The sequence below is a fragment of the Saccoglossus kowalevskii genome, chromosome 14 (genome assembly GCF_978046115.1).
Source record: "Saccoglossus kowalevskii chromosome 14, keSacKowa6.1, whole genome shotgun sequence".
Lineage (NCBI taxonomy): Eukaryota > Metazoa > Hemichordata > Enteropneusta > Harrimaniidae > Saccoglossus > Saccoglossus kowalevskii.
In genome coordinates, this window is record NC_140654.1 from 16,588,978 (window position 1) to 16,877,335 (window position 288,358).

A 288,358-nucleotide genomic window follows, 5' to 3' on the forward strand; every position below is an offset into this window, starting at 1 on the left:
TTTCTCCTTGAATAAAAAATGTAATTAGTGAGTGCAGTTATATATAAATAAATAAACGGGTGTCAAGTTGTCACTACTTCACTTCTCAACAACACGCTCAAACCTTCGGACCAGCTGCTTTAAAAGTTTGCAGTGGGAAATTATAGCGAGTAAAAAACACGGCTTGTCTCTTATTAATCATGCAAGAAATTGCGAGCTGCAGCTCGGTCGCAGGTTGTCTATTCGCGCTGTCATCCACTTAGCCGAAGTATAATATTATTAATTAAAAAAATCATATATAACATAAATGGAAATTGTAGAATTCTTACATAAAATATGTGTTAACATGTACCTTGAAAAAACAATTCATATAAATAATTTCACAGGCGGCACTTTCCGGATTTCGATTCGTTCATGGTTATTCGCCAAGTTGGCCTGTATATCGGCATAATGTACGGCTGTCAATTTATCGATTTACATACATCAATAATGCGATACAAATGAACCATAATAATTCCCAAAAGCACACTTTCATTATTCATATTATAAGATAACCTTGTTATTTAACAAAACGTCGTATAATCTGGGATTTATTTGCAAGGACGGAATCTAATGTATAAATAAATAATGCAGATAACCTTTTAGAAACGGTAGAAAGCATTGTTTGTATAGGATAAAAGAAATGCTCTCCGGGGTTGCAAGCTTTAGCGTAAACATGTAATGAACTAATACTCTCCATTTAAGACCATTCATCATCACCGTGTCATATATAACTAGTTTCTGACGAAGCCTTATTATAAAGGCGAAAAGTTGAATTAAAAGTGACCGATCCTTTGAAAGAGGCAGCCAGCTGCAGCCAGTATGGACTTGTTATTCATTTATCGCTGTTTCGTCTTCTGTCATCCGCCAATAGACCTTACACGCAAATGGCCGACGAAATCTCGTTGGACGCGAGAAAGGCCCGAGACTTTCTTTTGCCCCTCAAGTGCTGTTCCATTTCTCACGTCATTGCGTTCGCTGTTTCAAATACCGTAGACGCGATGACGAAAATGAATTGAAGATTTCTCTTACCACACACAGCTTTATAAATTACCTATATTTTTTATTTATGCTATTGAACATTGATTTCACTTAAACGTACTTCGGACTTGTTAAAATTCCGAAGTACGTTTAGAAATATATGATCAGAATGTCAAATTTATCTCAAAGTACGGTGTTTAAATTGTTGTAAAACTTTGTGTAATATATAAACACAAGCATAAGTACTCGCCCTCATCACCTGGCAGCTAATATGCATATTTCTTTCATCAATTCCACGTGGATTTCATAAGTAATCTATCAATCATTCTGTATGGTTATAAACTATGTTTACTTACTATTGGCAGAAAAGCTACTCTTAGATTGACAAACATCCAACTATTCAGCAATTAGGAAAAAAGAAAAACTTTTTAAAAAATGTACATTCTCAGAATGCATGAAGCTCGTCCACAGATAGCTGTGTACTGGTGATATTTACCTAACATTACATGTCAGTACAGCCCACGTAGAAATGCGGTTATCACAAGCACTGCCCCCTAACATCATTTTCACGTTACAGATTGAAGCACTTTGCCGTTAGAGGGCGACTTTTACGGAAAATGTTCAGTATCATTTTCACGGCGACCGATTGCTAAGTTTAAAGACGAAAAGAGGAATAAATGACAAAGTCATTTTTTTTCATGGAAACAAGTTCGGGTACCCCACTCCTTTTATTTGATTTTTGTCATTTATTTAATAGAACCTTTCATCCTAGAGGGAGCTCCTGTTCTAAAACGGGTTGCGTCAAAACATTAAAAATAGAGTGCAATAGGGATGTTCTGCATTAGAGGGCGCTATCAGACATGGGTGAATCGGTTCTCGATATGAAGGCGTTGAGAGTGCAATTTAAACATTTACAAATGGCTCTAATCACTTCAGTATTTTTTTAACTGAGTAATAAACAGTGAAACTTATACACAACAATGAAACCTATACAATTAATCTTTTTATAGCAAAGCAAGAATCACCAATGGTACTCAATACGCCTCTAGATCCATGACGATTGGGGTTACTGGCAAAAGAAGATTTAGTCCAAGCAGTAGCGTTTCTCAACCTGTTTCTTTCTTTAGTTTCAAGTCGTATTCAAGATGGCTGCCCCCCCCCCCATATGCTAAATATTGGTAGTTAAACGCTTTTGTTATCACTTGTACGCCGACTGACTGTGAATTGAACTACTCGTGTTACGAACACAGTGAAAATACCAAATACAATACTAGTATTGCGTCAGCAAAAAAATAGAAGATCCATGAAATCATTTGGTAATTTGAATTCATGACGTTCATTCATGAATATTCAAATCGTGTCCAGAGTTAGAAGCGCAGTTCATACTGTGACTGTGACAATGGTGTAATATATTAACTGTAATGTATACTTGTACTCATGTTATATATATTTGTGAGACGCCCCTTACTTGTAGGTCATTGGAGATGACCCCTAACACGTGATGTAAGTTATTCTCTGGTATGACGACATTCTTGTAATGGCGGCCTGTATGAAACATCGTGTGAATGAATAAAAGCTATTTCTGCCTCACTGGTTGGACTTGTGTGAATACATTACATATTGGCGACGAGGTAAACTGGCAAGTACTCCAAGATTCAGTTCGTTTATCAATATTGAATGAAAATGGCATCTTTTGGGAAAATTGAAGAGTTCAATGTGGCAGACGAAGAATGGTCACAGTATACGGAACGCGTGACGCAATACTTCATCGCAAACGAAATTACTGATACGACAAAGCGTCAAGCTGTTTTACTGAGTGTCTGTGGGGCAAAAACGTATAGTTTAATGCGTAGCTTGGTGTCGCCCGACAAACCTTCCGACAAGACGTACACAGAACTTTGTGAATTAATGCAAGCATATTACCACACGAAGCCTTCGCCCATTGTTCAACGGTTTAAGTTCAATTCGCTAGTTAGAAAACCGGGTAAGTCTGTTGCCGAGTTTGTAGCAGATCTCAGACATATTGCTGAGCACTGTGATTATGGGGCTACTTTGCAAGAGATGCTACGGGATAGGCTAGTATGTGGCATCCAGGATGATCGCATACAGAGAAGGCTACTGTCCGAATCAGCACTTGATTTCAAGAAAGCCATGGAACTTGCGCAAGGTATTGAAATTGCAACGAAAAATGCAACAGATATTCAAGTATTGAAAGCAGCCACTCCACAAGGGAGGGAAGAGAAAGTTCACACAGTTCAAGAGGTCAAACCCAAGAGAACTAACCAGAATAAACATAGAGGTTCTGTTAGTCATGGAAACCACAGTGGCAACAACCAAGGTAATACCAAACCATGTTACCGTTGTCTGGGGAAATATCATTCACAGGAAATGTGTCGTTTCAAAGATTCTGAATGTCATCGTCACAAGAAAGGACACATTGCCAAAGCATGCAGAAGTAAACAACATGGTAAACAAGCATGGAAACGAAAGGATGATCAACATGCAACAAACTTAGTACAAAGTGACATTAGTTCAGAAACTCTTGACACTAGTTATACACTTTTCAATGTTGTGGGGTCAGATCAAGAGAAAGTGCGCCCTCTAGAGGTCGATTTTCAGATAAATGATAAGCCTGTAACCATGCAAATTGATACTGGGGCATCTGTGTCTCTGATGAGCGTAGAAACATATGTTAATGTTTTAGGTAAAATACCAGCTCTTAGTAAATCTACCTCTGTGCTTAGTACATATACTGGTGAGAAAATCAGAGTATTGGGTGCAATGAATGTTCATGCTAGGTATAATAGTCAAAGTGCTACTGTTCCAATCCTAGTAGTTGAAGGATGTGGTGCAAATTTATTAGGCCGAAATTGGTTGAAGGTATTCAAGCTAAAATGGGCTGATATTTGTCATAATAAGAGTTCACAGTTTTATGAAACACTGGTGGACAAGTATGCTGAAATCTTTCAAGAAGGGTTAGGCACTGTTAGGAAAATGTCCGGGAAAATTCATGTAGACCCAAATGCCCAACCAAAATTCTTCAAGCCTCGCCAAGTACCATATGCGATGAAAGCAAAAGTTAACCTAGAATTGGATCGACTTCTCCGTGATGGAATCATAGAACCAGTTGAGTTCTCTGACTGGGCCACACCTATTGTCCCTGTTCTGAAGGGTAATGGAAATGTCCGTATTTGTGGGGATTACAAGGTAACGATAAACCAGGTGTCAAAGGTCAACACATATCCAATTCCAAGAATTGAAGATTTATATGCTACATTGAGTGGAGGAAAAACCTTTACCAAGCTTGACTTAAGCAATGCATATCTACAACTTCCTCTGAATGAAGATTCCAAGAAATATACCACAATAAATACACTCCGTGGTCTCTTCCAGTATAACCGGCTCCCATTTGGTGTTTCTTCATCACCGTCGATATGGCAGAAATGTATGGACAGTCTATTGCAAGGTATACCACATGTCTGTGTATACATTGATGATATTCTGATTACTGGGGAGTCAGAATCTGAACATTCGCAGAATTTAGAGACAGTTCTGTGCAAGTTATCCGAAGCGGGGATTCGAGCAAGAAAAGAAAAATGTATTTTCAATGCAAAAGAAGTAGAATACCTAGGATACAAAATTGATGCTGAAGGGTTACATCCTGTTGAAAGTAAGGTCCGTGCTATAATGGAAGCACCCATTCCACGTAATGTCACAGAATTACAGTCATATTTGGGTTTTCTCAATTTCTATGGTCGTTTTGTGGGTAATCTGTCTACCGTGTTAGCCCCACTACACCTGTTACTAAACAAGAACACAAAATGGTTCTGGGGTAAAAAACAGGATGATGCTTTCAGGAAATCCAAAGAGTTGTTAAATACTTCAAGGTTGTTGGTTCATTATGATCCAAGTAAGGATTTGTTACTTGCATGTGATGCATCTCCTTATGGTATTGGAGCCGTACTCTCTCACATCACAAGTGAAGGCTCAGAGAAACCGATCGCATTCGTTTCGCGTACATTGGCACCAGCAGAAAAAAACTATTCACAGCTCGAAAAGGAGGGACTTGCAGTTGTATTTGGGGTTAAGAAATTTCATAATTATCTCTTTGGTAGGCACTTTAAAATATTGAGTGACCATAAACCCTTACAGTCATTATTTAATGAAGCCAAAGGTGTACCAATTATGACCTCACCACGAATACAACGATGGAGTTTAACATTGTCTGCATATGACTACACATTCGTGTATAGACCAGGAAAACTGATGGGTAATGCAGATGCACTAAGTAGGTTACCGTTACCTGAAAGTCCACCAGAAATTCCTATGCCAACAGATACTGTATTATTAATGGAGTTCTTAGATGTTTCACCAGTGACTGCAAGTGATATTAAGAAATGGACAGACCGCGATCCAGTCCTATCACGTGTTCGAAGATTTATTCATCATGGTTGGCCAGCGAGTATAAGGGCGGATGAATCAGAATTAAAGCCATATTTTGTCCGCAAAACAGAATTGAGTGTGCAAGACGACGTCATTCTTTGGGGAAGTAGAGTGATTGTGCCAGCACAGGGCCAATTACACATTCTGAGATTACTACACGAGTCTCATCCTGGAATTGTCCGAATGAAGGCCTTTTCACGAAATTATGTTTGGTGGCCATATCTGGACAAGGATATTGAAGCTACTGTGCAGAGTTGTAATGCATGCCAGATCAATGCTAAACTACCACCCACAACGCCCATGCATCCATGGGAATATCCTAAAGGACCTTGGGATCGTGTTCACATTGACTTTGCAGGACCTTTCCTGAACCGAATGTTTCTCATTGTGACTGACGCTTATTCCAAGTGGATGGAGGTAATTCCAATGGTTAGTACAACATCAGAAGCTACAATAAATAAACTGAGAGGACTGTTCTCATCGCTGGGATTACCAACTACACTGGTATCGGACAACGGTTCCCAATTCACAAGCAGTGAATTTCAAGCATTTATGAATGCAAATGGTATTATCCATTTAACGTCTCCACCATATCATCCGGGATCAAATGGCCTGGCAGAACGATCGGTTCAGACGTTCAAAGAAGGAATGAAAAAGCCTTGTAGTGGGAGTGTGGAAACAAAGTTGTCAAGATTTCTGTTCAAATATAGAGTGACGCCACACTCTACGACAGGTAAAACGCCTGCAGAGCTACTTATGGGACGAAAATTAAGGACACATTTGGACTTACTACAACCAAATGAGCGATCAACTGTACTTCGTGCTCAAGCAAAGCAAAAATCTGGGCATGACACGCATACAAAGTCCAGAGAGTTTGAAGTTGGAATGACTGTGTTTGTCTACAACTTTAGGCCAGGTCCACGTTGGTTAAATGGTAGAGTAGTAGAGAAGAATGCTTCTTCTTATATAGTTAGATTAGAAGATGGTCGTGAGGTGAGACGCCACACTGATCATGTTAGATTATCTAAAGTAGGGTTTAGTACAGGTTGCGACATGTATAGTTCCCTTTCTACACATGATGATGACAGAGAGATGCATGTTCCAGCAGTTTTACCATCTAGTTCAGGGGGAAATTTAGTAAGTAAACAGATTCCGATCGAACCACTTGCTTCTCCTAGTAAACCGTTGTTGCCTGTACCTGCTACACCCAAACCAATGTTGAGGGTTTCTACACGCATAAGAAAACCACCAGTTCGTTTAGATTTGTGAGTTTTTACTGTTATGTATTTTTGATGTTTTCAAAGTTCAAAGAATATACCCATATCCATGATGTGGATGACTATTGTGAAACCAAAACTGTAGAGTAGGGAAAATGGATGCTGAGGATCCATTTGAGGGTGATTTGTGCGAGTAACCTCTCCCCTCTGATGATAGGATTTAACGTTTATTGTTATTTTGTTAAAGTAGGCAAAGAACATTTGAATTTAAACTTTGAGATTCTATTGTACAAGTTCTCAGCTTAAAAAGGGGGAAGTGTAATGTATACTTGTACTCATGTTATATATATTTGTGAGACGCCCCTTACTTGTAGGTCATTGGAGATGACCCCTAACACGTGATGTAAGTTATTCTCTGGTATGACGACATTCTTGTAATGGCGGCCTGTATGAAACATCATGTGAATGAATAAAAGCTATTTCTGCCTCACTGGTTGGACTTGTGTGAATACATTACATTAACATATTACAAGACACTTCGCGATGGGCGTCTTTCGCGGGAAGTAATATTTCCGAAAATTTTTGTTTAATATTTTAAACTGGCTTGGCAATTCCAACCACCAATTAGACAATGTCACAGCGTTTCGGCTACTTTTCCAATAAATCCAAAATCACTAGATAATTGTGTTTACTTTACATTTGTACTATGATTACATTTGAAGTTTTGATCATTTTAATGCATACATTACACTCACAAAAATACCCCCAAAATAAGAGAATTTAGAATATAGCCTTGACAAAAAAGCATTATTTTTCCTTGTCTTAATATTGCATTTTTTTTCAATCTGTCTAACTTTAAAGTTCAGTTCACAACTGACGGTTTTGCAATATTAGAGGTTGTAAACTTGTCCATGGAGGCTGTAAACTGCAAATTTTAATTATAAATATTGTATTCACTGACATTTAATTTGTATTTACATTTAGCATAAGTTCCACAGTATTATTTTCTTACTGGTGTGAATACAGTGACTGTGTAGTGTACTCGGCAGTTTTTTTGTTTTGTCGATTGTTGTCAGTTGTACACAAATCAACAACGGTTAATAGGTATATTATTTCCACTTTGCAGTATATCGTAGACAGTACTTGTATACTTTGTTCTCCAGCGGATTGTTCGGAAGCATGAGATTGTAATGTACATTTCGTTCATTAATGTTGTACGATGACGCTTCCTCTGGGGCCTTCACATTCCCATGTTGACTATGTCCCGGCCCGTTTACTTACTTGTTGTCAGTGTCTGACTGGTATATACAAACTAGGACCAAATAAACGTCACAATATTAAAAAAGAAACCTAAAAGTCAGTTGCCCATGCCAAGAGAGCCGCAGAACCAATGAAAACAATCTGTCAGCCGTCGCTGTCCACAGCAGCTGAACAAGAAGTCAATTCTGGGCTAGTTCCATTGCCAATTTTTGGAGAGTAGAGGACTATTTATATAGGGGATGCTCCAGTAAGAAATTGTTAAAATTGCCCAATTGGCATATCAACATCCTGTATTGAAACAGCACATATTCTGTATTCACTAAAACAACGTTGTTATGTTTCTTGACTTACAACGAACTCGAAACAACAGAAACAGCCCGATCAAAACAACCTGGGTCCTTGAAAATCGAATCTTATCGCCCTTGCGTTTCCGAGCGAAAATGCCACAAACGACCGATTTTCGCCAAATCTTTTATGTTTTTTTGATTATATAATTAAATCAGTCTAGCCGTTAGATAGGTGATTTATTAGAGACGCTAGGGGAATCAAATTTTGACGATGTTTATCACTCCGGCGACGAAAAATCGGCGATAATAGCCAAGGGGATGAGGAACTGAATTTCAAAAACATATTTTATATATAGGGTACATAATTACTCGTTTATATCCCGATTGGTCGCTGAGGGCGTCGTATCGATTTATATCGTTTCTTGATATATGATTTCACCCTCGTCCTTTGGCTGGTTCCCGCCTCAAGTGCCATAGCGTACCAAGCCACGACAAGCCGGTAACTAGTAATTGGTTCGGCATTGTGATTAGTCCGTCACTTTTCGCTGCTTGTTCTGTTCCCCTTGGTTACCTGACGTCAGCGCTTACGCTCGTAGAGCAGGGGTTTCCTTTTACTCTTGAAAGTTGGGTGAATATAAAACTGTTTCTTTTGTCATAAATTTGCACAGAAACATGCGAGAAATGCCAGAAATATCTCAAATATGTAAGTCTAAGCAGGCAGAATGTATGGGCATTGCGTAATGAAGACTTGTTTACAAAAAACAAATATCAAAATGTTTTCAGATAACGTCTCTTTGTCACGTGACTTTGGGCCGGAATCCCGGCCCAGTGGAACAGTATGGCGATTACTAGTTACCTGCGTCTTACTTTCCATTAGTAATGGACGCCAGGAACCAGTGAACCTCGTCTTTAACTTGAATTGCAATTATTTCCAACGCTGAGGGCGTCGGTTTTATTGGCAGCGTTTGTTGGTTGAGAGTTCGTTCTATACGTCGCTATTTGAATGTCATTCGCTGGATGACAGACGACCACATTCATTTCATCAATCAACATATCGGATATTCTTTAGGCGCTGACCGTAGGATATATACATATCGATCGTGGTCGTCCGTGTTGTAGGATGACGACTCACTGTCTAGCCGCTTGCTGAATAATTGAAACGCGGGAAAAGAGTGTTGATCTCCACACACTGTCGTCTGCCGATGCACAGGTCGCTGGTGAGTAAATGTGCGTGTATGCGATGTTCAGACCTGGTTTACAGGTAGATAGTTGGAACGAAACTCAGCTGAAAAAGCCAAAACAGATACGTGTCCGTGTATTGAGCACAGGGTGTGACTATGAGATTCGTATGATCAAAAATGTTGACCCGTCTTTGGTCTGTCCTAGATAGAAGACATTTGATAACCAAACGTCTTATTGATTTAATGGTACTTCGTTTACCGATACACAACCCAGACACGTGCCTTTTGTAAAAAAAATCAAGCATGAATAGGTGATAACATGCTGTATTTGCAATTAGTGATACCGTAGTCGTTTCTCTAACAAAAGCTCTTCCTTTTTCCGTGAATTGGCATTCGTGTTTGTGTGGCCCTGTTACGGTTCATTAATTGACAATCCCCCCCCCACGTGCGTGCGCGCGCTCAGCTTGCCGACAATTAGATTTGTGGTCTATTGGTTTTCTCGGCACTGCATTCACTAAATTGTCACATACCTGCTGGGTTCACATGTCAAATTTAACTCACAGTTGTTTTCTGACTAGAAGAATCTCTCCAATCATCAAACGTGTCTATTGTTGACTTATTGTAGCATTTCTAACATTGCGCCACTTAGCATCAGTGAAGACCCCCATGCAGTTCAATCGTCACCCGTGTCGATGTACTCATCTAAATCATTTGAGTTAATCTCATCATTTCCAATCGTCAATCGTAGTTGGACCGAGCTCTAACTGCCTTTGTAATACCGCGTGATCGAGTGAGTGTCTGTATACCTCGTAAAGCCAAGGTTTGGATATTGAAAATTCAATGAACGAATCAATTCATATATATGTGACTCCTTTATGTCTTCACCTAGCAAAAGATATTGATAATTCCGAAAAGATTTACGCTAGCCGTTATATGAATGTTTTGCTAACTATTGTCCTTGGTTGGCTAATCAATACATATTATTGCGTATGGGGGTTTAAACTATCTTCGGTTGGGGAATCGTAACATGAAGATCGGAATTCTGCTTCGCGTAAGCGCTAAACACAACTAGTAGTAGAAAGTACACAATGTTCAATGTTCTCTCGGACGTTGTGGTAAAATGATTAATAATTGGTCTTAAAATTCAAAAGGGGTGACCTAATGGCGATACAGAAAACATCTCAGGGGTGTGATGTATTTCTCAGACTAATCGCAGTGGAGAATGCTTCACATCGAATATTGATTTAGTCCATCGGTCACTTGAACACACTAATAAGATGAAAAATCATTCACAACCGAACAACAGAGCTGCTCGGTGACGTTCTGCCATTGGCAAGGCGGAATACCGTGTAGCTGCTTCGTTGTTTACTATGCACGTACATGTATTACTTAACACCTAAAAGGCGTCAAACTCAATTTTGTCGATAATACGACTTTAAAGAAAGGAAAGGCAATTAAGATCACTTTAGGTTTTATTATATCGGAGACACCGCCGCTTAACCGGTCACAAAGAGACCACGTCACCAATTACTATAATTATTGCTGATCGTTTAACGTTTCATTGCCGGAAGCCCGTTGTCACAGTGTAATATCCGCTATTAAAACCAAATAAATACGAGAGGTGTTACACGAAGATTAATTATCTTGTATTGTTTTCATTTAGCACCGAGACCGTCGTTGATTATGCCGCGAGAAAGAGAATATTGGCTGACAAAACAATATTATTATTATGTTTGAAATGAGTTTTGACCAGCGATCACGTGCTGATTTTACAAATGAATTAATGAATTCCAAGTTTCTTTACAAACCGGAACGGCCCGAGGAATGTCGTAAATTATCGAGAAACGCCGAATATACTAGAGGAACACCCGACGAATTTGATACCCATCTAATGAGACAAAAGAACTCGGCGCCCGAAATTAATTTGACTTTAGTTTTCTGGATTTTGATTTGTCAATATCCACTCTTCGATATATAATAGTTCTGTCATTGAAATATCTAAATAAGATATCAAATTGTGTTAAGTAAAATGTCTTGGCGGAACAACTACTGAAATACTCAGATACGCTAAGCAGCTGATGACACGTGACTCGTGTTTCTGAATACCATTCGATGATTAGTTGATTCGGAAAATCGCATTCTGCATTTGAATCGAGATAATACTAGCTTCATGTGACAGTGAATGACATTTTCAACAATTTTAAATTTTCCACGCGGCAATCACATAACCATGCCAATTAAATACCATATAAACGCACACATCAACGTCTATTATTTTGCTAACGATGAGCAAAAGTGACCAAAACAATGTCGTCTGCGACTGAGATCTTTCTCCTCCCACACGTACTGCAGATAATTTGTGTCCATATAGAAATGTTTTAAATTGATTTAGAAACACGTGCTAACTATCATTCAAGGCTGTATACTTGGTGTGCACGTTCTACGCGCCGTGGTAACGTCGACGAGTACTAATCTGTCGTAAGTGTGAAGCGACTGTGAAATGTCAAATTAACCAATAGATTACTGTCTCTACATCACGTGATATTTTGTTCGAATACGTCATACTTATCCGCATTGTAGTCGCCTTTGATCGCAGTTGGTAGTTATAAAACACGCGCTGCGCGACAACTACCGCCCTTTAACGCCGAGATTTTGTAGGTAAACGTTCAACTTATAATACCGTGAACTCCCGAAAATATATCAGTCAAAAATACATCAAAACAGTCGCTTTGTACAAATGTCGGTAAACCTGAGCCATTGACGGTACCGCGTCACGTACAAACTTCGAACGAACCTGCATCTTTTACAGGTATAATCGAATAAAATATCACGCGCACTTGAAACACGCAAATCGCCCATATCAACGCTAAATGTATTGCATTATGCGCGTGCACGAGTATGCTTGTTCCGCCGGTAATACTAGTACATTCACCCTGCATTGCGAATCACAGTAGTGATTTGGTGCTAATGTCTGAGATCATTAATTTACTATTGAGACATAGAGATCTCGTCATTCTTTCTGCACTGTGGCGCGGGTCGCGATTCGGAATTATACGCAACTATAATAATACCTGAAAATGGACGTTGTTGGCTATGCAAAATATTCGTATCACTAAATCGAATATGACAGATATTGTCAGACATGTTTTTTCTAGTTAATTACGCGTAAGGCACGGTAACGTGTGTTTATGTGTATCGTAACGAGGCTGCGAAGATGTGAACGCGTTTTGTCAAAAAGTAAAATGTCTGAGATCATTAATTTACTATTGAGACATAGAGATCTCGTCATTCTTTCTGCACTGTGGCGCGGGTCGCGATTCGGAATTATACGCAACTATAAATAATACCTGAAAATGGACTTTGTTGGCTATGCAACATATTCGTATCACTAAATCGAATATGACAGATATTGTCAGACATGTAAGGCACGGTAACGTGTGTTTATGTGTATCGTAAGGAGGCTGCGAAGATGTGAACGCGTTTTGTCAAAAAGTAAAACATTTTAATTATGTTTGTATTCGTGTTGTTGTTGTAAATATTCAGTGGGAAAATAAGAAGTTTACTTCACGAATAATTTTTCTCCCGCCACACGAATCTATTCAATTTGATTGGTCTGCTACCTGGGTTCAAGTGAGGTTAACAATTTACATAACCGTTTACAATGACGTAGATTGTCCTAAGATGTTTTAATTTATCCACGAGCACTTCGCTAAATGACGAGAGGCGCTTACCTGTCAAATCCAATTGTTTTGTCTGCATCTGAATGAGGCTTTTTCTCAAATGAAAATAGTTGAGTTGATACATTGTTATTAGGATGTTGGTCAGACTCCGGTGCAAGTGTCTCCCGGCAAATATATTGTTCACAAACGTTCTCAAATGTGAAATTAAGTACGTATAGATATGTACATGTTGGTGAGCAGAATTCGATGTGCAAAATTGTAGATAAATAATCCTTGCTGTAAATTTTTAAATAGGGTGTCAGCTGTTATTTAATTTTTATATTTTAAAAGTCGACGAGTTCTTTAAAATGTTGTATAGAGATGCATATACCGCTATAATGAACAGAAAGTGTAAACTAAGTGTTCTGCATTCCTGTCAGAGTAAAATGGCCCCTCTTCAAATTGAAATTGTCACCTTTTAATTTCGGGGCCAATTTTGCTAACGGCAATGATTTCTTGTCTGATTTGGTGATACAAAATTTCACTGATTGCTAAAAAAAAGTGCTCACCGAATTTTCCTCATCATACTTCATATTCTACCGGCGGACTTCCCGTTGTGTAGTATCAACATTTATAATAGAAGGGTATGCACCAGTGCGGGATGTGATGAAGATCTAGTTTGAAGTCACGCGAATCGCGAGAAAATCAGAAAATCTCAAAATATACTTTAAAAATACAAATGTAGTATGAGTCAATGAAAAACAGTGGTTAGATTTTATTCGTGCATTACGTGTTTTTAAAGATAAACTCTCGCGAGACATAGACTGAAATTCTTGTGTACATGAGTCTAGCATATTATATACTAGCGGGAAACATGTAAAAAACACCTTTTGACTACAAATGCATTATAACTACATTTGTCTGAGGTCTGGCGTTCCCATGAAAATACTTACGAAAAACAGCAATCCCACTTCCATTTAGTTAATTCGACCAGATTGACTAAAGACTTAGTAATAGGGCACAAACAGTTAGGATTTTCCCAGATTTCATTAAGGCTCAACAAAGGCTTCGAACTATCAACTTCTAATATTAAAACTCGACATTACGGCTTCCTTATGTATGCAGTGGCCATTATTTTTTAAGGGTATTATCCCATTTTACCTGCCAGCTACTCACTAATCTAATTTACTGCAATACTATTATGAGGCGAAACACGAGTTTAGGATTTAATCTCAAAAAGGTGAATAGATCAAACTTATTGAAATGACTACAGTTGGGATATTGTATCTAAGCACTATATAGTAGTTCAGTATTTTAGCCAACCTTCTCAGATTGCCGCTTACGTCGTCCACGCATTAATATACGTTGAATGAAACATGTTCCGACAGGTGTCCCCCTTCCCCATTATTGATTTTATTTTTACTGCCGGGATTGGATCTTACTGAGATAAAAGTAGAATTATGCTATACAGATCGTATCCGCGACTTGTTCATCGTTGTCTTGAAAGAATGTCGATGAACATTTTATATTATATTGTGCATTGGCAAGATAGTTTGAACTGGTTCATTATGTAGAGCAAGGAGCCGAGAGTTCCAATCTCTGTCATGAAGGCAGGATATCGTTATGGCGAACATGGCATTCTAACTGCCTTTGTGTGCATGAATATATATATCGCTTCACAGGTGTAGATCTATAACTCCATATTATCCGTATACTTTGAGTTGTTTCATGGTTTACTGGTCTAAGTAGTTGTGATCAGAGAATTCAGAATGTTTATGAAGATCAGCTATATTCTGAAGTCATTCGAACATGCTATTTAAGTAATATGCTGTTTAATTGTGTTCTTTGTTAAACATTCGTTGATTAAGTCAATTTGTTCTTACTGTGAATTGGCTGCTATCAGCAAGACAGTGTTACCCAAAAAGGAGGTTATCTCGTGCGATATTTTTGACAAATAACCCCAAAACCTGTCGCAGTGTAAACAGCATAGGTTGAAATATCGGGGAAATATCTTCTTTTCATATATAGACAACCATCCTAAACCTGAAATGAACCCAGGTTTTCTGTTGGGCTAAACCTCATAAATTTGGCATCTTCGGGTTGTCACAAATTTTCTGCATATTTCGTGATTGTCTTCTAGCAGAGACCCACAATTGCCTGAGACAACATTTTCAACTTCGCAAAATTGCTCCCCACCCCATCCTATTACATCCACTTCATTATTCCATATCTCTTGGTACAAATATACAACACAATGAAGTGTTTTTCAAAACTACTACTTGTATTATCAATTCTAAGATAAGAGAGCCTTCAGTTAGTGGGAGTGGTTGTGAACCCTTCATTGATTCTGGTGAGGATGGAAGTGTTGATGTTGCACATGTGTTACAGACTAGGGCTCAGAATTTAGCTGAGAAGTGAGAAAAAGCCATTACGAAGGTTTATCGTTCCTGAGTTTAAGGAGTTGCATAGTGAGGCTGATACTAATGGTGCTGAGAAACCTATTAATGTGGATGCAGTGCGAGAGGCACAGCAGTCTGATTCCACATCAGAGCGTGATAGGAAGTTAGTGAGTACAGATGATAAGTTGATCCCAGGTCGTAACAATCAGGCAAGGTTTTTGATGAACAAGGGGCTGATGTATAGAGAGTTTCAGTCACCTCATGGTGATAGAGGACGAGTGTGTTAGTTGTACCATTGTGTTACCGTGACCAAGTACTAGCACTTGCTCATGAGTCAGTTATGGAAGGTCATCTGGGTGCTAAGTAGACTACAGTTAGAATAGCAACTCAGTTGGTCTGGTATGCAGTTCCATTTCAAATGATAGCTATGGAAATGATTGCTCCGATCAGTCCAGCGACTGAGAGAGGTCATAGGTACATTTAAACTGTTGTAATTAAAGGAATTAAAGGTAAAGAAAATATAGGTGCAGACTATTTAAGCAGGGTTTAGAATGCTTAGAATTACTGTTACAATATATTTTTTTCTAATTTTGAGAAATGTAAATTTATTGGCAGTTGATGCTGATTATTGTACTGGAAATGTGCCATGTTCAGACTTGATGAGGGGGGCAGTGTCATGAGAAGAAACGGTGTGATAACTGTCATAAAGGTGATTGACTGGTCATACTTGTTTTCAACTCTGGAAGGACAGTTGAATCTATCAGGTGTGCTTGTGATTTACATAACAATGGGGGTTTACAACTTTGGAAGGACAATAGGAATCAACCAGGTGTGTTTTGATTTACATAACAAAAGATGTTTACGATCTACTGAGTTGTCATAGCTTCTAGAAAGAACACATTCTGATTGGCTCATGGGGAAACCCAGGTGGTGTCCCTGAATCTGGGCCATTTATGCCTATAAATTGGACAGACTGAGGACAGTTGGGGTCCATCATTTCAACTGTTTACCCTGTGTGTAGCTACTGTGATATTTTGAGACAAGTGACACAGGCTTCAACCATCATTCTGTGAGACTTGTATGAACTGCTCTACGATCTCCTGCTATCAGCGGTGCCCTCCAGAATAACAGCATTCCTCTGCAAGCAAGACTCCTGTATTTCTTCGTTGTTGTGTTGCAGAGTCTATTGCCTGTCATCCATTTCTACATCCTGGAACTGTGAGTTATCACTAATGTACACTTCCCTAGGCAATCCCCTATTTTAGTGACTTTATTCATTGTATTTTTCTGTGCTCTATTTCTTGTAATTATTTTGAGAGATATTAAATCCGGGAGCTTTAACTTGATATTTTGGTGTGTGTGTATTTCATTTCTCTACTATTGTCTTGTCTAGCAGTACAAGCAGTACATTCTAGCAGTGGAAGAACCCAGTCCTGTCTAGTGTGAGTTTTGTGGATGCCCTCTCATTAGCAATAAGCTGTGACACTTGCCTGGTGTTAATAATTGCATGACATGATATTTTAACACGAATATGCAAATGTACAACCCAGAGATGGGTGATAGCATGAACGGACAGCTTTAGGTTTCACATACACAATCCAGGCATTTAATATCAAAATCCGACCTTGTAAAACACAGGAAATTAGCATCTGAGTTAATGAAAAATTATAGATATGCATGTAAATGATTAACTCTCTTGTTTTACGGCATTTTGCAGGCACTCGAACGAACCGCTCTTGCAGGATGACGGGTGACGCAAGGGGAACTGCCTTCTTCCTCTTCTTAGTGTACGCTGTGGCGCAATGGTAAGAAAACACATATGTTTCATATTTTAGCAGAGAATGGTAGTTTTAACCAAACCGTTACCATGGTAACCAACTATTTATACATATATTTAATATAGCTACATCGATCGCCTTGTCTTTAGTCTACCACATATGTTAAAATTGTGGCATGTTTCATGTATGTAGTGTTTTATTTACCGAACAAACAGTTGAACATTCAGGCAAAATTAAAGTCATAGTCTAAAATGCATTAATATTCACGTAACTATGACAAGGATTAACAGAGTTTGCGAAATATCTTCACAAAATAATGTAACAGACATATTAAGTATAGTGAGATTCACTAGACTAAGTACACAGATAAAAAAGCATTTTCATCTTTGTTGTCTAAAATTACAATATGTTAGGAAACCATCTATTTGTTCACGTATTTTAATATGCAAATGTCTTTAGTTTGACACCCAACTTGGTTCGCCTGTAAATTTCATGTTTGAAATTAAAACTAATATTCACATTTGTGGTGCAAATATGTAAACAAATTGTTAATCCTTTGTGCTATTCACCTTCCTATGTTATGGCAAACGCCATAACAATGTATTTCATTTTGATGTGTGCTACAACAGATATTAAGAGCAAATGGCCGAAAAGCTTCAAAACATGTGTTTTCAACTCAAATATTGTTCCATTCTCTGTGACCTTGGTAATCTTCAGATAAGGATATAGTATCTGATTATATGATAACACTGCAATATGCGCAAGTCAGGTGAAACAACAGTGACCTTCGGTCTAGCCATATTGCTTTATAATTTATTGATATTGTGTTTAAGCAATAACAATTTTATTCTAAAATAGTAAATTCAGTCACGGTATATTTTTTAAGATCATTGATGAATCGTAATTGGTTTTAAAAGACAATGTTCTTTTAATTATTGATTCTGGATTGCCAGAGCAAAGCTAATGAATATGCAAATTGCTGTTGTATGGGGCTAACACTTTGAATTGAATATTTTTTGTGTATTCATTGCCTTTTTGAACATTCTCTCGTGGTTCGTAGAGGTCTAATTTAACTAATTTCCTAGTCGATGAGGCATCCACAATGCGACGTGAATCGTCAAAGTGCGCTCCCTAATTCTGTGGAAGTACTTTGTTATCGTTGATTCGTAAAGCGATTACGACAGGAAATGTCTGAGTTTTTTTTATGAATTTAAATTCCTTTTTACAATTGTGTAGAATATTCATCTCAGCAGCTCGTAAGTTCTTTGTAAAGTTATAATGAATAATATTATATCGCGTATATAGGTATAATAACGGTGGATTGTCGATTAATAACTACTGGCAGTGGAGGTTCCATACGTTAATAATTACACCATAAGCTTCGTTAATGTTTTTTTATGAGTGGCAATACTCCATGCACAATGCAATTCAACTACGTCATTGTGTCGCAATATGACGCTATAATAATCAATGTATGTTCCCAATAAAATCAGGGGTAATCATTATATCGGACTTGTCACAGCTTGATTCAATTACATTTTTTCGCTAACGGGGAATATCAAATTACATTCACGCCGAACAACGTGATAACGTTATTTAGAATGTACTGGCAATCACTGTTTTTTGTTCGTGAACAAAATTCAAAGCCACAATGTCAACTAATTCGTTTCCACCTCGCCAATTTGCATTTCTATGATGTATGTTTCACAGCCGCGATTTAATTTTCTCTATTGGGGAGTGAAGTCCTTGCTAATAATTACATTAGTGTGGTTACATTTTTTTTTCATTTTCAGGTTTAAACAGGTTTTGTTGCTCCTTGCTCTTATATTAAGTGACATGTCTATAAAGTGTACCATTTAAACAAAACTCACATGATGTATTACGACACACAATGGATAACTTGTGACCATTGTCAAAGAGTGCACTCTCTAAAATACGACAATACAACTACACTTTTCATTCAAAGTTTAGTGTCAACACATATACGTATGAATCAGTGGAGAACTTCTGATGAGACCACTGAAGAGATCGGAATACCCGGAAAGCCACTAGCATAACCACTGAAAAGATTGAAGATTAAAAATGGTTGCATTATTGGGAGGCAGCATATGTATAAGCATAAGCATGATTGACAGGGTAATTGCGCTAATTGCGTTGACACCTTCCTTCTTCAATACCCTTAGTTCTTAATTAGACTTTTGTGCGGGGAGTCGTGGATGTATATAATCTTATTACAACTCCCCGGTGGTGTATTCGTCAAAACAAGTATTGCAGGTAACGCTGTGTTTCGTTTCAATTATAGGTTTTAATATTAATACCCCGGCGTGTATTATTTTCTTATCCACGAACATTTTTTGTGCCGCGGTAAGTGAGAACACAAGTTACATTTGCACTGTGTGGCGACACTGGCTAACCCATTTGGTGTGATATTGCCCAGTCAGTGGAATTTATTTAGCATTTGATGTAATCACAACAAATATTTACAATATCCATGTGAAAACACTAAGGCCAGCATATACACATGATAAGCAAATATGGATTACTGTTGTCAACTGTTGGCTATTACAATATATATATTATGGTCAAATCAATCGACCATACACTGCGGCAATTATTAGGTGTTAATATCATGATGGTAAAATACTCATGATTGATTGGTGCATTATGCCATCATTATTTCCGTTATATTAGTCACTCGAAAGTGCACGTGGTTACAAGAAGTTCGCTGAATTAGAGTTGCATTGATAAATGTGTAAATATACAGCATATGCTGCCCAATCCTAACCAGTCTTAAATATCCGTGAAAATGTATCAATTAAGCGCATTGTTGAGTACGTAGGATGGAAAAACAAGCGAATTACAATATTCGACCGAGGGTTCGAACCAACGCGTCTCTCAGATAGTGTTTTATTCCTCTCCTTCGTTGTGTTCACTGACACTTGATATGTGTTACCATGGTAATATGAACTATGGACGAGATGACGGTAGAGAATGCAACACTATTAGTATCTAAAAAAAACAAGTTTCGTGGCTATCTCGCTCCAAACGAGATCTCGTCGGCCATTATCATCTTAGGCGAGGAATGCAGTTAGTATTCAGTCGTGTGTAATTCGCTGTACGATTGCAAGATCTTACCGAAACAAGTAGCTGATGTAATCATAGGAGGATAACGTGTGCGGGCGATAACGACATTTTCAACCTTAACTGCATTTTTTCCTGTGATTTGTTGTGAATCCCAAGTAAGTTTAGTGCCTGAACAAAGTCCTTGAGAAATTATATATATGAATAAATTTGTCGCTATTTCAGTTGTTATTTACTCATTGTCATTTTCAAACATCGTACCGATTATTGAATCGCTTAGTTGAATGCGTATCGTATTTGCTGATACGCACAACCTGCCTTTGTGTGAAGGACATTTGATACAGGTGAAATACTTCAGCTGTTCAGAGTACGACAAGGTCATGCTATATGTTTCACAGTATCGAGCCACTGCGCAAGAAAAATACATTTAGGTTAGAAATACAAATCAGATTCTAACTCGTACTGATATAGGTTTTCTCCGTGCCGCATGTATATTCAATGAGATACAAACGTGGTGATTGTTTCTCTCAATTCGTAATACGCGCTGCTGCACAGTGTGTCTGTTTCCGTGGTATTCCGAATAGTAGTCGGAATCTATGCTTATTATTATTGATATTTAGTGAATGTTACGTAAGTGGAAATGCCATATTTAAACATAAACCGTTGAACAACTGTCGTATAGGGAGATTTTCAGGACCAAGAACACAAAACAAAATAACTGTTAATCCACGAGCACAAAACAAAATAACTGAACTGACAAGTACACATAGAAATTGATATGGACTGCATCGTAGATATGAAGTGATGTCAGGTGTTTCGAAAAGAGGGAGCTCATTCTACTTCGCATATATCATTCGGAGTCGTAATCAAGATATGGTTAACATCAATTGTGTGTTTGAACTCTTGATGCTCGTGTAACTATAAAATTTGAATTGCGATATCTCAAATTATTCAAACAGCTGCGCGCAATGATATGGTGTCACCTTATACACTGTAATGTAGTGGGTAGATATTCTACAACTGGAAAAAGTAGTCCTATGCGGTTTTTTCAACAAATGCATACAATTGCGGGTATGCAAATTCAACGATTGATATTGTAGTTTTCAATTACGTATGAAGACACCGTGTCGACACTATTGAATTTCGAGTGTACACTACTCGGAGCTCTCCAAAACAAATTGCCACGGGAACTCAATGTGAAGTCGAGGAATTACATGTGTCTGATATAAAAGTTAGGGTTTAAGTCATTAATCAGTAGATTTTCACCGGGGTCTTTAATCCGATATTCAGATCGTAAAAAACACAGCCGGTCATTAAACCGGTTGCGCACGTTCACAGCGTCTGTAACACCATTTAATCGCAATTTGTTGTCGCTACGTTTCATCGCTGCATATCTTTATTTATGTCTATGGAACTTTGACTATGTCGGAATTAAACGAGGTTCATAAAACCTACTTTTAAAAGGCATAAAATAACTTAGATTCATCACACACGTCACACGAGGTTGTGAAGTGATAAAACGTGTATTGATTTGGTGAGACGAGTGGAATAACAATCAATCTAGGCTTAGTAACAGATCACAACACTTAACAAACTAATCACTTTACAAGTATTCAATATTTCTGACACATTTTTTTTAAATGATCGATATATTGTCAGAAAATTTCTTGATCACGTTTTAAAATAAATACCTAGTGTTAAACTAGTGTGTAAATATTTTTGGTTTGATTGAAAAGCCAAAAGTTTGTCTAGTCGTTTAGTATATCAATAAATTTATAAATATTCACCGATAACGTCATTTTTTTTAAACGAACGATTTATATATTTCCATGAATGTTTTTGATCATGGTGACACCAATCACTGGAACTAATTATTCGTTAACTGCGATTAATTGTAAAGACATGTTAAACTATATGCTAGCTTCGCTATCTATGGAAAACATCGATCATAGGTAACTTCATTCCTTTAATCGTTGCGACCATAAGTATACACTCAAGGTGAAGTAAGTTGCTGTCATTTCGAAGACATTCGAACATGGTTTATTGAAGCGTATTCTTTTTCGTCATACACTGACATTAATGATTAAATAGAAGAGCTTTACTATTCACGTATGCACTGAGAAGATTCGTTGACGTTATCGAATCACAATTATACCTTGTGTGTGATTTTAGAAACTGTATCATGTGAGTAGTTCGTATAGCATTTAAACATAAGAAAGAACATGGACACGCAGGCAGCTACGGCAAAGAATGGCAGGTGTTCTATTCACGTGAGCGCCGAGTCCGTGCACTACCTTGAACCATACTCTGTCAGATATGATTTAAATATCGTGTCTTAATGATGGGCAAATAAATCGTCATACCGTTACCACGACACGGTGTTAATCAGTGAGAATGTTTGTTTTTTTACAAAATCTTACATCGTAATTATACATTGGGTAAACAATTATTGTTTTGTGTGAATGCACTTGATCGGTAAATCGGTAACATTACATCGTTAAATATGCACTATTATTTCTCGTGTGTGGGAACAGATGAAATGCATGGATTGAATTCAAAGATTATTACTGCTGCAATTTTTTGTTTCAATAATATAAGTCTGTGCAATTGTGATATAGAACGTTGGGAATTATTATTTCAAGATTCACATATGTAAATGTGAATTCTTTTTGTATAGGCCAACCTCAATTACCTTTTATGTGTATGCAGATTAGTAAACCGCCACAAACGGTTACACGAGCGCCGCGCATTGTTCAATGAAACAGTGTAAACGTCTCAATTTATACAAAGGATAATGCTAATTGCCCTACTTAAATTGCGGCATCAGAGCAAGTCACAAACAGCTTGGAAATGTGTTCATTCACGAATTCTGTACATGTTTCCTAAGATGTGTTGCGAAAAGCTTAAAAATTCGCATATGTCAATCAGTTTACATGAACCCTTTTATGTAAAGTATCCAGCGTGTGAGATTGAAAAAAAAAACATTGTGATCTCAGTCGTTTATTGTTGGCGTTCTCACCCACGAGATGTGCATTACCCACTTATGCCGATGTATGTTGAACGACCTTGCTTTTTATTCAACTGAGTTTCTTGAAAGCATGTTACCACGTGTATGCTTTGCGGCCCTTTGAAAATGTTGACCCGTGCATGTATACAGTATTCATGATTCTCTTTTCGAATCCCTTCACGATCAGCATAATGTTCCTTAACTATTATAAATATTATCTTTTCACTCAGGGAGAAAATGGAGGGATTATCGCCACGGTTACTAACACAAACAAGTATTCACATAAGACAGTCTCGGGGATCATTATTCGATATCTGAACAAATGTCACAAGATGTAACCCACGAGTACTAAAATAACGGAATTTGGCAAGAATGTAGTGACCCCCCCCCCTCCCTACGTGTCACTCTACTAACGCCTAGCTACAGTGCTAGTAATATCTCATTATGTAACCTAGAATCTATGCGCAGTTCCACTCACTATACACCACTCTACTAACGCCTAGCTACAGTGCTAGTAATATCTCATTATGTAACCTAGAATCTATGCAGTGTTCCACTCACTATACACCACTCTACTAACGCCTAGCTACAGTGCTAGTAATATCTCATTATGTAACCTAGAATCTATGCAGTGTTCCACTCACTATACATCACTCTACTAACGCCTAGCTACAGTGCTAGTAATATCTCATTATGTAACCTAGAATCTATGCGCAGTTCCACTCGCTATGCGCCTTTACAATATATAACGTTTAGATACGACGTAATTATATCGATATCGATATATCCGATATCTGGGTGAATGGATAGATAATGTGTGTGTCAAATCTTGTTTTACATACTATTTGATGAACTGCAGACGTGATAACATTTTGGTATTTCAGATTACGGAATGTGCATACCAGTTAATAATTTCAGCTTTTTTGTTGTTGATATTATAACAACAGTTTGTTAAAATGGAATACCACTTGGAACATGTTTACTGTTTGTGTAGTTGATTATTAAGCATTACTATTGGCATTAATATTAATGTGTTGATTAGCTAATTTGCAAGAGTGTTTTGTTGATAGTTTTGGTGAGTTTATTGACAGTTACACAAATGGTTAGATTCGTGCATACTGTTTGTATAGTTGATTGACTGATAATTCTTTGTCACAAATCTGTGATTTTTAATTAGCTAATTTCAATACCTATTTTAGTATGTTTGCAGTAGTTTGACTAAATGCAAAGAATATTTGTGTAGATGAATATCTGATATCAGTTTGCGCATGATAATTAGTTAACTTGCATACTAATTTGCATACTAACTTTATTCTAATAGTGGTTTGTTCAAATCGTTCCAGTCTTCATACATATACCTGTGTGCGTGCTTGTGTGTGCTGTAGAATATCGGACATTGTCGCGCTTGTTTTGGTTTGTATTCTAACAGTAGTTTGGTCAAATGGATTGAATCACGGTATATTATTATATATTATTATTTCTAAAGCAATATGGGCAATTGCGACACAGAAATGGTTGCATGATGATTCTTCAGAAAGCATTAACACATGACGATAGCTGGTCTGCCTCAAGTTCACGCATCGGTCATGACCGGTTAATCGCTGGACACAAATACACGCAAGTGCCTGCCGATTTATCGTTGACAGGAAAGAGCCGATCGACGTGATTTTGTCCTTCAAATGGTGCTCCACCACACCCCACACCCACTTCAAATATTATGGTTATATAAATCAGTGAAGCAGTGGACGCAGTCGACAGGGTGGAAAGGTTCACTATTCGACATGCAATCAGTCACGTGCTTCTCTTGCTCCCAGCGATATCTCAGCGGTGATTATCGTGTAAGGTCTATTAATGAGGATCGAGAAATGTAATTCTAATAAAGGGGATTCATGGTGATTGGTGTCAGTTTGTTCTATAAACAGATCATTTTCAACACATGGTTAAATATAAAATTAATACAATTATATTTATCTTTATGATATCAATAAAAGAACCTGTCAGTTGTCATGGATTGATTGGTATATCGTTTAATTTAATACATATATGAAACACCAATCTAATTTGTAAATACTTGCAAATATTGTATTCCCTTTCTTTTTTATTTGTCCGTAAATGTGTGCATACTTCATAGCTCAATATTGGAGATATCGCTGTCAAACGAAGATTGCCCTTATATGACCTGGTTATTAGACAGTCGCCACCATGTCATTACGCAGCAAGGTAGTACATATTATTATCTTCCCTAATCGCGAGGAGTTGAGGCACGACAATAGGGCGTCGTACGATGAACATTTCCAACGCACAATCAGGTTTTCTCTATATAAGTGTAAATTTGTAAACCCCGTTTTAGAACTTTCCGACAGTTACACTTAAGTGCGTGATGTGAGTGTCTCGGCGCTGTTTGATGGTCTAGTTCTGGGTGAACTGCCTTACAATCGCGGTACTAAACATAGCAGTCGCCGCACCGCGTTGTGTTCGAAATGGGTTCCAACGCGGGGAACATTCTAATGCGGACTGCTTTTATATATTACAGTTTTGTAATCTCAAAAATCTACCATGATACATTTAACATATTAATATAATTTAACTATAATCTCAACATCTATTTTAAAATACATTATTGACCCGGTATTTCTTTTCTTGATAGGTAAATATAGTTAGTGTCTGTTTTAGATTTCTCTTATTAGCTTTTATCACGTTTCCAAAACAAATAGGTTGGAAGTTGATCCTATGGAGTACATTGATCATTGTTAAATGTTCGAGTGTGATATTTGTAGTGGCTCTACTGAACAAATTAAACGAGGCGTCGTATCGTTTGTGTCTACGTTGTATCCGTCTATGTTTTCCGATGCATTTTATACAACTCTGTACAATTTTTTTAGGTTGTTTTGTCGCTTCAAAAAACAACGACGTCACATGTGGCAAGCATACTGTTAACTGACTTCTTCCGACTCTACTATCTTTCCGTGGTACTCCACAACCCTTCTATCCAGTAACCCAATTCTGAGCAAATAACAAAATGTCATTTGTACACAGAACAGCACTAACGCTTGATAGGATATCGATGAATAATATTGTGTGAATTTATTCGTGTTCATACTTACAATATGTCAGTGAAATGACAACATGTTAAGTCAATACGAAGACGACTGTGAATTAATGAGATGCCGTATATAACATGGTTAATGTATGCCGAATTCCGGAAAGTATGAAATACGCTGTAGTTTTATTGATGGGTTGTGACAATAAACTATAGTCGTTGATATAACATATCGCCAGTCTGATGGGAATCATTATCGTTGTTTATTTCATAATACGTAGTATGTGGTAGTAGAGATATATGCATGATTGATTGATTGGTTGATTGATTGATGGATGGATCGATGGACGAATGAATGAATTGATTGATTGATTGTTCTCTAGGTTGAACGGATATAATATATGTATTAAACGATACTTGGAGTCAATTTTATAACTATCAGTAGTTGTCTGCTATGTGTAGGCGTGCCATGCATCTGCGGGTGAGAAAGGCGGTTATACCCATTGGCAAACTGTTTATATTTATACAAAGGTCGTACAGAAGTCCAAGTCCAAAAACACAAAACAAACTTCTGACAACAATTGACAAAATAATTCACAAAAACAAAACTAAGCAGCTGACAAGTACACTACACTGCATAGTCAAATCAGTAAGAGAAAGATATGTGGATCTAATGGTATACGTCATCGTCCGATTCGCATTGTTTTGCTGAAGCCAACCTCTTCAATTTATGAACCCGTGCGGGGTCGTGTTAAGAAAAGCTGTATTTTACCTCAGTTGAATTGAATGATTTGATTGGGCGCGCCAAACAGCTGGATCAATCAATCAACATTACTGTAACAGCGAGTTGCATTAATTTAAACAGCTATATTTTGTCGTCTTACATGGCTCACCTTGCAAAAACACGTCACGAGCCAAACCCCGTTGTCATAAGAACGCCCTTCACTGGCGCTATTAAATAGATTGATAGCAAGTCATGATATAATTCAGTTCAAACACATTCGACACGATAGTGTAGTATATATCAAACGTTATTATTGGTACAAAGGTTTATTATATATATATTAAATAATTGTCCATAAATTTATAATATAATACAGATACTCCAATTGCGCTGTATTGTGTTTGACAATCTCCAGTAGGCTGTAGACAGGAAACGGGTACATTTCCCAGATTTACTTTGATTGATTTTATTCCAACGCGTGTATACGTCACGTCACGTCACGTCATACTGATGAATGTCTGTTAGTTTCTTTTATTCACCATGTATCATTACACTTCTTGGGACATACTTGGTTCACTGACTCGACAAATATATTTATATTAATGTTCTTTTCGTAAATTGAATTGTGCAATTACAAACTGAGTTTAACCAACAATCGTATTACCAGTCAGGCTGCTAATCTGATTGGCAATCATTCGTTTGTAACTATGCTGCACATATATGACACAATCGATCACAAAAACAGAACACACTCGATTGCATACAATGAAATGTTATGAGCGAACACCGGGTAAATTTCAATACTTGTGGATTTTAGGCTCTTTTTGTTTGATGCCCATGCAAACGAGCACCATCTTTGGATTCGACACATGCATATGTCCGGGGTTCAGCTGTGGTATGTCAGAGTCAGTTTAATAAAGGCGATCAGCGTAAAATGTCGCATCAGTTAATATATAACGCGGGAACTACTCAACAGTGAGAGGCAGTAACGGAAATGGGATGAGTAGTCATACAAAGTGGTCTATGCTGCAATGCTACTAATTGTTGCTTGCGCGTACGTTCGCGTTTGGAAATATGATGGGCATCAATTTTGAAAAGTTGTGCCTAGTTCCTAATACTAATTCATATTTTAATGGAGCCCTACTCGTATGGTGTTTCTTCCAAAATATCTCACTTCTTACGTACACAATATCCTGTTGTGAAAACAAAAAGTGGTTAAATTATCACTAGTATGTAAAACAGGTACATGTTTCTAACAATCTCACATCTGCCCACTGGGTGAAACGCACTGTGATAGTGCTACCATGTGGAAAGGTTTCGACCCTTTAATTATTATAATAGTGACATTTGACATATATGTAAACTGGCATATGTATTTTCCGTCTGCAAATTTCGATTTTGAAAAAATGATAAGGGAATAATATGTAATAACAATGGTGTACAACAAGCTGGGTTTTAGAAAAAAAATAGATTTCGTTTTTTTTAAACAATAATTTACCGACACTGACTGGTATATAGACAGTTGTGTGGGCATCTTTTGCAATGTAGAGTGTTGTGCAAGAACGTGGCACACTGTGAGATACGTGATAATCATAAATATAATGTAGCACGACATTAAATTACATTAAATAGAAGCGATATATAAGCAAAATATACTGTTACATAATGCAGTTTAGACAGTACAGTGTACAACAATAGAACATACAACGCTTTTATCATCCTAAACATTTTGGAAAATTTTCATTAGATTATTATAACAATTCCAGAAAACCACAAGTAGGCATGTCAACTACATGTGATTTTTTGTTACTGACAACCGAACAACAATTTTCAGTTTAGAACCAGTAACTGTTTCATAAGCATTATCATTCAAATACCAATTTGACTCGAGTTTTCCCAAGAAAAAATAGTTCAGTGGTCATATATTTTACTGGAGGTTTTGAGAACAGCATAAAATATAAACTACAGTAAAAACCCGTGGCCTGACATCTCTTTTAATGATTACCAATACAGGTACGTAACTGGTATTAACCTAAGTAAAATCTGCACAACTCGCTGAGTGCAGCTGACATACAACTCCTGGGCCCTAGGAGTGATCCAGACACGTGCTTAGTTTTGAAATGAACGCGCATACGTTTATTTTCACATTATATTGCCCCTTTTAAATTTGTAGTCAAGTTCCGGAGACACTGATTCATTATCTCGAGGTTTCAAAATCGAATGTGATTTAATTCCTCCAATAGATCCCATGTGCTAAACTGCATAATCGACGTGACGTAGAAATAACAGCACAAACGGTTCATGCCATGGTAAAAAAAATTACAAATCTAAGAACACAGAGCAAATAACTGACGAACATGCAACAGGAACATTGCGTACATAGACAAATCAGTAAAAGAAAAATATACAAACGTCATGGTAAACATGGAATGATGACAAGTGATTTGAATAGATTGATCACATCGTGTTTCACCTGCAGTATATCTTATAAATCAGTCTGAATCATAATCAGATTGTTTCTTCATAATAGAGTGATGCCACGTATATGGTTACTCACTGTATGTTTGCATATGATCTTGCATGGCAATAAATAATATATTAACTGAGTGTTAGCAATTACCAAAAACTTTCACGAATTGTCAAAATCACACTTAATAGTGAACAGTCAATTGCTTCTTACGCTATAATTTAATTACAATTATAATATTTCGACGAGTATTGACGTTTTCAATTCAAACTGAAACAAATGTATTTCTGTGTCAGGGTACGTTATTGTTGCCGTATGTTACGAAATAAATCATCCAATGTTTTGTTGTAATGTTTTGTTGTTGTTGTTTTTTGTTTTGTTTTGCCACTTTCCATTGTAAATTATCCGCACATGTTTGAATGTCTCATGGTCACGAATGTCTGACCTCCGTTTGTTTTCACCGTCACGCACTCGGTGACGTAAAAACCGGGGTGCTCGACATTTCAAGTTGTCTGCAGTGTAACACTGCCTGAAAGTAACTTGTCATGCAAATTAAAATATTAACAATAACAATATACATTATAATTTGCAACATAAATGCGACGTCTGTAAGCTTTTTGACGACTAAGCAGTTTTCGTTGCAACATTTACGTGTTACTTAGTTTGTGTTACGAGCAATGCATTATGGTAGTCAGACAGGGCGTTCGAATTAAGTGTAAACAAACAGATGTACATTACTCGCCTGTGCACGTCGAATGAAATTCGAAGTTAATGATGATTGTGGCTGTTAAACAATAATATTGTTCTTGTTTCGAAATATGCGGGTTTCCTAGTTACATTATAGTTGTTGTCGTGTATGTTGCATACGTCGCATGGGACCCATATCGAACACTATAACGAATGTGACGCTCTAACGATTATGCTACAATTAACGTGAAGGTTGTCCTAATCTGTGTTCGGTTTGACCCAGACGTCATATGGACGCTAATTGTATAAGTTATTTAATACCCATAATAACACAGTGATCTAACAATTTACAGCGCAGTAAAAAAAATACCGTAATTTATGACAGAGAGTTGTAACAGCATATCACCATTAGATATGCCGACGGATCAGTAATTTGTCTCGTGTGTCCGCAGACATACTTTTTTCTGGCTAGTAACTATAACTCAACATGTACATACGACGTATTTACGACCTCCATATTCGCTATGAAATCTGAATACTGGGATAATTCAGGAGATAGTTATCGCGATGTATCATCAGTTTATTTATTGGGTATGGGCGATAATCAATCACGGTCTCAGTGTATATTTTCAGAAGAGACATAATCCATCAATTTAATAAGAAGTGATTTGTTGATTCATATTACCAGTCGACTAGTAAAACTAGATTCAAGGATAGATGTTTTATGATTATCCACGTTGTTCTGTGTCGGGATCAAGTCGTGATAATTCATATTTGTAATCATACGAACATGCCCGCTTTATCGAAATATCCGATACACACGTGATACCAATTACAAATATTCATAATGTGCTTGAAAACAAATATGTTCTAGACTACGTGTAGGGAATAGAAATTTAATTTTGATGAATTACGCGTCTCGGGAATTGTGTCAATTAATTTTATTCGGAAATGAACGCCGAGGTCCCATTGAGAGCGAGAGAGTCACGATACTGTTCCATTCTTGCCTGTGATCGCGTGATATGGTATCAACGGTGGGTTCGATAACGGAAGAGTATGGAACAGTACTTGATAGGTAAAAGCACATTTCGTTTGTGATGAGGTTATTTCTATTTTGCGTATAAATATCAATATGCGTGCCTCCGGTTGGATTAATTTTCACAGAGCATGCGCAGTTAATTGAATTTTGATATTTTAATTCAGATCCGGCAAATATGTCTGTAACGTTCCAGTAATTCCGATGGAATATAGATAAGTTCTACTGCCGCGTATTTTCTACTTCTAGCAGAAAATGGAAACATGGGAGATTTCATACTGCAAGCCAGGTCTCAGATCACTAAATAAGTTTCCAATAACTTTCACCGCAATGTTAGTAATTGAGTGTGTGATTATACACCATATGATTAACAGAGCGGGCTAATTGGTTACAGTCATATGTAAGTAGGCACGTGACATGGGGTAAAACATGTGTTCTTCTGCTGAAACACCCACAAAAAGTGAAAAAAACTCTAGTTATTCAAGGTTACGTTTTCATGTTTAAGTATCTCTGACAGTTGTCCAGATCCACCCACCTCTGTTCAATGTTAGAATGCCTCACAACCAACTTTATTGAAGCGAGCCTCCATGTTAGCCTTCGTGAGATCCGCATACCTCATTAGTTAATAAGGACCCCGACGATCGATATCATGGAATAAGATACCAATCAATTTACTATATGCTCCCGGGAGCGGTGATGACTGAAAGATCAAACTTAGTATACGCTTATTTAGCCAGTTAATTATGCTCAGCTCTGTCGAGAATGATAGTGTCATCGTTAGTAGTTCGTTCGTTTCTCTTGCGTTGTTGTCACGAAACGCTGTAGTACAATGGCTGCAGCAAAAGACTGTATATATGATACTATTATACATCTGTCACAGTAACGCCATAAGTTACAGCGTGAAGTAATTTTACGGGGTATTTTCATCCTATCGTATTAGGAAATGCGAATTCCAAATATGGAATGATTACGCGCGGAGCGTCCTCTAATAATAAAAACAAACATGGCTGCCCCAGGGTTTAACCGGACTCCACACAAAGAAGTTCGCTGATTCTGTTCTAAACATTTTGGATTTCGGCATTCCCCTGACGTATCCTTCGAAAAAAAAGATGTATAATAATAAGCTGCGCGTCGTTCGATACTCCCGCTGTACAGTCTTCGTACATACTGTGAGGTATCCTCGTAATAACCTCATAATCATTGGGTATATATTGACAAATAGGCGCGTTTATTTCATACCCCATATTTGGGAGTTGCAAACCTAACGTTTGACTCGCAATTATTTTATTTATTTTTTTATTTCAATGGTATGTCTATGACAGTATTTTTTTTTTTTTTTACAATATTATTCCGTAAGAAAATCACACAAATCACATTCAATTGCGTTTATGTAAATTCAAATTATAGAAGAATCGTTTTCAATTTTTGCTCTTAGGGTCGTTAGTTATCTATCTGTACGTACTGGCATTTTTTGGGGGGGGCAAATAAAAATTCGGGATGAAGGATGTTGTGAAGGTGAGAAAAAAATGCATAATACGATGTTAAAACATCATAGTCGTTGCACAGCACCATGATCGAATTTTGTGTAAATAATTAATATGCATCATTACGTACGTTGTATACGTTGCATGTGACTCATATCGAACATGAAACGATGTGATGTACGTGGCGCTTTGGTTATAAAATTACCGTAAAGATTATAGAAATAAATTAAATATGTGTAAAAATCTCCAGCCCCCCCCCCTTCTCGGATTTTAAACTGGGTAATCCTTTTTCATTAGTATTAGAACAAATTCACAACACAATATTGCACTGAAGTAAAATGTAAGTAGATCACACGTAAGTGTCGGATTTCACACAACTGGGCTACGGGTAATTTACTGCGTTATATTAATCATATCAATTACTAAATCAAATAATTGATTTCTGGGACCTTGCGGGAGTGTACGTTTATAATTGGCATTTTCATCTTTCTTTAAATCCATACATATTGTTTTCATACAGAATTGTCTTTTTGCCATATTTCTGACGTCAGTATGTACATTCAGGTACGATCTACTACGAATACTAATTATACCGAGAGAAACCATCTAGTATAGATCTGACAACGTAGCGACGTAGTTTCTCAATCTAAAACTGATAATTAAGCGTATGTTTGTGAACGACAACAATAGATTATGCGATCAGCTGGAAAGCGTAATTTCTGTAAATGGATTTTCTCCCAGTAAACCTCGTTAAGTTTCACCAGCTACCACGATATATAAAAAAACAGAACATTTCCTTTTTTTATTTGATTATACGTACGCAGTTACGATAACATGGTTTCTCCGCTTCATCATTGCTCATTGTTCGCTTTTCTATGTCTTCATTACAGTTACAACAGCGTAGAAGAAAGCACGAAGATCGATCACACAGAGTTATTGGCTGCCTTACTGGCTGATCACGACATCCGAATCAGGCCTAATGTGCACGGTAGGGTACACTATTAAACGCAAATGGCCGCCGAGATGATCTCATTGAGGTCGCGAGAGCAACGAGACTTGTTTTTGTGTCTCTATTTTATTCCCACTCGTTATCGCGTTAACTGTTCAAAATAACATGGTAACAGTTGACGCGATGACGGGAGAGAATAGAACACTATCCGAGGCACTAAACCAAGTCTCGTGACTATATCGCTCTTAGCGAGAACTCGGCGGCCATTTGTATATATTTTGTGGTTTCAAAGTGCTAAAAAAGTATTGATTTGGACACGTGTCATCAACTTTCGGATTTGTTTCCCAGTGGAAGAAAATCCCGAATACAATTTCCATAGAGATCATAGATGTAAAAACATTTTGTATCATCAAAATATCCGGGTAACTCGCGACAATCATAACTACATATGACTTGCCATAACTAACAGGATTTTGAGATATAGTAAATAATGTTTACCATAGTAACCAGTAAATAGCATAACAAATATAATTATCAGGGAGGTTTGGTAACATATGTTTAGATTGGTTTTGTGAACATTATGATCATATCGCCAAATTCAATAAAATTGTTTGTATTAAATGGTGAAAAACGTTAATTGAAAGCGTTGTGCGTTTTTCTTTTTTATAAAATGTGACTAAAATGCTTTATTTTTATGTTTTACTATATATTATTATAATATTATTAAGTAAATAACTCTGTAACACTAAACACAGCATTGCCGTAAACCATGGCCTCTTTGCGGCTCCAAATGAGCTACTGTAAAAGGGTTAATTATTAACTGGGTTTTAATTTTGCTTATTTTACTAACTGGAAAATGCGCTAAATTAAAACCCAGTAAATATGTCAAATTGAGCATAGAACACATTATCTAAATGATAAAACCGTGAATTTTAAACCAACTAAATGTGCCTGAAATGCTAAATCAGTGAAAATTAAACCCAGTAAAAATTAGTAATTTTAAAGTACCACAAAATAGATGACAAATCGACAAACTCCTTTCAGATGGTAGACAATCCGTCCACTCTTTCTGTGAAACTAATGCTGATTGGTTAAATTTGTTCGCGATGTTCATGAATATTCATATTTTAAATTCCAAATACGTGTCCTGTATTCATAGTACGTGTTGGTTGTGGCGGAATAAATATTTCGCCGGATGAAAATACGGTAATAGATGTCAGCTATAAAAGAGGCGCTATCCTGGCTTTCTGAAATCGGAAATTGAATTTATGTTGCAATAAATAATTGCAAATAATCACATTATCGGTAAGTCAGATCTGTAGTTACTTGATTATGAACACGTAGGTTTTCTGCGCACATCAATTTACGACCCAATATGTGTACGTGTTCTGTCAGGTAAGCGGTTTCAGTACTGGTATGTCTGGTTGTATATCGTACAACTTCTTTCAAATCTGTACAGGGCCAATACAATGCATGGTGTTATACATACGCGCATTAATTCGCTTATAGATCTGGTCATATATTTCTGTCATGCAAATGTCAATTCAGGTCAAGGCATGTTTACATACAGAGTAAAATGAGGGATATGTGCAATTGATAATGTATTGTATTCTGATCGAATGTGGCCTACTTTTTTTTCAAATTAAATCCAAATATTTGAATGGTTTCCACAGCCATATTTTACATATTCGTTGTATTTTTTCGGTTGTGTTCATATAAAGGAAGGATGTGATGAAATTTTTGAATAAAGAATTATCTGTCTGCTGTCTCATTCAAAACCTACATTTACCGCTATACTGTTTGAAAATCTCAGGAAATTTGAACATATTGTTTTATCAATACAAATGTGTCACGTGACAGTCTAATTGTTGGACCTTGTGAAAATGACTAAACCCGTGATTTACAGAAAACACTGCAGTATGTCGCCTTAAATTTACGGGATATACTGAGTGTTTGTTACTAAGTCCATGTGAATATGTTCCGACTGTTTTAAGTGCCCGTTTTTAAACGTTTGCAAAGAACTGTTTTCCAGCGCAGTAATTCACGACTAGTCAATACGTTTGATTAACCATTATTCCATACAAAACGTCGTATATCTTTCATTGTCTTTTGAATCGTCTATTTAAATTTGAAACGTATCGCATGATCCCAGTGAAGTAGTTATGTTCATTATTCAAAGATAAGGAAAAAGTAGGAAAAATGTAGCGTCTACTACACTATTATTACACAAAATAATTATATTAAATGGTACGATTTGTTGTGCTACTATGGGACATATAAATAATTTTATTAAGATAATAATTTCATAAAAATGATGCAAATGTGGGGAAACATTGTGGTATGTTAACATTCATTGGTATGTAATTATACCATATCAAGGTTTAGGCCATTCTCAAACATCACTGTACCGCAGTATTTACTGACTGTTTACAAATAACCTATAGTTCATGTGCATATGGTAATACACAATAAACAATCCACTGTGCACTTCATGTAAGACTCTCGAACAACAAACGTTATGCAAAAATCATAGACCTATTGCCCCCGTGGATATGTATTTGGAACCACAGCTTGATCTCCAAACATCGTAAATGGCATATTTCACGGAGCTCCCGCCACGATGTTAGCAGCTTGGTTCGGATTAGCATACTATTACGGTGTCCATCTTGACCCTTATTTATAGTATCGGTTTCCCTTTAAGTCTATGCAAAAACATAGCAGTGCTAGTTTGTTTATTTTTTTCAAGCATCTATTTGAGTAGCATCCCGGCGAAATTCATATTTTAGTTATAATTTTAACAAATCTTTTCCATGTGTTTAAAACAATATTTAAACAAATAAAATATAAAGTTTTCTTCTCACTAACTTAAGATGATGACAACACGATCGGATTGAAAACAAATAATTAATATATAACAACATATTGTTGTATCCGATCCTAACTACCATAGATTGAAAAATATGAAGTTGGGCTAAAATTGTTGGATCCACTCAAACGTGTTGATACATGGATTTTTATTCACACATCACAGCAGCTTTAGTTGATGACATTATGTAACAGAATGACATGTAAATTAATTTCTCGGGAATTGATTTCAAGCAAGTGTACGATTTCACGTCGACGACATCACGTGGTTATGAGAGACCATTCTGTTATCACGACCACGTGCTGGAGGGGCAATACATCCACTACTAAAAGCTAAACCCGTTCAATGTTATCATACCTAGCGGCGAAAACGTTACGTGGATATCTGTTATTTGCATTTAGGGGTCGACCATTATAACCTGGGGGGTGAAACTACTATTTTAGTTTACGATGACGTAGAGATTTTCTAAAAGTCAACGTCACATATGAAAAGAATACACAGCATCACCACCAAACAATGTGTTTTGTGGGTGTGTGAGTTATTTTGATTGAAATTCATCCCTAATAAAATAAGAAAATCAATATACGGAATATCTGAATGGTCTACATGGGAGATGCTATTTATTACACATCTCGCTTTACCATTTATGGCGTGACCCAACATATGTGCCTTAACATCAAGACAAAATACGCGTTTCCCATGCAAACACACGCGCCCGTTTTGTTGGATCGACGCTACCCTCAGCAAATCGACGAGTGACTGTGCATGGAAAATAATCATTACATCTCAGAGAAAAAAACGGTTGATGTATTATTAATAGCTGAACAGAGACATATTCAGATCGAAACGGACTAGTGAGAATTTCAAAATGGCAGCACGGCGGTGAGGCTGATTTGATAATGATTAACCTTTAAGAATAGCTCTAGAAAATTATAAAATGAGTCGTTATTTAACTCCCTGGTGTCCACACAGCGGAATATTGGTTTTATTATTCGGCTGCGGACAAGTAAACATGTTTGATGAATAGCAGAAAATGAAAGCGTTCTGGAAATTCAGTACCGGCTGCACTTTAGCTTAACGGTAATGAGATTATGTGATTCGTGCATTGCATGTTATAAAACCACACTGCCCTTCGTAGGTTGGCATTTAACATTTATTATTCAGCTGTTCATTTTAATACATACAACATAACGGAGTGTCTTTATATAAATTATCATTACTGTATTTTATGTTTCGTTGTTTACTGCCATGCCTCTTCTTTGTGGGTCGCTTTGCAGTTTCACGCGCTTTATAGAACCTACTGTAGGAACTACTGCGCAAAGTGCTAGCCATAGTTGACGCAGATGCGGATAGCAATGTGGCCAATTAGCGCACGCGTGACAAGCGTTTATACATTCAAGCGAAACGGACACGCCATCTTACCTCTGTTATACAAGTTTCCATTTCGTGAAACCGGGATCCAATCCAACGGGGGATATGTCATTACTATCATCATTAATAACATATGTATAATGTATGGTCATCATTTCTTACTGTTATATTATAAAGGTCATTATGTTAGTTTGTCGCATTAATGCCGACGATCTTTATGCGTTTTACGGCAGAGATACACACAATAGATAACACTCTCGTTTAGGATTTCATTATCTGCGCGTCCTTTATGCGGTAAAATTTAAGTCTAACTAGCAAACACGTCTAACGCAATTTGATAACCCTGCTACTTTTTGTTCCGATGTCATTGAACTTTTTTTTTGCGTGATAGTTAGAAATAACTCGTTTATTGACAAATAACAGTTTTCATAACCGTTTTCGCCATGGAAACAGTCACACACTTAAAATGTAAATGCATTGCATGCGAATTTATGAAACGCCAGATTGTGCAATTGATTTCAATCCGTTGAATTGAATAGAGCCGTTTTTCGCTCAATCAATTCCGTGTACTATCAGCAAAAAATAGAAAACACGATTTAAATAATGGTTCATATGTAGGTCGAGGCAATTATTTTCTCGTGTCCTAATTACTTATATTTAATTATATTCGAAGTGACAAAGACAACGCCACAAAGTAAAGTTGTTATTAATGTATTGATGCCAATTCGTTAGGAGAATGAAGGATGCGGTCTTGTGCACGATGCTACGTATCCTCAAGGAGTGTGTGCTGAATAGCACGTGGCCGCCCTTCAGAATAAATATGATATTTCGCACAAAACAGATCTAATGATGTGAGCACTTGTATTTATGAGTACTCTCCTGACTACACGAGAAGGTGTTAAGAGTTCAAATACAATGTAGTTAAAGTGTTCAAAACAAAGTCTGACAATCGCACTGTAGAGTACGCGCTTCGATGTCGTGATACCATTTACATCTAAAAATGTCCAGATAGAGAACTCTGTTTATGTAGTCGTTCGTCGTTTAAAATACAGACAAACCCTCACCCAGTATTTTTTGACAGTGAAAAAAAAATCTATAAAACCATCTTCCCAATAAGATTGCTTGACAGTCCAACAATATAACATCACAATTTATAAAACGATGTTGCTTGAAAACAGATGAAGCGCACAGTTGATGGCACAGGACTGTATGGAAAAGATATTAGACCCCCCCCCCCATTAAAGCGCCCTCTATGGTTCAATTTTAAACCCATAATCCTTTGCAAAATCTAATATGGTGGAAACAAATTTCTCTCCTCTATGACAATGTGAACGGCGCCCCTTACACCACATTAATTGGTACGTCACGGAAGTGCTTCGGGCATGATCTACAGCAACGTCTGAAGTACTATCCTAAACCTACAATGGTTTGTAAATGTCTGTATTTTTGATCACCATTTTAGATTCTCAAATTTCGAAATTGTGTTGACGTAGAAAAGTCGCCACGCAAGGCGCCATTTTGTGAAGCAGCTATGTCGTTTACTTGTTTTGTTTTTCTACCCAGTATGGAATTGAGCAATACGCATCGCGACGAGAGTGACGTTTAAATCGGGGGAGTCGTCACCTGCGCATGCGTCAGATGGCCATAGCGTGTCATTGCTTACGAACAAGCGTCTACCTATGAGCCTTTGCGTTTTTAGCGAGTGTTGTTATCGTCGTTTGGGACTCAATTCCCGCGTTGTATTTCAATGTATCTACACTGCACTGCGTAATATCAATCGCAAACGGTACAGTATTTGACCTTTGTCATCGAATTGTGGTTTATAGCAATTGGCGGAGTACATGTGCTCGGATGCGCGATTTCTCCCAAGTACTCCCAACTGCAACACATGAATGGCAATGACGCGTAAACAATTCGACCAATCGACACTAAAAAAAAACTACTTTTTTGTTTTGGGAAAAAACATAATCGTGGCTTTGTGATATAAAGACTTATTCAAACCTACATATATAGTAATGTTATTTACTTTTTGCCAAAGGCGAGGAATAAACACAAATTATAACTCAGGTTTAATATACACTGTATATGGTATTATAAGCCCTCCGGTTACATACAAAGCTAACACTATAAAAATGCACATTTCCGGGCCAGTCACAAACCCTCTACACTTTTATCCTACACTAAATTTAAATGCATTTTTCTCATAACTATTCAGTGTAGGGGCATGCAAATTGTTATAAATAATTATATATTATCTCATTGAATGTTTCATGTTGAGAAAAAAATTTCAATAATCTACTAATTTAATCATTACTGGGTTTATTCACAGACATTTAGACTATAACGGTTTATCTATGCCTCCTGTCTGTGTGGTATGTTAGGAATCGCTACAACGCATGCGTAGTGAATATTGATTTTCCACCTCGCGGCGTCTCCCCGGTTGGTAGCGCCATGTCGGGCGTGAAGTGAACTCTCTTCGATAATGATATTGAATTTTTTCACCGGAATATTCTAATATTAATTTCATTAAGTTTGAATAATTTCGCGTGATATATATATATAGTTATGGGTCCCTGATGTGCTGAGGTGTATGAAGATGGAAATTGTACGTTCATGAACGTCATGCGTCGTTACACGTCAGTTACTCACTTTCAATTATGCAAATTACTCCCAGTAATTTGTTGACTGGAGAAATCCACCAAGCTTACCGACAAAATCAGTTAATTTCAAGCTTGTTGAGACGCCGTGACAATTTATTCGTGATTTCTAGACCAACGTTAACCTTATTTAACACGTAAATGAGTGTGAGGGCCACGCCACAATTGGATATGTTCCGTCGTATAAACCACGTTGCTGATGTGATGCGATGTGTGTGTTGTATAGTTACATATTACTGAGGATGTGCCTCTACTGGGGGGGGGGGCAAAGCTCTAACGTTGATGGATGCGACACCAATTCATCTATGCCATATAAGGTGATAAAGAGGCTATAGCATACATGTGTTCATTTCACGCGATTTTGAGTAGTTGTTTTCCCGGCGTTGGGTGTGGCCATAGATCCTTGTAAGGTACTGTGTTGCGGCGCAGTGAGGTGCGCCTGGTTTTCAGTGACGAAGCGCGAGTTTGAATTCCGTGTTGCGTGTACATAATATGACTGTAATTTATATTACGAAAGTTGGAGTGCATATTGACCGAGGTCGTGCAGCGGAGCGCCCGAGTGTGTGAGGGCGCGTGCGGCATATGCTCGAGGGCAGCAAAAGCCGTATCCAGCCTATAAAGGTTTTATCATATAACGTATAGGTGTAATTACAATTTCACCACGGCGTGACCTCGAACACACGTCGTAATTTTGAATGACGCATTTTGTTTTGATTGCCGGCTTCAATATGACGATGTGGACATTTCATTATCAAGTTGCTATCATACCATATTACGGAAGGAACTTAGAGATATACAATATGCATTAAATTAATTGAATTATAAAGTGCAACTGACGTTTAGTCTGAAAATTACACTGAAACATAGACTAATAATTTGCAGTGAAAGTTCAGGATGTCCTTGTCAGTTCGCGATGTTATTACAGTAACTGTAATTGCCTGATTCATAGGTTATTCAGTAAGTGGATTTATAAATTGCGAAAGGTTCAAAATACCACAGCCAGGCTTATCGCTTTAGATAATAATAATATGACACATGTCCTGACCCCCCAACATTAAATTACATTTCATCTTCCAGTGCTTAAGGCATCCACGGGACAGGTCCAAGAGTATACTTTCTTCTATCTCGTGCCACTCAAATCGTGATATGTACGTTCCTCTAATCAGGCGCTGTTGGTGGTACTAAAATCGTTTTTGACTCCCATGTGCGAAGCACAAAATGGGAGTCTTTGCAGTTAGTGTGTCTGTATGTGTGTGTGTGTGTGTATGTGTGTATGTGTGTATGTGTGTATGTGTGTCCGACTGTTCCACTGCTATCTCAAGAACCATACATCGGTTTTTGATGAAACTTGGTGCATAGATGCTCTGGGCCAATGCGCAGATTTGATTAGGTTTTGGTAAAAATCCATGCTCGTTAATTACCTAATTTGCATGATAATTAGCTAATTTTTAGCTGTTCTATGACTGTTCCACTGATATCTAAAGAACCACTCATTGGATTTTGATGAAACTTGGTACATAGATGCTCTGAACATATGCGCAGATTTGATTAGTTTTTGGTAAAAATCCGTGCATATTAATTACCTAATTTGCATGATAATTAGCTATTTTTTAGTGGTTCCATGACTGTTCCACTGATATCTAAACAACCACTCATTGGATTTTGATGAAACTTGGTTCATAGATTTTCTGAATTAATGCTAGGTTTTGATTAGTTTTTGGTAATAATCCGTGGATACTAATTACCTAATTTGCATAATGATTAGTCAATTTTCGGTTTTTCCACTGATATCTCAAGTACTAATCATCACATTTCAATGAAACTTGGTACATAGATGTCATATGACACTGCACAGACCTGATAGTTTTTATGGTAATATCAGTACATGTAATTACCTAATTTGCATAATTAATTAATTTTCAGCTTTTGATATAAGTAGTGAGCATTACATTTCAATGAAACTTAGTACTTACATACTCAAGGACTATGCAGAGATTGATTGTTTCGGATAAATATTTGTGCATATTAATCACCTAATTTGCATAATTAGTTAATTGTCAGCTTTTCCACGGGTATCTCAAGTACTAATCATCGCATTTCAATGAAACTTGGTTCATAGATCCTTTAGGACTATGCAGAGACCTGATTAGTTTCAGGGTAAATAATTGTGCATATTAATTACCTAATTTGCATAATTAATTTTCAGCTTTTCTACTGATATCTAAAGTACTAATCATCACATTTCAATGAATCTAAAATTATGCAGAGACCCAATTAGTTTTTGGTAAATATTTGTGCATATTAATCACCTAATTTGCATAATTAACCAATTTCCAACTTTCACACTGATATATCAGGTACTACCATAAAAACCCTCAAATAAGAGCCACTTTGTAACACTTTCATTTCTGGGTGGTGCTTATTTGAGGTAACATATTGACAACCCTGTAGCCAGTGGCTCTTAAACCAGGGTCATCAAACTTTTTCATTGTGAAATAGGGAAGGGGATAGGCAAACACACACACAACCAAAACAGACAAGTAATTATTAATGATGTATCATTGCAATTAATTTATTCTGTAAAAATACTGTTATGGGAATAACAAATGTCAAATAAATACGACGATTCGACGTTTCATCGACAATGTGTAGCAATGCCTGAAGTCACGTTTCACTGACAATGCGTAGCGATGCCTGAAGTCGGATTTTGTAGCACTCTCAGTGTCTGACCCAACACTCAAATCACTTGTACAATTGTTTACCAAGTTTGGTACGGCAAACTTTTTTCTTGAAAACTGGGAATAACTTGCGTGGCTGTGGCTGGCGTGGTGGTTGATTTGGTGACAATATAAAATAGTTTCGGATAGAATTGATCTGATCAGCAGCGACAGGAGAGGACATACTTGCAAAGGAAGCATGGAACGAATGATAAAAATGATGCCCAATCACTTGTATTTATGGCAAAAACAATAAATAAAAACACGTTTTTCTATAGATTTGTACAGCTTGGGTACTTGGGCATTGTTTTAATTGCGCTAGACGTCTGACAGTACAGCTTTGGTTTATATTTCCTGTTTCATAATCAAGCCAGCTTATAATGATATTCACGTACTTCACAGTCCACGCAAACAGGGTCAAACTATAGCCCCACCCCTATATAACCAAATACGAAACGATACCGAGAAAGTAACAATTACATGTATTAAAAATAATTTCCTGTGACCAATCGGAGAGACGAAATCATTCACGAAAGCCCAGGCCTGTTACAAGGCATTTTCTGATTGGTACAAGTTCAGATTATTTTCAATTCTCACAAATAGCTAATTTAAATATTTGGGTCAGGCGGGTCACGTAGACTTCACTTTGCTGTAAGACAAGTTGATCGCACAAGTTTGTGGAACTAATCCATTCGACTTCAATTTTGATTATTTTCGGCAAGAGAGTCCTCTCCAAACTAATGCCAGTTATTTTGTTACTTCCCTGAACATTTTGTCTCGAATCATCCAAAAACGAACGTCTCAAATAAAATGCAAAAAATAACCCAAAATCACGATCAGCGAGAGTGGGCTGCGTAATCATTACATTCTCACAGTCGGAGCTACGTCACGATCCCTCAAACGTTGCCAGGACCGGATTAACACCTCTGTTTTCCCCCACGCTAACCAAATTCCCCCCACGCTAAGGAAAAAATCTTTTGTTTTCTGCTGACTTCCTGTTCCGGTCCGTCTGTGAGAATGTATTTTCGATACCTCCGATTTTCCGATAAAGGCGTTCTAAAATCGTGACGTTCTTTACTTGGTTATAAAGACAACATTGACAATGAATATCTCAACGTGTCCTTCGGTGTTTCGGCAAAAAACATACTAGTAGTTACTACTGAATAGTTTGTGAATTGGTCGATTGTGTGTCAGAAATATAAAATGGACAAGTTGACAGTCACATTCACGCTCTCAGTGCATTTCTTTCGTCTATCATTCTTCCGTTCTCAATTACACAGGACATCAGGCAAGTTATGGGGATAATCTTTATTTGTCTCACACCTTCTGTGGGGCAATAAACAATGCAGGTGGAAGTGAGGCATGACAAGCTCGGTGTCTGCCTGATTGTAAACAACCGAGCGGCTGGCGCTTATTTCAGGGTTCTTATTGACAAAACCACTCAACTCTTGGTGGCTCTTAATGGAGGGTCAAATGTAACAAATTTTCACTGAGTGGCTCTTAATTGAGGGTGGCGCTTATTTGCGGGTTTTTACGGTAATCATCACATATCAATGAATGTTTATACATGGATGCTGTAGGACAATAGACAGACCTGGATAATTGTGGGTTAAAATCTGTACATATTAATTACCCAATTTTCATAATTAACCAATTTTAAGCTTTCACACTGATATCTAAAGTACTAATTTCCATTTTAATGAAACTTAGTACAAAGATGCTCTAGGACAATGTACAAACCTAATTAGTTTGGGGTAAAACTCTGTTCATATTATTTCCCCAATTAGCATAATAATTCATAATTTTTTGGTTCTAATCACATTTCAATTAAACTTGGTACATAGAGTTTTTGTTACATTGCGCAGACCTCATTAGTTTTACAATCAAATCTGTTCATGTTAATTTTCTGATTTGCATAATTAGTTTTCAGCTAAGTAATTTCAAATTATATTTAATGTGTCTCCAATACTCTCAGCACATGGGAGTTCTTTCTAAGCTTTCTTTGATTTGGCAAGCTGTGGTGCGTTTTCTGTATCTGTTTATAGAATGACTTACCATAAGCGATCAAACACAGTACACTATCAGTCATTTTAAACTGAGTCTCACGACATTTGCTGAACAAAGATTTCAGTGTTTGAAAATTTGTTATTTATTGTTCTACAATTGATGTCAGTATTTATATTATTATCGCTATTGACCAGGCGCGTTCGTAAAAGAAGCAGTATGAGAGAATAAATGTTTGCGTTATTACCAGTGCTTATGTTAATTTGTGGGTGAGATTAATAAATAAAAACACATTCTACATTGAACTTGAAAACCGGTTATGGAGTGGTTTCGAAGACTCCAATTCACTCTCACATGAAAACATTTGTATACGTTGAAAACCATCGATAGAAGTATTGAACATCCTTAATATAAAAACATATTAGAAATAATTTCTTCTGACAAAGCCCACAGATTCTGAAAGTCGTGTGTTTTCACTCGGGGCAATTACTTTACGATGAAAAGTCGTATGGTTGCATAATAGTGGCATCTAATTGAAAAGATAAATGTAACGTTTGACAATTGGGTTGAATTTAATTATAACTCGACGAATATAATGAAATCACGTGGGATAGTTAAACAGGTCTCTGGGCGTATCGCGTTAAAGCGATTAGGGAATAGATTTGATATACATTTGTATATAGGGTAATTGTACATTTACTCAAATGGCCACCGAAATCTCGCTGATAGAAAGAGAAAGATTCATACGCATTGTTTTTACCCCTCTCTAAGCGTTGCATTCTCTCCATCGACTGTTACCATGATCCATGTAACTATAGTATTTGGAACCGTGACAGCGGGCGGGAAAGAATGAAATAATATTTCAGAGGTAAAAATCGCTCGGTTCTCTCTTTCTCTCAACGAGATCTCGTTTATTCATACAGATGCTGTAGATCTCGCCATTAAGTTTGTATTCATGGTAGGGACAGGAGGAAATGCGTAAACAATTCGCTTTTATCACGCAGTGACCATTGCTTCCTATTTACGTCCCAAGCCTCGCTTCCGCATTGACTTGATCTCAGACTAGTAATACAACAGACTCGCAACTCGGCGTTTTCTTTTGAAGTAATGCGTGCCACGTTTGTTTAGGTTATCAGTTCTTATCGTACCGAGTAAACGTTGCTGAGCAACAACATTTTCATTATATTTCACAAAATAACGCGAGATCTATTTATATTACAATCAACTATCGCGATACATCGCGAGAAATAAAGACAGGAAGTGACATAGACGACAGGAGTTGTCAGTGAACTTCGAAAATGGCATTTACGGAAAAAATTGGCGAATCTGAAGACGATAATTACGAGTGGGAAGCTATTTTAGAAGAACATTTTGACGAAGATAATGACAATTTCTCTGTAGAACTTTGCAACCCCTGATCGATCTCGTGTTTTTTATTGCCTGAAATTAGGAATAAAAAGAAATTACTGGGCTATTTTTATACAAAACTATGACGGAAGTCAAACAAAATCAGTGAAACTCGAAATAGCAACAATACTGACACACAATAGAAAATTGAAACAGTCACTGAACAACGCGTAGATCGCGTACTATGAAGTCGAACGCGACAAAAATAACGCACCTCCAGTTTTTACCGTTATTGGATCACGCTGATTCTCTGAGAGATATATGTACATGACACTAGAAATCTCATGTTTCGGCATCCCGGAACACGAAAACAAAACGGGTAACACACAAAGAAGTATGGTCGTTCAAAACGCAGCGATAAGCTCTCTCCGAAAAAATATTGGAAACCTTCCGCAAAATCCGCAACAGCGAGAAATATCGTTTCAAAGTTGCTCATTATATATTCAAAAACTATTTGAGGTAAACACTAAGACATTCAGTTACTTGTAACTCCCCTGATTCTTGGTCGATTCTTAAAATTCTTACACAGCTGCAAAGATCAAAATGTCCAGAAGGCATCTCCCGTTTTTTTAAATATATCCGAATCCGTTTTACGAAGAAATACGTAATTTCCGAAGGAGCGCGAAGTGTGCAGAATATCCAGTGCTTGGTAAACTTCGACGGTGTCTATGCCAATGCTGCAGAGCGTGGCACGCATAGCATATACAATTAAGCCGATTAACACCTTAAACAATAGCCGTTGCGAGTCTGTTGTGTTACTAGTCGGAGACTTGATATACTGGTGGCGAATCGATATGTACATATCGTATCGTTCAGGAATCCCGAGGGCGAGGCAATTAACCAGCTATAGTCGCCGCGTGATAAAGGCGTTTTAGTTAGTAGTTTTCTATAAATTACTGAGCATATTCTTATGTTTCCAGAACGGTGAAAAGTCGATGAATACGGAATTCACATGTATTGTGTATTTATTTGCCCAAGGCATTAAAACCATATTAATTTCCCAATTGGAGCCGCTGCTATCATCATATTATAATTACAGAAATTGTCAGTTTTGCAAAATACTGAGCCAAACGATTTACGGTGCATTTATCAGTTAGGGTAACACGATCACAAAAATGTGGTGGAACAATTTAAAGGCTTTTAATTTCTTTCCTGCACGCCAAATTGTACACATTTTTTCTTTATTTTACAAAATAACTGTTTATGAATATATAATATATGTAGATAAAAAAAAACATCTGAAATCCTGACCGTGAACAACTTTCACAGCATTTTCATGGACAAACATCTAGGAGCAATGTCTGTAGTCCGACTGTCTCACGGCCATGTTCCCACTAGAAAATGTTTGGCCGGCGGGTCTCGTGATATGCATTCACACATGTTTTTTGCCATCGGGCGTCAATATGGCGACCACATGATAATGCGTATCCACAGAAATGCAATTTCTTCTGTTGGCCACATATCTCTTGTTTTGTGTGCTGTATTTAATTTGTCCGTGGCTCTCCTACCTTGCCCGTCCTGTACGTCAATATACATATATTTAAATGAGTTCGGGCCGAGCAGCAGATCTCGAATTTAACACATATTATTTACAGGTCAACATAAAACCTGAGCTATATACAAAAAAAATCGACACATATTGTGAGCACCTATTTTTTAAATACAGTACTGGCGCTCGTATACAAAAACTTCAAATAAACGGCATTAACACTGTTCATCCATTGCCCGATGGGGTAACTGTATCAAATAGTATTTGATTAGTTACTCCGGACAGCGACTACGTATCTTACATCCTGCAGCACTGCTATATTTACCTATTCAGGGTCGTTTAGAATATATCCTTATTACAAGTATTTGAATGTTTCCACTGCTTCTACCCTTAGTTTACGACGAGTTTAAAAAAAAAATCCGACCGACCGACCCAATTTTTCAATTTTCCGACTTGAGGGCAACATAAGTTTTTTTGTTTTGTTTTTTGGCCTAAAGGATAATAATACAACAGAGAATTGGTGTTTGAAGATCGTGGTGGGTTATTATTGAGTTTGTGCCCTTTTTGTATGGTACGCAATAATTAAAATATGTGCTCATAATTCAAATTAAATTGGAGACAATGCAACTTCATTTTTGAGAACAGCTGCTGAGTGACAGATGTATATAAGCCGAGTTAATCAGGCCAACAATTACACCCGGTAATTGCATTTTGTTACCTGTGAAAGTGTGCGTCTACTTCACGACTCATTAAATCTAATAATTGGATTTCAATCGACCAATCATCAAGAGGTTTCTTCATTATTTAGCGTTATGTTTTGTTTGTTTTTTTGCACAACCATGTGCTTTAAACTGTTTCTGTATTGGCTTTATTCATTTGTTTTCAATGTTGGGCTAATTTTCATTGATTTGACCCCGAAGAAACCTGATACGTTGAATGCACTTCGCTGAGATAATCAATAAACAGGATCAATCAACGTGCAATCTGAATTGATTGTACTCGGGATTGATTAACTTATAATTAATGCTGTTACGACGTGTTATTGATATAATTCAAGTTACATCAAGACTATTAATGCATCTCGTATTGAATAAGATAATATTTCATGCCCAACTGCTAGTTTGAAAATTTTGCCTATAGGTTCCGAATCGAAATTAGTGATAATGATAAAATTGCTTGATGTAGCAAATATTCAAGTGTTTACAGGTTACAGGTCGTTGAAAAACAATACTTTCTAACGATCTTTTAATGGGCATGTCGAAACACTGCACTCTTGATGGAAATTGGTATTTCCAGCTCAGGGCGGAGCTACGTCACAAGACGTTCCACGTTGCTAAGACGCGCGCCACCGCACTATGTATTTCTATGGGCTCTGCGCGAGCTGCTGTGGAATACCGGTCGAAGAGCCGGTGAAACAGCTAAATTCGAGAAAACAACACAAACTCAACTTCGAAGTAATCCTGAACAACCAAATTTATATATGCTGTACAGTCGAGCAGGGCTAATCTTGCTACACTGTTCAAGGGAGTCTCAATAACAATCCCAAGGTAGAGTCTTCTGAGAGTTTTCGGCCTTTGTTTTCACCGTGATGGTTGCCAGGCGGTGAAAATGCCCGGATGTCCGCCCCGACAATATATGCTGAGACATCGTAGTTAGGTATAGGAACATGATTAATAAAGATGTTACAATTGTGTGTGTATGTGACATGAATATGTAGATATCTTGTGTGTCGTAACCAATGTGGAATCAGCATCACATATTCAACAATAAACAAAAGTAAACGAGAAAACGTAGTTATACCAGTATATTCATTGTTACGTGTCAATTATTAAATATGATAATCTCTGTTGATGTTTTCTATGATAGCTGCATGTTCACATATAATAATTAAAATTAGTTATAATAAATGAATTGAGAAGACAAATCGCACACAAAAGCTATTGTGATATATCAACTTCAACCAGCACATCATTTTTACCGTCCGCTCAATCAAGAGATCAAGTTCTAAATACTGTGTGTTATAATTTCTAGGGGAACCAGTTGTCGTGTTCTGTGGTCTGTATCTAAGAAGTTTTGACTCTATCTCCGAAGCATCCATGGTAAGTGATTTGTTCGCTGTCATTCTTGTTCGTTCGGTGTTCCGGTACTCCACGGTCTTACTTCGCGGTCACATTCGGTGTTCCTCGGTGATGTTTGATACTCTTCGGTCTTACATCGTCGTCATAGTCGGTGTTCCTCGGTCATGTTTGGTACTCTTCGGTTTTCGCTCTCTCTCTACAAAATCTCGCGCTATTGTCATGATTTATATTTCAGTCAGTTTGACAGTGGTTGCCATGACATATACTGATAAAGGTTAATGACAAGACCAGATGGCGAGCTGGTCGAAATCAACCAAAAACATCTTATGACTCTGCAGTTTTTAAGATACAATACAGTAGCTGTAATCCTAAACCAATTTTGTTTGCGATTCTAACTAAGGCGGTATCTTTGTGGAATGTTAGTGCAAGACTATTACCCCATAAATATTAGTTAGTGTTGACAAAATATAGTAGTGTTTTTCTAGATAGCTTGACGAGTAATTAATTGATTATGATGTGTAAAACTTTCATGTGATTGGTTGTTTGTTTGAAGGCAAGGCCTTGGAGTCTCTTATACTGATTGTAATTGGTTAAGGAGTGACAAGAAATAAAGAGTGATTTAATGCTGTTTCGGGTGAAAACCAGGGACTTGGCAGAGAATCGTTTGGGAACATGAACGAAGCTTGTGTGTGTCTTTTGTCAGCCTAGCGTGGAAACGACCGAATCCCGGTTACCTAAGTGAAAGGTTTTTAACCATCAAAAATACCTATCACACTACTACTCGGTCTGATTGTCTGCTACTGTCGAATTGCGATCGCTTGTTATTAAAGCTAACAAGATTCCAGTCGATGTGATTACTCAGAGGGTTTAGCTGCATGCAATAATGACAATTGTGAAAAGCCTGTGACAACTACGAGTAATGAGCACCTTATGTCTCATAGTATGTTCAATACTTGTTACCAAAATCACCATCAGTATATCCAAGATACCACAGTCGTGTCCATGTGAAACCAACATACTGTTATGTAGATTTGCCACAACCACCCCCCACCCCACCCGCCCCACACACACACTCAAATGCGTAGTTAGTAAATACTGCCAGTGGCGTTTTACTTTTCATTTCAGTGTTCTATCAGCCCGATTGTTCATATTGTAGAAAAGCATGTGTAGTATCATTTCTCCCTTACAGCCGAGAAAACCACAGCCCGAAATGAGTTTGAATTATCAAATGTCAGCTCCAATCGAGCCTGACAACATGTGTACTGAAATACGATTGGGTTTCCTACACAATTTTAACGCGAAAAGATAGTATTCCCAAAAAATACATACAGAATTTGCTATTGTTTATAGATTTTGTTTACAAAACTGAAATTGGATTTCCGATTAACAAACCAACAAATAACCAATGCTCGTGTCGTGCTTTCAGGCCGATACGCATTATAAATGTTTCCATGACGTGATTATTTCCGATAGTAAACGAAATAATGTTACTGGAATTCACGAAAACAGAATTATTCTAAGATAAATGAATAAAATACATGCATTCAATACGTTTCGTGACGACATGCATTTTCCCATGCTTTTTTTATTGATATTTTCCCTTACGTGGTATTAGAAACGACTGAATCCAAAGTATGTACATTGTTTGCACCAGTTTCATAGTTTACATGACTAAGAAAAAAAGTGAATACGCTGAGAATCGATGTATAACGACTAGAATATCACACAAACAAGCTAATGAAGTGTCGGCTTTTTCAGGGTGACAGTCCGGTACATGAAACGCATGAGTCGTATTTTCGTTGTTGTTTATTAGACCTTATTCGCAAGTGTCCGCCGAAATCTCGTTGATAACGAGAAGCCACGAGACCTTATAAATAAATAAATAAACGCTGCTCGGACTGATAAGTATGATATAGTGAAGATAATATTTGGTAATCGTAGTCCTAAATAACTATTAAAAATAGCTAGACGTTTCGAGCAATGGCTCTTTATCGATAGCATAGAAGCAAGTGTGATAACGTACAGGTAGAACATAGGAACGTACGAACGCGCATGAACTATAAGTTAGAATCACAACAAATTCCACAATAGAACAAATAACGCGCCTTAGGTAGTGAGCTCAACAAATGAGTTGAACTGTTTGTTAATACCATGGGGTTCTTTAGTTCCAAGGCGGAATATAGTTTCCTCCTCCACACGCCTGAGCTGATTTTCGTTGCCATTGACAACACATACACCAGAAATAGACATATCTGTAATATTATGTCCACTAGAATTAAAATGAAGTGAAACCGGATAATAACGATTTTTCTGTCTAGTTTGCCGTAGATGCTCAGCAAACCGATCACCCAGTCGACGAACTGTAGAACCAATATAAAGTTTCCCGCATCTAATACATGAAATGCAATATACAACATTCATAGTGATACAACTGAACGGATATTTGACCTCAACATCTCCCTTGGGACCAAATATACGATTAGTGTCTGTAATAAAAGGACAAGTATTACACCTAGGACGATTACACGGGACAGAACCATATTTCTCAGGGTCTCCCCTTTCACCCGTATGCACCAATAACCTCCTTAAATTAGTGTCACGGCGCCAGGCAGTAGTAGGCATTAGTGGAAACGTAGAACTTGTCTCCTCGCTGGTCTGTAAAATGTGAAAATGTTTGTACATAATGTTTTTAATCCTGACATTTAAAGGATGGTACGTAAGTGCCAAAATTACACGATCCTGATTGTCACGGGAAACCGTAGAACCAATACAATCAGTTCTTGACATTGACACAACCTTGGCCAATGCTTTCCCAGTGACATTACGAGGATAACCCCGTTTTCTGAGTGTCACAGCCACGATACCTGTTTGGCGCCTCAAATAGACCATTTTTAGTTCACTGCGAGAATCACGTGTTATGCGTGGAATCGAACGTAAAAACAGGACAAACAATGGTCATAGCCTCGTAGTGGCGTCAAACATCGCGTGGGGTTCGACAAACGCGAAAGTATTTTGGGGGACATTTCCATGCTTAATAATGTGCTGTTTGATGATAGGCAATTTCGATTAAGTAAGGGTATTCGGAAGCAATGTTCCTCTGTCGAAGATCGGCCGGTCAATGTGAGCTACGAAATAAAGAAATTCTAGTTCACAATCAAATCGTTCGATTTTTGCGGCAGACGTTCGACGCACGTCTTTCATGCATCTCACAAGGTTGTACGGAAAATCACCTATTGTTGTCTACCGTCATCGCGTCTACTGCTCTCCGACTTATGTGATGGTATAAGCGGCGGACGCGATAACGAGAGAGAATGGAAGACTGAGGGACAAATAAAATTTCCGCGACTCTCTTGCTCGCATCGAGATTCCGGTTCCCATTTGTGAATGAAGTCTATTTTAAATGTTTCTCGTCAGTGTTGTATTACGTACGTATGTAAAACACCTGGGGATCAATATCCCGTCTACTTGATAAGTGTAAAACCAAACCGAGTGGCATTGTAGTCAACCAATTAGCAGCATTGCGATACCAGACAAAACTTAAAAAATGCTTTTATAGATCCACGTGACGTATTCGACTAACGTACTAACGAGGTCGTTATAATTACTATTTTTGCCACAATCGTCAAATTGGCGGTTTTGTTTGAAATGCACTTGTGAATAGGAGTGTGTTAATTTCTAATCTCAAGACACGATCGTACGATTGGATCCGATGGGATTTGAAGTAATCCTACGAAATGCGCCACGCGTATCGTGAGTAAGTAAGGTGCTCATATACGTATTGATAAGAATTATCACAATAATTGGATATGATTTGTCATCAATCTCACTCAGGCGCATGTAATATCCTTCATCAAACGTGAAACCTAGTTTGCATGTATCACATTTATATAGCTGAAAAAAAACATCGAATCGTGATTGGCTAATTATACAGTCTCGTGTTTTTTTTCCAATAATGAAAACATTTTATTTTTTATAATTGATTTATCATAGCCGAATCCAATCAGACAAATGTTATGCTTACAGCAACGTGTTAGTGTTGACTCCATGTCACTGTTACCAGCTAGCTTGATCACGGAGGTAATCCTAGCCATGTTATAGCTGAATATCACTCATTCATAATTGGTTAAATTATGCAAAAAGAATATATTGTGTCACAATGGCTTGTTGTATAATTCAACTTTAAAGATGTAATATGCACAACAACCTGTAATGTTAATACTGATGTTGATGAATACATTGAATTATAATTTATCATAAACTAAAGATTGGGGTATTTGTTCAATGAAACATGAAACACATGCGTAGTAATGTTTTTGGTTTTTTTTCATTTTTCAACGAACGAATATAAAATATAGTTTGCTCCACTTACGAAAAATCATAACCCATTTTGTCCTCAACATGCCGTTTCTCTAACACCGATATTAAACAAATAAATATATACGTCCATATTGCATATTTAACCTGCGATGTTTAGTGCTTAATTATGCATATTAACACATCAGGAGACGACGTCAAAAGATCAATGTCGGATAAAAAAAACTTATTTGCTTTAGTTTGGGGGTGGGGTTGACCTCAACAAGTTTCCATCCTACAAAAACGATTTTATTTGTTAATGAAGTCAAAAATCTTGGAGTATTTGTAGTTCGTTTTTTTTTTTTCTATCCAATCACCGACAAAAATAACAAAAAATGGTAAAAAGCATCCAAGACGAGAAAATGGTTTGGTCCGAGTGTAAATATGTGCGTCAAACAAACTGCTATGCCATACTACTGTCCGATTATCAATTTGTATTTAATGGGGAATGTAGTCTGACGCCATGATCAATATTTATCAATTAAGTTTTAGTGGGGGGGGGGGAGAAACTAAAGGAATTAAGTTTTTATCCTACATTGAACATTTGATGCTATCCCTAAAGTAAATACAGAAGGTTGCTATTTACTAAAACATATTTGACGATACAACACTCGTTGCGCATCCCCTCGTTGAGCGTACACCAAGTAAACGCCCGTTTATCCACGATTAATTCATCAGAAACGATCTAATAATTGTTTACACACATATAAACTAAAACTCAGCACGACGCTATTTCTTTAATACACACTATAGTTACTTAAAATTGAATGATATGTTCGGAGATATATTAAATAACAAGCATGGTGATTGGTTGCTATTTTTAGAACGTGTTTAAGCACATTGTATAGATCGGTGATTCTGCTCAGTTATTGACCGAAAAGATATTTATTATTTACTTAGTGTATACAAATACAATAAGTTAGGTCGACCCTCCTGTAATTGTCCACTTCAGCGTTCCCAGTGTCAGATAACGAGATATTTTGATTATTATTATTTACGTGCGTATACCAGGAGTTTGGTATAGTTACTTGAAAGATTGTTTAGGTATCACCTGTTAGGGGCTGTCACCTGCGCATGCGCGGGAACTGAGTCAAAAGCGACAATAACAACACACGTAAATACGCAAAGCTCGTGGGTAGACGTTTGTTAACTAGGCAACGACACGCTATGTCCGTCTGAAGCATGCTCAAATGACGACCCCCCCCCCCCCGCCGCATCATTGTTGTTGTTGTTTAAAATGCATTTTTCGTTTCAAAGATTTCATCTAAATGAAAATAAAGACATTCTCGGGGAAATATAAATATAAAAGAAAAACAGATGTGTGAATAGGCCATTCAACTAGCACATTTTATTTAAAGCGCGGTGGTCGTTGAGCAGCGCGTGTTCGAATTTCATGTAAATAAACAATGTATTTTACACGCGTTGTATACGTCGCTATGAGTCCCATATCGAACAAGACGCGGCGCGACGACTGCAGCCATTTAATAATGTCGTGAAGATTCTCCACGATTACTCGACTTCCTGTCAGAAATTGTACACTCGTTTTATAAGCTTAATAATGAACTGTTCATTTTGTGTCAGGAAGCAAATCATAATACCTGCACTTAGTAATTTTAGCTTATTAAATGGTGTTTCAAACATCAAATAGACACGATCTCTTACGGTTATGTCACAGTTCCGGAAACCTTTTACAATTTGCACTCTGCGTTTAAATAATGTTCACCTTTTCTAATAATACTTGCAAGTATTAGCAAGTGTAGAGGGGGTTCAAATATATGTTCTGTAATATAGGAGCTCTGGGTATTTTTATAAAGTCTGGCCGCTTAAAATCTGCCACCCACATATTCATACAACTTTTGGTGCTTTTTATTAGTCATGAAAACAGTAATGATCGGTTTTGTCCCTGGTGAAGGTTTACTTGCCCCATGTAGATGTGTCATTAACGTTTCAGGGTTTATTTTGAACTAGTTACATATCGAATCGTTTATAAATATCCATAATCCAACCTTGAATATGATATAATTCGAACTTGAAAGTTATTGACCGACTCGAATGTTCAGTTAGATCAATGGAAAGAACGTGTATGTTGGTGCATTAATTGTTTCGTCGAAGTTATGGTATTTTCTCATATAACCGGACTGTATTTGAATATATCAGTTAGTGTCGTATATCATGACTTTTACACTATCGAATGACCGCAACGATTGCGCTGAAAGTGGGAAAGCCTTGTTCTCTACTGCCATCGCACGCGTCCACTCTTCCCCTTGATCTATGGCATTTAGCACATTATAGACGCGACGGCGGCAGAGAATATGACCATAAGTTGCTGTTACAGTAGAGGCTTCTTGCACACGTGAAGAAACCCAGATCTGAATATTTATCAAGCAAGCCAATCACGGAACGCCTGATTGGTTAGGTGGTCTTGAAATCTAATGAGCAAGCCAATTACGGAACATTTTGCTACCACACCGTGGATTGTATAATTATTATACCGGTATATTTTCATATGATTTAATTACAGGACTATTCTATAACGACGTATTTTCGACAGCACTGGAACGACCCCAGATTACAGTTCAATGCCACAGGATTCATCAACATGAATGGTAATATCATGGACGCCATTTGGGTTCCTGATCTGTATTTTGAGAACGCTAAAGATACCGCTGTACACACAACAACCAAAGACAATTTATTTTTACGAATTTATCCAAATGGTGATGTGTTCTATAGTGTTAGGTAAGCATTGGATGAAGTGTCAGATTCACACAAATAAATTGCTACCACTACTATGAAGACATTGCGTTTTCGGCATTGTGAAATTTTTTTGTTTTGGGGGAGAAAAAAGCCTGAAAAAATGACTTTGACGAGGTTATTCAGAAATTTACATTAAGAATAATAAATAAATATATTCCCTGCGCACCCATAAATAACTTTCATGATTACCGATTACACAAGAATGTTACAGAAAAAGATAAATTGCAATAATCCCAATATTTTAGCCTGTTATTTGTCTTCAATTATGACTGAAAGAAGCTGGATGGAATTACAAACTAACTAGTATGTTCAACAACTCATGTATGAACAATAACTATAATAAATATGATTTTACTTGGTAAACATACTGTATTTTTCTGCATAAAAACGAAAGAATTTCACAATGTCGAAAACGGGAAGTCTTTATCGCAGTGTTTGTTCCGAACTTATGTCTGATAGTTATTGTAAAATCGTAAAACGCCGGTACGCGATGGAAGATGGTATGCGAGAAGACAAACCTGGCAACCCGCGGCGGTGAAAACAAAGGCCCAAAACTCGCAGAAAACGGTACTTTGGGATGATTGTTGAGACTCCCCTGAACAGTGTAACAAGATTAGCCCTACGTGTGTAACATATATAAATTTGGCTGTTCGGTATTACTTCAAAGTTGAGTTTGTGTTGTTTTCTCGAATTTTCACCGGCTCGACCAGCCTTTTCCACAGCAGCGCGCACAGAGCCCATAGAAATGCATGTACAGTGGTGCGCGTCGTAGCAACGTGGAACGTCTTGTGACGTAGCTCCGCCCCCGAGAATAGAATCTATTCATTACTATGGTGTGTTACTGTATACGATTGACCCACAAGGTTAGGTATTGGAATTTTCTTTGATTACGCGGGATGCGCAGGCTCCTTGTTTATTACCAAACGCTTCAGCGTGGTATTAAGATTTTGTTTTCAGGCTTGGGTGGTACCAAGGTGGAAAAAGGTTGCACATATGGGGGGTAATTCCTGGAATTGCAATAGAGAGGGTTCAGGCCGAAATACATATATATAGTGTTTCCATGTTTCGTCTGATATTTCTGTGGTATTCTGCTGCTGTAAATAATGCAAGATTTGTTCCGAAATTCAGTGTATTGTGTGCACTCCAGGGTTATTCGTTTTTTGCTCAAAACACCCCTATTTTTTAATGGCAGAGTCGAATAGTTTCACTCCCACTGGGAAATCTGCATTGTTACTTGAATGAGAGCTAACTAAACACATTTTCCAGACCGGCGAAAGTGTATGCAACAGCCAATTTTAACAGCCTGTCACGTGATTTTAGTCTGAATGTCAACATCATGTAGGGCTAATCCATTTACGCAGGTATAACTGGGAATAGAATATGTGAGGGATTGTATCAACAGAGATGTGTATAATGAAAAGTAACATCTATCCTTCTTTTGAATCACTGAGCATTTCTGTTTTAGTATACTGGTTTGAAAATGTTGAATTTGCATGATTTGCAATGTGTTTTTTTTACTGAAACTCCCCTATTGATCGAATCCCGGTTTGAAAGAGAACGGCACACCACGTGATTCGTTTGAATACAATGGTGAAGGCACGCAAGCATGACTTACGTTGTCAGCAGTAGTCGCTGAGCTTCACGCTACAACTTCACTTGTGATGTTGCTTGTTAGCCGTGGATTGAATTCATCTTGATTACCGGTTAAAATGTTGCTTATTTGGCGTTGGTGATCTTTATTTGGAACTGGGTAACGTCGCCAGCAGAAACCTGGGATTTTGATGTTGATGGTTGCGCCTCAATGGCAATCGCTAATTTTACTGCGGGTGGATCTTCCAAGAGCCCTTCGGGGTTTATAAAACTCATTCAACATACATAAAGTTCTCTCAATAGTAGTAGTCCATGTGATGTACACCTAATATGCCAAACATGTTGCTGAACGATTTTGCCAATGAAAACAAGCCGGTTGGCGATCCACTCCACTAAAAAAAAAACTAGCAATATGTTTTCGGCTGTTGCCATGGTAGGACATGAACGTGAAGCTAACGTCGGTTTATAACTAAAACCGGGCACCGTATACAAAGTTCGCAAAAAAACATTCAGTCCTTAGAAGTCATTTTATTTTATTGCTAGGACGTATGCTGTTGTTAGGGATTGGTCAGTTACTTCGGCCTGGGGGTGGATCAGTAGGGGGGTTACCCTGTTTTTGATTTTGCGAATGGGGGGGGGGGGGTCACCCTGTTTTCCACAATTCACACACGCGCTTATGCATATATTTTTTTAAATTTTATTTCAGAACAATAGATTAAAAAGTTAATCGTACAAATGTGTTCTTAATAATAACTATTACCCATATTGCCTATAAATTTGTTGATGCAAAAAATGTTATAGACTAAATATTTTGGGGTTGAAGTTGACAAATAACTAACAGATTATGCAATGCGGCAGAGCCCCATGCAATTATACAGTTAAGTTTTGAACACATCCCAAGTCCATGTGACATCAGATTATTTTATTTAAAGTCTGAAGTCACCATTGTATAAGATATTTACTGGATTTATCCAATTGTAGCTGGAGACGGAAAAACACAGCAATTAGTACAAAGAGCAGTGACAGTTTTTGTTCAGCAAATCAAAAAAGTTAAATGGATTCATGTATATAAATAAATAGTTTTTTTTGTTTTTTTAACTTTTAAATATGCATATTTTGCTCTGTAAAATACCAAAATCCAACACAAATTTATACAAAAATCAAAGTGTCCTTTGTTTTCATAAGCACAGACTGTGCTTCAGGTGTAAAGCTTTCCTGGTCTATAAGATATGAAAGATATATTAAATCCAAATTAGTTTTCAAACCGCCTAGATTCAAATCCTCTTTTCCTATCTTATAAGGGCGTTTATCAAGTGAGTACTCCACAGCTTTGTTTTTATTTACTATCTTTAGCAGCATAGATTTTCCTACTTCCTGCAGCCTTTTCTGTATTCGTTTTTTGGCTTTATGCTTCCCCTCCCCTCCTAAGGTTACTGGTCTATTAAATGCAAACACTAAAAATTACGGCAAACCACGATATTTTCAATGCACATCATACATTTTGTAATCATGTCAGAGCCAAAACTGTTAATGTTTCTTTGTTTTTCGGGGGTCAGCATGTTTTAAAATATAATGTTAGGGGGTCGCCCACTTTTTGTTGTTGATAGGGGTGGGTCAACTGAGATTTACAGCTGACAAAATGGAATCTGCCGACCCCCCAGGCCAGAGTAACTGAACAATCCCTTAAATTTATTAATTCCAACCGATAGTATTTTCTAGATTGCAGGCAGCATTTACAGTTCATTCAAAGTTCAAAGTTGCGTCGGGATTACGTTGATACAGTGTAACAATGTCGGCGTCGGTGATCTCTTACCGGTGTGCAACGTAGCCAAAATAAAAGGCATGAATACAAGACTAGTGGTTGGTAATAAATTTGGGGTCGAAAGTATTCAAAAAACAGTTTTTGGCTGTTGCCAAGGTAGCTGTGGACCAGGATTGTTTTGCCAATTAGTGACGGTACGACCTGCCTGTCAATTATAAACAAAATTAGCCAAGCCAAAAAAAAATCTCAGTAAATTGTTGCCCACACTCAAGCGGATTAGAATGAGCTACGTCCATGCTTTTTAATCATAGAAATGTAGGGTGTGATACATTTGGCGTGAAGGTATTAAAAAATTCAGTTGTTGGCTGTTTCCATGGAAACGGTGGTCAGAATTTGTTTTCAGATTTTACCAATAGTAACTTTGTGCCCACACTCAAGCTGAGCAAAATGAGCTATGTCTGAGGTGTTGTATCCAAAATTTGTAGGAGATACATTTCCTGATAACTAGGGTGAAGGTGTGACCTACCTGCTAAGTTTGAGCGAAATCGGCCAAGCCAAACAAATCACAGAAGAATTAATACGTGAAAACACTAGAAATCACACACACACACACACAGATACACAAAATTAAAGTGATTTTAAGGGCAATCCAAGTGGAGCGAATCGCCAATACCATGTTCATTTGCATATTGACCATGAAAATACCAAAAACATCATTGCATGGGTGATATGCAAATTAGTTTTAGTCAAAATACGTTACTGCTTAGAAGTACCATTACTGTTGTTCAAATTTCATTTCACTCGGCAAATATATTCATGTACCCAAACGTAAAGTATCGTACTTCTAAATATTCTTTATTTCTGCTATGTTTCGAAAAACGCTACTCTTGAACGGACTACTTTATTCGCTCTCAGACCTCATTTGCATATGGGGTGTGGAAGTACCGATTTTGATTTCAGGGACGAATCAAAATAAACTGCAGTATATATGTAATAATGTGGAATACTTTCACTGTGAACATTTTTCCGCTAAAATAAATTCCAGTGAAAATGCCATTTTCCTCATACTCTATTGAGACTTGACACAGCACAGTGAAAATTTGATTCACACCGTATGCTTGAAAACTTTTCATCGAAAATAAATTAAGTGAAATTCTGTGTGATTTCATGAGAGTTGAAATGAAAAAAATATATGACGCCCAACCCTACCACTCCATACACAATGTAACCACACCTCAAAGGCATCCTTTCACCAGTGTATTCTATTTGAATTCAGGAGAAATTTAAATGAACAAATTATATGACAACGAACTTAATTATAATGTCAACCTCTAGTTCAGCACTGATTAAATAAACTACCTCGTCTTTATGCCAACTTGAATTGAAGTTATTCAATGCCTACACCAGTGACTTCAAAATCTATGTTTCAATTCCAGGAATTTCACTTGCTATTAATTGTATGGGAGTGCCAGTCTTTTATTTTCTATTGTAATGTCAATTTCTTGTGATTACTCGGAAAATGAAGCTGTAACCACAGACCACAGTGCTGCAACTAAATCCTGGTATAAGCACCGGTTAGACAGTCATGAACTATGCATGTGAAGCCAGCTGAGAGGTATATCCAATCCTATAGATTTCTCATTGTTTGGTAACTATTTGCTGCAAATGCAACAAAAATCAATATTAAAATATTACCCACACAGCATTCTACAGGTTACTTGTTTGGAGTAGTGATTGTTCTGGTGATCGCTGAAACGTACTAATTCAATATAGACGTAAAGAAGGAAAGGTCAGTGGCGATAATAGAACTCTACAACGCCTTCATTGATTAAGAACTTCATTCATGATAGCAGAACACCGCCAATTTGAATTTTCTTCCACAACAGGCATTGTCTCAGTTCCCATCTGTTTTTTGAGCTCCAACGAAAACACAAAATTAATAAGTCTCCCAAATATTGGATTTGCGTGAGATGATCAAATTTATACTGGCATAAGATGTTTCTCCACCCGTCACAAAATTGGTTTTCTGTGTGTTATCACTCAAATCATATTTTTGAAATGACGTAATTGTTTTCGATTTTCAGTATAATATTATTCTGAAATATACAATGTGAAGGGATTTACATAACGCTGTCAATGCACATTATTTTTGTTAAATCAAATACCAATCATTCCTAAACTCTATGGTCGGGTATCACATCCTGGATGATTACACATCCGGGAATTTTAAATTCGTATACTTGCCGCGGGTGTGCACTCTTAGTATGGCCGTACATTGCGTCCGATACAGTGCGTGTTTTCACTGAATAGTCAATGAGTGTGGTACATTATCGCACAATGAAATGATTAAAATTGCTTTTAACAATCTTCAAATGTATCCCTTGCCATATACACTCGATAGATGCTCACATAGCGTAACAGTAGATAAATTAAAAATACTGTAGAATACTTTATTTTCGCTTGGAATTAATTTTCACTATTTTCGCTTAAGGAATGATTCAGTGAAAATAAAATTCAGCGAATATACCTTTTTTACCAATATTTTACATTAAACTTGTCAAAAATCATTGAAAATAAATTCCATACAAATCATCCAAAAAGTCTTTTCAGTGAAAATTAATTCCAACTAAAATAAAGTATTCTACAGTAGAACATAACAATGAGACCATGTTCCGCTCGTGAAGCAAATCACACGTGGACCATGTAACTATTATTTTTAGTTCCATGTGTGGACGGACAAAATGTACTGATACTAACCACACCTTTAACCCCAACTTCATTCCTTCGCCGTGACTTTTCTGGGATTTGTTATTAATCACAAGATAGTTTATTGCCTTTCAGTAATTTACGACATCTTTTACTAAACTGTTTTTAACTCATCTCTATGGACTGTGCTTATTCGTTTGTCGCTAATTTAGTTTGTTGTTCATTGAATGAACGTTCTTACAAACCGTTCAAGCGTATGTATGTTAGAGTCAAATGTGTTTCTGTTTATATCTATCTGTTTTTTCAAAATCCACCACCACCAAAATCCACCAATTTTCCATATTTTTTTATATCTCTTTACACGTCCTGTCACATACCAAACAATTAGGATTGTCTCCTTCCTTCGTAAATGAATCATTGTTTTACGAGAACACACATACACCATGTTGTTATATTGATTTTCAATTAATTCCTTGTACAAGTATGTGTTCTCCCATCTGAGACTGTATTTGTTTTGCTCGTTATTTAATTCATCCATCATGTTACTCTGTTTTCCATTAGACTGGGTCTCAAATTAACATGTCATATGCATCTATCACGGTTTCCAATGGATCGCCAGCAGTGCAAGATAGAAGTGGAAACGTGTAAGTATAATGTATGTGCTATGAGTGAGTGCGGATGTACTAGTATGTGGCGGCCATATTGGATATCAGATCTTTATAAACACCTGTTTGAACATAGTCAATCCACAGAAAATAACAATGATAGGACGGGTGTACACGTACCACCTGTGAAAGGATTTTATAAGTTCAATAAAACAACAAACCAAGCATGTGAATAACAAGCTTATTGCAACGCGGCGGATGTTTCACGTGGAGTAGAATGTGCCCATACGTGTCTCGAAACATCGTGTTTGGATCGTGTATGCTATATGCACTGATCTCCCAGATTTGATCATGTATTGTAACTATGTGTTATGTGGATTGTGAACAACATCACGATAAAGACTTTCCGTTTTCGACATTGTGAAATTCTATCGTTTTTTGTGAGAATAAAACCTGATTTTGACAAGGTAGTTCAGAAATTTATATTAAGAATAATTCATAACGAAATGTATTCCCTATGCACCCATAAATAATTGTTCATAATTACCGATTACACAAGAATATTAGAGAAAAAGTTAATTTGCTATATTCTCTATATGTTTGCCTGTTATTTGTCTTGAATTATGACTAAAAGAAGCTGAATGAAATTATAAACTATGTAGTGTGTTCAACAACTCATGTATGAACAATAACTTTAATAAAAATGTTTTTACTTTGTAAAAATACTGTATTTTTCCACATAAAAACAAAAGAATTTCACATTGTCGAAAACGGAAAGTCTTTATCGCAGTGTTGAACCTAGATACCGATTGGCTGGGGAGTTGTTGTTTTTTTCGACGTTAATACAGTGTTCTCAACAATGGGGTCCGCATTGCAGTCAAGGCAGTTCACAATTTAATATGATCTAATCACGTAGATTACCATTGTGGCGCTGGGTGATCATATGAGATATGTCAATTTCATTCTGTACGTAATCCCTTCTCAGCCAAGCCATTTTTAGTACATATTGATAAGTGAAAGTTTTGATTATTTTAGTAGCAACGCTTATCGGACCTTATCTCAGTCAAGGTCGCAATACAAATCTAGATATTAAATTCACTGTAGTTTGGAGAGGTAATACTACAATGTAGCTAAACATCAACCATATACATGTGACCACCTCACTTGTTGAGGGACTGCAATGTGACGTGACATCGCAAATATAATGGGTAAATATGGCAGACTTCCGGTTTGATAACGTCACGTGAAGGCCTCTAACCCGTGGACAGGAAAGATTAGAATATTATCAAATTGTTTCGTATACATAGGATTCAAACATCATCGATGTCGAGTTTAGTTGTTTTATTCAGTTTTTCTCACACAGATTCGTACACAACAACGGACATGAAGCTTCAATGGTTCGATACGAGTCCTCTACAAATTGACCCGGAAGTAATTCTGCCACAGTACGAGATCGTGTCATATAACTTGCGTGAGATCACACGAGAGTACACTACAGGTAAACTATTAATAAACAAACAAACTGGTTCGAAGATGTTGTTTCGTTTCAGGCATTATACTGATTGTTTTTGCCCATACTAGTTTGCATAATCATAATAATCCTAATACTTTAATTTATTGTAGGGAACTACTCGCATCTTATCGCTAAAATCAAACTTAAACGTGAACTTGGTTTCTACATCTTACAAGCATATGTGCCAAGTATCCTGTTGGTGATTCTATCCTGGTTTTCATTGTGGATGGAGCCAAGTGCAGCGCCCGCCAGAGTTGCTTTGGGGATTACCACTGTGCTTGCGTTGGTCACGCAAGGTACATGGATGAGAAGTCAACTGCCTAAGGTTGCTTACGCAACGGTAAGTTGAGCATTACACGCGAGGGGTTGCCTTATACTCGCTAGCGCATCACAATTCATAAAGCGTTATAGTTGTCACTAGCACACGTTTAAAGGGCGGTGGTCGTCACGCCGCGTCCTGTTCGATGTGGGACTCAAAGCGACGTATACAACGCGTGTAAAATACATTGTTTGTTCACATTAAATTCGAGCACGCGCTGTGCGACGACCACCGTTCTTTAAATTTCAGGTGAATATACAATATATTTTACACGCGTTGTATACGCTGCATGGGACCAATGTGTGGCGACCGTGGCGCTTCAAAGGACAGTGCTCGTCGAGATCACAAAAGTTGGAAAGCGTTTGCATTGAGTGTACCTGCATTGTGGCTGGAATACGTATATGTCGCTACCCGTAATATGGGATTCACATCGATCGCACGCGGACGACCACCGCCCTTTTGAAATGAGACTTTTACAACCATGCCCGCCAATTACATGTTAGAATATTTAATAAATAGATGAAATCTCAAGAGCGAGCTCATCGCGATAAGGCCAGAAATAAATGAAAATTACTATATGAGTATCGATTTATTCTGATAATTATGAGGGAACATGATATACTATTTATCCCCCGTATTCGTTTCACTGTGTTAAATGTCAAAATCGACATCGGAATCGTAATTTATAGACGCTAGACTTCCTGAATACCTATCTCGTTTACATACAGTACCGACAGTTTAACCGCTTGCGATTAAATGCCCATTAAAATTAAGTATGGAACAAATACTAGACTTCTTGGATTTTAATTTTGGCGCGGAAAACAAAAGGCAAAGCAATAGAGAAGACCACTCACGGCACCCACATAATATTTTTTTATTGTTGGCAACATTGCTATGTTTACAGTTTCTAGAGACACATGGGTAAAGATTTATTTGACTTTCTACGAAACCCACCGATGGCCAAATATTGTAAGCGATGTGTTCGTGGGTGCGTGGCGAAGTTAAACTTGATTATTAAGTATCTCTTTTTGGGGGAAGTGCATTGAATGCAGGCAATGATACAGTAGGATTCGCCCAATTCATTGAATGCATATTACATGAAGATACACGTATTCACCTCATATCTCTTCTTCTGGAATCACTTGCTGATGAAAATATGGCACATGACAGATATGCAAACTTTGAAAGACACTGTAGTAAACAGCGACAGTATCTAGAACCATTATCAAGGCCTTGCCCACGGAAAGCAACATCATCTTCAGCAATAATGTTTGTTGGCCAATCTTTAAAAATTCAATATAAACGAATACGTAACAACTTTAGATTACGATTTATCCTGTACTGTAACTGTTGTGTTTGCAGGACAGAGACACCTGTGATACGCATGCGTAGTGATTGTTATTGCACGTACCAAAACAACCGGTGCACGTGCGTATTAGGGAATTTCATAGTTTCATTGAACGAATACGCGGATGTATGATACAAGAACAGCGTTGTCAGTTCCTGGTGAATCATAGTCAAATTTATCTATCAATACAAAGTATGAAACAGCAATACTACATGTTTGCGTCCATATTAAAAGCAGGAGGGTCGTCACCTGCGCACGTGCGGGAATTCCGTCGCAAGCAACGATAACAACACACGCTAAAAACGCAAAGGATCATGGGTAGACGCTTGTTTGTAAACGCTATGGCCGTCCGACGCATGCGCAGGTGACGACTCCCCCGCTTTAAACCACGCGCCCTACGTATACTCGTTTGAAATGTACAAGAACTGACTCCACGGCATTGCAAACAACACGCGGCGCACAGTGCGCACATAAAAAAAGTCATGGATAATGGTTAGCCAAAAAGTAATTAACTAAAACCAATTATAGCCTGGGGAAGATTGATTGTCCACACGGGCAGTACAAATGTATGTGTTTTCATTTCCTGGCACAAAAGATAATAAAAACATTAATTTTTGAGCATGTAAACGTTTTCTGATCACTCGAAATTTGCGGTGACTTTAAAGGCCGTGTGGGTGTCGTAACAGGTCTATTTTGCCTGTTATGTTTTACTATCTGCAATTCCGGGTAAATGAGAATTCGAAACAAAGCTATCGATATGACAGACGCATTTCATACAAAGTAATACACATTGCCATGGTAACATATTCCACTTTACGCGATACTGATCTCCCAAACGTCCTTTTTAATAACTTGATGGAAATTTGCTGTACACCACGTGAGCGTAACTTATGGATTGCCATCGGCTATTAGTGTAATTAATTAATATAAGGAAGACCGCCACCCTGTTGAGCTTCAAGTTTATAAAATGACTCAGGCTGGGTATGTAATTAGTGGTGGAAATGAGTTTGCCCGAGCATATACCGACCCATCATGGTTGACTAGCTTATCAAATAGATCCACGCTAGCGGCTATACTTATTTATTTTGCGTTTTAAAATTGACTAAGTTTCTAATTGCTGTTTGTATCCACTGAAACCGAGTAATTAAACAACACAAAACATGACAATTTGCTGAGGATGATGACGGTACAAACTACAGTTAACGTTGCAAACTCCCAGCATCACATTTGGCACATTGGTTTTTAAAACATCTGTATTCGTTTTGCTCAATTACTATGACAATATACCTCAGACCCAGACCACAGAGATCTCGTTGGGCGCGAGAGCTAAAGGTCATGTTTTGCCTCAATCTCCAAGGCAGAGTTCTATTTCAATCTACGAATATACTTCGGTGTTCTGGCCGCAAGGATCTCTGGGAAGGAGAATGGTTTTGCCTCAATCTCCAAGGCAGAGTTCTATTTCAATCTACGAATATACTTCGGTGTTCTGGCCGCAAGGATCTCTGTGAAGGAGAATGGTTTTGCCTCACACTCCAAACAGTATTCGAACGAGGGGAAGAGAGTGTGGTTTTCGCCTTTCAAATATTTTTCCAATTTTCCACGGTCACTGCTTAGTATAATATTTTGAACAGTGTGTATGACGATGGGAGATATTGGAGCACTATTTGAGGGACAAAAATAAGTCTCGTGGATCTCTCGCTCTTCACGAGATTTCAGCGGTCATTGCGTTTAGGTTTTATTGGGGCGTATGTGGATTTTGTGCACAGCAAATAGAAAAGAAAAGAAAACCACATTGTGAAGATCAAATAAATCTGATTTTTTGTTTTAATGGCACCCGACGTTCTTAAAGATAATATTTTAGTAGTTATTGAATATTCTAAAAATAAACGATACATCATCCTGCATTCTCCAAGTATCGACCGTACGTGCTGGTCACTGATTGTGCACCCTTAACCACGCCACCAACGGCAGAAATCAGTCAAAGCTTGTATCCTGTTAATAGTATTAGTCAGGACTGAGTATTAGTATTCGCTGGTTCCCGGCGTTCCTTGCGAATGGCCAGTAGAACGCAGGTAACTAGTAATCGCCATATTGTTCCACTGGGCCGGGATTTTTGTGCAAAGTGATACCAAAAAAAAAAAAAAAAAAAACAGTTTTACATTCGTGCAACTTTCGAGAGCGTGGGAAACGACAACGAGGGTAGCGCTGACGTCAGGTAACCATGGAAAATAGAACAAGGAACGAGAATGTGATGGACCAATCAGAATGCCGGAACTGTTACTAGTTACCGGCCTCTTGTGGCTTGGTGCGCCATGACACTTGAGGCGGGAACCATCCAAGTATTAGTACGGTATTCCATCACATCTAGAAACGTCTACGGGGCGCTATCTGGTGTCATGGAAACATGGTGAAATTGTCGGATGTAAAAAGCAGCGCTAAATTGAAAACATATTGGTTTCGACAGCATTTTATTTGACTTTTTTTTTAATTATTTTGAGTTCGGTAAAAATCAATAAATTACATTGCTTATTTAAATACAGCATTTTTTGTCGATTATCAGATTCATTTGGACTCGAATGTAGCATTATATTGAACTTTACATACCATTGTGTCTTGCTTGTGTCGTGTTTGAGATTGACATAAACAGTCCCCCTATCATTCTGACAAATAGACCATTTTCCGTTTACTGCGAGAATCACGCGTTATGCGTGAAATCGAACGCAAAAACAGGACAAACAAAGGTCATAGCGTCGTAGTGGCGTCAAATATCGCGTGAGATTCGACAAACGCGAAGTATTTTGGAGGACATTTCCATGCTTAATAATGTGCTGTCCACATTTGATGATAGGCAATTTCGATTAAGTAAGGGTATTCGAAAGCAATATTCCTCTGTCAAAAATCGGCCGGTCGATGTAAGCTACGAAATAAAGAAATTCTAGTTCAAAATCAAATCGTTCGATTTTTACAGCAGATGTTCGACGCGCGTCTTTCATGCATCTCGCGAGATCTCGCAATTGTACGGAAAATCACCTATTACGAAATAAAGAAATTCTAGTTCAAAATCAAATCGTTCGACTTTTGTGGCAGACGTTCGACGCGCGTCTTTCATACATCTCGCGAGATCTCGCAATCGTACGGAAAATCACCTATTATTATGTATTGTCATGGTGTCCATGATAAGCATTGTGGGTAACCGTTGTCATCATGATTGCAATCAGTTCAGATGTTACATGTATCGCATTATTTACTAATTTGTTGTTACTATCGCGGCCAGTATTTTGTTACTATGACAATAATTCACAATTTGTGTTTGCTATTAGTCTCATTTGAAATAAGGATAAATAAGTCGATAGAGGGTTCTGGTTTCATGGATTCTACAGATTCTAGTGGAAATAATAAATTCATTTTAACCATACTATGTGTTTCCATGGAAACAAAATATCTATTATAGAGAGAAATATGACGACGTAATAATAATTGCGATATCATTTCATGTGAGAAAAGTGTTGATTTCTGATTGCGTTTTTTGCGAAAATCGTCAATTGTAAGTGGTTTTATTGATAATGCAGGCGAAACGTAAACATTGCTCGGGATGTAAAATATTCGTTGCAGATAGCAATGTAACAAGTTTGAATATTTTGTTATTTTTGGACCGAATAAACTTAATGGCCACGTCGTACAGGGCTTAAAGGGCGGTAGTCGTCGCGCCACGCATGCGCGAGATACTAGTATATGGGTCTCATATGAACGAAAATGGCGACTTTGACTGTTGCGCAGATGAACGAGTACAAACTGAGACGTTACCAAGTTTTAATTAGATATTTTTTAGGTGATTGGAAGGTGTCGAAGGAGTCATCGGCGGTAATTAGTGCAAGTCGCGCCCAGGTCAAACCTCATACTTGTGATTTCCATTAGAAAAGTGCAATGGATTGTGAGAAATCATTGTTTATCAACACAAATGTCGCACATGCACAGCGCGACAACAACCACCCTTTAAAGTATGGAAACATGTATGCAAGTTTATGTTTGATCACATTCCCTCCACACTGACAAGGGACTGTGGTTTGTTAAAGTGCGGTGGTCGTCTCGCCGCGCCGTGTTCGACTTGATGATATGGAACCCAGTAGCGACGTTATGCAAAGCGTGTAAACTACAGTAACGAGTACCGTCCTTTAAAAGGTGACACAAATTTATTTTGCCGTTCAAAAAAGTTGAACGTATTTCCAAGTTACAAATCAGATTGTTGTTTCCGTTTCACTTTCTGGAAAGACTTACTAAATCGCGAGTCTCCTCCAAACTTCTCGTTTACGTGTCTGTCATTTGTAGGTCAGCCTAGCACTGTGACATCATATTGCTTCCTGTCTGAATCGGAATTGGCATGCGGTTAACAATCATTGTAGATTATCATTATTTCAATACTGAATGCAATTTAATGAGTTCGTTTGGGACGAGTAGCCATAGTGCATCTTACCCTAACTAGTGTCGAGTTGATTTTCTGTACATGAACAAGCAAGTTTTAATTGGCATATACTTCCGGCACTCACTCGTAATTGCATTACGTCATTTCGTGAGTAGATTCATTGGGGAGCCTCGTACCAATTATTATTTTATTTTTTTTGAAATTCTAGGCTATTGATATTTGGATGGTTACTTGTCAAGTGTTCGTCTTTGGGGCTCTGTTAGAATTTGCTATGGTGTACTATCTGGCATCACTACAAAAAACTAGAAACACGCAGTACAAAAAGAGGAGGCAACCACGCGGTAACCAAGGGAACGGTACGGTCAGGTACCCTCAAGATAAAGTAAGTAAATCCTTGCCGAGAAAAGAAATAATAAATATTTAACGTAATTAAAGCAGGGGAGTCGTCGCCTGCGCATGCGTCAGATGGCCATAGCGTTTCATTGTTTACAAACATGCGTCTACCCATGAGCCTTTTCGTTTTTAGCGTGTGGTGTTATCGTCGCTTGGGACTCAATTCCCGTGCGCGCGCAGGTGACGACCCTCCCGCTTTAAAATAGCGGCATAGAGCATATATGTTTCACGCCCATGTTCTTCGTCGATTAATCCATTTATGTCTATGCGAGCCCCGGATACGAGTGACCGAGCTGACATCCACTTCACCTTTACATTTGCAGGAATCCACAAAATGGATTGTGCGATCATCCAGCTTCAGTGATATATCCACCCAGTGCGCAGACGACGCGCATTACGTCACGGCGCCAAGTTTGTTACAACGCAGGACAGGAAGTGCCACGAAGCAGTCATCCCATGACACAAAAAGCGCGGAAAATGAAATTCCACGGCGTTATAAATTGAGAAACTATCAACGAATCGGTGCTTGCGTCGACAGATATTCCAGAGTTATTTTTCCTATTCTTTTTCTTATTTTCAATGCTGTTTACTGGTACAAATTTCTTTTTTTGCCGGACAATCTTGTTTAAAAACGTTTTTTTTTCCCAAAATGGTGGGTGGGCGGGTGTCGTCTGAGTCCAAGGTCTTAGTAGTCCGTCGTCATTTAAATTTCACCAAAATATTCAAATTTTCGGAGACTTTTATATATATCATATACCAATATACTAATATACACTATTGGTAGATAAGAAAAATTATCTTCAAAGCAGTATATTGACAGAAGTCTGTTAGAGTAAACTGAAACAAGCATAAAAAAACAGAAATAAAAAAATCAACAATCACATAATAGAGGTCTTTTATTCTGAATATATATATATATATATATATATATATATATATATATATATATATATATATATATATATATATATATATATATATATATATGAGACCACTTATTTGAACGAAACGGAAACGAAACAAATGCTTATGGTGGTGAACCTGGCGCGAAGAGAAAGGGGGCCGAGACTCCATCCTCGTTCACGGGCTCGTTTAAGAATTCGCGTAAAAATAGTTCATTTTAAATTAACATTATGTGTATATACGTGTGAGTTATTTGCCAAAATCGTTAAGATGTATATTATACTCTGGGCCACTGTAATAACGTGTTTGTAATATTTTATACAACCACCAAGAGAAGAGACACTCGTTTTTAATGTGATTTGTATGTGTGCAATGTAATACAGCTTTCTCTTTCTGGTCGTGATGCCACCCTCAGCGTCGACATTGTGTGATCTGTGGTCGTATGTCAATAAAAATACCATGTGTTGGAAACTCGCTATATTCTAATGGGCTACAAAACCAATCACTTCTATTTAAAACACTTTGTTTTCAAACGTATATGACGTCACGGAAGCACGTCGTCGCTAGATGGCGCGACTCATATGAAATGTGTAATTTGATTTTTTTTTAAACAATTGAGCTGCACTATATGAATGTGTAAAGTACATTTAAGCTTTGTTATTGCATTTTAATAAATTATTTATAAAAAAAAATAATGATATGTGTTAATTAGTTTACGCCATGAGAGACTCCATGGGTAGTTTCCATTTAAGCAGTATACCTACTAGGTCATATTCGAGTGCAACATGACAATAGTTAATAACTTATATTATACAAATTATACTGAATGAGCACTTTCTGAAAGTGGCAGTTTGTTTTACTCTGGCACAACTATGTTTACTGGGTTACATACAATCGACAATCGTTTAGTTCATTGTCGTCTATGGTAAATAATTGGGCGAGGTGTAACCCACAATCGTTTAGTACATTGTCGCCTATGGTAAATAACTGGGCTAGGTGTAACCCACAATCGTTTAGTTCTTTGTCGCCTATGGGAAATAAGTGGGCCACATTTAACCCACAATCGTTTAATTCATTGTTGCCTATGGGAAATAAGTGAGCAACATGTAACCCACAATCGTTTAGTTCATTGTTGCCTATGGGAAATAAGTGAGCAACATGTAACCCACAATCGTTTAGTTTATCGTCGCTTATGAAAATGACTGTGTTACATATAACCCACAATCGTTTAGTTCATTGTCGCCTATGGTAAATAACTGTGTTACATGTACCCCACAATCGTTTAGTTTATCGTCGTCTATGGAAATAACTGGGCTAGGTGTAACCCACAATCGTTTAGTTCATTGTTGTATATGGGAAATAACTGGGCTAGATGTAACCCACAATCGTTTAGTTCATTGTCGCCTATGGTAAATAACTGGGCTAGATGTAACCCACAATCGTTTAGTTCATTGTCGCCTATTGAAATAACTGTGTTACATGTAACCCCCAATCGTTTAGTTCATTGTCGCCTATGGTAAATAACTGGGCTACATGTAACCCACAATCGTTTAGTTCGTTGTCGCCTATTGAAATAACTGTGTTACATGTACCCCACAATCGTTTAGTTCATTGTCGCCTATGGAAATAACTGTGTTACATGTAACCCACAATCGTTTAGTTCATTGTCGCCTATGGAAATAACTGTGTTACATGTAACCCACAATCGTTTAGTTCATTGTCGCCTATGGAAATAACTGGGTTACATGTAACCCACAATCGTTTAGTTCATTGTCGCCTATGGAAATAACTGTGTTACATGTAACCCACAATCGTTTAGTTCATTGTCGCCTATGGAAATAACTGTGTTACATGTAACCCACAATCGTTTGGTTCATTCAGAACATTTGCATCATTATTATAAAGCTCCCAGAATCGAAAAACATGTAACACATGCCATATGTATATGTTAAATTTATAGCCTGAATGTATGCGCATTCGTTTGCGAATGTGTGCATATTGTTTTATATATTTTTTGTCACCTGACACTTTTTACGGGCGATCATGTGGTACAGCGATTATGAGATCATACAAATCTCGAGGATCTCGCACTCCCAACGAGATCTCAACGGCCATTTACGTCTCGGGTCATTCCTGAGCATGCGTAATTCGCTTTTATCATACCTCTGCCGTTGGTAACCATTTGAGTTCCAAGCCTCGCTATCACACTGATTGACTTATTTTTGGGGAATCGAGCGTATCGTATCGTTGCAGTCTGAAAGCGAGGCTTGGGATGCAAATTAGTCAGTAATGGTCACACTATGACACAAGCAATTTGAGAGTCATTGCCACTATATTGGCGTGTATTACAGTTTTCGCAATTTCCTGCAATGTGGATTGACACGAATGACGACATCATTACGTTTACATTATGTTTATTAATCTGTAAATAATTTTGTTTTTACAAATTAAAGTTGTATTTTCACTTGTATGATCTGTAGAACACTTCTTACTGAGCCCTTTGGACGTCGTAAGGGTTCAGTTTTGTCAACACTTCATGAGAAATCGTATCCGACAGAATCCCGAAATTTAATTTTCGAAGACTCTCCTGAAAAAAAAGTAAATCATACAAACACCGTTGAGTGATTATACAACGTAACCTTGTTTCGGTGGAATGCAGACTCTCTTCAGTGGAAAGGATTTTTTGCCAAAGCAAGCAATTTTAGCATTTCTCATCGTGATAGTGATCACAATTAATCAGTGTGATGTGTTCAGCATATAATACGAAGTGGGAAAAACACCTTGATCGCTTTTCCTGAGATACATTTCTGCTACATTTTAAAAACTTGAATTTGGACAACCCATTGTTTCAACCGAACTTCAAGATTTTCAGACAATGTTAAGGAAGCCTCAAGTCAGGATGCATTTCATTCTAAAAGATGACTTGAACATGAAAATCATGTGTTTCCATCAGCATGAAGACGTGGAACTTAAAAAATTAAGTTATTAACGAGCGCGAGCCGCGGAAATGATCATCAATCTGGTCTAGATTATTATCAAGTTCATGTCAGAAACAAAGTTGTCACTGTATCAAATCAGGAGAACCATAATAAATATATCGACACATTTCACCAAACGCTGTGTCTAATTGCTGTATGTTTTCTGGGGTAATGTCTTCGAGTTCAGTGTCGCCCATGTATTTATCCATCCAGACAGGTATGGTGAAATGTTCATTCTGCCAATCGTATTTCCGGTTAAAAAGTGATCTCCAATCTGCCACTGAGGGCGTTGTCATGCTTGCTTGTTCAATGTGCACGGCGTTAATATACGCAGAAGTCACTTCGTGTAGCCGTTTAACCGTGGTACAAGATTTGCAGAAGATATCATAATCTTTGTAACTTTCGTTGTGATACTGAAGAAATTCTGCGTCCCTGTTTGCAAGAATTATGCTATAATTTAAGTGTTTTTCAACTGGTATGGCGACAACGTAGTCATAGAAACGAAGAGGTTCCAGTGGCGCCACTATGAAAGTGTTGATATCAAAAGAAACTCCTCCCATCTCCCTCAGTATATGTAACCTAGCAACGTCTGCGGCCTGGTGCGGCCATATTGGATTTAGCGTTTTACCGAATACTTCCGTAGGTGGCGTTTTTTGTACAACCTCTAAAACAGGTATGAGTAATTTGGCTTGTTTCCACCACTTGCTTTCTGGTTCGCAGTCAGTGTGGAACAGAATTCGCTCTGCTTGCATAATTCTGTGTGCGCTTAGAATACTGATAAGGTTTTCAAATTTGAACATGTGACAAGAAAACCAGATAAAATGAGCTATATTTGGCACGACCGTCTCGTTTTTTGGTTGAAGGTAACCGTATTTTTCTCCTTGTTTGTCCGAGTCGCCGGTCACGTTGTGTGGCGTGATGGTCACATTGACAGGCAGAGGCAGGTTAATCGGCTTTCTATGGATAACCGGAGTCTTGTGAAACTATAATAATAAACAGAATTTACATTATTATTCATACAACGTATATCCACTGTGTCAGATCACACCATGGCTACTGTGATTACACTGACAGTGTGACGTGAATCGTAAGTTGGATTTAGCACCTGTCGCACTATACTCGAAATCTGATACAGGTTGGCATCCCCTCGCTTTGATTGATATTTACTCTTGTGGATGGACGTTTTGGCCGCGGACTTTTCGGCCCTGCTTTTCATTCAGCGGCAGACGTGTTTGGTCGCGGACGTTTTGGGTCACAATGTTAAAGCGGGTGGGGTCGTCACCTGAGCACGCGCGTTGTTGTGTTCAACATTTGTTTACATATTTCTTTATGGTAAATTCTCCGGTATATCAGTGGATATACTGTATTGATGTAATAAACTACTCTTACGTGTTTATTACTTACGTATTCGTTTCTTGCGATTGATTTGTTTGCATAGCCTGGCATGTCTTACTTATTTTGAATATAACCCAGTCACGAATCATAACCCCACCACTAAATGTATCCTTTCAATTCGTGAGGTGACTCACGCCCATCTACGTCCATTAGCGCTTCGTCGCTAGAGGGCGTGATTTATGTGGTAAGCGGACATCATCACAATCATAAAGTGAGTTTAAAACGCAGCGGTCGTCGCGCAGCGCGTGTTTGAACGTCATGTAAATAAACAATGTATTTTACACGCGTTGTATACGTCGCTATGAGTCCCATATCGAACAGGACGCGGCACGACGACTGCCGCCCTTTAACGGTATCGAGTTTATATAACTAATTGTACAAAATGTTTTTGAGGGGGTGAGACACGATGAGGCAAAATTGCAGCCTATTTGTCGATGCTAACTCCAGAGTCATTGCATATTTGCATTTACATCAATCTAATTAAAATAAGATCCTAGTTTGGGCTTTTTTGATTCAATTATTTTTTCATATATTATTTATTTCAACTTTTTTAGTTTATTTTATTTTACTTTTATTTTATTTTATTTTGATTTATTATTTAATTGTTGATAGTTTTGTTAAAGGTTTGGTAATCGCAAAGGTGAATAGGTAAACTAACACCAACTAAGATGCACTTAATAAAAACATTAAAAAATAATAACAAAAAAACAGAATGTATAAAATAAAATAATATACACGCCGTACGTTGCATCTTATTCTAAATGGGTCGGCATTTACACGGCGGTGTCCAGAGTCCAATCACACTGGCATACAACCTAAAACAATTGCAACGTTCATCTCAAACTTTGTAATAAATTACAAAGTTGCGTACAACGCCACCGTAGTTACGTTTCCTTATCCACAAGCCAGCGGTGCGTTATTTTAAAGATATCGGCAATACGGACACAAAAATGCAAGCTATTGGTGACATCACTATGGCGATACTTAAAGGGCGGTAGTCGTCGCGCTGCGCATGTGCGTCACTTGTGTTGATAAACGTTGATTTTCCCACACTCCAATTCACTCTTTTAATGAAAATCACAAGTATGAGGTTTGACCTTCGACACCTTCCAATCACCAACAAATACTAATTAAGCTTGGCAACGTTTCATTTTGTCCTCGTTGATTTGCCCAACAGTCAAAGTCGCCATCTTTGTTTATATGAGACCCATATATCTCGCGCATGCGTGGCGCGACGACTACTGCCCTTTAAATCAATACCGACTTGTTCTCGAATGGTGGACTACCTGTATGATTGGCGTGACACATCCATCACAACTCAGGCTGATAACACTATATATGCATCAATACTGATTAAGTTAGTTTCAATGTCGACAAAGTCAGCTTTCTGATTAGTCAATGAGTGCCGTTAGCAACGCATAATTCTGTCCATAACGAAGCGTAACTTTCATCATGGAGCTCTTTTCAAATCCGTGGCATATGTCGGCCATCAGTTTATTCTATTGTATAATGTATTAATGAACTTGAGATTAAGGCAAAATGTCGAATTTTTAACACAAATATTTTGCTGTTTTATTTATTACAATAAAACACACATTTACACTTTTGAAATTAATGCCTGCCTGAGGTGCATTTGGTGGTCATTCGTTTATTTGATTCCTATCACAACAATAGACTTGTAAGAAGTGACTGAAAATACGAATCTAATGACGGTGAATTATGATATATTGAACGCAAATGAAATGCATTTAGGAACATCATATTGCGTTGTTTGAAGTTGGCGTTGCATGTCAGGTGATTGGATTCTGAACACGTGACCACTTGAAGATGTAAATACTAATATACATTTAGTTCTTGAATTAGCATATACAAAGAGGCGTTGGCCATTTCACGTCCTGATTTGACAAAAATAATAAAATACAAACGAAACGTGCTGAAAGTATTGGACTACAAATCACTATTGTACATTCAGTAGACAAACATGCACGCTCAAGCAGTGGATTTGCATATGAACTAAACAATGTTATGTCTATCCATGTAAGGGATCAGCAGTTGTGGCACGAGAAAGCCGGGATATTGCACATTCCATGGTTAGTACAGGGGGCGGGGGTAGCTAGTACAGATTACAGGATTGCAGTAAAAAATAGGTTTTTACACTTTACAGATAAAGCAAATTCCTAATTACATTTTACATTTTTATAATATACTTGATAATTTGTGTTTAAAAATCTGAATTGGAAATTACATACGAATTACGACATTTAATGGAGGCAACGCCTTATACGCTTACAAAAAATAAGATCTTTGTACAAATTACAGACGAATAAAATAGCTGATTACATTTTACGCCTTGCCCATGTTTACGAATTTACGTTTATTTATTTATTTAAATTACATTATTACGAAAATAAAAACTTATTACAGCTTAGGAAAATACCCCTTGCCGACCCTAATTACAGAGTGCAATGGACACTTAAGTACTAGTGATTTGTCACACACATCTCTTTCTCTGTTTCTGGTGACTCAACTTATATTGGCCTGACTTGAACAACTTGGAAACGCGATCATTTCTTATAATTTTGAATTCATGTCCTGATAAAGCCTGGAATCCAGATATTCTGAGTACATCCAAGCGTGGCCTGGCGAATCACTATGCAACTACGTATACGCGATCGGCATAGAATTCTGTGTCATCGACGATTGGCTTTCTCCGTGACTTCGGCACATTACGCATGTGCAGACTGACCCGAAAGCAAGGCCCGCCCACAACACTTCAGATCTATTCACTAGTCACCAAGTCTCACTATCATCGATGACATCTATTCTAGTATTTATCGCTCTAGATCATGATGTTTTGTTTACATCACCATCCATATCTTAACAGCTATACTCGTGAGGGCACACCAAAAACTAAATTTGATTATGATTGTTTTCAGAATAATAATAATAATAATAATAATAATAATAACATCATGCAAACTGTGCAAGTACTAACGAGACCGTGTTTCGTGTATCACTACTAATAATGGCGTTTCCTATTTCTCTGTTGCCTCGCTTTGAGAGATTCCATAATGCAAACCATTATGTTAATGGTTCTTATTTTAAAGATCATGGGGTTCAGACTGGTATGACTCCCACTGAATTGCTTTAATTGTATTCTCAATGAATGGATCGCATTGACCCCAATCACTGTACGGTATATGCGACGACTTGCAACATCGAGTGAAGCAGGTCAAGGCAGGGGTCAAGGCAGCTCAAGTAAATACTTCTGCTTAAAGGGAGGGCGTCGATAAAATGGTGTATATGGCGTGCTAACATATTATTCCGGAATGATCAAATAGAGCATATTAATATTCCAATGATCAGATGTGAGCAAGGGATGGGAACGCGCAAAGACCGTAAATCGCAATCATATGATATGTATTCAGTCCAGTATCGGCATGTACAAACAACATCAGCATACCACTCGACGCCATCATGACATGATGCTTTAAATACTGCCGATTCATATGACAGAGTGTGCCGGTATATATTAAAGTACGGGCAAGCTAGAACGTGAATCAAGGGTCAAGCATTTAAAATAATGGGGGGTGGAAAAATTGGAAAAGTGCCACCAGTTGCGGTATCTTATTTGCACATTTTTATTTTTCTTGGATGTGCCATCATTTAAGTCCTGCAACAACTTGTATGCATTTTTTCTCTTGGTATCTAACTTGCAATTTGGTCAACACATCGTCCAGTCCAACCCTCCCCCATGATTGAAATGTCGTCTCCTTAGTAACGCAGTCATGGAGAGTCGGCATCGAATCTCTAGACACGAGTGAAGACGAAACCGACGTTAAGATCGTTTACTGAACTCACCATTGGTATTATGTGGTGCTTCGATGACTTCGTCGTGCTTTCCAGATAGAACAGCGAGAATATGAGAATAAACAGCGAGATGCTGAATCCTGATCCACACGCCGTTCGTTTCCAGCTCATGGTGTGTGTTACGTCCGGGGTTTTGTCGTCACAATCCTTGTTCATGATTCGATACGTTCACCGGGTATCATACGCTGTATCTCCAGGTCCCATCGGTGCGTCAGAAGTCAGAGTGCCTTGGGTTTAGTGCGACACCTGGGGTCAACTCACTAACACGTATACAGTCGGTGTCACATAAGGTGGCCGAATTTGGTGTCAACATAACAATAGAGAGGGCGTCCTACTCCCCGGAAATCGATCAGCTACTCAAGTGCACGTACCAGCGAGTGTAACGAGAACAGTAATAGCATTATTGTATTATATTATAGATATTTTGGTTTTATAAACCCGTGGTTATCTACCGTTGGTACCGATCGTCATCACAACGACGTATTGTCACGTGAAAATCAAGATCTGTCTTTTCGCTGGAAAAATGTGCTAAATATTGTATTGATGAACAGGATAGTATCATCGTCGGAAATCGGATGTGGATAGTATTATGGGTTATTATACTCCCGATAACACATGGGGTAAAATACAGTAGATTGTAGCGATTATATGGGAATTAATATGCGTGTTTTGAGTACAAAGATAGTTTTATATTTTTATAACCAAATATGGACATGATAACGCCGGCGCTGATGATACTGGTATGTACCGTTCCATGCGACTTTAACATAAACTCATAATATTTTTCGATTTCTATAGGTTCCATATTATCATTCTTTACTTTCACATTATAACAATTATGTTTGTGTAAACTGTCAGTTAACCGGCATGCAAAACATTATCACGTCACGTCACGCTGCTTCACGCCACGGAGCGTCGTATTACGCTCCCGGCCGCCGCGGCGACGCTGCGTCTCGTCACGTTAGTGTTAGTTTGGTTGCCGTGGTTTCATTAACAAATTTTAACATGATGCTAATTTAATTCCAATGAAAAGCATTTTTTTTAAATATGATTTCCTTTCTTCGAATAAAGCAAATAATTTTGCAAAATTTTCTACATATGTTACAATATTAATCCTTTTCTACGTAGCGTAGCATATAAACGCATGCGCGTTGAATACATGTGTACTGATAACTGGGGTCTGTAAGCTCCCGCGCATATACGCCGTTTGAAGTCACAATTATTCGCGATTTATTTATTTAATAACAAATAGTCAAAACGATTTTGGGGCTTAATATCGAGATTTACGTCAACATTTTGTATTTTTTACCAATTTAATATAATCAATATGACAGGCGCGGTTTGGGTTAGCTAGTTGCCAAGCAACCATACATTTCAGTGATATCATAGACTTCGATGGGGTGGGGTTGATATATAGACTGGTTTCAGTCGGACGATTAATTTTTATTTTACTAAAATAAACAAAAATGTCACAAAATATTTAACGTGATTGGGAAATGGTGGTGTACACGCGTTAATTTCGGCATATTTATTAAAAATGATAAGTTGTTACTGAATGTCAGTCTACTTGCTATACTGCCAGTCGTAATTGATATGCAGTTTTCTGTAGAGATTTAATTTGCAAACTCCGGGTGTTTTACTAAATATATACAGGAAGTACAGTCGGAAGCAGGATAAATAACGCAATTTGTCTACAAATACAACATTGTACTGACAGCTGCAATCGGTTTTATGGACGGTTGGTCGCACCATTGCCACGACACATATGCTCATACTCAGTACATTTTTGGTACATACCATTAAATACAATGATCATGGGTGTGACGAAGAAGAACAGTCATACGTAACCGGAAAATTCAAGGTATATTTTGAGTACCAGCTCATCTACTCAAAATCAATTGACCATAGACCCTCTATACAATCTATTGACATTAAAAAAATTGTGAAGAAACAATTACCATATTAGAAATGAAATTAGAAACAATAATCAGAAAAAAATACTCATTTAGAGTTCATGATATGTTCTTTACAGTGGCGTATTTTTTAACAACAAGTATAACAGTGAATATACTATAAACGTTGCCCATTTATCAAATCTGTTTATTTTTAGTGTCATTTGACCCTAAAACAAATACAGTCCTATACACCCACAAACACAGCTTTTTTCGAAGATTTTTGGCCAAACGTTTTTAACAAATCTTTGTGTTTGGTTTTGGCTATTATTTTTCTGGTTAGAGCCATCAACATTTATTTATCAAAAAAACTACCCTGCTATCTTAAACCGAGGTCCAAATACAAATATAAATAAATAAATATATAAATAAATAAATAAATTATTAAATAAATAAATAAATAAATAAATAAATAAATAAATAAATAAATAAATAAATAAATAAATAAATAAATAAATAAATAAATAAATAAATGAATGAATGAATGAATGAATGAATGAATGAATGAATGAATGAATGAATCTGTGATATGTACCAGCAAAACAAACAGATAGTAGTAGGCTGAAGAATTGCCGAAATAAGAAACTTCCTACATGTTTTTCTACAACTCCAAATAACATAATAGTACGGTAAAGTTCTAGCACATGACCCGTTCCGCTCAGAAAAAAAAGGCATTGAACAAATCCTAACCATCATTGTTTTCATGAACTTTGTATCCTACTATCACCGAGACGTGGCGTGAGATATCGAAGATGGCGTCTCGAGCACACAAGCCGATGAATTGGAAATACGCACTGTGTAGCAGTGGTTTTAGTATTGCATTGTTTTTTCTCATATTTACTATGTTTTACGTGAACAGTAAGTATCCGACTTCCAGGGCGATGATATCCATGGTAAGTTCGACTATAACACAATCCGGCGGTCGCAGCACGAACTTGAGTTCGGTCCGCGTCATAAATACATGAATTAAGAATTCGTATTGTCGTTGATTGGTGCATGAACATGGTTTTGGTAGTTGCAATCAGAGTTAAATCAGTGAATTGTTTACGGTGATGAAATTGTAAAGAATAACTCTTGGGGGAGTAGCGGTTCCGACGGTGTTTACCAGGTACGGTTCAAGGCGTGAATTGTAGGGCCGCGGCGAGTGAGCTGTGTGACACATGGGTGGGTAAGTGCCGTCATTGGAACATAAACCGTACACATCAACTAAAGTTAACTAAACCATGTTTCCATGCTTAAAATGTTCCCACATCTTGAACCATTTAGGGGCCGGGATTGACCTTTAAAAACTCAATGGCGCAGATGATAGACCTATGGAGCATATATTCTATTTACTTCACTTAGGGAAGGTTGCTTTATCAACGATGTTGTTGCTATACATTTTTGTGTGCTTCTCTATATTTTTTTATTCATCTGTGGTTTTATAAATTCTGTGCCATTATATAATATTTTATATTCAAAAACATATAATAATGTACATATTTCTGAATATCGTGGTAGGTGTTTTACCCAAGTTACCAATTCCATTGAAATCACCCCCAATATTCCTGTTTTGCAAATTTCGCTTGCCATATCTCGAAAACCAATTGATGTTTTTTCAATTGGTTTATTTAACTTATATTATGGGTATCCATGCCCATCTTGATACCGCTCGGCGAAAAGTTCCCGTATGATCGAGCCATTGCCGGAAAGGTTTACGGTGTGATTTTTGTGGCCTATAGCGTGACCACGCCACGACATTGGGAAGTTTACAAAACAACTGATATTATTTCGTGTCAAATTGGCGGTAGCAAATGTTGAAAAAGAGGAAATCATTCATTATTTCATACACAGTCCCTCTACTAGCGATAGAGTTATTTAGAATCACGTGCTACCATGTTTATGTTCGTTAAAAACAGTTAATTTACTACTAAAGATTAGTTTTCAAACTGACGAGTTAGGTGTTTTTAAACAAAACTATTTATTTTCGTGCCATGACAACCCTATTTTAAAATTCCAAATCAGTTACCGTTTGACCCTAAAATTGTAAGTATTTTTATGATTTCACGACTTCTATTTAAACTAGTTTATACGATATGTAATATTTCACTCCAAAAACTTTATATCCCATCCTACTTTGAAGTGATTATCACTATCTTCAACACAAATTAGTAACTGGTATTTTTAGCATACTTGGTTGCTATGGTTACCAAATTATTAATGTTCTACCCCTATACAGACATGGTTCGTATCACGCAAAATTGCATAAACTATTCATTCACCCTAATAAGAAATCATAACAATATAAAATAACGCAACTGTTTTTTAATTTTACTAATATCTATATGCTACTCATTTTGAAGTGGATTGTTTCACTTTTAATGAAATAAATGTTAATTAATGCTAATTAGATTTTTCATTATCAGATACTGGATCCCATGGCAGACAATCATCAAATTAATTGACCGATTTGACGCTCACTATTTTTACATAACTTTAAAATAGCTTAGCTTCGATTTTGATGAATTAAAGAGAGTTTTGTTTTTTTATGACGGGATCGTACTGGCAGTTCAGATTATTCGGTCGACATACTGGCCTTTAAGAAACCTGCGGACTTTGGATGCATTGAAAGTGACGTCAGACTAAGTTACTAGTAGTTGTGCATCCCTAAAATAAAACTAGAAACGACTGACACGTGCCCGTATTTTCTACTGGGAGGGGGGGGGGTATATAGATTTGACAATATCGTTGGGCTGTAATGTTTGCATCGTAGAGATATAAGGCACTGATAATTCACAAATAACGCTTTCGCATTCAGTATATTGTCGTAAGAGGGCACAGTAATCATATCCGTCGGCGCCGTACATGTTAGTACGTTGACATTGTAGATCAAGCCACCATAATATTCGTACTTTTAATTGCGTTCTTTTAAGTAAAACCAGAAACTTACAATGCGAGCAATTTGAGAGACAATGAAACTTATAAAGAAACATTTGTTTCTCTGTTGTGGGACTGTGAGTGATTATAGTAAATATTCAAAAACAGAACTTGATATCCTCGGGCGGAAATTCAGTCGTTTTCGCCGCCTGGCGACCATCACGATGAAAACAAAGACCGAAAGCTCTCAAAAAACAGAACTTCGGGATAGTTGTTGAGATTCTCCCGAACAGTGTAACAAGAGTACCCCTACGTGTGCAACATAATATATCAATTTTGTTGCTCAGGATTATTTCACGCTCGTTTCCTCGACTTTTCACTGGCTCTTCGTCCGGTGTTACACAACAGTTTGCACAGAGCCCATAGAAAAAACATGGTACCGTGTTGCGCGCCTTGGCAACATAGAACGTTCTGTGACGTAGCTGTGCCCCAAGGATAGGCTGACTTTTGAAATCAACACGCGTTTAGTTTAACACTATTGGATTATATGTGGCGATTTATTTATTTATTTATTTATTTTTTTATTTATTTATTTATTTATTTATTTATTTATTTATTTATTTATTTATTTATTTATTTATTTATTTATTTATTTATTTTTATTTCCAGTATCATGCAAATGGGAACCACCATAAAGATAGGGGACCCAACAACCATGCAGACCCCAAAGAAGTCCACAAAGCAAATCTGCTTAGGGCGATCGCAGTGGAAAATATTACAAGACATGTAGTTGTGGACAACTTGGAAAAACAGGAAGACGGTTACGGTTTCCTGAAACCCCATGATGTAGCAGTCATACCAAATATAGCTCATTTTGGCTGGTTCTCCTGTAGTAATTTCCGTTTTGAGAACCTCATTAGTATACTTAGCGTTCACAGAATAATGAGAGCTGAACGCATTCTGTTTCACACGGACTGCGAACCACATGGTGAATGGTGGAACCAGGCCAAACGACTCGTACCGGTTTTGGAAATAGTTCAAACCACGCCCCCAACGGAAGTTTTCGGTAAAACTCTTAATCCAAATTGGCCCGAGCACGCAGTGGAGGTTGCTAGGTTACGGATATTGATGGATATAGGCGGTGTGTTTATGGACCGTAATACATTTATTGTTTCGTCCCTTGACCCTCTACGTTACTATGACTACGTGTTCGCGCGTTCGGGCTTGAATTCTTCCAACGGTGTTATTCTCGCGACTGACAAATCCGATTTTTTGAGTATTTATTTTGAAAGTTATCAAAATTACGACGAAGGGTGTCGGAATTGTATTTTCAATACACGAAATGAATTATCAAAGCAGTTTTCGGAGCTAATTCATGTTGAATCAACAACTGTCGTAACTCATTCGCAGAAGTTCGCTTGGAAAGAAAGTTTCCTCATCGATGTCCAAGAAAACCGAAAACATGTCAAGAAGAAAGAGGAATTTACATCTCAAAATATCAAGAAATTGGACTCGGCATTTGGTGAAATATGTCGTTATGTATATTATGGGTCTGAACAATTAGCTAATTAATATTATTAGGATGTCTAGACGCACTGGCGTAGACTGACCCAGCCATGGCAATTTTTATTTTTCAATCTTGTTCCAACGCGACAAAGTCATTTTTAAATAAACAAAAAAATGCCACGCATGGTGTGGTTTGTTAGTACATAATGCTATCCTTGGACACTGGTATAGTATAGCAGCAATCAAGGAAACATGCGTGTTACCAAGGTTTCGGAATCAATGTGTTTTCCAATAGATTACGCGTAAGGGGTAATCTGAATGTCTCGGCTTACGGAGGAGACAGTGGATAGACCACTTTCCCGGATGTAAACGAGACTAGGGTGCAGAAATCTTTCCAGCATAAATTGCGCCCTCTGGCGACAAGGCGATTCCGTGACGTCGAAGTGAATATAATGTCGAATATGTTTGTTTGTGAAGTCGACCACTGATTAAATACCCATTACACGGCGCCGAAATACGTGCGTGTTATTGATGGTTTCTATAAAACCCTATGTAATACCGTATTATGTTCTTACATGTTTATATTCTTCTGGAAGGTATTTTTGGGAGCCGACCATCCAATGGAATAAACATCCCCATTATAAAATTACTTTTACATGATATTTATATTTGTGGATCATTACACAGTTATGACAATGAAATCATGTAAGGATATATTGTGATGGAACCGGATTCGTATTTAGCCTGTTTAAAACACACTTCCGTGCGTCTGGCTAGAGTAGATATAATCCGCAGATTTTGAAATAATGTGTTGGCGGCATGGAAGAGAAAATATACAATTGTTATCGCTAGATGGCGCTATTCACAAAACTACATATATATTACTTTTATTGGTGCAATACGGTTAATTGGACGGTCATAATTTTATATTAATATTCAAATGATATCTCGTCATACCGACAATCGTTTCGTGAACAAACAATATGGTCACTTAAAAGGTATGTACTTGGTGATTTGATTATTATTTTTAAAAATTCTCTCGAAATATCGTTTTGTACCTCTCACAACGGGGAGCGGGGGTCTTCGCGTCGCGTTGTGTTTGATACGTGTTCCATGCAACGTATGCAACGCGTGTAAAATACAGCGTTTGCTTACATGAAACTCAAACATGTGCTGCACTTTAAATATTTTCATAAATATTAATATTCACATTATATAATAATACAAACGTTTCAACATCAAGACCTTGATTACCAGCACTGGCAAGAAGACGAAAAAGTGAATCAATATAATATGTTTAAAACTTAAAATAATATGTTAAAAGGTATCTCTTCCGTGTATTGATTTTATTTAAAATCTTCCGAGGTTCGTCATGTGGGTTCAGATCAAATTAATGATTGAAACTAGTAGATACTTGCAGGTTTCCAAAACACACAGTGTGAAATGATACTTTAAAGCGGGGGAATCGTCACATGCGCGTGTGTCAGATGGCCATAGCGTGTCATTATTTACAAACAAGCGTCTACCCATGAGCCTTTGCGTTTTAGCGTGTGTTGTTATCGTCGCCTGAGACTCAATTCCCACGCGTGCGCAGATGACGACCCTCCCGCTTTAAACTTTGAACACAATCGAAGACGAGCACCATTTTTATCTCAGTTATTATGTCCATTATACCACATTATATGCATTACCCCTGGTGCATTATAGGTTATTGACACACACAATATCAAAGTTATACGACAGTGTGGCCATTAAAATACAACTATCAACATCACTAAAAAAAATAATATTACAAACTATTATATACTAGTAAGCTATTATACCTACTGTAGGATCAATGTCGAACTCCAGAAATGTAATTTTGTAAATTAAATGTTGTCTACATGCTGTATTCTTTGCATTTTTACAACTGATAATGTTAATGGTTCTCGTCGCCAATTTTATTTCTGTCACACAACTTGCAGTTGATTGGTAAATTATGGCTTGAAACTCTTAATTTAGTAATTGCTCTCCTAATTTTCGCAATTAATTTTAGCTAATGTTCAAATGCGTATATCTTTGTAAGTTTTAAGTTTGTTGCTAACATTTTGGTCATTGTCTTATTTATCTATTTTTCTCATTCCATAAATAAATGTCTTACAATTTAGCTCTGATTTTTAACATGTTTATGTATCAAAACATCAGCTTTCCAGCAATATTTCTGACCACCGTTAATAAATGTACAGAATGTAATTTGCAGTTTTTCATGTTGTTCGGTTTTATTATTAGGGCTATCCTGATTAGTATTGGTAGTTATATTCTTGCTCAGTGTGAGAATACGTTATTGACTATTTCTAATTGTATTTGGTAACGATCCAATTCTACTCATGATGCAATATTTGTGCTTTTCTTGCTAACACCTAAAATGTTTTAATTTAAAGAATCCAGATGAAGTTTTTTTTTTATATTCTAGGTTGTCATTTAGAATTGATTTTATTGTTTAACAGGTCTCTGCATAGTCTTAGATAATCTATGTTCCAAGTTTCATCGAAATCCAATGAGTAGTTCTTTAGATATCAGTGAAACAGTCATGGAACAGCTTAAAAAAGCTAATTATCATGTAAATTAGGTATTAAATATTCACTAATTTGACCCAAAACCTAATCTGCGCATCTGCCCAGAGAATCTATGCATTAAGTTTCATCAAAGACCAACATATGGTTCTTGGGATATCAGTGGAACAGATTGACGGACACACACACAGACAGACAGACAGACAGACAGACAGACAGACAGACAGACAGACAGACAGACAGACAGACAGACAGACAGACAGACAAACTAACTGCAAATGCGTGTCAAATAAATAACATAATGTTTTAATTTGAGTATTAGACTAGATATTGAACTGCTGACTTACAGTATTAGGTGATTTGGGTGATTTTAACACTGGAGATTTAATTCTAGATTTAAACGTGCGTTGAAAGCAATTTCTATGTATGATAATTTGGTTTCAACGGGTACAGAACAAATCCAGATTTATTTATATTTATTCTGTGTCACCTCAACCAGATGTGATTTGCTGTCAAAGTTGTTTTTGATCGGTGGTTTAAAGTGCGGTGATAAATTCACTAGTATTACTTATACATGCACAAGGTGAACAGTTTCATAATGTCCTAGGGACCACACAATAACCTGAGGCGGACACAATATTTGTGTTTTCTATGGTGCCCCAGTTCAAGGTACAGTACATAGTACATAGCATGATCGACTGGCACGGGATTGAGAAGAGCGCCCTCGTCGGCGACGCAGCGTGTCACCGGTCTTTTCCGCCATCTTGACTTCACGTGTGACCACGTCCGTGTTCGTCTGGCGATTTTAATTTGAATTTTCGACTCGAACTACTTCAACAGTCAGTATGCCACCTGTACCCGAAGAAAGCGAGAAGCCAAAGGGAATCAAGGCGATTCTTCTGGGACCTCCGGGTGCCGGAAAGGGGACTCAGGTAAGTTTTTGACAGTCCTACTCATGTTCATACAAAGGATTCCGTAAAGTTGCGTGCATTGCCTTATTTCTTTGATGGCTGTCAGAATTTGACAAAACACTTACACCTCCGAACAACAGGATTGAGGCTGGGCAGCATATTCGTATCTTTGATCTGGTATTTTTGTTGCACGATCATTTTTGTAATTACATTTTTTTTAAGGTCTCAATGTCAAAATTTAAAAAAAAAATATTAAATATGAATTTATGAATAAAACGCAAGCTGTCGTACTTGTCGGCGAGGTGACATCTGTCACTTGACAATTTAAATACTAAAAAGGAGTATCAAAAGATGATCATTATTGATGTTCAGAAATTGTAAATCGAATCAGCTGACCCGATTCATTCATAAGTATAAAACTGTCTGATTAATACAGTCGAAGCTTTTAAATCCGTTACATTGTTTAATTTATGCTGGTAGAACTTTTGGTAATTGTAATTAACTTTTATTTGGTGTCAATATTTATTATTGCTGAAACATATTGACCTCTTTTCTTGCAATGTACAACATATTTTCTTATTTAAAAAACAAAAATCAAATCAAAAAAATACTTAAAGGGACTTAAAGCACTGCAGTTGATACTTAGATAGTATACATTGCGTATAGATTTGTTTCAGGGCTTAGACTTGTGTTTAATAACAACTCAAAATATTTTTTTAAGTATAATTAAAAAGTATTTGTTGTATTTTAGTTTGAATTTTTTTTTGTATGCTCTCCCTAAATAAACCCATGTGGGTTGGACACATTGTTAATCAGACAGGTTCTGCACATCCATTACATGTCATAAACCATTATGTACATTTAAGGGAAACATCATGAATATGTAAAACTTCAGTTGAAAGGTCACATTTCTGGGATAGCAGGAACATTCCCTGGGACTGTTAAACTCTAGCAAACAGTACAGAAATCATCAGCTGGATTTACTCTGCAGAAAAAATCATTTAGTTTTTTGTTGAAACAACACTTTTACCAAGATGAAAGTAGTATTGTTAGGTCCTCCAGGGGCTGGAAAAGGAATGCAGGCAAGTTATCCTAAATTATTAATACATGTATTATCAGAATTATTAATAGCTACAAGTATTAAAAAAGTTGCCCCTCCTCCTAATTGCATCCATTTGGTCTCTGTCCCGTCCCTACTTAGTAATCTATCGTCAATGATAGTTTTGTAATAGCGCAGAGACACTAGCACAAACCCTGTAGCGTTTTAGTTTATTTCAAACCAAGGTCAAGTACGGTAAACTAAATGGAAAGTTAGCAATTACTGTAAAATACTTTATTGTCGCTGAAAAGACCTTTTGGGTGTTTTGTATGGAATTTATTTTCACTGATTTTTGATGAGTTAAATATAAAATATCGAAAAAAGGTATATTCACTGGATTTTGTTTTCACTGAATTATTCCTTCAGCGAAAATTAATTCAAAGTGCAAATTAAAGTATTTTACAGTGATTAATGTTTTCACTTAATTGTCGTATTGGTTATTGATGTCTTCTGGTATAAATAAAATTTATTTTTATGAATGTGAATACATATTTTATTATTTATCCAATGTATGTTTAGGTAAGCATTCCTTTAAAAAATCTAAAGCTGTGTGAATGGCTCCTGTATTTTATTGAAAGGTTCTGATAAAACAGTTGTTTCTAAATATATGGCCCCACTGGTGGACATCTCTTCTAACTGTATCTGATAAATTACTTCTGGGATTGGTGACCAATCAGAAATTGTGTTACAGATGCTCTCTAGTTGAGCATGCTGTGATTATTGTAAGATATCTGTATCAGAATCTTCCTGCCAATCGTTGAACATTGCCAAGAAATATTGTAAACTCTTTCGTGATTGAATTTCCAGCATCTAGCATCAAATATCTCTCAAGAACTTGTTATCAACAATCTAAAAATTGTCTTTATCGCAAAGATTTGTCTGTGATGTACACCAGACTTTTATTAAAGTAGCATTCACACTGCTCACTGAACCCTGTAAGAATAACATGTATAAAGGCTTTTAGATTTTATGCAGTTCATGGGAAATCTTGTACAAAAAATTGAATTTAGCAGTTCCTTGTATACCAGTAATGGCCTTCAGTGATTACAACAAAGAAAATTTTGTTTGATTGGACACCATTATTTTCTCATTTTTCATGGTGATCACAATGATCAGTGCTCTGCATATACAGAAAGCGAATTTGAAGGGACTCCTCCAGTTAAACTTTAACTCCCATCAAATTTACTGATTGCATTACTAGTAAAATTACAACTGAACACACATAGAAGTGATTAATAATGTAAACAACATAAACAGTTGTGTCCCATGATTCCCTGGTGCAATCCCTTGGATTGACAGATATCTTCAATTCTTTAATTGAAATGTGCATTGCTAATAGCGGAGCTATCTCAGCCAAGAAGTTATGGACCAGATCTTCATAATTCCTATTAACAACAGATCTTTGTGGTGAAATAGAATTCAAAACAGCAGTGATTTTTGATTGTCCAGACAAAAAATTGATGTATGCGCTGCATGGCAAAACTGAAACTGCAACATAAGTATCTATAAATGTTGTAGCAATAAAATAATTACCAATGGCTTTGACTTTGACCTTGTGATTCACAACAAATTATTGTAAAAAACCCTAGCGAAGTAATGCAGTTTGGTTCGGAAATGTTTTTATCGTCTGGGTATGCCGTCCGCATTTGATCTGCTTTGTGTGTTGTACAGTGCTCTATAATATCTCGCGTCTATTTTAGTATGATCTTATAATCATGGCAAACCCTATTGACCCTGGAGCTACCATAGTTAGTTCAGATTTCAAAATAATAGATATTTATTTCAAATCTCAGATTCATTTATCCCATTTTTCTGTGATTTTATTTTATTTTCGCAGTACAAAATTATTATCTTTAACAGAAGTCAGATAAAACAGTCTGAGGACACTGAACTCCACAAATAAGTAGTGTGCCATTTCTGGATATCATTTTCAAAGGTCATTTGATTACAAAGATACTCTGTCTGACCTATAACCTTTGGCATTTAGAGCCGCATATGTTGGATGCTCTCTGGATTTTTTTTCGAGTGTTAGTAAATGTGATAATTGAAAACAGAAAACAAAATATGCATTTACTAATTTATCTTTAGAAATTTAGTGAATTTTGAAAAAAAAAATTTCAATTTATCACATGGCAGATGTGATGGCAGATGTGCTTTAAATGTGTTGTATTCATATTTGAACTCTGTTCATAAAAGTCAGTGTATGCAAAGTTGAACTCCCATCCAATCTGATTAAAATCTGATGTAGTGTACGGGCTTTAATTATTTTGGCTATAAACTTATTTTAATTTTATGTTTTATTACTTTTGTTATTAATGCCTTGTTATTTTATTATTTTACTTTGATTTTGATTTTGTGATTTTTTTTAAATTCCGCCCTACCTACATCTGAGCCGATGCCTATGTAACGAGATTTCAATGAGACCCACTGTCGACGATTTTAGTCAACGAATCACAGACCTTCTTCTATAGCGCACATGATGACGTCACTGGGCAGAGTCAGGTGGCAAACACACTCAAATAAAATGGCGGATTATACCGACGTTAGCGACCGAGAAGAACACGGCTTTTCGGTAAGTTTATCATTGTCAAATGCAACGAAAGTCATTTTTTTATGTTTATATTGTGGCTCGAATGGTTCGAGTTTAAATCGTTATTTTGCGTAGTTATTCTGGGAGTGACGATTTTGTTTCCACCGGTTCGACCGAACACCGGTGTCTTTTTCCAGTCGCTTGCCCTGGAGACGGGTGATGTTTTGTTGACGATCGGGTCAAAACCGTCTACGGTATTGAAGCCGTAGCTGTAAATAATCATCAAAATGTATCAACATTTTGTACATTATACAATAACTCTTTATTAAAGTAATTGAGCTGATTTGGACTGGAATAAAATATTTTTTATTTGGAACACATCGCAATTGATCAGGAAATATTTTTTTGCTCCAATTTTCTGCGTCGATGCCGTGGGCAGGTGACCGCTATACAATTTAAAAATTGCATTGTTTACTATAGCTGTTTACAGTGTTCTAATCATTGCGATTTACTTATTTTTTGCTTCCATTCTAGATAATTATGCTCAGTGTTTGATGTAAAATTGAAGCGATGACTGAATAAACGAACCGTGGCTGGCGAAGATGTATCAGGAAGTGTACACATTTGTTGGAAGTGAACAAAATATTCAATGTAATGACAAAAATTGTAAAATGCTGTGGAATTTCTTTTGTAAATAAAAATATACTAGCAATGTTCTATTAATGGTTTATTCAAGTGGGCAAAATATAATGTACAGAAAGATTGCCCGTAGAGTATCGCTACACTGAAAAGTAAGCAACCGACAGCCTGTATAAAAGGGAGCCTGTGATTGGCTGTTACTTATGCGAGATTTGAACGGGACTTACGTAGGCGTCGGATAAGATGTATGTAGGGCGGAATTAAAGAAAATCAAAATCAAAGTAAAATAATAAAACAAAAAGGCATTAATAACAAAAGTAATAAAAAATAAAATTAAAATAAGTTTATAGCCAAAATAATTAAAGCCCGTACACTACATCAGATTTTAATCAGATTGACTCCCATCTAACACCGCGATGTTGGGCTCACACTTTGCAACAATGACATTAGTGAAAAAGAATATTACTAGTATATCATAAAATGCAGAAAATCCATGATTTGTAAATACAAGAAAAAAATTCTTCAGCAAATGTTATTCTAAATTTACTTTTTTTTTATTATGAAAACCGTTTATATTTTTGTACAATTGCAGATACTCTCAGGGAAGTCTAATGCTGTATTTGTTTAAATTCAGTGTTGTGTCTAATAAATTTATTTAAATAGATTTTAACCACATTTATGAAATCACTTTCAGCTACCATTGTCAACTACGCAATGTGTATATGTAAAAAAAAAAGCTATTTTCACTGAAGGGATGATTCAGTGAAAATAAAATCCATCGAATATACTTTTTTTTTCTATACAGTATTTTACATTCAACCCATTAAAAACAGTGAAAATAAAACAAAACACCCAGAAAGTTTTTTCAGCTAAAATAAAGTGTTTTATGGTAGTTGACTTACCTATGACATTTCTTATGATAGTACCTCACATTAGTTTTGTGTAAACATTGTATATCTTGTATACACACTGCATGGTTGGTTTTGAAATAGCACTTCCAACTTTTCAATATTGCCAATACTAATGTAGTTGTCTCAGTTTAAATTAATTTTTGGGACTTTAAAAATTGTTATTTTGAGGTTATTAGTCCCCGTTCGGACGTAGTCCGAAAACGGGGACTTATGTTTTGCCCTGTGTGCGTCCGTCCGTGTGTCCGTCCGTCCGTGATCACCTGTATCTCGAACATGCATGGACCGATTGAGTTCAAACTTCACTCATACATCACACATTATATGGGACATATGCACATGCATTTTTTTCATGATCCGATTAACGATAGCCGAATAGCGGCCATTTTAAGGCCGAAAATGCATCAAAATCGCACATTTTCACCATTCCGGACCTGGATCTCAGTTATGCATGGACGGATTTTGTTCAAATTTGGTACATACATTAAACATAATAGGACCTTGATGCACGTCATTTTTTGGATCGGGCTTGAAATGGCTGACTGGCGGCCATTTTGTTTTAAAGAATTCAGTTCTGGATCCGTATCTGAGACATGTCTGGATTGATCGAGTTCAAACTTCACACACACAAGGTACATCATGTCACAAATATGTATGTGCATTTGTTTCATGATCTCATTAACGATAGCCAAATGGCGGCCGCTTTAAGGCCAAAAATGCATTGAAATCGCACATTTTCACCATTCCGGACCCGGATCTCAGTTATACATGGACGGATTTTGTTCAAATTTGGTACATACATTAAACATAATAGGACCTTGATGCACGTCTTTTTCTTTTCGGATCATGTTCGAAATGGCCGACTGGCGGCCATTTTGTTTTAAAGAATTCAGTTCTGGATCCGTATCTGAGACATGCCTGGATTAATCGAGTTCAAACTTCACACACACAAGGTACATCATGTCACAAATATGTATGTGCATTTGTTCCATGATCTCATTAACGATAGCCAAATGGCGGCCGCTTTAAGGCCGAAAATGCATTGAAATCGCACATTTTCACCATTCCGGACCCGGATCTCAGTTATGCATGGACGGATTTTGTTCAAATTTGGTACATACATTAAACATAATAGGACCTTGATGCACGTCGTTTTTTTTTTCGGATCATGTTCGAAATGGCCGACTGGCGGCCATTTTGTTTTAAAGAATTCAGTTCTGGATTCGTATCCGAGACATGTCTGGATTGATCAAGTTCAAACTTCACACACACATGGTACATCATGTCACAAATAGATATGTGCATTTGTTTCATGAACCGCTTAACAATAGCTGAATGATGGCCATTTTAAGGTCGAAAATGCATCAAAATCACGTATTTTCACAATTCTGGAACCGGATCTCAGTCATGCATGGATGGATTTTGTTCAGATTTAGTGCATATATTAAACATAATATAAGCTTGATGCATACCAATTTTTCTTCGGATCAAGTTCAAAATGGCCAACTGGCAGCCATTTTGTTTTAAAGAATTTAGTTTTCGATCCATATCTCGGACATGCCTGGACAGATCAAGTTCAAACTTCACATACACATCATACATTATATCATACATATGCCTGTGCATTTGAGCTAGTCCTTTTAAGGTCAAAAATTCACAAAAATTGCACATTTTCACCATACCGGAACTGAATCTATGTCATGCGTGGGCAAATTTAGTTAACATTTTTTTTTTGGATTGTGTTGAAAATGGCTGACTGGTGGCTATTTTGTTTTACTGAATGCAGTTCAACATCTATATTGTTGCTGCTTTGAATGTATATGTCACTCAAATATGAACGGAACGGGGACGTGTCATTGACAATGACTTGTTTATTATTTGATTTTAAAAACTAGACAAACCACTCTTTTTAATTTTTGTTTGTACTTGACTCATTCGTTTAACACGTTTATCAAGTTTTTACTTTGTACATACTGTTTAGTATTTGAAGGGACAAACAATATTACTAATGTTCTTCCTCTCATTTCAGGCCCCAATGCTAGCCGAGAAATACAATGTCTGCCACCTGGCTACCGGTGACATGCTGCGTGCTATGGTTGCATCTGGATCAGAACTGGGGAAGACATTGAAGGAAGTCATGGACTCTGGCGCTCTTGTAAGCGATGACCTGGTTGTTAAGATCATCAACGAGAACCTCGATAAAGATGAATGCAAAAACGGATTTTTATTAGACGGATTTCCCCGTACTGTGGTACAAGCTGAGAAGGTAATTTATACATATAATCTTAAAAAAATGAAATTGGATTTGATTCATGTTTAAAGCGTGGTGGTCGTCGTGCAGCATGTGTTCAAAATCAATGTAAATAAACATGTAATTTACTCGCGTTGTATGCGTCACTACGAGTCCCATATCGAACAGGGTGCGGTGTGACGACTGTCGCCCTTTAAGATTCATCTCATCTTCAAATTGTACACATTATTAATGACAAGCATCAAGTGATTTACAGTATACACCTTGTGACTGGCCTTATTTGGGTAGCATCATATGTTCGTCAAGAAGTTTGTGGGACACAATCAAAAAAATTATTTTGAGGGAAATAGTTTTACGGGGTCACCCACAGACCCAAGGAGATAGACACGTGCTCTTCACTGTCACTGCCAGTCACACGCAACGTAATATTACTGTAATTGGTATAGTACAGGTGTGATGGTTCAAATACCAAAATGGCAACAGTAACATAAAGACTTCCCTGGCGGCGATGATAACATACGAACACGGAGCCAACAGATGAGGTTTCAACTGGTACTGGTATTATTATACTCTGCAAACATCAAGTACATGTACAATAGCGCGGTAAAACTCCAAACCTCCAATAACTAGATACTTAAACTCCAATACAATTCAACGAGCTCTCTGATCTGAACTCAGTGCTGAACAACTCCCGTATATATACCCCCACTGTCTATAAATAGACCATTACATCAGCATACATAATGAGTCTGGCACTCACTGCAAATTTCTAGAATGTTCCATTACCTTCTATTGCCTTCTACAGTGTTCTATTACCTATTCAACCAGTTTCCAAAAAAAATCTAGAATATTCCACCCAGACACAGTACGGTTCTAGAACATTCTCAGTGACACGGAAGTGGTAAATAAGTCGTATGCGACACTGCCATATTTTTCTGAACACCAAAACAGCAACATTGTCAAATGAGCTGCTGACTGGTTTGTTATGCACGTCTCAAGAGTGTTACATGATTAGAGCTAGTTAATAGGTGATTTTCCGTACAATCGTGAGATCTCGCGAGATGCATGAAAGATGCGCGTCGAACGTCTGCCGCAAAAATCGAACGATTTGATTTTGAACTAGAATTTCTTTATTTCGTAGCTTACATTGACCGGCCGATCTTCGACAGAGGAATATTGCTTCCGAATACCCTTACTTAATCAAAATTGCCTATCATCAAATGTGGACAGCACATTATTAAGCATGGAAATGTCCCTGAAATACTTTCGCGTTTGTCGAATCCCACGCGATGTTTGACGCATAACGCGTGATTCTCGCAGTGAACAGAAAATGGTCAATTCAAACCACTTTTACGAGGATGCGTCTATCAACTAAATGTGCTCATTTACAAGTGTCATGACAAGCACCAGACACACCATAGACTGGGTCCTGACATTTCATACAGTGTCAGTATATACTTTTTGTTTAGATAACGTTGCCATTTATTATATAAAAATTTATACGATTGAATGAAATAAATTGTTATCTTCTATTTATATTCAACGTTCCCAAACCCTCCACTATAAGTTTGACGTCTCTTGTTGAGTTTGCTTTGTTCTAATCGTGTAACAATTTCTAGGTATGCATATCAAACCAGTCAGCTGGCAAGGTTGTTGTTTTGGTGTTTGGAACAATATGGCAGTGACAATAAGGCCAGTCAGTGTGTTTTTTTAACCAGATTCTGAGAACTTACATTGTTCAGTATTGATTAGGTAGGTATTTTTGCCATGAACACTTACAAAATGTGACAATTCTTTTTCAGGGAATTGCTTCGTTGTTGATACCGTCTGCTGCCAAGACAAACACAAACATTTAGTTTGCAAACTGTACCGAGTTCTTATTTCGCTTTTTCATGATATCATTTAGGGAACATTTGGAAACCTTTTTTTAAAAAAAAAGAAAGAATTAAATCTCATGTGACAAAGGATTAGCAAATCACATCACAGAATTTTGATGTGGTGTGTTATAATAATAATATTCACCTTGTCTTATCAAAGATTGAGGAAAAGGTATTTAAGGTGGAAACAAATTTGCTGTTATCGTCCTTCCAGTTGTAAACTATTTGTTTGTAGTTGTAACAACTCAAATAATTGATTTTATGATAAACAGGTTTGGGATCTCAACCAAGTTCAATTTTGATATATTTCATGTGTATATTAATCAAGCTATGAATGAAAATATGACTTATAATTTTCTTTTTCTTGGTTTCAGCTCGATGAGATATTAGATAAGAGGAAGACTAAGTTGGATTCAGTTATCGAGTTCTCAATTGATGATAGTTTATTGGTACGTCGTATCACCGGGAGATTGATACACAAAGCTAGTGGTAGGTCTTACCATGAAGAATTCAATCCACCCAAGAAGCCCATGACAGATGACGTAAGTAAGACATAACACTGAATACTTGGAAACAATTGTCATGCCAGCCAGCTAGTAATGGATACTGCGTTATGTTTGATGTGGACTCATGGCTTGAAATTAATAGTTGTCCACTTTAACTACACATGTCCAACTACATTGTAGACGCAAATTTTGCAGAATCAATCAGAGCTTGTGTTACAAGCCACTTACTTAAAACGACAGTCTATTTTAGTAAGGCTTGCTCTATGTGACAAATCCAGTCAGAGGAAAGCTGCCAAATGTGATTTACATAGGTAGTTAAGAGGCGTGGCCATAAAACTGTGATTGCAGCAAAGCACCTAGAGCCTCTACCTCGTAAGGCATGTTGTATACAAAAGATCAGTTCATCCACCTCATGTTGGTTATGTTCAGATGTAAAATAATAGAAAATGTGCGCACATCTTATTGCAATAATTAAACTGTGACCTGTTGATTATCTAGGTCTTCATTTGATCATACATTGGTAATATTTGATTCATTTTCTGTTTTCTTTCTATAGCTGACTGGTGAACCATTGATAAAACGTTCAGACGACACTGAAGAGGCACTGAAAACTCGTCTCCAAGCATACCACCAGCAGACATCGCCATTGGTCGATTACTACCAAAAGAAGGGAATCCATTCCAAGATTGATGCTTCAGCTGCACCAGATGCTGTCTTCGCCAGCATCCAGGCAGCCTTTGCCAAATCGAAAAGTAAAGACACTGTTATGTTTGTGTAGTTGACAATTCAAACCATCATAGACATTTTTCTTGGTCACTATTCCTCTCTCCAAATTTGATCGCAGATATTTTCTAATTAATTGCATGACCATAATTTAACTGCCGCTATCGTGAAAATAAAATTGTATGTATAGTGTAGTAATAATTCAAAGTTGAAATTTCAGTATTGTATACCAACCACAAGTAATCTAAAACAACTTGAGATGATATACTGGTTCTAACTTTTATTGTCATACAAACTTTAGATCAAAATTCCCTTGATATGGAAGTACCAGTTAACATTTAAATTTAAAGATCATCAAACTGTTATCCCACATGATTAATTCTGAGCCATGTTGATGTAGACAACTTTGCTGTCACTGCACAGCAGATCAATAAAAATTAATTAATACTGTGGTATAGACAACATGTCTCTTGGTAAAGAGCCCTTCACTGAATCCATCTGTTTTTTTCAATGACTACAATAATTGCTAATTAAATTGCTGTCCAGCTACCTTACAGTATGGTAAAAATCAGGACAAGCAATTTTTAAATTAGTAGTTCTCGAGAACAATGTATTTGATGTGATTTAAAACATTCAGTTATGTAACTATGAACCAAAAGATAAAAAAATGATGTGCATGTTGATGTGTATCATTTTGTAAATTGTCATCTATATTATATACATTAATTGTGTTGGTAAAGTAAGCTATGAAAATCTCCACTGATGCCATATGCTAAGAGTTTAAGTCAGAGTTTACTAAAAAAAAATTTTCAAGTACATTGTATGTAATTCTATTACTAGTAAATCATGCGTGCAATTTGTCTGTCTGCTCACCGTAGTACTCAAATCCACTGTAGCCAGGTAGAAGGGTGCGTATAATAGTTGTTATAGAGAATGATAAACTCCATGTTATTGTATGTTTAGTTGGTACTTGTGTGTATACCTTGTTATTTAAGACAATGCTCAGACGACATCTGAGGATCTCTTACATTGAGTAGTTAATTTATAGATGTGCTAAATTTGGAATGCAATTACGTCTACCAACATCCACTGCTCCAACTTTAGTACCCAAATGAGATTTCTGCATATCAATTTTTTCATAAAACAATATGTATAATTGTAATAACATTGTTCTTGCATGTTAAGGTCATTCGAAATAAACTAGATACATCACAGTACTTATTTCATCCCATTTCCTTGCGTTGTGGTGCAAAATCCTCAAGCAGACTGAGGCGAAGAATCACCAAGTTTTCTTTAAATAATCCCTTGCACCTATTACAATTCTAGGATTTTGAATTGAATCGAATGCAAGTTTAAAACCACGATTACCATAAAAATCTCCCACTTCCAAATTTGCTTAGTCTGAAGGGCTAATCTGCACTGGCTCGGAAGGTTGTAAATGATTAGCTAGTTTGAATTTGCATAACAATACTGACAATGAACGTGCATTCAACGCCACAAGTTTTTTTGTTTTTTTAGCCAATCAGAATTCATCTTCCGAGCCAGTGCAGATCAGCCGAAGGTTTTGCATCAGACCTGCTATTCAGTCAGCTGGCGCACACGTGATAATAAAATAAATACGATATTTACTATATGGGGGCCGCCATCTTGAATGACGCATAAAACTAAATAAGAGACAAGTTGTGAAACGCGTTTTTCAGATTCCTACAAATCAGGACAAAAATACCAATCTTTCACAAAAATACGATCCGTTGGGGTTATATTAAGCCAACTGATAACACAATTCGGCCGAATTCGTCGTTTTTGTGTGGAAAAATCCCTTGCATATGAACATCTAATTACGCGAAGAACATAGAACACTAAGCCGGGGTATTTGAAACCGAAATTGTCATCTAAGCGTTAGGTCGTCGCTGATTGGCTGCTGTGCTGGAATGCCATTCTCAACAAATACAGTTCCTACTGTAAATTTATTTTTGGGCAAAATATTTACCCCGGTAGATCTCCATAATTTATCCCAAACTAATATTTTGAAACTTATTTGAAATCTTGCCATGTTTTATTTCTGGAATACACTTATTCTGAGGATAATGAGTCACTTACCCAGCCATGTGATAGATCATGCAATTATATTCAGACAATATCCTGCACACACAACACATTATTTGCCCAGATCTGAACTAATAAGATGACATAAGATACCTTGGAGAATGTCATTGCACAAACAAACCTAGAAGTTTATTCATGGTGCAAAGAGTTACACTGAAATATAAATCACTTAAACTTCCCAGAGATGAAGTTGTTGAACATTCATTGTAATAATGGTTTTGTTTTTTGCTGAACTGTCACAAGAACAGCATTAACAAAATCATTCCAAGAGTTATCAAGACGCCAAAAGTTGTCACAGCCACCCAAAAAGACAACAGAGAAACGTTTCATGACCTAATTTATTCTGAAACTCTTCTCGTGTAGAATAAATTAGACTGCTTCACATTACAAATACGATAAAAGAATCTAGATACAAGAGCATTCATGAAGAGAGCCACCAACTCCCAGTCTTGTTATTGTCAATTTAAAATTTTTCAACAATTATTCACTCAAATGAGTATGTGACTCGTAAACCACCAACGAAACACATTTTTGTTTTCTATTCTAGACAACTGAACAACCCTGATGACGTAGATGCAAGCATCAATGATTAATCAACACTGCACCCTCTGGTGTCAAGAACTGACAAGCTATTTGTTTTTAATACATCACTAATACAGCTGTCAAAAATTATTTGATATGTTTACACTCAAAACTGAAACAATAATTCAGATAACATTCAAACTATGTAATTTATTAAATAAATGTTGCAGCAAACTATTCTTGGACAATAACATTTTTATGTGTTGGTCTTTATACTTGTATCCCCGTATTATACCATATACCGGGTATGCTCTATTAGAAGTCTCCTATAACAATGCAAGTAACCAAACAATATATTCTATGCTGCGATTTTTCAAATATGACAACATTTAGCAGTGATGGGAGACAAGTCGATTCCGCCTCAACTTGACAAAGACGCTAAATTGTTTACCACGTCCATATTTTAGAAACCACGTCCCACTTTTGTGAAATCGTGCCCAAATTGTAACTCGATGTTCAATAAAACAGTTAACAGAACTTTGAGCTACAGGCAACATACATTTTTGTTTTTGTTGAACATTTAGTAACACAAACCTTAAAGGGCGGTAGTCGTCACGCCACGCATGCGCGAGATATATGGGTTTCATATAAACAAAGATGGCGACTATGACTGTTGCGCAGATCAACGAGTACAAACTGGGACGTTACCAAGCTTTAATTAAGTATTTTTTAGGTGATTTGAAGATATCGAAGGAGTCATCGGTGGTAATTATGTCGCACATGCACAGCGTGACGACCACTACTGCAGTTAATCGTACTTCAAGTTACAGGTAACATTTTTCAGCATCTCAACCTTTAAATTTATGTAGGAAATAAATGACTTGGAATCAACATGATTAAAATCCAATGTAGGTCACAGTATAAGCTCCAATTTTTAAATTTGTTTTTATGTATATTTATGACTAAGAGGTTAATACAAAGATACCTCAAAGTATGCACGAAGACAGTACAGCGGCAGTATTGACCGACACGCAGCGGAGGTCGATGCGACAGCGTACTGTCTGAGTGCATACTTTGAGGTATCTTTGTAATAACCTTATTATTATACATCTTTTCCTTCCAAGGATACATCTTGGGAATGCCAAAATCCAAAAAGTTTAGAACAGAATCAGCGAACTTCTTTGTATGGAGTCTGGTCAAATCCTGGTGGCAGCCATGTTTGTTTTTTATTATTAGAGGACGCTTACGCGTGTAATCATTCCATATTTGGAATTCACATCTTCTAATAAGGTAGTATGAAAATACCCCGTAAAATACCACAAAATTACGGCACGCTGTAACTTGTGGCGTTACGGTGACAGATGTAGAATTTTTTTTTTTACTTGCTGTTACTTTACTTGTTTTTATATCATATCCCAGCTGTTATTAAGGTGACCAATATAAGATTTATAATAAAACATAATAACAAGAAATTGAAAAAAAAAATTGGAACCTATACTCTTCATTGGATTTCAATCAGTATTGCGACTGTTTACCGGTAAGTTTGAATGAAATCTGTTTATACATTTCTGAGAAATTCTTATACATTACCCACAATGAAACACCACTCAATCTCTTACCTCCATCAGTCCACACCTGACAGGTTTTAATAAATCCTAAATGGAATCGCTATTTAGAAAATCACAGTAAATCTCATTACCGTGGACATAAAACATATACCTTGTCGTTTTTGTTACGGTCACTGACATTATTAATTCCAATCACTAGGCATAGACTTCAAGTTCAATGTTCTTAACCCTCAACACGACTGGCACGGAGGTACATGGTACCATACCTATTTCAGTTATCACCATATCTACAAAGTCTGGAGGTGTCACGTCATAAACCAAATTCAGAAGATTGAGTGAAGGGATTTCGCTCCAAGATTCAAGATATCTGTTTTGTTTTCCGATCTCTACAAGATCATTTGGATCACCTGAAAAGAAGAAAAAAACTTTCATAGAATTTTACTTTTCCTCAAAGTGCATTGTTGTTAACTCATAACACACTAACATAAAATATGAACAAGTTTTGTTAATGCGAGAGCGTTGTCATCTGCGCATACGCGAGAATCGAGTTCCAAGCGATGATAACAACACATGGACAGACGCTTGTTTGTAAACAATGACACGTTATAGCCATTTGACACATGTGCAGGTGACGACTCCCTCGCTTTAAATCTTCCCATCACTGTCATATTGTTACGAACACCGAAATAGGAACATTGCCAGCTAAATTGCTGACTTGTTTGCTATACACCGGTATGCGTGCCTGGAGATTGTTGCATGAATAAAACTATTGCAATCATTCATGGGCAGTTCAGCTGACTTTGCACATTTACTAGTGTTATGCCATGTACTAAACACAGCAGCGACTATGCTTGGCTGCGTCAGTACATATATTTTGGTTTTTTTGTGCTATTGAAAAAATTTATTGATTGGATAATCAATTTTGCAAACCAGTCAGCAATTTGAATGGCAAAGCTGTTGTTTTGGCGTTCGGAACAATATGAATGAGACAAAAAGACTAGCATGAGCTGTGCTTCGTTTCGATGAAAATGTCTTCTGTCTGAACATTTTTCAATGATGCAAATACAGAATCATCAAACGGCAATTCTACAATAGACTAACACAATAACTCACCTAACTCATTGCAGACAAAAGAATCGGTTTGAACTCTTTCACAAAATTTATAAGTTTCACAACACACTAGTACTGGCACATTGTAGGACTTGGCCACCATCGCTATCAATGATTGGCCTACCCGTGACATCACGTAACCATTTGCCAGCAATGCATGAGCTCCAAGAAACACCTTAGACACCTAGAAATTAGATACAACACTAGTATTTTTCATTAAGTTCAATTGATATGGTTGATATCAAATTAAATTGACCACAGACGCAAATGGCCATTTGACAGCCATGAGACTTGTTTTTGCCCCTCAAATAGCATTCTATTCTCCCCTGTCATCAAGTCCACTGTTCCAAATACCATGGTTACACAGGTCAGGGAAACAGTAGAAAGGAGAAAATTAAACACTATTCCAGAAACAAAACAAGTGGCTCTCTCACTGTTGACAAGATCACAATGCCAATTTGCGTCACGGTTTATTCATTGCCATACAGCCATGACATGTCGTCCCAAATATGGTTTCCATGTAAAATTTCACAAGATGTACCAATACAGTTTGCACTAGCATTTCAGATATAAGAAGTCATGAAAAATTAAAAATTGTTTACAGCAAACAAATCTGCAGTCTTCTCTTATACTCTTCAATATTCAAGAAAATTGGCTATTTTTGTTTCAATCTTCTGAAGGAAAGTGTAGATTATAAACAGGACTATTTTGTGGATTTGTGATGTAAAGAGGGAACTGGTGGTGAAAAGGTTAACAAAAGAGAATATGATGGCTGAGAGCATGTTCAATTTTACACAGCCCCCAAGAAGATACATGTAGAAATCAGTTGTCATGAGAAAAACAAGCAGCCTCTCGGCTGAGATAGCTCCGCTGTTAGCAATGCACATTTCAATTAAAGAACAGAAGATATCATTAGAAAATGAACAATATGCATAGTATCAATGCAATGGGACTTGCTGTTTTCAACAAGAATTCAAAAATATAATTTTTAACCATAAATGATTGTGGTTTTTAACAAGAAGAAAATATCACTTTTTACCGAAAATGACAAAAATATTCACCAAAATTAGAGAATTGAAGATATCATCATGAAATGAACAAATTTGACAGTGGTGCATATGTAGTATCTATATATGTAATATCAAAGCAATTGGACTTGTCGTTTTTAACAAGAAGTCGAAAATATCACTTTTTACCAAAAATGACAAAAATATTCACCAAAATTAGAGAATTAATGATATCATTACAAAATAAACAAATCTGAGAAAGGTCTACATGTAGTACCTATATATGTAATATTAACGCAATTGGACTTGCGGTTTTTAAGTTGAAAATATCACTTTTTACCAAAAATGACAAAAATGTTCACCAAAATTAGAGAATTGAAGATATCATCATGAAAGGAACAAATCAGAGAGAAGTCTACCCAAGGTACATATACACCAAGTATGAAAGCATTCATTTGTAGTTTTCAAGAAGAAGTCGAAAAAGGAAAACATTGACACGGACGACGACGACGACAGACAATCACTCATATGATAAGCTCCGCTCGACAAAGTCAACAGCGGAGCTAAAAATATATTTTTAAAAGAAAGAAATGTAGAAAACCCAATAATATCTTACTTCGGGCATCATATATGAGACAGCATTGATCAGAATATAATAACATTTCAAACCATATCTAATCAATCTTCTTGCCGCTTCTCTGCCTTCGTTTTTAGCACGTCCATCCACAACAATCACTGTGAACTTTTTACCGGCGTCGTGTGCATCTTTTAAAACTTTCAGAATCACAGATGAACTGTGAAATGAAAATTGACGAGAGGATCTCCTTTAATTACTATCTACTTAGTAATTTCCAATCACAAGGTGTGAGTTAGTATACAACGCTGGGTATGGATGCTGTTATATGGGTGTTCCATAGAAATGCATGCAACATTTGTCAATCTCTGATATTTTGATTTTCACTATTACTTATCTCTTTTTATTACTTTAATCCTTCAGTAATTTATAACTTACTATTAAATAGGTGAACTTACCAACCATATATCATTATAACATCGTCATCATGTATTTTCTTTATAGCGTAAGTTTTAGATATGGCTTCTCCCGCTAACACTATCTTCCTCTGTATATATAGCTGTATACTCTCAAACAGTCGATGTTTAGCCTACAATGCAGCCATGAAATAAACACCATTTGATTTTTAATTTTCACGATCAGATAATTTGAAGACAAAATTTTCAGAAAATATTCGCTGTTTCAAAATTATGCCAACTTTCCCAACTTTAAGCCTGTTACGAGTAATGTACACAGTTACTGTGTTAATCTTTACATCACGAGATTTTCTCGCCTAAATTTTTATGCACTTTACTTTCTTGTATTATTCAATATTTCTGAAAATGAATCCTAATTTTGGAGCCAACAGTTTTTACTGTTTTGTCCTAATCTTCTGAAGGTAAGTGCAGACTACAAATGAAACTATTTTGTGAATTTGTGATAAAAAGAGGGAACTGGTGGAAAGGTTAAGAATTACTATGAAGCAACTTCAACTAAAAGCTACAGTGATAAAAATTGTGATAAAAAAGTTAAACGTCATTTGTTCATGGGTCACAACTTTCATTTTAAACTAAAATAAATGGAAAATCTACTTTCCAGGTAGCTTAGCTAATTATGTTCAAAATTTGATTCCTAGTCAATATCATACCAAATCAACTTCTATTTCCTAACAAATGATTGCACTTCCTGAACATTAGTTTTAATGATGGATGGTCCTTTTACATTTCTGAATTTGAGAAATGAGAATATAGGTAATGCAGCAATGGAATGATTTACTGTAAAATACTTTATTTTCGCTATTTTCGCTGAAGGGATGATTCAGTGAAAACAAAATCCAGCGAATATACTTCTTTTCCTATATTTCACATTAAACTCATCAAAAATCAGTGAAAATACATTCCAAGCAAAACGCCCAAAAAGCCTTTTCAGCGAAAATTAATTCCAGCGAAAATAAAGTATTCCACAGTAGTGCCATTTTTAGTTGATTTGCCTTGAAGTCAAGCATGCACCATGTGTAAACCAAACATAATGTTTACTTTCCCATACATACTGGATTTCTATTGTCACAGTTACATTAGCAGCAGTTTTTAAATATTAATCCAAATTATTTACTTCAAACACAACTCGTTGCTCCACAACATGTCACATCTTACTCCAATAAGAACACTGTCAGGAAGACGGTTTTCATTTGATATCTGTCAAAAAAAATTGTTTCCACCACCCCCCACCCCCTCTGACCACTGTGCAGCTCACCCCTAAATACAATGGTTTGACCGTAATGTTTTTACCTCTTTGTCTTTCATGTCTGATGGTGTCGTGGTGATCTGCAGCTTCAGGTACTTGATAGCATTTCCCATACTCACTGATAGAGGGCGACATTGTGTTAGAAAACTGAAACGAATAAAACAAACTGATTTTTTGCCGAGTTCAATCAACACGATTTTCAGGTATGTAAAATGAACTATTCCTATTTCTTTTGACCAATAAACCATAAGTCAATGCGAAAATCCACACATGATGAACATAAAGTTTGAAAATCATTGAAAGATGATACTAGTACTGTAAACTAATTTTTTGAAAATTTTCCCGAATTTCCCGAGTCACAGGAAAAACACAATATTTTATAAAACAGTGAAAAATATACTTGAGTTGTTCTCATTAACACCATTATTGTGAATAAATATGCTACCCAACAAGCAATATTGCAATGTAGCAACTGTAAAATAATTTATTTTCGTTTGGAATTAATATTTGCTGTAGAGGAATGATTCAGTGAAATTAAAATATACCTTTTTCCTTATATTTTACATTCAACTCGTTAAAAATGAGTGAAAATAAATTCCATACAAAACATCCAAAAACTTTTTCAGCAAAAATTAATTCCAGCTAAAATAACGTAGTTTACAGTACATTGTAATTGTTTTGCTAACAAAGTAGCAATATTGATAGTTCAAATGTAACCTTTTCTGATATCAACATTGTAATATAGCTGGCTCGTTTGTTCAGTAAATCAGTAAATCATCAAATCATGTAAAATTCCTATTAGTGAAAGTTAATAAACGCATTACAGTAATCGTCAAGAATAACATTCAAGTAACTCTGGACAGCTCAGAGCAAGAGGGGAGAGTTATGGAATCTACAATGTGTTCAATGATTTTCAGTCCAGCTATCAAACTTTATTGGAACGTGCTGGACTACAAACACTAGAGATGTCCAGGAATCGTGACATACTTGTTGAAGTTTATAAAAGTGTGAACAAACTCTCCCCATCTTTTATGTGGGATTTATACAAGGAGAAAAATGTAATGTACAATTTAAGAAATTCTCATCAATTACAGTTAAAACAACCAAGGACTAAACGCTATGGACTGGAGTCATTGTCTTATTATGGTGCTTAAATGTGAAACTCGCTTCCTAATCGAATGAAGGAGTGCAAAGATTTGTATTCTTTTAAGCAAATGGTGTCATTGTGGTCACCATCATTTTAAGATATTTAATTGATTATTTGTGAAATCTTACTGTTGTTTTTCTCTGTGTTTGATGTTTGTAATTTTTGCTTTTGTTTGATGTAATTTTTAGTAGTCAGTGATATTAGTCTTTGGCTAGGTATGGTATTTCAAACTGACTTTAAATAAACAAATTGAATTGAATTGATTCATATTATTATCAAAACAAGTTTAACACACACATACATCACATGGAAGAAAGTTGCAGACTCTGTTTTTTTATTTGCATTTGATTAAGCGTACCTGATGTATGGTTTAATAGAAGACTCCAAATCTCTTGCCAGTTCTTTATCTGGTGGCGTTGTGTAGTCTTTGATAACAGACATAAACGCTCTCATCAACGCTATGCACCGAGCGTTAGAACCACACACTATACCCTCCGCATATTGTAAACCAAGACGAATGATGGCGGGATGGATTCCACCGCTCCCAAAATTTATACCTATAAAATATTATTATTACTGAAGATTTACCACAGAATTAATGTTTAGGAAGTAGCAGTAGCATGTTTAGGATGTAGCAGTAGCATGTTTAGGATGTAGCAGTAGCTTGTTTAGGATGTAGCAGTAGCATGTTTAGGATGTAGCAGTAGCATGTTTAGGATGTAGCAGTAGCATGTTTAGGATGTAGCAGTAGCATGTTTAGGATGTAGCAGTAGCATGTTTAGGATGTAGCAGTAGCATGTTTAGGATGTAGCAGTAGCATGTTTAGGATGTAGCAGTAGCATGTTTAGGATGTAGCAGTAGCATGTTTAGGATGTAGCAGTAGCATGTTTAGGATGTAGCAGTAGCATGTTTAGGATGTAGCAGTAGCATGTTTAGGATGTAGCAGTAGCATGTTTAGGATGTAGCAGTAGCATGTTTAGGAAGTAGCATGTTTAGGAAGTAGCATGTTTAGGATGTAGCAGTAGCATGTTTAGGGTGTAGCAGTAGCATGTTTAGGGTGTAGCAGTAGCATGTTTAGGATGTAGCAGTAGCATGTTTAGGATGTAGCAGTAGCATGTTTAGGATGTAGCAGTAGCATGTTTAGGATGTAGCAGTAGCATGTTTATGATGTAGCAGTAGCATGTTTAGGATGTAGCAGTGCATGTTTAGGATGTAGCAGTAGCATGTTTAGGATGTAGCAGTAGCATGTTTAGGATGTAACAGCAGCATGTTTAGGATGTAGCAGTAGCATGTTTAGGATGTAGCAGTAGCATGTTTAGGATGTAGCAGTAGCATGTTTAGGATGTAGCAGTAGCATGTTTAGGATGTAGCAGTAGCATGTTTAGGATGTAGCAGTAGCATGTTTAGAATGTAGCAGTAGCATGTTTAGGAAGTAGCAGTAGCATGTTTAGGGTGTAGCAGTAGCATGTTTAGGGTGTAGCAGTAGCATGTTTAGGGTGTAGCAGTAGCATGTTTAGGGTGTAGCAGTAGCATGTTTAGGGTGTAGCAGTAGCATGTTTAGGAAGTAGCAGTAGCATGTTTAGGATGTAGCAGTAGCATGTTTAGGATGTAGCAGTAGCATGTTTAGAATGTAGCAGTAGCATTTTAGGATGTAGCAGTAGCATGTTTAGGATGTAGCAGTAGCATGTTTAGGATGTAGCAGTAGCATGTTTAGGATGTAGCAGTAGCATGTTTAGGATGTAGCAGTAGCATGTTTAGGATGTAGCAGTAGCATGTTTAGGATGTAGCAGTAGCATGTTTAGGATGTAGCAGTAGCATGTTTAGGATGTAGCAGTAGCATGTTTAGGATGTAGCAGTAGCATGTTTAGGTAGTAGCAGTAGCATGTTTAGGATGTAGCAGTAGCATGTTTAGGATGTAGCAGTAGCATGTTTAGAATGTAGCAGTAGCATGTTTAGGGTGTAGCAGTAGCATGTTTAGGATGTAGCAGTAGCATGTTTAGGAAGTAGCAGTAGCATGTTTAGGGTGTAGCAGTAGCATGTTTAGGAAGTAGCAGTAGCATGTTTAGGAAGTAGCAGTAGCATGTTTAGGAAGTAGCAGTAGCATGTTTAGGATGTAGCAGTAGCATATTTAGGATGTAGCAGTAGCATGTTTAGGAAGTAGCAGTAGCATGTTTAGGAAGTAGCAGTAGCATGTTTAGGATGTAGCAGTAGCATGTTTAGGATGTAGCAGTAGCATGTTTAGGATGTAGCAGTAGCATGTTTAGGATGTAGCAGTAGCATGTTTAGGAAGTAGCAGTAGCATGTTTAGGAAGTAGCAGTAGCATGTTTAGGATGTAGCAGTAGCATGTTTAGGATGTAGCAGTAGCATGTTTAGGATGTAACAGTAGCATGTTTAGGATGTAGCAGTAGCATGTTTAGGAAGTAGCAGTAGCATGTTTAGGAAGTAGCAGTAGCATGTTTAGGATGTAGCAGTAGCATGTTTAGGATGTAGCAGTAGCATGTTTAGGATGTAGCAGTAGCATGTTTAGGAAGTAGCAGTAGCATGTTTAGGAAGTAGCAGTAGCATGTTTAGGAAGTAGCAGTAGCATGTTTAGGATGTAGCAGTAGCATGTTTAGGATGTAGCAGTAGCATGTTTAGGATGTAGCAGTAGCATGTTTAGGATGTAGCAGTAGCATGTTTAGGGTGTAGCAGTAGCATGTTTAGGATGTAGCAGTAGCATGTTTAGGATGTAGCAGTAGCATGTTTAGGATGTAGCAGTAGCATGTTTAGGATGTAGCAGTAGCATATTTAGGATGTAGCAGTAGCATGTTTAGGATGTAACAGTAGCATGTTTAGGATGTAGCAGTAGCATGTTTAGGAAGTAGCAGTAGCATGTTTAGGATGTAGCAGTAGCATGTTTAGGATGTAGCAGTAGCATGTTTAGGATGTAGCAGTAGCATGTTTAGGATGTAGCAGTAGCATGTTTAGGAAGTAGCAGTAGCATGTTTAGGAAGTAGCAGTAGCATGTTTAGGATGTAGCAGTAGCATGTTTAGGATGTAGCAGTAGCATGTTTAGGATGTAGCAGTAGCATGTTTAGGATGTAGCAGTAGCATGTTTAGGATGTAGCAGTAGCATGTTTAGGATGTAGCAGTAGCATGTTTAGGATGTAGCAGTAGCATGTTTAGGATGTAGCAGTAGCATGTTTAGGATGTAGCAGTAGCATGTTTAGGATGTAGCAGTAGCATGTTTAGGATGTAGCAGTAGCATGTTTAGGATGTAGCAGTAGCATGTTTAGGATGTAGCAGTAGCATGTTTAGGATGTAGCAGTAGCATGTTTAGGAAGTAGCAGTAGCATGTTTAGGATGTAGCAGTAGCATGTTTAGGATGTAGCAGTAGCATGTTTAGAATGTAGCAGTAGCATGTTTAGGATGTAGCAGTAGCATGTTTAGGATGTAGCAGTAGCATGTTTAGGAAGTAGCAGTAGCATGTTTAGGAAGTAGCAGTAGCATGTTTAGGAAGTAGCAGTAGCATGTTTAGGATGTAGCAGTAGCATGTTTAGGATGTAGCAGTAGCATGTTTAAAATGTAGCAGTAGCATGTTTAGGATGTAGCAGTAGCATGTTTAGGAAGTAGCAGTAGCATGTTTACGGTGTAGCAGTAGCATGTTTAGGAAGTAGCAGTAGCATGTTTAGGAAGTAGCAGTAGCATGTTTAGGATGTAACAGTAGCATGTTTAGGAAGTAGCAGTAGCATGTTTAGGATGTAGCAGTAGCATATTTAGGATGTAGCAGTAGCATGTTTAGGGTGTAGCAGTAGCATGTTTAAGATGTAGCAGGGTAGAGGATGTAGTCTTTGCCCTAAGCAGCATAACAGTACCCTATCTTTTTCTGCCACCTTGCAATGCAATACTAAGAAGAACACTGGTATACCATGGGATGTGTTATTGATGAAAAGATCATATAACTTGAATACCTTGTGTGAGTGAAACTTGGCGTTCATACTGATATAAATGTGAAAATAAACCAACTTTTCGTTGGTCTGTAGCTCTTTGGGGTACCTGTAAGGCAGAGATAGAGATAGGTAATATATCCGTAAGTTCACTGATTGAGTAAAGGTTATTGCTTCAGGTGCAAGATTGGATGGTATGTTTCAAGTTCAAATCCAATCCTGGATTGAACATCAAAACTGAATCAGCCTGCACCCTGAGTGTGGTGGTGTCACAGATTTAATGGGGAGGAAAAAGCCACTAACAGGATTCATTCACTAATGAAAATGACTTAAGGACAATATTGGTCGCAGATCCATGTTTGACCAGGCCTGGTTGATGCTGAGATAGCAAACTTAATTTGAAACCACTAACTAACTGTTAACAAAATCATGTCAATCATGATGTTCACATCTAACTCTTCAGCACACAACAATGACAAAGAAATCACACGAATTAAAATGAGTAGTTTAAAAACTCCACTACATTTTAACAATTATTTTGTAGCCAAGAAATGAACATTTACATTCCTTTATTTACAGGAATTTTAAAATAAACAATCACAAACAATTTATAGATCATGAGTCTGAGAGTCAGTAGGCTTTAATTTTCACTCTACAATCACAAATGCAGATATTTATAAAAGGTTATTCGTATCTATAGTATTTGTGGCAGTTAGGGATGACGTCAAAAGATCGATGTCGGATAAAAAAACTTATTTGCTTTAGTTTGGGGGTGGGGGTGTTTTGACCTCAAAAAGTTTCCATCCATTTAATTTTTTAATGAAGTCAAAACAATCTTGGAGTATTTGTAGTTTGAGTTTTATCTATCCAATCATGGACAAAAATAACAGAAATTGAAAAAAAAACACATCCAAGATGAGAAATGGTTTGGTCCGAGTGTAAATATGTGCATCAAATGAGGGCATGGACCTAGAGCATGCGCATTTGTAAAGTCTTTTTACACCCACCCGACAACCAACTGCTATGCCATACTACTGTCCGATTATCAATTTGTATTTAATGGTGAATGTAGTCTGTCGCCATGATCAATATTTATCAATTAAGTTTCAGTGGGGGTGGGAGTATTTGGAAAAAAACTAAAAGAATTAAGTTTTTTATCCTACAATGAACTTTTGTCCCTTAGTTAGACTTGAGGCAATCTACCACACTGGCACGTTCTTTGGCGTATTTGTAGCAGTTAGTTAGACTTGACGCAATCTACCACACTGGCACGTTCTTTGGCGTATTTGTAGCAGTTAGTTAGACTTGAGGCAATCTACCACACTGGCACGTTCTTTGGTGTATTTGTAGCAGTTAGTTAGACTTAACACAATCTACCACACTGGCACGTTCTTTGGCATATTTGTAGCAGTTAGTTAGACTTGAGGCAATCTACCACACTGGCACGTTCTTTGGCGTATTTGTAGCAGTTAGTTAGACTTGACGCAATCTACCACACTGGCACGTTCTTTGGCGTATTTGTAGCAGTTAGTTAGACTTGAGAAAATCTACCACACTGGCACATTCTTTGGTGTATTTGTAGCAGTTAGTTAGACTTGACGCAATCTACCACACTGGCACGTTCTTTGGTGTATTTGTAGCAGTTAGTTAGACTTGACGCAATCTACCACACTGGCACGTTCTTTGGCGTATTTGTAGCAGTTAGTTAGACTTGACGCAATCTACCACACTGGCACGTTCTTTGGCGTATTTGTAGCAGTTAGTTAGACTTGACGCAATCTACCACACTGGCACATTCTTTTGTGTATTTGTAGCAGTTAGTTAGACTTGACGCAATCTACCACACTGGCACGTTCTTTGGTGTATTTGTAGCAGTTAGTTAGACTTGAGGCAATCTACCACACTGGCACATTCTTTGGTGTATTTGTAGCAGTTAGTTAGACTTGACGCAATCTACCACACTGGCACGTTCTTTTTGTATTTGTAGCAGTTAGTTAGACTTGAGGCAATCTACGACACTGGCATGTTCTTTGGTGTATTTGTAGCAGTTAGTTAGACTTGACGCAATCTACCACACTGGCACGTTCTTTGGTGTATTTGTAGCAGTTAGTTAGACTTGACGCAATCTACCACACTGGCACGTTCTTTGGTGTATTTGTAGCAGTTAGTTAGACTTGAGGCAATCTACCACACTGGCACGTTCTTAGGCGTATTTGTAGCAGTTAGTTAGACTTGACACAATCTACGACACTGGCACGTTCTTTGGCGTATTTGTGGCAGTTAGTTAGACTTGAGGCAATCTACCACACTGGCATGTTTTTTGGTGTATTTGTAGCAGTTAGTTAGACTTGAGGCAATCTACCACACTGGCACGTTCTTTGGTGTATTTGTAGCAGTTAGTTAGACTTGACGCAATCTACCACACTGGCATGTTCTTTGGTGTATTTGTAGCAGTTAGTTAGACTTGACGCAATCTACCACACTGGCACGTTCTTTGGCGTATTTGTAGCAGTTAGTTAGACTTGACGCAATCTACCACACTGGCACGTTCTTTGGTGTATTTGTAGCAGTTAGTTAGACTTGAGGCAATCTACCACACTGGCATGTTTTTTGGTGTATTTGTAGCAGTTAGTTAGACTTGAGGCAATCTACCACACTGGCACGTTCTTTGGTGTATTTGTAGCAGTTAGTTAGACTTGAGGCAATCTACCACACTGGCATGTTCTTTGGTGTATTTGTAGCAGTTAGTTAGACTTGAGGCAATCTACCACACTGGCATGTTCTTTGGTGTATTTGTAGCAGTTAGTTAGACTTGACGCAATCTACCACACTGGCACGTTCTTTGGCGTATTTGTAGCAGTTAGTTAGACTTGACGCAATCTACCACACTGGCACGTTCTTTGGTGTATTTGTAGCAGTTAGTTAGACTTGAGGCAATCTACCACACTGGCATGTTCTTTGGTGTATTTGTAGCAGTTAGTTAGACTTGAGGCAATCTACCACACTGGCATGTTTTTTGGTGTATTTGTAGCAGTTAGTTAGACTTGAGGCAATCTACCACACTGGCACGTTCTTTGGTGTATTTGTAGCAGTTAGGTAGACTTGACGCAATCTACCACACTGGCATGTTCTTTGGTGTATTTGTAGCAGTTAGTTAGACTTGAGGCAATCTACCACACTGGCACGTTCTTTGGTGTATTTGTAGCAGTTAGTTAGACTTGAGGCAGTCTACCACACTGGCACGTTCTTTGGCGTATTTGTAGCAGTTAGTTAGACTTGACGCAATCTACCACACTGGCACGTTCTTTGGTGTATTTGTAGCAGTTAGTTAGACTTGAGAAAATCTACCACACTGGACACATTCTTTGGTGTATTTGTAGCAGTTAGTTAGACTTGACGCAATCTACCACACTGGCACGTTCTTTGGTGTATTTGTAGCAGTTAGTTAGACTGGACGCAATCTACCACACTGGCACGTTCTTTTTGTATTTGTAGCAGTTAGTTAGACTTGAAGGAATCTACCACACTGGCACGTTCTTTGGTGTATTTGTAGCAGTTAGTTAGACTGGACGCAATCTACCACACTGGCACGTTCTTTTTGTATTTGTAGCAGTTAGTTAGACTTGAGGCAATCTACCACACTGGCACGTTCTTTGGTGTATTTGTAGCAGTTAGTTAGACTTGAGGCAATCTACCACACTGGCATGTTCTTTGGTGTATTTGTAGCAGTTAGTTAGACTGGACGCAATCTACCACACTGGCACGTTCTTTGGTGTATTTGTAGCAGTTAGTTAGACTTGACGCAATCTACCACACTGGCACGTTCTTTGGTGTATTTGTAGCAGTTAGTTAGACTTGAGGTAGTCTACCACACTGGCACGTTCTTTGGTGTATTTGTGGCAGTTAGTTAGACTTGACGCAATCTACCACACTGGCACGTTCTTTTTGTATTTGTAGCAGTTAGTTAGACTTGAGGCAATCTACCACACTGGCACGTTCTTTGGTGTATTTGTAGCAGTTAGTTAGACTTGACGCAATCTACCACACTGGCATGTTCTTTGGTGTATTTGTAGCAGTTAGTTAGACTTGAGGCAATCTACCACACTGGCACGTTCTTTGGCGTATTTGTAGCAGTTAGTTAGACTTGACGCAATCTACCACACTGGCATGTTCTTTGGTGTATTTGTAGCAGTTAGTTAGACTGGACGCAATCTACCACACTGGCACGTTCTTTTTGTATTTGTAGCAGTTTGTTAGACTTGAAGGAATCTACCACACTGGCACGTTCTTTGGTGTATTTGTAGCAGTTAGTTAGACTTGACGCAATCTACCACACTGGCACGTTCTTTGGTGTATTTGTAGCAGTTAGTTAGACTGGACGCAATCTACCACACTGGCACGTTCTTTTTGTATTTGTAGCAGTTAGTTAGACTTGAAGGAATCTACCACACTGGCACGTTCTTTGGTGTATTTGTAGCAGTTAGTTAGACTTGACGCAATCTACCACACTGGCATGTTCTTTGGTGTATTTGTAGCAGTTAGTTAGACTTGACGCAATCTACCACACTGGCACATTCTTTGGTGTATTTGTAGCAGTTAGTTAGACTCGAGGCAATCTACCACACTGGCACGTTCTTTGGTGTATTTGTAGCAGTTAGTTAGACTTGAGGCAATCTACCACACTGGCACGTTCTTTGGTGTATTTGTAGCAGTTAGTTAGACTTGACGCAATCTACCACACTGGCATGTTCTTTGGTGTATTTGTGGCAGTTAGTTAGACTTGACGCAATCTACCACACTGGCACGTTCTTTGGTGTATTTGTAGCAGTTAGTTAGACTTGACGCAATCTACCACACTGGCACGTTCTTTGGTGTATTTGTAGCAGTTAGTTAGACTCGAGGCAATCTACCACACTGGCACGTTCTTAGGCGTATTTGTAGCAGTTAGTTAGACTTGACACAATCTACCACACTGGCACGTTCTTTGGTGTATTTGTAGCAGTTAGTTAGACTTGAGAAAATCTACCACACTGGACACATTCTTTGGTGTATTTGTAGCAGTTAGTTAGACTTGACGCAATCTACCACACTGGCATGTTCTTTGGTGTATTTGTAGCAGTTAGTTAGACTTGACGCAATCTACCACACTGGCACATTCTTTGGTGTATTTGTAGCAGTTAGTTAGACTTGACGCAATCTACCACACTGGCATGTTCTTTGGTGTATTTGTAGCAGTTAGTTAGACTTGACGCAATCTACCACACTGGCACATTCTTTGGTGTATTTGTAGCAGTTAGTTAGACTTGACGCAATCTACCACACTGGCACGTTCTTTGGTGTATTTGTAGCAGTTAGTTAGACTTGACGCAATCTACCACACTGGCACGTTCTTTGGCGTATTTGTAGAAGTTAGTTAGACTTGACGCAATCTACCACACTGGCACGTTCTTTGGTGTATTTGTAGCAGTTAGTTAGACTTGACGCAATCTACCACACTGGCACGTTCTTTGGCGTATTTGTAGAAGTTAGTTAGACTTGAGGCAATCTACCACACTGGCACGTTCTTTGGTGTATTTGTAGCAGTTAGTTAGACTTGAGGCAATCTACCACACTGGCATGTTCTTTGGTGTATTTGTAGCAGTTAGTTAGACTGGACGCAATCTACCACACTGGCACGTTCTTTGGTGTATTTGTAGCAGTTAGTTAGACTTGACGCAATCTACCACACTGGCACGTTCTTTGGTGTATTTGTAGCAGTTAGTTAGACTTGAGGTAGTCTACCACACTGGCACGTTCTTTGGTGTATTTGTGGCAGTTAGTTAGACTTGACGCAATCTACCACACTGGCACGTTCTTTTTGTATTTGTAGCAGTTAGTTAGACTTGAGGCAATCTACCACACTGGCACGTTCTTTGGTGTATTTGTAGCAGTTAGTTAGACTTGACGCAATCTACCACACTGGCATGTTCTTTGGTGTATTTGTAGCAGTTAGTTAGACTTGAGGCAATCTACCACACTGGCACGTTCTTTGGCGTATTTGTAGCAGTTAGTTAGACTTGACGCAATCTACCACACTGGCATGTTCTTTGGTGTATTTGTAGCAGTTAGTTAGACTGGACGCAATCTACCACACTGGCACGTTCTTTTTGTATTTGTAGCAGTTTGTTAGACTTGAAGGAATCTACCACACTGGCACGTTCTTTGGTGTATTTGTAGCAGTTAGTTAGACTTGACGCAATCTACCACACTGGCACGTTCTTTGGTGTATTTGTAGCAGTTAGTTAGACTGGACGCAATCTACCACACTGGCACGTTCTTTTTGTATTTGTAGCAGTTAGTTAGACTTGAAGGAATCTACCACACTGGCACGTTCTTTGGTGTATTTGTAGCAGTTAGTTAGACTTGACGCAATCTACCACACTGGCATGTTCTTTGGTGTATTTGTAGCAGTTAGTTAGACTTGACGCAATCTACCACACTGGCACATTCTTTGGTGTATTTGTAGCAGTTAGTTAGACTCGAGGCAATCTACCACACTGGCACGTTCTTTGGTGTATTTGTAGCAGTTAGTTAGACTTGAGGCAATCTACCACACTGGCACGTTCTTTGGTGTATTTGTAGCAGTTAGTTAGACTTGACGCAATCTACCACACTGGCATGTTCTTTGGTGTATTTGTAGCAGTTAGTTAGACTGGACGCAATCTACCACACTGGCACGTTCTTTGGTGTATTTGTAGCAGTTAGTTAGACTTGACGCAATCTACCACACTGGCACGTTCTTTGGTGTATTTGTAGCAGTTAGTTAGACTCGAGGCAATCTACCACACTGGCACGTTCTTAGGCGTATTTGTAGCAGTTAGTTAGACTTGACACAATCTACCACACTGGCACGTTCTTTGGTGTATTTGTAGCAGTTAGTTAGACTTGAGAAAATCTACCACACTGGACACATTCTTTGGTGTATTTGTAGCAGTTAGTTAGACTTGACGCAATCTACCACACTGGCATGTTCTTTGGTGTATTTGTAGCAGTTAGTTAGACTTGACGCAATCTACCACACTGGCACATTCTTTGGTGTATTTGTAGCAGTTAGTTAGACTTGACGCAATCTACCACACTGGCATGTTCTTTGGTGTATTTGTAGCAGTTAGTTAGACTTGACGCAATCTACCACACTGGCACATTCTTTGGTGTATTTGTAGCAGTTAGTTAGACTTGACGCAATCTACCACACTGGCACGTTCTTTGGTGTATTTGTAGCAGTTAGTTAGACTTGACGCAATCTACCACACTGGCACGTTCTTTGGCGTATTTGTAGAAGTTAGTTAGACTTGACGCAATCTACCACACTGGCACGTTCTTTGGTGTATTTGTAGCAGTTAGTTAGACTTGACGCAATCTACCACACTGGCACGTTCTTTGGCGTATTTGTAGAAGTTAGTTAGACTTGACGCAATCTACCACACTGGCACGTTCTTTGGTGTATTTGTAGCAGTTAGTTAGACTTGACGCAATCTACCACACTGGCACGTTCTTTGGTGTATTTGTAGCAGTTAGTTAGACTTGACGCAATCTACCACACTGGCACGTTCTTTGGTGTATTTGTAGCAGTTAGTTAGACTGGACGCAATCTACCACACTGGCACGTTCTTTGGTGTATTTGTAGCAGTTAGTTAGACTTGACGCAATCTACCACACTGGCACGTTCTTTGGTGTATTTGTAGCAGTTAGTTAGACTTGACGCAATCTACCACACTGGCACGTTCTTTGGTGTATTTGTAGCAGTTAGTTAGACTTGACGCAATCTACCACACAGGCACGTTCTTAGGCGTATTTGTGGCAGTTAGTTAGACTCGGGGCAATCTACAACACTGGAACGAGTGTGTCCAATGATGTAGCATATCAGAAATATGCATCTATTGTAACATACGATATATTAAACTCAGTGTTACCTGCTGTCTTTCCAAGGTTCTTGCTATCTTTTTCTGAACCTTCGGATCATCAAATTGAATATCCAATTTCACAGATCTTCTTGGTTGCTCTTTCTTTCCAGCTATGTATCAATAATTACATATAGAAACATCAGTGTTCACACTGAGTTACAATTTTATATACTAAAATTACTGAAAAACCAAAAGGCCTAAAAATCATATTTTACAAAGCTTCAGAAATTCAGGATTACTAATAAAGTTATTTCCCATGAGAGTAAATTAGATTTTTAATGATAAACCTCAGTTGTAATTTTCAATTCAAACAAAATAGCCACCAAAGTAGGGCTTCAATGCTAGGAGGTAATCATAAAGTTGTTTCCATGGAAACAATTTTGGGTACCCCCTCTTTATTCGTTCTTCATTTATATAATGGGATCTTTCACTCAATCTATATCTTAAATTTTCTGGATTTTTAATCCATCTTGATTCATCTTTAATTCATTTTCAATTATTTTCAATCCATTATCAATTCACTTTTAATCTGAAAGTAAATATTGAAGGAAAAAGTTGTGAAACTAACTTTTCAGGCCTCTTCAATTCCAGAAAATTTCCCATTATGCAGAGATGCAATCCAGGGAATCGTGAAGCCATGCTTTAATCACCAACTATTGTGTGAGTTGATTTTGCGTATGCACAGAAATGAGCATATCATTTTTACAAAGGAGAACAACATGATTTACATGAATAGACATGTCAATGTAGTTATATAATTAATCCGTCAATGCTTTTCCCACCTTCCACAGCTGACTTAGTCTTATAATTAATCCGTCAATGCTTTACTCACCTTCCACAGCTGACTTAGTCTTATAATTAATCCGTCAATGCTTTACTCACCTTCCACAGCTGACTTAGTCTTATAATTAATCCGTCAATGCTTTACTCACCTTCCACAGCTGACTTAGTCTTATAATTAATCCGTCAATGCTTTACTCACCTTCCACAGCTGACTTAGTCTTATAATTAATCCGTCAATGCTTTACTCACCTTCCACAGCTGACTTAGTCTTATAATTAATCCGTCAATGCTTTACTCACCTTCCACAGCTGACTTAGTCTTATAATTAATCAGTCAATGCTTTACTCACCTTCCACAGCTGACTTAGTCTTATAATTAATCCGTCAATGCTTTTCCCACCTTCCACAGCTGACTTAGTCTTATAATTAATCCGTCAATGCTTTACTCACCTTCCACAGCTGACTTAGTCTTATAATTAATCAGTCAATGCTTTACTCACCTTCCACAGCTGACTTAGTCTTATAATTAATCCGTCAATGCTTTTACCACCTTCCACAGCTGACTTAGTCTTATAATTAATCAGTCAATGCTTTACTCACCTTCCACAGCTGACTTAGTCTTATAATTAATCAGTCAATGCTTTACTCACCTTCCACAGCTGACTTAGTCTTATAATTAATCCGTCAATGCTTTTACCACCTTCCACAGCTGACTTAGTCTTATAATTAATCAGTCAATGCTTTACTCACCTTCCACAGCTGACTTAGTCTTATAATTAATCAGTCAATGCTTTTCCCACCTTCCACGGCTGACTTAGTCTTATAATTAATCCGTCAATGCTTTACTCACCTTCCACAGCTGACTTAGTCTTATAATTAATCCGTCAATGCTTTACTCACCTTCCACAGCTGACTTGGCTTTACTACCACTTGATCCAACATCGCCTCCCTTCTTGCCTAATTTCAGTGCTCTCTCAGCTTCCTGGTGAAGATAAACGTGTATGTATAACAAAAGTTTATAAGAAGGCTGTGACACATTTGTCAAGCCCTGGTTGAAGCAGAAATAGACCATTAAACTGCTATAATGCCATCATGATAGAAAGGCGGCTACACAAGCGGTTTGCACAAAATCAGTGACATTTTTCAAAAGTTCTACAACAGCACAATAAAGTTCTGGGTATCGATAATCCTGACCATCACGTCCCATTAGATTAAAACTTGGACTGAGATTGGAACAGTAGATTACAAGCAGAGCAAGAGAATGTGTAGTGCAAATGAGTGTTTTAGGTTCAAACCCAATGCAAATTTAGACTGTTCTGTTTCAAATTATTGTTATCGTTTTAGTCCACAGAGCATATAATAATAAGGTTACGGTATACACAAAATACCAAAATTTACATCCTCTTCCATTGTACGCTATGCTATTGTCCTTGGCACTTTGCTTCTCAGACAATACGTTCGCTGTAGGATGCACTTGAATGTAAATTTGAACATCAATCAAAGCATATCAGAGATATAGCACTAGAACCGCATTCATCAAATCGTCAAACCAATATATCTGTATATTTATGAGATGATGTATAATGAATATTTAAACCTTTAACATAATCAGTCAAGCATTTCAGAGATATTGCACTAGAACCACATTCATTAAAACAAAATGACTTGCAGCAAGGTCCAATAATGGCCAATGTATGAACCAAGTTTGAACAAAATCCATCTGTAAACAGCCAAGAAATGCTTGATTTTAATGATTTTTCAGTACAAAAATGGCCGCCATTCGGCCATCTTGAATCAGCTCGTGAAACAAATTCATGTGCATATGTATAATACTATGTATGATGTATGTGTGAAGTTTGAATGTAATTGAACCAGCCATGTCTAAAATACAAGTTTAGACACACGAAGGCACGGACAAGCGCACAGAGGTCAATCCATAAGTCCCTGTTCAAATGCAGTAACAAATGATGCAACATTTCTTCACCTGACTCTTACCTGTTTTTCTCTTCTCATTCGCTTCAACTCAGCTTTACTGAGTTTTGGCGCATCGTCACTCCCAAGAGAAGTGGTGCTATCACCACCTTTTGGATGTTGTGTTCCTTTTGGTTTCTTGACTTTTTTAGATTTGTTGGATTTCTGCGAGTCTTGTCTCTCTGTTTCTGGCCGGCCACCAGGATCTTTACTCTCTTTCAACACTGGTGGCACCTCCACCTTTACATCTCCCGGCTATTTAAAAAAAAAAATTAACTATAAATAAATAAAAAATGCAACAAATCTGACATATATGACAACAAATATATTCACAACAAATAATATCAAGTCAAGATTTAAATTCTGAAAATACTGATTGCATAAAATGACCAGGGTAGAATCCAAAGCTGTAGACTATTATTTAAGTAACTACCCTGGTAAAGATAAATGCCAAATAACATAAATAACATGTGTTCCTGATAACATTGAAAACATAGGGTAAGTATGTACGGTAGGTATAACTATATATTGTCATATTTTTTTATTTTAATTAATATTGCAATAGGACACTTTCATGATAATACTAGATGTAAATGTCACACATCCTGGTACTTTCGTTAGTATGAAAGCATCACACAAATACACAATTTGGGCATTTTAATGCATATTTGTTGCTAAGAGAAACATTTTACTTGAGCAGCTGAAACAAACAGTCTAGGATATTGTACCAAAATATCAATAAATTAGCACATGGCCAACAACCCTCGACCAATTAGAGTCGCGATAACGTGTGGTTCTATTTCACCACAAATTCACTTAGATCACAGCTGAAAAAATTTCAGGGATTTTTTTAACCAAGGGAACAGGGGCGCAGCGCCATCATGCCATGACCATGCACCCCCTTACCCTGGGAAGCAGATCCTCTGGCAACCATAAAATTCTGATTGACCAGGGATCACATGTTCCATTTTACTTAGAATTATCAAAAACTTCACACCCTGGTAGGGAGAACTCTATCTCCCCCACTTGGTGGCACCGCTGAATTGCAGTGCTCCCTCTTGAAGTTTTTTTCTAGAAAAACCACTGCATTTGATTGGCTAATAGAATCTTTTCTCGGGCTGATTGGCAAGTGCTAAGTCGGTTATAGATCACGCCCCTTAGTGACTATGAAAATTAGAACTCGGGCCTACGGCCCTCGTTCAAATTCTCATAGTCACCTCGGACCGTGATCTAACCTATACATAAACTCATTTCTGATTTTTATACCAATTAAAGTACCAGGATGTCAGACCTTTAGAGGTAATGAAAGAGACTTATTGTTGTCAACAAGATGCTGCCTACAATGTCATAAAGAAGCATTTTTTTTTGCATTTCATAATACAGAATGACACAGGCCAATATTGTCATGTAAAAAACTTGAAACAGGAAGTCAGCACCCTACAGCGGTCACTTCCCATTTATGGACATAAAAAGATACAGGGTTGGTATACAACATCTAATAAATCAAGAACAAGTATCACTGATTCTTTAGAAATAACTAGACTCGCTTATCCTCATCACAACACTCCCTGTATTCTCACATCAGTGTGTACTACCAAACCTTTTATTTTCTCTGGCATTTACATTCTTTATTTTGAGCAAGTTCATTTGGTTTAAAAGTTCACAAACTTGGCAGGCAAACAATGAGTTCTATTGTTTTTTTCACATGTCCACATGGATTTCATTTAACGGATTTTACTTTTCAGCGAAAGTAGTGAAATTAAAAACCAGCGAATAATTATATGTTTATAGTATTTGTTATACAATAATACAAACCTGCAAATCCATGTTCGGTTTTTAGTAAATTTGGCTAGTTGCTATCATTTTCATAACAGACTGCAAAAAATTTATATTCAATAATTGTGTTAAACGCAACTTCACGACAGTAATGGCTTTCTGTCTTAATCACTGTATGGCATAAAAGTAACGAAATGTTCATCATAAATTTATAAATCTAAATAAACTCAAATGAAAGATATATTGACACAATAAACCCATTCTCTCAATTTGTATTAATATTTAAAATTTTCAAATTAAAAATTGGAACTTTTGGAAATTGCTTGTTGATTGGCTGCTTGGCTGCAAATGAAATATATAAATATTTATAAAAAGAAAAGGATGAGTTTGTTGCTCCAAAAGTACACAAAATATTTGGGGTGGGCACTTTCCAAAATTTTTCCAAAATTTAAAAATGTAAAAAGTTCTGTGTTAATATTATAATAAGCAATTTATCACATTCACCCGTCCCAGGGATATCCAGTGACAACCTAGCTAGTAGTAAGCAAATAACACCGAATAAACGACAAGGTAAATACTACGTCAAATTATAGTAAACACGTACTGCGTGCGTGACTCGAACCGGCGCTCGCGTACGGCACCAAATCGCCTAGTCGGGTAGGTCACTTGAACCATGACCCTCTAACCGTGACATAGTCTATGCTTGCACGTTACATACCTTGTGTTGTTCCGATCATCGAGCGTAGAATATTTGATAAACCCCACTTCAAATCGTCTGCAGTTTCATATTTCACTGAAATTGCATTATTTTGCGATCTAAAACATTGAGTGATGCAACACCCCCAGAAGTACAGTACTGTACTCAGTCACAACATCAATCGTGTGGTCATCTTAAACGCAGACTTCGATGGACGGTACTCGTACAAAATATTATAATGAAAGAGAAAAAAATCACTAACTTACATAAAAATATAGCAGTATATTAATATCGAAATTCACTGCATTTCTGTTGACATACTGTTCATGAACATACCCATGCCTTTCTCTACAAGTTTCGATAATTACACTTAAAATGGCGCAGATCTCGCGAGAGGTATTGTTAGGCGGCGTGATTAGAACTCATGGTTTTGCATAGAGGGACGATTGTCAAATTTACAATAAAAATATCAATATAACTTAAATAGAACAGTTTTAATACATTACTTTGGTTTTAGAGAAAAAAAATACAAAAAGCATCGCCCAAAGTATCTCAGTCCCTCATATCAGCTCTACCACCCCTACGAATAAAATGGTATGTACGGCCGGATGGGAACACAGAAAATACTACTGGTATTACGCATTGCCTTTTCATACCGCCCAGTGCCGATTTGTTCATTTCGTTATAATTCGCATACCGCCCATTGGGTGTGATCAACTCCGCACATATGCATTGCAATTGAAGCCAAAGGACAGGTTTAATTGGACCCAGGGTTAACAGGTATGCTGATACACTCAATAACTTTCACTGTCAAATGACGGGCCAGCACGATCGCGGCGGGTGGCGTTAGTTTTTTTTGTTTTCGATTTTATATACCTTTATACATGGTAGGTATAATGTACCATGGAGCCAATTTTACATGTCACGGTCAGGACCCCTCCTCCGCATCTCGCCATGGGGGAAATGTCATTTTTATTCGGTGAGGAAGTTTGAGTTAACGGCGAGGAGCAACAAGTGGGTGAACCGGGCACATGCCGTTCAAATCGCCGTTCAATGGTCTCGATTGTACTAGTATCCATGATATAACAGGTGTTCGTTTCCCACCAAAAAAAAAAATACATTTCTACCACACAGAACTGAATTCCCATCGAGCATGGCATCGATTATGGATATCCAGTGGTCGGACAGAAGTTACAGTACCAAAGAAGTCATCGAGCATTTCCGACTGCCGAAAATATTCAAAGTAACGAAAGGACTATACGGCACAGAAGACACTGAGACATTGGGCAATTTACAGGTATGTGTGCCCAGGACTCGTATCCATTAATCACAAACAACGGTGAAAGGGGATCGGTGATAGCAGAATGTTTTTGTTTTGTTTTTGTTTGTTTTTCATGACCTCATACTCCCCCCGATATTTCCCCACTATTTACTCTTGCCAACTATGGTAAGCTGTCGAGAGACGCGCAGCAGATCTGTTGTAGGTGGTAGACGTTACTTGAGTCCCGTTGTATTACGTAACTCGACTGACGTTGCTATTTTAAAAAAATCTTATGAACTACGGGAACAATCAATAAGAGAAAAATCAATAAGATCGATGAGAATCCATGTGTTTGCAAATATGCGCTGTGTCACTTTCCTGTATTAGCATACTAAACCACGCACACAATTCCGGTATAAATGGTTTATGGACCCTGATTTTGACCATGATATGACAAATATCTCTTTATCGAACACACACCGCACCTATTTACCGACTACTCAGACAGCGCCGTCAGAGTAAGTATGTAATCCACCACGCAAATGAATCATATGTACACATGCATACATCAGTCTTGGTTAAAAGAATTTCCTTCATGAATTGACCTTTTACAAGTCCATTTCGTGATACGTATTTCAAGTATGCAATCTATAGATTAAGTCATTCCGGTGTTACATAACAAAATGCACCCCGGCTGATAACACAAATCACCAAGCTGGGTCCTGTCCTCAAGACCTTTAACGTGACCTCGTAAAAGTCGCGAAAAAACGCTATACTAAACCTCGGTCGCACTCGTGTATGAACTAGTTTTCGATGAAAGTAAACAAATGTTTACACTGCCTCTTATTTGCCGCAGTGATGCCTTCGTTTAGACTTTGGTGCACCGTATTTAGACTGCAGCTCCAGTCGTGCTAATTTGTCAGTACGCTCACGGAGCTCTATTCTTACCTCTATAGCACTAACATTAGATTTCGCGAAAAATTATTTCTAGTGGCCAAGAAAATTGCCTGTTGACTGTTGAGTCAGTCTAGCCTTATGTTTGTTTAGGAGTACATGTACTTGGTTGAATAAATTACATTGAGTAACACTAAATATAGCCTTGAACGAGGTTATACTAAATGTGTCCTGTCTGGTCGGGCAATGTTTGAAGATTACTGTAGACAAATGTTCATCTAAAATCCTATGACACTACCATGATAGTACGCGAAAAATCAGCATTTCTCGTACACAAATTTAACTTAGAAAAAAATACATGTACTCTAAATATATCTGGTCACGGTCTGACAGAGATACTATGCTGGTGGAATTCTGGTTCGGGCGAGTTTCCGTCAACACGGCTATACTATATTTCTTTTTCATGTTCGTGCTTTTTTGAGCGTTACCTGCTGAGACATTCATAGTCTTTTTTCGTGGTATGAATAGCTGAATTTTATTTCAATGACGTCACGGCCAATTTTATGACGTTGTAAAGCTAACATGCACTTACAAATGACAACCCCATACTTGCAACAATAAACAGATATTTGATTCAAAAACAGGAGATTGACATGTAATTGTGTGAAAAATAATAGCATTCAATATCGCACTATATTTAAATAAATATGCCCATTTATTTAGTACCACGTGACACAAAGGATGGTTGCGTGCAAACATCTACTTTAAATTTGATTAAAATGGAAACTCAAACATTAAAAAACATACGAGACACGCTATTGAACTTCAAAAATTGTTAGTTTTGTACCCCGCGTGTTTTCAATTCAATTCGAAATTCAACAACACAGTTTTCTAGGCGTATGTAAACACACATTCAGATTGATACCAACACAGAGACAGCACCGATGACGAGAGTGAGGATAGTCAAAATTATTGTTTTATTTCAAAAAGAAAGGCAATAAAGACAACTTTCACTATAATAGGTGATTTTCCGAACAATTGCGAGATCTCGCGAGATGCATGAAAGACGCGCGTCGAACGTCTGCCGCAAAAATCGAACGATTTGATTTTGAACTAGAATTTCTTTATTTCGCAGCTTACATTGACCGGCCGATCTTCGACAGAGGAATATTGCTTCCGAATACCCTCACTTAATCGAAATTGCCTATCATCAAATGTGGACAGCACATTATTAAGCATGGAAATGTCCCCGAAATACTTTCGCGTTTGTCGAATCCCACGCGATGTTTGACGCCGCTAAGACGCTATGACCTTTGTCCTGTTTTTACGTTCGATTTCACGCATAACGCGTGATTCTCGCAGTGAACGGAAAATGGTCTATTGAGAATGTTTAAATATTTGTTATTGGTAGTTGAGTAACAGTAGAAAATGTCGTGTTGAAAATTAAAACTAGTACACATTCTGAAGCGCATGCGTACTAGTGTTGTTTTTTTTCCTCAAAACGAATACTGTTAAGTTTGCGTTTTTAAATTACCATATTACATCATCGCTTAACGTTTTGTTCAAGATACAATTTCATCCCACGAACTCGGGCACAAAACGATCAAAGTTAATATTCACATTTTCTCACATTAAAACGAATATCATTGCAGTCCTAAAACACTACTCGTCAATTCAAATACTCAGAATGTATCCAATGTTTAATGTACTGTACTTCTAGGCAATATAGAAGTATTGACTTAAAGTTAAAAAATTGGGGGTCACCAGCTTAATTTTCGAGATAATGATGGTTGTACTTCAGTGGATAGCGGCCATTTTGGCAGTAGTATAGTGCTTTTACTATAGATTCCCATGGCGGAGATATTATGTCATATCTCAATTTATAGGCTGGTGACATAGGCTGAAAAAATAATATATTGTTAATGGTTGTATACATTTTGTTTTCTTCAATTATTTCAAAAATTTGGCTTTTAAAAGATGTCGCAAAATACAAGTCTAAAAATAGCAATTTTTGAAAAATATTAAAACAAATTTCGCTAAATACGTCGCTGTAACACACGAAAGAATGCTATTTCATGGTGCCACGAGTCTCTAGCTTCACCGCGACCATTTTGCACAATAAACCAATGAACATTGTCATGCGATTTATGACCAACTTTCTCAAGTAGACTTCTACCAGAATTACTTAAAGCGGGGAAGTCGTCACTTGCGCATGCGTCAGATGGTCTTGGTGTGTTATTGTTTACAAACAAGCGTCTACCCAAGAGACTTTGCATTTTTAGCGCGTGTTGTTATCGTCGCTTGGGACTCAATTCCCGCGCATGCGCAAGTGACGACCCTCCCGCTTTAAAAGTGTTTTGTAAATGTTGATAATGAAAAATATATCAGTATGCCCGGGGATAATAATTTCATTCAATTTATTGTCGACAGTATGTGCGTGTCAAATCTAGACCCATATGGAGATGTGTCCCGTTGTCATGCATAACCAACGGCTCGCGCATTTTAAAAACGCATTGAAGTGAAACTTAATGCGAAGACAGCTAGGCATATTTGTTATTTTCTAATGACTAATTTATTTTTTAATATCTTTTCACTTCGTCGCCAGGTCGTCCGTCTTCATCGACAGCACAGACAGCGACGCGTGATAGCAACCGACGATAGAGGGCGGCATTTCAGTATCCCCGTCGATTACGACATTCCATTTGAAATATTACCTGTTAGTTTACCGAGTAAGTATGTAACAACCGCTGCGAATCCTAGGCTGCGAATCTGCTAATGGATTTACTGTTACCATGGAAAGCCACAGCTGTCTTAAGTGTATGTCATATGCTACGCTGTTCCCGTTATATGATGAGAGTACTAGTATATTATTATACTTGCTTTCCATCCACTTGCGTATGCGAACATTTCATTGCTTCATCAAACGAACGATGTGCGTTACAATAACAACGTGTTTAGTTCATGACAAATCATATTTCAATGTGTTCATCGACAAATTACATATTTTTATTCCTATTGCGGCTTTAAATGTTAAATTGTCATGGTAATTCATTTGATTGGCCTACGTGTCGATGTTCGCAAAGTATTGTATATGCGATCGTTCAGCAATGTGTTTTTAAGTATTAGTGTTCCCAAAGTGACATCTGTGTTCCTCATTTATCAGTAGGATATGTCACACTCAGTAGTAAATTGTCTCCACACAATACTATATGTGATTTTTAGAATAATATACAACTTGATCTATAATTTATAAATTATACTAGTAACCCGATCACTGCAAGTCACCTGCGTTATTTCCCAGGCTCGTGAAATTATCGTGTATGTTGTTTATTTCGTGAAACATCCCAGAACTAATGCTGTGAAATGTACGCGCCCATCATATATGAAAACACAACTTAAAGCGGGAGGGTCGTCACCTGCGCATGCGCGAGAATTGAGTCCCAAGCAACGACAACAACAAACGCTATAAACGCAAAGGCTCATGGGTAGACGCTTGTTTGTAAACAGTGACACGCTATGGCCATATGATGCATGCGCAGGTGACGACTCCCCCGCTTTAACACTGTTATTCGTTTCCGTAATAGAACTTCAGCCAAAATACTTATCACAAATTCTACGTGAGCACAACCTGCCAAAGAGGGTGCGTTTTGGGACCGACATGGAACTGGATGCGTGGTACATCGACAACAACGTGAAAGTGGACAATGATTTTGGTGCTTTCACTTTAATGAAGGTATATGAGGAAACTTATCTCCAAGGCAACGCAATAAACGACGGTGAGTCGATTGAATATATTATTCGGACACAACTGAGTTCCCTTGTGTGCAACCTAGGCGACATGCATGGATGTTTTGTAAAATTGTTGTGCCACAAAAGTTCAGCACTTCCTCTTCAAATAATAAGCGTGATTCAACAGATTCAAGCATATTTCTTGTTGGAAATGGCTCATACTGTAGATACGACAAACCCAATCTTTATTTTTTTTTTATATTTATAAATTTAAATGAAAGTTGAAACCAACCAGCCAATCAACAAGAGCAGTGCGCAATGGCGTCATTTAAAAATGTTTCATTGTTATCCCATCGGCGAATCGGTTTCAGTTTGAATTGTGAACTTTATAAATATTTATAAAAAATAAGAGAATAGGTTTGTGGTATTGATAGTACTATATACACCAACGGCGCTTCATTGAATTGTGCTCCCCTTCACTCATTACTACAAGAGCACAGGTGTCGGATTACGTCACTGTGCGCTCGTTGGTATTTTTTACACGCCCACCGGCAGCTATATGCCTACTTTTTACCAAGCCCACTACAAACTGTTTTCTTAGGATTTCCGAACATGTCACCTTACAAATCGACGCGTAATAAACGATTATTCAAAAGATTGTTATTCGTTGTTAAAGCGCGGTGGTCGTCGCGCAGCGCGTGTTCGAATTTCATGTAAATAAACAATGTATTTTACACGCGTTGTATACGTCGCTATGAGTCCCATATCGAACAGGACGCGGCACGACGACTGCCACCCCTTAAACAGCTAGCTGGTACGGAATAACACAAATAGCTGATTTTACGTGAACACTAAAATATCACGTGATATGGAAACCCGTCGTATTTTTGTTCCATGTATTTATTCTGGAAAAACTTCGTGTCCTTCCAGCATTTTCAAGTTCTAGACAATTTATTACGTTATAACTCTCTTTCTAAGGTCAAAGGTCATCATCTATCTACATCTATCAAAGGCAATGACCCAATACCTCGTCAACACTATTGAATAAAAATGACCCTGCCTAGGGGGGCCGAAGCTCATTTTGAGGGTTACTGAACTCTCGTACCCAAGACACATTTAAAGAATGAATAAATCATTATTTTCGTGGGAACCAGTATGGGGTGCATTTGTTTAAAATGTTGTTACTTTGTGTAAATTGTTTGTATTCCGTCAAAACGACAAATCTAAAATTGCAGCGCGCCCGTGTCTAATTTATACAACATTCAGTCTCTTGCACCGATCTACGTCGTTTTGACTTCATAGAAGCGTTCGTCACTAGAGGGCGCATTTTTGAGAAAGTTGTTGTTGACTAACAAAATTCACAACGTAGAAGTGTAGAAAACTTGAAGATTTTCAGCTTTAAAATAGTATGTTGGGACATTGGTGATAAATAGATACAAACATCTTAATAGCATTCCATGTCGCGTCACGGTCCGTGGGATTGTTTAGTAGCTCCACAATTTATGTCTGCACTTCCGTGGCCAGTTAAGCCCATTAATTACTCTCGGTTTTAATAAGTGAGCTCCACTAATTTATTTATTTTATTTTTTTTTATTTTCATGCGAAAGATACTCCGTGTTAAATAGATAATGAAAATGAAATAAATGTGTGGGGTCAACTCATAAATTTCTGAGATAAGTCATGTACACAATTTGAAAACGCCTAATAATCCATGATAACAATAACACTCTATAACGGCGCAATATTTGCGCTGAAACATGAGAAGATGTAACATTAGCCTGACGAGTTGTGTGAGTTGCGCCCTCCGCGGTGCTCCAGACCCATGGTCCGATGCCATTCGGCCAGCGAGGGCACTACTACGCATACATGTCAGGCTAATGTAGCAAACGTGTGATTTTTTTAAACCCAGTTCAAATATCAAAATAGTTAATTAATTCTTCAAAATAATTAATTCTTCAATCATATATAATCAATTTTAAAATCTTATTCAAACAGGTATTTTAGACGAACAACATCTTGTCGTCCCTGTGTATATGAAATTGGAGTTTGCTGTGGCAGAAGGGTTTTCCAATAGTGACGATAAGCACTGGGAGGACATGAAACGTGCCTATGACGCCATAGTTCTACAGCGAGTTGACTTCGACCAATCACAGACAGGGAACAAAGGTAACAAACAAACAAAAAAAACATGACGTCATAATTTATGATAATTTATGCATGATCCCGAGCTCCGTATGTAGAGAATGTAGAGAGTAAAAGCGCCAGATAGAAGTAATCACAACGAGCATCCTGTCCTCAGTGGAATGTTATAGGTTAATAAACTAGGAAACCTTATATTCGAAATAAAACCAAAATTAAATTAATGCACGTTCGAACCGAACACCGTTGCCTAGACACCCAGCGTAGACACCGGTGACATATGTTCCTTCTTCAAAAAATTCACAAAAAAAAAATAATAACAAAAAAACACAAATGCATGTAGCACATCTCGCGGCGTAATACTCGTGACGTCATATGCAAATATTGTAATAGTTCGCTGACATGATCATACGGGTGTAAACACGTATCCATCATGCAAATTAGTACCCGTAACATTGCAAATAAACTCTATATTTGGCCTTCTGCGCTCAGTGATATATGAATTATGATTGACCTATAAATAAATTTCACTATTAAAAATTGATTACACAAATTCAATATCAGTATATATATATATGTATGTACAAAAGTACAATATTGCATGGTAATATCGGACTATATTTGATAATTATATTTGCTTCTTTCAATTATAGTAATTCACATAATAAATGATATTTGTACTTCAAAGTCAGAGTTTGCCACAGCATTCACACTTGTCAAGATTAAAAATAAAATATATAGATTACAGCGTTACCACCTAACATAATATGCCACATGCAACAACCAGTATGCCTTTCAAGCAATTAAAGCTAATCGTACATTTGACCTCTTAAATTTTGTCGAAAATCTGCCACATCAGTAATTAATATTTTTCAGCATTCCCGGATGTGCCTGACGGAGAAGGGTCGGGTCGTTCACTCACAAATATTAGGTTAAGGCAATTTTGCACGACTAACCAATGTGCCTTATATATGCAATGCATTGTGGGAAAATAACACAATTATCATACTGCATGGAAAGTTACTGATATAATATGTCATTTCTTTTAAATGTGTCAACAGTTTGGATTCATGTGAATAACGAACAATAATATAATTTTCGGGTGATCTTATTTTCATTTTCGGTATCCTGGTGGCCGCATGAACGCATGGCGCGCCGACCCCCGGCCTTTAATTCTTTCGGCTCGAATCTCGTGGTATCTACTAAATAAATATACTGTCTCGTATTTACAGTCTGTATTTATTGATTTTCAGATATTTCCATGTATTTTCCAAGAAACGTTCAACGGCATCACCACGACTACGCAAATATCGAACCAAACAAAACAATTAGGATACGTTCCAAGAAATCTCGCAGCTATGAAAATCGACTAGATATTGATTCCGAACCGCGTATGAACAATTCGCCTGACCACACCAACGCAAAAACTTCAATACCCGCACCAGCGCCCCCAGTCGGCAAAAGTCTGGACCCGCCGATCTTTTCTGAAGACGGGATCACGCTGGTGAAAAAAGAGGCACGTTCGGAACCGGCTAAAAATGATTTCACCAAGAAGAAGAATAAAAAAGAGAAAAATACATCAGGGGTCAATAAATCAGGACCAAATCGAGGTGGGAAGTCTGATAAACGTTACAAATCTTTATCCGAGCTACCGTCGGATTTAACAAAGCTGACAGTGGGGCAAGTCGGGGATTTACTCAGGCTACTAGACTTGGAATTATGGGTAGCATTGTTTGACGAGAACGGGGTAGATGGGGAACTATTAAGAAAGTTGACCGCTGTCCAACTGACAGAAAACTTTAAGTTACCTCGGGTTGACGCACTGAAGATAACTACGTATTATATGGAGAACCATAAGGAAAAGAAGAAGAAGTTTGCGTTATTTTAAAACAAGGAACAATTTATAGTTATTATTTTTTAAAAGTAGAAAAGTATTATTTTCACAGAAAAAAACATGAACGTTGGTGGCGTTTTGTCGCGTGGTAATTTCTTCTGAAATCAGAAATAGTAAACAACAGCTGACTTATTAGTCCTGTCGCCCGTTCAGTTTTCAACTTAGGGTTATATTTGTTTAAGTAGCCATACTCGTTGCGTTGACAACTGCAGAGTAAACCAAACTAAGTAGAGTGAGTTTTGTTTTGCATTTATGTTTTATAATTGCAACCAACATATCAAGTCATGCAGGGTAATTCGAAAATGAGAATTCTTTTATCAACCTAATCAAAAATCGACATACCATTCTGCAGCTGAATTTACATTAGCATTTACCAGCGTGTGATCATAGTTATCTGTATAGACTTGCATACAGTCTCCTGTTTGTGATTTTGGTTGGGTTTTCAATAAAATATTATGCTATGGAAGTGTATAAATGGCGAAAGCCGAATTGCCGGAAACAAACACTCATTAATAACAAATAATAAACAAAAGACTGTATATTAATCTGAATTCTCTACTAAATTAACAGGATATTTTCCGGTCACTGCGAGATCTCGAGAATTGCGTGAAAAGCGCGGATTGACGTCTGCCATAAAAATCGAATGATTTGTTTTTTGAGCTTGAAGTTTATTTTTTATAGGTCAATTCCGAAAGGGGAATATGGTGTTGAGGTACCTTCACCTCATCAAAATTTACCTTCATCAAATGACATTACATTATTGAGTGTGAAAAATACCAATTTAACGATGCTTTCGCTTTCACGCTTAACGCGGGATCTCGCAGTGAACAGTTAATGGTCAGTTGTATGAGTGGTAAAGACCCGGATGTATGACGTTAGTCAATAAATCTTGCCTCTACGCTTGATTGTAATTTAAATCGGTCACAAGTGCAGAGCATTTCCAGGGCAGTCTACTTACAGCAACGACGTCCGATGAGTTCTATCCGCTACGAATACTTCAAATGTAAAGTAGTTCCCATATTCTTGACTGTGAACTTATTGTTACTATGTCTCGATTATCACCTTGCACAATTTGCCACACGTTCAAATTCGAATCTTAAAAAACGCCGAATAATAGACTATGTGCGTGTCTCAGTGTTGCGTGACATTGCTATTTAAGTACGTCATCAAACCCGCCATCTTGTCTAGTATTCGATTTACCACACCCATACACCATTCACCGTACATGGCTATTATTATAATTGTTACCGCGCCTAAAACTATTTGTTCTTCTAAGATAATTATTATCGATCATGTTTCTAACGCCGCATAACGGAAAACCTTCAAGAAATTACTGCGCCAGTACGCATGCTCATGCGCATACTTATCGGCACATAATGATAAAGCTATTTACAAGATCCTGCCAGAGACCATTCTTTTTTTGACTTGTCACAATTTGTTATGTATATATGCTTCGAATCAACTGCATTCCATAAATGCTGCCAAGACTGCGACAGGATATTTGAAAGTCCGGAGATAAAACTTGGCACTTACAAACTGATTATGAAACGCAGTTGTATGGATTTTGGCCAATTTTTAAATCGAAATGGCCACCAGAGAGAAGCGGTTAGCTGTGGTGATACGGGGAGAATCATAATGATTATTTTCATGAAAGCTACTAGTAGATTGGTTACCGCTTATTTGTATTCGCCCCTGTCAATTTATTTAATGGGACTTCTCACTCAGCAAATTATCAAGAATTTGTAAGGCTTTTAAATGTTTTTACTAGTTACTAGTTCACTAGTTAAGTTTGCGAGATCTCGAATTCGGTGAGAAAATTTTAAACTTATCGTATAACACACATACCATGCCAATATTTTTATTTTGGAAGCAGGTCCTCCAAATCATATATATATATATAATTGTTATTATTTCAGCGTAGTTATATTTTAACTCAAGTAATTAGTCCGCATCACTTGTGTGCCGTTTCCTAGCCTCGTTCCCATCTCGTCTATTGTGTGAAAACGGTTACTCGGTGATCAAGCGCATACCTTTAATGCACATACCTATTTTAGTATTCCCAATTACAACTCTAATAATTTATGTAATAATCAATTGTACGATTATCATGCTTGCATTTTAAATTCATGTCCTGGAACGTGGCTACGTAGACCAAAGACAAGTAGGCTGTATATTTATATATTTTAATACAAATACAAATACACAACAGCATTATTATTATTACTATACAGATTATTCAGCCAAACTGTTTGATATCATTCTTGTTTTGTAAAGTATTATTCAGCAAATAAAGACGATATATTCAAAACCCAAGCCTTTTGGTAAACTCTTAGTTCACTGCTCAAAGGTTCAACAGAGAAAACTGCAACATGCGTGGGGGAAGATGTAGTTATGAACCACGGCGTCGTCGTGCTTTAGCGAACATATACGAATCCTCCCGAGCTTTCCCGAAGTGTATACATTACAAATTACATGTACGAAACCACATGGATAACTTGATTAAAGAAATGCTGTGACAGGTTTCTGATTGTGTCATCGATGATTCCAGGTACAACAGAGACGACATGAATTACCACACCTTGACCACTGTAATGGTTCCCTGTTAAAACCTTCCTCGACCGTCACGTTCCATTCATGTAGTATTTAAGTAAAGTGGTATTTCCATAATGGCTAGGGAACAATGAACTAAGCGAAGGCGTTGGCTTTATTTTTTTTTCTCGTTTAGCGATTCACTCCACTAGCCCTAATTTAAATAAGAATTCAGCAGCCAGTTTAATTGTATACGCACGGTAGCCATGTTTATAATGCTTAAACCATCTCGCAATACCGGAGAATGTTCTGTGTAGTGTGGCACCTAGTTGGGAAAGTCTGGTCGTGTCGTGAAGACGCCAGCCACATTTCGAAAGCCATCAGCGCTAATTGTCACCATGCATTGTGCGGTATTTAGGTAAGCTGGCTTGGTACACATACTAAGAGGGGTGGTCTGACCTTGTGGTATTTGTCAAAGGAATTTGTCATGGTGGGTGTGTTTCGTTCGTTTGAGGTAATATAAAACTACTTGCTGTTCACGTTTGAACGTATACTGTTCTAAACCACGTGACGCCATCTGCATGATTCGCATATACGGGTATATTAAAAAAAAGCGAGTTTGTTGGACACGATTAAATTGGTCTATGCACAGTCCCTCTATCGATAGAGGGACTGTGGTCTATGCAACACATAACACCAATTGTTTTGGCGCTGGTACGTGAATGTGTGTCACCGCTCTGTCTGGTAAGTGATGACGCTGGTGACGTCTCCTCGAAAATGGTCAGCTGGTTGAGATTTAGGGAAAGTGTAGGGCATATAATAAAAGTTGAACAATGGTGGCGGCACCGGTAGGTGGGAGGGGGCAGAGGGGCGGTCGTCCACCCCAAAATCAAGCTGAAACCATTTGTCTCAGCAAAATTTGCCCCTCAAAATGCAGGAAATAGCGTTTCAGAGGGTCAAGATTTCAGATCTCGCCCCCATGTCAAATTTCGTGCAGCCGCCTTTGGTGAACATATGCAAATTAATAGTGTTTGTTTCAAGTTACTGTCGGTTCGGACAAACAAATGAGTAAACAAAAACTAAAATATTGAACGACTTATTAATATCTGTTTTGGTGTTGAAATAATTTCTCAAGGGATTTGCTCATGTTAAATCATCCACAATAAATCACTGAAAAGTCACAGCAGCTTAAAGCGGGAGTGTCGTCACCTGCGCATGCGTCAGATGGCCATAACGTGTCATTGTTTATAAACAAGCGTCCACTCATGAGCCTTTGCGTTTTAAGGTAGAGATGCAGTTTATTTGGCTTGCTTTTTAATTGAGTAATTAGACAATGAAGATGGTATTATATATCCAGCATGTTATATATTTTATGAAAGCTTATTATACAAACTTTGTAAAACTTGTCTTTATTTTAAATATCCAGAATGCGTTTTTGATTTTGGGTCAAAAATATGCTTTTTTTGGACAAAAGTGGTTTAAAAAAAATTAGCTCAAAAACTTCAAGTCTGTTTGTGGGTAAACGTCACTGGATTCCTTGGTATACTACTAATTCAAATGCGTCCACTCATCTCTCTAACGGATTTCAAAGTCGCACAGCATGACCTCAAAGTTCACTCTTTTCTATTTTTGCATAATTTATATATCCATGTTAATTGCGGACTTGTTATTTTTGTTCCACTCGCAGTAATAAACTGTCCGGACGCATTTTGAAGGGGGAACACCTTGTCAATAATGTGTGAACATTTCGAGGCAAATGGCCAAAGCGTCTATCAGCTATTTTAATTTAAAACCCAAGAATTCACCAAAAATAGAAGACGAAAAAAAGGCTAATTTGCATATTTGCGCGTTAAACCGGGAATTACTGCTTTGTCATACTTTCTAGACTATTGAAATTGAAAGTTAACGTATAGACATAGACATTATATGTAAAATTGTTGGACCAGAACAACTGCTCTTGAATATCTAAATCAGAAACACGTCATTCATACCAGTGTTTTGATGGGGTCGGTAAAAACACGTTTCAATGCCCAGTAAACATGACGTCATCTCATGAATTATTAAACAGGGGGCGGTCCTAGGAAGGTGACTTTTTATCACAATCAAAACATCATGGCTTCTCTTCGATGTATTTTTAATAAATAATCTACGAGTATTTCAGAGCCTATGGTTTACCGTGAAAAGTACAAAGTTTTACCGTAGTCATTGACGCCTATTCAAGAGTTTATTGTGACTAGCGTGAATGGGTAAGCTGCGTTTCGACAATGAGCTGTTATCACTGTAAACAATGTTAAATTATTCTTCACATGCTCAGTTTATTTTTTGAGAATAATTATTTAAAAATAAAATGTCTCAGTCAATCAGAAACTCGGATTCACGCCTTCAGGGAAAGTCACGTTTGGACGCTCACATCGATTTTGTTTTTCGTTCGGCAGGCTGATGCCTTCAGTGTAGCTTTTGCCTCTTCCGACATAGAAATCATCTGAATCTTCTTTCTACCTCTCTTTCTTTTCACACCACGCATAATGTAATGATAAAAATTAGGAAAAAACGCTGAGGAAATATAATGGTTGGTTTGCTAGCGAGCGATAACTGATTCGAGAATAATTGCACATGCGCGTGAATTGAATGAACTATGACCGGTACAATCTCGATATGCATATTGTCAATCAAAGGTCCGTTATTTGCTTACTCATGCAAATTAGGCAATTGGACATAAACATTGCCACGTGTGAGTGTTTTTTATTTTTAACCAGAAAATAAACAGCAATTTTAATGGTGTTCCAATAAGAATTCATTGGTCAAATTTTCTAAAAAATCTATATAAAAAATGAAAAAAACTATTTTTGATTGAAATTCACAAATAAACTGCATCTCACGTGTTGTTATCGTCGCTTGGGAATCAATTTCCGCGCGTGCGCAGGTGGCGACCCCTCCGCTTTAACACAATTTGGGTTGGAAATGCGACATACTACTCCGAGTCGATGTGTAGACAATTCGCCGCCATCTTTTTCATTCACTTTACAACATGTTCGACATGAATGTAATCGAATAAACCTGTAATATACATCGAGGCCCGTGTGACTGGCGATTTAATTAAACAAAAGAACTATCAGGGGAACGTCGGCGGCGATCTACGAAATGTGTCAATTTACGGATATCAGCTTCGTTTCTTTCGCTTAGGTGAAAATTAGTGACAATGTCCGGAGTGGAAGACATTCGATGGTCCGCCATAACCTATGGGTTAAAAGATCTTGCCGACAAGTACACTTTCCCTAAAATTGTCAAAGTTACGAGGGGGTTTTACGCAAGAAGTGAGAATGAGTCATTGGCCAATGAACAGGTAAGTTCATCATGTAAAAAGTCGTCGGAATGATGCCAATACATTAAAATTAGAGGCAATGCATACCCTTGATTGTATTGAGGCATGCTTTAATAATTATGTGAGCTATTTTATTTTGAATTAAAAAAACAATAAACTCGATTTATCGTAAAATGAAAACAATTGAGAAAGCAGTTTTCACGATCGGATGCGCATGCTCGCGATTTAGATTTGAAGTGAATGTGCATCTAACGAATACTGACATACTGACAAATCCTGTTTTATTATTTTCTAAATTATATAATAGAATTATTTAAACATTTTCAAAAATACTCGGTTATCCACGTTACCTCTGACTGAATTTCTGCTACCTATATGTCTTAGGATGTCCCGAAAATCGGCAATCGTCCGTTAGTTCGTTGGAATGGACACTTTACGCACCCATCTTTCCAATATATCCGTATCTCTTCGTCAAAATAATTATATAAATTCTATTTATGGTTGTTTCATATTTGCTGTAGGTACTTCGAATACATCGTGTTCAGAGTCAGCCGAGAGTGGTGGCAGTTGACCGTAGAGGGCGTCATCTGAGCATTCCCGTCAAATTTCGATTTAGCAAATTCGATGTGTTCACTAATGGAAAACCAGGTAACGCCATCTTGATTTAATATGGAATATGGCAGGGAATATTGTTATGACATAACCACTTCGTCATCTATCCATCTTTCGCTCCATTTTTTTTTTTTTTTTTTTAAATACATGTATGTTGATTAACAATTGTTTACAGTGGGAAATTATATCTATTTGTTACAAAATTGGAAGAGAAATTGAATAAAATAACACGAAAAATGTTTGTGCATAGGAAATGCTGTGATTCTTCTAATAAAATAACTTATTTATATCAATGTGTTGTTTTTTTCGTCACAGAGGGCGATGCCAAGTACATGTGGGACATAGTAGAACATCATCTACTGCCAGTCGATGTGCAATTTTCTTCACAGAACGATTTGGTATTCAGCGTCCAGTATATCGATAATAGTGTGAAATTGGATGAGAATTTCGGCAAACTGACTCTCAAAACTCTCTACGATGAGAGCTATTTACAAGGAAACGCAATAAATAATAGTAAGTTGAAACTTCTCAGTTCGGTTAGTTTGTAATCCAAAACATCGTGGACTGACATGACTTTTTACTAGCTATGTAAATCAGCATATGTTAAGACTTGCCACTTACCTTGTGTTGTTTAGTATCATTTAATGACATTGTGCACTTCGGCTGCGTTTAAAAGTATTGTTCATTGACATTGACAATTGCACTGACACCGTAAATTTACAATACACCCCATTTTTTCACATCAGCATGAACTGACAATGACTCCTTAGTGTGTTACCCAAATCGCAGTGTACTGACATTGACTCCTTAGAGTGTTATCATACGCAGTGTACTGACATTGACTCCTTAGAGTGTTACCATACGCAGTGTACTGATATTGACTCCCTAGTGTGTTACCCAAAGCGCAGTGCACTGATATTGACCCCTTAATGTGTTATCCAAATCACTGTGTACTGACATTGCCGACTCCTTAGATTGTTATCCAAATCAGTGTACTGACATTGACTACTTAGATTGTTATCCAAATCACTGTGCATTGAAATTGACCCCTTAGTTTTCTTAATTATCTCATAGTGTATCTTTGTCAAGAAAGAATAGTTTGTACGTGTTGACGAGAGGAACCCGATATGATTCTGGCCTGCTATCAGCGATATGGTGCATTATTATTGCGTCTATTCTTCTCTTTGTTCAGATATCCTCGATAGAACTGTTATCAATGTACCGATGTACTGCAAGCTGTCCGTGTCAGTGGCATGCGGATTTGTTTCTGGTAGCCCTGACATGTGGCAATCGTACCAGTCGATGCTTTCAACTACCGTAAGCAACAAAGTGGATTTCAAACATGCGCCCGGAAGTCTCGGTGAGTTGCATTGGCGTTTTCATTGGCTGACTTTCCCACGTGATAAAAAACATTGATTTTATTGGTTGCGCTTTTGTTTTCCGATATTTGTCAGCCAAATAATTGAACTATTAATATTAAAATTAATACATATATTCTCTATAATTCTTATTTTTGTAGATATTTCGCTGTTTTCGGAGCGTAGTTTAGACAGTGTAGAACTACACCATTATGAAGAAATCCAACCATCTGGGACACTGACAATACAATCTAGATCAAGAGGGCACATGCACCTCACAGAAAGCACGTCGGAACCAAACATTGTTCGCTTGCCCCCGACGTTGCCACAGCGTCACCCGAGCATGCGCGGTTTTAAACCTGATTTCGTGCCAACCACGTCACATCTCTCACCGTCTAAAGTGGAAGAAATGCCGATCGGAAGCAAATACAATATTTATCACATGCCGCGCAAACAGGACATTCAGCAGCCACGACCAGCGACTTTCTCCGCAGCATCAGCTCGTGGCATTGACCCGAACAACTTTTCTTATAACGTTCCGGATAAAAGTTTAGCGCGAAAAAATAAGTCCGCCACAGAAGGTGGGTATGTTCAACTTAGTGTAAGAGGACAGGTGGACCGTGCATCGTTGTTATCAAATGAAGATAACGATGATGGCTACGAAAAACCCGTAGATATTTGCGGCTTACACGCTGGACCGTATCGCGAACCACCAATTGATATCCCTCCGCCGGACTACGATATGGATACAATTGATCGACAAATGATTAGACGCAACTCGCATCTCGGGGTTATTGTTGGGCGGCAACTGAACGTTAATGTCGAACGTATCAAGAGCACGCCTGATTATACGAAAACGCGAGAAACTGTTGATTCTGGGATATCAAGGCAAAATTCCGCGAAAAGCGCTCAGAGTGTCCAACAACACCAAGATATATCGCACTGTGGCCTGATGTCTGAGCTAACAGCGGTGCAGAATAAACGTCGAAGTCGTGTTGGATCGACTTCATCAGAAATATCGATCCAGCCGAAAAGGCATGATGCGATGCCAGTGCCGCGAAAGTACAAGTCGTTGTCTGAAATACCACCAATGCTGGCAGGGCTCACCGTCGATGACGTCACAGACTGTATGATTTTACTTCGCCTCGAATCCTATATAGATAAATTCAGAAACCATTTCGTCGATGGAGAGATGCTTCTAACACTAGACAAGCAAACTCTAATGAATGATTTGGAAATGACAGAAATTGACGCCACAAGACTGAAAATGTTCACACAAGGATGGCGTCCGAAGTGACCGCTTGTCGTCTGTTCTAGCGCACATTTACATATTCGGTTACGTGTACAAAAGTAACAAATGATAAACTTTATAAACAGTTTGACTAGAGTCTATGTTTTCACAAACTGTTTCGAGACTATATCGGCTTTTACAGGGGCCATAACCACTGAAGACCACTTCCTTCCACTGTCGTGTTAAAGGGCGGCAGTCGTCGTGCCGCGTCCTGTTCGATATGGGACTCATAGCGAAGTATACAACGCGTGTAAGATACATTGTTTATTTACATGAAATTCGAATACGCGCTGCGCGACGACCACCGCGCTTTAAGCATTTGATTGTTATCATTCGAAGACATTTCTTATTGCATTATCGTAGTTTTCTCAAATACTGTGTTTGAGTATTTTTTACATATTTGAAATACGTTCAATTTTTTGCTTCAAACCACATCTATAAATAGACATTACGTTGACATAAATGCGAACGTGATAGAAAACACCACTTCATTACGTAGCTCTATAATGTTTCAGCAAATTAGGGACATTCCCGCCTAGGGCTCGATATCCTACCGAGCCTATAAATAGGAAGCGCAACTATTTTAGCGCCAGTCTTCATCGCGTTCTTGTGTTTAACGCTTGTATCCTTCCTGTTCATGTATTACTAACTTTCTGGTAAATTCTGCGGTATATCAGTGGATGTACTGTATTGACGTAATAAACTACTCTACTTGTTTATTACTTACGTGTACGTTTCTTGCGATTGATTTGTTTGCATAGCCTGGCATGTCTTACTTATTTTGGATATAGCTCAGTGACGAATCGTAACCCCACATCCACTGCGAGAAACCACGCTGATTGTAATTTCAGTAGAGTACTCCCGTGTGACTCCTTACTCTTGAACGCCAGATAGATGAACTCTCTCAAACGAGTTTAATTGTTTATACACATTGAATCATTATAGTATTATGAAAAAAATGGGTATTGGCCATTAAATGGCGGCGATCATCACGACGCGTTTGATATGGGGCCCACTTGACGTACTAACACGTGTGAATACATTGTGTCTTTACTGGAAAATTCCACCGCGAGTTTCGTGAAAACTGCCGAACTTGAATGGCCACTAGGGATATAGAAATATCTCATTTAAATCAACATTTTAGATCAACATGAAAATGTTCATATAAATATAGCTGACAAATTGAGTTTTAATTGCGTATAAGCGTTTTGTTCAGGAAATTTGGACATATTTTTATAGCAATGGTTCTGACATGTTATAACACCCTATGCAATTTGGACCTTCGTTTTTTTTATCTATTCTACGATAAAAAATATTTTTGCGACGTGAACCATGGTTTTGTTGTTGTCTTACTCTTTAAATGAATTGGGACAAATAAACATGACGTAACACAATAACATATTACATGTACTATGCACGCGTGTTATTTCAAACGTTGGTACCGGCGGCCATATTGGAGCCTCACCAAACGTTGCACTAAACAATGGCGTCATATGGAAAATAACTTTTGGAGACATGTAAATCGAGAATGTAGAATACCTGTATTTGATCTTTCACTGATGCTCGCCAAAAACAGTAAGTTCTAAACGTTAGCTCTAACCGGGCATTATCAGTGGGGACATTTTTTGTAATATATCACTACCTTTTGTAATGAGTATTATTACACGTTTGTTCATTCACTTTCTGACTGTTTTAAGATTTAATATTGTCATGTGTAATCTACGCCAGTTAGCTGTCTCTCGCTGAACTTGGTGGTCTGTCCGATAGGTAAATGACAAATTAAAATCTCTTGGTCCAAAATTGAGGAAAATGCATAACGTGCAAAAATTTATATAAGAACACTGCTTATTGATTTTCTTATCTAAACTTGTATATCCTCACAATTATTTCATTTTAATGTGTCACACTTGACATAGTGATGTGTTCGTGTTCAACCCTTGAACGATTTAAATTTCTAGACTATATGTGGCACTGGAAAATAGTCCGTGATGGTGGGCTTCAACGAACGTAGAGAATATATGTACATTTTCATATGCGCATTATGCATGGCTCATGGCAATTGCTTACTTTGGGGAGATAATTCAACAGCTTCGATTGATAGTACAGATACCAACATTAAAAGCAATGTCCATTTTTAGTATATTTCAATTTATTAAAGAACGCCTTGAACTCCTCGGAAGGAATGAAAACTGTTACATAACAAAGAAAACAATAGTCACATCAATATACGAACAATAATTGCAAAAAATACAAATAAAGATACATAAGTGAAGACATATCTCCATAAGCAAAAAGAACAATTAAAAAAATAGTTAATTTGGAAGGAGGTGTTGCTGCCTTTTAAGGAAACTGTTTTTAATCAATTTTGCCAGTGATATATGGGTGTTTTTGCTTTTCATTACAATAATCAACTTACTACGATTGTTTAATAAGTTCATAAAATGGTTTTGTAGCCTCTTCTAGTAAGATATTCCACTGTAAGCTATAACGTGTACATAACATTATGAAGTGTTTATCATCATCCACTTCATTCAGCCGCGTTTAAAATAAATGGGATTTTTTTTTAAATTAATTGAAATATTCCCATAAAAAATATTGTAATATTGGGAATTGAACAAACTCGACAAACAAACAAAAGTTAGCCTAATAGTTAATTTCGTCGATTTTTTTAAAAAAGAAACTAAATTAAACAGATATATACTTTGAGACGTTAGTATTTTTTTTCATGCCTCGTTCAATGGTTTATGTTATTTATATTGATTCACTCATTAATATTTCAAGATAATAAAACAGTGGCATGTTGAATTAAACACACTTGGCAGAACTGATATTCTACTTTAAGAAAAAATCAACACAAACTTTGTTTCATATGCAAATGAAGTTGCAGTTGGTAAATGTTATCTGTAATGTACATCAAAGGACATTTTATCGCGCGATTTACAATAAAATTTTATTATTGAATTTAAAAATAGTAAAGAATTCACGATATGTCCAAATAAATGAATCCGCTCGGATAGATACGTATATACACATCAATACGAAACTAAAAAAATACATAGACCTTTCTGGTTCTATGACAGTACTAAACTCATCAATTATAGCAAATATAGTGAGTTTTACACTTGGTATTTTTTTTTATATTAAAGTTACGAACTATTCTGAATAATTCAAAATATCAAATGTCTAGGAGTACTTAGTATTTACTTTGAACACATTTGTTTGTACTTGACTTACTCGATCTTAGGTCTCCAGCCGCTGATAAACTTGTTTAGCTTAAGTGCGTGGAACGCCGACATTCCTAGATCCCCGGTCAATAGCGAAGTATCCAACGAGCAAAGAATGTCTCCATCAATTGTATTTTCTTTGAATGTTTTCACGTACTGACTCATTTGCAATGATTCTAAGCACTCGCAAACTTCCGCTACTGAGATTCCATGTAGATTATCGGGAAACGTTGTCTTGCTGGATGTGGCATTTTGTGTAGCAGACTCAGGTTTTCGAGCGGGAAGCGGTTTTTTCGCCGGCACCGGTTTCTCGGGGCGAGCAGGGGCTACATCCTTCGTGGCATAATCAGGCGGTGGTAATAAAGGTTTGGACTGAGGCAGCACTTGTTCTGTTGCAGCTGGTGATACTAGCTCTACTGCATTTGGGGGAAGCTTTGACGGGAGGGACATTCTCTTATACATAGAAGGCTTCATACCAGGTACAAGTTCCTGATAAGGCGACTGTGTCTCTGGTTTGCCTAATCCTGCGTAATTTAATGAGTCAAACGACACCTGCGTTGTCAAAGGAGGGCGCGTGTCTGTCTGGGCATCCGTCTGTTTGTGTGTGTCTACCGGCGGTTCTGTTTTTTTCGCAAAGTCGTACTCATCAAGTGTATGATACTCGCCTTGTGTTTCGGATAAATTGGGAAGGGTTTCATAATCGTTTCTACTACGAATTCGCACTTGCATTTTGGGTTCAATTTCTTCGTATATGTCTTGCCCATCCGCCTTCTTTTCTTTCACTTCGTTCGTGCCATATATGGAGATGTCTGTGGCGATAAAGTACCCAAATATTGTTACTTGGACATTGACATTTAATATTTATATTCACAATTTATAATAATTAACACTGTGTTTATAAACTTCACATGTGCGTAAGCCTCTGTTCACTGATTGGTTCTTACTGACATGACCATAACAGCAGTTGGCCCCAAGACATACTTCAGTAGACTGCTTTTAATGATGTGATTATTTTAAGATAAGTCTGATTAAGAAGCGTGTGGGACTCACATGAAATGAAATCTTCATCGCTTATTATGACGTGTATGTTGTGTGCCCTCATCGTATCCCTTTTCTGTCCGCATCTCTGCCATTCAAAATATTGACTCTCACAATAATAGGAAGCCATATTACGGGAGAAGGCAGTGAAAACAATCACTCCCTTCAATGACCCCCTAACTATATATATATTATCGAAGTGTAATGCCTGATAATGCAGCTTACCATTTTGTCCAACGTCGTGTGTGAAATCGACATTTGATTCAACGAATTGGGTTCTCCGAAACTTCCACTCTTTCCACTGTGTCTTGGTTCCACCCACCAATCCCTCAGCGACAGCCACCTCGGCCAAGATATACATCGGTAGAATCAATGGCATTTTGCTGATGCTGTCTGCAGACGTAAATTAAATTCATTTATTCATGTCAAGTGGTCGTAATGCAATATATTTCGATACAAAATCATCTGCATTTAGAATTTATCAAGCACCCTCACTCTGTAGATTCGAAGATAAATAGTGTATGTACAAAACAAAATGGTTTCCCATGGTTGCTATATCAACAGCAACAACAATACCAAAACATCATCAGCATTATCAGTATCAATCAGCATGAACAATAGCCAACCCTGTTTTGTCATGAGCTTACAATTCGATATCCGTGAAATCCAATATACCTTAGTTGTAAATGGCCGCCGAGATCTCGAAAGAGCCACGAGACTTGTGTCTGCCCCTCAAATAGTGTTCGTATCATATCATATCACCCACTCATACCACCATGTCTACTCCTCCAAATAGTATGTCCACATAGATCAGGAAAACTGTGGACGTGTTGATGAGAAAGAACGGAATACTATTTGGGGACAGAACAAGTCCCGCGGCCTTCTCGCTCCCAACTAGCGAGATCTTGATGGCTATTTGCTATTTTCTATTCAAGTAGCTTTTTTTCCCAGCCATTCAGAGTGCCCTTCCCAGTGTACTCAACAATAGCCGGTGCATAAATACGTAGACAGCACAGAATTCTGTGCTATTGCTGATTGGCTGTCTCTATGACTTCGATGCATTACCATGGGAACTCGCATGCGCAGACCGAACCTTACATGAGGCCCACTCACAGCCCTCCAGACTAGTATATTATTCGTAGACTTTGGAGGATTTTTCAAAGTTTTACGATAATAGACAGCATCTAATCTACTATTCAGGTTGTTAGCAATTAATTAATGCGACGGTGTCTACTCTCATTTCATTCGACAAAGTAATTTCATGTCACTGGGATTTACGCATAAAATCAGAAAATGTAAATAATTGTTCATATTATACAGTACATTCTTATAAAAAAAAAAGATTTAGACTTCCATTTATTGTTCCTCTAGCTTTGTACATCGTTTTGCTTCACTTTACAGATAGTTAATACTAGTATGCATTCTTACCTAGAGTCATAGAATTACCGCCTAAATAAGTGATATCGTGACTTCGTAAAAGAGTCAGGTTCCCAAAGCTGTACCCCATTTTTTCAGTTCCATCGATGCTGATTGATAGGTCTTGCTTATCCATTCGTATCTTCTGTGGTAATGAAAACTTCTCAAGGATTTCCTCAACGGTGAACGTTTTTCTCACTGAAAAAGAATGAATCTGTGATTTTTGACCATTAATTGTTAATCATGCGGATGTCCGATCACTTGGATGTCATCACTGATAATGTGGATGTCGTCACTGTTCATGTCGATGTCATTGCTGATCGTGTGGATTTCGTTGATCGTGTGATCTTGTTAATGATCTTGAATCATGTGCTGTTTATGTGGATATCATAACTGATCATGTGGATGTCATCGCTTATCATGTGGATGTCATCACTGATCATGTGCATACAATTGCTTATCATGTGGATGTCATCAGTGATCATGTGCATACAATCGCTTATCATGTGGATGTCATCACTGATCATGTGGATGCCATCGCTTATCATGTGGATGTCATCACTGATCATGTGCATACAATCGCTTATCATGTGGATGTCATCACTGATCATGTGGATGCCATCGCTTATCATGTGGATGTCATCACTGATCATGTGGATGCCATCGCTTATCATGTGGGTGTCATCACTGATCATGTGGATGCCATCACTTATCATGTGGGTGCCATCACTGATCATGTTGGTGCCATCGCTTATCATGTGGATGTCATCACTGATCATGTGGATGTCGTCGCTGATCATGTAGATGTCATCACTGATCATGTGGATGCCGTCGCTTATCATGTGGATTTCATCACTGATCATGTAGATGTCATCACTGATCATGTAGATGCAATCGCTTATCATGTGGATGTCATTGCGGATCGTGTGGATTTCGTTGATCGTGTGATCTTGTTAATTATCTTGAATCATGTGCTGTTTATGTGGATATCATCACTGATCATGTGGATGCCATCGCTTATCATGTGGATGTCATCACTGATCATGTGCATACAATCGCTTATCATGTGGATGTCATCACTGATCATGTGGATGCCATCGCTTATCATGTGGGTGTCATCACTGATCATGTGGATGCCGTCGCTTATCATGTGGGTGTCATCACTGATCATGTGGATGCCATCACTTATCATGTGGGTGCCATCACTGATCATGTTGGTGCCATCGCTTATCATGTGGATGTCATCACTGATCATGTGGATGTCGTCGCTGATCATGTAGATGTCATCACTGATCATGTGGATGCCGTCGCTTATCATGTGGATTTCATCACTGATCATGTAGATGTCATCACTGATCATGTAGATGCAATCGCTTATCATGTGGATGTCATTGCGGATCGTGTGGATTTCGTTGATCGTGTGATCTTGTTAATTATCTTGAATCATGTGCTGTTTATGTGGATATCATCACTGATCATGTGGATGCCATCGCTTATCATGTGGATGTCATCACTGATCATGTGCATACAATCGCTTATCATGTGGATGTCATCACTGATCATGTGGATGCCATCGCTTATCATGTGGGTGTCATCACTGATCATGTGGATGCCGTCGCTTATCATGTGGGTGTCATCACTGATCATGTGGATGCCATCACTTATCATGTGGGTGCCATCACTGATCATGTTGGTGCCATCGCTTATCATGTGGATGTCATCACTGATCATGTGGATGTCGTCGCTGATCATGTAGATGTCATCACTGATCATGTGGATGCCGTCGCTTATCATGTGGATTTCATCACTGATCACTTGGATGTCATCACTGATCATGTGGATGTCATCGCTTATCATGTGGATGTCATTGCGGATCGTGTGGATTTCGTTGATCGTGTGATCTTGTTAATTATCTTGAATCATGTGCTGTTTATGTGGATATCATCACTGATCATGTGGATGTCATTGCTTATCATCTGGATGTCATTGCTGATCATGTAGATGTCATTGTTAATCATGAGGATGTCATTGTTGATCATGTGGATGTCATCGCTGATCATGAGGATGTCATTGTTGATCATGTGGATGTCATCACTGATCATGAGGATGTCATTGTTGATCATGTGGATGTCATCGCTGATCATGAGGATGTCATTGTTGATCATGTGGATGTCATCGCTGATCATGAGGATGTCATTGTTGATCATGTGGATGTCAACGCTGATCATGAGGATGTCATTGTTGATCATGTGGATGTCAACGCTGATCATGAGGATGTCATTGTTGATCATGTGGATGTCATCGCTGATCATGAGGATGTCATTGTTGATCATGTGGATGTCAACGCTGATCATGAGGATGTCATTGTTGATCATGTGGATGTCATCGCTGATCATGAGGATGTCATTGCTGATCATGAGGATGTCATCGCTGATCATGTGGATGTCATCGCTGATCATGAGGATGTCATCGCTGATCATGAGGATGTCATTGTTGATCATGTGGATGTCAACGCTGATCATGAGGATGTCATTGTTGATCATGTGGATGTCATCGCTGATCGTGTGGATCTCATTGTTAATCACGAGGATGTCATCGCTGATCGTGTGGATTTCGTTGATCGTGTGATCTTGTTAATGATCTTGAATCATGTGCTGTTTATGTGGATATCATCACTGATCATGTGAACGTCATTGTTGATCATGAGGATGTCATTGTTGATCATGTGGATGTCATCACTGATCATGTGAATGTCATTGTTGATCATGTGGATGTCATCGCTGATCGTGTGGATGTCATCGCTGATTGTGTGGATGTCATTGTTGATCGTGTGGATGTCATCACTGATCATGTGAATGTCATTGTTGATCATGAGGATGTCTACGCTGATCATGTGGATGTGGACTAATGTATGATATTTCTGATGAATACCAATCTGATTTTTCTTGGTGGTGATAGTGGTAGTGGTGAAATGCTTTTATTTCTAATGAATCTTTCAATAATAACGGTGCTCGTCTAAAGAAAACATTTGTTTTTCTATTGTTAATATCACAGTTGTTACTTCCACTGTAGTTGTTGTTACTGCTATTGTTATTATTGTCACTGTTCATTTGAGTTTTATCCTCTGTTGTATTTTAAATTGTGACCAAGATGTCTTTTTATCATAAATTTCAACTGCTATACATATACATGTATATTTATTTTATAATTTCGTCGTACAGATTGGCTGGACATGTGGCGGTCGTTTCCATTTTGTGAGATCAGTTAGACAGTATGTAAAGCGTATCATATGTAAAGTAGTGTTTGATTGTTTGTTTGTAGAGTCTTACCATCATCTTTTATAGGTAGTATTTCAAACTTGAATGGATAATCACGTGGTATGCTGACATGACGTTTCAGTTCATCCTCGGCCACAACACGGCTTTGAGAGAATTTGTTAGCAATGCGAATAATCTGGGAGGAGAAACACTGGTTGTGAGTCAAGCTTCGAAGTTGCCATACTAGTAATTAAAGCCGGAGGGTCATCACCTGCGCACGCGCGGGAATTGAGTCCCAAGCGACGATAACAACACACACTAAAAATGCAAAGGCTCATGGGTAGACGCTTGTTTGTAAACAATGACACGCTGTGGCCATCTGACGCATGCGCAGGTGACGACTCCCCGCTTTAATCATTATACAAATATAAAAAAATACTGGTATAATAACAGAAAGAAAAATCACACGTCACAGGCTTCTAAAAGTATAGCTGTCAAATATGCATAACATGTTTTTTTTTCCAATTGAAAAAGAAGATATTCATTTATGACAGTTATTTTTACTTATTAGGATTGGGTTAGACTGGCGCAGTCGGGCGATTAATTTGTTTTTGTAGTTTAAATAAAATAAAAAAAATCGCGAAATGGAGGTGTTAGCGCGAAATCCCCTAACACCGAACACCTTCATTTCGCGATTTTTGTTATTTTATAACAAAATGACATGGCTCATTGTCACAGAAGTCGGTACAATATAATGAGTATAATATAATAAGTTTACATATTTTTCAAGTTGAAATTTCAATTCACATCTATAGATTTGTCACGTGCAAATCATATTGTATTGCGTAATTTCTGTTATATAGAATGTGAAGACAAACCTGTCCACTTGATATTGTCTCACAGTTATCATTGCCATGCCAACCACTTATAACTTTGACTATTTGAGGCAGTTCAAAGTGTTTAATGAGATGTTTTAGTGTGTACACTTTCTTGGACCACTTTATGACCGGGCCTGTATTTGATTGAGATTTCGACATTTTCAGAGCAAGGAATCTGCAATAAAACAATAGGGTTTGTTATAATATAGATTGAAGCCATCATTTGTAGTCAACTTATTTGTGTAATGGTGACGCAAATGGTAGCCAAGATCTCATTGGGGAGGAGAGAATCTCGTGACTTTTTTTGCATATTAATGTTCTATTCTCTTTCATCATCATAATCACTGCGCTAAATACAATGGTTAACGTGATGGGGAGAACAGAGGAGGATATAACAATAGAGATAGAACACTATTGCGATTTTGACGGTAATTTTGGAAAAAGGTCTATTGTAAGGTAGACTTCTGCTTTGATTCATAGAGTTGAAATCCATCTGGAGGTATAGAACAAAGCCTAGTTTTTTTTGCTCTTTAAATATACAGCATATAAAAGAGAGTCTGACTAATTGATTTCGGAACATACAAATAGATCTTAAATAGGTCACACTCCTAATACGTCCACAGGTCACATTCCTAGATATATATAACGTTCCTATACACAGGTTACAACCCTAGGTATATATAACGTTCCTACATACAGGTTACTACCCTCGGTATATATAACGTTCCTATACACAGGTTACAACCCTAGGTATATATAACGTTCCTATACACAGGTTACTACCCTAGGTATATATAACGTTCCAATACACAGGTTACTACCCTAGGTATATATAACGTTCCTATACACAGGTTACTACCCTAGGTATAGATAACGTTCCTATACACAGGTTACAACCCTAGATATATATAACGTTCCTATACACAGGTCACAACCCTAGGTATATATAACGTTCCTATACACAGGTTACAACCCTGGGTATATATAACGTTCCTATACACAGGTTACAACCCTAGGTATCTATAACGTTCCTATACAAAGATTACTACCCTAGGTATATATAACGTTCCTATACACAGGTTACTACCCTAGGTATATATAACGTTCTTATACACAGATTACAACCCTAGGTATATTTAACGTTCCAATACACAGGTTACTACCCTAGGTATATATAACGTTCCTATACACAGGTTACTACCCTAGGTATATATAACGTTCCTATACACAGGTTACAACCCTAGGTATATATAACGTTCCTATACACAGGTTACAACCCTAGGTATATATAACGTTCCTATACACAGGTTACTACCCTAGGTATATATAACGTTCCTATACACAGGTTACAACCCTAGGTATATATAACGTTCATATACACAGGTTACTACCCTAGGTATATATAACGTTCCTATACACAGGTTACTACCCTAGGTATATATAACGTTCCTATACACAGGTTACTACCTTAAGTATATATAACGTTCCTATACACAGATTACAACCCTAGGTATATATAACGTTTCTATACACAGGTTACTACCCTAGGTATATATAACGTTTCTATACACAGGTTACTACCCTAGGTATATATAACGTTCCTATACACAGGTTACTACCCTAGGTATATATAACGTTCCTATACACAGGTTACAACCCTAGGTATATATAACGTTCCTAGACGCAGGTCACATCGCAAGGTATTATAAAATATAACTCCCCTAGACACTGCGAAGTTGAAGAGCACACGTTATCCATTGCAAAACACACAACTCGCGAAAAAATAAACATCAGCAGGTCACATCCCCATGTATATATAACGCCCCCTAAATACAGGTCACAGTCCTAGGTATATAACGTCCCTAGACACAGGTCACATCCCCATGTATATGTAACGTCTCCTAGATACAGGTCACAGCCCTAGGTATATATAACGTCCCTAGACACAGGTCACATCCCCATGTATATGTAACGTCTCCTAGATACAGGTCACAGCCCTAGGTATATATAACGTCCCTAGACACAGGTCACATCCCCATGTATATGTAACGTCTCCTAGATACAGGTCACAGCCCTAGGTATATATAACGTCCCTAGACACAGGTCACATTCCCTTGTATATATAACGCCCCCTAGATACAGGTCACAGCCCTAGGTATATAACGTCCCAAGACACAGGTGACACCCCCATGTATATATAACGCCCCCTAGATACAGGTCACAGCCCTAGGTATATAACGTCCCTAGACATAGGTCACATCCCCATGTATATATAACGCCCCCTAGATACAGGTCACGTCCCTAGACACAGGTCACTTCCCCATGTATATATAACGCCCCCTAGATACAGGTCACAACTCTAGGTATATATAACGTCTCTATACACAGGTCACAACCCTAGGTGTATATATAACGTTCCTAGACACAGGTCACAACCCTGGGTATATATAACGTCCCTAGACACAGGTCACATCCCCATGTATATATAACGCCCCTAGATACAGGTCACAGCACTAGGTATATAACGTCCCTAGACATAGGTCACATCCCCATGTATATATAACGCCCCCTAGATACAGGTCACGTCCCTAGACACAGGTCACTTCCCCATGTATATATAACGCCCCCTAGATACAGGTCACAACTCTAGGTATATAACGTCCTTACACACATGACACATCGCAAGGTATTATAAAATATAACTCCCCTTGACACTGTGGAGTTGAAGAGCACACGCTATCCATTGCAAAGCACACAAATCGCTGAAAAAATAAACATCAACAGGTCACATCCCCGTGTATATATAACGCTTCCTAGATACAGGTCACAACCCTAGGTATATATAACGTCTCTATACACAGATCACAACCCTGGGTGTATATATAACGTTCCTAGACACGGGTCACAACCCTGGTTATATATAACGTTCCTAGACACAGGTGACAACCCTAGGTATATATAACGTCTCTATACACAGGTTACTACCCTAGGTATATATAACGTTCCTATACACAGGTCACAACCATAGGTATATATAACGTTCCTATACACAGGTTACAACCCTAGGTATATATAACGTTCCTATACACAGGTTACAACCCTAGGTATATATAACGTTCCTATACACAGGTTACAACCCTAGGTATATATAACGTTCCTAGACACAGGTCACAACCCTAGGCCCCCTAGGTTTATTCTGTGTGAGGGCAAACATTATGCTACGTAAATTTAAGAACTGCAGCAACGAAGTCAAACTTTTGCTATTTAAAACATTCTGTTCTAGTTTGTATTGCTGCCAATTATGGTGTATGTATAGAAAATCTACCGTTAATGCCCTTCGGGTCAGTTATAATAATGCTTTCCGTAAACTGTTGGGGTACGCCCGTGACTGTAGCGCAAGCACTATGTTCGTTGAAAACCGCACAAACACATTTACCAGTTTATATAGAAAGCTAATTTATGTTTTTATGGATCGATTACGAACATCAAACAATACGCTTGTGTGTGCCTTGCTCAATAGTGATGTGAAATGGAAGTCTACCTTAGTGCAGCATTGGACAAAGGTAGTCTACTGAGTTTAGTATAGTTTTCAAATCTGTATGGTTTGTCATTTTATTTTATTACATATTTGTTTGTATCTTTTTCTTTATATATGGACTATGTCTGAAATATAATAATAATAATAATAATAATAATAATAATAATAATAATAATAATAATAATAATAATAATAATAATAATAATAATAATAATAATAATAATAACGTCTCTATACACAGGTCACAACCCAGGGTATATATAACGTTCTTAGACACAGATCACAACCCTGAGTATATATAACGTTCCTAGACACAGGTCACAACCCTAGGTATATATAACGTCCTTAGACACAGGTCACATCCCCATGCATATATAAGGCCCCTAGATACAGGTCTCAACCCTAGGTATATATAACGTTCCTATACACAGGTTACAACCCTAGGTATATATAACGTTCATATACGCAGGTTACAACCCTAGGTATATATAACGTTCCTATACACAGGTTACTACCCTAGGTATATATAACGTTCCTAGACACAGGTCACATCCCCATGTATATATAACGTTCTTAGATACAGGTCACATCCCCATGTATATATAACGCCCCTAGACACAGGTCACAGCCCTGGGTATATATAAGATCTCTAGACACAGGTCACAACCCTGGATACATATACTAGTATAACTTTTCTAGACACAGGTCACATCCCAAGGTACTAGTATTTAAGAAATAACTCCCCTTGACACTGTGAAGTTGAAGCCCACAATCGGCGAGAAAAGTAAACATCAACGAAAATAAGAAAAAACAAAGTTTTTTTTTCCAATTTTCGCCAACATTCTTTTTTCACTATTATTTTGCACCCAACTTGACATTTATGGCATTAACAATACACCCTTGTTCACTATACATTGTACATTGTCTCAAAAGTTTCTAACAGTTTTCAAAACCTTGTGCATGTTTGTAAATCATTATTTTGTTGCGGAAAGTCGACTGAAACTCGACCCTTTGAAGAGATATTTACGGGAAAAAACGATTTTTTACAGTACAAACTCATTCTCAGACTCAAACATGCAACACTCATTTATATGCGCTGTTTTTAAAAATGTTTGGGTGAAATTATGTACATTTTGTTCGGATCGCTTGCATTCTAGGCACAGATTACATCTCGTTTTTGCCGCTCGAAAATCGGTGTTTTTTAAGAATATGTTTATGTTTGGGCAATGTCAATATTTTTTCGAATGTATTCTTATAAATTTTAAAGCATTTAAATCGAGGACGCTTGAAATTTTAACCCATGCTCCCTTCTGTATGTTAGTATATAACCTCGCTACATTTCGTTGTGTGTTACAATATCCCCAATCGATTTAATTCCAAGATTGGCGACGATCTTATTTCGGTCGATTGTACAATCACTTAGCTCAGTTCCATGCATTTGCTATCCTCGGGGGCGGAGCTACGTCACAAGACGTTCTACGTTGCTAAGGCGCGCACCACTGTACCACGTATTTCTATGGGCTTTGTGCGCGCTGCTGTGGAACGCCGGTGGAGCCGGTGAAAACTCGAGAAAACAACACAAACTCAACTTTGAAGTAATCCTGAACAACCAAATTCATATATGTTACACACGTAGGGCTAATCTTGTTACACTGTTCAGGGGACTCTCAACAACCATTGCAAAGTACCGTTTTCTGCGAGTTTTTGGTCTTTGTTTTCACCGCGAGGGTGCGGTAGAAAATGCCCGGATGTCCGTCCCCGAGGATACCGGTAATGTATGCTGACGGGCACCGCGTGACCACTCACAAAAACACTGGTACACAATAGAAAGGCTTTTACGGCTTTTAAACTCTCTGCGTTACGTTGTAAGGTACGTTATGACCTGAGGCGGTATCCAAACTATGTGAAAAAAAACTGAATTTGATTATATTGATTGGCCGTGAAATCCAGATTAAACTTGTGTTGTTGATTTTGGAAAACACTACTGAGGCTGCCTTGCTTCCCTTCAGAAAATCTATATTTTAACCAATTTAATTATTTTATTTATTTCATCAATTAATAAATAAATGTGAAAATCGTAATTTTCAACACAAATAATAGTCTCGCTACCTTAAAACATCATCTAATTATGGCAGGTGTTTTAAGTCACGTGACATGTCAACTCGGGTCACGTTATTGTTCATATATGAATACTTGTCGTTTGAAACATTAGACATATACCGGCATTAGAGAAGACAAGCCACATCAGACTCGCGCACTTTACGTTATGGCCGACGCCCAAACACAAACCCCGAACGGTCGTAGTTTAAGTGACAGCAATAGTCGTTTAAACAATAGAATAATATATAGAAGAGAAATTTTAAAAAATGGAATTGGGACCTACAGTAAAAGGCATAAAGTTGTATCTTATTTCATAAACATATTTATAAAAAAAACGTAAATATGACCTTTATCTTTCATTCAACTTCAAATATTTGGCAGCGGTTGGCTCAAGTGCTCAACCATGTCTCCGCCCCATAAAGCACACTCACGCCCTCAGGTGACATAGCAACTACAACCGACCACAAATTCAAAAACAAACTGATTGCTGATAGAATGTTGATGAGCCAATTGGAGCTCATAATAAGATTACAATACCATTTCTGGATTTGAAATCCAAGAAGCATTTTGATTTACACACACAAATATTTTGATAAAAAGTTAATAACGTCCACAGGTTCTGCCGCGTGCGTTTACTGTATAATAATAAATGATATATATATTTCAAATGACGGTCTGAAACAACTCGACCAATCATTAACTGACGCAAGACAGTAAATCTGCCAATGAAGAAACCCACAAACTGAAGACATGTGAACAATGGACATTACCAAATGAAATGAAAGCATATTATTTTTATAAGTTGAATGAAGCGTTGGGGTGGGGGTGGGATCTTCCATTGTATAAATTTTTCATAAAAAAAAAATCATACATTCACGAAATTCACTGTACCGACATCAAATTGCTATTCACCAAATAGCGGCACAACTGGCACTCGAAACGCTGGTCATTAATTGGGTAATAACTAGTTAGAAACACAGCCTGGTCTCTTTTTGGCTCGATACACACAGTTCAGTTTAAGCTCAAAGGTTTATAGAGTTCGTAGGAATTGGTTGTGTGATGTGCTCTGATAACAACTCATAATAATTATTCAATAAATTAATTAATATGCAAATGCATAACCCCTCTTAAAAGCCCAGGGATTGCACCAAGGAATCATGGGACACTATTGTTTATGTTGTTTACAAAATTAATCTATCTTTTGTTATCCATTGTAATTTTAATCCAGAAAGTAAATTTGTTGTGAGATTAGGTTTAACTGGAAGTGCCCCTTTAATATTAGCGGTACGTACTTGCAATTTTAGTAAATCAAACAACCGTTTATTTATTTATTTATTTGCAAAATGTAAAAAAAAAATGAATTTATCAAATAAGATTATTTTGTGTTTACAACCCAAAAATCATTTTCGTTGGTCTTTATTTGTACTACATGGCCAGTGGGCCAAAATACACAGCAAATAATAATACAAAAAAAATCAAATTTGGCGAAAATTAGTATCAGAATCTCTTAGATTTGTCACGTGATACCTATATAACTTCCGTTCAACAACCGTTCAAGCGAATTTGCATCCACTGACGTCATCAATTTTATACATTTATCTGTGGTTGGTTAACATTTCCTTTTTTTTAAATTAATAAAAAGGGTACACAATCACAAAATGATACTTATTTTCAACTTCATGCAGGTTGCATAATTGGCATAAGCGCTCATTTCTTTCCACATTTTGATTTTGTCCGGTTGAATAACACTGTCAAGTGTCAAGTTTGTCAAGTGAAATCACGTTTACAATCAATTGTCGGCGGCGGACATCCGGGCATTTTCACCGCATGGCAACCATCACGGTGTAAACAAAGGTCAAAAACTCTCAGAAAACGAAACTTTGAAATGGTTGTTGAGACTCCCCTGAACAGTGTAACAAGATTAGCCCTGCGTGTGTAACGCATACAAATTTGATTGTTCAGGGTTACTTCAAAGTTGAGCTCCTGTTGTTTTCTCGAATTTTCACCGGCTCTTCGCTCGGCGTTCTGCGTTTCCCAGCAGCGCGCGCAGAGCCCATAGAAATACGTGGTACAGTGATGCGCGTCCTAGCAACGTGGAACGTCTTGTGACGTAGCTCCGCCCCGAGGAAACTGGTCGAAGCTTGAACAGTGGTTTACGGATGTCTGTAGACAAATAATGTATTTTTCACAGACAGAACTATTGCTGTATGTATGGAGGACACGTCTGCCATACTAATGAACTGAAGAAAGTCACGCGAAAATCCATTCAACACTCGACTCAGATACTAGTATTGTACTACATACACGCCGCATAGTTGACTCAATCACGCCAAACATTCCTGGTGCTCTGTGGTCCAGAGTACTATTTAACTATCAATAACATTTAATGTTTTAACCAATTACAAACGGAGGTATATTAAAGTGCCAGGTTGTGTGACCTTTAAAGCGCGGTGATCGTCGCGCAGCGCGTGTTCGAATTTCATGTAAATAAACAATGTATTTTACACGCGTTGTATACGTCGCTATGAGTCCTATATCGAACAGGACGCGGCACGACGACTGCCACCCTTTAAATGCTCTATGATGGCTTATTGGTAATAATCGTTTTCAGTTCTCCATCCATAGATCCCTTTTATCGCGCTTTTTTTTTTATTATAAGGAGGGTCGTTGTTATACATTCCATTATCCAGTCATAAATAACTGTTTGTTGCACTGACACAATATAAATGTCCGCAAAACAAAATGGTCGATTTACACAGAGCTACACGTCAGGTCAATGAAACTACACAGATGGTAATCGCATGATTTGTTCAGACACGTGTGTAATGTCTGACTACCTAAGACCCACTAACATTTTTATACAGGTCAGTTGGGTTCGGTATAACATGAAATAAAATATACTAACGCAGGACAAAACAGAAGCAGTACAAGTTGTCGGCCCTTTATTGCGAGGTTCGATAAAAGCACAATATTGTCCGACTAACGTGAAACACTGGACTGGATTACAGCTAAAGCTGATGGACGCCATCGCGCCGGATTCTGTCTTTTGTTAAATGATACGTAATCTAATATCAACTATATATCATATCAAGGATTTAAAATCTTCGATCGAAAATATTGATCGTGTATTTAGTACGAAATTTATAAACAGAGATAACGCCATTATTTATTAAATAAATATACCTTTGACCGTGAAGCTACAAATATAATAAATACTGTTTATCATTGTATATCTTATCTTAACTTCTACAATTGATACAGTATGTATTGCAAAACATGATTGATATGCGCCAAGGAGACTTTGACAAATTTACACGGAAGTATCATTACACAGTGCAGTCCTTGTTCAAACCCGCTTATAAGTTAAAAACAAGTAAGATGAACGTTGCATCGGTCATGGTGAGTTCAGTCTATAGTGTAGAAGGGGAAGGTGAATTCGTTGTTGCTAAAACGATAGTTTGCAATATGATGATAGTGTTCTGCATTGATAACATCACCCCGGGAAGAGTGGGTTCGAATTCGTAACAGTACCATTACGTAAACGTGTACAACATGGGCGGTAGTTAATAAAATATAACCATACTTACTGTTCTCCAAACTTACCGTGCACCTTTTCACTTCAACTAGTAATTTGGTAATAAAAACTTCGTATCACTCCGAGCTGCTGGTCGCTTTGCTTAAAATAAAATCTTATGTCAATTGTGTGCGATGTATAGTTTTAGTGACAATATACGCGGAAGTAACTCAAACAATAGCCAGGTGGACTCTGTAACAGTTCATTTGCATACCTGCACTATTCAGTTCATCCAGTTCAACCTCTCAACCTCGTCCCAGAAGGAAATGTAATGTTGTCCCTGTTTACGTAGTAAACGGACATGAGGATTTGTCAGATTTGCTGAATCACTAGTCATATGATACTTACAATCGGTATTATATTGATACGTTTAGTTTCAAATGATTTACTTTAATACTGTGTACCATGGGAAAATGCGAAAAGGGTGCGAGGGTCGTCGCGTTTCTGGTTGCCAAGTCAGGTATCGAGCGCAAAAAAAGTAATGAATTCACGAGTAAAGTTAACAAAATATCAAAAAGAAAAGAAAAGAAAAACGTCTATCTCAGTCAAATATGTCACGTGATAAACCGAACAGTGAGCTCAATTCCACTTTGCGTATTTTTCTACCTTATTTCCGGGTTCAAATGTCAACCTGTATTGTTATTCAGAGTTCGATTGTTATTTTTCAAAGGCGACTTCTCCAGGGTTCTTGTGCAAATTGCTTACGGTTAGCTCGGGCAAATATCTCGCGTTCCGTCACGGTGGCAGACGCGATAGAGATGAACAGTGTGTACAGAAGACGGAGGAACAGAGGGACATTATTAAAAGGAAAACACATACAATGGTCGCAAAAGACTCTGACCCTCGAGGACTTCCTCGAAGATTACGAAATGCCACAACTGATTAAAGTTGTTCTCGGTTGGTGCGGTGTCGATGAAAGTTCGCCAGATTCGCTTCAAAGCGATCAGGTAAGTTGGGCTAGCTTGGATGCAAAGTTCATTTGAGTTCAACGCCTTTACTGACATGTTAAGCCATAGCAACGACCACTGCAAGATATTAAAGTCCACCGGGTCAATATCTCCGTCAATATCTTGGTATTCCCAAGAAGTTGGTAATATCAACTTATTCGTGGAAATTTTCTGCGAAAGATTTAAAAACTATTTGTACAGTGAGTGGTTTAGTGATATTTGTACCATGACTAAATTAGATACATATCGTGAATTTAAAACAAATCTAATATTAGAGAAATATATCACTTCCATGACTGTTATTTTACATACAAAAATGCCTTATCACGCTTTCGCTGCTCGGCACACTGTCTTCGCATTGAAGTAAGTGGAGGAGCAATCGAAAGTAACCAAAGGATATGTAAACTTTGTGAAACAAACCAACTAGAAGATTAGTTCCACTTCCTGTTAGTCTGCCCTTTTTATAATGAATTTCGTGATAGATATCTACCCTGTTATTTCTATGATCCACCGCCTTTCAACAGATTTATTCTTTTAATGAAATCACATAACGATGTCATTTTGGTGAATATGTGTTTGGTGAATATGCCTTGGTGAATATGTATTTTATACATTAAATGTTAGGTACGAAATTTCAGATTTATTGTAATATTTACTATACAAACGCACAAATGTTCTTTGTTTTTGTAATCACCTGTGAATAAAGACCATATATAAATAAATATTTCTAGTATAATAATTATTATAATAGAAGTGAAAAATACGTTTTCAGCAATGGTAAAATGTCGAAAGTATAAAGGGGAGTTTTAAACAATTATTTATTGGCTCAACGCGCTAGCATGTCAGAGGTGAACTGTACAATGAACTGTAAATAAACCACAGAAGCAAACGTCTGTAGTTAAAAAGGTTGTGTGACAGTGTTTTTTTTTCTTTTTTGGGCAAGTATTGGGGTACCTGAATACTGAACAAATACGCACTAGGTATTACCATCACGCACACCACGATTCCAAAATGTTAAATGCGCTGTTGAAACATATAGTGATAACACATATCGATGACCATTGAAGAGGGTTACAAGTTGAAAAAAACGTTATTGTTGGTACACTGTTTATTTTTTTATTTTTTTGGAGGGGGTAGCCTGGAATTCAGCTATACTGAGTACACCGATGTTTTTCAAACGTGGAGTTAAAACATCTCCAGAACTCAGTGTGATCAAGTTATTTCCTGAGTAGAAAGAGTCAACGGTGTTCGAAAGAAAACAAAATGCACCAAGTATTTTTCTAATGTTGTGTATATTACTTTCAATAATTCCAAATACTTTGAAGTCGGCAAGGGCGTGTTTAATTCTTGTAAATATGCCCCATAGCAATATATAAGCCCAACGTTTTTTTTTCTATTGAAACCAATCTCATTCAAATCCAAACGAAATGATCGGATTGGATTCAAGTTCAAGTTGGCATTCCTATTCCTCTATTTCCTGAAGTACTCACGCATAAAGTACTACTTCACTTCACGCGTCCCTAACAATGAGTGTCTGTCCATTGTCATACACCCCGCACATGGACGTATGGTACGGTGAAATTCGGAAAACACCACTCATAAATAGTTAGATTCACAATTAACTCATAACGTACATGTCCAAGCTGACCTCGAGTCGCTTCTCGCCCGGTCCAAATATAATACTACCCATAGCAAAATGTTATTTAATGCACTACATGTATTTATTTTTTCGTCTGCTAAAACGGAAACACCGTTGCACCTAGTCTGTTACAAAAATCATGACTCTCAAATACGTGTCGAGGTTGTCATTGATACGCATTATTTAGTAAATACTAGGATGTTCATTTCTATTTTTGCGCCGGAATAAATTAAGGAAGAAAAGGGACATGTAAATGCGTTACCACGAGTAAAGACAGAATTATTCGGATTATTAATTTAAAAAAAAAACTATACATGTTTTGATACTTCACTGATTGGAAGCCTGTTTCATACGTGGCAACTATTAAATACAAATGAGGATTTAGATACTCGAATTTGTTTCCATGGAAACAATGTTTTTCTTTGTTACCCATATCGCAAAGCTTCACTATCACTGGCGGCCATTTTCAAAATACGTGTTGAATAGATTTCTTCTTCTAACTTTCAGCTCGCCTCGAGAAATAATTATCAGGGGAAAATTTCCGTATATTTCTGTGTTAAAAGTGTGTGTATTTCTTAAATGGTAGAGTTTAAACTATTTTGAGAGAGCGTAGCGTAAGTATGAATGACAGGGCGCTCGTCAAACGGTTGCTTGAGCTGCAGTTGTGTTTATGTTTGACGAGACATGGTGATTAGCAAACGGACATTCGAGTGGATATTTCCCATTTAACCTTGTCAAGAAAATAAATTACCAATTATATCAGTTTTATCGCACACAATAAGATAATCGTAGCTTTTATGATCGTAGCTTTTACACAAACACTTCTACAGAAAACGTTGGTGCCTAATTTCATAAAATAGTAAATATATAAGTTCCATCAGAACTGCACTATCAAATACTCATCATCAAGTTCACACCATTTATCATCTGGAGCTTTGGTTCTTGCATAGTAATGAGATGGTGTTCATTGACAGAGTTCAAATATTATGACATATTTAAAGCGGGGAGTCGTCACCTGCGCATGCGCATGCGCATTGTTTACAAACAAGCGTGTACCCGTGAGCCTTTGCGTTCAAGATATGTTCAATAAATAAATAAATAAATAAATAAATAAATAAATAAATAAATAAATAAATAAATAAATAAATTATCGTTTACATTTACTAAACTAACACTGTTGTTGTACCAGTACTGCTTTGTAAGTTTTAGCATACAGAATAGAGTTCAGCGAGGTCATGTGTGACAACAACCTACATATGGATTACAAAAAAGGGTATCGAAACTAAAACATACAACAACTTCTCCGGTAATAAATACTTATTTATATATCAGTTCTTTTTCTTTAGATAATGGCAATTTTTTGGTCAGAGCGCCCTCTAGTATTTGTGGAGAATCATGTTCATTTTGAATGCTCTGATTGGATGGAAGTTCAAGCCTAGCAAGGTGTGATAGAATTGGCCTGTTATGTTCAGATTCAAATAAGCATGAACCACTAATTTGACAGGGAAGTGATACTTATAATGCAGCAAGCTGTTCTAATTGCTGTTGTGGTAGAGTTTTTCTATTTTCCTGTCAAATGCATTTATTGGTCCACTGAAAAATCAAAATAATGTTCCCTGTAACTTAGACTCTTATTGATCAAGGCATTTTAAAAATCATGGGTGTTAACTCCCCTCAAGTTATGACCCGTTGTCCCCTACAGAATAATGGTTGCATCTAATATTAAAATAAAGATGGCGGAGTATAGCGTTGATTCATCTCGTTCTACTCTGGATTACTTGGAGTCAATAAAGATCCTAGAAAGTTAGTATTTATATGCCTGTGTGTTTTTTTGTTTGTTTTTTCACTGTCTTTGACTTTCCCAGTATGTTTGTTGCTGTTGACAACAATTCAGTCCTCTGCCAGGCTTCAGTCAATGTTTTTCTTCACTACCTACCCAACTCCTCGTCGGGCGCTATGTAGCTGGTGTGGTATATTTATCACAGACAGTAGGGCAATTGTCACATTTAGTGCTCCAAGAAAATATTCTCTGTCCATGTGTATTTATATAAATAGATGCAGTTTCTTTGGCTTGAATAACATTCACTGGCTTCGTACATACAGGTATACTGGTTTACCTGTTTCTAGTTGAAATTTAGCCAATCTTATTAACCAAGACAGTTGGACATTTGCCACATGTCACAACACTCATTTCCAAGTGCCATAGCTTGAAACAAGTAGTCAAATCTGATATTGGCTGGAGCTTTAGTTTATATGGACATGGTAAATGGCAAACTAGATGGTCAGAAAGTGATAATAATAATTACAGCTTTACTCCACCCACCCCACTATGAAGTAAAAGGCTGTTTATAAGGCCATGTATGATGGTTTCTTGTTTCTTATGGAAAACAATTTTAATTATAAACTTTTATGCTCCTGTACCCAACCGTGGGGGACCATCACACTAAACAACAGGTGCCACTATTACTAAGAAAAATGTACTTTTTTTTCATTAAAATTACTGATATATATATATATAAGAATTAAATGGGTAGTTAACCAAACAACATAATACTTCAAGTTCCTCAAAAAAGAGCTCCACAAATTTGAGAGAAAGCAATTTACATATGTATATAATTATAGTAACGGAAATTAGAATGTTACAAATACAAATAAAGTGAAGATATTGCTAAAACATAAAAATATAAAAATCGTTATTTTAGTCGTTAAAAGTAGCATGACACTTTTTGTCCATTTTATGATCAACAGGTTGTATATCACCCACATAAGCTGCCCACATTTTAAAATTGTATACAATATAAGAAAATTTGAGCATTTGGTAGAAAAACACAAAAATGAATATTTTTCAGTTCTGTTGCCATGGCAACTATTTTTATATGCATGTTTGGCACCGGTACGTGGATGCTACCATGTTCTAAACGTTCAGCCAATTTGAAGTTCAACTTTTGAGATTATAGGTGAAATCATTTCCTCAATTTCTAACAGTGGATATGATGTCATACTTTACCCATGATCCCTTGCTGAATAATCAAGATGGTGAACTATAAAAATTAATTTAAAGTTGAATATCTAAAGAATAAAAAGTGATATGAAAAATCTGTAAACTGCATGTTCTTACATTTTTCGAGCTCTTCCACCTTTATGTTGTTAGCCTTGACTTTCCCTTTAAGTTGCATAGGGGACATACGCTGTTTATACCAACTTCCACGTCGGGACATGCTATCGATCTCTCGATAACCGTTTGGCCAAACCTCCCATAAACACTACAGTTCAAGTGGTTAGAGTCTAATGTAATTTTAGACTCTTTTTTACTGCTTTGTTTTATCAGCATGATTGTTTAGTGTGTACGGCAGCGACAAAGGGAGTATTCACTCCGAAGTCCTCGTAAAGTAAAGTAATTTATCGCAAACATTTGATATGTGTTCCCAGTTTGTTTTCACAAGTAAGCTTGTACAGCACTCTATTACAAAGATAATTAATATTACCATATAATAATATGTATTTTTTTTAAAATAACAATACCACTGGATCATTTTTATAATTGTTCAACACACTTAAAAAACACAACACATGAAAGCAAAATGATTGCGTTTGTTAAACAAAGATACAAACGTTGAAAATTAATTGTTTGGTGGAGTTGAATAAATCATTTGGTTGCATTTGATAAGCTCGTCTTCTAATGTATCATATGTTTTCTATATGTGTTCAGACTGGAGGATTTATTGTGTTTTATTATTTTAATTTGTAATCAGCAGTTTGTTTATATTTCGTTACATTCAAGTAAATGAAGTGTGAGGTCGAGGGACGTATCAGGAAAAGTTGAACTTCAAATGCCATTTCGGGCAAAAAGTAAAGAATCCCTACCAGCAAACTTTCTACTTTGATTTTCTACAATTAATTTTTTGTTCATTCAAAGCGAGTGCGATTCCATAGTATGACTTGGATTTAGCCAAAATAACCAAATACTATCTCGCTGTGGTTCCATAATATTACTTATCGCGATATCTACAGACAGCGAATGCTTGGAAAAGCTCACTTCCACCTCTGTCCATTCGTAGTGTATACATACAGCTGTGACAAGTGAGAATTATGCAAATCAGTCACTCAATATGCAACCCAATGAAAACATCATTAGGGGCAACAAATTTCGTGCAGGACGAGCGCCGTCAACGGCTAGTGTTTACCCAAATAATCAGCTACAAACAACATTCGCTGGTTCCCGGCGTCCTTTGCGAATGGCAGGTAGGACGCAGGCATTGACGCAGGTCGTTGTGTCGTCACCGGAACGCACAGACGATTTGAACTGACGATTCACATCTACGTCTCCTACCGCACGATCTACTTTTTCATTATTTTATCATTTTGAAAAGATTTTAGCACTGAATGTAAAAATATTTGACATATTTATTTTAAATAACACCCCTTTTTTCAACAGAAGCTTAGGATATCAGAAACAAATAAATTAAAAAAAAACGCGGAATACCAACAATTTTGGTGTAAAATGTCGCCTGTGGCAGAGTCTAGTTGCAGCTCTCTGTGGCCCCCTAGGTCAAGAAGACTCTGCAAGGGAGAGTGTTGAGGCGGGAACCAGCCAACAAACAACATGGCGGCTACTTGTGACGTACTCGATCAAAATACCACGTGACACAAAAACACGCAAATGATCTTTTGAAATACACTTTTAGCAATTATAGTAAATAAATCTCAATTCTTCGATAACTGATATTTATTTAAAAACTGGCGTCATATAATTGTCATCAGTTGTCGGTTATTTTTTTCTTGCTTTCTCCGCAGTTGGTGATTTTTCATCGTTTCCTTGAACAAGTACGGGTAGTTGCCGAAGATCAGTTTGGACAACATCTCAGCATCACCAGGGATTACGCATATAAATTCAAGGTACTGGCAGACCAACGAGGAAAAAAAGGTACTTGTAACTATAAATGTATACTTATGGGAGGGAACACACTATATGTAAGAGCGAAAAAAGATCGTTACCAACATAAATTGGGAGGATACAGATAAATGTAATGGCCTGCTTTGAACCTATAAACTTCAAACAATTGTTTGTTTCCATTTGTTTTTTTTGTTTTTTTATTTTTCAGATATTGACAAATTTTTCACGATTAGAGAAATTCTTGAGCGATTTAATTTTCCTATTAGAGTGCAACTTGCAAGAACGAAATCCGGGGCGGTTGTCAACGCAATGACTCTAACAGAATATCGAGAGCTGAAAGACTTTGGGGTCGTAACCCTTCTGAAGACCCATACTATCGGCTATTTGATTGGTCACTGCGTGCCTGGTGAGTATGGCGGGTGAAATTCCTTTCGTTTTCATTTTTGATGAAAAATAACATATGAATACATGCATTATCATACTAGTAGTTACCTTCTTCAGTAGTTTTCTTTTGACAAAGCGTCGTCTTATTTGTTACGTTCGCCATTCACACGAGAATTCTGAGAATTTACTAGCACCCTCTATCGACTAAGGCTTCTGTGGCGCAAATGATTGAAAGAAATGTCGTTCACGGCGTGAACTATATCAATTAAAAAATTATGTTTGTTTTTTTCAAAGGCGCAAAGGTGTGATATAAGTGTATTGCATTACGTGTTTTACATGGGGGGGGGTTATTATGTGTTGTTGATTGAACTTCTTAAATGTATTTCCCCCCACAATGCATCATTCCAAAACTTCCGTGATAACAGCACCCGTGATAACATAATCAGCAACTGTGATGTCATTATTAGCAATTGTGATGTCATAATTTAGCATGCAAATTATAATCAGCAACCATGATGTCATTATTAGCAACTATGATGTCATTATTAGCGGCCATGATGTCACAATTAGCAGTCATATGACGTCATATCCGTGTGTGTGTGTGTGTGTGTCGTAATTTGTTTTGTTATATTTTCAGAGTTCGACTTGATGGAATGCGGTGCATTGGCCGTGTTGCCACTGCCATTAGAAGTAGACTTGGTGGTGGGAACAATGCCGATAGACGGTAAAAACGACAAATGGTACACATTCCTGCGAAACTTCAGTAAGGAAATGGACGAATCGGTAGATTTTGATATGTTTATCAATAAGTTTAACGGTAAGTCTCGATTGGAGGGGGGGGGGTCGCGTTGATGGATACTAGTAGTTTGTGAAGCGTGTTAGTTTCTAAGCCACGGTGAACAACTTGATAAACAAAAACTAAATTCTTATTCCATAAACGAATTATTGTATTACCCTAACACTGCTCAAGTTCTGAGGGTATGATGTAACTGGTGAAATTAGTGTTAAATATTCTCGTTTGAAATGACGCGAATAGCGAGACGATCAAAACATCACTCATTGAGCACATAGCATGCAGTGTTCTTTGGTTTCCTAAAATAATGGAGCTACAGTTCTAATGGTAACATGAAACCACATTTTGGCGTAAGTCGCTACAGTAATTATGTTTTGAGAATAATGTTTTTTTAAGAAATTGCTCCGATAGACAATTTGTTAAAGACAAATGTATTTGTCACTTTTTAAAGACAAGATTTTTGCAATAATTCGATATAATAAAAAGACCCATATCACCAGCCTATTGTTTATTGCAAAACAGGGTCATATGCAAAAACATATTAATCTTTTATCGTTTTTTCCTGTTTTACAGATGTATATTTATTGCAGCCGGGAGAAATCCCACCTGACGAAAGTTTATATGACGTCATAAAACCTACTACCTGTAGTGAATACGCCGATTATAGAGCGATTCAACAGAGTAGTGGGAAGGGCAGTGGCAGCGGAATGAGTACGGATAGCAAAGCCCTCGACATAACTCCAGAAGCTCCAGAAGTATCGGCAAAAACTAATGCGTTTCTTAAGGAACTATTAGGCACACTCACCAACCCCGAAGACGACCTTCCGGTGGGTCCACCGCCTCCATTGCTGCCGCGATCACCAATAGACAGAAATCCACCAGAAATCGGAAAACGACCCCCCAAACCTCCCAAGAGACCGGGCAAATCGATCCCAGAAAACGTCAGTCAGAATAAGCCCCTCACGGTGAAATCTCATTTTCAGTATCCTTCCCCGGCCAAATTACAAAGCCTCAACGTCCAGGAGGTATGTCGCTGTCTGGAGGCATTGAATCTTGATCACTACTCGGATCATTTCAAATCTAATGACATTGACGGTGAAATGATGTGTGCACTGACGCATTCTATGCTCGTGAACGATATTAAGATGCGAGACCTGGATGCCATGAAATTAAAAAAGTTCATCGAAGGGTGGCGTCCTAACCTTGGTTAAAACGAGAGGGCGGTCTTTGATTTGCGTATAATTATCTGCCGTTTACTCTAACCATGCTCTAATCATTTAATAGCATATCACATTTTTTTATTCATATCACTGTTCTCAAATACAGTCATGAAAATAAAGAGATACGGCAAGATAAATATTAATCAAAATACCGGTAAACATGTACTTCGTGCGTGACTAAATCGACATTCGCGTATGACGTCATTTCATCCACGCCGCATCATACACAAATTTCAGCTAACAACTGATTTTTAATCCGTGTCGATATCGTGTTTTTCGTCACTGATTATCAGTCACCTCAAGTGCCAAATCCATATGATAAACAGCAAATGTTAATAAAGTATCCAAGGTGTTATTAATTGACTAAAGTACTGGCAAACCAAATTATGCTTTGGTATGTCTGTAACGCATGTACTAGTATTTTGGTTCATTTAGTCTTCGTTTTCGGACTTAGCGGCCTTTCTAAACCTAATATTACGTGTAAGAACGAAACAAAATCACGTTTTCCCCGCAAAGGGATGGTAGCTGTTCTCGCTCTGGACTCCCTCCCCGCGTGTACTACAACTATATGTTCAATCAATTTTTCAATTTTATGCATATGAATACCAAAGTGACAAAATAGAAACAATCATCGGATTTTTAAAATGCGAACGCAAATAGCAGAAAAGTTTGACGTTGAACATTTTAAAAATTTGCAGTCTCTGCAGTTAGCCTGATGAGTCGCGCGATTTGCGCCCTTCGCGGTGCTCCAAACCCAAGTGGGTCTGATGACGTTCGGCCGGCGAGGGCGCCACTCACGCCTACATATCAGGCTAACTGAGATATTTGTTTACGGAAACGTTTCGAGGAATATCATCAGACTGCGCGTGTCTGTATAGGCATGCTATCTTCCCTTTGTTTTAATATATGTTTTAGTATTAGTCAACAATATGTGAACTCTTTTAGTTCACTGTCAATGTGTAGGTATAAATTCCAAGATTAGCAGCTGTTTTCGTAGACCACAATATTAACACATTCCTTCGTTTTATACTTGTAAGCATCAAAAAATACATTGTAAGAACTGTTATAAGTATGTTTTTTTTTTTCTCACCACATGTAACTAAGGAAACAGCAATGCCAAAATGGCCTAAACAAACGAAACATGCTATTGTCACTGTATTCTATTCGATTTTATCCGATTGACTCTGATTCATTTTTTTATCCCTGTACATGATATATCAAATATGTAAAACAGAGAAAATGACAATATTTGTATATAGCGTTCTACTTTAATTCATAACGGTTATATCGTTTTTAGATCACGAAGGGTGGCGTCCTAACCTGGCGTCCGAGGATCACGGTATTAGCGTCACGCTGCCATACACATGTTCTATGTGTGGTGCCCTCAAGCGACGACCTACTGTGACGTCAAAATGTCGGCTGTAAGTATCGTTCAAAGCGTGTTTTGTTGTGAGTCGTTCGTTGTTAAAAATCTCGGGAGTACAAGGGTAATACGTCTCCAAAAATCTTACAGGTTAAAACCATTTTACGTCACTGAAGCTCTTTGCCGCTAGAGGGCGTGACTAATAGAAAAGGTGTCGAGACATAGGAGTGTGTTTTTTTTTATTTACGAGGAAACTTATTTTTGGTATTTTTAACTCATGTAATAACACTGTTTCTTTATTATTTTTAAACTATACACACATTTATGTATTTTTACACTTTGGTTTGAAGTGTTTTGATCGCCAATAAATGTAGTTTATGTTAAACAAGTGATTCGTGTGTTTTCAAGTTCAAATTGTTCCGCTGAAATCCTAACTCAAGTTTAAATGTGGCCGACCGAACCCAACCATGTATTGATTTTCTCTTTAACTTCGAGATCTCGCGTATTGTGTGAAAGAAGCAGACCGAACGTCTCAATCTCCCCAGTTCTATTACGATATACTTTCGGTGATCTAACCGCAAGGAACTCTGGGAAGGAGAATGCGAACGTCTGCCACAAAAATCGAACGATTTGCTTTAGAACTCGAATTTCGTTTTCAATAGCTCAAATTCGAAAGGCCGACAGGGAAATATTGCGTTCAGATACCCTTATTCATTGAAATTGACTCGGACCATCATCAGTACAGTACATTATTAAGCGTGGAAATATCTCCCAAAATACTTTTGCGTTTGTCGAATCTCATGCGATGTTTGACGCTACGAGGCCACCGCCTTTGTTTGTGCTGTTTTTACGTTCGATTTCACGCATAACGCAGGATCTCGCAGCGAACAGAAAATGTCTTCTGTCAATCTCCCCAGGCAGAGTTCTATTACGAATATATCTCTGCCACCACGCCAGGGGGGGGGGGGGGGAGTTGCATGACACGATTGGTTGAAATACTCGTCTCATTTGCATAAATTAATATTCATGAGCAATGAAAAACTCGTCTTTTCAGTAAAATTGTGCCAAAATGCTTTCCGATAGCATACATGTTAGTTCTAAATTGATTGATTCTATCGTTACGAGCTGAAAAAATAATCGGAAAAATGATGTAAAGGTAATTTTTGAGACACGTTTTCGATCAGACTCCAGCTAACTATTGAAAGTAAACACAGGTTTTCTCTTTACCATGCATGATCATAGCAAGTTATGAAATTCATGGAGACTGCAGAGGCACGTTTATATTTCACTCTAGTACTATTGCTCAAAATTGCTCAAAATGTTTTCGGTGACTTTTATCAGTGACAAGTTACCTAATTAGTATGCATTTCAATGAACCACAGTCTGTGTGCATGTGCAGTTTGAAATGGAACAGATTTGAACGCAATAAAATCACGCGTAGAACTCGGGCTCCAGCAAGAAATTGTGGCGTCAAACTGGTTGTCGGTTGAATTGTTTTGAAATAGACATAATTTTTGGAGCCTGTATTTGTCTATGAAATGTTTCTAAGTTTTGTTGAGGATTATTTTGTAAAGGAATTGCTGAAATTATTTCATCTGTTCGTAAACGGGACGTTGTTGCTTGACGATGGGTTACGGACGACTGACGTCGAAACGTTCCATTCAGATCAGATGGCGCCCTCTCGTGCCAATATGGGATTTTCCGTACAATTGCGAGATCTCGCGAGATGTATGAAAAACGCGCGTCGAACGCCGGCCGCAAAAATCGAACGATTTGATTTTGAACTAGAATTTCTTTATTTCGTAACTCACATCGACCGGCCGATCTTCGACAGAGGAATATTGCTTTCGAATACCCTTACTTAATCAAAATTGCCTATCATCAAATGTGGACAGCACATTATTAAGCATGGAAATGTCCTCCAAAATACTTCGCGTTTGTCGAATCCCACGCGATGTTTGACGCCACTACGACGCTATGACCTTTGTTTGTCCTGTTTTTACGTTCGATTTCACGCATAACGCGTGATTCTCGCAATTAACGGAAAATGGTCTATCCCAATCTCCCCAGGCAAGGAACTCTGGGAAGGAGAATGGGTCTATCCCCCCCCCCCCCCGTTGTGTCGTCACCGGAAGCGCTGTCCCAGCACAAACAGAAGACGCCGAACTGCAGCGTCAACGCCCCCCCTGCACCACGCGATCTTATGCTTGTCGTTGGTTGGTCGATGCGTCACAGTGGTACTACTTTCAAAGACACGCACCAAAACATTGCCATGCAAGTGTTCGATTTTCGAACCCGACGAATGTGTACGCGTTGTTTGCAGATTTTGGCTGTTTTCAAAGTTAGAAGCTTTTTTTTCTTTCTGTAACACAAACGGTGTTGCAGTAGGACGATTTAGTCGTCAATACTAGTTAGTTTGTAATTCTTCGACTAGCGATCGACAGGGCCGTCGGCTTGATGAACCGAGTAACACCTTGGTAACCGTTATTACGCAATGGAATTATTTCGTTTTGTAAATTATAACTATTTCACCGTTTTCAGTGTGTTTACGAAAAAATCATTATTAGCTATCGACGAAATAATTTAAAACTTGTTTTCAAGTAGGAATAAATCAACACGAAAGCCATCTAATAACAAAAATACGCAAATGATACGCGTAGTAAAAGTCTTGTGGTGTTTCACCACAAAATGGCGGTGTGTGGTGGCAGAGATACTTTCGGTGATCTAACCGCAAGGAACTCTGGGAAGGAGAATGGTCTTCTGTGTGAAGACCTTGTGTGAAGTTTTAGTGTGAGAAACGTATTTTTTTTCAAATATGCAATAGAGATGAAAACGTGACATTTGTATTATTGTGTAATATTGTGTGTTGATTTCATTATGACGGATTTTAAATTAAAACGTTTTTGTTTTGTTTCAAGCGCGCTCATTTTCAGCCAATCAGGCGTGCCGTAACAGCGAGTATTTCCTTGATTTTCCGAGAAAACAACACAAACTCAACTTTGAAGTAATCCTGAACAACCACATTCATATATGTTACACACGTAGGGCTAATCTTGTTACACTGTTCAGGGGACTCTCAACAACCATCGCAAAGTACCGTTTTCTGCGAGTTTTTGGTCTTTGTTTTCACCGCGAGGGTTGCCAGGCGGTAGAAAATGCCCGGATGTCCGCCCGGAGCTACGTCACGGACGTTCTACGTTGCTAAGACGCGCACCACTGTATCACGTATTTCTATGGGCTTTACGCGCGCTGCTGTGGAACGCTGGTGGAACCGGTGAAAACTCGAGAAAACAACACAAACACAACTTTGAAGTAATCCTGAACAACCAAATTCATATATGTTACACACGTAGGGCTAATCTTGTTACACTGTTCAGGGGACTCTCAACAACCATCGCAAAGTACCGTTTTTGGTCTTTGTTTTCACCGCGAGGGTTGCCAGGCGGTAGAAAATCCCCGGATGTCCGCCCCGTGGATGAGCCCTGAAAATAATGGGATGATCACAATTCGCTACTGTTTGTTTGTTTTTGCGATCACTCCTCTATTTCGCTATCATTACACTATTTCATATTTTATTTATTTAATTAAAATATTTGATTAGAAAAAAAAAAAAAACTTGTTAGGTATGCCCGGGTAAAACAAAAATAGTTTCTAGTAAATTCTACCTAATGAGGGCGCTTTGAATACTCAGTGCAAATCGAAGTTCTAATTTGTTTTAAATTGAAAAAAACAAAATAACAGGTGTTGCATTGTTAAGAATATTCAACCAAAAATAGCGGCAACGAATTATATTCTCGTGTGTATTTCTATTACTAATAAACTGTCCTTAATGTGTTGGTGTATCTAACGAGTCGAATATGCGCAAGCAAATTCAACGCTATATTTGCAAAATGGCGGTGTATTTGAAGGTAGGTGTCGTCTGATGAAACTTCACTTCGATAAACATTGCAATTTTATTTACATTTGTTAAAATTTCTCACTGATATACTGAATATGTTTGATGCAGATGGTTGTTAGAACAACATGGTGTAAAAGACATGCACTTTCTTTCTTTCTGTGAGAATGTTTAGTTCGAAATTTTAGCGATCCCAACTTCAAGTACTGAGCAGGAGCGGTGAACCCAATTTTCTGAGGACAACACTGATGAAGATACTGAATAGTTACATAATTTTCGTGTTTTTATAGCCGGGTAAAATGAGTATGAAATTGTTATTAATTAATTTTCTCTTCCGAAATTTGAATTTCTAGTAAACGTTAAAAGTTTCCGACTAAAATCGACGAAATATGTCAACTGCATCACCAGCAGTACAGTTCGTGGACATCCACGATCAAATCGTTTATACGACTTATGGTTGGTGTGCCTTTCCCCATCTGGATCATTTCAACACAGACCTTCTGATTGAAACACTTCTAAGCAAGGTAAATATATTGGAAATGTTGTTTTTAGTTTGTTTTTCTTGGTAAAAGTCTTGCAAGTTAAAAAACATGGTTATCTTAGCAACAATGTTAACAAGTTGAGTTCATTTCAAACAAATCGATAATCACAAATTGGCATTCAACTGAATACCAAATAAGTTGTGTCTGAATTGCCTTGATTTAATTTAATTTAATTGGGGAATTATTATTCACAATTTTTGCGGATTTTACTATATTTCCACATTACATCACAAGCCCTCCAGCACAAGCTGTTTCACTCATAATGCCTATTAGAAATTTCACGCCGGACCTCCACAATAGTTGCTATTATCTAAGCATTAGTACTGGTATTGAAAATGGCATAGGTGAAAACTTCTATTAAAAATTGTGTGACGGACCCAGGAAACTAACCAATACATAGCAGTAGCATTTGTTCTAGAGCTATGGTCAGTGGGTTTCGACTTAAAAGTTGTCCTGGAGGTTGAATAGCAAAAAAGGATTGAGCCTTAGTCAAGGGTATCACAGACTCAATGAAGAGACAAAATTTAAACCACTGGTAGAAATTCCTTCACAGATTGGTGAAGCAAGTTTACTTCTAGTCTAACTTTCAGCTAGAATTATTCAAACTTTGCACCAGACCTGCTGTGACTTGTCACTGATTTGCCATGATTTTCATGTTTTGTTTGACCAAATCAAGCAACACATTACATAATGATTAGTAACATTAAAAAACAACAGTATCAGTTTGAACATTCCATAATATTTTCCCTCAGATAGAGAACAGGCTCAAAATTCACAGACACCAAAAAGTTATTGCTTAGATACCCACCTGCATTGAGATGTCAAATTGTTCGAGTTACGGACATTGAGTTACGAACATCGAGTTACGAAAACATCGAGTTACAGAAATGACCACGCCCATATTTTTGAAACCATGCCCACTTTTGTGAAACCATGCCCAAATTGTAACTCGATGTTCAATTAACAGTTAACAGAACTTCGAGTTACGGGTAACATATATTTTGGTTTTTGTTGAACGTCCACATTCTGTAACTCGAAGTTCTAATAACAGTTAACCGAACTTCGAGTTACGGGCAACATGTATTTGTTGTTTTGTTCAAGTTTCAAATTTTGTAATTCGAGCTTTAATCAACAGTTATTCAAACTTCGAGTTATTAACTCGAAATTTAATTAACAGTTAACCAAAATTCGAGTTACGGACAACATAAAATCTGTATATTCAGTAACTCAAATTTTAATTAACAGTTATCATAACTTCGGGTTACGGCAACGTGGTGCATGGCTAATGACAGCCAAGCCAATTTCTAATATTTTCTGGAATCTAACCGTGACATTTTGGTTTTTGGCGTAATTTCAACTGATGAATTGGCGGCAAGAAATCACAATTTAAAGTTTAGCTGTAGTTTTCAAAGTTGTGCTTGTGGTGGCAACATCGCCTTTTAGAAAATAAGATTTTGAAATAAACAACAAAAATCAAAATGCTATTTTTAATTTAAGGCTTTTCATTTCATTGACGTGCTAGGGGGGGGGTACTGTCGTGGTCCAACGATAATAGATCAAAGGCAAGCGAAATCAACAATGTATCCAATGTATCGTGCAATGTTTTAGTCCCGTAATTTTGTTCACATACAGCTTCCTTTACAATGTGATCCACTTATTAGAAGGTGTACACCAATGATGATTACAGAATCGTCGCACGCTTCTTTCAGTAATTCCTCTATGCTCGGATATTGAGCGGCCAACCGGCATCCCGTCGTGAGAAGTCATCTGTTTGACAAGAAAACTCATATACTCGATCTCCATTTCAATTTAGCAAGACCACGAATCGGTTAGCGTGGCTTAGTTCTAGAATATAATGATATCACGTACGAAACAAGCACGTGTCTATCAATACGAATGTTAAAAAGTAGGCGTCAAAACAGAGCTGACTGGTAAAATTGTAGAATGCGTGTTGCTGGGTTCGCCATCGACTGAAAATTTGCAAATAACCGAAAAAGCTTCCTAGCGATTCAATAAAATGAAACGCTCAAAATTGAAAATAGGATTTTGATTTTCGTCATTCATTTCGGAATCCTATTGTTGATAACTAAATGTCGCCACCGCAGATAAAATCTAAGTTGTGATTACATACCGCGAATTAATAAATTGAAATTACGTCCAAAAAATGTTAGATTCCAGAAAATATTAGAGATTTACTTGACCGTCACTAGCCACGAACTCAACGTAGACTGTTGTTATTGTTCAAACATTCACATCTACATACCGCCTTTCATTTTTTACTACGCAATAAGCTTGCTTGTTTCAACTTTTGTAATGTCGCAACAATGTTATCATTGCAACACAACGCCGCGCCAGAATTTACTATTAATGTGAAGATTTGAGAATCTGTTAGCCTGATTTCACGCGTTGATCCAGTGACACGAACGAAAGTTGTGCGTTGTACAATTTACAATGAATCGTTATGTGATAAATGCAAGCGAGTTGGAGATGAAGAAACGATGGAATGACGCCGACGAGGAAGTATCACGACTCCGGTTTCTGTATGCGGTCTGTAGTGGTTTCCAGGCTCCAGCAAGACGTAGACAAGAAGTTGTGAAGATGTACAGGTGACTAAGCCCAAAAGTTGAAACAAGGAAGCTTAATTTGTGGTTAAAAAGATAAGACGGTATAAAGATGTTTGAACAATAACAAAAATCTACATTGCCGTAACTCGAAGTTATATGTTAACTGTTAATTAAATTTCGAGTTAATAACTCGAAGTTTGAATAACTGTTGATTAAAGCTCGAATTACAAAATTTGAAACTTGAACAAAACAAAAAATATATGTTACCTGTAACTCGAAGTTCTGTTAACTGTTAATTGAACATCGAGTTACAATTTGGGCGTGGTTTCACAAAAGTGGGCGTGGTTTCAAAAATATGGGCGTGTTTTCGTAACTCGATGTCCGTAACTCGAACAATTTGACATCTCCCTGCATTTAGTGATTCCCTTCAGTATATTAAAATAGTTCCTGTAGTTTTCATTCCCCAAGGGGAATTTTAAGCGTTTAAATAAGTATGTGGAGGTATACTTGAGAAAAACATTTTTATATACCAGTGTTGAATGCTAAAATTTTGTGCAGATTGTAAACTACAATTTTGAATCAAGTTTATCCTTTTGTGATTTCACATCCATCATAATTGTGTAATTTTGTATTTCAAAATGGTTAATTATTCCCGTGAATTTTATTATTTGCACTGCGCGCATGTGCAATTGTCTTGTTGTATTTATGCAAATTGATTGTTTCACGCATGCGCAATTTTATATTGTTAGTTAGTAGCGTCCTTTGTTGCTTTCAAGTCAACCGTGAACTTTTCGATTTCGTTTTCAATTACGAACTTTTGTTACGCTTCGCAATTACACAATGTCGTCTGGTAAAAGGAAACACAATTGCGCTGGATGCCGACAACCCGTTAAAGACCACTTTTGGGGTAAACCAGGGAAACACTGCGATGGTAGACCAGTTTCTGATGATGACGCCGATCAGTTTCCTTTGTCTGTTTCACCACGACAACACAACGATATTTCTTCGGACTCAAAGTCACACATCGCTGACGATTTCGTTTCCTTGACATCAGATCTCCAGGCATTACATCAAAAGAAGAAATTGCTGGAAGCCAGACTAGAGAAAACTCGTCTAGAAGCTGAAGTGGCGAAACTCGAACGCGAATTCAATCACTCAGCGTCTGTTGAGTTCACTGCCACCGGTATACACCATCACCCACGGCAACACAGTCACAGTGCGTCCGGTAATTTCAGTCTCGGCGATTTGCGGAAAATGACCCACCTTAGGGAGGAAGTCGAAGAGGAACTCGCCCCTCTCGCATCGATGGTCGGCGTAGACAGGACAGTTGGTGATGAACAACACAATGCTGGTGAGTGGCGTTTTGATCATTTTGGTAGAACAATACCCTACGCCATGGCCATGAAGACAAAGGATCGCCAATTTACTAATTCACCGGAGCATTACATTGCAAGTTTCTACACTTCAAACGAATTAAAATATGATGACTTGACACTGGAACAATTCTTGCAAGGATACACGTTGTTGTTACAGAACCCGAGTTTGTCTGTAACAGAGCGCAATGGGAGACTTCAGCTCTTGCATGACATTTTCGTTAAATTGCCGCAATACAAATGGCAAGTTGTACGTAGCTACCATGCAGCTGTGATGCGCTTGGTTGAGTCGCACAGGCGTTCGTGGTTAGATTCTTTCGCCAATGTCAAAGAGGTTTTCTTTGATTTTTCACCGGATAAGTTGAAGTCACAGCCTGTTGCTAGGAACAAAGGATCTGCTGCTACAAGTTCGAGTAACAATAACATTTCCGTTTGCACTGCATTCAATGAAACTGGGTCATGCTCGTTTGACCCCTGCAAATATCGTCACATCTGTAACTACTGCTTCACATACAGGAATCGCTTTAATGCACACAGCGAGTTACATTGCAAACAGAAGCCTGGGACAGATTCAAAAATTAAAAAAGGAAAGGACATGTCAACTTCGGCGTGACTGGATAAAACAGCATTCAAGTCTGGTGCCACTGGTAAAATTGACATTAGTGATGCCTGCTCCTCATCACCTACTGCGGTCAGCAATTACAAATGCATCAATACCGTTAAGTCACATTTGGTGTCTCCACCCACTGCAGTCAGCAATTACAAATGCATCAATACTGGAAATGTCTCAAGTAGCAGTCACATGGGTGCAAATACTACTGACGTTTTTATTCAACATAATGATTCACCACCTACACCGGTCAGCAATTACAAATGCATCAACACCGTTAATGTCTCGGGTAGTAATCACAGCGGTACCTCTAACATTATTAATTCTCATTCTGCTTCTCCACCCACCGCGGTCAGCAATTACAAATGCATTGACACTGGAAATATCTCGGGTAGCAGTCACATGGGTGCAAATACAACTGACATTTATTCTATTCCACATACTGATTCTTCGCCCACAGCAGTCAGCGATTACGAATACATCAACACCAGTAATGTGCCAGATAACATTCACATTGGTGCAAATACTACAGACATTATTAATTCTCAGCCTGATTCTGCACCTACTGCGGTCAGCGATTGCAGAGGCATTGATACCATTAATGTCTCAGGTGGCAGTCACATGGGTGGTATTTCTACTGACAATATTATGTCACATTTCGATGCTGTTACGGTCAACAATAATATTTACGGTGATACCACGCATGTCACAGGCAGCAATCAGTTTAGTACAGGTACAAGCATTAATGACTACAAGGGCACAGATATTACTTGCATTAACGGCACCACATCCATGTTTATCCTTTTGTGATTTCACATCCATCATAATTATAAATATAGTTCCACTAATATTTTCTATGTTCATATAAAATGTATTATAAAAGTATTTATAATTATAAAATTTGCGAAGGTGACATTACTCCACAATTGTCAACAGAGCTAAACACTATCTGTTTTTGGGCCCCTTGCTAGGCAGCTAGTAAATATTCTCTTTATAATAATGAGTTTTCCTTCAGTTTTGCTCATACTAATTTCAGTAGGGCACAGTTTAAATACCAGTAAATGATTTTCATTACTAAATTTGTTTGTAAAGCATAATTATATAAGTTTAAAGAAAAAAAATTGCTTATCAATGAAAAAAACAAAATATTTGCTCTATGTAACTTTTTAAAAGGCCATTTGAAAATTATAAAAATTGGACTTCTGGTCATTTGAAGTCCTGGCTTTACCAGACCTGTTTAAGACAACTAATTACTCTGCTTTAAATTACTCAATACAGATCATGGTCCACAAGAGTTTATATCACTTTCTCAATTCTGATTATTTGCAAGAGTTTTAATAAATAGTATAGCTCCCCTACCCCCGGTAATACTGGTACTCAGACTACTGTTCAGAAGAATCATTTCCAGCTTGCAATCTTTGCCAGCCAAGGACCATTTATTCTGCTGAAGCCTCAACATTAACCTTGGCAGATTTGACCATTATTTACTGTATGTCGCACGCTCTCGAACAATTATACGAATTATACGATTATACTCATGATAGAAACGACACATTAATACTTGGTAAAATTAAAATCTTTGAAAATAGAAATCAACATGTTGCTAGCTTTTTGCTCTGTGAACAAGCTTACTGACCATCAAAAGAAAGCGCTTAGTGCTGTACTAGTATCTAAAGGAAATGATATGTTTGTTGAAACGAAATCGAATCGGGCATTGCCAAGTCGATATGTTATCAGTTTCGTCAGTTTACTAAAACACAATTCGAACAAATATTTAGACATTCCATCATCTTCATTCATTTGCCAACAAACATTTTTCAACAGTGGAATAAAATATTTTGGAAATGTGTCAACGAATATAAACCTTCTGTTCTTGACTCCAGGTGAATCAATGCAAAGCCTACCCGCCGCAATTGTTTTAATCTGTGTTAATGTTCACATTTATGATACAGCATCGCTGATTGGTGGCGCAAACTCCTTGGCGCACCCAATCAAATGACTCAATTTAACTGCAGTGAAATACAGCTTTTTCTAACACGATCACGCACAGGTTCATGGGCCAGTTATGAATGGCCGGCTTTAACGAAACCGTGCAATTCGGACGATGCTTGCCAGCCATCTTCAAAAGAAAGGATTGCTGTACTGTAGTCTATTTTCCTTTCATGTATTCATGCCATCAGTTAGAATAATATGTTTCACATGTTACTGTATTTGCTCTATTAGTAACATTATATTATATTCACATTATATTCACATCACAGGTGTTTGTATGGGCAAACAGTCGTCCACTTCTATTGGTTATGCACTTCCAAGAGAACAAATACAGTATTTTTTTTTACCGATATGCCAAATGAAAACAATAACAGCTATGATCCATCTATTTCTATATTTTATCTGTTAGAATGATAAGGGTAAACCAGCACTATGGAAAACATCAGAAATACCTCTGACTGAAAATGGAGATTATTGTCTTTCTGATACTGGTAAGCAGTGTTTTTGCCTTCATGTTGCTAACTTACTGTATTTCCAAGATGTGTAGACTTGTGCATTATTTGATATATGTTATTTTGAATGTGTGTTTTACAAAATTGTGAGATCTGGTAAATGGTGCAGTGGTTAGAGTGTCTGCCATGCACCAGGCATGTTCTGGATTCAATTACCTGTTCATTCCACAGTATAAATATAAGTATAATCTGCCCTGCTTTCCGGAAACACAATATTAGATTTAAGAGACTGGTTTGCATGTGCACTTGCAATTAGCACCTAAAACAAAAAAGTCGGAAATAGTGAATGAATTAATCAGATATGTCGCCTGGCTCAAAAAATATTTAAAAAAAAAACAATTACAAATTTGAATGCAAACTGCATGACAACTGTTTCTTTAACAATGTTTTGAACCAATAATATGAAAAGCCATTTTTGTGTGTTTTGAATATTTTCACCTGGCTGGCATTGTGCTTGTGTGCCCATGTCAGGCTTAGTTTTTTCCTAACGAAAGTCTGGTAACAAGTTTATAAATATGAATGCGTGATTTAGTAAATCAATTGACTAGCATAGAACTTTGATGCCAATAAAAATACATGTCCAATACATTGAGCTTATTCTAAAGTTTCTTTGATTTCTCTTTGTCACAGCTTTGATGCAGTTAGAAGCAATGTTTAATTTAAGTCAGTTACTGTTTGCGTTATATCATGGTGATGTCATTCAAGCCACCTTTAGAGATATTCAGCTCAGTCGCGCATCAAGGGATATTAGAACTGCTGGCTTCAGAAAACTAGGTTTGTAACTATGGGATAAACTTTGTATTTGGGTAGTGTGAAGACCCCAGTATAATACCATTTCAGTCAACAACCAACCAATGATCAGACATATAGTTCACGATATAATAACTCTTTATTAATACCGGGTTAATGGAAGCATCGTCTCGCAAGACAATCATAGCATTAGACAACCTAAATACAAGATTACTAGCCCTTAAATAGGCCATGGCTCATAAATCATAAGCTGGGCTCTCTCTGGAATTTGCTAGGTAATAGTAAATTTACTAATCAAGAAAAAAAAGTATTAGTAAACTTTGTCTGGAAACTGCGGAGCATTTTCCCGTGACCGAGCACAACGGGGAAGAGAGAAGGAGAGGGAGGTGTCCCCTCTGTCGTCCGCCGAAAACAAGAACAGCATGCTAAAAATGGTGCTTGCTGGTGCAACCTGAGCTCTAATTTTGTGTGTAATTTCAATTAGGCAGTCTGCTTCACAAAATGTACCATTTATGATGGTACAACAAAACATCACAACAAAATATGCAATGTAGACACCAGAACCTTTATTTCAATAACTCAGTATTAATTAAACATATTCATAATAAGCTCACATTGTTAACAGTGGGAAAAATAGTCATCATTCAAAAGTTCACTAAGTTCACTGGCTAGAACACAAGTCATCCTGTGAATAAATTTTCACGGGAAATTTCTCAGAAAAAAATCAAAAAGCTGTATATTATTATGAAGTAATCTCCCGTGCTCATCATGCAAAACCCGCATGTTGACGTTTATGACGACACAAAATGACTATTTATTTTCATCGAAATTTCTGAATTAAAGTGAAAAAGTAACTAAAATAACTTTCGGTCTTGTAACTCGATCTCAATGCTAAGAATGCCCGGTAAGAATGTTACACAAATTATAGTATTTTTCGATCGATTCGCTAACATTGTCTCACTTTCCATTAGCTGTGGAATCATAGCCCTATGTTGCCGACCGCATTATTTATGTGACAGACACTGGCCGGCCCATGTTCGACATACAAAAAATAAAAACAAGACGTCCGAGTGAAATTGTTAGGGCAAAATTAGATTGTATGTCGCACCAAAGAGCTACGGAACCGCAGCTAACCTTCCATTATTTCTGAAATCGTGTTGCAGTGCGATCAACTTTCCGTTTCTTGGTGCTGTAGTGTCAGGGTTAGGACACCCATGGGTTTCTGGTTCTGAACACGATTTAGCGGTTTTTCCTGAGTCCATCTCGTCGTGAAAAATACTCGTCGAGCAGTTGTCTACTCCTTTTTGACGTAGTCTCCATTTTTAATAAATAAACAAATCACGTGTTTGATAAGGGCGACACGAAACCGTCCCATACTGAGAGTAATGTCGCGGGGTATCTTGAAACGCATGTCGACTAAACTACGCATGTGCTATGACACCAAAATAACTTTAGAGTGGAAAAATACATTCAGTGGCAGTTCCGTGTTGATCGCGATCACCATCTAACAATTGTTGCAATCTTAGAAGTAACGGGACATTGTTTAACTTTAAAATGGCAATCACTCAAACCGTAACACGCGTGATGATCACAGTCGAGTTTTGACAATTAAATGAGGGTGATTTGCGAGGGTATTTTGTACAAAATGTGTTCGTAAATCTTACTAATAGATATTTATTTTGTTCGTAAATCTTGTCCAAATTTCGTAATTTACGACATTTGCGAGCGACAGTGAGAGCACAGATAAGGAGGTTGGCTTTCATTTGGGAGAGCCAATGAAATGTAGGAAGTCCAAGTATTCTAAACTAAATAGAACCCCATATGTATCCTGGCCTGTATCCTCTGGGAGGGTCAAGTTTCTCTCATTAAACTGTGTGTGACCAATGCCCACGCATGGACTTGCACTTTAACACTATTCAGCTCTGAAAAATATCATGACAAACTATTTGGATGGAATTTACTCTGCGGAAAACATTTCAATCTTTCATTATACATGCTTATTATTTATAGGCAAAGTTAAAGAATAATATACAATGTTGTTTGCAACAAAGGAATAACATTTCATCCCCCCAGAGGGCATCCTACTTCTTTCCTCTGATGGAATCATTATTATTTCTGCACATGAAAGTTGTAGATTGATTTTCAGTGAGTGTAGTTATGACAAATAATTTCTTTTGTTTATAAGCTTCCATCAGGCACTGCCTAACATGGGCTAGTTGAATGAACTTGGTAATGGGCACTTGTATATTTGTTGTTCCTCATAATAATAGGTGCTGAAACAAAGAATGTGAGAGACGTGCTACATTCAGTAGCTTGGGATATCATAGAAACTGGATGCTTACCAGTCATATTAAGCATATATAAGGTAAAAGATATTTTTATTTACAACATCATCCTATATGACAATGTACTCTTTAACAGAAAAACAAAAGTATATAATAATATAAAATAATGTAGTGTGAGGGCGCTATCAGACTGCATTCTTTAGACTGTTTTTATCTTGCATGTTTTGACTTCAATTTCTGACATGTTGATTGGGTATATGTTGCTCCCCTCTTCCTGAAAAATTTTACGAGTAATAAAAATTTGTTAATTGCAGTTTTTATGTCTGTAAGAACCACACATTTGTTATAGAGGGCATACTTTATTTGAATTGAAATGTAAATAAAAAAGGTTGATGTGCTATAATTTTGCCAATATGCACGATGACCATAAAGTTTGTGTTTTTGTCTCAGAAACAATTGAGTTTGTGCTGTCTTGACTACCACTACCACAATCAAAATACAAAATTCAATTCATTTTCTTTTTTGTTTCTGTCAAAGAACCCAGTTTTAACAATGGTTAAACAGAAATGCTTAGATCTACTGACAAATATCTTAAATGTAGAGAAGATAGCTCGATATGTTATGAGAGAAGAAGCTTGGTTTTTGAAGGAACTGGTACATCTCGTGGCACAAGGAGATCTGAGAAGTGAAAAAGTTCCTGCTGTTAGCTGTCTTAGTAGAATCATTGTAGCTATTCTGTGTTTAAAGTAAGTATACATAAGTTGACCATTATGTAGATTTAGAAAACAACAGTGCAGCAAAATCATACAGAGAATTATATAAAAACAAACAAAACACATTTGACAGAGTAACTTGCATTTTGTAAATTATTGAAAACAATAATTTGCACAGTCTTTCTGTAAACTCTTCTCCTCGAGTTACTAATGTTAATGGTCAACACCAAATTAACAATAACAGAAAGATATATTAAGACCTGAAATTGTAAAAATGTAATCACACTATCCCTATATTAGGCAGTACTTACCAACATTTAACAATTCTGTAATATTTCCCCAAAATTAATATTAAAAATAAAAATAAATTTAAAATTGAACATTTTGATTTTTCCTGCAAGAGTCAAACTTGCTCAAAATTTAAAGGACTTATAACTAAAATAATGCTGACAATAATACAACTTAAACCACAACTAATGGAATTCTATAGCAGACTTGAAACTAACATTTACTATTAACATTTATTCTTTTGATCACACGATCTATCCTAGATTAAAGAAAGAAAACCAGAGCTTGATTAATTTAAACTACTTGGAAGCTGTTCTGTCAGTACTGGAAAATAGGAGCCTCTCAGATGGTAGATGTAGGGATTTTTGTAAATTTGAAACAATAACACTGCAGTCTATCACCATGTTAGTGCAAGATGGTCAATACATAAATTGGAGTCAAGAAAACAGGTAGACAGTTTTTAATTCTTTTACTGATAGTTTCATAAACTTTCACAAACAAGGGGGCATGAATAAATAAGTGGGTTGAATTTTCTAAATGATTCATGAACAGATTTTTTTGAGAGTTTGTACGCAGTAACAGGATCAGTGTTCTCACCACGAAACATGTGCAAAATTGAGTTTTAAAAATCACTTTTTTTTTCGTATTGGGCTTGAGAAAGAGATATTAGGTTATTTTTGCTTCTGAAATTCACTATGTAATGAATTGTAAAATAACTTGGGAATTGAAAAAAACAAGTCTGTTTCCATGAATTTTTATTTTGCATTTTATTTTTAATAAGAAAAATATGTGCGTTGTAATAAATTTGGTGGTGTAAAGGTTAAAACTATTCACATTAGTGTCTGACCCTTTTTATGTCATTTTCAGGGAAAAACTCTTTATGTATGCATACCAGTGTATAGTTAACTGGAAAATAGACTTGACTTCAGAAGGTAAGATGGGAAGTCACATGTGGTACTCTGGGGTGGACTTGTGGTGAGGTATGCACACACACAATACAATGGACAAGACATAAACATGACAAAGGCTTGTAGAATACTGACAACAGTTTATTGAATCATGTTTTTATTTATACAAGCACATACCAGATGTATTGGCAATAACCAGGTGTACAGGGCTTAGTCTTTTCCACAAAACGAAGCGAAACAAAACCCTAACCCTAACACTAACCCTAACCCTAACTCATTTTTTTTCATTGGCCTAATAATATCTGAGAAAATTTCACACTTTTAAACATGAAATGAATAGCGCCATCAGTGTTCAACAATTCCAAATTGGCTGTCACGTCATGTCAGCACAAATGAATCAAGCTTCAAAGTAGGTGGAAAAGAGGTGGAAACTAAATATTCTTGACAAATTTATTTCTGTGACGTGGCGATGTTTGAAGTTGTTCAAAATTTAAGGTTAGGGTTAGGGTTTTGTTTCATTTTGTTTCGTTTCGTGGAAAAGACTAAGCCAATACAAGGTGTACAGATCACCACAGGACAGGTTCATGCAGTAACCACAAATTGTATCTATAGCACTCAAATAAATGAACACGACTATACAAAGTGAGGCCTGGTGTTTGTATTAACTTGGTAAAACTAAACTTTGTGATGATTTCAATTATACAGATGCTGATATCTAATATACTGTAAAATCTGCATTAGAAGCCGCATCCCACTGTCACAGAGGGCGCTTATTAGACATAGGTCACGTGACAATTTTCAAATGTTGGCTATAGAATTACGTATTTCCGATAGGCCAGCAAAACTGTTATTTTGAACACCGTTTGAAAATTAGAAATTTTCTGCCATATATAATGAAATCTAGTTCTTATGTGCTAAATACATGTAGTGCTCTTGATTCGTGCCAGCAGTATTTTTAGAATTGCCAAACATCATTTTTCCTCGTAGTTAGCGAGGGAAAAATGAGTCATCGGAACGAGTTTTTATTACTGTGGAATACTTTATTTCCGCTGGAATTAATTTTCGCTGAAAGGGCTTTTTGGGCGTTTTGTATGGAATTTATTTTCACTGATTTTTGATGAGTTTAATGTGAAATATAGAAAAAAAAGTATATTCGCTGGATTTTATTTTCACGGAATCATCCCTTCAGCGAAAATAGCGAAAATAAATTCCAAGCGAAAATAAAGTATTCTACAGTATTTATAGTACTATATCTTCGCATGTAGATGGTGTAGCACGATAAGTAAGATATCGTTAGAAAGCTGAATATGTTGACTTTGAGCTCAGTTATTAGTCCCCGTTCGGACGCAGTCCGAAAACGGGGACTTATGTTTTGCCCTGTGTGTGTGCGTCTGTCCGTCCGTCCGTGATCACCTGTATCTCGAACATGCATGGACCGATTAAGTTCAAACTTCACTCATACATCACACATTATATGGGACATATGCACATGCATTTTTTTCATGATCTGATTAACGATAGCCGAATAGCGGCCATTTTAAGGCCGAAAATGCATCAAAATTGCACATTTTCACCATTCCGGACCCGGATCTCAGTTATGCATGAACGGATTTTGTTCAAATTTGGTACATACATTAAACATAATAGGACCTTGATGCACGTCATTTTTTTTTTTGGATCGGGTTCGAAATGGCCGACTGGCGGCCATTTTGTTTTAAAGAATTCAGTTCTGGATCCGTATCTGAGACATGCTTGGATTGATCGAGTTCAAACTTCACACACACAAGGTACATCATGTCACAAATATGTATGTGCATTTGTTTCATGATCTCATTAACGATAGCCAAATGGCGGCCGCTTTAAGGCCGAAAATGCATTGAAATCACACATTTTCACCATTCCGGACCCGGATCTCAGTTATGCATGGACTGATTTCATTCAAATTTGGTACATACATTAAACATAATAGGACCTTGATGCACGTCATTTTTTTTTTCTGATCAAGTTCGAAATAGCCGACTGGCGGCCATTTTGTTTTAAAGAATTCAGTTCTGGATCCGTATCCGAGACATGTCTGGATTGATCAAGTTCAAACTTCACACACACAAGGTACATCATGTCACAAATATGTATGTGCATTTGTTTTATGATCTCATTAACGATAGCCAAATGGGGGCCGCTTTAAGGCCGAAAATGCATTGAAATCGCACATTTTCACCATTCCGGACCCGTATCTCAGTTATGCATGGATGGATTTTGTTCAAATTTGGTACATACATTAAACATAATAGGACCTTGATGCACGTCTTTTTTTTTTTTCGGATCAAGTTCGAAATGGCCGACTGGCGGCCATTTTGTTAAAGAATTCAGTTCTGGATCCGTATCCAAGACATGTCTGGATTGATCAAGTTCAAACTTCACACACACATGGTACATCATGTCACAAATAGATATGTGCATTTGTTTCATGATCTGCTTAACAATAGCGGAATGATGGCCATTTTAAGGCCGAAAATGCATCAAAATCACGTATTTTCACAATTCCAGAACCGGATCTCAGTCATGCATGGATGGATTTTGTTCAGATTTAGCACAATGTGTTGTACATATGCAGGTGCATTTCGGTCATGATATGCTTTGAATGTATATGTCACTCAAATATGAACAGAACGAGGACGTGTCATTGACAATGACTTGTTTAATTAAAAATCGCTCTGCTTATAAAAAAATGCGACACTTCCGAATCTACGAGAGTAAAATGGTAGAATGATCTTTGTTTACTTGTACTCAAGATTTCGATTTTTTTTTACTAATGATCCATGATTTCACGCTATAGTGTACTTTTACTTTTAATTGATAAATATCATGAAGTTCATATATCTCTTTTTTACTGATTTGACTATGATGTGTTCCACTTGTTTTGTCGATTGTTTTCTGTCATTTGTTTTGTGTTCTTGTACTTGTTAAATTCCCCTACACAACGTTTGTAAACAGATATGCCATATATTGTTTCCACTTTACAGAACATGCCCATTCCTCAATTGCAATATGCGTTTATATGTTTTTGCCATGACATATAGGTTAACATAATAGTGCGGTCAGAAAATTGATCATAAAACCAAACTTTTTAGAATTCATGATATCAAAAACTAAAATCACAAACCATCAGTACAATGTGAATCAATGTTATGATATAGCATGTGTATATAAATTCGGCTTTGTGATAAAGAATCCTATTTTTTCATACACTTTCAATGTATTCGTATGACAGAAGACATTGTTATATTATTATATTTTTATCTTTTTTATGAAAATGACTGTTTTGGTAACTCTAAAAACGTATATAACTTTATATTACTAATATTAGCCATACATTAGAAATATTTCTGTCTCAAGCTCGTCACTCCAGAAACAAACACCGAGAAGTCAGAGCTAACGCAAACATTTTTTGAAGTTTACAACATACTCAACAAGAATTTGAGATTAAGAAATTCAGACTCAAGAAAATAAATATGTACCATGCACGGTAAACAAATCACCGTGTATGTTAACCCATAGATGAGGACGAATAAAACAAAATACAGTGAAACCCTCAACTTGACCTGAAAACACCACAATACGATTAGTAAGCAATACTGGTCTCTTTGGTAAAAGCTTCGGATTAAATTCAGCAAAAAGACAGCCAAACACTGAAAGATTCAGAGACTGCTCGATAAACATATCATGTTACGCCAACGCTATCATTAGACAGAAAGTGGCTCGTCATACACGCCAGTGCAAAAGTCAAAATTGCAACGCCCGCTGAGTGTAGCACTGATATTTCGTGCCGTTGGTGGCGCTACTCAAATCTAATAATCATGCCCAATAACGGTCAAAATGCTGGGCTGTGTTCCGGCTGCTCTAATAGAAGCCGCATCCTATCTGTTGCATTGTATCATTTTAATAAAAGTCGCGGCTTCTAATAAATACAGATTTTACAGTACTCAGATATGACAAATTTTCAAGATGACATTTGTTCTATAAAATTAAGCTTTCATTTGTTGCAATAATGCTAGCCCCATCATTTTTTGGAGTTAGCATCATTGAGTGGTTTTAATCACATGGCAGGGCTTGAATTCATGAAGACATCAAAAGCACTTCACTAAACACCCAAGGAGTATGCCTTGGTTCCCTTCGAATGCAAAAGCAGTTATATCAAACTTGCCTTAAAACTAGGTATTCTGTAAGAACTCAGAAGTTCCATGTTCAATATTTACCATAAATAGTGACAGTTCACACTAAACATGAAAACAGTGAGTGATACACGTCCTGAACAAAATTGTGAAATTAACAATAAAAAGGCAATCTGAAAATGCAATATTTTCAATTCAATTGTCTTTACAGCAAGTCTCAGAAGTATTGGGGCAGCCAATTTGCAAACTCGCTAGCAAATTGGCTAACTGCTTTGGTTTTGACTAAACGATTGGCTTTCGAATCTCGCTGGTGCCGTCTTGCGGTCACGCCCACTTAAGACCAATCTATGTAACAGTAGGGAACGATCCTCACACTTTAGGAGCTAATCAGCGACGGCCCTACAGCCTGAGTTGGATTGCGATTTCGCTTTGAAATATACCAGGGAAAGTGTTCTATGCTCTTCGTGTCCACACAAAAACGACAAATGAGGTCGATTTTTTCAGCGGTTGGCTTAATGTTACCCCAACGGATCGTTTGAGTATGAAAGTTTATTATTTTCTCCCTGATTTGGAGGAAACTGTTTCTCAACTTGTCTATTTAGTTTCACGCAGTGTTCAAGATGGTTACCCTCATATAATAAATATCGGTGGATTAATCGCATTTATAATATTACGCCAGCTGACTGTGGCCATTTTCGGGCTCAAATCATTCAGGGGAATCCAGACATGTACAAGCCTGAGGATGCGTAAAAAACATTCTATGTCCCCTAATGTAATATAGACTCGCCACGAGTGGACGCGATCACAAACCGGCGCCAGCGAGATTCAAAAGTCAACCGTTTCGTCAAAACCCAAGCAGTTAGCCAATTCGCTAGCGAGTTTGCAAATTGGCTGCCCCAATACTTCTGAGACTTGCTGTAATATTGGCTTTGTAATAATTTCAAATCAATATATACACTTGACAATGTTTCTTTTCACACAGATTCAAGTGTTGGTAGTTCAGAGAGACACTATGATGCGTTGGGTTTTAGTACTGGAGGTCTGGTATTCTCTCTCATTATACTTGTACACATTGCAAAACTCAGGTAAAAATTGTTGAAGTTATGAAAGTATAATTCAGAAAAATTTAATGTGTAAGAAACACATCTATACTAAGGAGACACATGCAAGCCAAACATGTTTCTTGTGCCTGTATCAGAAGTATAGAAAGCACAAATTGTTATTACTTTGATTTTAATACATTGACAACCACATCTATTTTATCCCTGACATTATCATGTGTTTTTGTTGATGTGTTAACTGTTTTGCTTGGACACTTATTTAAAGTATTTCTTATAGGTGGAGCAATGTGGTGGGGCTAATATTCTGATTAAAATTTGATGTTGGTATAGGCTTCAATATTTCGATTGCAGCAAGATATGATGAATGAAAACTTTAAAAACAACAAATACATTCCCAAAATAGACATAGATGAACAAAAATAAGAATAAATTAATATGGAAATGAATTAAAAGTCTAGATCAGATTTAAATCTGATTGGTGTGCAGATGAGTTTTTATATAGTGTTGTGTTGGTTTTGGACATGATGTAAGAATCATAATTTCTTTATTCTCAAGCACAGACTCCAGTATTATATTCAGGTTGTAAGACATAAAATCATTTATATGATGTAAATTTGTGATGCGTGATGACAATTTATTGATGTAGGTTATTTAATAAAAATGGTTACATTTAGTTAAATATTTGTCGACCACCTGTTGATTCAGAGAAAGTATTGTCCCTGTGTATTCACCAGTTCTATAATTGGCTCCCACTACGTGTAGTGACAAAGTGCTTCCATGTCGTAATAGTGTAAGGTATGCTATTCAAAGCATTGATATTATTTTCATCCATCAATAAGTCATTTTTAGCATTTACTATATTCTAAATAAGGAAAAACTAAATTGCTTCTACATACGTCATTTTAAAATCACTGAAACAAAAAGTCCCTACATTCTGAATCACAATCTATTAAACACAATGACTAGCTGCAGCAGGAGATATGTAAAAAGTACCTTGTCAGGGCTAGTGAGTTTTCAATTCCAATTCACCTTTCCACGGATCTCTGCACGCATCATTCAAATTGCATTCTGATCTGTAGATTGACAGCAGCTCATCTCAAAACTCTGACAAGCAACATGTTGTTCTTATCAGTCGCTAGTGAATAATTCAATTTGGAAATGTATTTACTTAATATGTTTGTTTTTAATTAAATGCACTGCAAGAAAGTGTCGTTTGGCATTTGGCAAGCCGTTTGGCGTTTGGCAAGTCAAAAACACTAAATTTTATAGAACAGTGTGAAGAACACTGCACTTTGTCGTACTAGAAACAGTATTCTAATGTTCGATTGTGAAAATGTGAATAGAAGTTGAGTGCGAGAGAATCATGTGACTTGTGAGAGAGAACCATTTGACTTGTTTTTGGCTTATTAGTATTTGATTCTCTTGCATCATCACGTTCATTGCTCCAAATACCATAATTACATAGATCAGGGGAGCAGTGAATGTGATTGGTAGGAGAAAATGAAACACTTCTGTATTTGATGGACATTATATTCATTAGCAGTCTGAGGTATAATCAGTCATGTGAAGACAAAATACTGGATTACGACATAAAGCTTTAAACAAAAGTTGTGAATCATGCTCCCAGGATTACCAAAATTTGAAATAACTGAATTCTAGTTTTATTTATTATAGTGCTGAAACGAAACGGTCATTAGCGATTGATGGAACATTTGAACTCACATTGTTACAACTTTGGGAGTCATATGGACCACAAGCTGCTGTAGGAAGGTAAGAAAGAAAACATACTGTGGAATATTTTATTTTCGCTGGAATTAATTTTCGCTGAAAAGGCTTTTTGGGCGTTTTACTTGGAATTTATTTTCACTGATTTTTGATGAGTTTAATGTGAAATATAGGAAAAAAAGTATATTCGCTGGATTTTATTTTCACGTAATCATCCCTTCAGCGAAAATAGCGAAAATAAAGTATTTTACAGTACTCATTGGGCTACTTCAACATAATGAACAAATTTGTTTTTTAGGATTACCTCGAAATTGAGTTTGTGCTGTTTTCCCAACTTCACCATCTCTTCTATTGGCGTTCCACAGCAGGTCACACAGAGCCTATAGAAATACATGGTACAGAGGTGCATGTCCAAACAACATAGCTCTCTCCTGGGAATAGAATTATTATACATCTGATACCGAAAACAATAAAATTTGTCCATCTGTGAAACGCGGATGTTACGAATAAGTGTTTATAAGTGTTTGTATTTCTTATTTGGCAAATGTGTGTCACATACAAACACTTTATTATTTTTTACATAGGGACACTGAAGCATTATTGCCAGTGATGGAAATAGGATTCCATCACGTTTTTTGTTGCCATTTTGGATCGTTATCTCTCATTAAAATATTACTACAAGCAGGAAAAAGATAATAATAAGGTTATCACAAGAATACCGCAATGTATGCGCTTGTTTGGGATCCCATTAACCTCTGACATGAGTCCATCTATTCGATCACCGTACTGCCTTCGTGCATATTTCTGTAATAGCCTCGTAGATTTTAAACACTGTTTAATGTTGGTATTCTTTTAAAAACAACTTTTAGGATAAATTCAGCCGTAATGAATGCCATCGCTGATCTCCATAGCGGTTTATATGACAAGATGTTTCTGAGTGATATGAAACACTCTGGTTTATCATTACCACCCATAGCAACTCTCAGAGATAAAGTGAAGCGTCATTGTTCAAATCAACTATGCAAGAAATTTGAAAGTAAAGTAAGTCAACTGTTTTATTACCTAAACTAATAACGACAGTGAAAGCTTTTCAAGGGGTTGGAGTGAAATACGGTAAAAACTGGAAATTCAAACTGACAGTTCCTGAGACCTCGAAATTTGTTTATACTCGGCACTCGATAAAAGCTGCACTCTGAAATGTTTTAGGTCTGTTGGTTATTTGATGGTATGCATATGTTCAAATTGCAGGAAATACATGTCACCACCATATTGTTCTGAACTCCAAAACAGAAACATTGCCAGCTAAGTTGCTGATTGGTTTCTATGCGCGCCTGGAAATTGTGACATGATTAGAAAATGTTGGGTCAAACCAACCTCCAAAGGAGGGGTCAAACCCAACCTCCAAAAGAGATGTCGAACCAACCTCCAAAAGAGATGTCGAACTAATTGTGGGGGGCTTGGACACGTTGAATATAAATAGAAGATCACAAGACAATCGCCTTTCAATTTATTTTATTCAATAGTATAAATTTGTTTACAATAAATGGCAAAGTTATCTAAACAAAAAGTATATACTGACACTGTATGAAATGTCAGGACCCAGTCTATGGTGTGTCTGGTGCTTGTCATGACACTTGTAAATGAGCACATTTAGTCTAATGACACACTCTTGTAAAAGTGGTTTCAATTAACCAGCTCTAATCATGTAACGATCTTGTGAGTGCCTAAATGAACCAGCTAGCAACTTAGCAACTTTTGAATCGTATTCTGACACATGTTGATTCACAACGGTTCGCTCTTGTTCCAAGTTACGATGAGCTGCTGGAAATCGGGCATTTCAATGTTAAGGTATATTGCTGAAGGCAGCTATGCACTTTCCTTGAATCTGCTATTAAATCAGTGTTCAATCCCAGCAGAGTTTATCTCCTTGTGAAAACTTTGCCTGATCTACATGAACTGTCTTCACCAGGGCTCCCAAAGTGTCTTGATTTTTTGTAAAAAAATATGAATCTTCTCTAAAACTAAAACTTCTTGATGACAACAACAAACTCTTCATTGAACTTTACAAAAAATAACACAGTGAAAATTGGAAATTAGTCACAAAATAATACTAAAAAAATAATATTATTTCTGATTGTGTTAAAGGTTCAAGAATTTAAAGTCTGTTCTGATTGTCGCTTGGTATGCTATTGTAGTAATGCTTGTCAGAAGCTTGACTGGAAGAAGGGTGGACACAAACAGAGATGTAAATTGCTGAGAATTGGTTTATCTGGATCACCTAAATCATCAGAATATGTTGGCAGGGCAAGAGAACCCAGTGACTTGAGTGATGAGAGAGAAAATGTTAGACCAGAGATGAAGAAATCTAAAGATTATAAGAAAGGTAATATGTTGGCTTTATTTTCATGTGAAAAGTTAGTTTCCCAACAATAATAAAAATAACTTAGTTTGCGTAATTATTATAAAAGCAATACATAGCAAAGTTAAAATATTTAGAGCCCGTGCAATACAGTAATATATTTGGTTATTAGAAAAGTAGCACACTAAGTAAACGATGTTGAAATATTCAAAGCCAATACAGAGTTGGATACAGGTTGTGTTATTACAGTACCGCCGGATATAATAACAATTTTACAAAATCAACGCGCGGACCTAGAAAGAAAAGGGTTGCTAAGGTAACGCGCCAGTTCAGTGCGTGACTTGGAGTAAAACTTCGGTCAACACACTTGATGTCAGCATCGCAGCGTACGAAGTTTCGCAACGTACTTGAAGTTCAATTGTGCCCCAAAATGATGTCGACGATCACTCAATTGTCGCAGCGCATGTTGTACCAAGTCCATGATACACCCTGTTTCGACTTTGGCTTGTTTTTCCTTCTTAGTGCATGTTCTTGTTCACATAAATCCGACCTCTCACCAATGTATTAAAACGCTTTGAATTTATACTTATGCGTGATTATATTTGGTCTACACGAAACATTAATCTTTCTAAACATTTTCTGAGACCATGCATGATATATATTCACAAAATAATGCGATCATATTGTATATTATGTTGATCTCTATGTCTTTCTGGATCGTTTTGTGATTTTATTCCAAGGCTCAGGCAAATAAATAAATAAAATAAGCTTTTGGCTCAGCCAAATTGGTTTAATTTTTTATTAGAACTTTGTGATCCTTTTAATTTCCCAGTTCTTTGTGTTCATTAACGGTCTTGACAATAAGTGTGAATTGCTGTGCGAGCCCACCGCGGACGACCGCGGTCAGCCGGTGTCATGGAATCTATGCATAAATTTGCATAAAATGCGGTCGACCGACGAGCACCCACCACCACCGTGGTAATGACTGCGGTGCACCTCCCCTAAAGAGGAAAATTGCGAATTTTTGGTAAAGTACAGTATGATCTTAATGTTACACTCCAGACTGTGCACACAAAAAAGATTTAAATAAACAATAAGCTTCAATGTCGTACTTCCTTGAATCGGTATAATTCTGTTGTCTGGACTTGAGAACAGTTGCGACCATAGAGGACGCTGTAATCCTAATGATAATAATTATAAAAATATAACATGCAAAGACACATCAAATACATTGACCAAAAGCCCCGGGAAGTGTGACATGTCGTTTATTCGTTATTTGACACTGTCATCAATGAGCACATAGTAAATCACACAATGCAATAATAATTCCTATAGCAGCTGATATGTCTCAGATATTCAATGCTATTTGTCTCTATAGCAACAGTCAAATGAAGTATATATCCACTGAACAATATAGGAACAACGGAGAACATGAAATGAAATAGTTCAGGACTAGTTCCGTCACTAACAACTCGTAATAAAGTGGACACACGGTAAAACTGACTTCACCTAGTTTGCTTAGTTACCGTATCCAAGATCACTCAGTGTCACTGACCTCTACAGGACTAAATGATCTACTGCATAAAAATACAACACAGTTCACAGTATTCATGTAAAATTGTATAAAAGCAAATACGGAATAAATCTGGGTAAAATGTATAACTGAAAGAATAACTATTTATCAGTATACTAGGTCAATCGAACGCAGACACTCCAATTATAATGGCGCGGGGAATTGTCTGTTTTGTGGAATTCAAAAATAGCCAACCAACTAAATTGCAATACAATTCCTGATGCAACGTTATAAATTCACACTCATGCTAAACTCATCCAATGTGATAGTGTAACACAGGGGGAAAATCATATGATTCAATACACTAAATAACCCACGCTCGTCGGTTGCGATTGTTTACAGTTATCGTTGAATTCAAACTACATGGAGCGGGAACACATGATCGCAGTTACAGTTAGTTTGTACAAACCTCCAGCAAATCTTCTACATTGGTCAGCGATGAGCCACAGTTCCAGGAATACAATCGTCACAATTTCTCTAAAACGCTGGTCGGTTACGGCAACACGATGGTTAGCAGTTCGTCTCGGCAAATGAAAAACTTGAAACTGGGCAACGATTTCCATGGAAGGCGGTAGAAAGTTCATCAGCGACTCTCACCTCCGGGTGTGCTTCAGCTGTTCAATCAGGTTTCTTACAGTCGCTCTGGTGTTCAGCGCTTCCTGCAATACGGTCTGGCACTGATTTGATAGTTAATTCAGGCAGAAATTGAGATGTTTCTTGAACGCCCGGGTGAGAAAGTTTCTACCAAAGGCGGTCTCGTGGCTTCCAATAAATTGGGCGTGAAAACAAGAACATAATAAAAATGTTGTTTTGACAAAAAGCATAGTATAATGAAAATACTAGTATCATTTCACCCAGAATGTATGTGTATGCACACTATAATTTGAATTGCAAGTGCACATCATTATCATTAATTCAAGACTATGATAAAATATCAAATAAACTATTTTGAAATACCATATCCATATTTCTCTCACTGCTGTAACATATATAAATTGTATTCATACATGGACATTATTCATGAACTAAAAGCAAACCCCAAAATTAATAGCCAATACTAAAACAAAAAAACTAAGAAGCCATTCCAGTTGTAGCTTTTATATACATTGTATAATGCAAAACAATATTTTAGACACAGAAATTCAGCATGGCTGTGTATGTCAAAAGATAGCAAAAATAAAAACAAGAGTTTGTTCATCATTGAACTAAATTTTTGTTTGTTTTACAATTTATCTTTAATATTGTTTTTGTTTCTTTTTTTGGCAGAATTTGAAGCTAATGAAAGCATCCCTAGATTGGCATTAGCTGATATCACCGCCAAGCAACAAAATCCTATGGGTGAGACAAAAATTGTAGCTACTAAACCAGCAGTGAAGTCAGTTGTACAAGCAGTTCCCAAATTGTCCAATACGGCACAGTCCTTATTAGATACTTTAGAAACCATGGATGTGGACGATGTCAATAGTACTACGGAAAATACTGAGGAAAATACAAAAGAGAATTTGATGGATGCTGACGACATTTGTAGTTTTGATGATTCAAATAATGAAGATCTTCTAGCAGTTGACCCTGCTGTGTTGTGTGTTATTTCAGCTAATGACATGGCACCATCTTACTTCAAAAACGAAGCAAAATCACTGTTTAACCCACAACTTTTTGGTGAACATGTCTTGAAAAATATGCACCATATAGATGCAGCTTCTGAGAATGGAAAAATTTCAAACATCGACAAGGTAGAGCTTGTCAGTGGTGATGTCAGTGGTGACTGTCATCTTTTGTCACCTATTCCCGAGGAAGATTGCGACTCTTCTATCAGTGAATCCCAAGCTTCTGATTTGTTAGACTCTGATGATGAGGGGATGCCAGACGTTTCTACTCGGATGTCATCTTTGAGACTTGAGACTTCACACAGAGATGCCAGTACAGCATCTCAGTGGTCTGTGGAATCAACTTATGGGAGTGATATCGACCAAATCAGCTTGAATCTTACGTCCAATGAAAGCAACAAAAACAAGGAAGAGGTTTTATTAGATGCAGGAAGCGAAAACTGCAAAACCAAACTGACGGATGAAACAAAAGGATGCGATATGCAATGTAAAGTTCCATTTGAGCCTAGAAAATTGTGGAATGAGATTTTTGAAGGGAATGAGAACAAATGCACTATGGAGTTCAAAAAAAGCAATGAGGTACCCCTTTCAACTTATGAAGAAAGTGACTTAGCTAAACTAATCAAGCTTGTCGAAAGCATAAATGCTGATCAGGAATCTTATGAGAAACAAGCAGCCGAGCATCACTGTAGTACAGATACTGAAATTGAAGGTACTTATCACGATAAAACCGAAGAGTCTTCATCTTATAGTAATAACACTGGCAGGTATAACCTATCACTTCGAGCTCAGACATTTCATGAATCCAGGCCACGTCCAAACATGAAAACTGTATATGATCTAGAAGATGAAGAAAACATGGATGAAATTTCCTGGCAAGAGCCTGTTGATGACAGATTTATGCAAGAATCGGCCCAGTATGATTCAGGAAGCAATGATGATGTCAGTTCATTGTCACCTACACCTGTTGTTATTGGCGTAGCAGATTCATCTTTCATGTCTGATGAGTATTATAGTCCTCAAAATGGTGAATCAAAAAGTACAGAAACGTTTTATGACTTTAGTCTGTTGGAAGACTCTATTGGGGCAGCGGCCAATTTAGAATATGCTTATGACTCATTCGAAAGTGACAGTGACGAGGATGATCAGAATGTGCTATTTTATGATATTGATCAAGACTCTGGAATATCGCAGGAGGTCTCCTTAGGTCAAGGTGTGCCAGATTTGATGGGGAGTGGTGATAATGAAATCACTGATAGCTTTCGGAGAAATTATCACATACTAGACAATGATAGTTCTTTAGAAGCAGCAGGAAATGAAAGTGTTCAGCAGATGGATATTTCAGATTGCAGCGATTTAAATGCTCTAATTGACATTTCAGCCAGGGAACAAGAATCAACTGAAAACAATGATAATGAAAATAAATCACACTCTGATGAAAACACAAGTGGATCAGAGAAGAGCAATGACGATTTGAGATTACTTGATTATAATTACGGAGAAGACGTCCTACAGGAAAGCTACGAAGGAGGAAATGAAGTTACAGATGATAAGGAAGAATCCCAAGATATCCCAATCTCGGAGATAGATAGCTTCTTGGATGTAAATGCTCCAGATCTTGATGCAGAATTTCTTGTTGGTAGCTACGAAATGACAGGTTCAAGTGACGAAGATGTTGGATATCCGTATATCAACAGTGCTGATCTACTTTCCTTGAGCGGTGATGAATCATCATTATCAGAGTGGTCTCTTGATCTTTCAATCAATAATTATGAAGATGGGGATGATCTTGAAGAAGAAACTAAATCACTGACTGAAGATTTACAAAATGTCTTGCTTGATACTGCCGATGCTGATTATCATCCTGAGCACACATGTGAGAATCAAGAATCAAACCACAGTGATCTTGGTGAGGGAGATAGTGTTGTTATTATACCTCAAGAAGATGCCAATGAAGCATGTACCAATACGGTTACGGACGGTCAGAGCATGCAACGTGATGCAGAATCACCTGAGGATGCTTACACATCCTGTCTTGAAACTGCCTGCTTCATTGATGGAGATCTAGAGCAACCAACTAATCAGGCGGTGGATCAATTACAAAGATTGCGACCAGCATTTGATGATCTGCATGATGGTGAGGCTGGTGACGCTGGTGAATGTGATCATACTGATCAGCAGCCGACAAGCAGTTCTTCTGAGGCTACTAGCGTATTGAAGAAGAATGGAGAAAAATCCCAAAGTGGAAGCAGAAAAAAAGGTATGAAACTATGTTTGAGTGATTGAGAGTAATAATAGTAATGGATAATATATAATTTTTATTGTTTTAATCCTTAATCGCTTCTAATAAAGCAAATACACAAATCAGGTTAACAATAAATTACTTATTGTATTTGTGATACTGTAAAAGGGTTAATTATTCACTGGGTTTTAATTTTGCTTATTTCGCTGACTGGAAAATGCGCTAAACCCAGTGAATATGTAAAATTTAGCATAGAGCACATTATCTAAATGATAAAACCGTGAATTTAAAACCCACTGAATATGCCTGAAATGGTAAATCAGCGAAATTTACACCCAGTGAAAATTAGTCATTTTACAGTAGTTGAATTCACATAACGTATCATATTTTCTCTATATTACCGATAATAGCGCATGATTGTGAGTAAATTTTTTGTCAGAGATTAGCTTCTTATAAAGGACATACAGTGTTGTATTTGCTGTATTAGTATATGTGCTCACATAAATAACACAGGTGTGTCTATGGTAAAAAATAAGTCATATCTTTATGATCAGGTATTCAATACATGCAAATGTTGATTTTATACATACACGCCTTCTATTGGAGATACATGCTTCTAAAAAAGCAAACACAGTATATGGGTTTACTCATCGTGTAAAAAAGTTAAAGAAATTTTTATACAGGGGTTTAACATTTCAAACTTGTAACACAGTAAAAGATTATAAATATTATGAATGTCTATTCGATTTGGTGGCAATAACATGACTTCCAAACATTTGGGGTCATCACAATACTACCGGTAAATTATCAAAAATTACTAGGTAATGTTTTTAAATGTGAATGTATATTTCATTTCCCAATATCAAATGCTTTTTGCAGGACTTCAACTTCTCAGAGATATCTATGGCAGTTGCATTGATGCTCAATTTGTTTGCCTGGGTGAAAAATATTCCCTGCATAAAATTTGCAACTTTATCAATTCAGGCCTTGAAAATGGGTGCCCTCTCAAAGTACATGTTGCTGTTACTCTCTTTTAAAAACTGCTTTTAATAATATTGGAATTCAAACTGCCATTATTATATTTTATTGATAGCTTATTTATGTTTTCTTCACAGAGTCAAAAAAGACTATTAAGAATTACATTTCATGTACTGTTGCATGAGCCAATAGCAGTGATGAATTGAAAAGAACCCCTGATTTCCAACCCATGCACAAGACATTTCCAAGTTGCCAATAAGAATACCTTAGTGTCTATAACAAATGTGAGTTTATAATGCATACAAGTGCAAGAGGCGATGGTTAAAAAAAAGGTGTCATAACTTTGAAATATTGTACTGACCACAAGTTACTGGGCTACTAAATGAAATTTAAAAAAATGGGGGGGGGGGTAGATAAGTTTTCCTGACAACAAGATATGGCAACAGATGTTCAAATGCGTTGTCATGTCACTAGTCACTCTATAAACATGTAAAATTATTTGACGTAAAAAGGAATGCTTATGTTATACGATATTGTAGCCAGCCAAACATTGCTAATAAGTGTACTGTACATCCAAGTTTATAAGAAGATATACTTTTTCTCAATAAGTAGCAGTGTTTGTTTTCAAGCAATCATTTAAACTCAAGATGCAGTTGATTTAAATATGAAACCAAATTCAATGACTTGCAGTACTCAGGTTTTGAAAGTTTTATGTGATAAACTTTTGATTCAAGTTGTCAGTTTCTCTTGATTTTTTATAGCAGTTGTGTAAACCTTAGACAATACATGTGTATTGACGACACAGTTATGGCATGATAAAATCTTTAATTTCAACAGCCTAGTGCCACAATAAATCCATGAAACTACCTACCATGTTTATACTATGGATTACTGTATTTATTTTCATGATGAATTGACACATGCAATTTATTCTCACTCATGTAAGCTTCATGCTGATTTTCCCTTTCGGTGAACAATAAAAAGTTTAATATGTTCTATTTCTGTAAAGAAGGAGGGTTGGGTTGAACAGCATTATAACCATAATGCAACACACAAAGGTAAACCAGTACAGTTATTGTAAAATACATGTACTTTATTTTACCTGAAATTAATTTTCGCTGAAAAGAATTTATTTTCACTGGATTTTAATGAGTTGAATGTAAAATATTGGAAAAATGGTACGGGTATAATTACATTAATGAACTTCAATTTCTTGTTCAGATTTATAAATTTTCTATGTACGGATTGATACATATACTTCTGGTATTAAATTATTTAACTTTTCTCAAAAAAATGTTTGTTTAAAAACAGTTCATGTATATTACAAATATTAGTTATTGGTTAACAATATTTAAATGATAAAATAATTTAATTAATAAAATATTTAAAAAAAAAGAAAGATCATACCACATCAGACGTTCAACTTTAGCTTTTCCAATTTTGATATAAAGAGGGCACTTTTTGTTATTGAACTCGTCATTCAGAAGAACTGAATTGAATTAAATGTGTTCTATTCATGCTTCAAGACATTTTTATGTTGTTTAATTATTGCTGAATATACCTTAATATTTAAACTGTTATAGTTATTGTTTTATTCAATAAAGTGAAATGTGTATAATGCTATGTGTTTCATGTTTATTTGTTTAATAAAAATGCATGTGTTTACATAAATAAACTGTCACAAAATTGGCTTAATATGTACATCTCTATTGGAAATTTTAAGATGTGCTTCAAATAGAGTCAATATGGTACAGGTTTTTATGCACAGCAAAATCAATAAGCACTGATGATTGCTTCCATGTTACAATTTGATGATACTGATTACTGTAAAATTGTTTTTATTTTTGCGATTTGATGTTCATGGGGGTCAACATTTCACAAAAGTCACTGTGACTCTGTCACTAGGGACCAAGTGACATTTTTCACTAATTTGAAAAGAACGAGCACACTAGCCAACAGTAAATACTGTAGAATACTTTATTTTTGCTTGGAATTTAAGGAATGATTCCGTGAAAATAAAATCCAGCGAATATACTTTTTTTCCTATATTTCACATTAAACTCATGAAAAATCAGTGAAAATAAATTTCAAGCAAAACGCCCTAAAAGCCTTTTCAGCGAAAATTAATTCCAGCGAAAATAAAGTATTCCACAGTAGTCTTTTTCTGCAACCTTGTTTAGTTCAGACAAAACAAAAACTGTGAATGATGTAATACTAGTAAATAACTAGTAAAATCACTTTAAAATACTTTATTTTCGCTGAAGAAATGTTTCAGCGAAAATAAAATCCAACAAATATATCTTTTTTCCAATGTTTTACATTTCACTCGTCAAAAATCAGTGAAAATAAATTCCAATACAAAACACCCAAAAATTCTTTTAAGTGAAAATTAATTCCAGCTAAAATAAAGTACTTCACAGAATTCATTAGGTATGTTTTGTGGGAGACAGAAAATAAAATAAATTTGTAATCTAAAATGGTAAGTAATCTCAGTTTTAAATTTGTATTTTTGTTTACTGTTACAACCTGACAATATGAATTTTTGATTGAAATAACACCATTTTCCGGACAACATTAAATAGGTTACCTCAATTAAAAAAAGGAAAATACAGGAGCTAAAAACAAATTTGAAAGAAAAGTAGCATTTGCTTCGGGCATTTCGCGACCTGATCTCTATTGTTAATGTCCTCCACTTCATTTTGCACTTGATCAAAACCACTGTGTGTGTAATAGAAGAGACTCAACACTTGATCAAAGACTACTGCGGAATGTTGTTGTCGCCTTACCAGTGTTTTACTGTGCATCCATCGTACATTCATCATGATTTGGTCTGCCAGGCAAATTTATATGATGAGCCTTGATTATAATGTTAATTTTTGCCCCTGCAGATTTCACACTGTTTTGACCTTCAAACTCGGTGTCAGCCTAACTTGTAAAGAATACATTGTATGGTCATGGGGGTATGGTGTCGATAATACAGTGTAACAAAGTACTAAGTACATTACTGGTAATGGCAGTATGCTGTATTCTCAAAAGGCACGACTATTCAACAATAAAATAGTATAAATGACCATGCAGATTTCTTTTCTGTTTTGTTTTGTAACAAGTGTAATTTAATTTGATTTGTCTTTATAAACACACAATGCCGTGTAGTGTTGGTCATAGGCTTTGTCCTCTGGTACTGTCATTACGGCGATTCATCTACATTGCTACATGTATCATTACCGTTGTCATGGGACAAGCGGGTTTTTCTCGCCTTCTAACAATGACGGCGAGTGTTGGTCCCACTAGGCGCATTCACTCCGCTCTCTGAAAATAATAATATCTTTGAACAAGATTAGAATTCAAGAAGACAAAAAAAATGGTCCTGATTTGACTGAACTATAGGTATTTTATCTTTGCCCGCGTTCAGTCACCGATATAACAACAAACGTCTGCTGCGATTACCCTAGCCTTGGAAACGCAACGTTTGTTTATTTACTTTCACGCAAACAATAGCAGGCGGAGGACACGCAACCACAGTGCATCTCATCTTGAAGTGATTATCGGAGAATAATTAGTCATAATGATATAACAGGGTCAGTGATTGGCTAATATATTTGAAGTGCGAAGCTTGTTACTTAGTAACGGTCTATGTGATTGGTTACAAGTTCGCGTAGTTGATGACGCACCGCCTATGGGTGTTCGGACAACGTTTCAGGTGATTGGCCTTGATAAATGATAACGCGTAATACGATATTTACGTCACATTATTGAGCACTATTTCACTTAAGAAAAAAACTTCGTTCTATACAGTCCTTTTATACAACATTTCTTCAACTACAAAGCGTATTCATAAGAAGGACATGGGTCTATTCATTTTTTGTCACCCCATTAAATAATGGACTCAACCGCGGGATAATACCATGCTGGTTACACAATACACAACAAGATTTTTTGAAAGCAGTGTGATGTATGTCGCACTCAAGAGTTGTATTCATGGACATTTTATAAGTATTTGAGTGTGAAGCTATACAAGTGGAAGCTGGTTTTGGAAAGACTGACTGATCTTTGAAAATGAATGTAATAACTTCGTCGACGCCATACAGAAGCTAAATACGTTTTTTTTTTCTGAGTTGTCACGCGACTATATCATTCCAGTCCTTAGAAGACTTTGTATACCCCCGGCGCGAGGCCCCTCGTCATTATGGGTTCGGGCGCCAGCAAACCGAAGGAAGACGTTCCAAATCAGAAAAAGATTCCGTCTTCGAAGCTACATCCGAAGGATAAGTCAGTCACAAATTCAAAATCGAAAAACAGTTCACCAAAGAAAATGGATTTATCGCCGTCAAAAACTAGCAATAGGATACACGATAAACAAGATCTAGTGTGGAGTCCCAGCATCGACTCTGATCTTGAACAGGATGGCGAAGATTTACAGGCGTTGCAAGGCGAACTTGACCAAGTCCTGGTCGGACATCAAAGAGCGCTATCCAGAAATCAGACAGGGAATCCTCCTGTATTCAACCCACGGTATAAATCCGACTGGCAAATGCCCGCGGATTTGGCCAGGCAAGAACAGGAATTATTAAACGTCTACAACAGTACTAAACACGGCACGCGAAATAGAGTAGCCGTGTCGCCGAGACAAAATGGAGACAACCTTCTTATAGGCAGGGAGCCACATAACGGGGATTACGATGCGAGGTCGCCACAGCCCGGAGCGACGGAGTGGGACTTTGACTGTACTCCGGTACGTATGCAAATGTCAATGTACTTCTGATTCTTAGTTCACCTTTTGGAGTCCGCGCGTACCGTACATACTGTACCCGTACTGTACCACGGTGACTACCAATAAAATAATAATATTAAATACTAGTAGCTGACTCAAAATATGCCACAAGTGGCACAACCAATATATTTTTCGTGGAGCGCAACGTTCTATTTATATTTACTAGTATTAAAACGCCCGAGGCAACTTTCATACCGCATTCGGTGATCAGACACGAAGAACAAGCACCGTCGATGATGGTGGTGGTGGTGGGTAAAAAAAAGTGCAGCTTAGAAACGATTAAGCCTACATAGGCATGAGAACATTTCTATACGGAATTCAAACAAAGCCGGAAGGGACACCTGCCAATTTCGTTTAGAATGCAACCACCTATATCTTCCCAATGACGCATATTAATGGCCCTTTTTTTAAGAGGTGGTTGATCTATTTTTGTTGAAAACTTTAACCCTCTCTGTTACTCGCACACCTTATCATTAAGCATCTCGCTCCTAATAAGGTAACTGAACCAAGATAAATAAATGTCAAATGTTCGTTAATTATTTAGTATCCCCGTGCAACATGTTTTCAGGGACACATGTTTTATGATTATTTTGGGAGAATTTCTTATTATTATCAAAATAATAGAGTTCCGTGGCATTATATTGCTTATGCATAAAACTGTCTGTGATAATCTTTACTATAGTGAAACATCCATGTCTTCAGGCGTGGGTGGGGGTGGGTGGGTATGTAATCCAAAACCTAGTTTGTTTTTTAAACCCAGCTTAGCCTGAAGTTATCATCTGATTGTTTCGTTTGATGGTGGCCAAGTGATGGATCAGAGTAATAACCCGACAGAAAGGATATGTATTCTTTTTACATTGGGTTTAACCTCATAACCTGAACATGTATGTATTATTCGTGTTTGAATGTGTTACGGTACCATTCTTTTCTTTTCCTTTCATTGTACGTGAGATAACCTGAAATATCAGCGGACGAATTGAGGCCAGATATTTGTGGCTGTTTAAAATTATTGAGTCTTATTTTTTTCATATAAACTCGCTACTGATTTTCAAGTAGATAAAAGGCAGCTCAAATTTGAGTATCCAGTGAATGGATTTTGTTATAAGACAAATTAAATTGTATGACTACTTATAACTAAAAGTGGACTAAAAACTAGGCGTATATACTTTAAAAACATTTTTACATATGGAACATCAAAGTAAATTTAAATTTAAGTGTCACAATCGTTGCACCACTGTGTTCAATACATATGTAAGAATTGTTTGTTTACATGAAATTCAAACAGGTGGTGCATGGTAACTATGACGATTTAACTAATATAGTATTATCTTATATGTTAACCTTTTCACCACCAGTTCCCTCTTTTCATCGCAAATTCACAAAATTAGTCGCGCTTATAGTCTGCACTTGTTTTCAGAAGATTGGGACAAAAATAACCAACTCCAAGAACATTTTAATTCAGCTAATTTTGCTGATAAGTAAAACCTGCTAGATTAAATGCAAGTAAATACTGTAAAATGACTAATTTTCACTGGGTTTATTTTTCGCTGATTTATCATTTCAGGCATATTCAGTGGGTTTTAAATTCAGTTTTATCATTTAGATAATGTGTTCTCTAAATTTTACATATTCACTAGGTTTTAATTTAGCGCATTTTCCAGTCAGCGAAATAAGCAAAATTAAAACTCAAAACATCAAAATGGTGGAAATGTAATACCTGTGAAAATAAATAGTGTCACAGTACGATACTGTTTTGAAACATCGATGTGACCCCCCCTCCCATCCCCCCTCCCTGCCTTTCTTGTGGAGGCCATTTACCCGAGGTGTGCCTCTGGTAGTATAATGAGAAAATAATGAAAGTTGCATGTGCCGATGGTTTTTGTATCGATTATTTCTACTTAACAAATTGATTATTGCGGTAAAGTACGAAAAAAGATACTCTTAATAAGAATCATTATTGATAATTGTCATCGCTATTGATTGACAATTACGATACTCTCGTTGAAAAGCATATATAGACATTGGACACAAATGGGCGCTAAGATCGCGTTGAGAGTCAGAGAACCACGCAACTGTTTTAACCACTCACCAAGTACAGAACTTTTCTTTTAGCTATAATTAATTTTTGCTGAAAATTTTTTTTAGATGTTTTGCATGAAGTTTATTTTCACTGATTTTTGATGAGTTAAGTGTAAGGAAGAAAAGGTATATTCTCTGGATTTTATTCTCACTGAATCGTCCCTACATCAAAAATAAAGTAACAGTAATCACGTTAAATTTTGTTAAATTTTGTTTTTTCATCCTTGAAATGTTTAAATGTCACATTTTTAAAATTAAAAAAAAAGTATATTGACTTTTCGGTTTGTACTGTTTAAACTTCATCTATGTACATTTTAAGCGTTTATAGAAAATCAATGTCAATATTCACAGAAACAATATTGGTGTTATTGATATTTGCAATGTAAATTATTAAATATAATACATCTGTCAGTTCATAAAGTCACAACAAGTCGTAAATTTTGTTCTATCGACTCGAGTAACTGCATCTCTGTACCTTATTAGAAAATGTAAATTCCAAATAGGAAATGATTGTGGAATCATTTTCTAGAAGAATGTGTTATGAATGACAAAAAATAGACGGGAAAGATGAATTATAAAAAGGTTATCGCTAAGTATGCACTCTGAAAGTGCATAGTCACGACGATCTGCACTATGCATCGATCGGTCAATAACGTCTGTGACACCGCCTTCGCATGTACAATACAGTATCCTCCAAATATTTTTTTTTCACTAATGCCCTGCAGCTGTATTACTGCCCCCCAAGTTTTCATAATCTATGTAATTTTATCTAATTTTTTTGTAAATTTTTGAGAAAGCAGTCAGAGTTTAACTTTCTTTGAATGATTCAATCAAAAGATTTTAATAAACATTTTGACGTTTGCAAAAAGTCTCTGAAAGCAAAAATGATAGTTAACCTAGTCCTAGTGACCTAGTCTTCCCAACGACGGTTAAAAATACGTTCAGGAAAATATCGTAGCGTATGTTGTACCTAAGGACCTAAATTAATAACCTTATTATTAAGCACTATGTTTTCCTGATATTTAATTTACATTTCTGTGAGTGATGATATGTTTTCTTAAGCACAAATCCTTGGTTTGAAATTACTCCTAGCCATTGGTGGTGAAAACAACATAATTTTTTTTGTACCCGAATGTCAACGTAATTTGCCGCTGGCGACGGGCAAAGAAATACAAGCAGAATCTTAGCTGGCATGATTATACTATTTAACTAAAAGCTACGCTGCTGCTGGCAATACCTAATAATCATCTTGTCAAAGAAACTATTTTCTTATCAGTATTTACGGGCAATTTTATTTTACACTAGTTCTTTTTTCTTAATTTTCCCGTTAACAAAAACTTCCCCACTTCATGAGGAATTATGAAATCTGACAACAGCATTGAACCATTGACGGTTTATTGCTGTAGGTATTGAAAAATTGTCGCTAACAATATTAACAACAGATGCAAATGACAGTTTACGAGATAACAAATCTTTGTGTGTGTTTAAAAAAAGAAACACGAGAAACTGTAAGATAACATGCCCCTGGCTATACTTTACTGTAATGATCTTGTCATTAAAACATCAATTTTTCTGTCAGTGTTTTTTTTTTTTTTTTTTTTTGATTCCTCTTTCATTTGCATTTTTATCCTAAACTAAAGACTCTAAAGAATACAAGGACAGGGAATTAGAAATTATGTTTTTTTTTCTTTTCTTTGATGTAATGTCTCTTGAGTTTTGAATGTTCGATATGCTAGATTACGTTTGAATATTCTACAACAAGTCGCGTCACGCACGTACAAGATTCAATAAAATAATTATTACGTTTTACAATGTACGAATTAGCAGTACTAGGACATTACAATATCGTAGAATTCGAACGAATTTGATTTCACATATTTTCGAAAATGGGTTACACAATTTGCTTGGAGTTAACAATTGACAAGTATCAATATACCAATATATCAATATCATCAATCTTTGATTTTCAAAAACAAGTCTACAGTACATGAATAGCAGTATCTAAACTAGTCTATAGTAAATATCTTTGATGCATAGTATTTTTTTTGGCGGTTGTGCATCCGGACGCTTACCTAATAGAATATGGCGCATCAAGAGATGTCACAGCATTCCATTCCCTTTGATGTTTGCCACAGTTGCCGCCTGTCATTTTATTCTCTAAAAATGTCTTTGTTTTGTCAACTGATTGAATTTTAAGGGAATTTTGTCTTCAAATTTTATCTATCAACATAATCTTATCCTTGTCACAAGACAAAATTTGATATTTAAAATTAGGTAGAATGAAGTTGACAAAAACCAAAATGTTCAACATTAAAACACTATGGAAGCATGATTTTTATTTATGTTAAATAAATTGACTTTGAAAAAAATTAAAAAAAATCCCAAAATCTTTTTTTTTTCATTTATACTATATATAAAAAAATTATGGCTGGGAGAAATCGTCTTGCACTTGAAAACAAGTCTTGCTTTGACTCACTAGTATTCAAACCTATCAAGTACAGGACTCTCGGCATTGTTGAGTGGTTTGTCGCTAACATTTTCAGTCCATGTAATGATTTGTGTTTCATTCAGAGTTACTCAAGAAAAGAAACCACCAGAATACCAATTTTTTCAGCTATCATTTGCAGCTAACAGAGTTGAGTTTGATGGTCGTCACACATGAGTTCCATGCAACGTAAACAATGTGTATAAATACACTATTTCTGTTCAAACTTGGCTGTACTTCACATTTCTGTATTTGTAGCCGTTCAGAACGCCAAAAAGAAAACAAAAATACAGGAATGTGATGTCATCAATATTTATGGTGTACGCTGAATCGATGGGTTAAATTTGAACAAATGAACAGTCACAGTAGCGTGGTGGTTTATATCGATGTAACCGTAAAGAATATGTTCCACACACAACCTATAAAACAATTGAACTTTGACGACATGCGCAGATCTTTTTAATTCAATGTTGCGGCTATCCAACCATTTGTTGTGAATGTCTTGGAAGTTTACTTCGAAGGCCCCTGCAAAAATAAATTTTATTAATGTCATTATTAAAGTTTTTTGGGGAGAAGGGTATCAAACAAAAATTCTAACACTTGATATCATGGCAAAACAACATATGCTTATTTTAAAAACAATTAATTCCAAAATTTGAAGCGGGAAAAAATCTGGTCATTAAAAAGATTAAAGGATGGTAGTCTTCACTCTTCACATGTCCAACATTCGTGTTGATAAACATTGATTCTTCCAAAATCCAATGCGCTCTTCTAATGGGAATCACAAGTATGAGGTTTGACCTGGGCACGACTTGCACTAATTACCGCCAATGACTCCTTTGATAACAGAAATGTCGCACATGTGTGGCGCAACGACTACCGTCCTACAAGATTCCATGTTTGAAGACATGCATTAACAGATAGACCAAACTGCAAAATCTGTAAACTGCAAAATTCTGAATTATGCGTGATATAAATTGTAAAAACAGGACAAACATTGCTTTTTAATTGTGTTTGTGATGCCATTGGTTAAATAGATGCAAACATGGGACTCACATGGAATATCCATCCCATGTCACATAATATTTGATTCCCATAAACTTGTAAACATTATCAAGTTCTGCATATTTTGTTTAAAAATTTAAGCTGAAATTAGTGAAACCGACAAATATGAAAATTTTGTCCTAAATAATTTTGTCAGGTAGAAAAATGGGTCAAAGCTAAGCGTTCACCCTACAGCAGCCTAAGGGGTTTTACATTTAAAAACTGGGAGTGGGGTAATTTTATGTAAAAACAAATTAAATGAGGACTGTATAATGTAAACAAAGTGAGAAAGATTGTAAATAAAATAATTGTCCAACATAAATAAATACAACTTTGGCACAAAAAAAACACCCCCGCCCCGAAATTTCAAATGGGTAACCCCTAAGAAAAGCAAGCATGTCACTCACATTGATAGGCTATAAAACAAGTCAGTTAGCACTACCCAGGCTTGAAGTGTGAATTGTGATTGTTACAACTGTAAATCATGAAAAGTAGGCTTAGTTTTTTAAAGGACACTTTAAACTGACCTCTTTTTAACTGAAAATGTAGCTGTCTTTCCTCCTTTACTTTGATTGTTTTTTTTTTGCTTGTGTATTGTGTAATGTTGAGCGGTATTTAAGATGTAGCATGTTTCATATGTATCTAATTTCTTGCATGATCCTCTGTAGAGGGGGTGTCAAGTGCCTTCATTCTGCATCCAGTTGTTTGTTTCGACGCAAGTACATCTATAGTTATCTTGTTGTTTTTCAGTTTTTCAGTCTTTCAGTCAAATTTTAGCGGCTTTCAGTCTGTATTTTGTTTATAATTGTGCCAGCGTATTTTGCTGCTGGTTTGTACATCAATGGGGTTACATTCTGCGGTACTGTATTAATTATAATATTGTCATAATAATAGTGTTGTCATGGTTCTGTGTTCACAATAGTCTTGCAAAGTACATCCCCCTTATATTGGCAATAAATATTTCTAAGACTATACACTGGTGCGTGTACGTCTGCGTCATAAATTCAGCAGAACTGACCCAGTTTAAATTGCAAGGGTATAAACCACTAATATTTTTCAATTTGTGGCATAGCAAACAAACATTTTAATTTTATTATTAAATGCCATTTCAATCACAAGATTGCATTGTCTATGTGTACACATGTATGGTATACAGGTGTGATTCATTTTATTTTTGGGAGGGGCAACAAAAATATATGTTTTTGAAAATTTCTTTTTTTAATAACCCATGTGCACCCATACAACATTTTTGAAACTTTGTATTATATTTTTCCTTGTAATTTTGGACAAAATTAATAGACAATATGGTTATAAAGAGTCAGTGGTCGCGATGATAATTAAATCTTTATTTTAAAAAGTATGGTGTCCATCCACTAAAATTAAAACAAAACTGTGGGGCTAGGAAGCAATTTCATGAGGAATTTAATGAAATTTTCATATTAATTCTTTATAGTGTTTTATCAAATATTAAAATGATATAACTAAAATTTGGATGTTATTGTTATTGATAATAATAATTCCTAATGTTGTCACTTCTTCTTATTAAAAATAATGATGTTTTAATAATGAGATAATATTTCACTACTGTATATATGTTCAATAGGATTTTTACCCACAATTGATAACGTTTGAGCAGTTGCAGACATTTAGCTCAGACCTCCCTTCGGCCTTCTGGGTAATCGTAATATCTTGTGACAACCACCTATAAAATATCAAAAATGTTTTTCTAATGTGATGAACAAAAATTATTAATATTACGGTCTCAGGAAAATTGAAGATTATAATTTATAGATAACAAATTATAATTGCAGCAAACAATTTAATTAATTTAATTAGTTATTAAAAACAATTAGTATTGAACTTCACAGAATGTCAGTATCTGATTTTACATACCGGTACTCAAAAATGTCACATTTGATAATTTGTCATCAAATTTTAACGATAACAAACCGCAACACTACATGAAGATCACAGTACATTCTGGGTTGCTATGACAATGAGTGAATAAATAAATCAGGATAAAGCAACATTAAAAATGTAACCATATTTCAATATACAGTTTCATCAAAGCGATCAAAATAAAATAGCTGTTGAGATGTTGTTGATAGCGAGAGAGTCAGATATTTTCTCCGTTCTCATCTTCTTGTGTTTTCAATAAAATATCAGTGGCCATTTTCATCTATTGTCTATTGACCGATATTTGCTGGCAGGTTTAATCAATATTATCTATAATATCGGTAATATTCGAAAACAAAATGTAGTATGTCAGAAAATTTTTTTAGGAAAAGCGTGTGCTCATTCTAATTTTATTGGGGCTTTCAGTTAAAAAAAAAAAATTTTTTGATTTAAATGAGAAAATGTATTAGGAATTTTTTTTCTCAAATAAAATAAATGTTTATCTTTCTGATACACTAATGTGGGAGATGGAAACATATTTTTATGTGAAAATGCCTCAGCATTTATTTTATGAATTGTTAGATCCTGAAAAACTGTATTTGATCAACCTTGGAGATTCAAAACCTAACTGCATGTTGGGTACAATTATTCAGTCGAGACAGCCGGTGGCCTACTAGTATTCCTAAAAATGGTAAAGAGAAATTGACAAAAGAAAAAAATAGCGAGTGTTTTTAATAAATAAATACTAGCGGATGCAAGAATAGACTGCATGGTAAGATTTCCTTGAATCATAAAAAATTCAAAGGTGTTTTTACAATATTGATGAAGAGCCGGATCAGTCAAGACTTGGTTAGAGTGTCTCAATTTCCTTGTATCCAAGGGTAACGATTGTCGACAGTGGAAGCACCTGTGCTGTTTTTATAATTGTATCCTTCACGTACGTACAAATGTATTGACATTATTTAATGAAACGAAGTTAGGTAATAATTGAATAATATTTAAAATTTGATCAACGGAGGTTGAGGAAAACTTCTGCAGATATTTTTTTCTAATTTAAAACAAATCTGGTTTTAAAAAATAACTGTCATTCGATATTACACAACAACCCTCCCACAGTGAAAATGGCTGGTCCCTTAAAGGATGTAAACTATTTCATGAAATGCAACTTAATGTTGCATTACAAATAAAATCTCATTCACTCGTAGCTTATGCTAACATCTATTGTGCTTGTGTTAAATCTGGCGACAACTTTTACATTTCCTGTACATTTCCCATAAATCCAATAACAGGTAATCTGGGATAACAATTTTCCTAATGAGTTTGTATTTTGGACACAATACACTGCAGGGGAAATGAAGCCAATCTGCGTTGCAAAGCGGGTCATTTTGAAGAACGTGACCCAATACAAATGTGTTTCTATTTGAGTGCAATAATGACTGATTGGAGTTGACACCTGGTTACCTAAACACCTCCTTGTCAATTCAACCAAATAAAATCTGATTAAGGGACATACCATTTTTCTTGAGGGTGGGGCAGATACCGTACCATTGATGATCCAATTAACACTTACCTGGTGAGTTACTATAATAACTTATTTTCCCGTTTATATAAATGTAAACAAATATTTAAGTTTCCATGACGATGTAAGCTATTGTATCTAAACCACTGAATTTCAGCTTTTGTCACAAAATGCATAATTTTTACTATATTTTTTCTAAAATGTTAATAAAGACCAGTCAATGGATATTTACATTAGTCAAATTATTAAAAAAAATACATAGTAAAGATACTTCTCCAAAATTTGAGCTGAAAAAATAATTTAACTTGAGGGGTTACATGTAATCGCACATCATTGTGAAAATAATAATGTTATGGTAATAACAATAACAGCTTATAATAATTACCGATACCACCTACAGGGTTTAACAATTCAGTGTTTTTCTTGTAAATTTGGGTGAATTTACCGTTTGAAGTGCTGCGCAGTTATCACGCACTGTGCATACAGATATCTTGTAAATAATATACGTATTGTGGAATACTTTATTTTCGCTGGAATTAATTTTCACTGAAAAGGCTTTTTGGGCGTTTTGTATGGAATTTATTTTCACTGTTTTTTTGATGAGTTTAATGTGAAATATAGGAAAAAAAGTATATATTCGCTGGATTTTATTTTCACAGAATCATCCCTTTAGCGAAAATAGCGAAAATAAATTCCAAGCGAAAATATTCTACAGTATTTTACATGCAATGTATATGTCGTATGGGACCCACATTGATTGCGACATGAATCTACTGAAGCCTACTTGTAAGTTTAACAATTCAGTGTTTTTCTTGTAAATTTAGGTAAATTTACCGTTTGAAGTGCTGCACAGTTATCACATCACGCACTGTGCATACAGATATCTTGTAAATAATATACGTACTGTGGAATACTTTATTTTCGCTGGAATTAATTTTCACTGAAAAGGCTTTTTGGGCGTTTTGTATGGAATTTATTTTCACTGTTTTTTTGATGAGTTTAATGTGAAATATAGGAAAAAAAGTATATATTCGCTGGATTTTATTTTCACAGAATCATCCCTTTAGCGAAAATAGCGAAAATAAATTCCAAGCGAAAATATTCTACAGTATTTTACATGCAATGTATATGTCGTATGGGACCCACATTGATTGTGACATGAATCTACTGAAGCCTACTTGTAAGTTTAACAATTCAGTGTTTTTCTTGTAAATTTAGGTAAATTTACCGTTTGAAGTGCTGCACAGTTATCACGCACTGTGCATACAGATATCTTGTAAATAATATATGTACTGTGGAATACTTTATTTTTGCTGGAATTAATTTTCACTGAAAAGGCTTTTTGGGCGTTTTGTATGGAATTTATTTTCACTGTTTTTTTGATGAGTTTAATGTGAAATATAGGAAAAAAAGTATATATTCGCTGGATTTTATTTTCACAGAATCATCCCTTTAGCGAAAATAGCGAAAATAAATTCCAAGCGAAAATATTCTACAGTATTTTACATGCAATGTATATGTCGTATGGGACCCACATTGATTGCGACATGAATCTACTGAAGCCTACTTGTAAGTTTAACAATTCAGTGTTTTTCTTGTAAATTTGGGTAAATTTACCGTTTGAAGTGCTGCACAGTTATCACGCACTGTGCATACAGATATCTTGTAAATAATATATGTACTGTGGAATACTTTATTTTCGCTGGAATTAATTTTCACTGAAAAGGCTTTTTGGGCGTTTTGTATGGAATTTATTTTCACTGTTTTTTTGATGAGTTTAATGTGAAATATAGGAAAAAAAGTATATATTCGCTGGATTTTATTTTCACAGAATCATCCCTTTAGCGAAAATAGCGAAAATAAATTCCAAGCGAAAATAAAGTATTCTACAGTATTTTACATGCAATGTATATGTCGTATGGGACCCACATTGATTGCGACATGAATCTACTGAAGCCTACTTGTAAGTTTTGAGAAAGTTGGTCATGAATCGCATGACAATGTTTATTGGTTAATTACGTAAAATATTGGCATCATGAAATAACATTCTTTTGTGTGTTTTCATAGAGCACAATGTTAAAGAAAAATTTAATTTGTTGTCACTTTTTAAAACCCTGATTTTTGAAATAATTGAGAACAACAAAAAGTACCTCATCATTTACAATATATAATTTTTTCAGTTTATATCACCAGGTTACAATTTGGGATATGGCAATATCACATCACTGCCATAGGAACCTATGATAAAATCGTTATAATACTGCCAAAATGGCCACAATCCAATAAAATACAACCATCATTTTCTCAAAAATTAGGCTGGTCACTATTCTTATATTGTCTAAAAGTACAATTTATTGGAAAAAGAATAAATTATGCGTATTTGCATTCATGAGTAGGCATCTACATTGAGAAGGTGCAAGCTGAATTGAAGATTATATATCATACAATATTCCAAGATTTAAGAGTCCAAAACATCATGAAAAATGGTCAAAACTAAGATTTTTATACTGGTTTTTTTGAAGAGATTATTTCTTCATATCTCAATATGTTGCTCAGTGACACAGAGTGAAAAAGTCACATAATGATGTTAACATAAACCCTAACTTTTTGAAAACATATAACTTCGTGAGTTTCCAGGGTGATAATAATTTTTTTTTTATTTTATAACAATGGGAGGTTGTCTCGCATAATGAAATGCATACACGTGCAGTAACATGCTCAGTAGTGCAGAATTTGTAGTTCTCTCCCATAATGCATTGCATACATGTGCAGTGGCATGCTCAGTAGTGCAAAATTGGAATTCATCTCGAACTGCCTAAATGGCTAGATGTATTCTAGAAGCAATTCTTTTTTCACAAAATCAATTTTTCTTTTGGATTTTAAATTAAATGGGCAGGAATATACTGTTATTAAGTTTATAAGTAAATTGAAGAGCGCCCTCTTGTATGGTACTGGTATATTGTGAAAGTGAATGAACACATGTCGGAGTCAGTAAAGTCAGAAATACAATATTTTATGTCTATTTGTGGCACACACAAAAACTGACATCCTGATGCCATATTTTTTGAAAAGTACATTGTTCAAAGGTTAAGCCTGTTCATAAAATGAAAATACCCACGATTTACATATTTTGAAATAAATTATTCTCCTTCAATAACCTAATATATGTTATATTTTAGTGAACGGTAGCCATTTTGTCAGTATCAAAACAGTATTACCATTGATTCTTATGGTAGAGATGTTCCTTTTGGGATTGTTATACAATTGAAAAAAAACTTTGAAATTTAGCACCTTGGTCAACATTATTGAGAATAGCTTTTAAGATTGTGCATGTATGAAATCAACTCATAGTGCTGAATTAGAGAATACTATAAAGACAAAATATAGTACTGTAAACACATTAATTATTCACTGGGTTTTAATTTTGCTATTTTCGCTGATAAGTAAAATCCGCTAAATTAAATCCATGTGAACATGTAAAATAACTATAAAACTAATTTTTTCCTCGACAAAAAAACACAATGAATACACTCCAAACATCAAAATAGTGAAATTAAATGTCAGTAAAAATAAATAATTTTACAGTAAATAATAAAAAATAATTCATAAGGAATATGAGACTTCATGTATCTTGAAAAGGTTCGGAATCATTAAATAAAACAGAAACGACGCTGAGAGCTATTAGCTGATTGGAAATCCATTCTATTAATAACTACCATATTTCATTTTGATATTTTATGAGTAAAAAAAAAAATGTATTTTTTAATTGAATTCTTATAATTGGTGTATATTGTTAAAATTGTTATGTACATGGCAAATAATTATTTAAATGCGTCACAGTATACAATTTGAAGACAGCATAAATAATAGGAAGGTCATGTGCCTTGAGGTTTGAAATACGCGGCTAATAATCACAAGCGAAGTTACCTAGATGATGAAGAAGCGGCAAATGATTTATGAGGGTTTGACAGAAGATTCCGATGTTAAGGTTCTCAGAAATTGCTGATACTTTGTGGTTATGTTGCTTTATTGCTATAGAAGGTTATTTTGGCCATTACAGACAAAATTTTGGAACGCTTTATAATTCTACCTTGACTACAGATTAATTCATAAGACCCTATAGGAAAATTTCAATTATGAAAAGTTCCCCTGTTTTTTTTTTGTTGGGGGGGGGTGAGGTATCAAAACTATTGGAACTACATTTAAAAAGAAAAAAAAGGGGGGTCATGAACTTATTTGAAACAATATTATACACACTATAGCAGTATACATGAACATGTGCGTCCCCTTTGAGTCCACCCACACTCTTCAAACTGTATCGAAAATCTTACAGTATGGTTTGTGACACTTACATTATTGTACATCAATATTTAGTAAAAAAAAATTATTATCTGCGAATAATATATTTATACATTTTGTATTCAAGTCAAGTCAAAACATACAAATTTTGGTCACCATGACTACAGAAAACAGTACTCAAAAAAAAAAGCAATTTATTTTAATAACTTTTTGTCATATTTCAGAAATTGAATTTTGATCGAAATTTGTTCATCTGAAAATCAAGGAAAATACAGTTCTGAAATAAGAAAGCATTTCCCATTGGGGATTTTAATGACTCTAGACTGGATGAGACCAGTTGACACTATTGTCTTATCTGATGCTATTTTGCTTGTTGCTAAGGAGGCGTGAAGGGTTAACGACCTATAAATCATTGAGCAAACACCTATGCTTGACCTCAGGTGGTGACGTTCTGCGAAACAAACATACTCTTCAAGTGTTTGATTTGACTTTAAATTCAATGGATTAAAAGTTCTAAGCTCCTCTTGTCTATTGCGCCGTTTGGGATCTTTTAGTTAAATTGAGAATAACATGGCCTCCAAAAAATGTGAATGTCCTCAGACCGGCACGCCGGGTTTGCTGTTCATTTCCACTTGTGGTCACCCCAACAACCCAGTGTATGCGTAACCCTTGGGTTAACCTGTACTTTGCCTGTACAATATTTACATCGGAATTATACCAAAGGATGTATTAGTACAGTGACAGACATGGATTCGATATCATTTGGGTACGTTGCACGTGAACAAGGCAACGCACGTTACCCGGTACTATGGTATGGTGATGTAATAAAAAAACAAATCACTGCGGGGTCAAATCGTCCGACTCAACATGATGAAATTCTTTTGTCAGTTTACATTAGCGGGAAATATAAAAAAGGAAATACAATATTAGCTCTATTCCGTACTAGCGCATGTGTTTTGTGTAAATATCTGTCTTCAAAATAAATAATATTTTCAATAAGTCAGTATACAACAAATATAATTTTGGGTTAAGTGGAATGTTCCTTAGTTTTCGAAGACTTACTTTGAGAGCTTGCCGATAACTTAACGATAGCTATCCATTTTGGTGAGGGATCTGCTGTCTATGGTGATGCGCTTCTAATAGAGTGAATAAGGCATTGTTTATGAATAGTTAAGATTGTGTGACAATACTAGTACTCCAACCGATCACCTGCAGCATAGCTGTTATATGTTGTCATGCAATTAAGACTGACAGAGTTCAAATCCCACCTGTAATAATGCCAGTGCTCAAAAAAAAAAAAAAAAGAGGTTTATATCTATATGTGTCTGTCTGTTCCACTACTAATATCTTAAGAACCATATGTTGTTTTTTGATGGAACTTTCAATTTTTGGCTTTTCTACTGATATCGCACGTACTAATCATCACAATTCAATGAAACGTGATCCATAGGCGCTCTAGGACAATGCACAGACCTGATTAGTTTTAGTTACCTAAAAAATTATTTCCTAATTTGCAAGTTCTAATCACATTTCAGTGAAACATGAAACTTGGTACATATATATGGTCTGTGACATTGTGCAAAACTTATTAGTTTTACATTAAAATATGTGCATATTAATTACTGATTTGCATAATTATTAGTTTTTGACTCCCATGTGCGAAGCACATAATGGGAGTCTTTGCAGTTAGTGTGTCTGTGTGTGTATGTGTGTATGTGTGTATGTGTGTCCGACTGTTCCACTGCTATCTCAAGAACCATACATCGGTTTTTGATGAAACTTGGTGCATATATGCTCTGGGCCAATGCACAGATTTGATTAGGTTTTGGTAAAAATCCATGCTCGTTAATTACCTAATTTGCATGATAATTAGCTAATTTTTAGCTGTTCTATGACTGTTCCACTGATATCTAAAGAACCACTCATTGGATTTTGATGAAACTTGGTACATAGATGCTCTGAACATATGCGCAGATTTGATTAGTTTTTGGTAAAAATCCGTGCATACTAATTACCTAATTTGCATGTTAATTAGCTGATTTTTAGCTGTTCCATGATTGTTCCACTGATATCTAAACAACCACTCATTGGATTTTGATGAAACTTGGTACATAGATGCTCTGAACATATGCGCAGATTTGATTAGTTTTTGGTAAAAATCCGTGCATATTAATTACCTAATTTGCATGATAATTAGCTAATTTTTAGCTGTTCCATGATTGTTCCACTGATATCTAAACAACCACTCATTGGATTTTGATGAAACTTTGTACATACATGCTCTGAACTAATGCTAGGTTTTGATTAGTTTTTGATAATAATCCGTGGATACTAATTACCTAATTTGCATAATGATTAGTCAATTTTCGTTTTTTCCTGTGATATCTCAAGTACTAATTATCACATTTCAATGAAACTTGGTACATAGATGTCATATGACACTGCACAGACCTGATAGTTTTTATGGTAATATCAGTTCATATTAATTACCTAATTTGCATAATTAATTAATTTTCAGCATTTGATATAAGTACTAATCATCACATTTCAATGAAACTTGGTACATAGATGTCATATGACACTGCACAGACCTGATAGTTTTTATGGTAATATCAGTACATATTAATTACCTAATTTGCATAATTAATTAATTTTCAGCATTTGATATAAGTACTGATCATGACATTTCAATGAAACTTGGTACATAGATGTCATATGACACTGCACAGACCTGATAGTTTTTATGGTAATATCAGTACATATTAATTACCTAATTTGCATAATTAATTAATTTTCAGCATTTGAGATAAGTAGTGAGCATTACATTTCAATGAAACTTGGTACTTACATACTCAAGGACTATGCAGAGATTGATTGTTTTCGGTAAATATTTGTGCATATTAATCATCTAATTTGCATAATTAGTTAATTTTCAGCTTTTCCAGGGGTATTTCAAGTACTAATCATCGCATTTCAATGAAACTTGGTACATAGATCCTTTAGGACTATGCAGAGACCTGATTAGTTTTAGGGTAAATAATTGTGCATATTAATTACCTAATTTGCATAATTTTTAGCTTTTCTACTGATATCTAAAGTACTAATCATCACATTTCAATGAATCTAGAATTATGCAGACCCAATTAGTTTCTGGTAAATATTTGTGCATATTAATCACCTAATTTGCATAATTAACCAACTTTCACACTGATATCTCAGGTACTATACATCACATATCAATGAATGTACATGGATGCTGTAGGACAATAGACAGACCTGAATATTTGTGGGTTTAAATCTGTACATATTAATTACCTAATTTGCATAATTAACCAATTTTAAGCTTTCACACTAATATCTAAAGTACTAATTATTCCATTTCAATGAAACTTAGTACAAAGATGCTCTAGGACAATGTACAAACCTAATTAGTTTGGGGTAAAAATCTGTTCTTATTAATTCCCTAATAAGCATAATAATTCATAATTTTTTGGTCCTAATCACATTTCAATTAAACTTGGAAACATAGATTTTCTGTTACATTGCGCAGACCTCATTAGTTTTACACTCAAATCTGGTCATATTAATTTTCTGATTTGCATAATTAGTTTTCAGCTAAGTAATTTCGAATTATATTTAATGTGTCTCCAATACTCTCAGCACATGGGAGTTCTTTCTAAGCTTTCTTTGATTAGCTTTTCCATCAATATCGTATTTCAATGAATCTTGGTACATAAATGTGACAATCTGATCACTTACAAACAAAGATGGCAGCTTCAAATGTTGCGCAACAAGTACAAAAAGAAGATTTCAAAACTCTTGTTCATACTTAATTACCACTGGGGGAGCACATTGGATGGCGGGAAAATTAATGCTTATTAACCCAAATGTGGCAAGCGTCACCTTTAAAAACAAATAATAATCTGCCGAGTATCACCCTTAAAAACAAATAATAACCTGTCGAGCATCACCCTTAAAAACAAATAATAACCTGTCGAGTATCACCCTTGAAAACAAATAATAACCTGTCGAGAATCACCCTTAAAAACAAATAATTACCTGTTGAGCATCACCCTTAAAAACAAATAATAATCTGTCAAGCATCACCCTAAGAAAACAAATAATTACCTGTTGAGAATCACCTTTAAAAACAAATAATTACCTGTTGAGCATCACCCTTAAAAACAAATAATTATCTGTTGAGCATCACCTTTAAAAACAAATAATTACCCGTCAAGAATCACCCTTAGAAACAAATAATTACCTGTTGAGCATCACCCTTAAAAACAAATAATTATCTGTTGAGTATCACCCTTAAAAACAAATAATTACCTGTTGAGCATCACCCTTAGAAACAAATAATTACCTGGCGAGAATCACCCTTAAAAACAAATAATTTCCTGTTGAGCATCACCCTTAAAAACAAATAATAATCTGTCTATCATCACCCTTAGAAACAAATAATTACCTGTCAGGCATCACCCTTAAAAAAAAATAATAACCTGTCAAGCATCACCCTTAAAAACAAATAATTAACTGTTGAGCATCACCCTTAAAAACAAATAATTACCTGTTGAGCATCACCCTTCAAAACAAATAATTACCTGTCAAGCATCACCCTTAGAAACAAATAATTACCTGTTGAGTATCACCCTTAAAAACAAATAATTACCTGTTGAGCATCACCCTTAAAAACAAATAATTACCTGTTGAGAATCACCTTTAAAAACAAATAATTACCTGTTGAGCATCACCCTTAAAAACAAATAATTACCAGTTGAGCATCACCCTTAAAAACAAATAATAATCTGTCAAGCATCACCCTTAGAAACAAATAATTACCTGTTGAGCATCACCCTTAAAAACAAATAATTATCTGTTGAGTATCACCCTTAAAAACAAATAATTACCTGTTGAGCATCACCCTTAGAAACAAATAATTACCTGTCGAGAATCACCCTTAAAAACAAATAATTACCTGTTGAGCATCACCCTTAAAAACAAATAATTACCTGTTGAGCCATCACCCTTAAAAACAAATAATTACCTGTTGAGCATCACCCTTAGAAACAAATAATAACTTGTTGAGCATCACCCTTAGAAACAAATAATAACCTGTCGAGAATCACCCTTGAAAACAAATAATTACCTATTAAGCATCACCCTTAAAAACAAATAATAACCTGTCGAGCATCATCCTTAAAAACAAATAATAACCTGTCGAGCATCACCCTTAGAAACAAATAATTACCTGTTGAGCATCACCCTTAGAAACAAATAATAACCTGTCAAGCATCATCCTAAGAAAACAAATACCACCTGTCAGGCATCACCCTTAAATACAAATAATAACCTGTTGAGAATCCCTTTTAAAAACAAATAATTATCTGTTGAGCATCACTCTTAAAAACAAATAATTACCTGTTGAGCATCACCCTTAAAAACAAATAATTACCTGTTGAGCATCATTCTTAGAAACAAATAATTACCTGTTGAGTATCACCCTTAAAAACAAATAATTACCTGTTGAGCATCATTCTTAGAAACAAATAATTACCTGTTGAGCATCATTCTTAGAAACAAATAATTACCTGTTGAGAATCACCTTTAAAAACAAATAATTACCTGTCAGGCATCACCCTTAAAAACAAATAATTATCTGTTGAGCATCACCTTTAAAAACAAATAATTACCTGTCAAGAATCACCCTTAGAAACAAATAATTACCTGTTGAGCATCACCCTTAAAAACAAATAATTATCTGTTGAGTATCACCCTTAAAAACAAATAATTACCTGTTGAGCATCACCCTTAGAAACAAATAATTACCTGGCGAGAATCACCCTTAAAAACAAATAATTACCTGTTGAGCATCACCCTTAAAAACAAATAATAATCTGTCTATCATCACCCTTAGAAACAAATAATAACTTGTTGAGCATCACCCTTAAAAACAAATAATAACCTGTCAAGCATCACCCTTAAAAACAAATAATTAACTGTTGAGCATCACCCTTAAAAACAAATAATTACCTGTTGAGCATCACCCTTAAAAACAAATAATTACCTGTCAAGCATCACCCTTAGAAACAAATAATTACCTGTTGAGTATCACCCTTAAAAACAAATAATTACCTGTTGAGCATCACCCTTAAAAACAAATAATTACCTGTTGAGAATCACCTTTAAAAACAAATAATTACCTGTTGAGCATCACCCTTAAAAACAAATAATTACCAGTTGAGCATCACCCTTAAAAACAAATAATAATCTGTCAAGCATCACCCTTAGAAACAAATAATTACCTGTTGAGCATCACCCTTAAAATCAAATAATTATCTGTTGAGTATCACCCTTAAAAACAAATAATTACCTGTTGAGCATCACCCTTAGAAACAAATAATTACCTGTCGAGAATCACCCTTAAAAACAAATAATTACCTGTTGAGCATCACCCTTAAAAACAAATAATTACCTGTTGAGCATCACCCTTAAAAACAAATAATTACCTGTTGAGCATCACCCTTAGAAACAAATAATAACTTGTTGAGCATCACCCTTAGAAACAAATAATAACTTGTTGAGCATCACCCTTAGAAACAAATAATAACCTGTCGAGAATCACCCTTAGAAACAAATAATAACCTGTCAAGCATCACCCTTAAAAACAAATAATTACCTGTTGAGCATCACCCTTAAAAACAAATAATAACCTGTCGAGCATCACCCTTAAAAACAAATAATAACCTGTCGAGCATCATCCTTAAAAACAAATAATAACCTGTCGAGCATCACCCTTAGAAACAAATAATTACCTGTTGAGCATCACCCTTAGAAACAAATAATAACCTGTCAAGCATCACCCTAAGAAAAACAAATACCACCTGTAGGGCATCACCCTTAAAAACAAATAATAACCTGTTGAGAATCCCTTTTAAAAACAAATAATTATCTGTTGAGCATCACCCTTAGAAACAAATAATTACCTGTTGAGCATCACCCTTAAAAACAAATAGTTACCTGTTGAGCATCATTCTTAGAAACAAATAATTACCTGTTGAGTATCACCCTTAAAAACAAATAATTACCTGTTGAGCATCATTCTTAGAAACAAATAATTACCTGTTGAGCATCATTCTTAGAAACAAATAATTACCTGTTGAGAATCACCTTTAAAAACAAATAATTACCTGTCAGGCATCACCCTTAAAAACAAATAATTATCTGTTGAGCATCACCTTTAAAAACAAATAATTACCTGTCAAGAATCACCCTTAGAAACAAATAATTACCTGTTGAGCATCACCCTTAAAAACAAATAATTATCTGTTGAGTATCACCCTTAAAAACAAATAATTACCTGTTGAGCATCACCCTTAGAAACAAATAATTACCTGGCGAGAATCACCCTTAAAAACAAATAATTACCTGTTGAGCATCACCCTTAAAAACAAATAATAATCTGTCTAGCATCACCCTTAGAAACAAATAATAACTTGTTGAGCATCACCCTTAAAAACAAATAATAACCTGTCAAGCATCACCCTTAAAAACAAATAATTAACTGTTGAGCATCACCCTTAAAAACAAATAATTACCTGTTGAGCATCACCCTTAAAAACAAATAATTACCTGTTGAGCATCACCCTTAAAAACAAATAATTACCTGTCAAGTATCACCCTTAGAAACAAATAATTACCTGTTGAGTATCACCCTTAAAAATAAATAATTACCTGTTGAGCATCACCCTTAGAAACAAATAATTACCTGTTGAGAATCACCTTTAAAAACAAATAATTACCTGTTGAGCATCACCCTTAAAAACAAATAATTACCTGTTGAGCATCACCTTTAAAAACAAATAATTACCTGTTGAGCATCACCCTTAAAAACAAATAATTACCTGTTGAGCATCACCCTTAAAAACAAATAATAATCTGTCAAGCATCACCCTTAGAAACAAATAATTACCTGTTGAGCATCACCCTTAAAAACAAATAATTATCTGTTGAGTATCACCCTTAAAAACAAATAATTACCTGTTGAGCATCACCCTTAAAAACAAATAATTACCTGTTGAGCATCACCCTTAAAAACAAATAATTACCTGTTGAGCATCACCCTTAAAAACAAATAATTACCTGTTGAGCATCACCCTTAGAAACAAATAATAACTTGTTGAGCATCACCCTTAGAAACAAATAATAACTTGTTGAGCATCACCCTTAGAAACAAATAATAACTTGTTGAGCATCACCCTTAGAAACAAATAATAACCTGTCGAGAATCACCCTTAAAAACAAATAATTACCTATTAAGCATCACCCTTAAAAACAAATAATAACCTGTCGAGCATCACCCTTAAAAACAAATAATAACCTGTCGAGCATCATCCTTAAAAACAAATAATAACCTGTTGAGCATCACCCTTAGAAACAAATAATTACCTGTTGAGCATCACCCTTAGAATCAAATAATAACCTGTCAAGCATCACCCTAAGAAAACAAATACCACCTGTCGGGCATCACCCTTAAAAACAAATAATAACCTGTTGAGAATCCCTTTTAAAAACAAATAATTATCTGTTGAGCATCACCCTTAAAAACAAATAATTACCTGTTGAGCATCACCCTTAAAAACAAATAATTACCTGTTGAGCATCATTCTTAGAAACAAATAATTACCTGTTGAGAATCACCTTTAAAAACAAATAATTACCTGTCAGGCATCACCCTTAAAAACAAATAATTATCTGTTGAGCATCACCTTTAAAAACAAATAATTACCTGTCAAGAATCACCCTTAGAAACAAATAATTACCTGTTGAGCATCACCCTTAAAAACAAATAATTATCTGTTGAGTATCACCCTTAAAAACAAATAATTACCTGTTGAGCATCACCCTTAAAAACAAATAATTACCTGTTGAGCATCATTCTTAGAAACAAATAGTTACCTGTTGAGTATCACCCTTAAAAACAAATAATTACCTGTTGAGCATCATTCTTAGAAACAAATAATTACCTGTTGAGCATCATTCTTAGAAACAAATAATTACCTGTTGAGAATCACCTTTAAAAACAAATAATTACCTGTCAGGCATCACCCATAAAAACAAATAATTATCTGTTGAGCATCACCTTTACAAACAAATAATTACCTGTCAAGAATCACCCTTAGAAACAAATAATTACCTGTTGAGCATCACCCTTAAAAACAAATAATTATCTGTTGAGTATCACCCTTAAAAACAAATAATTACCTGTTGAGCATCACCCTTAGAAACAAATAATTACCTGTTGAGCATCACCCTTAAAAACAAATAATAACCTGTCAAGCATCACCCTTAAAAACAAATAATAATGACTGTATTGGCTCTGATTGAAGTTGGGCAATACATCAGGTATACCATGTAAGTCAAGGTCAGATAATGACAGTTAGAAGATTAATGACTCACTAAAAAGCCCCCATTGCTACAAAGTGTAGGAATGCAAGCAAGAACTTACCATTATTTTATAGGGGCATAGGGTTCACTTGAGTGGGCATAGAAGGAATTCATTATTTATTTATGAAACATACAAATGGCTTGAAATATATAATGGTGGTTAAAATAAAGTAGATCTTGTCCTGACAACAATCCCATTCTATAATAATTTTTTTTTATTGTCTTGTAGTTTTTAGTGACTTTACAGCTATACTTTCCAAAGTCAATAAATAAATGTATATAATCTCCAAAAAAAGTTCAAATTTGTTAGGAAAAATCATTGTTTCCATGGAAACAAGTACCGGTAGTTCGTTTTCTTCTACAGCTGCTACAATCTGTAAACTGTCAAAAAAGAAATCAAAGAATGTTAGGTTTGAGAAAAAGTTTTTTGTTTTTTTTGGAAATGCTGGGACAACAAGCAATTTTGTTGTTTAAATTCCTGCAGAAAAGTATCCATTCATTTTGCAATAAATTGTACTCTCAGACAGTATAAGGATATTGGGAAACACCGTCCTATTTTCAAGAAAATGATGATTGTATTTTAGTGGATAGTGGCCATTTTGTCGGTATTATAATGCTTTTACCATAGGTTCCTATGGCAGAGATATTATATGACATATCTTAAATTGTTGTCTGGTACCATAGTAATTATATATTGCATTTGATAGAATACTTAAATAAATTTTAAAAATCAGGGTTTTTAAAAAGTTAAAAGTTAAAAAGTGTTCTATGGAATTGTTCTAAAATTAGCAATTTTGAAAAAAATATTAGCACAAGTTTCTCAAAATACGTCACTGTAACACACAAAAGAAGGCTATTTCATGATGCCATGAGACAATAGCTCCATGATTTTACATAATAAACCAATGAACATTGTCATGTGATTTATGCCAACTTTCTCAAAAATTATGAATAGTCTTCTATCTAAAGAATATCTACATTACCTTTTGCTAAGCGGAATCAAGGATGATGCTTAAAAACACCTCTAATTTAGATAAGGGGAAGTTGTGCATTGATAGAAAAGCTTTGTTGCAAAATCAAATATTTCTGGATCTTGCAACAGTGCCACCAACAGCCAATTTGAGCAAAATGTCAGCCTGTATTAAATTTTTTAAATTGATTTTTTTGGTTTTTACTTTAACAATTTTGCTATTTTTGTTCCAATCTTCTGAAGGAAAGTGCAGACTATAAATGACTATTTTGTGAATTTTCGATGAAAAGAGGGAACAGATGGAGAAAAAGTTTAAGCATTCAATTTTGGATTTGACATGCGTGAATTTAAGCTGGATGCAACACAAACACAAATTTTCAAGATGAATCAAGTATTCAAGATGGTGATCGTGCAGTAGTCTCCATGACGATCAGACTGTATTGTGCCAAGAGACATGAAAGATAATGACAGTAAAATGAAACAACAATTGGCAAATCTTGAAAAAAAAAATCAGGGGGGTTGTAAATTAAAAAAAAAAAACTTGTTGTATTATTTATATTACATATATAATTAAACCTTTCTCTGATACATACGTGTATAGAGTACGTGAATCATATGTGCATGGAGATTTAAATCTCTTCTAATCGCTGTTGAAAATGCCGCCCAGCTTGACGATTCAACAGTAATTTGACAGCTGCAAGTCTTAAAATGCTGTTAAGGCCGTGCTATGTCATGACATGTAATAAAAATGTCAGCGGGGGAGTGACAGACAGACAGATTCATGCTTGAATTAAACGTTAAAGCACGACTGTTCCCATCCTGACGTGGGTTCCATGTGGCATATTGGTATACAAAAATACAACAGGAAACTTAAACACACACTGTGCAATTTCTGTAGTCGCTCTGCACAATCAACACTCAACGTCATTCCATCGAATTATCTCCTAATTAAAATGTATATACAGTCTAATTTAATTAAAATACTGTGAAATACTTTATTTTCGCTGGAATTAATTTTCGCTGAAAAAGCTTTTGGGTTTTTTGTATGGAATTTATTTTCACTGTTTTTTGATGAGTTGAATGTGAGACATAGGAAAAAAAGTATATTCGCTGGATTTTATTTTCACTGAAGCATTCCTACAGCGAAAATAAATTCTAAGCGGAAATAAAGTATTCTACAGTACCTAACCAGCTTGAAAGGCAGGGTCTATGTAGTTTTGTGTCTGAAATTTTCAACTTATACTACACAAATTTCAAATTAAATTAGTTTTTATAGATTTCATTTTTTCCATTTTTGACAGCATGCCTCCTTCATAACTGAAATTACTTTTTGCATATCTGTCATTTGCATTTTTATTTGGTTTATATATTTTACTGAAATCACAAAGGTGTTTTGTTTTCTTTTTTGCATCATGAAAAATTCGTAAATGAGATTTCCTCAAAAAGATACTGACTGTTTTTTTGGATATCATCTTGCTTGTTACCATGGCAAATGATGAGCATATCCTTGTCAATAAACGTCCTTCTGGTATTAGCTAGTTTCCATGACAATCCACCAGTCTGGTATACTAGTGATGCTGCATCTATTTCCGTGTGTAATAATTACTCAACCATCAACCTCATATGTACCCACAAAATGTATTGCCATGGCGATAACTTAATATTGTATACAATGCCAGCCCTCAGGAGGGTGAATTTAATTTCTATTAATTTGAACGGACTTATTCATCACAGATTATCATCAGTGATGAGGTTTTGCTTTGTTCAGTCGTATACATCTGTCTAATTAACCCTACGGGATGCCCATACTGAATCACCGGCCGTTTCTTATAGAAAAATTTCATCAAGGAACAAGTATTCATCAGACAGTAGTGCGGTCGTTCACATCGGTAGTCTCAATGAATGCTCTCACGATGAGCTGTTGTTGTTGACTTCGCGGTGAATTTCTGACGCTGGATAAATATCCTTGATTTCATTGTCGCGATTTATTAATTTGTTTGCTATTATCGTTTGTGTGTTTCGAAAATGGATGTGCCCTGTGCGAAATCACAAGCTACAGCTGATTTCCTGAGACGAGTAAGTGCCTTCTTTGTGTTGTCATCGTCTTCAATGCCTGACATGTTGATGGCATATTCGTAACGGGTGAATAGAAACATGCCTATATAGCAGTTTATTGATATTTATCCTATAATAACGGCGACGTTATAATCACAATTTTAATTTCAAAATTATTACATAATTATTCATATTTTTTTTTTATGAAATATATTTGAAACAGTTTCCATGTTAACCTTTTCACCACCAATTTCGCTTTTTTCATCAAAAATTCACAAAATAGTCTTGTTTATAGTCTGTACTTTCCTTCAGAAGATTGGGACAAAAAAAAGATAAATTTGTCGAGTAAAAACAGAAAATAGACTCAAATTTTGTCTCTTGGCTACAAAATTAGGTTTCATTTCCAGAAATATTGAAGAATATAAGAAATAAGTGCAGAATATATTGGGCTGGAAAGTCTGGGGGTGAAAAGGTTAAAAAAATCAAATTTAAAATTGACTTCATATGATTATTGAAATGAAACCATTCAATCATAATTAACTTTTTTTTTTCAAAAGTCCTAATTCCAATGATAATTTTCCCTTGTAAATCTAAATAATTTCCCAACAAATGAAAAATTATGCTCATTATAGAATTTTCAAAAGTGTTACGCCGTTAATCAGATTACTTTAGTGAATTTCCGTTGACGCTCTCGCGGATGAACAAATTATCATTTTTCGCAACCAGTGACCTTTAATGATGCAACAAGCTGATTAGAAAGATATTTCGCTATTCGTTAAAGACAATTTTGATGATAATCATCTTTCTGTGATTGAATCGTGCCATTACGGCTGCTTGTCATGTTCGTCAACAGACGTTACATATTGTTATGAACAGAACGGCGGGGAATTCAGATTGACTCTTTGTTTGCAGAATGATAACATTTGCAGAGGAGATAATTTGGCAACTGTCGTTTATAGTTTCTGTAAAATTTTACGGAAATTATGGTCATATTGTCAATTGTAGGAAAGATTTCACATGATTATTTTGTAAATTGTTATCAGTCATATAATTCATCAAATGTCTTCTTTCATTTCAGGTACAAAATGGGTTTGATCCAATCAAATTCAAGGCTGCTAATATGAAAAAGGTTAGTATAATTCTATTTTTATTTTTTTTGGCGAGTGCAACTTCTCAATTTTTTCGCCACCAGATTTTCCCGCCCAAATTTTTCTGCATTTTTTTTTTTTTTTTCAATGTTTCTGGAAATGAATGAGCTCTAATTTTAGAGCCAACAGACAAAATTTGAGTCAATTTTCAGTTTTTACTAAAAAATTGGCTATTTTTGTCTCAATCTTCTGAAAGAAAGTGCAGACTATAAATGGGACTATTTTGGTGAAGAAGTTAAAGATGTATTGTCAGCAAACAATTGTTAAGTAGTACGTGTACTGTAATATATACAACAGCTATAGTATTTGCAAAACAGTAGCTGCATGATTGTCACAGAGCAGTTTTGTTAGTTTAGTTGTGAATGAATTTTCACCATCTTAGGGTATCACTAAGTCAACAAATCATACACAGGATTCCCTGTTTGACGATCTGTTAGATGGGCTATATTACAAAACAAATTTTTGTGAATTTCGCCAGAATACAAAAAACCTAACTGGGGTTCACCAATCTTTGGCGTAACAACTAACATGATCGCTTATTAATGAACAACCTGTGTATAAAGACCACCTGTCTATAGTGACCACTTTTAGGCAGTCCCAAGGCATAACGTATAAGCATCCTGTGTATAAAGACCACCTGTCTATAGTGACCACCTTTAGGCAGTTCTAAGGTATAACATATAAGCATCCTGTGTATAAAGACCACCTGTCTATAGTGACCACCTTTAGGCAGTTCTAAGGTATAACATATAAGCATCCTGTGTATAAAGACCACCTGTCTATAGTGACTACTTTTAGGCAGTTCCAAGACATAACGTACAAGCATCCTGTGTATAAAGACCACCTGTCTATAGTGACCACTTTTAGGCAGTTCTAAGGTATAACATATAAGCATCCTGTGTATAAAACCACCTGTCTATAGTGACCACCTTTAGGCAGTTCTAAGGTATAACATATAAGCATCCTGTGTATAAAACCACCTGTCTATAGTGACCACCTTTAGGCAGTTCTAAGGTATAACATATAAGCATCCTGTGTATAAAGACCATCTGTCTATAGTGACCACTTTTAGGCAGTCCAAAGGTATAATAACGTATAACACCTGTGTATAAAGACCACCTGTCTATAGTGACCACTTTTAGGCAGTTCCAAGACATAACGTATAAGCATCCTGTGTATAAAGACCATCTGTCTATAGTGACCACTTTTAGGCAGTTCAAAGGTATAATAACATATAAGCAACCTGTGTATAAAGACTACCTGTCTATAGTGACCACTTTTAGGCAGTTCAAAGGTATAATAATGTATAACACCTGTGTATAAAGACCACCTGTCTATAGTGACTACTTTTAGGCAGTTCCAAGACATAACGTATAAGCACCCTGTGTATAAAGACTACCTGTCTATAGTGACCACTTTTAGGCAGTTCCAAGACATAACGTATAAGCATCCTGTGTATAAAGACCATCTGTCTATAGTGACCACTTTTAGGCAGTTCAAAGGTATAATAACATATAAGCAACCTGTGTATAAAGACTACCTGTCTATAGTGACCACTTTTAGGCAGTTCAAAGGTATAATAATGTATAACACCTGTGTATAAAGACCACCTGTCTATAGTGACTACTTTTAGGCAGTTCCAAGACATAACGTATAAGCACCCTGTGTATAAAGACTACCTGTCTATAGTGACCACTTTTAGGCAGTTCAAAGTTATAATAATGTATAACACCTGTGTATAAAGACTACCTGTCTATAGTGACCACTTTTAGGAAGTTCAAAGGTATAATAACGTATAAGCATCCTGTGTATAAAGACCACCTGTCTATAGTGACTACTTTTAGGCAGTTCCAAGACATAACGTATAAGCAACCTGTGTATAAAGACCATCTGTCTATAGTGACCACTTTTAGGCAGTTCAAAGGTATAATAATGTATAACACCTGTGTATAAAGACCACCTGTCTATAGTGACTACTTTTAGGCAGTTCCAAGACATAACGTATAAGCACCCTGTGTATAAAGACTACCTGTCTATAGTGACCACTTTTAGGCAGTTCAAAGTTATAATAATGTATAACACCTGTGTATAAAGACTACCTGTCTATAGTGACCACTTTTAGGCAGTTCAAAGGTATAATAACGTATAAGCATCCTGTGTATAAAGACCACCTGTCTATAGTGACTACTTTTAGGCAGTTCCAAGACATAACGTGTAAGCAACCTGTGTATAAAGACCATCTGTCTATAGTGAGGTATAATAACGTATAAGCATCCTGTGTATAAAGACCACCTGTCTATAGTGACCACTTTTAGGCAGTTCCAAGACATAACGTGTAAGCAACCTGTGTATAAAGACCACCTGTCTATAGTGACCACTTTTAGGCAGTTCCAAGACATAGCGTATATGCATTCTGTGTATAAAGACCACCTGTCTATAGTGACTACTTTTAGGCAGTTCCAAGACATAACGTATAAGCAACCTGCGTATAAAGACTGCCTGTGTATAGTGACCACTTTTAGGCAGTTCCAAGACATAACGTATAAGCAACCTGTGTATAAAGACCACCTGTCTATAGTGACCACTTTTAGGCAGTTCAGAGGTATAATAACGTATAAGCAACCTGTATATAAAGACCGCCTGTCTATAGTGACCACTTTTAGGCAGTTCAAAGGTATAATAACGTATAAGCAACCTGTATATAAAGACCACCTGTCTATAGTGACCACTTTTAGGCAGTTCAAAGACATAACTATAAGCATCCTGTGTATAAAGACCGCCTGTCTATAGTGACCACTTTTAGTCAGTTCAAAGGTATAATATCGTATATGCATTCTGTGTATAAAGACCACCTGTCTATAGTGACCACTTTTAGGCAGTTCAGAGGTATAATAACGTATAAGAAACCTGTGTATAAAGACCATCTGTCTATAGTGACCACTTTTAGGCAGTTCAAAGGTATAATAACATATAAGCAACCTGTGTATAAAGACCACCTCTCTATAGTGACCATTTTTAGGCAGTTCAGAGGTATAATAACATATAAGAAACCTGTGTATAAAGACTGCCTGTCTATAGTGACCACTTTTAGGCAGTTCAAAGGTATAATAACGTATAAGCAACCTGTGTATAAAGACTACCTGTCTATAGTGACCACTTTTAGGCAGTTCCAAGACATAACGTATAAGCAACCTGTGTATAAAGACCACCTGTCTATAGTGACCACTCTTTCAGCAATATTTTGTCTATTCACCTTTGTTTAGAAACCAAAATAATAATTAGCATTCTGTTTATAAAAAAATTTTCATTTTCCTTATTTGATTTTGATCAACTCATATAAATTTAATTTTAACAGTTCTATCTCATTAATTTATCTGGACAAAAATATTATGTCAAATGTATGACTCGGCGACCCATCAAAAAATAATCCAATTTCTATATAAAGACCATCTGTCTAAAAAAAAACAAAAAACAAAACATTTTAATAAAGTTCCCTGGTTGGTTTCATATCGCTATTTTTTTCTCTGAGCTAATTCTAATTGTCACACTCTATGAATAATTATGTAAACTAGAAGAGTTTTCTTGAAGAAAACCTAAACTTGCTTTCTTTATAAACGTGTTCTCCGAGTGTTACAGTTTAAATTTGTCAAGATAGACTGTCTGTATATAATAACGTATTGTGACTATAAAGCACGATATAACTGTGAATATATTAACAGTCACATGTCCAATGTATGCTGTAATTATTATCATGTCAATAATGCCTGGTATGTTGCCATGGCAGCAAGGCATCATTAAACCAGACACTTATTATAACATCATCTTTATCTATTATAACAAGATATTCCATTGTTGCAATAGGGGGGGGGGTTAGAGATAGGGGAGGGGGAGCAGGAAACCTGAGGGACAAAATCAGAAAACTACTCGTAATTGCAAAGACAAAAAAAAAGTATCATTGTCACGTAGCACACGTACGTATGTACGCTTCACGGATGACTACGTATTATGATTTCACCACGAGTTTTTGTATTCTGTTGATTACATTGACAGTATTACAACAGCATTGGATCACGTAAATAGTAACTGACAACCATTATAAAGGCTGGCTGACTGAGACGACTGTGCAAAAAATGAGTTCTAAACGCACTTGACATATCAGTCGCATTAATTATTTATGGTGTTAATCTATTATAACTTGTAAACCTCATACAAATGTTTCGAAATTGTCTAGCGTCTATCGTGTGTATTTTAAAAATATTCGCAATCTGTAAACCGCAAAGCGTGTATATATACACAATGAAAACTGTTGAAATAACTAAATGAAAACGTTTTTCTATAGGCGCTTTAGATTCTCTATAAATTTGGTTAAAAGACCTCTAGAACAGTTTGAATTTTTTTATCCTCTCATGTGAATGTGTGTCTTTGATCCGTCATTCGTCAACAATTAAATTTTTTACTTCTTGAAAACTACCAGCTCAATTACTTTGATACTTGATATACCTCTATATTCTCTATTTTTAGTGATAATTTTGATAAGAAATTTTTTTTTTTTTTTTCAATAATATTAAGCTCAATTGCTTTGATACTTGGCATGTAGGTGCCTTGGGTGGATCTTTGTCACATTTGTTTACTAGTATTTTGTTATAATGTCTTCAATTCTCTATTTTTAATTAATATTTTTAATTGAAATTTTTGGTAAAAAATGCTATTTGCGACTATCGGCTCAATTGCTTTGATACTTGTTATGTAACAATAACTATTGCAAATATCTCAATGTTTATAATATCGGTCTTGTTTTGAGGAAGACACTCCAAAAGTTATTTCAACCATGTGATGGCTTACAATCACAAGTTTAATACGTGCTCCTGCTCCTCAGCATATCTTGGAATCAATATAAGTATAGATATCAAAATGTGTCATTCATATTTATTGTGTGTGAATTAAAAACATGTTTTTGATATTTTACGAATATCTCGTAAAATATTTCCACATTTTTCGCACATACACAAGTAAAAGTGACACTGTCGGGCGGGTACATGTTGGCGTCTAATGGGATATTTATTAACTCAGGAATGCATAAACATCTGCGAAACCAAGGAACTTTCATGATTGACCTATTATTTATTCCAAAGCATATCTTTTTAAATATCAATACACATGAGGTGATCAGGTGTCTTCATTACAAATGTATCCTGACGCATGAGATAAAGTATAGTTTTAAAAATGTTAACACCAAGCAACTCACATGTTCTCCATATTTCACAGCAAGGGGGCAGTATAACTTCAAACCTTACAGATCTTTCTTTAATCTCAGTGAATTTCTAATGTATGAAATGGTTCTGAGTCAATGCAAAACTACTTCCAAGATTGTACCTGATTGGCTACCCAACCCTAACACCTAATAATCAGACCAATCAGAGAGCAGCTTCTTTGTTGACATATATTTTCGACGTATCAAATTTTGCCTTGTATCTTGTTGCTCTACCTGTGTTCAATTTCATCAGATTACTCATTCATTTAATGATATGTATGAAAATTTTAATATTTTTATTTATTTTTCAGGACACTAGCGAAGAGAAGGTAAATGTAGAAGAAAAGATCACTTACACAACTTTAAAAGAAGAAAACAAAGGTGCTCTCACGGTGACAAGGTATAAATACTCAGTCTATTTGTAATTAAAAGATTAAAAACTCTTGTCGCTAGAAATTCTCAACATAATCGGTTTTATAGACATTTTTCGTTCACTGCGAAAATCCCACGTTGTGCATGAAATCTAACGTAAAAACAGGACAAACAAAGGTCATAGCGTTGTAGTGGCGTCAAACAACGCGTGGGCTTCGACAAAGTATTTTGGGGGACATTTCCATGCTTAATAATGTGATGTCCACATTTGATGATAGGCAATTTTCCTCTGTTGAAGAACGGCCGGTCATTGTGAGTTACGAAATAAAGAAATTCAAGTTCAAATTCAAATCAATTGATTTTTGCGGCAGACGTTCGTCGCGCGTCTTTCATGCAACTCGCGAGATCTCACAGTTGAACGGGAAATCACCTATTGTAAACTATCCATAACAATAAACTCTGGGGGTGATTTTCGCTGTGATGTACTTTATAATTGATCGACCTTAGACGTTAATACCCACTGAAATCGTGGTGAAAGTGAGAGAGCCACAAAACTTGTTTTTTGCGTCTCAAAGTGTTGCATTCTATCCTGTCATCACGTTCACGCTTCCATTGATTTATGTAATCCTGATATTTAGAGCAGTGAATACAATGTTTGAAGAGATTTCGGGGGCCATGCACTTACGAAAACGGTCTATTGATAAACTGCTAAAAACTTGTAATCATAATCATAAACTCTTCTCTAAAAACCTGAATAGGATTTATGGGTTAACGCAAGTTGTACAAGTTTCCATGTCGATTATTATGACACATTTCATCATTTTCTTAATTGTTTATTTTATTAATTATCGATTATATCCAACTCTCTTCTTAGTCCACTTCCGCCGTCCAGAAACTCGAAAAGATCCATTCACTATGATGTCTCCGAAGAGGAGCTGATGGCCAGCATTGAGCAGCAGTTTGACCTTTGACCCCCAGACTATGCTGGTGTGCTGTTGTTATGGCAACCCTGAACAGCATTAAGGGATGGCAAATCAATTTGACGATGTTTTTTCCCAACAGTAAATTGATTCAACAGATATTTATGAAAAAGTTATATTTTTATGGAATTCAATACATTGATAACTGTGTGTTGATTATTAAAACTTATATTTCCGTATTCCACTGAAATTGTATGTATGTAATTGTTAAAAAGATTCCAGCCATGTATTTTTTTACATTTAGCTTGCACGTTTTTTAATTGATCAATGAATATATACCGGTATTCGTTTCTGGATTCACTCTGCATATTGGTTTTCATCAAATTTTCAAGTACATCATTCTTACACTCATTTGTTTTAATTTAAATTTGTTAACGAGCTAGTTTTTAACTGTTAAGTACAATACGCTTCTAATACAGCAAACACTTTGAAAGCAATTAATCTCGCGTACCCTGATGACGCTCTTGCCATAAATAACACTAAAATGTTATGGAAACTAACAACGTTGTATATTTCTGTCGCTTGGGACACATATCGAAAACAACATGATATGATGACTGGCATTTTAAATGAATTTAAACTGATTCCACTTTATCCATCACCTATCTTACTGGGAAGTTATCTGTTATAATTCAAATCTCGGAGGTAATTAATTTTCTAGAGAAATATGAGCTTAATCGGCAATTCAGACCTTGCCTACATTTGAGCAAAGTAATAAGAAAAATAATGATGTAGTGATCTGCATGACTTGTACCACAGTCGTCACATCGCGCCGTGTTCAATACAGGTCCCATCCGATGTATACTATGTGTAATATACATTGTTTGTTTACATGATATTCAAACGTGCGTTGTGCGACGACTGTGGATCTTGGTGGTTGCAGTAACGAGTGCTAATTAAAGTGAATTTGTTTGACGCTATATAAGCCAAGCAAGTACATAATAGTTACCGTGTCACAGTCATCACGCAGAGTGCATTGTAATGTTGTGTAAACATTTTACAAGCATTGTGTACATGTATGCATATGACTCATAACAAACGTGACTATGCACACTGCTTTAATCGGCAACATAAGATTTTAGTGTTATTTTTTCCAGTGAAAGTATTCTGTTATACTCATAAATTGATATTTTTATTACTTGATAAAATGAATGACATCATCCATGACATCAAGACTATGAATGACTAAAAAAAAAAAATAACACACATTCGTCATTCACTGCAGGACTTAGGATCAAAGTAATTTCACTTTCATTACTTTCAATTTACTGATTCTGACAAGATTGAATCATTAGATTTAAATAGAAAAACAAAACAATATTGTTCCAGAATTTAATTAGCTGAATTTGTTAATTAGTGAAATTAAAACTCTGCTATAACTAGTAAATATAATTTGATTTTATGGTAGCTATTTTATCCCATACCTCTTAGGCCCAGGAAAAAAGTATTCATGTTTCTATTATCGTTTAAAAATGGACTTGACTCCATTTCATGTATTGTTGAGTACATCCCCATCTTCACTCTGCCACTCTGCTAACACACAATAATAATCAGCATGTTCGTTATTCTTTTTATATACTTTCACAGGAGACAAATGTTTTACGAACTATGTACTATGTACCTGAAACAAAAATGTTCGTGAAGTTTAGTCGCTATGAACTTGTATTTATTAAATTGCAAAACATTCTGGCAGCGAAAATGAATCTGCTTACAATGTATTGAGAAAAGGATAACTGTAATTGTATTTATAAAATCAACGTTATTTAATTAATAGTATCGCATTTGATCCATTAGAAGCGTATTGCCAATAGAAGCGCAATAAACCAAAGACTGTATTTATAGTATTTGCCAGATTAAAATTATTTTAATTCATTTGACCACATACACCTCTGCTATTAACATAAGCATATACCTACTAAGGAGCAATATACAAGGACCATAGATAGCATTATGTAATGGAACTGTTATTTTTATTTTGTTGTTGTTGACAGTGGCATTTTTGTTTGTCATACCATTTGGAGTGACTCTCGGCAATTCAGCCTGGATAATGTTAGAAATATATAATATATAGTTTTGTACATTTCAAAGTGCAATTATGGGTAATTACAAATGATGGCGATTGTCACCGCACATACACTGCATGTACCCATGTGTGGGTATGTCATATGTGACCAATATCGAACATGTGTGTGAAGTATCGACCATATCATACGCCTTATTTTAATAAGAAATATTTACAAATGTATTAGCATGTCATTCTAGACATGTTTTACCTGTAGAGGGCGCTGTGTTTTCAGTTTCAAAATGAGGCTTGCGGCTAGGCCACAAGTTGACCGCAGAGAGGATATACATGTAACTTTCCAGTTTGAAAAAACAAATTTGTTTATATTTACGATTTGTTTAATTGAGGTTTGAAAATTAATATTGTATGTTTAAAAATTTAGTGGTAATTTTTATGTAATTTTATCATATTGTTACCTATGCAAAAACATTTTTTTTTACATTGATGTAAAATTATTGTGGCACCGATATAGAGTTCCAGATCACACAGTTGTGTAATGAAAAATTACAATATTTTAATTCTGTCTACATTTTGTATTTAGGGGAAAACGACAACCCACTAAAAACGTCACCCCACCTTTGGGTATTTTGACAGATGTTCACATCCTTTATCTGCTGTCAAATCCCCTATTTGGTTTTTCTGAATGTAGTTTTTAAATCGGACATCTAATAAAAGTCTTGGACGTAATTCCTATATATATATATATATATACACTGGTACCGAACAATAAATAGTATACCTTTGTGTGCCCCACCCACATTTACATATTATATATTGGCACAAGTTGATCCATTATGTTAGAATGTGAGTATGCAGCCTCACTTTGGCAACTTGGAACCAGCACCTTTAATATGTCCATGCTTAAAGGGCGGTGGTCCTGGTGCAACATGTGTTTCAATTTCGAATGTATTTTACACGCATTGTGTTCGTCACTATGAGTCCTATATCGAACAGGACATGGTGCAATGACCACTGCCCTTTAATTTGACTTTTTCTTAAATTTGATGCTATGTTTAATTGAGTGCAGGTGATTCCATTTTCTGTCTTGTATATTTAAGTCGAATTATTGGTGTTGGTAGGAGAAATTGAACCACATTGAATTGACATTGAGATTCATTGTTTTCATGTGAAAAGACATCAAAGAAATACAACCTTCTTTCTGTGTCTGATACTTATAATTATTGCTTTTTCATGACCTCATCACACCTCTTGCAACTCTGTATCAATTAGCAATCCAACTTTAAAATGGTTTTCATCAGAAAAGAAGTCCCTTGAAATCTATTTGAACCATTTTACGCTGATGGGACTGCGGCTTTTCAGAGGTGTACAGTAAAGTTATTGAGATGTTGTTCTATTTACACTGTTACAACTACTGTATCATGTTGCTTCAGAAGCAAAATGGGATTTGTTTTGCATATCAGAACTTTCGAAGGCCCAGACATTATCCTCACCACTGGAGGGAGTAGTACTGTCTTGTGCTATGTTGTTTGTAATGGAGGTTTTTCAATATTACATTTTGAAAAATTTTGAATCTTATAAAGTGTGCAAGTTAATATTTTTATGCAAAACCACACATGTATTATATAAATAATTTACACCACACCCAGGAGACTTGTCACCATGGTGATGTGATTAACAAAATGATAATTTTTCATGTTGCATTTTTTCACTTTATGATTAGTTTCACACGCAATGATTTTGTGAACTGAAAAAACATTTATTCAACGATAAATAAAAAAAAATGTTACACCAACAATTGATTTTCTTTTTCTTTTGAAGTTATTGGTTTCATCTTCAGATATTTATGTCTGTATCGCTATGGTAACCCTGTCTACATTTCATCACCATTTTCAACTTTCATCACAATCTGCAAAAGTTTAGATGCTTTTGCGATAAAACAACAACTCTACAATCAAATAAAATCAGCATCATCTCTATGTCAGTGACTGGTTGTTGCATGGGACTCACAAGTTTAAATCCTACCTCGTGTAAAAAAATGGGTTTACCTTCACCTTGGCTGTGTGCGTCACAGATTCGATAGGATGCAAACATTTTCACCACCAGACTTTCTCACCTAAATTATTCTGCACTTTTTACTTACATTTCTAGCAGTAAACCCAAATTTTGAAGCCAACAGACAAAATTTAAGTCAATTTTCAGTTTCTCCTTTAAAAATATGGCTTTTTTGTCCCAAACTTTTGAGGGAAAGTGCAGAACTATTTTGTGAATTTGTGATAGAAAGAGAGAACTGGTGGTGAAAACATTAAGCCACTGAGTGAGAACTATTCACCAGCTTTGAGTGGATAGAACCTTGCGTGCAGGTGTTAAACTAAAGACACTACAGGGACTGGCAACTGTGGCAAACATCAAGGAGAATGAAACTATGTTCCATGTGACAACTCTTGGTGTGTTAGGTACCTAGATTTCTGGGTGCATGCAGTAAGTCCACAACTACTGTATCACATTTTTAGTCCCCACTTCAGGCGGATTATTAATTATTATTTCCAGTTTCCTCCTGTGACGTCTCTAACATTTTCTCAGAAATACTGCAGCAGGTATTGATGAAACTTGGCAGGTTGATGAACAAGTCTGTGCCGAATATGCACGTAAATATGCACATAATAAATGTCTGAATCAGTGACAGATCGATCGTACCATTACGAATCTCAGTGGAAACTGTAGAGGGGTGTCAGGGCTACATTTTGATGGGAATTATAGTGGTGATACTGAAGCAAACCGAGGTTCTGGTAATATACAAAGACCTGAATTAACAAAGAAGGCAAGTTGTTATTAAAGGTACATCAAGGTTTACTCAGATTTATGAATGCAGTTTCCTGAGCATGTATGAGATGTATAGTAGTTTGGTTGCACTTGTGTATTTTGGACCCGGGTCAATGACAGTTTTTAGTTATCATATTAAGGGAAATCACTTTATATGACGAGTTGTACCTAAATAGAGTACATATTAATTCAATTGTTTGCAGATGTTCCATGTAATATTTTAACACTAGTATTTTATAATTAAATAACTGGGACTATGACATTCATGTCTCGTTTCCAGTAGTTGTAACCAGTTTTTGAAAACGTGCTGTATACAAACAAGTTCACACCAGGTACATAAAATGACACAACATTCAATATTAATTTGAGAATTTTATTGCACGTAGTTAGGAGTAGAGGACAGAATAACTGATGGACTAATACAGACTATAATATCGATGTTGTAAACTGCATTTCAAAGACCACTTTCCCGGAAAGCCGAAGATACGCTATTTCGCATGCGTGCACATCCTGGATATGGGGTGTAATGTAAACATACACGTTTGATATTGTGCTTCTTGGTGTACCAATCGATGTGACAAAAATAGAAGTCCCTTCTATCGAATATTAGCAAAATGATATGTTTGGTGCATTTTCCACCATGACAAAGTGCCTAGGCATATTTCTACACCGGGGTCTCACTACTTCCAGGAAAATGAAATCACTTTCCTGGATTTCTACACCTGTTCAATCAAGACAGGGTGCTACTTTATACAGTATTCCATTGGTAGAGGGCGCTATTCATAGAATAGTTGTATTGCCCACATGCAATGTTTTTAATCCAAGAAATTTCAAAAAGAGTGTCCTCCTCGATTTACAGTGGTGTTAGGTAAGTATCAATGTGATGTTTTCTCGGTATTGAAATAATAAATATTTTTCTTTATGCAAGTGTCTTATTTTAATAATATTATATATACATGCATGCATAATTAGCCTCAAAAAGGAAGATTGGTGTGTATGACATAAATGCATATTTCTGCCCAAAGTCAAGATTTGAAACAGCCTCACAGTGATAACCTTGGTATGCACAATAACAACCTTGTGTGCATTACAATCATAATCTGCACAATAAGGCCGGATTTTTATTATCCCTTGTTTCAAGAACTCGCCAAATGAACAAGAGCCGAAAATTAAATAAAAATAAAATTTTATTTCAGTGTAATTTCTCACGCCCTTAGACTTGTAAGAGCAAAAAATTGCGAAAACAATAATATTTTTATCTTTATTTTTTTACCGTTCGCCGCATACCAAATCCAAGTTGCATTTTCGTGGGAGTAACATGATCAAAGTACCGAAGTCTCGCACAGATGACAAACAGGGTTATACATGGAATAAAATTTTATTTCATTTCTTCTCTCTGATCAATGATCTCACTTACAATTTTTTGAGGATCACACAAATCTAATGGAATTTTCTGTCCTCCTCAAAAAAATTGCCTTATAAAAACTTGAGAAACAAGGAATAAAAAAAGTCTGGCCTAACAATCTCAGTCTGCACAAGAATAAACTTGTGTGCACAATTTGATAAAGTGTCAGAGAATGTCACGAATCTCATTTACTGAGCTTCAATCCTGCTAGAGTTTTCCCATTTCCTCAACAGAAACACTTAGGTCCTTAGTATTGTTTAGCTGTGTTTTTGGCAAAGAAAACATCGTACATTACTCGGGCACTTTAAAATGTTGAATCAATAACATTACTCGACTCAATAATTAAGCAGCACATGTAGTTTGGGTGTTACCGGTAGTACTTTATCCTCCATTTTAATTTCACTCCGGAATAATGTGTACACAGCCAAAATATCTTCTCTTATGATTGCTCTGTTCTGTTTTGAAAAGGCTTTTTCTCTCATGAGAACATGTTTAATCGGCTAGCATTGGACAAACTGTTTTAAACTTAAAAATATTTTTTTAGTTTAAGACACTTAGTTTTTATTACCTCTAGTCTAAAAAAGTCATATTTTTTTCTAACTGAACGAGTCATGTTTCATTCTATCCCATGCATACAAGATTATGTGTGCAAGGTTAGATTTATAGAACATACATGACTGCTTAACTGTTGTTTTTTTATAATCATGGTGCATGTTTACCGATCTTGAACTTTTTGACTGGAATGCGATACAAACAAAGAATAAAATTATGAGTGGTTCTACCATCGCCATTGTTTTTCCTTCGCTTTTATCAGCGCAGGGTTATTTTTTACCAGACAATTTGGGCTTTGTAATATCTGCCATTACATCGCCCTGGGCAATCTTTTGGTCTACACATTTCTGAAAAAAAAAAATCAAATCTTCCAAGAGATCGCCCAGGGCGGGGTATCAGCCAAATCCGGTAATTCTGTAGTCCACTTAACCATTTACCTCAACAATTTTTTTTCACATATGACCTTGTTTAGCAATAAGCAATCTATTTGCAATATACAATAAGATTTCCAAATATTTTCATGAAACTGTATTGACAGTATTAATTAATTTAATTTTAATATAAGATTATGTACCAAATTTTTAACTAGGTTGAGGGTATTGTAAGCTTTCTGTATGTAAATTATTTTTATTTTACTTTACCCTGAGAAATTCACAAATTAATAGATCAACCTCTTTAATAGAAACAACCTGTCTATACAAGACAATTTCTCTAAGTAACTTAGGTGGTCGTTATACACAGGTTTGACTTTATTAATAAATTACAGTACATGTAAACCACCAGCCTGTAGGTACAGAAGTAGAGCGCCCTCAACGATATTTTCAAGTATTAAACTATGGAAATTTACAAGAACACTCGCTACAAAAAAAAAAAATTGACATAAATAACTACTATATAAATAAATAAATTTGTAATTTTTGTAATGCAAATGCTGCGGAGGACGAAAATCATTTAATATTTGATTGTAACCATGACAGTGACTTACGACAGAGGTATTTAGGTTCAATACAGAATGAAATTCAAAATTTACCAGTAGTCATATTCGGTACTTTTTCAGGTCCAGTGAGAAAACTGGCAACTTTGTTTTGAAAAGGCTTTTTCTAAAAGATGAAATAGCCATGAATTAATTGATTGACATGATTTAAGTTTTCATAGCTTTCATTGTTTATTTGTAAATGTATCAGTTAATTTCTGAGATGACTTATAAGTTTGGGCTTGACAGCTCTTGGAGCTGCAAGTCACTATAATAAATAAATTACTACTACCACTACTACTGTAAAATCTGTATTAGAAGCTGCATCCCTAATAGAAGCCGTACCCATTGTTTTTGAACAATTTAGACCCAAAAATTCATCATTTCTCATACATGTATGTGTAGATGCTCTAATAGAAGCCTCATCCCCTCTCTTGCATTCTACCATTTTGAAGCCGCAGCTTCTAATACAGATTTTACAGTACTACTATATAAAATACCAGATCACCATACATGGTGATCTCAAAATACTGAGGAGCCAGAGCCAGGTTTTCTACTGTCTGCATGAGCTGTTAACATATCTTGATGTTTCATCACCGCCATAACTTGATTCAAAAAGTCCACTTGGACAACGTCATGTCCGCGGCTTTCAAGTCCCGCAATAATGTCGTCTGATACACCATCTGTAATATTAATCACAAGTTTTAGATGAAAAATCCACCTTTTTAGTTTAAATTCATTTTTCAACTTTTTTCAAATGCTGCAAAATCCTGTCAAAATATTTAGCAATTTTCACTAATTTCATCACAAAGTGTTAGATTGTGACATTGCGCACAGGATCAATCAATTGGATCAATATTCGTTAAAATTATTAGCAACGTAACAGGACTACTTTTATGGATGGACACAAAAATTGATAATGGTGGTACTAGGACTACCAGGTAAGTTTAATCACATTTTTGTTTTGTTTTGAATCTAAACGAACAGGCAAATGTCACTAGATTTTATCATTTTGTAAGAATTGTATTTTATTTAGACATATTAGAGTTCTTACAGAATACTCATTTTGAGATTTTATGGTTATGTCAGTTTTTTTTTGTAAATCAATAACTTTGCTCAGCTGCACTCACTCACTAGGCATTGCCCTTTACATACTGTAGAATATTTTATTTTCGCTGGAATTAATTTTCGCTGAAAAGGCTTTTTGGGCGTTTTGTATGGAATTTATTTTCACTGATTTCTGAAGAGTTTAATGTGAAATATAGGAAAAAAAGTATATTCGCTGGATTTTATTTTCACGGAGTCATCCCTTCAGCGAAAATAAATTCCAAATGAAAATACAGTATTCTACAGTATTACCGGTAGTACTAGATTTTTAGCCAGCATCCTGTCTACCTTTCATTTTAGACAGGCACTTCACATTTTTGACAGGCAAAAAATATTTAATTTGACAGGTGAGATTTCTAAAACGTGTCCAATTTTGATTGAAAATTACTCGTAAATTACAAAATAACCATAAATAATCACCAAAAAATTGATTATCAAAGAATATCTGACCTGGAAACTACACAAAAACAATAGTGTAGTTCATAAATAACGTCACCAAGAATGACGTGATGAAACATTTTAAAGATGTTTGATTGGACAAGCAAAAAGTGAAATAGCATACTGTAGAATATTTTATTTTCGCTTGGAATTAATTTTTGCTACTTTTGCTGAAGTAATTATTCAGTGAAAATAAAATCCAGCGAATATGCTTTTTTTCTATATTTTACATTCAACTCGTCAAAAATCAGTGAAAATAAATTCCATACAAAACACCTAAAATGTCTTTTCAGTTAAAATTAATTCCAGCTAAAATAAAGTATTTCACAGTATATAAAGTATCATGGCATTGGAGGAATCTTACTTTCAACTTCTACTTCATTCGGAACAAGTCCATGGTGAAACCGGGGTTCCTCTATGGCGTCACTGATATGCACTTCGCCGAACGAGAACACATTGAGGAACACTTCCGCTATGGCGGTTATTATCCGACTTCCATTATTTGCAGCCATCACGACCCTTGGGTTACATGGCTTGGTTTCATGGTAGATTATTGTTGGGGTAGCGCTGGACTGGGGACGCTTGCTCCCTTCTATGTAGTTAGCCTGAATTTTTTTTTTTTTAAAAATAAGAGTTTACTGATTTAAAATTGTTTTCCTCTCCATCTGTTCATCTGTCTGTGTGTCTCTCCCAGGTGAAAATATTGGTAATATAAGTACTGATAAACACAGTTTAGTGCCATATTTTTTTACCCCAAAAATGTTTAAGAAACGTTTTGTACATTTTTTGTACTTACAGTAGTATTTGCCAACATTGTGTCATTGTATTCTGATTGTTGTTTCTCTGGCCATGTAAAATCAGCCATGTGGTTGTTTAGAATTATACCATCTGATGTCATTATTTTGCTTCCAAACTTATAATTAATACTCCTGTAATAAAATCCATATATGGAAGCAATAATCAATTATGCAAATTTGTTATTTAATTACAATTTCAACCAAGCCTGATTTCTGAGGCTATTATTCATCCTGTGTCACGAATACACAACAAGATGAGATGTGATGTCAAATATCCTATATGAATAGCGTACATTGCACCAAGTAAAATAAAATGCAATTGCTTTAGCAAAAGCCCAGGTATAACCTAGTCTGTTCATCAAATCAATTATATAACTAAAATATCATTTGTTTCACTATGTGATCAAGCTTTGTAAGCAATTAATTGGAATCAGTCTTTGACTAGCAGGAACTGTCCTGTTCTGTCACTAATACCTGTATTTTATGGAAATTGCTTGATGTATAATGTAAATAATCTGGAACGCATTTAATGTTTATTTCATTTAAATGCATAGTTTACCCAAATACAGGAAACATTCAAACAAGTACAATTCAGATTCAAATGAATACGGCTTTTTTTTTTAGTTTTCAGTGCTAGATGTATAATACCTGGTTAGTCTGAATCTAGCCATCTGATTGGCTAAAGCGAGGTCTTATACCTGGCGCTAAAATACCTGTGATTCTGGCTTAAATATTTAAAGGGCGGCAGTCGTCGTACCGCATCCTGTTCGATATGGGACTCATAGCAACGTATACAACGTGTGTAAAATACATTGTTTATTTACGCAAAATTCAAACACGCGCTGCGCGTTGATCACCACGAATCAAGATTGCACGACATAAGCACTGTTCATTGTGATTGTGGGTATATGATCAACTGATGAAAGCAGGAAAACCTGCTATAAGTACTAATATGAATTATTATTGCCAAAAATTTTAATATATATGAATTTTGCATACGTTCTGCTATTATTCCCGGCCAAATATGCTAATTTTCCTCAGTGTGAAACCTTATGTCTGCTACCAAATATCTGAGCGAACCATTTATAACTGTTAAATATTCCTGGCGGGAAGTCATCTACTTACGTTGTGAGCGCCACCATGTTATCATCCTTGTCTATGACTGTCACTGAAGCGGTTCCTTGCCCGATGTCCGGGAAATACGGTCCGTAATGACTGGCATTGAATGTACTATTGTCAAGGATTTTCTGTTTTATGAACAACGCAGCCTCTTTACTAATAAAAAAACAAAATAATAAATTATTAATAATAATAAATTATTCCTTACTCTCATCAAATATAATAAACATTTGAAATCCAAAAATCATTTGACTGGAAATGCTTTAATTATTTACAGGATTTTGATTTTGCTATTTTCCCAAGTGAACATGTGAAAGAACAATAAAATTCATTGTTTCACTTGAAAATCCGTTGATATTTCATACGTTGAAAATATCAAAATAGTGAAATTCAATCCCCTGATAAAAATTCATAATTTTACAGTATATGGGAACTTAAATTTACAAAAATGCATTTTTTCTCTCCAAACATCACAGATTTTGTGAGAAACTCACACATTTCCATTTCCCTTTCAGCAGACTTTGATTTTTACATTCATGTTGCCAATGACAACACTTGAATTTTCATGCATTTCATGAAAGAAAATTGCAAAATTTTGCTCTAATGAACATTCCCACTAGAGTAACAAACTCTTTGAACACCAAAATCAAATTTTTTCACTGTTCACAAAATAACACTTTATTTTATCTAGAATTTTGGTTCCAGACCTTTTGCTAATAATAACAAATCAAGTCAATTTGGTTTAAAATTATCAAAAAAAATGATTAAAAAAGACATAAAAATAGTATTTATAGTGGTGGAATGTAGCAGTTTGTACGAGTATGTTGATTTGAAATATAATCAAAATAATAATGAGGTGTCTAGATGTGTCTTCAAGTCTTATTTTCAGGCGCCCTTTGACTTCTAGACTTTCCTTACCTTATCATGATATCTTGTACATCGTTGACCTCACTCACTTTGTCAGGATCTCCAAGTTGCAACTTTTGCGAATATGCAAATTTAAAAGCCTGCCAAAAAAAGTGGTAAAATTTGTGATAATTAATAAGTGATTAAGTTCAAGCTGTATCATATACTGGTAAGATACCATTTGAAGAGGGGGGGGGGTGTTAATTACCTCAATAATTCGATGGTAAGTGAGGGGATCATTGCTGTCTGCAGATGTAAAGTTGTAGTTTTCAAGTATATTGATTATGGAGAGGAAGACCGGGCCACCAGCAGGTGCAGGATGACTGTACACGGTGTAGTCTGCAATAAAAGTAAAGATGCAATTAGTGCATTTTTTTATTATTTTGCAGTAACTTTTCTATCGCTGTATTTTCCAAAGCTAATCTGAATGCTGTGCGGGTTGCTTATAACAACGCTTTCCGCGCTATTTTTTATGTCAGTCGTAATTTGAGTATTTCTGAAACTCAGATTTTAAATGGTGTTCCCACTTTTTTAAGTGTTCTGCGCAAGTCCAGGGCTGGCTTTTACATAAGATTGACTTCTAGTGAGAATTGTTTAATTGTGGCAGCCATGTCTACTGACATGTTGAAGGACAGCAACTGCTGGAAAAGGGTCTTTTCTGATATTTATAAGGCGCCATATTTCTAATGTCTGTTTTGCTGTTGTGTTTTTAGTAATTTTCAACTTTATGTTATGAGCTGGTTCTCGAAATAAAAACTATTATTATACTATTAAGTCATGCAAATATTGCGTAAAAAATAATTTAATATTGTTGATGTATTTAACTTAATAATGAACACAGCATGATGACTCTGATAACTGGTCACTTGTTTTTCTGTTTTTTAGGGGTTTCCGGTGTTTTGATGAGCTATCTAAGGCAGACGAAATTGGACATTTTTTACACCAGAGTTTCTATGGCACAGCGGAACTCAAAACTTGTCTATTGCATTTATATATCTGTGAATTTTTTGTGAGATTACCAAGGACATGCTATTTTTACAATTTATCACCATGACAACAGATAAATAATATTATTAATATCAACAGAAATTACCATGATACTTGGTTTCGACCGGTAACCGTTCAATGGCTGCATAATTACGGAGATCCTGCCTTGTTAAAATACCACCTGTAGAAGTGACCTATATATGATAAATGTAATAGAAAAATTAAAACAAACAAATTTGCAGTATATTTATTATAAACATTTTTAATATATTTTTCACTGACACAACCAGCAGAAGAAAAAAATTGTATCAAACCAAAAAAAATGTATAAAACTAATGATATCTATGATTACAGACTTGAAGTACTGCAAACATTTTTGTGAACTTTGCCCTGCAAAAAAAAAAATAGGGCTATGAGGTGATTTTTTGGGGGGAATATTTGTTGGCACACATATTTTGCATTGGCAAAATGAGTGAAAAAAAAAGATTGACCCAAACTTTTTTTAGCAGTATGCACACTGAACAGAAACATATTTTTTTTTTAGTTCTGAACTCTCCTGTACTTTATACTTTGTCTTTGGTTATATCATACAATTAAGACCTCATTAGCATATCATTTGAATAATTATGATTTTTCAGGCAAATTTGGTCATGTGATAAAATAGTATTATTACCCAATAAAAGTTAATAGAGCTGGTTGATACTTGTGTAACACTGCCTGTGATGTCATGAGAATCAGCATCCCATATCCATGGCAACAGGTATTATAGTGTCATACGAGACATAGATGTCATTCACATGCTTTCAATAAAACTAATGGTAATAAAAACTAAACTTACGCTATTTACGATATTATCAGACAAGACACTGTCATAGAATGCACTCGCACCACTAGTTGCTACAATTTGCAGTGTAGCGGCTAGTGTAGGCCTGGTTAGCGTCTGTCCTGCTTTTAGTTTTTTACCATTTGGAGCTAAAAGTGCCTTCAATTCTGGGGATAATTCATCAAACGTGTCATCTATACTCGACTCTGTTAATAAAGAAAGATAAATCATATAATAATTATAATAAATAATTTTGTCCTTAAAGGGCAGTGGTCGTCACGGTGCGCCACGTTCGATATGGGACTCATAGCGACAGACACAATGCGTGTAATATACATTGTTTATGTGAAATTCAAAGATGCGCAGCGCAGCAACCACTGCCCTTTAACCTTTTTTGAGTTTGAATGAAATTGGCAATAGGTCATCTCTGACATACATTGCAGGCACGGTCAAGATACATAAATCCAAAATGGCTACCAGTATTTGAATTTATAAAAACAATTGACAAGTATATGTATGACACAGTGTATCGTCTTTGTAACAAGGTCAATGTTTGTCTGAGAAATGGCAAACTTTGATAATCATTGTCATTACATATTACACTGTAGCCTCGTTATAACGAACTCTTTGGGGGACATACAATTAGTTTGTTATAGTGAAATGTTCACTATATTGAAGCACATAATACATTGGGTTTGTTGTGAGCGGGAGACACGCTATGTGTTCATTATATCAGGAAGTTCATTATAACGGTGTTCATTATACTGAGGTTACAGTGTATATAGTATATGGTATAGTCTCTTGTTATTAATGAACACTAAGACAATTCATGCAAAGATTCATATGTTAATAATAAGAACACTTATTATTATACATCTGTCACCGCAACGCCATAAGTTACAGTGTGCCATAATTTTGCGGTATTTTACAGGGTATTTTCATCCTACCATATTAGGAAATGCAAATTCCAAATATGGAATGATTACATGCATAAGCGTCCTCTTAATAATAAAAACAAACATGGCTGCCACTAAAGTTTGAATTGACTCCACACAAAGAAGTTTGCTGATTCTGTTCTAAACATTTTGGATTTCGGCATTCCCATGGTTTATCCTTGGAAGGAAAAGATGTATAATAATAAGCTGTACTGTCTTTGTTTACTTTGAGGTATCCTCATAATAACCTCATATACATATACATGTTCTAGTTAATAAAACGTACAGTGCACCAAGCTATACCTGTTGCTTCTGTGACCGTGAATCCATCAGTTGCTAAATTAATCGCTGGTTCAAAAAGTTCTCCCCATTTTAATAGTCCATATTTTTTCCACACCATTTCTATTCCTTTAAGTTCACCGGGAACCGCCACAGCCAAACCACCCTGAAATCAAAAATATTCTTAGTACAGAAAATGAAAACATAGTGAGACAATTGTAATGCTCAATTTTCAAAAAAAGCCACATTATTGATTCCTATTATGCACATTATTAATACATATCAGCCACATTATCAATGCAAATTAGCCACATTATCAATGCATATTAGCAACATTATCAATGAATATTAGCCACATTATCAATGCCTATTAGCCACATTATCAATGAATATCAGCCACAGTATCGATGCCTATTAGCAACATTATTAATGCATATTAGCAACATTATCAATGAATATTAGCCACATTATCAACACCTATAAGCCATATTATCAATGAATATCAGCCACAGTATCGATACCTATTAGCCACATTATCAATGCATATTAGCCATATTATCCACATTATCAATACATATTAGCCACAATATCAATGCATATTAGCCACATTATCAATGGATATTAGTCACATTATCAATGCATATCAGCTACATTATCAATGCAAATTAGCCACATTATCAATACATATTAGCCACAATATCGATGCCTATTATCCACATTATCAATACATACTAGCCACATTATCGATGCCTATTATCCACATTTTCAATACATATTAGCCACAATATCAATGCATATTAGTCACATTATAAATGCATATTATCCACATTATCAATGCCTATTATCCACATTATCAATACATATTAGCCACAATATCAATGCATATTAGCCATATTATCAACGTATATTAGCCACAATATTATGCATCAGCCCACAAAATAACAAATGATCTTTGCAGAACATGCTTTCCATTATTACCGAGTTTCAGGGTATGGTAAACTTACTGCAACCCTTTGGATTATGCCTGTTTCTTGTGACATTAGAAATGTATATCAGCACTATTTAGTAGTCACATTAGCACAACATGTTAGCTACACTAATAAATAGTTGAACATGTATTTTAATGACTATTAGTTGAAATAGAAAAAGTTCTTAGCCACATTAATATATTAGTCTCATTACCATAACATATTAGCCACATTACCATAACATATTAGCCACATTACCATAACATACTAGCCACATAACATATTAGCCACATTACCACAACATATTAGCTACATTACCACAACATATTAGCCACATTACCATAACATATTAGCCACATAACATATTAGACACATTACCACAACATATTAGCCATAGTACTACAGCAATTTAGTCACTTTATCACAAGATATAGCCACATTACCAAAACATATTAGTCACATTACCACAACATTTTAACCACATTACAACATACTAGGCACATTACCACAACATAGTAGCCACAATACCACAACATAGTAGCCACTTTATCACAACATTTTAACGACATTAGCCACGTTACAACATACTAGCCATCTCACCACAACATATTAGCCACATTACCACAACATATTGGACACATTACCAGGGATATGCACAATTCACATACCTTCACTGAAAGTGTTTCATTAGTTTGAAACATGTCTTCTTGTGCAGCATCTGGAGCCACTTCACGAAAATCAAACGCATCTACTGAAGTTTTAGTTTTTACCATCATGAATCCACCGCTGAAAAGTAAATTGAATGTCATTTTGAGTTTATGAATATACCTTGAACCAGCATGGTCAACATTTCTGGCACATAAACAAACTTGCTAACAAAGGAAATAAATCCACAGAAAATATCAATTACCATAAAATCTTTTAAATTTTGAATACATTTACAGTGAAAACCATCAAGATATTGTCATCGAGATTGCCCCAAATGTTGTAAGATTAGAGCAACTGATTACCTACTGTGTTTCCAATTACAGTGTGTATTGTTGATTACCAACAAATTTTTATCTCAGCATATTTACACAAAAAAATTATGTAAATACATATAACCTGGTGCATCATTTTTTGTCAGAAAGCAACATTTCCTTTAAAACATAATCACTTGTGATGTTTCAAGGCCAAGAAAATAACAAGATTTACTTCAGAAATCCATTCAATGTGATTGTCAATAGTATTCAGAAAATGACAAGATACTATCAATATTACCATGCAGTATTCTGATTGGTTAAAGGTATTCTTGACCTGTCAGGTCAAAGGTCACCATGGTAGGTCAACATTGCATACTTCAGCTTCTATACTGAGTAGCATGTTTTAAAACATTTATTCACAATAATACAAACTTGAAACTTATTTCATAGCAAGTCAAAGAGGTAATGTTTTTTGTATCAAATCATGACTGAATATAAGCATTACTGTTAGAACCTTGAAAAGTAAGTTATTTTTGTGCGTAGGTCTAAGTAAGTAGATGATCGTTTGCATGATGTTTGATTCTTCCAGCGTCTTTAAGGCTACGTACTATCAGTTCAATGGTTTTGTTTTCATTACTTAAAGCCTAAATTAGAATCAAATCATTGTCCGAAAAGAAAAATCTGAGGTGGATGAAATTTTAGACAGCTAAATACAACTATACAAAATACTGTAAAACCATTTATTAATTTAATTTCACTATTTTGATGTTTTGAGCATATTCACTGTGTTTTAATTTCATTAATTTGGCAAGAAAACAATGAGTTTTATTTTTATTTTACAAGTTCACGTAGATTTGACTCAGCGGAATTTACTCATTAGCGAAATTCAAACCCTGAGAATAATTAATGCATTTACAGTAGCAATGTTTATTATTTACATGTTTACTACTTTTGCGATAACATTGTGCATTTCTATTTGAAAACTCTCCAGGTGTCCATTTTGTTCTGTGATGCCTTGAGGTCACAAATTATCTTGAATGTGCATGGAACTGACACAATATGGGACACTGTGGAATACTTTATTTTCGCTTGTAATTTATTTTCGCTATTTTTGCTGAAGGGATGCTTCAGTGAAAATAAAATCCAGTGAATATACTTTTTTTTCCTATATTTCACAAGCAATTCATCAAAAATCAATGAAAATAAATTCCATACAAAACACCCAAAAGTCCTTTTCAGAGAAAATTAATTCCAGCTAAAATAAAGTATTTTACAGTATACCTAAATATCTAATGCACACCTTCATCATATAAATCCTTGCACAATATTCATATTAGTAAAAAGTAAAGTCAAACTTGCTTTACTGTCATTCTATTCCATTCTATTCTATTCTATTCTATTCTATTCTATTCTATTCCATTCTAATCTATTCTATTGTAATCTATTCTATTCTATTCTATTCTATTCTATTCTATTCTAATCTATTCTATTCTATTTTCTATTCTAATCTAATCTAATCTATTCTATTCTATTCTATTGAACACTGAATTTAGACAAATATTATAGATAATCAAACACTACAGTAGTACAAATATAACATTGGTAATGCCTACCCTCCTAAACCCGAACTCTGCGGGTTGACGACACCCAGGCATAACATGGTTGATATTGCAGCGTCTACAGCATTCCCACCTTTTTTAAGTACCTCTACGCCAACATTGGAACACTGTTCGACATCACACGCCACAGCACCATGTGATTCAATCTACAGTAGAGAATTTTTTTTTTAAAAATAAACCATTTAAAAGCAAAATATTCAACTTTTTTCATTTTTTTTTTTCACATTTTTTTGCTGAATGTTAAAAAATTGGCAATATTATAAAAAGGTGATGGATATATTAATATTTGTTTGTAAATTTCACTTTGGTTCTAAAGCTATTAACAGTTAAGATGTTCATTCGTCGCCATCTTGTTTATTGTTTTGCATAATGAACATAGTGGTACATGTTGTGGGCTACTGAGTGTGTTCGCTGAAAATCAATCAGATTAAAATCTAAATTTGGATATAGTCTCAATTACCACCCCTATTATGCGAGTGCTTTCACAAGCTCAACACTAACTTTTTTTTTTTTTTGTATTTAGGCAGAGGGTTTTTCTTTTTGTCTTTGGCTGAATCACAGAATAATGCCTACAGTTCAAAATAGTCATTTTGACTGACCAGAATCTATAGTGGGTAATTGAATGCAGTGAATTTATTGATTGACTAACTTTTTTTTTTTTTTTTGTATTTAGGCAGAGGGTTTTTCTCTTTGTCTTTGGCTGAATCACAGAATAATGCCTACAGTTCAAAATAGTCATTTTGACTGACCAGAATCTATAGTGGGTAATTGAATGCAGTGAATTTATTGATTTTTTTTAGTCACTCCAAGTAAAATACATCACTGGTACTGCTCAAAATATAGGAACAATATTCATCAAAAATACAAATTTACAAAGAAATTTCAAAAACTTTGAATGTATAGTCCAGTTTACTATGTTTTTTCGTTCAAAATTTTTGGAGATTAGCAAAACTATATATCTTTTAAATCTCCAGAACATGAAGAATCTGAAAATTGATGTTGACATTTTCACAGACACCTGCTTGCCCGCCATCTTGGATTTTCAATATTTCAATACCAGTATTCCATGCATTCACTGGAGCAGACAATGTTGGAAGATTTTCTGGAATAAGCAAAACTAAGTGGTTTCAACAGTACATAAAGGTTGACTGTGACATCGTTTCAGCAATGATGGAACTGACAGAGGATGGTAACCTAACACAGGAAGTGAAGGATGCATTAGCCAATTTTGTATGCTTAATGTACTGCCCAAAAGGTATCCATATAACAAGTATTCCTGACCTAAGGTGGTATCTATTTTGCAAACATCTGGCAGAGAGCAGCAAGTTGCCTCCTACAGTTAGTGCTCTTGAAGAACACATTGAACGTGTGCTTGTACAGAGTAGGGTGTGGTGCCAAGCAACTGTGATGTGGCAACATCTTCTTGACCCGCTCAAACATGGTTATTATCAGAATGACCAGGGTGAGATACTACCTGTTATCACAAAGGTCCCACCTGCACCAAAGGCCATTGTAGAGTTGGTCAGATGTCAGTGTAAAGCTAATTGTACTACCCAGAGGTGTTCATGCAGAAGACACAAGTTGGCCTGCACTGACCTTTGTTTGTGTGGAAGTGGCTGTGAAAATGATGCAGACTGTAATGCTGAAAATGACACTCAGAACAGTGATGAAAATCTGTAAAAAGCACATTTCTGAATGATATATATAGACCTATTAGATCCTTCTATTTTCACCCTTATAATTAACAATACTCCATTCTTGCTATAATATGTATTATATAGTTATGTCACAAATATAGTCGTAATAAATTACTTTGTTTGTTGCTTTTCTATTATCCTAGGCATTATTATGGGGCCTCCATTTGGTTCCTTGACCCAGAAAACATAGTATTAGCCTATTTAACTATGTTTCTAGGTTGAATTAAAGGTGGGATATCGAAAATTATGTATTTTATGGCGGCCATTTTGAAAATCCAAGATGGCGGCCATCCTGGTGTTTGTGCAAATGCTCACATTGGTTGTCGGATTCTCCATGCTCTGAAGATTCTAAAAATGTATAGTTTTGCTAATCTCCAAAATATTTGAACGAAATTACATTTCTTAACATAGTGAACCAGACTAGTAGTCAAGTCAGTGTAACACTTCCAATAACTTTCCCCATTTTTTGATGTGTTTCCCAAGCTTCCCAGTTTTATTTGCAATATAAAATTCAGTGTTCTGAATATTGTAGGTATTTTTATAGTTAAAATGAACAAGCAGCCTCTCGGCTGAGATAGCTCCGCTGTTAGCAATGCACATTTCAATTAAAGAACAGAAAGTATCATTAAAAAATGAACAATATGTATAGTATCAAAACAATCAGACTTGCGGTTTTCAACAAGATGTGGAAAATATCACTTTTTACCAAAAATTACAAAAATATTCATCAAAATTAGAGAATTAAAGATATCATCATGATATGAACAAATCTGAGTTAGAACCACATGTAGTACATATATATGTAACATCAAAGCAATTGGACTTGAGGTTTTCACAAGAAGTCGAAAATATCACTTTTTACCAAAAATGACAAAAATATTCACCAAAATTAGAGAATTAAATATATCATTACAAAATGAACAAATCTGAGAGAGGTCCACATGTAGTACCTATATATGTAATATCAAAGCAATTGGACTTGCGGTTTTCAACAAGAAGTCGAAAATATCACTTTTTACCAAAAATGACAAAAATATTCACCAAAATTAGAGAATTAAAGATATCATTACAAAGTGAACAAATCTGAGAGAGGTCCACATGTAATACCTATATATGTAATATCGAAGCAATTGGATATGCGGTTTTCAACAAGAAGTCGAAAATATCACTTTTTACCAAAAATGACAAAAATATTTACCAAAATTAGAGAATTGAAGATATCATCATAATGAAATGAACAAATCTGAGAGAGGTCTACCCAAGATATATATACACCAAGTATCAAAGCATTCAGGCTTGTAGTTTTCAAGAAGAAGTTGAAAAAGTAAAACATTGACACGGACGACGACGGACAATCACTCATATGATAAGCTCCGCTCGACAAAGTCGACAGCGGAGCTAATAATAATGAGATTTGTTAACCAAATTGTGTCTTGGCTCAATATAGTGACAGAAAAGTATACCCATCCTTTTATGTATAGTAATGCTACTCAACTCAAGGCAATTCATATTTTTTTTGTTTTTTTTTGTTATATATTTTATTTCTGCTGCTGTAATTTTTTTAACACAGTTTTAAAACATATTATTCTCCATCAACACGCATCACAACATCAAAACTTGTGGCAGTAAATGCATCAAAAATTTTTTTTTTGTAATGACACATTCAAAATTATTTAAATAAAATAAATAGTAAGATAATTTTTGCATTTCTTCTTACTCTCACAGAGGCATTGAAGGTACCGCTGACGCTTCTACCTTCAAGTACTTTCAACAATCCAAACTTTAGATTTCACATACATGGAAATGGCTATCATAGAGGTCTTGGATGGAAAGATGGAAAAGCCGACTTACCTGATATGCTCCAAAGAAGATCTGCAGTATTAGTGCTACTGTAATAGCAATGGAGAATGTGACAGATGATATGATGATGATCTTAAGGCCCTCTCCAGCGCATGGCAACTGGTTTCCTCCTGAGCTTTCATCCAGCTGGAGCGGTGTGGATTCTGATCGAACAGATGATTTGTCTGGGCTTGGTTTTGCTGCAGAAAACTGATCATGATCTGAAAATGACACAAAATGGGCGTGGTCAGTAGAATGCAATCGGTAGACTTTCGGTGTTTAATCGAATTTGTCTCATAGTTGCATGTAAATCACCGAATTCGCGAGAATGGTAGCTCTGGGTAGACTTCTAGGGAATATCAAATATTGCTTAAATTGAAGAAAGAAAAAAAAACATTTAGGGCCGTGACAGTCGCAGTAGCAAATACGTAGTTATATATTTTTTGGATTAAATTTCGTACACAAGCCGATTAAATGTAATACAAAGGGTATAAACAAATCGTAACTGAAACGGGACGAAATCAAGTCGGAGAATTAACATACAGCATACGAGTAAATGGGATGTTTTTAAATAAATTTGATAAATGATGACCCGACCCGTCAATCGACAATTTGACCGCGGGACTAATGTTTGTTTTTGCAATGGGAAATTTACACTTACTGCTGGTAGGACCATCATGCGCGTTATCTTTCACGTCATTCGAGGTACCGGTAGTTTCTTCTAATGTCGAATAAGACCCGGTGGGTTGCGCGTCGTCGTCGGAATGAGTCGACATTTTGATTACGTCTTGTTGATTTTCAGTAATTCCGGTTTCCAATCAACAGCTGTTACAAATGTCAGCAACCAAGACGAGTGACGTATCAGTATTTATATCCCACAGCGAGGCTTTCCCTTTCACAGTACTCCTTAGGTTTTATAACATTGGTAGCAAGACCTTCTAGCTTCGGCGCGTAACTGTCCGTCATAGAGGGCGTCACAGAACTACACATTTTCGATAGACAAGCGACGGATACTGCACTGTAGTAAAATAAAAATGATTTTTCTCTGTATTCTGATCAGCAGTATTTTTAGAATCGCCATGTATCACCTTTTCTTGTCGTTACAAAAAAAAAAAAGTGGGTCAACAAAGATTTTAATTATATTTATGATTAGGCTTCCACTATGTTTTTTTTCGAATCTGTTACACACTAGTTATATATTCATATGGAGATTGTGATCCATACATTCATTCAAATAAATGTGATCGACATACATTTATATTCATACTGAGAATGTGAAACGCATTTGTTGTTATGTGGAGATTGTAAATCACACACTTGTATTCATATGCAGATTGTAAATCACACAATAGTATTTATATAGATTTTGTGAACCACACAGCTGTATTTATGTAGTGATTGCGAACCACCCCCCCATATTCGTGTGGAGATATTCCACGAACATGTGTTCATACACAGATTGAGTTCACACGCTTGTGTTCATGTGGAGATTGTAAACTGCCACTTGTATACATTTGAAGTTTGTGAAGCACATTTGCACTCGTATTGAGTATGAACCACACTTGTAATCATATGGAGGTGAATCACACACACGTATGGCAACAATAAACCACATATTCATATGGAGAATGTGAACCACACTTGTATCCATATGAACAGAGGTGAACTATCTTTAATGAGTCCAATTTAACATACCGTAATGACCGATTGGAACGAGACATAGGTGTATGTCGTAGACAGGGACGAAGCCAGTGCATACTTTCGTAATAAAAAAATTATCACATTTATTCCTGATAAATGTTACATAGTCATTGATTTTGGGGACTTTTTAACAAATACAATAAATTTGTTTGGGAGAAAACGAGTTTGAAAACGTGCAAAAATGGGCCATTTTGGAACAATTTCCATGGGAAATAAATAGTATTTGTCAGAATTCCCTAATAATTCAGGACAACGTCAGGAACCTTATACTATATTATTATGTACCTGAACACAATTTTGAGAGACGATATAATGTAATGGCTTGAAAACATTTTCATCGGTGTTTGACATATTTTTTGGGCAAAAAGCAGTTCGGTGACTACCGGTACAATTTCTTTCTGGATTTTGTGAGCAACAGCAGAATGTAAAACCTTGATGTATATCATTCAAGCTCTCTCACTGTCGAGAAGCGAAAAGTGAGCAATACCACAGACAGTGCGAAACGGCTTGACATACCACTCATCCATTTTGTCCCCAAATGCCCGTAGCTTGTCTTCAGTAGATGTGTTGAGGGGGAGGGGTGGATCAGAAAACATAATTGCGTGGCTATTTTTATCTCCAGATAAGTTGCGACTTCCCACACAAGTCAGAAACTCTGTTATAGATGAAGAAGTGCTAATCAATAATCCAACCTTAAGCCAGCCTTTTTTTTTTTCATGAAATGTCGCGCTGTGCCAAAAATGAATGTGGTTTCTATGGCAATCATATTTACCTTCAGCAGTTACAACAGGGAAATACTAAGAAATGTTGTCATATATGACATAAATAAACACAATTACAAAGACTACTATGACAAGCAGTTTATTATTTACATGATTCAAAATCAGTCATACACAGAAAAAAACAATCTAACTTTCAAATCGTTAACTATGTGTGTGTGAATATTCAAGCTGTGCAGACCTTCAATACAAGTAGATCAATAATCAAGCTGTTCTTATATTGTCTAAGCTAGGTGGTAGACTGCCGGCCAACAAAATACAGGCAAATAGACAGGGCTCTCTAAACAGAAGAGACGTCTGCACAAGTCGCGTACCTGAAAGGAGATCTCACATTCCCGGAATCAGATCTCACTCACAAGACTGATTATAATTAAAATCAAACAATTTGTCGCCATTACGAAACATACATATAGACATAAAAATATTAAATACATGTAATATAAATACTCTCATTTTGCACAAATCAACTTTTAAGTTTGTAAGAAAACATGTTAAAAAGAAATTGTAGCATTTAGTGACAGGGGAATACAAATCATCTTATTTTTAAATCAAGTCATTCTGTACAACTCACTGAACAGGTAATAATAACAAAATATATATTTTCTGAAAGCTGCGATAATGGAAGATAAAACTTTTTTCACTGACAAAAGATTACAAAAACAGCCAAGAAATACCGGTATCGTGTTTTACAAAATGAGAGGACTGAGGTTTTTGATCGTTCTTTCAGCCGACTGGTATGAATTCAATACTGAACGAATTGTGTCCCGAATTTTTGTGTCGACAAAATAATAAATCACAGTTCATCAATGTGTTCAGCCCAAATTTTCTTGACCAGCGTATCATATAGCCGAAAGACAAATACAAATAAACAAATTTAAGAGGTATTAGTCACTCAATATCTTGCAAGCAAAATTTAAAGAGTGCCAGGTTCATTAACACCCAGCAATGGCACCGATTTGATTAAAAACTGTTGTTGTTCCGTAATGGAATCCCTCAAACAAAAAACAGAGTGTACAGTTGTATTGTCCTATGCACCAGCTTCCTGAAAATATGTATTCATATGTACAATCAATTATATAAAAAAAAAAGATCTTAATCATGAATCAATTCTTGAAGAGCAGGGGTTGTCACACTGCATCCTGTTCCATGTGGGACTCTGAGCGTCAAACACAACACGTGTAAAATACACTGTTTGTTTACATAGAACTGCATGACAAGGACCGACCTTAAACGTATTTACCCCAGCCACCACAGATGCAGTGAAGAAAAAAATGATACAAAGAAAATCTTGCTGAATAATTGAATAATAGTAAACTGATTTAAGTAATTGTATGTGACACATTAAAATACAATAAGCTGCTAAACAGTTGGAATACAACTGGCGGCAAGAATTCCTGCATTTTCACCAAATTTTGGCATAGGGGTTCAATCAATCAAGGGTACAATGAATGCTCCCATTATTTTGTTCCCCAAATTTGATGGACGAGCCCCCAACCCCCACCCACGCCACCCAATGTCTCACTATACCTTGCCTGCCCTAATGCTAGTTGAACTTGCTCAGCTGGCGAGAGCATTTCGATCAACTTGCATAGAAAGAGAGGAATGTTGTATCACCAAATTTTCAAGCAAGAGTACAATGGCAGGTAATTATAATTTAGTCTCTTGAAATTTTTAGAATTACAGGGTTTCGTAATTATACTGCCGCCCAACGAAAAAAAATTAATGAACTTTGGCCACAAAACAAAATTGTGCATTCCTAATGATTATGCAAATTAGGAGGCTAAAAAAACTTAATTCATTAGGTGTTAACTTTTCTTCTTTATTTTTTGACCCGCTTTGTATTTTTCTGCGAGATACACACGCCAGCCAAGCAGTTAAACTGACTCCTGAGTAATACAGGGAAAAAAGGCCATTTAAATTTTAAAAATATACATAGACACACCATAAAAAGTATAGAGTTGCACAAGGTATATTTTCATCTGAAAAGACATCTAGATTTATTTTGTCAAAGTTATATTTATCTATATATATAATAATGAAAGTTGCCATTCAAAAATAAGACTACTTTCGTTGTGAATCTGCAACATTCCTGTAAAATGACCACAAACACAACATCATTTCTGTTACTTAGCAACCAATCTTTTGGGAGCATCAGAGTTCTCAAAAAAACTAAAATGCGTCAATCTATTTATATCCATGATGCACCAGTGGAATACAACTGATTTTTTTTTTTTTTTAATTCAAGGCAAAATTTTTTGCAAAGTACAACTTTCTCATGGACAAAGCAGGCACAAATGGACATTAGCAAAATACTTGGATAGCCATCTTGGCTGATGCACCATGGGAAAATTCACTATGCTCAAGCAATTGGAGTAGAGAAGTTTCATACAACTAAGCAACTAATGTTAAGCTTGACACAAAAATGAGCAAAGAATACATTGAATTGTAACTCTTCATTCGCCCCCATTCATTGTTACCATATCTAATAATTTTATGAAACACTATTTAAAAAATACTTTTAAACTTAATACTATGCAATATCTGTGTAATACTTTTGTGGAAACATAATGTTCCTTAACCACTTTCTACTTTACTTTCTAGCTCTGTATACAAATTACTAATATACTGTAAAAATTCAATTAATCTGCTGAAGTACAAACAAGTACATAAATCAATTTGTGTCAACATTTTTTCCGGGATGAGAAAAGATTCTCAAACATTTTTTATGATACTTTCAACATTATGATAGCAAATCTAAATCACAGTTGACATGCCAACCGTTGACAATAGCCAATAATTATTATTAGATGAGCAAGTCAATGTGTTTATATAAAATATTCACATTTCCTGGCCTATAGTTATTTAGCATAATTTATGATTTATATGTCACCAAAATGATGGTGCAACATTTTGCACTTTTTCCTAATTTTTGACAAACTGGACATAACTTTCCATGAACTACAAATCATGATCAAAAGTGAAAAAATTGACTGATAGTTCATTGACGTCAAAATGAAAATCTAATTAATATTTATAAAAATGCTGAAAGAAAAAAAAACTAATGCAAACAAGTCATTGTCAATGACACATCCCCGTTCCGTTCATATTTGAGTGACATATACATTCAAAGCAGATCATGACCGAAATGCACCTGCATATGTACAACACATTGTGCTAAATCTGAACAAAATCCATCCATGCATGACTGAGATCCGGTTCTGGAATTGTGAAAATACGTGATTTTGATGCATTTTCGGCCTTAAAATGGCCATCATTCCGCTATTGTTAAGCAGATCATGAAACAAATGCACATATCTATTTGTGACATGATGTACCATGTGTGTGTGAAGTTTGAACTTGATCAATCCAGACATGTCTTGGATACGGATCCAGAACTGAATTCTTTAACAAAATGGCTGCCAGTCGGCCATTTCAAACTTGATCCGAAAAAAAAAAAAGACGTGCATCAAGGTCCTATTATGTTTAATGTATGTACCAAATTTGAACAAAATCCATCCATGCATAACTGAGATACGGGTCCGGAATGGTGAAAATGTGCGATTTCAATGCATTTTTGGCCTTAAAGCGGCCCCCATTTGGCTATCGTTAATGAGATCATGAAACAAATGCACATACGTATTTGTGACATGATGTACCTTGTGTGTGTGAAGTTTGAACTTGATCAATCCAGACATGTCTCGGATACGGATCCAGAACTGAATTCTTTAAAACAAAATGGCCGCCAGTCGGCTATTTCGAACTTGATCCGAAAAAAAAAATGACGTGCATCAAGGTCCTATTATGTTTAATGTATGTACTAAATTTGAATGAAATCCGTCCATGCATAACTGAGATCCGGGTCCGGAATGGTGAAAATGTGCGATTTCAATGCATTTTCGGCCTTAAAGCGGCCGCCATTTGGCTATCGTTAATGAGATCATGAAACAAATGCACATACATATTTGTGACATGATGTACCTTGTGTGTACCTTGACTAACAAAGAGATCTTGTTTGTTTTGAATAACAAACCAACAAATGTAGATCTGGGTGAAAATTAGTATATGTATCCACCTGCTTAATACAGTTTTTTACGAGATGTACAACTGTGTTGTTTTTTTGTATGTAAATTAACTAAACAGGAACAGTCAATTTTGGGCGAGTTAGATAAAGAAAACGCAGTTTTAACGTAGTAAAGTTTTCTTCAATCTTTGAGAGAATGTAACCAATCCTGAAAAATATCTTAATTATTCTTGTTATTGGCGCAACTTTCTCATTTTTGGCAAATCAAGTGAAGTACTAATCATTATGTGGTAGCGTTCAAAAATTAGTGTAGAGTATTTTGAACATGCTGCAGACCTTTTTAAGAAGTGTGATTACTTTGCCGCTAATCCCAAATGTGTTCAGGAAAGCCATTTTTAGCTTACAGGTATTTTTCAAAATACAAGGCCTGTCAGGACGATAATTGTCCATTGATTGGTTATTGTTCAGAAATGCGAATCAGAAACAATCTATGGAAATTAGAGTTCTCTTCAAAGAATTTTGTGTCACAACGATCAATATCCTTACGTTTATAAATGCAAATCAAAAAGGATCTATCAAAACTCTCCAGATCATTACAGAGTAGGAGGCTCTAACTCTGTAATTCTGAATAAACAACATTATTCAACAAGGTAAATAGAACATTGCATTGTTTAGACATAACGTCTTACTATATTTCTGGGGGGAACACCGCATACATTTAAACTGAAAACATGTGATCAGTCAGTGGTGACAGTGTTTCATAATTATAGCTGGTTTTCTTTGACAACAAGTAATTATCATGTAAATTTCTCTTAGGTAAATAAATAAAAATGCAGACGTTGCTGCTTCATTATTAAAAATGTGAAATCTACAAAAATTTACCCACCTCCAAACTTGTATATGGAAAATTCTGGATTTTTGTAAATATGTGATAATTACCAATCGCATTGGCAGGAATAAGTTAATTTGATAAAAGTGGAGCAGAAAGTGGGAACAAAACGATGTTTTTTTTTTTTTTTGGTAAGTAGCATATAAGATAGCTGAGTACTCTTTACAGTGCCTTGTCACATGATAAGATCAGCTGACCTTTTACTGCATTTTCTTGACGTTCAGCGGGCCGTTGCAATTGCCGTTTATTTTTATAGTGTTGTTAGCAGTCAATATCGCGTGCGTATCGGTAACGGAATTGTTATCCGAGTCAGTTTTCGATGGTCTCTTTTTGGTGGGGAACAAAATGATGAACAAGGCAGCCAAGATATGTATACAAAAGTACATCGACCTGCAAAAAAAATAACGCAACAAAATGAATATCCACTGCTACTAAATTTCACGACTTAATATCAAGCAAATAAACTTGCATTATTTTCAATTTACGAATATTCACAATGTACAAGCAGATGGTGATGCAGTAGCTAGACATTTGACAGTAGAGCCACAAAAACACTGTAAATAACACAAAAGGGAATGGTCATAGGCGACACACAAGCAAACATCACATTTTTCATTAGGTCAAAATTTTAGCCTTAATTTAACCCCCCCCCTCAAAAAAAAACAAACAATTGTATACTTACGAATAAAACTGAATAATAATAGAGTTGTTGAGAAGCGTGAATGGTAAAACCAAGTATGATAACAAAATTTGTGTCCCCAGCCATGTAAACATATCATAGAGGATCTTCTTTGCTTTTGAGTCTTGAAAAAATGGACGAATGGTGTAACGCACCTAAGAAAATGAATGTCTTATCAGTAATGTACATCAACCCAGGGGTGAATCTATGACAAAGAACATAATCTGTCTTGATGTTTTGGACAAGAGATCAAAATGTTGGTAGTACGTACACTAAACATATTACTAAAGATTTTGTCTGTCCCCAGCACTTGGTGTTGCACCACGATGTGTTTGCTATGAGTCACACGCAGCGCAAACACAAGTAAAATACATTGCAAAATGTATTGAATTCATCACAACTGTGACTACCATACTAGCGAGATCATTTTTGACGAACCTTTCTCCCGGCGTATGTAAAATAGGCACCCTGGAAAAACGTCCAGAAATATCCTGGCTGGAAACCATGCCAAATTGATGATAATATGAAAGTAAAAAGTGTTTTTTGAAAAGGTACTCTGTCGTAACAAACGTATCGCAGCCACTTCCTCGTCTGCGTGTTCCAGTTGTCTATCAAAACTTTCAAACTCGTTGACAACTAAAGGACAAAACACAACAGCAAAGATTAGTTTTTAACGGCCAGTATGAACGTGCAATTTTTATCATGCATATATCATACATGACAAGATGTGTGGCCATTTGTTTATCAAATGGCAATTTATTGCCACCATCTAGGTTGTCAACCAGGCCAGGCGAGGCCTATGGTCTCCCTTCACCTTTCCACTGATTTCCTTGCATGTCATTCGAAAATCAGTCTGTCCATTTGCATGACAGCAGCTCAACTCAAAACATAGACAAGCAACATGTTGATACTTAACTTGTGCATCTTTCATTAAATAAACAAGAAAGAGGAACTGGTCATCATTTGATATCAATCGAGAAGTTAAAAACATTGTGCGAAAAAACAGCATGAAGAGCACTGCACAATGTCAGGCTATCAATTGAGTCTGCGGCATCGTGAAAGATGTGAGGGTGATCACTTTTTTCAGTTTTCAAATCAAACTCAGGACCTACCTCCCTACTACATGTATCAGGGATTGATTTTGGATTTTTAAAATACCAGACTTGTGCTAAACCTTTTAACCCAAATTTGCTGGATAGATCACTTATCCAAACCACACAAGCTTCTAATTGTGCAAATACGGTATCATTTCACAATCTTAATTCACAAAAACACTCACCTCGAAATCTTTAATATTAATATTTGTTACAAGATCCCATTTAGGATTGCCGTTCTTATCGTAACCGTTAAAACCAAGCCCGGAAGCGTTGTTGAGTGCATCGGCTAAAAATACAATTAAACGGTTATACATTAGTGCACTCGTGAATTAAAGGTCGGCACAAAAAAACACTTATACACGTAAAATTTTATGACGGCTATACTTGCCAAATTTTAATGTCGTGATTTTTAAAAACTGAGCAAAAAATTGGGAATAAAAAAACAGAAGCTAAGAAGGTCCATGTATGGGCAACAACCCATTTATTTTAATCATCATATAAACTGTTTACATACCGTATGTCCACGCAAAAAAATATTTTGACTTTGCGACTTCAACCGAAATCCATAAGTAGATAAACTTATTCAACAGAGAGGAATTCAAGAGTTCAATGTTATCTAAAAAGATAATACAATAAATGTTAACAGTGCGCCCTCTGTGGCAGCTTTTTATAAAAAAAAAGTCAACATAAGAATATATGTACAATGCTCCAATTAGTTTTACACACAGCTCCAGAAACAGATCTATTTTTGTTTTTGGCCTAAAAGGTGACACACTGGTTAAAGGGGAGTGGTCGTCAAAGCAGTGCGTGTTCGTCAAGCAGCTTGTGTTCAAGTTTCATGTAAACAAATAATGTATTTCACACGTGTGTATCGCTATTGAACATAACGCAGTGCAACGACCACTGCCTTTTGACTGGTTATTAATTAAATAAATCAGTTAGTTAATCAATTTGAGCTTATCGATATGCAGAAATTTCTACTAAAAACAAAAAATTCCAGCATTGTTGCCTTTGCTGCATCAAAGATACAAGGATATCATCAAACAATTAAATGATAATCAGCTAATTAATATGCACAAATTTGTATAAAAATAAAATTAATCCTGTCAGGGTACTGTCTCATACTATCTGTGTAGTAAAAAGTTTTTAGATAACAATGACACAGACAGGCACACAAAGTAAGCAAATACGAGTGCGCCAGACATTGGAGTCAAAAATAAGGTGCTATGCAATACATAATAACAGGGTAGACATTCTAATTGTGAAGCGATTGTGCAAGAGTGGCTTAATGTTGACCAAAACTATGAATGGAAAGACGACTTATACTTACAGAAATTCCCCATGAGAGGGTATCTTGGAACCATTGTTAATAATATCACCACCATGAGTGCACTGAATAGCAGCTTCTTAATAACAGCTAGCTAAAATTATAAATCAATGAATTAACATATGATCTTCTATCTGTAATGTTTTTTTTTTTTATTTTCATATACTGGTGAGCATGCCACATAAGGTAGAATGAGGAAATTTTAATTTTCAGTTTGAAAGCATATTTTATTGTTCAAAATCAATCTTTAATGAAACCATTTGATTCTTTCCAAGTCATTGACATGATACAGCGCCTGTGGTGCAATATTGAAACAAGTCAGCCATTTTGAAACTAAACATGACTGATATCAGAGATACATTACTTGGGGTTTGCAACTACGATGACATGATACCAAGATCCCGTTTCAATCTCGCTCTCTCGCATAAGCGTTCCAACTCAGAAAAATGCGAATGAGCATGCCCGAGGTAACTAGGATACTGAGATGTATAGGTGGATCAAAATAGCTGCTCACGATATGACTGATTACGATAACTATATTTTCTGTACATTTTCGATGTATTACATTTTTTCACTATGAATGTGGTAATACATGTTTTATTGATTATTACAAACCGCCTATTCCATGTCAGAAGGTCGTAGCATCAGTCTCACGATCTACGAGATGAGACTTGAATGGGATCTTGACATGATGTCACCATACAGTACTATGCGTGTTGCAAACCCCAAGTAATGTACCTCTGCTGATATATAGAAGTTATATATAAAGGTTTAATTGTTTTTTTAGCTTTAAAATGGATGCTATTTGGCTATCAGTTGGTTTAGGAAAAAATGTGTGTGACATGATGTATGTGTGAAGTTAAAACATGATTGATTTAGCCTTGTCAAATACATGCCACTAAAATGACATTCATTTAAGCAATATGGCCACCAGTTGGCCATTTCGAATCTAATGCATACAATGTCCAATGCATGTACCAAGCTGGTTTGAGAAATGCTTTATTTTGAGGCTGTCCATTAAGAGAAGTTGTCGTTGAGACCATCGATAATACATCGAGAATATTTGCAATCAATAACATTATTTTTATTGTTAGTACATCAATTATTTTATTTCACTGTTTCATTTATTCATGATGTGGAGTGATTGCCGTTTGACCAATCATGACTCTTTGCGGGCTTTTACTCTCAATAATGGACCCCCTATTCTAAAAAAAAGTAGAATTTTTTAGTTGTGCGTTTGTTTTACCAGTCAGCTGTAAGTTTTGGCAAGGAACTTTGCATTGTAAACCTATATAGTTTTGTATGTGCTACTAGACTTACACATTGTGTTAGTTAGTGTTTAGTTCCTTCAGGAATTCTGCGATAAAGTGTTCAAGTTTAGTGTTATCACTGTGATCGTGCTTCTGTCAACCCACGAACTGTCCACTGCAGCAGTACCCCCTGGTGAAACCGCAAATTAATTATTTTAAACTTAGCGTGGGGACCAAGTTTAACAGCTGAGTCCTAGATATATAGTCAGTATCAAATTGTCCCCCAAACAGGAGTGGTTTGATGAACGTTACCCATGCAATTCACTATGAAAACAAACTTACCAAAACTGGAGGCTCTTTGTGTACAACAACCTCCTTGCCATCTTTTGTTTTAATAACATACGGAACTAAGTGCTTTCCTTTGATAAAATCAATATAGTCATTATAAAAACATACTGGACCAACAGCCAGTGCTTGGAAATAAAATATGTAACTATAGTATTCTATTATAGTGGGCATTTTCCTGTAAAGTGATATAAACAGAGACGAAAAAGGTTAGTATGATCAGTAGTAACACAGTAGTCGCCACGGTAACTGTAAAGGTGAATGTGATGCCATAAGATCACTCTGCATCTTGTAATATTTTCTCACGCAATTTGAAAAAAAAAAGTTACCAGATGTGGCACATGGTGAACAAGAATTGCCATTTGGGTAAATTTTTGAGAGAGATGCTCAATTAAGCACCCACTCCCTAAAGCTGGGCGCTGAGTTAGACGAGTATGGTATTATAATGTATTCACTGAAAAAAAAAAATTCCAAAAAACTTACTTTGTGGCCATCTCTCTCTGTTGAGAATTTAATTTGCTATCATCTTTTGTAAGACCTGTAGAAAAAAAAGAAGAATTTAATAAAGACAAATTGCAGGCTGTAGAGAAATAACATACAGAAACTAAACATGACCCAGGGTTAGTTACCATGCATAATGGCATTTTAACATAGAAACCATACATGACCCAGGGTTACCATGCATAATGGCATTTTAACATAGAAACCATACATGACCCAGGGTTACCATGCATAATGGCATTTTAACATAGAAACCATACATGACCCAGGGTTACCATGCATAATGGCATTTTAACAGAGAAACCATACATGACCCAGGGTTACCAGGCATAATGGCATTTTAACACAGAAACCATACAAATTCTTGAATTTCGTAGAGGAACAATGAGTTCTACTGTTATTTTATAACTTCACATAGATTTAATTTAGCAAATTTTACTTATCAGCAAAAGAAGCATAATCAAACCCCAGTGAATAAATAATGTCTTCATAGTGTTCCAGATGACATTAATGCATTTTTAATGAGGTAGCAAACCCATATATGGTCAATAAATATATTGATTAGATCTAGTGTGCAATGTCTTCAATAATGCACTGGTTGAACGTCTATTTGCAATAGCGCTCCAGATATGATATTTATGCATTTTTAATGAGGTCACATGAGCATATATTATTGCTAGATATGTTAATTAGATCTAGTGTGCAATGCCTTCAATTAAACATTTTGTGAATGTATTTATTTGCAATAGTGCTTTGTATGGACAGACAGACATTGGTAATCAATATAGATTATAGATTAACATAGAAACCATACATGACCCAGGGTTACCATGCATAATGGCATTTTAACATAGAAACCATACATGACCCAGGGTTACCATGCATAATGGCATTTTAACAGAGAAACCATACATGACCCAGGGTTACCAGGCATAATGGCATTTTAACATAGAAACCATACATGACCCAGGGTTACCATGCATAACGGCATTTTAACATAGAAACCATACATGACCCAGGGTTACCATGCATAATGGCATTTTAACATAGAAACCATACATGACCCAGGGTTACCATGCATAATGACATTTTAACAGAGAAACCATACATGACCCAGGGTTACCAGGCATAATGACATTTTAACACAGAAACCATACATGACCCAGGGTTACCAGGCATAATGGCATTTTAACACAGAAACCATACATGACCCAGGGTTACCATGCATAATGGCATTTTAACATAGAAACCATACATGACCCAGGGTTACCATGCATAATGGCATTTTAACAGAGAAACCATACATGACCCAGGATTACCAGGCATAATGACATTTTAACAGAGAAACCATACATGACCCAGGATTACCAGGCATAATGGCATTTTAACACAGAAACCATACATGACCCAGGGTTACCAGGCATAATAGCATTTTAACATAGAAACCATACATGACCCAGGGTTACCATGCATAATGGCATTTTAACATAGAAACCATACATGATCCAGGGTTACCAGGCATAATGGCATTTTAACATAGAAACCAAACATGACCCAGGGTTACCAGGCATAATGGCATTTTAACAGAGAAACCATACATGACCCAGGGTTACCAGGCATAATAGCATTTTAACATAGAAACCATACATGACCCAGGGTTACCATGCATAATGGCATTTTAACATAGAAACCATACGTGACTCAAGGTTACCATGCATAATGGCATTTTTAACACAGAAACCATACATGACCCAGGGTTACCATGCATAATAGCATTTTAACACAGAAACCATACATGACCCAGGGTTACCAGGCATAATGGCATTTTAACAGAGAAACCATACATGACCCAGGGTTACCAGGCATAATGGCATTTTAACATAAAAACCATACATAACCCAGGGTTACCATGCATAATGGCATTTTAACATAGAAACCATACGTGTCTCAAGGTTACCATGCATAATGGCATTTTAACACAGAAACCATACATGACCCAGGGTTACCATGCATAATGGCATTTTAACAGAGAAACCATACATGACCCAGGGTTACCAGGCATAATGGCATTTTAACATAAAAACCATACATAACCCAGGGTTACCAGGCATAATAGCATTTTAACATAGAAACCATACATGACCAAGCATTACCCAAAATGAATAAACAAAATAATAAACCCCAAACTTACCATCATGTAGACTGAATGCCAAACTTGTAACTTTTTCTGTCATTACCATCATGGGACTAAAAAAGAAAAAAGTAAAATAGTTTAGTCTAAAGACATTATTCATAGATTTAATGGGCAGCATGGTTCTCCTCAGGGAGTAAAATATGCCCCATATTTTAACATTGTGTGAATACAGGGCTGTAGAATTGCGTTAACCACCCACTTTAACTATGTTTGCATTTATTTACATCACCCACTGTAAAAGTGTTGCTGGCATTTCACTAACAATGGAAATATTGAACTTAGAATGTATTTCTAGTATATCCAAACATTAACCTAACAACAGTGCTCCAAATAAGATAAGTATGCATTTTTAATTAGGTCACATGATCATATATGGTTATTACATACGTCTTCTGGTTGAACACTATACTGTAAAATCATGTATTTTCGCTGACATTTAATTTCACCATTTGATGTTTGAGCCTATTCACTGAGTTTCAAATTCTTGAATTTGGCAGAGGAACAATGAGTTCTACTGTTATTTTATAACTTCACATAGATTTAATTTAGCAAATTTTACTTATCAGCAAAAGAAGCATAATCAAACCCCAGTGAATAAATAATGTCTTCATAGTGTTCCAGATGACATTAATGCATTTTTAATGAGGTAGCAAACCCATATATGGTCAATAAATATATTGATTAGATCTAGTGTGCAATGTCTTCAATAATGCACTGGTTGAACGTCTATTTGCAATAGTGCTCCAGATATGATATTTATGCATTTTTAATGAGGTCACATGAGCATATATTATTGCTAGATATGTTAATTAGATCTAGTGTGCAATGCCTTCAATTAAACATTTTGTGAATGTATTTATCTGCAATAGTGCTTTGTATGGACAGACAGACATTGGTAATCAATATATACCCCCTGGAGCTAATAAAAAAGTTGATTCAACCACACTTGCCAATTGCTAATAACAATAATGGATGCTAAAATGTACTTCTACTCAATAATCTTGCTTATTCTAACATCATATTAATTGTTTGAAATACAATCATGTCATCCCTTGTTTTCAAAAACAAGAGGATTACAATTGTTGGTGTTGTTGACCCTATGCCTTGAGGTAGAAGCCGAGTCATAATTTTTGACAAAATTGGTCATAAATCACATGACAATGTTCATTAGTTTATTATGAAATAGCATTATTTTGTGTGTTACTGTTAGGCTTTTTGAGGAATGTTTCTAATATTTCCTGAAAATTGCTATTTTTAGAACAATTCCATAGAACACAATGTTAAAGAAAAATTGCATTTGTTGACACTTTTTAAAACCCAGATTTTTTAAATAATTCAGAACAACAAAAAGTACTCCATCATTAACAATATATGATTTTTTCAGTCTATGTCACCAGGCTAGATTTTGAGATATTGCATAATATCTCTGCTATAGAAACCTGTGGTAAAAGTGTTATTATAGTGTCAAAATGGCGACTTTCCACTAAAATACAACAATCAATTTCTTGAAAAAAAGGATGGTGACCCATAACTTTTTTTAGGTCAATATCCTTATATTGCCTTGAAGTACAATTTATTGCAAAATGAATAAATTCTGTTTTTTTTTAATTTAAGAGTAGGCTTCTACCTCAATACACATTCTAATTATGGTGTGAAACCTATAAAATAAAAATACACGTGCAAACTCACCCAATGTGGTCCATGAGGTATATGTTAATGTTCTGATATTGCTGACTAATGTGTACCGCAGACATGTAAGCAATGGAAAATGTGAAAACAAACTTGTGTATAACTTGAGGGTTCATCGTGCGCATCATAATATAGGGAATCGTGGACTGGGCAAAAAGATGAAATGACGACCTGAAAAAAGAAAGAATGACATAGAACTTTATCTTCCAGGCTTTTGCTCACCCTTCACCAATGACAAATTACACAGTTATGGCTAAGGATATTTTAATGTGTTATTCAGAGATAATACTCATCATTTCAAAACGTGTCACCTAAAAAAACTGCAATTATTTTATTTTTTGCAACAGCTCAGACTTTTTTATTTTGTTTAAATTGTATAGTTATATATTTTTATTTCAAATCAACAGACCTGTTAATACAGATCTTGTAGATAGATGACATAGGGAAATGAAGTCAATGGAAATCTATTTGGCAGTATGTACATGTACTCTAGTTCATATGCCGAGTGAAGTCTGCTATGGAAATTGAACATACAGATCACTGTGCAACACTTATGAAGTACTGCAGGTCCCAAAAAATAAGGTTAACTATCATCTATGGTAGTAAAAATCAAATATCAAACTGCGATGTAATGCGATGTGATGGCATAAAACATGTACTTACCACGAGTATGAAAACACGGCCATATAAATGCCGATTGTCGCTGCCACCACATGTCTGACAGTAGGGCTGACTCGGTGTGGATGAAGAATTTGACGATAACCAATGGCTAAAAATAATCCCGTTACTTGAAAAAAAGCATAGTTCACCTGCCAAAAAAAAAAAAATGCACATTACGATAAACATAGCATTGACATGACAGTCTTCGATATGGAATAGTTACTAAAACTGAAATGATTATCTGAGTATAAGAATACGAAAATTCATTAATTTCCTCCATGGTTATGTACTTGAAAAACAGACGTCATTCATGAACAACAACAGTGCTGGTTGGCAGAAACGCAATTAAATTATGCCAAAGTGAGCCAGCTAAAAGTAAAACAATTATATGCTGAAACAGTTCTCCTGACATTTCATTGATTGAAATTTGAGAAGAAACCATGAACAAAATGTTTGCAAATGAAACGTCTAGCCCAAAACATCCATTCACTAAACATTTGTAAAATTTGCTAATTCATGTACTAAGTTTCAAATTCAGCAATTAATTTCCCAAAGACTAATCAGGTGTGTGCATTCACTTTTGAGCATCAGTGTTCAAAGTTTCATTGAAATCAGATGAATGGTTCTTGAGATATCAGTGGAACACACATACATTAAGGCCTGATAAAACAAATTCATTTAGAGAGGACAGCGGAGTTGAAGCAAATGAGCTAAACATGTTTTTTTATATAAAAATAAATTATGGTCATTCTACTAATTATGTATTTTTGAATTGTAAGTAGTGTAAAATACTTCATTTTCGCTTGGAATAAATTTTCGCTATTTTCGCTGAAGGAATGATTCAGTAACAATAAAAT

At 36.3% G+C, this 288,358-nt stretch overlaps 12 protein-coding genes and 1 long non-coding RNA gene across 16 annotated transcripts in view; 8 read left to right on the plus strand and 5 right to left on the minus strand.

The window, feature by feature from the left end:
• Window positions 1–9,213: 9,213 nt before the first annotated feature.
• Window positions 9,214–72,939, plus strand: LOC102805266 (glycine receptor subunit alphaZ1-like). Its single transcript, XM_085507673.1, has 10 exons — window positions 9,214–9,423; window positions 17,163–17,250; window positions 33,640–33,737; window positions 50,241–50,308; window positions 57,162–57,379; window positions 64,017–64,099; window positions 65,424–65,558; window positions 65,684–65,913; window positions 71,869–72,042; window positions 72,377–72,939. The coding sequence occupies exons 2-10, from the start codon at window positions 17,189–17,191 to the stop codon at window positions 72,680–72,682; spliced, it is 1,374 nt and encodes a 457-aa protein (XP_085363799.1). The 5' UTR covers window positions 9,214–9,423; window positions 17,163–17,188; the 3' UTR covers window positions 72,683–72,939.
• A 2,939-nt stretch (window positions 72,940–75,878) lies between these two features.
• Window positions 75,879–81,484, minus strand: LOC144343669 (uncharacterized). The gene is made up of 2 exons (XM_078006087.2): window positions 81,191–81,484; window positions 75,879–76,917 (listed from the first exon to the last, which is right to left on the minus strand). Exons 1-2 carry the CDS (start codon window positions 81,353–81,355, stop codon window positions 76,018–76,020), a joined length of 1,065 nt encoding a protein of 354 aa, XP_077862213.1. The 5' UTR covers window positions 81,356–81,484; the 3' UTR covers window positions 75,879–76,017.
• Window positions 81,485–83,903: 2,419 nt separating this feature from the next.
• Window positions 83,904–87,579, plus strand: LOC144343668 (uncharacterized). The gene is made up of 2 exons (XM_078006086.1): window positions 83,904–84,044; window positions 86,677–87,579. Exons 1-2 carry the CDS (start codon window positions 83,904–83,906, stop codon window positions 87,577–87,579), a joined length of 1,044 nt encoding a protein of 347 aa, XP_077862212.1.
• A 3,235-nt stretch (window positions 87,580–90,814) lies between these two features.
• On the plus strand, window positions 90,815–104,388 carry LOC100374806 (adenylate kinase 2, mitochondrial-like). 2 transcript variants are annotated; one of them, XM_085507970.1, is made up of 5 exons: window positions 90,815–90,997; window positions 98,182–98,418; window positions 100,655–100,822; window positions 101,343–101,538; window positions 104,163–104,388. In XM_085507970.1, exons 1-5 carry the CDS (start codon window positions 90,911–90,913, stop codon window positions 104,168–104,170), a joined length of 696 nt encoding a protein of 231 aa, XP_085364096.1. In that variant the 5' UTR covers window positions 90,815–90,910; the 3' UTR covers window positions 104,171–104,388. The 2 variants fall into 2 exon arrangements, with proteins under 2 accessions (XP_085364096.1, XP_085364095.1); XM_085507969.1 differs by lacking the exon at window positions 104,163–104,388 and having other exon boundaries at window positions 101,343–102,726.
• Window positions 94,329–95,321, plus strand: LOC146734501 (uncharacterized). Its single transcript, XR_014931615.1, has 2 exons — window positions 94,329–94,647; window positions 95,140–95,321. It is a non-coding gene; the product is annotated as an uncharacterized LOC146734501 (long non-coding RNA).
• Window positions 104,328–128,768, minus strand: LOC100374657 (translation initiation factor eIF2B subunit delta-like). Of its 2 annotated transcripts, none has more exons than XM_085507967.1 (12): window positions 128,628–128,768; window positions 127,704–127,763; window positions 125,913–126,143; window positions 124,818–124,899; window positions 123,145–123,245; window positions 115,217–115,301; window positions 111,624–111,822; window positions 110,163–110,265; window positions 108,855–108,985; window positions 108,439–108,616; window positions 106,819–106,999; window positions 104,328–106,112 (listed from the first exon to the last, which is right to left on the minus strand). In XM_085507967.1, exons 2-12 carry the CDS (start codon window positions 127,713–127,715, stop codon window positions 105,901–105,903), a joined length of 1,515 nt encoding a protein of 504 aa, XP_085364093.1. In that variant the 5' UTR covers window positions 127,716–127,763; window positions 128,628–128,768; the 3' UTR covers window positions 104,328–105,900. The 2 variants fall into 2 exon arrangements, with proteins under 2 accessions (XP_085364093.1, XP_085364094.1); XM_085507968.1 differs by lacking the exon at window positions 128,628–128,768 and adding an exon at window positions 128,383–128,602.
• A 225-nt stretch (window positions 128,769–128,993) lies between these two features.
• Window positions 128,994–140,591, plus strand: LOC102803885 (uncharacterized). The gene is made up of 6 exons (XM_085507971.1): window positions 128,994–129,141; window positions 129,496–129,658; window positions 133,122–133,245; window positions 134,101–134,292; window positions 136,241–136,411; window positions 137,638–140,591. The coding sequence occupies exons 2-6, from the start codon at window positions 129,515–129,517 to the stop codon at window positions 138,270–138,272; spliced, it is 1,266 nt and encodes a 421-aa protein (XP_085364097.1). The 5' UTR covers window positions 128,994–129,141; window positions 129,496–129,514; the 3' UTR covers window positions 138,273–140,591.
• Window positions 140,592–141,097: 506 nt separating this feature from the next.
• LOC100370040 (uncharacterized) lies at window positions 141,098–147,396 on the plus strand. The gene is made up of 6 exons (XM_006825477.2): window positions 141,098–141,225; window positions 143,991–144,150; window positions 144,651–144,777; window positions 145,057–145,254; window positions 145,934–146,101; window positions 146,261–147,396. The coding sequence occupies exons 2-6, from the start codon at window positions 144,007–144,009 to the stop codon at window positions 147,394–147,396; spliced, it is 1,773 nt and encodes a 590-aa protein (XP_006825540.1). The 5' UTR covers window positions 141,098–141,225; window positions 143,991–144,006.
• Window positions 147,397–150,518: 3,122 nt separating this feature from the next.
• LOC144343711 (uncharacterized) lies at window positions 150,519–166,560 on the minus strand. The gene is made up of 6 exons (XM_078006128.2): window positions 166,445–166,560; window positions 157,204–157,378; window positions 156,398–156,521; window positions 153,081–153,266; window positions 151,878–152,045; window positions 150,519–151,423 (listed from the first exon to the last, which is right to left on the minus strand). Exons 2-6 carry the CDS (start codon window positions 157,360–157,362, stop codon window positions 150,621–150,623), a joined length of 1,440 nt encoding a protein of 479 aa, XP_077862254.1. The 5' UTR covers window positions 157,363–157,378; window positions 166,445–166,560; the 3' UTR covers window positions 150,519–150,620.
• A 497-nt stretch (window positions 166,561–167,057) lies between these two features.
• Window positions 167,058–178,043, plus strand: LOC102804923 (uncharacterized). The gene is made up of 5 exons (XM_006825479.3): window positions 167,058–167,362; window positions 173,796–173,925; window positions 174,104–174,301; window positions 174,917–175,096; window positions 175,646–178,043. The coding sequence occupies exons 1-5, from the start codon at window positions 167,174–167,176 to the stop codon at window positions 176,281–176,283; spliced, it is 1,335 nt and encodes a 444-aa protein (XP_006825542.1). The 5' UTR covers window positions 167,058–167,173; the 3' UTR covers window positions 176,284–178,043.
• A 35,692-nt stretch (window positions 178,044–213,735) lies between these two features.
• LOC102805039 (uncharacterized) lies at window positions 213,736–247,196 on the plus strand. The gene is made up of 3 exons (XM_006825480.3): window positions 213,736–214,536; window positions 241,448–241,498; window positions 247,080–247,196. Exons 1-3 carry the CDS (start codon window positions 213,991–213,993, stop codon window positions 247,191–247,193), a joined length of 711 nt encoding a protein of 236 aa, XP_006825543.2. The 5' UTR covers window positions 213,736–213,990; the 3' UTR covers window positions 247,194–247,196.
• Window positions 247,197–255,640: 8,444 nt separating this feature from the next.
• On the minus strand, window positions 255,641–271,236 carry LOC100370335 (glutathione hydrolase 1 proenzyme-like). 2 transcript variants are annotated; one of them, XM_006825473.3, is made up of 13 exons: window positions 271,031–271,236; window positions 270,382–270,590; window positions 266,828–266,979; window positions 264,921–265,038; window positions 263,309–263,450; window positions 262,086–262,276; window positions 261,354–261,441; window positions 260,469–260,599; window positions 260,273–260,361; window positions 259,361–259,510; window positions 258,235–258,367; window positions 257,803–258,043; window positions 255,641–256,576 (listed from the first exon to the last, which is right to left on the minus strand). In XM_006825473.3, the coding sequence occupies exons 1-13, from the start codon at window positions 271,143–271,145 to the stop codon at window positions 256,416–256,418; spliced, it is 1,920 nt and encodes a 639-aa protein (XP_006825536.1). In that variant the 5' UTR covers window positions 271,146–271,236; the 3' UTR covers window positions 255,641–256,415. The 2 variants fall into 2 exon arrangements, with proteins under 2 accessions (XP_006825536.1, XP_085364098.1); XM_085507972.1 differs by lacking the exons at window positions 270,382–270,590; window positions 271,031–271,236 and adding an exon at window positions 267,852–267,891.
• A 6,301-nt stretch (window positions 271,237–277,537) lies between these two features.
• The window catches only part of LOC102808260 (membrane-bound glycerophospholipid O-acyltransferase 2-like), a 12,822-nt gene continuing 2,001 nt past the window's right edge, over window positions 277,538–288,358 (minus strand). Inside the window, exons 2-12 of the mRNA XM_006815480.3 lie at window positions 287,505–287,650; window positions 286,842–287,012; window positions 285,150–285,205; window positions 282,941–282,995; window positions 282,455–282,635; window positions 280,866–280,956; window positions 280,050–280,151; window positions 279,718–279,821; window positions 278,877–279,074; window positions 278,442–278,593; window positions 277,538–278,149 (exon numbers count right to left, since the gene is read on the minus strand). Coding sequence (XP_006815543.2) covers window positions 277,960–278,149; window positions 278,442–278,593; window positions 278,877–279,074; window positions 279,718–279,821; window positions 280,050–280,151; window positions 280,866–280,956; window positions 282,455–282,635; window positions 282,941–282,995; window positions 285,150–285,205; window positions 286,842–287,012; window positions 287,505–287,650 — 1,446 coding nt within the window. The 3' untranslated portion in view covers window positions 277,538–277,959. The remainder of the gene's footprint in view (window positions 278,150–278,441; window positions 278,594–278,876; window positions 279,075–279,717; window positions 279,822–280,049; window positions 280,152–280,865; window positions 280,957–282,454; window positions 282,636–282,940; window positions 282,996–285,149; window positions 285,206–286,841; window positions 287,013–287,504; window positions 287,651–288,358) is intronic.

Excerpts from the sequence above, each read along its gene's own strand:
- LOC100370040 (XM_006825477.2), top strand. The coding sequence starts at position 144,007 with ATGTCCGGAGTGGAAGACATTCGATGGTCCGCCATAACCTATGGGTTA. Across the intron at positions 144,778-145,056 it reads GTTCACTAATGGAAAACCAG|AGGGCGATGCCAAGTACATG; the intron begins GTAACGCCATCT and ends TTTTCGTCACAG. Across the intron at positions 145,255-145,933 it reads AGGAAACGCAATAAATAATA|ATATCCTCGATAGAACTGTT; the intron begins GTAAGTTGAAAC and ends CTCTTTGTTCAG.
- LOC100374806 (XM_085507969.1), top strand. The coding sequence starts at position 90,911 with ATGCCACCTGTACCCGAAGAAAGCGAGAAGCCAAAGGGAATCAAGGCG. Across the intron at positions 90,998-98,181 it reads GTGCCGGAAAGGGGACTCAG|GCCCCAATGCTAGCCGAGAA; the intron begins GTAAGTTTTTGA and ends CTCTCATTTCAG. Across the intron at positions 100,823-101,342 it reads AGAAGCCCATGACAGATGAC|CTGACTGGTGAACCATTGAT; the intron begins GTAAGTAAGACA and ends TTCTTTCTATAG.
- LOC100374657 (XM_085507967.1), bottom strand. Across the intron at positions 115,302-123,144 it reads GAACCTTGGAAAGACAGCAG|GTACCCCAAAGAGCTACAGA; the intron begins GTAACACTGAGT and ends TCTGCCTTACAG. Across the intron at positions 111,823-115,216 it reads CCAAGTTTCACTCACACAAG|GTATAAATTTTGGGAGCGGT; the intron begins GTATTCAAGTTA and ends AATATTTTATAG.
- LOC144343668 (XM_078006086.1), top strand. The coding sequence starts at position 83,904 with ATGGCGTCTCGAGCACACAAGCCGATGAATTGGAAATACGCACTGTGT. Across the intron at positions 84,045-86,676 it reads CCAGGGCGATGATATCCATG|TATCATGCAAATGGGAACCA; the intron begins GTAAGTTCGACT and ends TTTTATTTCCAG.
- LOC102804923 (XM_006825479.3), top strand. The coding sequence starts at position 167,174 with ATGAACAGTGTGTACAGAAGACGGAGGAACAGAGGGACATTATTAAAA. Across the intron at positions 174,302-174,916 it reads GATTGGTCACTGCGTGCCTG|AGTTCGACTTGATGGAATGC; the intron begins GTGAGTATGGCG and ends TTATATTTTCAG. Across the intron at positions 175,097-175,645 it reads GTTTATCAATAAGTTTAACG|ATGTATATTTATTGCAGCCG; the intron begins GTAAGTCTCGAT and ends CCTGTTTTACAG.
- LOC102803885 (XM_085507971.1), top strand. The coding sequence starts at position 129,515 with ATGGCATCGATTATGGATATCCAGTGGTCGGACAGAAGTTACAGTACC. Across the intron at positions 129,659-133,121 it reads AGACATTGGGCAATTTACAG|GTCGTCCGTCTTCATCGACA; the intron begins GTATGTGTGCCC and ends CTTCGTCGCCAG. Across the intron at positions 136,412-137,637 it reads ATCACAGACAGGGAACAAAG|ATATTTCCATGTATTTTCCA; the intron begins GTAACAAACAAA and ends ATTGATTTTCAG.
- LOC144343711 (XM_078006128.2), bottom strand. The coding sequence starts at position 157,362 with ATGTCGAAATCTCAATCAAATACAGGCCCGGTCATAAAGTGGTCCAAG. Across the intron at positions 153,267-156,397 it reads ACTACCTATAAAAGATGATG|TGAGAAAAACGTTCACCGTT; the intron begins GTAAGACTCTAC and ends ATTCTTTTTCAG. Across the intron at positions 151,424-151,877 it reads ACACGACGTTGGACAAAATG|ACATCTCCATATATGGCACG; the intron begins GTAAGCTGCATT and ends TTATCGCCACAG.
- LOC144343669 (XM_078006087.2), bottom strand. The coding sequence starts at position 81,355 with ATGAACAAGGATTGTGACGACAAAACCCCGGACGTAACACACACCATG. Across the intron at positions 76,918-81,190 it reads AGCACCACATAATACCAATG|TTTCACAAGACTCCGGTTAT; the intron begins GTGAGTTCAGTA and ends TTATTATTATAG.
- LOC102805266 (XM_085507673.1), top strand. The coding sequence starts at position 17,189 with ATGACGGGTGACGCAAGGGGAACTGCCTTCTTCCTCTTCTTAGTGTAC. Across the intron at positions 65,559-65,683 it reads CACACGAGAGTACACTACAG|GGAACTACTCGCATCTTATC; the intron begins GTAAACTATTAA and ends AATTTATTGTAG. Across the intron at positions 65,914-71,868 it reads CTAAGGTTGCTTACGCAACG|GCTATTGATATTTGGATGGT; the intron begins GTAAGTTGAGCA and ends TTGAAATTCTAG.
- LOC100370335 (XM_006825473.3), bottom strand. The coding sequence starts at position 271,145 with ATGTCGACTCATTCCGACGACGACGCGCAACCCACCGGGTCTTATTCG. Across the intron at positions 261,442-262,085 it reads CTGATAATATCGTAAATAGC|GTCACTTCTACAGGTGGTAT; the intron begins GTAAGTTTAGTT and ends TATCATATATAG. Across the intron at positions 260,362-260,468 it reads CTTACCATCGAATTATTGAG|GCTTTTAAATTTGCATATTC; the intron begins GTAATTAACACC and ends TTTTTTTGGCAG.
- LOC102805039 (XM_006825480.3), top strand. The coding sequence starts at position 213,991 with ATGGGTTCGGGCGCCAGCAAACCGAAGGAAGACGTTCCAAATCAGAAA. Across the intron at positions 214,537-241,447 it reads GGGACTTTGACTGTACTCCG|GTACAAAATGGGTTTGATCC; the intron begins GTACGTATGCAA and ends CTTTCATTTCAG. Across the intron at positions 241,499-247,079 it reads AGGCTGCTAATATGAAAAAG|GACACTAGCGAAGAGAAGGT; the intron begins GTTAGTATAATT and ends TTTATTTTTCAG.